The sequence below is a fragment of the Trachurus japonicus genome, chromosome 6 (assembly GCF_045865225.1).
Source record: "Trachurus japonicus isolate A0001 chromosome 6, Traja_1.0".
NCBI classification, from domain to species: domain Eukaryota; kingdom Metazoa; phylum Chordata; class Actinopteri; order Carangiformes; family Carangidae; genus Trachurus; species Trachurus japonicus.
The window spans coordinates 2502183-2790540 of record NC_140912.1 but is presented as its reverse complement, the minus strand read 5'-3'; the positions used below and the strand labels follow the sequence as shown (position 1 = coordinate 2790540).

The following is a 288358-nucleotide window of genomic DNA, read 5'->3' as shown; positions in this document are numbered from 1 at the left end:
CCTTCCAATACAATATGATGATTACTGTAGTATTTAACTAGGCTACTTAAATTACAGTAGCATAAACTGATGTGTTGAACTCAGCCTGATGTAAAAATGTTGTCCCTGTGTGATGTTCAGGGACAGGTCAGGACAGTCTGAAGACAGACAGCTCTGAGGGTGAAGTCCTATCATAATGAGATGAGATGCACCTGTGACAGTGACAGGTCATAGATATAGCGCTGCAGCTGAGCAATTAGCGCTATATAGACCTTTTCAGAGAGTATAAACAAAGACAGGTGTGGCTCATTAGAAAACGCTCTGGTACACTAAATGGAATGGAGCCTTAATTAGTATCCTTGGTAACACCTGTATTTGTTTATACTCTCTGAAAAGGTCTATAGCGCATTTAGCGTGCGCCCGTGTCTGTGTATCTATGTGCAGGCAGAGATCAGAGATGGTGTTTTAAATAACCATGCTAGCGTTTCACCAGCTCTCATCTCTGCCAGTCAGCCTCTCAAACTGCCGCCTCTCTCGCGTGCGGGCGCACCGCACGTAGACACACGTGAGAAAGAAAAAAAAAAGAAAAATTGAAAAAAAAAATAATAATAATAATAATTAAATTTGCGATTAAAATGCGTTAATTTTTGTGTAATTAATTAATTGTAATTAATGCGTTAAAGTCCCGGCCCTAGTCTTTTTGTTACGAGACAGTTGGTATCCATTTGCAACCGTTATATGGACATGCACTGCTACGCCGAGACCCCCTGTAACTCAGAGAAGCCACGGAGGACTCTGAAACTTCTCCCAGCCCTTAGTCCACATGAGGTAGATAATGAGTAAAATTTCAATTTTGGGTGAACTATCCCTTTAACACAGTCTCGTCATTAGCAGAGTGAATGTGAGGTGTTGTGATGCAGCGTCTCTTACCCAGCCGGGAGTGAGTCTGTGCTGGGCTCTGTGGTGCTGCTGCCGGCCTGCTCTGTGCTGGAGGTGGCGTTTGGCCCGGGCGCGGCGGGGGGGGCCGGACCCCCGGCGTCCTGACCTGCAGAGGGGCTACTGCTGCTGCTGCTGTTGGCGGCGGGAGAGCGGCGCGACGGGGAGGGGGGAGGAGGGGTGTGACGGGCCGTGCCCCCTCGACTGTTCTCCAGCCCGTTTGACGTCAACTCAACTTTGTCTGAGAGGAGAAATGGAAAGATGGGGACAGACCAGGATCTCAGGATCAACTCATGTGGTGATGTGGATTTTTTAGCACAACTACTTGACTTTACTCGTGTGCTACCGAGGAGGTCTGAGCTGTGAAAACATGGAGGACAAACAGTAAACAAACAAACTGCTGCACAGGCCTGGGATTTATTAGCTTCCACCACTCAAGACCCAGAGTGTCACACACAGGAGAAATGTAGAAACTATCTGACAAAGCAAATCAATTACAGATGATAAACTCACCTGTGTTAATTGTGAATAAGTTAATTACAGTAACAACACCAGTCTGCTTTGTTTATTCACACAGTGATGAACTGAATCTTTCTTAATGAAACCATCTATCTGATTGCTTCTCATCCAGTTTGATTATTACAATCTCAAAGTGAAACTTCAATTAACTCAAATAAAAATTTAATTGATGAATTAAATGTTTTAATTAAATTAAACTTAACTGACACCATTAATGATTAATTGCATACTTTCTCTATTTCAAGTTCATCAACTTTGACAATGTATCAAATACAACTCAGACAACAACAGATTTTGTTTCCATCTTCATGTTGTAGCGACAAGTTGTTACAGTATACGTCTTTATTTATATGTCTTTTCATTTGCACCTGGCATTAAAAAGTGTTATGGGTGAAGGTGCAGTTGGATGGGATGGGTCTCTCCCCCAACTCCCCACCTACCCAGCAAACTGTTCAGTTCAGTCCTGTGGCTCCAACACCTTTTTATTGTTTATATGTTTCCACCTTTATTGTTTACACACACAGAGACTGTTACTGGCTGGCAGATTTTTTTTTACAACTACAGTTGTAAAAAAAAATCTCAGAGAAAAGAAGTGAAAAACCAGGAAAGTCCGCCCTTTCAAATGGACTGAAGTAGCAGGAGCTGTGGTCCAGTTTTACTCAATTTCTGATTTTACCACAAATTCTAATGTGCTAATTTAAAGGATAATTACCGTTTTTTACAATCTGGACCTTATTTCTAGCATAAAATATGATCATTTACTCACCCAGATAACTTTGGTGTTATTACAAGTCGTTCAGATGAAATTAGATCCAGCCGAGAGCCGCGTATATCCGTATAATGCTAGGTTGACCTACTGACCTCTGACCTGGATGATGTCATCTCCGAGCGCTGCTCGGTTCATTCTGATAATAATCATTCCGCTTCGGCATTTGGGTCCATTTTTAGCGCAACTAGCCGGAGCTTTAGTGAGTCCAGGCTGAGGAGAGGAAGCCTGTGGAAGCTGAACTTCATCCAGCTGCTCATTTTGTTCTGACAAGTCAGAAACACGCAGAAACGAACCGTGGCATTAGCGGTAGCAAGTTAGCCGCGCCGCACCGCGGTCGGAGATGACATCATCCAGGTCAGAGGTCAGTAGGTCAACCTACAGACCCCGGATGTTGATAACAGCTAACCCCGGACTTGTAATGACCCCAAAGTTATCTGGGTGAGTAAATGATCGTATTTTATGCTAGAAATAAGGTCCAGATTGTAAAAAAATTGTAATTATCCTTTAAGTTCTCTAAGTCAGTGTGATTTTGACAGAAATTTGAATGAATGACTTAAAGAAAGAACTCAGCACATCTGCTGTGCACACACTGGCACAGAATAATATGGTTGTTTGTAGCAGTCAGAAGAACATTTAGCTCCTGTTCAGAAAAACTACTACCAGCTGATAATGTGTCTCATGTACCTGCACTGTTTAGACTTTTGGTGGACTGGTGGTGACCAGAGGAGCCCGGCCCAGGGATCTGCTCCTCAGTCAGCTCCCCATTAGTCAGAAACCCCCCTCTGGAGCCCCCTGGGGAGCCACTCTGGGAACCTCCCACCGAGTGCCTGTTACTCCTGCGAATAGAAAGAGAAACAGAGGGAACAGGATGTGGAGCAGATGAGGGGGGGGGGTGGGGTGTGGGTGAAAGAGAAGGCGATGAGGAGGAAAGACAGGAGGGAGGAGAGGTGAGACAAAGAAACATCAAGATTAGCTTTTTGTTCTTGGACTGTGGTTTCTGCTGGGTTCCTGTGGATGGCTGCACACGGCTTCCTTCTCACAATGAAGGATCAGACCGATTGTTGCTCCTGACTCAGGGGAACGGGCCTGGCACACGCACCCGTGTGTACATGGGTGAATGCAGCACACGAAAACACACACACACAGAGGTGCTGGAGTTGGCTACCTCTCCTCTCTGAACGTCCTCATATTTCCCAAAACACTAAATATAACTTTGCTTTTCCGACAAGAACTTTTATACGAAGATAAACGTGTTGGCTCTCCCTCCACAGGACGGAGGAATGGCCATTAACAGAAAACCGGATTTAGGAGCCGCGCTGTGGTTCAGTTGTTTATTCACCACAAGAAGGAGAGGAAGGAAGACGCAATTGAAATTAAAACGCATGCGTGTGTGTGTGTGCATGTGCACAGTGTCATGAATGTGTGTCCCCTGATGGCAGAACAAGAGCTTTCTCCTCTCCTCTGTCTGTGGTGTCTGCTCTGGATGAAGATGTGGACTGCTTCTCCATGACAGCCGTGGTTTTGGGCTCTTGGCTTAACTGTGTTTAATGCCCCCCTACAATGTTTAGAGGGAAATACCATCTGACCCCATGCAGCCATGCCGCAAAGCTTTGAAATGAATGCAGGCTGCTCTACTATTTATTATCCATCTGAAACCACATTCAGGGGGAATAACACGCTGGCACTCTGCACAAGTGCTTCGACCGACACTACTGGCACAGACTTCCTTCGCTCCATTCTTTTCTACCATTTATTTTGATTACTATTATGCCTAGGGTCTTATGGTTTTCATAAGCGCTTTGCAAACAGTGTTTTAGAAAAAGGTTATGCAAGTTTATTATTGCACTATTACTCTTATTATTTTACCACAACGTCCAGAGATTTGAAACGAGCAGTGTGATGAACTGAGCTTGATTTAGATGCCTAGGAAGCTGCTTTTTCCATGCGTGTCCATGTGTGGTAAGTGGGTTGAGGCCTCATCCTATACAGAAAGTTCTCGGGCCCCTTCACTTTATTTTCTTATTTTTTATTTTTTTAACGTGGTTTATCTAAAATGGATAAAATTGTTTCTCTTTACAATTTACGCTCAATAACTCCTAATGACCAAGTAAGGATATGTTTTTTGTACATCTTTAAATTTTCATTTATTCATTAATTTATTATTTTTATCAAAGTTTAAAGCAGAAGTAAGTGGAATGTTTGTGTTAATATAAGTCTTAAATAGTTCTATCTTCCGACAGCAATCACTTATATAGAGTGTTTGGTCTGAAACACGGGTCTGTCAGTCACTCTGCTCTGCTGTAAGCCGATGAGAAAACTTTCCTTGTATCCTACAACCTTTATCCAATGAGGAGAGAGAACGGCATAAAGGGGCGGTCCTCTCTGTGTGTGCAGCCAAGGGATGCGCGTGAATGTGGTGACGTAGGGACGAGGGCGGGGACTGCTAACTCCATCGGCTGACAAGAAGTTAGCCAAAACCACCGGATCGCTTACTTCTGCTTTAATTAAAAAAGAAACCTTTTTTTGGGGCTGATTGTGGTGGCTGGATGGTGGATCAGGTGGGGAGGGTTTGGGGCATGGCTGAGGGTGGCGACTGCTGCTTGTTGTGACATCACAAAGGTCACAGGAAGCTCGGTTTCTGAATACAGGCTGTGTGCATTTCTCTGTGGGCTGAGGCTTTGATACTTTCACAGTATTAATATAGTATTAACCTAGGCCTGCTTTATAGTCACACTACACATGGACATCTACTGTATAATGACACCTCTATCATTTCTTAGACATAATCTACACGGTGAGCCACAAACCGAGGTCACATGAGGCTGGGAATAAAAACATCTCATTTTATTCAGTCTCAGACTCACTGGATCATGGAAACTGCACAAAGTGATAAGATGAGTGAAATGATTCAAATCAAAGCACCCTGAAATGATGCAAAAAAACAAACAAACTCATATTGCGATTACTTTTGACACTGTCGATATCAGTTTGAATGGTTGTTTTTGCAAAATTAAAAATGATCATGTGATTTTTGGTCTTCTACCAAACAAACATGTTCCTTTACAGCGTGAGAACATGATTTGTTGTCTAGGGCGTCTCTGTAGCAACACAACACTTAAGGTGCTGAGAATGCAAAACTCTGCTGTGACACATTTAATCTCTATCGTAAAATTGCAGCTCCTGTGATTTGGATATTGTACTTAGCCAAATTGCGATTATATTATATTATTATATTGATTATATCACACTTAATTGCACAGTCGTAATTAAAACAGAACAAAAAGTAAAGCAAATCTTAACACAAGGTGAGACTATGTGTGGGTTTGGAACCTCGTTATTGAACTGTACCAATAAAAACAGCTGAAAAAAATACATTCAAAACATTTCATTCAGTGGTGTGTGTGTGTGTACCGACCTGCTCTGAGATCCAGCAGCACTGGGAGTCTCCTCACTCTGTGTTCTCCTCAGGTTGGGTCTGTCTGACTGAAGTATCTCTGCAGAGAAACACAAGACAGATATAAACAGATATAACCAGCTGTGAATGGCGGGGGGGGGGCAAAGACACTGACTGAGAAAAAACAAAAACATGTGCTGTATGAAGACCGACATCAGTCAAGATTTTCAAACAATCCCACAGCAATAATATAATGAGCTGAACTGTAGTTCAGGGTTTTTCAGAAATAGGGATTAAAGGCATCCAAATGAGAAGATGCCACAACGCTGCTGTTCATAAAGATCAAAGACTCAGTGGAGAACCAGTCGGTTGAGAAAACTAACTAACTCGTGTTTGTGCATCAGCAACAATGTGTAGTGTTACTATAGAAACCCAATGACTGGTTAAAGCAGAAGTAAGCGATTCGGTGGTTTTGGCTAACTTCCTGTCAGCCGATGGAGTTAGCAGTCCCCGCCCTCGTCCCTACGTCACCACATTCACGCGCAGGACCGGCCCCTGGCATAAACACTCTATGCGGTTGTTTAGGGCCACAGCCGTTAGGTGGGGGGCCACATGATCAGAAAAGTACCGGGGATCTTTCAAGTCATTTAAACATCCTAGGGTCTGCACGCATGCTATGAGCTTTATGTGTACTGTAATTTGAAGTCAATATTCAGTTTTATCTCACATTTGAGACATTTGATGAAAATAGAATGGCAACATTTGTGCTCAAAAAGCAACCTTACAAAATTTCATTTTAGACTTGTTTTCTACACTTATATATTAGGCTACTGTATTCATATCCTATTTCAAGCACCAAAAAACAGTTCATTCTCATGACTGAAGGTGTGTTTTCGCAAGGGGTTTGAAATTTTTCAAAAAGCAGACCTCAAATTTCCAGCATTTGGCCTAAATTATTTCTTTATACAGTGTTCTAGGGCAAATTGGCCTCAGTGTGCTTACAGCGAATGTTCTAATATTTAGACATAAAACAATTGAGTATTGTTACATCTGCAAGTATCTTAAAAAGATAAATTTAAGAAAATATGTTAAATTCGAGAAAATGGCCTCAAACCTCAGAGGGCATAAACACGTCTGCATTCAGTTTTAACCAGTGATTTGGTGTTTGCGCTTAGAGTGGGCCACAAACAAAAATCTTGTTTAGGGCCACCAAAATCCTAGAGCCGGCCCTGTTCACGCGCATCCCTTGGCTGCACACACAGAGAGGACCGCCCCTTTATGCCGTTCTCTCTCCTCATTGGATAAAGGTTGTAGGATACAATGAAAGTTTTCTCATCGGCTTACAGCAGAGCAGAGTGACTGACAGACCCGTGTTTCAGACCAAACACTCTATATAAGTGATTGGTGTAGGAAGATAGAACTATTTAAGACTTATATTAACACAAATATTCCGCTTACTTCTGCTTTAATACAGACAATGTTGATGAATGAATATTGGGAGAAGAAGGAATTGTTTTTGTTTTTTTAAACTCTGATGGGAAAATGGAAGAGAATAAGAGAAAAGATTGACTAAGAATGAATAACAGTGAAACTTGTTATTCTCCATTTTCGAGTAAGTAAATAAAGAAATCAGTATTCAGGATGTCTGCTTCATCACATCTTCACTCTCAGTCACCAGACTCTTTACTTTGTTCACCTCATGCTTTTTCTTTTGCAGCCTGAAGCTCACATCACACCACTGCTCCCTGTGGCCGAGCCTTTAAAAAATTTAAACGACGCAGCAGCAGCATCACTTCAAGTCTCTCTGTTGAACGGCGCTGAGGTTACTCGTCCTCTCCAGAGCTGTTAGCACTCACAGGGAAGCTTCAATCTCCAGAATAATCAAATCCATACAGACTTGAAACATGTGGCAATGGACGTACAGTAGGTGGTTTAATAGAGCCCATTCATCCTTATATGTACTGCAGTCTGTGTGTGTGTGTGTGTGTGTGTGTGTGTGTCTGTGGTATGTGGTCCTAGTGGTGTGAAGGAATGTGTGACTATATGCTCAGTCCCAACTGTGACTGAAAACCACAGGCCTATAACATGCTTTTCATTAACACTCACTTTCTCCTTTATACACACAAATGCAGCACCTTCCTGTGTGTAGGACGCTCACACACCAGCCTCAGCGTGTCCATGTTTACACACATATATATCCTGCTATCTAAAGTAAAGCAAACAGGTAATCTCTCACTGCCTCACACACACACACACACAGTGCTGTTTTGTGGCTATGAAAGGGCTTCTTGTGGCCAGACCTGATGGACACAGAAAAATAAACAGTGGTCTTGAGGAGAAACCATTTTGTCATAGGCTGCTCACTGAGTTCATCACCCCCAGCCCCCTCCCTCCCTCTTAATGGCACAAGTCTAATTGCTGGTCTGGTGAGTGTGTATGTAAGTGTGTAAAACAGATTTTCCAGCCATCTGAAGACACAAAAAACATCTCAACTAAAAACACAACTATTCGACGACAGTAAAAACAGAAGTGAACACATTTCAGTTCAGCAGCTGCTGTGGATGATTGAGTGAATACTGTGGTGAAACATTGTCCCAGCCGATAAATTACTATTTTAATTAATCCATTCATCATTTAATCTGTAAAATTATTATATAAAACATTTAAAATAGCCAAAGGTGATGTTGTCATGGTACTTGTTTTGTCTGAGTCATGGGCTTAACCATAAGACGCTCATTTTATAATTATGTTAAACAGAAAAGCAGCATATTCTGACATTGGAGAAACTGGGACCAGAGGACTTTATAATATATAATAATTAATTGATTATAAGAATTGTTGGAGGTAAAAAAAAAAAAAAAGAACACCTCCACCTACCAGCAAAGCAGCACTTCATCTTTGAGCCCAAGGGAATGTTTTTGCCAAATAAAAGCACATTGTCTTGACATTCAAGTGGCTAAAGCTGAGTGTTGTGAGGTCACTGTTACCTTGACCGTTGACCACCCAAATCTAAAAGGTTCATTGAGCTCAAGTTGACACTGCTGCCGATTTACAGAAAATAACATTTTTGATTATGCCAAATGTGAAGACGTTAGCTCAAGGTCTTCACGTTGATGAGTATGGGGCATTGGGGCAGACAAACAACTTAACAACAACCTCTGGCTGATGCCTCCACGGATAATACAACCTGACACATGAACCTAACACCATCTCAGCAATAACAATTCAAAGATCTTTATGCTTCTTGTTTATGAACCAGGACAGTCCCCAGCTCTTCTCTTTCAGCTGTTCCACAGTAGAAACAGAACAAAAAGGTTCTGCGATGCTGCGTTCAGCTGCTACGCTCCAAGACTTTGGAACAACCTGTTAGAGGATCTGAGAGGAGCTGGAGACAATGACATTTTTAAACATACACTGAAAACCTTTTAGGTTGGCTTTATATAGTGTCTCATCAGAATTCTGTGGTTTATAGTTACTCTATTTGTGGTATTTCATTGTCTTTACTGATTGATCGTTTCTATCTTTACTTCTTGATCTTGTTTCTTTTATTTATTACTACTGACTTTTTTGGATGTTTTCATTTATATCTTTTCTACTCTCGATCTTTAATTATTTTAACGACTCATATTTCATGATGTCATGTGCACTGGTCTCCAAGTCCTTTTGCTTTCACTTCTTATGTTGTTTCTGTTTTTCAATCAAACTGTGAAGCACTTTCAGTTGCATTTGCTTTGTTTGAAAGGTGCTTTGAAAATAAAATTTGATTGATTGACATTTTTGAGTTTACAATAGAACATGTGTAAAAAAGATTTATATTTACTGTGAACAAATAATATCAATGGTGAGATTACACAAAGATACTCTGAGCAGTAGAAGTGTTTGTCAGCTGTGTGCTACAGCAGAGTATTAGGGCCATGTTGAAGAATCTGAAATTTAAAGAATAAAATAATTCAAGAAAAAAAAGTCATAATATCACAAGAAACAATTTGGATGATGAATCACTGTAATTAATTAAATTTAAAGCAGAAGTAAGTGGTCCGGTCGTTTTCGCTAATGCTGCGTTCCAGGCAGGCTTTTGAAATCGTAAATTACAGCTTCAAGTCACAACTTACGACTTTGTAGCGTTTCAGGCAACCCACTCGTGTTTTTCCGACCTGTTTTACCGGTGAAAGTCACTATAACGGCCACTCGTAACTTCCGACCGGTGAACTCGTACCAGATCGAACTGGTACCACTTCACGGTCGGAAAAATACGAGTTTCCTTGAACACACCATAACAGTCCTCGTCCGTACGTCGCCACATTCACGGCGTTCCTTGGCTGCACACACAGCCCTGCATGCCGTTCTCTCTCCTCATTGGATAAAAACTGTAGGATACGATAAATGTTTTCTCTTCGGCTCAGAGCAGAGCAGAGGGACTGAGAGACCCGTGTTTCAGTCCAAACACTCTATGTAAGTGATTGCTGTCGGAAGATATAACTATTTAAGACTTATATTAACACAAATATATCACTTACTTCTGCTTTAATGACTCAATTTCATTGACTTTTTTTCTATTCTTCTCTTTTTTCTAAACATGTACAGTTCATTGACTTGTGTGTTCTTTGCAGTATATTTGTGTGTCTATTCTATGGGCCTTTTAAATGGTTTGCTACGGACAAAAAAGATTATTGAGCTGAATCCAATTGATTTCTAAGCAGAAATAACCTCTTTGATTCAGAAGTGACCCTGTCTTTGGAATTACTTACTGTCTTTCTGTCTGTTACAGTCAACAAGTGAGTGTGCCAATATTCCCAGAAAAATCTTTCTCCTCTGCTGCCCCACACCACTCATGATTTAATACAAGGGTTTGTTTGTGTGTGTTTGTGTGTGTGTGCGCATGAACACACACGCTGGTCAGAAAACGCTGCCAGGGGAAATGAGTTAAAAACGAACAGGAGGTGCGTTCAGAGCAGGAAAACAGAGCACCTTAACAGCAGCAGAGGGGAACACACTCACAGCTTTATATACTCAGGCAGCTCACAGATACCTGCACACACTCAACTACCAGTGGTGAATACATTGTGGATAATCAACTACAAGCATCACTAACCTTGTTGTCTTTGCTGAAGCCCATGCAGTTAAATGCTGTACTTTAACACTACCGCTGTTTTACTGGATGTTCAGGTGTGGCTGAGTGCTCGGAGATGGTTTCTGACATAGCGCCAGAAGAGATTGTTTCCATTTGACAACGGTGTTTGAAAAATGAAAACATAGTAGTGTTGATGTAGCCGAAGCCTCTCCTCAGTGAAAGACACATGAAAGCTGCCTTGAGTTTGCAAAAAAAAAGCAGAGGACTCCAGAGAAACTACACTCTCTGTTCTGAGGAAACCAAGATTGAACTGTTTGGTCGCCACCACTCATCATCCGACCAACAACATCCCAACAAGGTGGCATCAGGCTATGGGAGTGTTTTTCAGCAGCGGGGACAAGAAGACTGGTTGGAGTTGAGACTGAGGGGAGAAATGTTCACAGATATTCTGATTGAAAACCTTGTGCAGAGCTCAACATCTCTGGGTTGCAGAATGATGACCCTACAGACAGCTAACAGAGGAACCTGAAGGACAGTACTGGAAATGTACACAGTTACCCAAACAGAGCCCAGACATTATCCTGATTTGATCTGGGTCATTTTCAAATGATCAGGGATTGCCAATCATCCTGATCACTTCTATCAACTGTGAACATAAATGCTCGATTTAGTATCAGCAGCGCCGTAGCAAAAATGTCAACAGTGTGGATGGAAACAGTCCAACAGCCACTTTCAGTATCTGCAATACAATCGTTTGGTGAGGCAGTAACAGTAGCTGCATTCAAAACAACCGATTTGATACAACATTTAAACAATAAACATGGAGTAAAATGTGGCAGGTTCATTAAAGTGTCAGATGAAAAGCCTGCTGAGCCGAAGCATTTCATTCCAAGCTGAATTTTGATTCATATGCGAGTTTTACAACAACACTAGCTGCACTGAGTTCAGTGGATTAAACTGAAGACATCAAACATCAATAAGATTAAAAGAAAAAAAAGGAAAGAAAAAGTCTGTTCACCACAGTCTCGATCCAACCTGACAGAGCCTGAGAGGATCTGCAGAGAGGAACAGCAGAAAAATCTCCAAATCCAGATGTGTGCAGCTGGTTGTATCATACCCAAGAAGACTGGAGGCCTAATCACCAACAAAGAAGCCTCAGCTAAATCCTGTGGAAAGTGTCTGAATACGTATACGATACAAATTACTTCATTAATCCCCAAAGGGAAATTCATTTGTGTCAATGTCATGGCAACAATTTTGTCAATTTGGGGAAATGAGTAAAAAAAAAAAAGTATTTACTTTCTATTCCTTATGCATTCATACAAACACACCCTCAGTCACCCCTGCCCCTCCAAGCCAGGAAAGGAAACCCTGTGCTCCTCTGCACACTGTTTTGGGATCAGAGGAGCAATTGTACTGCTGAGCTTAAAGGGATATTTCAATATTATTATGCAATTTGCTGAAAGAAATTAGACAAAAACACCCTTCATGTGTGAACTTCAAACAACTGGTCATATTAAAAACCAGGTGGAGGCATTCACTTCTTAGTGAATGCTGACCTTTGACCTTCACATATCAAAACTCATTTACTATATTCTTTCTTCTATGTTCTGAACTTTAAAGTTTCCCTCCATATTTTTAAGTGTGTAAAAAATACTGGTGTCTGGCAGATGCTAACAGTGTTAGCGGTGGTGCTAACGTGGTCTGGGCGGTATTAATGGCCTTTACTGACATTGCAAACACTTGAAATGAAAATGTATTGTGAAAACGGTAAAAATATGTTTTAGTTGATTGAGTGATTTAACTGATGCTATGTGACTTCTTATACCTGTGAATGTCATTGACTGACTGATGTGCTGAGCCACACTCTACTGGGCTGCTCTGGTTTCCTGCTGCTCATGAACTACAGGGAAGGGGAGGAGTGCTTCTGATACACTGAGCCTCACCTCCATCACAGCAGATAAACTACTTTCATTACATGCATCACTGTCACTAAAGGAGGCAGAGGAAGGAAGAACTAAGCATAAAACACACTGAGCGGAGAGAGAGAAATCGTCAGTAACAAGGCTTCGTACTTCGACTGACCCACTCTACATATCAAACAGAGTTGGACATAAAAATTTTACAAATATGTGTTTATTTCAACTCTACGATATTTAGGCACTGCCCGGGATCATTATCAGCTTTGGTTTGATTGAACGCAAACTAACATTAGTTGGATGGGTTGGAGCACATGACTGAACATGAGTGAGTATTTCAGGAACATGTGCATTTATATGAGCAAGATTGTGATGGGGACACGGGTCTGCTTGCCTAAGACTTGCAAAATGTCCCCCTTTACAGGAGTCTTCTAATCTTGCTGTGCTTGTGAAGCCATATGATACAACAGCAAACATACACACATACCAGTACACCCAGCACACAGTCTCCTCTTAACCTTTCTTCACATCTAAACAGTCACAAGGAGACACATTGACACAGCCCATGCTGTGGCCGGCCTTGGCCCTTACTGCTTGTCCTGTGTTCATTCAGTGGACTACACTGTGTGCTCTGTGTGGCACTCTATGAAAAGCCTTGTGTGTGTGTGTGTATATACAGTATATGTGTATGTGTGTGTAGCATAGAGAGGAGATGGATACATGGACTAGGCTATGGTATTAAGAGAAGCTTAATAACTGTGCATTTGTTAATAAGACACCTAGTCTTTGCTTCCAAACCATAAAGGAAGGTAAAATGTTAGCGTAGCGCCTGGAAGTGGAAAATACTGCTGACCGAGAGTCAATAAGTCTGTGGAGGGTTTGAAATTCTTCCTCTGAGGGCTATGAAATAACTTTATATTGGTTTGGGAATAGTAGCACATGCACATTGAGAATAAATGTTCTCTAATGTCAATGTTAAAGTTCAGCGAATATGAGTTGGTGATAAGTCAATATTCTCCGCTAGTATTACGTGAGTTTTAGTTTAACAGTATTCTTGACATGTTGTTCTTGGCAAGGGAGAGAAATTTCCCACATAGGACGAAAACTTCATCCAAAATCTAGAATTTAAATGAATACATAAGTGCTAATACTAACCTGCGTACAGAAGGCTCCTACTGTCGTCAGGTTTGACAAGTGTTATCTTTCTCTTTTCTGCTCTCTCACTGTGTCCCTGAGCCCAGGTGAGTGTTTGAGGCGTTACAGAGCTACTGCCTACATCTTTATGCGTCCACCCCAGCTACAACCAAATCTTATCATGGTCACTAGAATGGGATGAAAGGACAACAACATATCTCTTTATCTCTTTTTCTTAGTCATTTGACCCTGTGATGCATCTTGGGAACATTGAAGGTGCTGTGGTGAGAGAAGATCTCTACCTGACCAGTTGTACTCACAGCAAGTTAAGAGAGCTGTTAAAAAGAAATTGGCTGAAAGCAAATGTTACACATCAGGAACAGAGACTGGAAATTGTCCATGACATTTTCATCATGGAAAAGTTGACATATCTGACGTTTCAAAAGAACTGGGGAAAATGGGCCATTGTGTGTGTGTGGTGCTCTGTTTTGTTCTTGATGTGCTGTTCTGTCAATATTCTTGTGAGAACTCAATAAAAATGGGTGCAGAAAAAACAGTATATTTTGATGTTATGAAATGACGGGTTGGGAGGGTGGGCCTCAACACTGCAGCTATGTTTACTAAAGTCTAAATCTTTATATTTTTACATCCACAAAGAAAAGGAGACCCACCTTCTTATATTCTCTTGTCAGATACGTCAAAAGAAAGAAATATATAAAACATCTTATGTCCCCTGAACATAATTAAATGTACTGTCTGAACACTTAACCTTTAGACATTGACGTGACAGCTACTAATAATAACAATGTTGGACTACTCTGTAAATGTCAGTATAGGACATTTGTGAATAAATGTGGAAAAACTTTAGTTGTGTTGATCTGACTTTGAACTGAAGTTGACAGATGAAAACACAGCGATATAAACTCGCATTGGTCCTTTTAATATGTAGGTGCAGATATGTTTTGTCATTTATCTTAATAAGAATAATTCAGTTTCATCTTTAAAACATATGGTCTAACAATCATCTGGATTTCAGCTGGATCATCAATCAGCTGGGTTTTCTATGATGTTCTCACTCTGACTATTGGCTTGTTCTGTTAGTACAATATGTCCCGCACATGTTTTAATAACTACTGTGACACACGGTGTAATTGTACACACACTGAAATGACTGGATCAATGGTCCAAAGCATGACTCCTGACCTCAGACATCAGACTGATGGGCACTGATTCTGTCATGATTTGTCATTTATGGCAATGACACAGCTTGTTCTTAAAAAAACAAAAAAGCCACCTCAGCGAATTTACTTATTGCAAATCTAAAACAGACTCTCAGGCAACACACCACAGAAGTGCGATACAGCCACACAATATTTCACAGGTCTGCTAAGTAGTAAGTGTTGCTTGTGCTCTATGGGCTCGGAGAAAATCACTGTGTAATATTCATCCCATCTCTCCCTCCTTTACCTCATCCATCCATCAGCCAGCCAGACTTAGCTTAGTTTTTTGACATCAACATAGCATTAGAAACAATAAAAAAATCATGCTCCAACATATCAAAGAAAAACATAACAATATTCTACAGTTCTGTCACAATATAAATAACACAGCACAGAAGAAAGACCAAACACCATTAGTTCAAAGCTGTGTGGGAAACAAGCGGCTTTGGAAAACTGTCATTTATACAGAGTAAAACCTCGGCTTTTTTTCCCAAGCAGAGGAAAAAGCTCATTACCATGGTGGACAGACACATAAACATCTTACTGTACAAACACATGCATGTGTGTGTGCGGTTGTTGGCAATATTAACAAACCTTTAAGAAAGACAGGAAGGGAAAGAGTGAGAGGGGAAGAAAACGCTATGGTGTATTCTCTGTCTAGATTTTTGTGGGAAAACAGAATGTGAATGTTCACTTTGATTTATCTCACGTATGAAAAACTAAATTCAGATTTTTGTCACAAACTCAGAAACTGCTCTTGATGTAAGTCACCTCTACAGGTCATGTGTTCCACTGTGTCTGTTTGGTACTTTGTGTGTTGGTGGACTGATTACCACCAACCTCAGTCAACAGATGGTGAAGTCCAGGGAAGAACCCACTAAATATTGGTACAAATATTTTTATGTTCCTTTATCTTCAAAAACAAATTGTGACAGTGTTTTTCATCAATTTCTCAGAAATAATGTTTGAATAAGAAGTACTTTAGTTATTTGTTTTCATTTGGTGTAAATCCAGACCATAAACCAGGCAAAGGAAAGTGTCTGATCTCAGCAGAGGCAGAGACTGCGTGCTGCATGTATCTACACAGTACTTTACTATGGATGTCATGTCTTTTATTTTTGTTTCTTTCTGTGCCGTCTTCCTTATAAACCTCAATGTATTACAACTTCACTTCTTTAAGGCTATTCTTTCTCATTTACAACAGAGCATTAGCGCCGCATTGAGATAAAAAAAATATCTGAGTTTATTTTACCCACAATGACCCGCTACAATGACTCCTTTCACACATTTTATTGATGGTCTGTAATATTCCTATGAATTTTTTTTCTCCCAATTTTTTATACTTTTTGTATGTAAAATTTTTGTATGTAACAGTATGTATTGTATAATAACTTTTTTTCTACTGTATATATTACAACTTAATGTAGATTTTATTTAAATATTTATTTGAATTTTATCAGATTTTTTCCCCTCACTGACCTCACATGTCAGCATATCAGAAAACATTTAAATCACCAACTTAAAGTTCTAAACTATACAGTACTGATATGGGTGTACCCATTTCCTTGGTGTGAGTGCTTCTGTGTTATTACCTTCATTTTTCTAACAGTGTGTGTGTGTGTGTGTGTAGGCGGGACTCACTGTCTGCTGCCGTGCTGCCATTGGGCAGCGAGCCCAGATCAACAACCATGCCGTCCAGACAGACGTTGAGCTCTCCTCCCGCTACAACCAAGCCTTTGTTCTCCGTCTGCAGCACCAGACTGAGCTGGACGTTCTCCACTAGAGGGGGAGGAGCAGATAGAGACACAGAGACACAGGCTGCTTTACTTTATTGCTTTACTTTATAGTGGTTTCAGAAGCAGATGTGACACTTGTGTGTCAAGAAGTGAGAACTGTCCTATTGATGACTTAGTAAATTGTTCCAATGCACCAAGAGCACACTGAACGATTAGCAACATGTTACTCATTCTACGGTCAGACCTTTCCTACAGTGGCTATAATTTGTAGTTTTAGAATAACGAAAGATCGAATAGCAATGAAAAAATGTGATGGGGGTCGGGAATCATCATCCAAATCCAGAGCTCCCTGCAGCTTCCAGCTCCAGATCATTTATTACCTGTCTGCATATTTTACTGTTTTGGTTCATTCTCTGTTCTACTGTTTTCACAAAAAACAAAAGTGCACACTTCTTGTTCAGCATTTGACAGACACAGTAAGCAGATACTGGGCTGACATTCGGCAGGGTTTCTCCCACACTGCTGCACTTGTAAATAAGCAGTAATAAGTTAACTGACTATAACAACTTAAAGGGACGACAGCTCATTGTTGTATTCACTGCTTGTTTCCGTTTCACCCATCGGGCCAAAAACAATAGTTGCTGCAGAATTAAATATTATAAATGTGCTTTATATGGGTTTAGCTTTACTGTCAGTTCTGTTGTCGAGCCACTGGTATTAGTGTCCTTACACTTAAATATTCAGCATAAGAAAGTCCTAAACATCCAGATTTCTGCACACACACTATGACGTCATAATACTCAAACTGCTCCAACACCGAACTGCACAGTTTCATCAAGTTGTCAGTGCCGGTTACTTAGAACAGAAAGATTTTTCTACAAATCTTTGATTAAGTCGTTATTCTGACAGAAATATCAGAAACACTAGATGAGTCATTTAAAAAGGACTGTTGCTCAGGACGACAGAGTGTTTCATCAGTACAAAGATTAAACGTTAGCAGGGTGGTAAAGCAGTCTGTGGTGAACTGGACACTGTTTGATCATTTTAGTGGCACATCGTTCTAATATTCTCATATGCTCAGATTTGAGGTCGACTTTCGGGGAGACCAGGGATGACTGTATCTTTGAAGCCACCGCATTCAAAATTAAATGCAAACTAGTTACATGTGTCTGCTTTTAAATGGTGGAGTTGTTTTCTCTGCAACACATACAAAACATGTCTGTTTCAGTCTTAAACGTTAACAACTCACCATTGTTACAGATATCCCCAGTCTTCCCATTGATCTAGTACAATAAAAAAAATATTCAAGTTTTTTTATTTCTGCTATTTAAAAAGACCTCATTGGCCAGAAAATACAGAGTTACTCTCTTTCTGATTTTTTTATTTGAAGTAGACCAATGCCACAGTCTCTGTTGTGTGGAAATAATGGAGGCTTCACTCTTGTTTCTGTACAGTATATAAGATACACTGACACCGTTAACATGGTGCATTGTGTGCCAGCTGTCAATGTTGCATTTAGGAGAAACCCGCACAAAATGTGCCGTAACCCTGAGTGTTTGTCTGCACTGAACTGCTCCAGCGTACTGGTGATGAACTTCCTGAATTTGCAAAAAGCGCCCAGGGTTCTGTGAGGACAGACGTCGTCTTCAGAGGCTTGAAGAAAACACGGACATAAGCCAGATCCTGCTCTGACACTTGGCTTTATATTCATGCTTTTGTTAATCATCCAGGATTGTGGTTCTTTAGAAAGAACAACAGGGATCCACTCTGTCTTCTTTTCTTTTGCACCCTCATCTTATTCATTACTTTGCTTCTCTGCCAATTTTGGACATGAATTATGGAAACTTTTCTATTCATGTGCTATAAATTCACCCTTATCACTTGTTTTCATTCCATTTGTTCAGAAATTGTGTATAAGTTAGGTTGTATCTTATTAAGATAATGGGATGTGTGTGTGTCCTTACTCTTGCCATCGTGTGTGCGCAGTGTGTCCAACAGGTCTATGGTGGCGCTGCCCAGTAGCTCCTTCCTCAGGGTGTGGCAGCTCCACAGCTTCAGATCCAGATGACTCTGAGGCGTTACATTACTGTCACAAACACACACATAATCAACTTCTGGTCTGGGCACAACATCACAACAGTATCTCAGACTGGTCTGTGGTGTTGGTGCAGTCATGACTCTGCCTACAGTTTAGTCTGATGTTAGATCTCAGTCAGGTTGGTGTAGGAACCATGAATTCAACTTCTAGGTTCAACAAAATTGTTTAAGAAAGTTTACAAATTGTAAAGTGTAAAAGTGAGTGTGTGGGTGCTGGCGCTCTCACAGGGTGAGGTCTTCATTCCACTGCAGCTCGAGATGTCCACTGCGTTTGCCTGTTTTTTTGGTTTCACTGCTCAGACCATCGGCAGTCACCTCCACAAAGGAGCTGAGTCGAGAGTGGCGGTTTGGCAGCTTGGGAGACTGAGGCTTCGCTGAAACCACTGCGCACACACAGAAAAAAAAAAAAACACACCAAGGCAATCAGCTATGAAGGAATACATCAGAGGCAGTAAATATGTTCTTTGTGGACACTAGTTCAGGACAAAATCATGAAGTTGGGAGCAGAGTTAATCATCTCACATACAGTGGTCTAGACTGTGGGAAGGTGTTTAACAGCCAAATTCTTGTTTTTGCTGAAGTTGCAAATAAATGTGAGTGCAGATAAAAACCCCAACATTCAACATGGCTGACAAAACAACAGCTATGCTGCGCATGTCATGAGGATGAGGAGAAACAACATCTAGGGAACTATATCATTAATAGATTATTTAATAGATCATGTGTCTAAAGTGGACATTGTGTGTTACTGGTTTATTCATTTATTTACAAATCATGTTGGACTTGACAAATGTGTTAAAATTTACAGAACAAAAGGCATGTTGCATGCGTCAAATTATGGAAGACAATATTTTGTGTAAATGAAGTCTTTTGTGTTGCCGTTATTTCGCTATTTTTGTCTTGTCCTGAATTTCTCTTTAATGACCGTAACATATTATAATTGGCTTTTTCAATATGCTGCCAAAATCCAGATTAGAAGATGAGATAGATGAACAGAAACAAGTGTCAAATAAATCCTCACATCTGAGGCAACATGTAAAACAAAGATAATATCCATTACTGCTTGAAAAACAACACATTTGATTTATCGATTATTTGAGTGTAGCTGAATAATTTATTAATTTATTTGACCAGTTAATGAGTCAGTAATTTTATATATTAATACATGTGTGTATTATTTATATTTATGTCTAATGAAGTAAAAAAAAAACAACAACAACAAAAACCACCATGACTGTGGCTGCAGCCCTACAATAATAAAGAAATGTATTTGGGGGGATGGGGGTCATGTGATCTCTTCTCTTAGTCCTTGTTTGTAGACTGGCTGCTGCATTTTGTACTATTTATAGTCGATGAATTGTTTTCTGTTAGGAGACTGTTACAATGACCTAATCTTGAAGAAATGAAAGCATGTGTAATGGTTTCTGTATCTCTGATAGAGGCAGGATTCTTCTGTCTCACTGACATGACTCAATGAGTCAATAGGACAATTTAAAATCAGACATATTAGCAACTTCTCACAGGGATTCAAGTGTTTCTTATTACAGTTTTGACAGTTCATGGACCCAAAAGTGTTTTCAGTCAAAATTTGTGAAAGTGATTTTTGTCAGTGGCAGCATCACTGTCACCACAGTGAGGAGACAACAGATCGACATATTTGGAGGTTTTATGCAACAGCAGGAAATCATTAAATACTTTAAAAGTTGAAAATCAAACTGCAAATCTAAAATGTCACTGCCTTTTTCACAACAGACAAAGCTTATTTTTTTTAGCTGCTCCCGGATCTGTTTCACTACAGTTCACTGTTAGTTTCTGCTTTTTTTCTCTCTGTGTGTTCATTTCCTTTGTGAACTGCAAGTTTTCACAGTGCATACACTGTTTTGAATGAACCTCCTGTTGCCACTTATCCCATGTGAAAACATTACATCCTCATAAGGTGCCTGTAATGAATACTGTATGTTGTATGGATTTGGGGCACAAATTGGCAGGGCAAGCAAAGAGAGAAATATAAACAGTGCCCTCTAGTGGACAGAAAAACCACATCCGCGGTCCCATTTTCACTGACAACACGGGACGGGGTGGAGGAAAATAACTGTATGGTCACAATGAGGCTGCAATGTTGTAAGAAAAAACACAGCAGCTGAAATCACAGTGTAAGGACAGTGCTTTTCACTGGTTCTGCTTGGTTTGTTTATGCTGCGATTCTACTTCCCCATCAGCTGGACTATAACTACCTTGCAACTTGCAACTACTAGGTCATAGTTCCCTTGTGTGCAATGAAATGTGACGAAACCTCCTGCTTGTTCATGAAACTTTTTATAAAACATGTTTCTGCATTAAAGGGATAGTTCACCCAAAATTGAAATTTCACTCATTATCTACTCACCCTCATGTCGACTAAGAGCTGTGAGAATTTTCAGAGTCCTCCGTCCCTTCTCTGAGTTACAGGGGGGTCCGTGCAGCAGTATTTGTCCATATAATGGTTGTCAATGGATACCACTTTTCTTCGTCCAAAAAGACACACCAAAAAACATACAAATACGTCCATACTGCTCGTATGTAATGTCCCTCTTGTATTGAAGCCCCAACATGAGAAATTGTTCCGAAAAAAATTAAACAAGTCTATATTTTAAGCTTGTTTGTAGCGGAAGCTCCCAGTGTCTCAGTTCACTGCTCTTCCTGTGTCAGTGCAAATCTCGCGTGATTTGCACTGACCGGTGGAACAATTTCTCATGTCGGGGCTTCAATACAAGAGGGACATTACAGACGAGCAGTATGGAGGTATTTGGATGTTTTTTGGTGTGTCTTTTTGGACGAAGAAAGTTGGTATCCATTGACAACCATTATATGGACAAATACTGCTGCACGGACCCCCCCGTAACTCAGAGAAGGCACGGAGGACTCTGAAAATTCTCACAGCTCTTAGTCAACATGAGGGTGAGTAGATAACGAGTGTAATTTGAATTTTGGGTGAACTATCCCTTTAAAGCATCTCAGAGGTAACCGTGCTCAACTTGTTACAACGCGCGTCAGTGATGTGATGGTGATTGGTCGGATTGCAAACACACAGCCTGGCAGCGCTTCTCAGGATGGAGGTTTGGCTGAGAAACAGGCTTCAGGCTGTATTTGTTCCTATCACAGCTGAGATATTAGAGGATCTGTGCTGACAAAATCTCTTAAGTCAGAAACATTTGGCAAAACGCATTGTGACTCATTTGTGAAGAGGAGAAGGATGTGACACTGAGAAGAGGAAAAACACCAGGAAGTGAAGAATGAAGAGTAGGTTTGGACAGAGTGAGAGGAGGTCAGAGGGGTGGAGAGAGTGGCTGCAGTGGGATCAGATCAGAAGATGAGTCAGAGATGAAACAATCAGCGGTGAAGGAGTAAAATAGTCAGTCCAGAGCTTAGGGTGATTTTAGCTTAATATGACAACGTGACAAATGTGAGCGAAGTGAAGTGCCTGAAGACTTTTTTAATCGAATGTAGCTGAATTCACTAAAATATATCATGGGTGTCATTTCATTAAAATGTTTACCCATATCTCTTATTATAATATTGAACAAAGTATCTGCAAAGAGAGTAGAGTATCAGCAACATGCTCTGTGGAGATGTGTTATGTTGTGGGCAGAAAATAGAGGGTGGACTCAGACAACAACTTGTCATGACCTTATATTTCCTGCTTTGTCTCTCTTAAACACTAAGCATTATTTTGTTTACTCTTAATATCCACCTATGAGTCTACGACTGACAAGATAACATAATTATTGTCTCCTTAAAGGGATAGTTCAACATTTTGGCAAATTGGCCCATGCTATGCTATGGAGGCTAAGGGAATTTCTTGGTTTCCCTCATCAAACTCATCAAATACACAACCCAACAACTCAAAAACGCTGTCGTGGACAAGTTGTGAGCTGCACATTCACCACGCTATGAGATAATAACGGAACGTTATGAGACGGAGCCATTTTAGAGGTAAATTCATGCAAAACTGCTGATGCGCGTTGCGTTCAGGGACTGTTTTTCTGCAAGCAGACTCTGTATTTACCCTGTATTTACCTCGAAAACGGCTCCGTTTTGTAACGTTCCATTATTATCTCATAGCATGGTGATTGTGCAGGTCACAATTTGTCCACAAAAGCGTTTTGGAGTTTTGGGATTTTGTATTTGATGAGTTTGATGAGGGAAACCAAGAAATCCCATTAGCCTCCGTAGCGTAGCTCTGAGCAGCCTGCCGCTCCGCTCCGCCGTTCTAAAAATAGCTTGCACCGACAAATAAAGGTAACAAACCTACTGCTATGATTATAGTGATTATGGCAATGGGCCAATTTGCCAAAATGTTGAACTATCCCTTTAAGTCATTAAGGCTTTATGTTGCACCTGAGTTTTTCTGTACTCAAGTCTTTGTTCATCATCTAAGAGAGAAATAAAAGTGTGCATCTCATTCTCAAACATGGCTCGGTTATAAAACTGTAGTGCTCCCTCACTAAGCTGGAGAGTTAATCACATGACCTACTGTTTAAAAGTAACACCAGAGCAGCAGAGAAAAAGAGAGACTCAGTTCAAAGAAGTTTACATGCTGCATTAATCTGCTGACAAAATGATGCAGCAAAAAAGTGCAATGGTCCAAATAAAGGGATTGAGAATCAACTCACAGGGTTTGTGTGTGGAGAGAAGACCTGACGAAGCAAATATGTGCGTCTTATTTCAACCTACAGATTTTTGGGGGCAGTGGGATCAAGTTCTTAAGACAACACGGGCTAATCACATATGACACACATCTAGTTGAGATGGCAAACTTGTTAGCAAAGAGTTGCTGTTCCACATTGAGCCAAACCAACATTAAAGGTGCTTGAGGCAAGATCGAGGAATAAAACTCAGTAGCGATACAACGGCCGTAGCGGCCATCAGGGTTACTGCAGCCATATCAGCCAAGCTGGTGCGGGAGCGCGCATCAACTCTCCACAGCAGTGCAGCTGATGCTGTGACAGTGACACTGTGGCTGAATTGGAAACGGCATAACGTTACTATACCAGTGTTTTCCACTAATCAGCCGCCACAGTTTGGTTTGTGTCCACCGCAGCAGTCTCTCACAGAAAAAAAAGAACAGCTTCACTGTCTCTCATCTCTGCCAGTCAGCCCCTCTCCCTGCTGTCTCACGACACACACACAGACACACAGACACACACACACACACACACACACGCACGCACGCACGCACGTAGGCTACACACCTGGCTGTTAATAAACAGTAAATGCGCCGTGCCGCGCTCATTGTACAGTGCTCAATTTACCGCGACACCGGGAGGTTGACCGCCCAGGCATCAGGTCAGCACCGGCCGCCGCCGCCGCCTCTGTGAGCCGCTGCTGCCGCTCGGCTGCTCTAGTGGCTCTGCACTCCTCCGAACACGTCGGAGAATTTCCTTACAGGCGTTGTTTGGATAAACTGACCACGGATGAATCAATCGGCTCATTGTAAAACTATTTATTTATTTATTGAAGTAAATAAATAAATAAATGGTGATTTTTGTACGTACAGAGCCCCAAGGCTGCGCTGCTCACACACACCTGAAGCTTCACTTTTCATTCAAATGAACTAATCCGACTGCCACAGTGCCACTGTTAGATTTCATCCAGCATTTATCTCCTAAAAACAATTCAACCAGCCGGCAGAAAACATCTAAAAACCTGTGGGGAAGTTACTGGGCTGGTTTTCTTCCCTGGGAGGAGGACAGCTGTTGCCCGGCCGATGAGCTCAGCTCCCCGGCTGCAGCCTCTGTGACGAGCCGCTGCTGCTGCTGCGTGTGTGGCTCTGCACTCCTCCGAAAAATGTCGGAGCAAATCTACTTAGTCAGACGTTATTTGGATAAACTGACAACAGATTGGGAATCTAAACCGTCACTTTCTCGCATGAAAAAATATTAAAATGTAAGAAAGTGACGTTATTTCTCTACTCGCTGCTCACATAACTGTTCAGGCTGCAAGACATCCGCCGACCGCTGGGCGCAAGCGGAGGAAAGCCGAAGCTGTCGAGGACGCGCATGCAGCGTCATTTGACGTCACATCCGCGGACAGTGCGGGAAATTCGGACCCAGAATTGCAGCGCATTATGCAGCACACAGCCTGTTCAAGACAACGGAGAGATACGCGGGTGGGCTCATTCTTTTTGGTTTTGAACGCTTCATCGCCCATTAGCAGTAAAAAACTTAAAACGCATGTGAATTTCTTGCCTCATGAACCTTTAACATGTTTTGAGTTGTTGTGTTTTTATGTCCAACATTCACTCTGTTTGTAGTGTTTGGTTTCTAAAGATCAGCTCTTTAGCTGCTAAAGAACCCACTGTGTACAACTATAATACTAATACTACTAAAGGAGTGACCCAGTCCAGTAAAACTGTTAGCCATGACACCAAAACTATTCACTGAGCATCAATAAGGAGAAGCTGAAGTGAACTGCAGATGATAAAACTATACGTGACATTTCATGCATGTGTCATGACCAGGGGCTGGTCAATGTATAAAATCAAAGGTGTCATTGAAAACTGTTGTGGACAGATAACTGATAACTGTCATCACATTTACATTCAGTCCAGTTATTGCTGGTTTCGGTTTAGTATCAGCTGGTCTCAATCCAGTATCAGATGGTCTCAGGTTAGTATCAGCTGGTTTCAGTCTAGTTTTAGCTCTTTACCTGTTCTGTGTCTGTGCTCACATACTAATACCTCTGTTGTATTTTACTACACTGAACTCAGACTATATATATAATAAAGGTGTTTTCTTTAAAACGTCTTTTTTGTTTCTGTTGATGAGCAAGCTTCAGACAGTAAGGCGGTGTCCCTCTCTGTGTCATGTGAGCAATACGCTGCCAGCCGACAAGCCATTCTGCTCATTAATCACATGTAAAGCTGGTCTTTAGAATAACCTGATGAATTTATAATGTAGAGTTTCTTACATGTTCCTGCATCAGCGGGCGACATTTCTTATGTAACAATGAAGTTAAAAGGACATCACCTTACGTAATGATCTGCTAGGAGGGGCTCTGCTCTTGCTCATCTGCCTCACTCTCCTTTCAGACACTCATTTATTTTTCTCAATAATCAAAGATGACGGAGCACTATCCCTAATCATTCTACTTTAACCCTTGCTGGCAACTCACTCCTATGGAAGACCGCCAAGATTGACTCAAAAAGTGTCGCTAGGGTCAGGTGGCAACATCACATACTGCAAATTAATACTAATGAGAATTATTTTGAAAAAAATAATGGCCAAAGAGGATACGCCAACATCACCATCACCAAATCTGCATATCCCCTCGTACTGAACTGAACTGAACTGATAAACCCCCCCCCCCTCCCTCCCCACCCCATATAGATCACTTGTTACTAAATCTGATCTGTGGTGACTGCATACTGTTTCAATACAGGCAAAACTTTAAGTAACATAACTGAAAGTATTCTGAAAATTGGCTGGCAGGGGAGAGAAGCTGCAATGTCAACACGGTTATGCTCCAGACAGACTGAGGCTCATGTGCATGACGGCTACCGAGCTGAGCTGCTGTGCATGTCCAGCTGTTAGTGCCAGCTCTGCCTCAGATAAAGGACATCAGTGATCAAATGTTTGATTTCTTTTCATTGGAAACCTTCTTAACTTAATTTCCCCTCATTCAGGGAAAGACCCACACACACAGACAGAGCGAGAACACCCTGGAAAAATACTGCTCTAATCCTGTTAAATTATTGACACAATATAATTATAGCCTACCCGGGGTTTCTGCCATAACTATATAATACATGTGGCCTCCACATGCAGCTGTTAAAATGGTAAAAACAAATACATGATGCAGTGGAAATGGTCTGATCTAATGGTGCTGGCATGAGCTTGATATATGACTTTCAATGCATGTTTTCCTTGTTTATTGGGAGCCATATGCATCATGTGTGGAAAAATACATGAGATGTCAAAATGATACAGAGAAGCAATGAGCTGTGTGACCTGTGACCTGTGTGTGAGCTGACCCTAACCTATTAATGTGGCTGTCGACTTGAAAACTAAGCTGTACTGCCATGCAAATGTCACACAGTCTTTAATCATTTAAAGACGGAGCCATTGCTGGATAATATTACTGCACTGAGTTAGAGAGTATTTTATCTGAGAAGTTGAGCTGTGAGCTACCTGAGCTGCATGACACCATACGTATGTAAGAGGTTGATAACCCCACGACCTCTCATGAGCATCCTGGGTCAAACATTTCTGCTGGTGTAGGTGATAAAAAAAGAAGAAATCTGGTTTGAGTAGATTAAACTCGGGTAGGGGGGCATCCTGTTTAAATACAGACAGAATAACAACTGGCTATAAATGTCTTTTAGTGAGTTAAAGCAGAAGTAAGCTGAATGTTTGTGTTAATATAAGTCTTAAATAGTTCTATCTTCCAACAGCAATCACTTACATAGAGTGTTTGGTCTGAAACACAGGTCTGTCAGTCACTCTGCTCTGCTCTAAGCCGAGGAGAAAACTTTCCTTGTATCCTACAACCTTTATCCAATGAGGAGAGAGAACGGCATAAAGGGGCGGTCCTCTCTGTGTGTGCAGCCAACGGATGCGCGTGAATGTGGTGACGTAGGGACGAGGGCGGGGACTGCTAACTCCATCGGCTGCCACTGGATCGCTTACTTCTGCTTTAAACAATGATAGGTGGTGTTTAAAACACAACGCAGGGGATGCCACATCTCACACATAAATACTCAGAGTCAAAGTGCTGTTATATATAAATGAACAGCAAACAAACAGTCTCATGTGTCCTAATGAAGAAGCTGACTTACACACCCACTGTCGCTCCCTGATTGAGTCCCAGATTCAACTACCAGTGGTACACAACATGACAGATCAAGCATTATAGAGCTGTTGTCTTTGCTACCAGCTGTTGTTCAGTTAAATTCTGCATTTTAATACTACTTTGTTCTTCATTTTCAGTATTTTATGTGACTAATCGACAGCAAAGTAGACGAGCTACCTCCTGTTTACCCAGGCTTGTGCATGCTCGGTGTACAGCATTTTTAGGTGCATTAGCCTGGATGAAGAATTTCTTCTAATACTTGAGCTAAAACCATTGTCTAGATTGGGATCATTTTTGTTTTAAAAGAGCCTTAGTTCAAGCTAAGTGTGATATGTCAGCTTGACCCACTATGCATGATACAGAGAGGGTATTTTCATGTTATGGTGGATGGACACATTTGCACAGGTGAAATCTCGCTGCCTCTTGTGTAGAAATGGAAAAGAAAAAGAAAAGAGGGGCGCAGAATAGAAACTCAACACAATGCATTCACTCATCTGGAGACTATTCGTGGGATTCAATGTACACAAATGATTGCACATTAAGTTTTAGGGAAATTCTGTCTTGTTTTCATCTCGGAAGGCGATGCTGTGTCACTATTATTTATGACAGTATATTCAAATCTGTATGGGATGACTGGGGGGAAAAAAGGAGATAATTACCTTTCAAGATCAACTGAGACTTTTCAGTGGTCTGGGAACCGGCGGGTCTGCTCACACTGGCAGCTGCCATGACATCACAGCTCTGAAACAACCACAACCACACCATATTACAACATACTCTCGCTACATCACAACATTCAAAACAAACCTTACAAACACAAGGTGTATGACAGGTAATATCTGGCAACCAGACCGAGAACATTACAATAGCAGCAGAGACTTGTCCCCCTTGTTATGTTACAGCCTCTCATCACAGCCTATCAACATCACCTTGAGCAAAGTCAGAGGTGTCATCTGCTGCACTCAATTCACAGAGAGCTGTATATGTAAAGGACACTACACAGCTAATATATACCTATATAAAACTACTGTTTACACTGATCTTCAGTGCTTGGATCAAAAACAGATCTTAACCCTATAGCTGCTCGGTAAAGGGGATCCTCCTTCTCATGTTATCAGTCTACCGTCTCTTGCTGCAGCACCAAGGTGACTGCTGTTGGCATCTCAGCCTGAGAGCGACCAAAACACGGTCATGCGTGGCCAGATGTGACCAGGTCATAATCATAACGAGTAGTTAGGTGCTGTATTAACCAAGTGGCCACCTGAGGTTCGTCTACAGGGCTGCAGGCAGACGTGTTAGAGCCATGACAATAGAAGCGCACAGCATAGTCCGTCCACCTCTCGAGTCAAGCTGCTAAACCACCACGCAGCCTCAGCCAGGTCCGCGGCTCACTAGGAACTTCTTATGGACCAGAACCAGATGGGTCCGGCAGCCTGCTACACTCACTGTATCGTCCACCTGAATTTAAATACCCTTGGCTGCTGCGCACAAAACACAAACACGGAAGATGATCAAGGTATTTGTGTGCATCACTGTCAAGCCGTGTCGAGACAACGCCGGTACTTCCGGTCAGTTTTCCAAACTAAAACTCACCAGACGTGTTTAAATGTGTTAATGCCCGATGCAGAGGAGAAACCACACGCTAAAACTGACACCTATTTTTACTTAACGTAATATATCAACACATAAAACAACACCTCTTCCCCTCACGCGCTATCCTTCCCCTGGTTTTGTTTAAAGGTAATGTCGACACACGTCCGGTCTGCTGCGGCTAACTGCAGCTAGCTTGACGTAAGGGAGCTAACAGTTAGCAACCAAACATCGCAGGGGGATCTCGTCAAAGGACATGCTGATAAAACCTCTTCTAATCAGCCGACACCACACTGAGTTACATTGACACTTGCGTTGTTCATGTCAGAACAAGTCATGCCCATTGACACTCTGGAAAATGAGGTTTAATTGTAATCTTCCTCATACCTTTTTCAGCTGTGCTCCGCCGCTGTCGCTAACGAACTTTCATTTCCGCCTCAGTGACAAAACCACGTGACCCAAGGTAGGTTTTTTTTTTTTTGTTTTTTTGTTTTTTTTTTAGGATCCACAAAGGATTGTGGGTCATAAATAATGATTAAAATAATCACTTCATCATGCCATTTTTTTCTTTTCAAATAAAATAAAATAAATAAACAGATAAATTAAGTAACACCCCGCCATATAGCCTAATGAAAAATACGCAGCAAGCAATATTTACAATATCAATATTAAAGCAAGGAATTTAACAGAATGAATAGGTGTCAAAACAGGAATGCCAAACACTACAGTAAAGCAAACCTATAGGCCTACATTACAATCCAGTATTTCTTGAACAATCAATATATATGTCAGTTCACCTGAGTTGTGTGAGTTTGGACTGTGGGAAGAAACCATGGCACTGGGGAAAATGCTCCCAGACACAGGGGAAATATGGAAAAATCCACCGAATGAAAGACCCTTTTGTGAGGCACACTGCTAACCACCAAGACACAGTGCAGCCCACAGCAGAGAACAGAGTTGTGGGCGTGTGACAGAATTTACTGAAATGTATGTGAGTAACTGTTGAATCACTGTTAATAGCACATATGGGCCATTGCATCCTGTAACACCAGACTACATTAGTCATGAAAGTTGTAGTGTCTCATTGTCTGAGCTTATTGTGAACTGTTACGTACTGGAATTTGTTATTTAGAAGGGGAACTAACCTTGTCCTCTTTACAGTTTATTTTATGAAGCTGATGGCGGAAGTTACAGAGTTGAGTTACAGATGTTTCTCACATGTGGAGAAAAAAAAAGAATAAAATAATCAGTAATGTTGATGAGTGGGTGTGCTGCTGATGACATTTCTATTACTTCTCATGCATGTTTTACCCAGGTGCCATCCTTGAAGTGAAGAGGTGACAACATATCTCACAGGGACAATCCATCACAACCCTTCATGATACAATCAGCCTGACTGTTGTTTCATTATTTTTCTTTTACTCTTCAAGTGTGCATGAACTGTGGTTTTGTCTATCTGCTTCCCATTTCCCCACAGCCCACTCTCTTCCTCTTCCCCTTCTCTCTCGCACTGTCCCCTGCTAAAACATTACATTCAATTCTTCTACATCTAGTAAAAAGTAGTTTGTCTAAATACAAAAACTCAATTTGCACAATTAATGTTCCATAGTATTCAGATTCTGACTCGTTCAAGATAATAATTAAATAGACATATATTACACAATGTGCCTTTTTCCGTTTCACCGTTGCCATAGGGACATGATGGGAAACCAAGGTTACAGGTAAAATCAGATATTGCTGCTGAGAACTGCTGCTTCATGGTACTGTAACCTGGAAGAATTGAAAGGAGAAAGTGACATCACACCTGGGATCTATGATCTCTTCCAGGAAAAGTATTTAAGTGTGTTTGTTGCTTTGCACATTTTAAGTTCCAGTGCATTGAGCTCTCAGGGCCAACGCACTGTTATCTGTACCTTCATTGATTGGGGTGTGTTTGACAAAGTAATAGTATCACCTCGTGGCACATTGCAGTTAATTGGCACCACAAACTACAGGCTCCACATCCATTAGTATAGCTTTCTCTAACACAGTTCCAACAAAAACAGTATTGAACCCATGAAGGAGGATTCACTAGTAGGTAGTTGTATAAGGATGTGTTTATTTCAAGTCGGTGTACCTAATAAACTGACAAATGAGCGCATACTTTCTGCATGATAATGACCATGGCAGATTCAGACTGTACTGACAACAGAGGGTTAATCCAACCAGTATTATACAAGCAATCTGGAGTCATTGTGTTCAGCTGGGCCAGACTATTACAGTGATCATCATGCTTTCCGCTACAGACACTGAGATCTGATAAGTAACTTTAACACATTTAACACAGTCTTCTGTATCTAAGTTATCTAATGATGAAAAGTCAAATTATTGTTTTGTTTAATTATGAAGGTCGATTTGTGTCGCTATTTGTAATAACATAAAACATAAAAATAATAGGGGAATCAAGAGACCAGACATTAAACCCATATAAACTTTCCTTGGCAGATTGACACGCTTAAAATGTTTCCACACTTGGACTCATTGGACCATGAGGTACAATCTTCCCCTGTATTTCCTGATGGGATCGTGTCCATGAAACTTACAGTAAACCTGGATAACTCGGGCCTCTTAACCACATGTTGGCACACCGATGCATAAGCAGCAACCTTATCTTCTAACAGTAATCATCACTGAAGCCTTTCCTGACTAACCAATTGGCTGACTGCTGCATCCTGCCAGTTCATGAGTCATTCATTCGACAGGAATGGGATGTACAAAGTCTACAGACTATTAAAAAACAGTTGTTTATTGCATTTTATCTTTTAGATATGTTATGATGCAGAAATATAGTTGCATAATATGCAAGGCAGTAGGTACATTAATAGAGTATTGCATACAGTACGTACAGCATATGTTTTTTAAAGGTACTTTATTAGTCACATATACAGCTAGTACAGTGAAATTGTTGAGTAATTTCAAAGTTTCCCCAGATCAGACAAGCACAGACATGAGTTTAGGATGACATTTGTATACTCTTGGTCTGTTGCTCATGATTACAGTTTCTCATTTCCTTTGGGATCAATAAAGCAGCCTATCTACATTTCTATTTCAGACATTTTTCCATGGTCATTGAGGATGCAGGCAAACTCTGCTGGGAAGACGGTGGCCTGATATCGGTTGTGGGGATGATGTGGAAGCTGATGTAGTAGTCGTGAAAGTAGGTGATCACAGCCAGCGGTGGGCCAAGCAAAAGGCACAGCCACACCAAACCGTTGCCATAGTTTCCCTGGAAATAGTCTCCGAGGAAAACTGCAACCAAGAGCTACAAAGAGAAGACACAGTGTTTGTTAAAGAAAAAGCAAGACGATTTAAAGATCCATACAGGCAAAAGGTAAATATTAACATTAAAGGTCTACAGATTGAAAGATTGTTGTTTAAATTAAAGCTCCATGCAGTACAAAGGTAAATGTTTATATTAAAGCTTCATATAAAAATGTAGATGTCCATGATAGTTGGATTAAGTATTATTACCCGAGAGGGTGTGCTTTAAGGTCATTTGAGCACGACAGTGATGCGGTCAGGACCGAGGTATCAGTCTGACCCCATGTATTCCCATGGAAACGGGAAGTGTGAGCGAAATTTGAGCACTGTCAGTAGACTCCTATGTGTAATGGAACCTAGTTTACCTCTACAGCAAATAATCCCTTAGTAACGACCTAGCAACAGAAAGGATTTTCTAGTCCCAGATGATGAACTCTGAGCTGACGTTAATGTTTTATCACGGTCTCGGACTTTCCCGAACTAAATCAATACCACGTCACCGACACAGCTGATGGGGAAAGCCAAACATTTCAATTACTCCAGATTATTTAAAAGCCCAAAAGTTGCAAAGAGAGAGAGAGAGAGAAACATAGAGGTATCTTCCGTTTTATCCAATGAAATATTCAGCTCCAGGCCATATTTTATTTTCACTGCGGTTACAACTAACGTTCGTGTCTCTCTGACTGTAGGCTACACATACAGAAGGGAACAGCCTCTCGGCTAAAACAGGGCAGTTTACAGCATATTCACTAGAAAATGGTTACAGTATTTGTTCTAAAATTTGAGTTTGGCATCTGAAAGGAGCACTCTACAGGAGGTTGATTTAGTTTGTAATTTATTTTCAAGAGTAACATAACGTTTCTAAAATAACAAAAATAAGAATAAGGAGATGGATAAAACAACATGACATGGCGGAGTAATATGTTTAGTGATGAGTTAGGTCTGCTGTCATGCTGATTTGAGCACATTCTAAATGTCTTGTTGACCAATCAGATTGCTTGGTTGGAACTACTTGTATAGTAATTATAGATAAGGTTAGGCTAAGGCTAAATTAAAGTATCAAAGCCTCAGCTTACAGGGAACAGTATTCAGAAACTGAACCTTTAACCCAGCTGTCAGGACTTCTGTGACTTGTGATATAACAACAAAGCAGTCACCAAGCCCCACCCACCTGGACCCATATCGCCACTTTATGGGATTTGTGGATACACTTGTTTATATCTATGTCCCGATTTCTCAGAGGAAAAATATGGTGTATCACAACATAGGTCTCATTTATATTATTGAAGCCATGAGTTTTATCAGTCATAACAAAAAGTAGTGGTAATAAGTCACCTGATCACAAGTCATCTTGATCATCTGACTAGTCGTTGTCCTGTGACTCATTACCACTACCTTTTTAAACAAACCAACAAGTAAAACTGAGGTCAGACTGAAAGTGATAACATCCATGGTGGTAATAATCCCTCATTAAACAATAAAATCAGTCTATAAACTGAGGTGGATGTTTACTGCCTGTCATCTTTTACCTTCCTCAAAATGTTTACCCTCTCGCTTGTTTACATCCTGTATGGATGTCTGTTTGTTTTTCTTGCTCCATTTAATTCTTTTAGTCATGTTCCCATGGTTTTATAACCAATAGGATAAATTAAACCAAAGTGTTGTCATGTCATTTCCCTTTAATTCATAATTTTGCTAATGGATTCATGTAAAAAAAAACAAGATAATGTTCTCACCTCCAACACCATGAAAAGAAAGATCCACAGACGACAGCTGTGCAAAGGCAGTGCAATCATATACTGTGTAGAAGAGAGGGAGAGAAAAAAACATCCCGGCAGATCAGTACTGTGCCGTTATCTTCTGATTAGACTGACATGATCAAAATGATACAGTTTAATTGTATTCATCACTGCACTGATTTGTCACACAGTAAGAGCTGCTTATACTTGCATTCCGCATTCATTTAAAGAATATCCAATAATATCGAGCAGACAATTATTAATGATTACTCCAGTGAACCTGTGTTCATCTCACGAGTTCTTACTGTAGCTGCTGTAATTGTTCCTCTATGCATACTGGTTAGCTCTTCTTTCTATATTTCTAATGCAAGTGATGCCTGCAAAAGGTCAACTAAAGCTGAAACCTGCAGGAACCAAGCTTTTGGCTCAACAGCACAAAACACGAGCATTATAGGAAATGCATTAGTAACATGGGCATGCATGTTTCATTATATGTTCATGTTATTTGTGAATGAATACAAATAATGAATGTAAACGTGAATATCATTCACTCTGGTGAGAGTGAACTAGTTCATTATCATCTGTATAAACTGAAGTATGAATTGGCACAACACTGATTAATGCATGTTTGTGTGATCTTCTAACTCCATCAGACATGGAGTATTATTAATATTCATTTGGAGTCATTTTTGTGTTCACCTGATAATTGTGAAAGATAATCATTGTTCTTTTAGCTCTGGTTCTTAAGCAGCTGGATTGTCAGTAATGGTTTATGAGAGTGGCTCTCATAGTGAAACCAAAATAATGAAAAGGGTAGTTAAAATCTTGAACTATACAAAGCTTTAAAAGACGGTTAACCAAAGAAAACTGACTAGATTTGCTTCTTCCTCAGTGCATTTTGGCTAATACAGGTAGATCCAGGTATCGGTGCTGTACCTCACAAACAGCTGCAGACATCAGGAAGACCAGTAACTCTGCTCGTGATGAAGGTACATTCTCTACTGCCAGCTGTGTGTAAACATGTCTTCATACAAAATAAGCACATCAGGAGCAAAGACACGTCAGAGGAGAGAGTAACAACAACTTAATCATTTAGAATTCATGTCATCTGAGTTAAAACTGAACAAAATACCTCTGACACCATTTCTGGAAAGGAATATTCCAGTTCCTCCAGAAAGTGATGAGAGTTGTAGCATTCCTGTTAATAAAACATGAACCACAGTGAGCCAGTGATTCTGCTTACGCAGCAACACAATACACGGAAAGTGATTTGTGCGACTGACCACCAGTCTCCGTAAAAATGTCGATCCCCGAACCGTAGGAGTTCTGCGCAGAAGTTCAGGAAGGAGTGATTCAAGAAGAAGAAGAGCAGCCAGAGGAAATGTGTCGGAGCCTGATGAGAAAACGTGTTAGCATCATCAACACAGCACAATCTCTGTCAGTACCCTAATGATGCTCTGATAGAGATGAGGCAGAAGATCCACAGTCTGATCTGAGGTCTGTGTTTCAAACATTTAAAAATTACAATTATTTATATTTAAATGTCTGGTGTGTTCATCACCACCAAACTTTACCTCTGACAAAAAAGTTGTTTCAGAGTCATCAGGTATTTGTAAAATCAAGTACTGCAGTACTTTCACTGAAGTAAAAATACCCAACCTACAGTAATCTCATGTCAAGAAAGTGTAATGTTAAAATCACTCACCACCAGTCCCACCAGGTGCTCCACCCTCATAGTAATATCCATACTCTGTGAACAAGAACTAATTAATGTACAAGTGAGCTTTTCCTTATATTCTCATTGACTTCATGCATTCTGAATGTGCATGTAGCCTACCATTTAAAATGATTGTTTTTTGTATATTATTGTATTGCATGTACTGTATATTCATTTTATATGTATTGTGGATTGTATTGCTTCAATTGTTGTAATCAGTGGGAAAGAGAGCTTGCTCTCACTTGGCCCTCCCTGAATAAATAAAGGTGAATGAATGAGTGGATGAATGAATGCTCACTTATTAAAGGTTCTGTGTTTCACTCACAGAGAAAGAGTTTTCTGATCTCTGGAAGATGGGCTCGATCCACTGAGGGGACAAACACAGAGGACACAGTCACGATGAACAGCACTGTCAGTTCCCACAGTTAACAAGACTGTTTACAGCCACGCTAACAGCACTGGGAGGCTGTGTTTACATGTCAGTATGTAACACTGATTGTGTTAACTTATTTATGTTTAGCAGGTATAATGTTTACCATGTTCACGCTCTGGGTTTAGCATCTTAGCGTACTAACATTTCCTAATTAGCACATCAGGACAAAGCACAGCTGAAGATGCTGGGAGTGTCTTAAGTTTTCAGGTTGGTCATAAACCAAAGCACTTGACAATTTGACAAACTGTCTGATAAATTGTTTTTAGACATTTCATTTTCAACGAACAGGCCGACGTTTCCACACCTGAAGACAATGATATACAGTAAAATACTCTAATATACTACACTGTAACACTACACACACAATATACCACAATACTTAAATATGACAGTACACAATGACATATGGTACATTACAGGAAAAACGTAACCAGCTGCTGTACCTGCTGCACAATGCCGACCATGATCTGGATGACAATCACCTAAAGATAGAAGATGCCACAATTAATTCTCTTAATATTGCATTATAATAGGTTGTAAATATAGGAATTGTAAGTATATATAACTGAACAATTAATCCATCAATAAATATTCCAGATTCATTAACTGGTTTAACTAAACTGAATAAAACACAATTATTACATTTATTATTACAGCTCACCATTTCCATCAGCCTGTGCAGTAGCTTATTGATGTGAACCTTAGGAGAACATGGGAAATCCCTCTGGTAGCACAGAGTGGGGGCAAGCAGGAAATAATACAGATCTGAGAAGTCAAAGACAGAATCATAGAGGACCAGTCCAACATGTATGATCAAGGGTTAATGTAAAGAAACCAACATAATCTTAAAAATGAGAAGTCATTCACCTCGGTAGGTGAGATGCTCATTTTGGGCTTTTTGTGCGACTGATCCATTCTGGTCTTTATCTAAAAATACACAGATGTGAAATTAAATGTTGGATGTTTGATTTTGACTTGGATTGAAGTTAGTACATGAGGATAATGTTGGAGAAATAAACACCTGCTTCAGTTAAGTGAGCCTGTCGGTACCAGTGATTAGCTTCCTGATAGGAGTAAAGCTTCATTCCCAGAACGGTGAAGAACCAGAGAGAGAAGAACGCTCCACCTGGTGGACACAAACACAAAAACATCCCAAGCAAAGCTGCAGTGTCATTTAAAGTCAGCAAGCTGGAAAAAACACTGGTTCAATATTGTCCTCCTAATAATTGTATAATTGTCCTCCTTTTTATTTTTATTTTCCTTTTTATTTTAAATAATTGTCCTCCTTTAGACCCCATATTAACACCAGTGGGCCATATGTGTTTTTCTGTTAAAACTAAAAAAAGGAATTATCTAATAAGATCACTATTTCAAACTGATATTACCACGACTTCAGTACTGGTCTAATATTGTTAATGGACTGAACTGGATCCAAATATGGAACCTTCCATACAAATACCTAATTACAAATAAAGTGAGAGAAGTGTCTTACAAACTAATTCATAGATATTACCCTGCCAAACATTATTTGTTAAAATTTAAGAAAGATTTATGTGTGAATTGTTCTCTGTGTGAGTCTGAGCCTGAAACTGTGATGCACCTGTTTTGGAACTGTAACTCTACTGCCACCTACTGGAAAGAAGTAATGCGTTACATTGCATTGAAGATTGACTCAGATTTTTCTTTAGATTGGAACAATGGGCCTCATTCACGAACTGTTCTTAAGAACAAATTTGTTCTTAAGTCCTACTTACGAAGTTTTTACGAAGATTGTGGCATTCATGAATGTTTTCTTATCCAGAATTTGTTCTTAACTAAGAACAAAATCTACGAACAGTCAGGAGTATACTTACGCACTTTTAAGTGCTGAGACTTCTGCAAAAATAACCGATTATAGTGTTTTCCTTTGTTCTGCAGTTGTATGATATTATATGATTTGAATAAGAATTATTTTCTTATCTTTTATGATGTTTTTAATAATTATATATTAATAATAATAATTGACAAATCATTGCAGTTTCTTAAAAAAAACATTATAGACACTTAATTCATATCAGTTTTTTTTTTAAAGTGTTCACACTACACACAACTGTTTTTATTATTATTTTTAAATATATGATAATATGATGATATTTATGATGGCACACGTGAGAGTGTGGTCTCTCTGATAACAACCCGAAGAGCTGCATCCACTGCTGGCTACTAAATATAGCCTAAATATAAATATAAATATAAATATAAAAATATAAACTAAATATAAGCCTTTTGTTTGTTTCTTTGTTTCATTCCTGCCACAGTAGCGCCACTTCACTACTTTAGTTCTTTTTATGTTTGGAGTCTGGTGCTCCCTCCCAGATTTTCATTTGAGCGTTTCAACTTTCTTTCTCACTCCACCCTCTCTGCTCAGTGCCTGTGGGTTGTGTGTGCACACGGCCCTGCAGTCTCATGCCCTTTTACGGGCATTGATGGGGCCGTTACCTATGCAGATCCTATGTTAATTAGACTCACCTGGCACACGCCCTCAACTTACGAGGAGATGGCATTCATCAAGTAGGAACACAGCTGCGAACAATTCTGAGGCTTACGAACGCGTTGATGAATCTGACGTAGGGTTTTCTTAAGGAACTTCTTAAGAACAACTTAAGAAAGAATCTAAGAAGGTTCTTAAGAAGATATTGGTGAATGAGGCCCAATGTACTTTTTGGTGTCCACGATGTCAAAAGTAAGAAACAGAAAGAACTGTATGTCATAAACTTGATAATAATATTAGGGAAATATCACATACACAAAGCTAAATTTAGTCACTCTAAACCCTGTTTTGTGGCATTCCAAAGGGAAACGGAACAGTACATGCAAAGTATCTGTGACTCGAATAATAAGAAAGCTATGAAAACATATGATTTGTGCTCTTTATTCTCTGTATTTATTTAATAGTCCCCTGGCTGTTGTTCAATTGTTTGTTTGAAGGTACATTAATAATAACTGCCTTCGTATTCATTATATTTCTGTCAATAAAGATTTATTGGTCTGTTGTTGTTGTTGTGTGGCATGTTGTAATGTTTTAAGGATTTGTCGCACTATGGTTATATGCTTGATACATTTCTAAGGTCGAATAAAGTCTGTCTGGTTTATCTATCTATGTTTAGTTACTGTATCACATGTGCACACTTAATGTGATAGCACAATGATGTACATGTATGTAGTTGTTACCTGTTGATGTCATAGGCCCGTGTATAATGACTGCAGCAGGAAACAGCAGAAGCAATGCTAGATTTGCAAGATGTAAACGATGAGCGTTGGTGGGGGACAGTAGACCCTGACAGACATGGAGGACACACAAGTGTTGATCGTTAAGTGACAGTCACTGTGAGTTGTGTCGAGATCAAAGAGACAAAAGAAGATGAAGTCATCTCACCTTCTCCTGAAACCTCTCCAGCAGCAAAGCCGTGATGGCAAACATGTTGGCACCTGGAGGACATACACATAATATGGTTACTCACAACAACAGGCTCAGTGTGTTGTTTTACCCACTAATATTTGAGCATTCACTGCCTTTATTATGTTAAAGGGATAGTTCACCCAAAATTCAAATTTCACTCATTATCTACTCACCCTCGTGTCAACTAAGAGCTGTGAGAATTTTCAGAGTCCTCCGTTCCTTCTCTGAGTTACGGGGGGGTCCGCGCAGCAGTATTTGTCCATATAATGGTTGTCAATGGATACCAACTTTCTTCATCCAAAAAGACGCACCAAAAAACATCCAAATACCTCCATACTGCTCGTCTGTAATGTCCCTCTTGTATTGAAGCCCCGACATGAGAAATTGTTCCCCAAAAAATTAAATAAGTCTATATTTTAAGCTTGTTTGTAGCGGAAGCTCCCAGTGTCTCAGTTCACTGCTCTTCCTGTGTCCGTGCAAATCTCGCGTGATTTGCACTGACCGGCGGAACAATTTCTCATGTCGGGGCTTCAATACAAGAGGGACATTACAGACGAGCAAGTTGGTATCCATTGACAACCATTATATGGACAAATACTGCTGCGTGGACCCCCCCCCTCCCCCCGTAACTCAGAGAAGGAACGGAGGACTCTGAAAATTCTCACAGCTCTTAGTTGACATGAGGGTGAGTAGATAATGAGTGAAATTTGAATTTTGGGTGAACTATCCCTTTAATTTCTTTCATCTTATGGCTGCTGGCATTTTTGCTGCATTGAGCTTCTCACCCAGGATGAGGCTGACACATGGCCAGTTGCAGTTGTCCTCCATCACATGTTGAAAGACCTTTTTGACGTCAATCAAAAAGCCATGTCTGTCCAGACAACAAAGATTAAAATGCACTGCATAAGGAAACCAACACTGTCATCCAAAGATCTATGCTATCACAACCCCATTAGAAGTTAATGTAACACCAATGTGGACAGTCATATCCAAGAGGATGTGAAAATAAATTCAGTCAAAGACAGAAATATGTCTCATCCATTATACTCACTGTATGAAATTCTCCAAGAACAAATGAGCATGGGTCAGGACCTGAAAACCAGACACACATACAGTGCGTCAGTAGCTGTCAGTAGGCCCTTAAAGGGATAGTTCACCCAAAATTCAAATTTCACTCATTATCTACTCACCCTCATGTCGACTAAGAGCTGTGAGAATTTTCAGAGTACTCCGTTCCTTCTCTGAGTTACGGGGGGGTCCGCGCAGCAGTATTTGTCCATATAATGGTTGTCAATGGATACCAACTTTCTTCGTCCAAAAGGACACACCAAAAAACATCCAAATACCTCCATACTGCTCGTCTGTAATGTCCCTCTTGTATTGAAGCCCCGACATGAGAAATTGTTCCGCCGGTCAGTGCAAATCACGCGAGATTTGCACTGACACAGGAAGAGCAGTGAACTGAGACACTGGGAGCTTCCGCTACAAACAAGCTTAAAATATAGACTTATTTAATTTTTTTCGGAACAATTTCGCATTTTGGGGCTTCAATACAAGAGGGACATTACAGACGAGCAGTATGGAGGTATTTGGATGTTTTTTGGTGTGTCTTTTTGGACGAAGAAAGTTGGTATCCATTGACAACCATTATGGACAAATACTGCTGCGCGGACCCCCCCGTAACTCAGAGAAGGAACGGAGGACTCTGAAAATTCTCACAGCTCTTAGTTGACATGAGGGTGAGTAGATAATGAGTGAAATTTGAATTTTGGGTGAACTATCCCTTTAAACACCTGTACACATATCTAATATGAGCTCCACAGAACAAAAAAGAAGAACAGACCAAGAGAATGATGATCCAGTTGAGGATGCCTCTGTATCTGGTGAAGCTGCTGTTGGAGCTCAGCAAAGAGTCCTGGACACTGTGGCAACTGAACAGAGGGACATGTTTTTTGACTTGAATCTAGTTTTAAACCACAGAGAAACAATGAAATGAAGAGTAAAGGTTAATATCAGGCTCAGCTCTAAACTCTGACATCTAAACTCTGAAACTTGAAATGTGACTTTACATGTGAAACTGTTTTATTCAGTGTTTCTAACAGTTATAATATTATCTGTTCTTCCACATCTACTTGCTGTTATTACATCACTTTGTGGTTGTTTTGTGTATCATTGTGGTCATTTTATGGCTCTGTCTTAGTGCTTAACTAGTCTGGCGCCAAGTCTATTTAAATATTTAAATGTTCTTTGACTAGAGTATGAATTGTATTCTTTTATATGAGAGAGAGTGTGTGTGTGTATATATATGTATACATATATATATATATATATATATATATATATATATATATATATATATATATATGTATACAGTATATAGGTGATATATGTAAATATATAGGTATATTTTATACTTTATTTTATTCTTTTATATTATTGCTACATCTGTCTGCATTAGCTAAGTACTTTCTTTCAGAATGTTTGGAGCAGCTGACAGATGAATTTCCTTCGGGATTAATAAAGTATCTATCTATCTATCTATCCATCTATCCATCTATCCATCTATCTATCTATCTATCTATCTATCTATCTATCTATCTATCTATCTATCTATCAGTATTTAATGCTCATTTATTCAGTCCAATTACAACTTTTAGATGCTACTTTTACACTAATGCATCAATAATTCAAAATATCATATAATATAATAAAATATAATATAATATAAAGTATACTGTCACATTGGCAATTTTTCAGTAAAGATTACTGGAATTAATAATGATAAAATGATTATTATTATAATTGAGCTTACCAGAGCAGAGCTGCACAGGGATGTTGTTGCTGACTGAGTGGATCAGAGGCAGAGATGGGAGCGCTGTCATAGAGGTCTGTAGTTTCCTCTTCAGGTGAGGAGGAGGAGCAGACAGAGGCCAACCTTCGCCTCATCGCAGCCATTTGAATCAGAGGCTTCATGGTTGGTTGAATACAGCTGGGGGAAAACAGAAATGGATTTATCATATAATCTGCTATAAAACACCAGTCTTGTCACTCCTCACAAGATTATATATAGATAGAATGTTGAGCTGGCAAATGAATGAAAGTGTTTGTGTGTGTGTGTGTGTGTGTGTTTTTTTTTACTGTCCTTGTCTTGATTGAACAAAACATAACAAAACAAAACAAAACAAAACAAAACATGAAAAGCAAAAGGCAGACCTGACAGATTATTGTGAATTATCTTTTTAAGTTACTGGGGTTTTTTTGCACCATGAAAAAAAGAAGTTCAACATTTTGGCAAATTGGCCCATTGCCATAATCCCTATAGCTTTAGGAGTAGGTTTGTTACCTTTAATTGTCGGTGTAAGCTATTTTTAGAACGGCGGAGAGCTACGGAGGCTAATGGGATTTCTTGGTTTCCCTCATCAAACTCATCAAATACACAATCCAACAACTCCAAAACTATGACGCCATACAAAACACTCTGGTGGACAAGTTGTGACCTGCACATTCACCACGCTATGAGATAATAACAGAACGTTACCAGACAGAGTTATTTTAGAGGGAAATTCATGCAAAACCACTGATGCGCGTTCCCGTCGAGGGCGGTTTTCCAGCAAGCAGTCTCTGCATTTGCTTCGAAAACAACTCTGTCTGGTAATGTTCTGTTATTATCTCATAGCGTGGTGAATGTGCAGGTCACAACTTGTCCACCAGAGCGTTTTGGAGTTGTTGGATTGTGTTTTTGATGAGTTTGATGAGGGAAACCAAGAAATCCCATTAGCCTCTGTAGTGTAGCTCTTAGCAGCTCACGGCTCTGCTCCGCCGTTCTAAAAATAGCTTGCGCAGACAATTAAAGGTAATGAACCTACTCCTAAAACTATAGGGATTATGGCAATGGGCCAATTCAAAATGTTGAACTATCCCTTTAAATGATTTCACCTACCTTCAGGACAGTTTTTTTTTACAGTAAAGACGAATAAAAGAAACCTCAGGAAACGGTAAGATTAAATTGTTTAAACATTACAACAACAAAAGAAAAACCTAAAACTTCTTACTTGTATTCAGACAAGAATCACTACATAAACCCTTTCAAATGTTTTTTTTTTTTTTTTCTTTAGCTATTTTGGGCAATAGAGAAAACCTAAATGGTAAATGGTATTCAAATGTGTCTGGTGTGCGCAAAGTAGCATAGGAAATCAGATTTCCTGCAATTGTTCATATATTGTTTGTGCTGTGTAACCAATGCCATCCTAAGACCTCGATCTCTGTGAATGCGGCACCTTCATGAACACAGACAGTGTGGGACATCTGCTGTCCTCTGACATGGAGAAGGAGTCTGAACACACTCTTGTAAAACAAAATAAAATAAAAATCAGAATTTAGTTCATAATGAAAACCTAATAATGTGGAAACCACAGGGAAAACATTTTAGATACTCGGCAGTTGGCACTATACTATAACGACCTTCCTCCCCCAGATGTGGCGATGTCCTGTGTGACATCACATTTATAAAAGCTTAAGTTTATATTCATACATTTTAATGATGCTGTTCAGAGTATACACATGAGCCGAATTGAAAAGCTAATTAACCTGATTCAGAGCCCACATGGTGTGACCGTAATGCCCCGTGTTGCCTTCACTGCTCCTAAGTAGAACTTTAAATTGGCTGAAATGTGAATGAAGACTGGTGTGACTTCCTGTAGCAGCAGAGAAACGACCTACCTTGTCATCCTCCGCCGCCCCCCTCCCCCAGGCAGCCCGACCCAGATCACAGCAGCATCTCACAGCGTCCACAGACCCTCATCAGCCTCCTGTCCGGGTCCGGGTGTGTCTCTGCCCCACAGATCCACTGACCTTTTCCTCCACCTGTGTGTGTGTGTGTGTGTGATGTCCTCTGTGCCGCGACGCACTTGAAGCCCCCGTGCAAAAATATTCAAAATAAAAGCCTCCCTGAAGAAAATTCAACAAAGAGCCTAATTTTTTCAGACTATAACAGCTGATTTCAGCCGGTTGGTTTCACAATGGTGCTTTTAATTTGAAGCTATGGACCTTCCCTGTGGTTTGCTCTGGTTGTGTGTGATTGACTTGACACATTCCACTGTGGATAGAAAGATGCGAAATCTCTGAGAGTCCCATACAGAGATGCAGTTCCAAATCCAACCACCCAGGAACCTGGATAATCTCTGGCTGGTGAGCCCTTTCTTATGTTTCTCTTTTGAACCACTCAGATAAATATTCTCGATTGATTGAGCTTTATTTTTTCAAAATCTTAAAATGGGAGTTTTTTTACTCAACAAAACAAAATATATACTTTATATACAGTATATATATACACTGTATATCCTCCCCTTTTCCATAGCTTTATAATCAGTGCATATAAATCAAAAGTAAACACCCTGAGAAATTACAATGCGTGATGACCACCTGATTGTTCAAAAACAGATTTATTAAAAGAGAACATTTACACTGATAGCGACAAAACTAAATTAGCATAATTCTGAGACAAACTCCCACTGAACGTGTTCTGCCTCCTCAGCACGTCACAATCACTGCTGCTGAATAATCCAAGAAATCCATTAACAGTATTGAGACGTGTGCCATGAGACCAACAGTGATCCCAAAGTCAGCCGCTCTGATCTTTACAAAGCTGTGTGAGGTAAGTCCCGGTCCAACAGTAAGACGCCCTCAGTTGATGGTGAGCACGTCGCTCTGGATCTCGTGGCTCAGCTGAGTCTGCAGGTCACTAAGCTTCTTCTTTAGGACGGCCAGCGCCGACATGACGATGGTCTCCGGTCGCAGGGAGCCACAGGACTCCACGTTATAATAGAACCTGGAAGGGGGAGAAACGAGCCGTGGATGAGTCATGTTCTAGGTGTTTGCATTTCGTGCTGTACTTCTGAGTTATTTTAAAGGGATTCGCCAACTTTTTTTTTTTTTTACGTGTCTTGCCTCACTCCCAAGTCCATGACAAGCAGATAGACACCATCCTTTCGACTGTGCGTGCAGTAACAAGGGAGACAGAGCCCGTATCGCCCATAATTAGCTTAGCTCAAATGCTGGAAGTGTATAGGTAGTGTTAGCCTGCCTCCACCTAAAGACATCAGAGAAACTCTTCAGCAACTCTAAATGGAAACCGGCGGGCCGATCTTCGTCTCAGAGCTGACAAAACTCTCCGGTAAGGCATCTTGAGCGGTCAAATACCAGTAACGGGACGAGATCGGTCAAAGGGGTTCAAGCAAAGACAGTTTATTTTGGTTCAAGCTAGCTACATCAAGGGTAGGTTAGCTTCCTATTTCAAAGTAAAAGCACAAATTCTATCGTCATGGTTTTCTGTATGTAAAGGGCAACGGATGTTTTATTTTGTGAAAGTAACTGGAAGCACGTTGGTCACAACGGCTAGCTTGAGTAGTGCCAAGTTTGTACGAACAAAATTGGAAACAGCTGGTATTTAGACAAATTAACTACACACTGCTGATCTAAACGGCAACTTTCTCGCCTAAAAATGTTTGAAATATTGATAAAGTGATATATTTACAGAGTTTAGAGCTAAAATGAAATCAGCTTCTGACTGCTGATTTCAGGTCGGGTAGGAGGCAGGCTAACACTACCTATACACTTCCAGCGTTTGAGCTAAGCTAATTACGGGCGATATGGCTCTATCTCCCTTGTTACTGCATGCACAGTCGAAAGGATGGTGTCTATCTGCTTGTCATGGACTCGGGAGTGAGGCAAGACACGAAGAAAAAAAATGTTGGCGTATCCCTTTAAGCAGGACTAAGTATATGATGTTTGGAAACAGTCAAATCAAAAAACAAGAACCGAGTTGCTATAAATGAACATGGGCTTTTTTGGAAGCCACACACATGTAAGTTTATGTGAGGACAAAATTATACAGTGTTTACACCAGATATCACTACATATATTCAAATGGTCTCTCTTACCACCATACATTATGGTGTGTTGATGTGTTGTGGGAAACGCATAAAAAAACAAACACAAACTCAATCAATGCTGCAGAAAGAAGTGGAGAATCATCATGATCTACCAACCCACTATTCATTAATTAATTCATATGCTGTCAATTGTCATGATTTACAATATATAATATATAAAGCCCATATTAATTGTTGGATATCAAAGGGTCTGAACAGAATGGAAGAAATATATTTAAAACAACAAGGGCGAGGACAGGAAAACTGTGAATGACTTGAGATGATTGTGATCATTATAACTGCAGAAATGTATCAGTGTGAGTCTTTCTGAAAGTTTGTTTTAATTTGCATTTGTTTTTATACAAATATTAAGGGCTGAAATAATACAGAGCTGAACTTCAATCCTCCCCCTGTGTAAAGAAAGTTGTGTCCTCACCGTTCTGGTTTCCCGTTGGGGTCGTATGGAGCCTGAACCTCATCCTCCTCGATCTCTGAGTATTCACTCTTCGGCCTTGAAACCAGAGTGACATCATATTTGTCAGGGCAAATGCACAAGAAGTTTGTTTGAGGGATTCATTTGTCTCATTATTCATTTATCCCTTATGGTGAGTAATACTACAATAGATAACATACCACTCCTCAGGTCGTGGGTACACTGTGTGCCTCAGTGCGTTGTCTGGGTCGTACTCGAAGGACACCCCCGCTGTTGGGTTCCACTTGGCGTGCTCCTTACCAAAACCTTTCTTGGCGTACGCCCTGAGTCGCAGTTCCTGACCTTTACGAAGCTTCACCAGCAAAATGTCTGTGTTGGCGAAGGAGGAAATGGAGAGAGTAAGGAGAAGGTAAGACTTTACAACGTGGGATTAATCCATGGAAACACAAATAATACAACACAGGAAAAGATTAAGACCAATGTTTATCTCTCCAGGTGACTTCATGCTCACCGTCTTGTTCAACGTAGTCATTGGGATCATTGTCTCGACTCCTGGAAGTCACCTGGAAAACCGCATTAAAAACACTGTCAGCTTCATCTTCTGCTTCTGCGCAAGAACTTCAATAAATTTGAGAAACCACTCACCGGGATGACTCTGGGGTTGTTGGACAAAAGGTCACGTGAGGTGACGTGACGGGTCTGATCTTCAGTGCATCGAACGTCCAGGGTCAACTCCACAGAACACTCTGGACAGAAGTCATCACAGGTACAGTCCTGCAGCAGGAGCGGAGGAAAAGCCTCAGTCAACAGTTACAATTTAAGAAAACCTCTGTAGGAGCTGCGCTATAATATCACATAATTTATACAAAACAAGGCTTTGTATGCGCGATTAAAAAAATAATTGTAACACAACAATCACCTCCTGCTGGTTGATTGTCTCTCAGACTTTGTCTCTCAGACTTTGTGTCAAATTTGAAGAAGTCCGATCAAGGTGGAACTGAGATACTGCGTTCATGAGAATGAGGCAACATTATTGTGGTGTGGAGGCATAACAACATTTCATCCAGTACTGAACAGGTGATCAGGGTACAGCAACTCCCTACAATAAACTGATGTCTGTTCTGGGTGGAGTCCACCATAGACTTAATAGTGTGTTATGATTTAGGATATCTGCAGTGGAAACAATTTTGCACACCGGTTGACAGAAAGGTGCATCTGAGGAGGAGAACAATGTGGAGTGGCGAAGAAACTCCCGCACACTTTCTTCTTACTTGCAATATATCTTTTTAATTGTTAAAAGGACTCCGAACTCCTTCACCCCAGAATAACAATTAAAATATTCTTTTTGCGATTTGTTTTGAGACGTTTATTAATTTGTATTTTTCCACTCATTTGAGTCTTAATTAATATGATATTGTTTCCTGTATTTTCACGGCCCTCTCCACATGATATTTTTAGAAACCTTCTGTGTAGCCCTACCAGCACACTATAACTCTTCTGTATTTGTTTTTCAATATTGCTTGGGCCAGTATGCTTATAGAATATGTTTATTCCTGTACTGATACTTTTTTTCCCTTCTTACACAGGGAAGGGGAACCCCTTTGCTGATTTATATACTTTTACTCCGGGCACCCCAGACCCCTCCTGCTCCTCTATCTCTGCCCCCACCAATTCTAGTTTCTTCAAAGTAGCCACCCTTTGCTCTGATTACTGCTTTGCACACTCTTGGCATTCTCTTGATGAGCTTCAAGAGGTGAACCTGACCTGAAAATGGTTTTCACTTCACAGGTGTGCCTTGTCAGGGTTCATTAGTGGAATTTCAGTGAGAATCTACAATGTAAATAGTCATGAAAATAAAGGAAATGCATTGAGTGTGTCCAAACTTTTGGCCTGTACTATATATATATATATATATATTAGGGCTGTCAGAGTTAACGCGTTAATCGCGATTAGATTAATTAAAAAATTAACGCGATTAAATTTTTTAATCGCGGTTAATCGCGGCCCATTTTGTCCTCTGTCTGCTGGACTGGAGGACTGGAGTGTGGGACCTCCAGTCCAGTAGGTGGCGGTAAGGCACCTTCAAGTTGGTTGCTACACAAATATACACAGTCTAACATATATCCACAGCTCCATCCATTCATTTTTTGACGGCTTTGTTGTCAACAAATGCACATGGCCATGTATTGATTTTTTTGACTGCGTCGGTTGTCAACAAATGCACGTGGCGATGTATTGATTTTTTGACGGCTTCTGTTGTCAACAAATGCACATGGCCAGGCAGAGGCGTAGCAAAGTAAAGGGCAATTTCCACTGGATGCAATTCGTTTCAATTCTGTGTTAGTTTCATGCATCATGTGTTATGATTAGGTAGGCCTGCTAGGTCTGGTCTAAAAGTTGTTTGTCTAGAGATTATAACACTTTGGAGTGTTGAAAGTCCAAAGCGCCATATATAATATTTTTAATAGAGATTAATCGCGAGTTAACTATGGAAAAAATGCGATTAATCGCGATTAGAAAAATTAATCGTTTGACAGCCCTAATATATATATATATATATATATATATATATCCCCCTCTCCTTTTTCTTCTTTTTTGTGGGAATAGATAAGAGGTGTGTTTTGTTTATTTAAGTCATTTTTCTTCCAGATTCATATTATTTTGCATATGTTTGCTTATTTTCATTTAAAAATGGCCAACATGCGTCTATCTATAACTTTACACTGTATTTTTATTGTTGATTTAATGACCATGTCGTCACTTACTGTCAGACCGGTGGTGTTTCACTCACCCACGCCCATGGGTGGATCCTGTGTATCTACTTAATGAACACCTGAAAGCACTTGTCTTAACTGACCTGACGGCTGACGAAGAGCGCACTGCTCAAAACCTTGTCCTTTTTATAGTCCTCTAATAAATATTTGCATATTTGGGAGCTCCTACAGTGTTGCGAGTCCTTTCTTGTTTTTGATACTCGTCTCCCTGGACTCAGCACCTGGCTGCACTTCTGGATGTGCGCAAGCCTTTTTTTGTTCATCTAATTGTTAAAAGGCCCTTTTTTTAACAATAAAAAATATTGCAAGTAAGAAGAAAGTGTTTTTTTGCCAGTCCATGATTTAGGATATCAAAAAATTCAAATTCCAGCCCTTGACAAGGATACATTATAACACAAAACAAAAGGGTTTTAGAGGATTTATATATTTTAAAAAATCAAATCAAATCACACCATATATAGAGAAGGAAAATGGTTCAAACGAATTTTCAGACATTACTGTATGAGATAAAAGTCAGTTATATCAAAGCAAACACCCTGAACTTAAAAATCCTGTTAAGTCTGATAGTCACTCAGACCTCATTGTTCTTAACATAATCATATATAATGTATCATGTGTCACTTGTGTTTCAGTATCATCAGTCTTCCACTGCTAATGGTGATGCATTTAAGACTTACTGGGCTCCCTAATTAATGATGGACACCTGTATACTCACCCTAGAATACTGCATTTTGTCCACAATGTCATCGCTGGTGAGAGGAATGAGACCTGACAACACAGGAAACAGGCGACAGTCACCTTCACATGCATCAGACCTCTGAGGTTATATTTAACTCCAGATCAAATTACTATCACCCAGTCACACTGGAGGCTTATCACAAATACATACCGACTCTGTGGGCAATGAACTCATCATGAAGAACTGAGGAATTGGCATCGATCTGGATCCAATCGATTGCTGTAAATAAAGTCATGCAGGTTATTCAGTTAGAGTTTTTGTGTTGGGAGAAACTAATACAGATCATCAAGTGAAGTCATGCAGGAGGAAAACATCTGCACAGCAGCTGGACTGGACAGAGAAAGTATTTAGACAAAGAGCAAAGATACAGGTAATAAAATTAATGATGTCTAAAATCCATTCAGCTGCAAACTGTTTAAGAATTTGGGGATAGATATTTTAAGGTGGACATTTTCATTTTCCATAGCAGAGGTGAAACAAACTCTACTGACTCATGTTTGTTAAGCCACATCCATGAGCTAGCACACACAATATCAGCTGTTATTAACATTACTAAATCCACCCATGCTTGTCCTGCTATGACATGTCAAATTGTCCACAGTGAAAACGGTCTATTGATGCTACTTCGATGTCACACTGTCATGAATTATGGGAACAGAACAGTAAATGTTAGTGAGGTCTGTGCTGTTTGTGTCAAGTCAAGATGATCTAAATCAAGGGAACATCCTGTTCAACATCTAACTCACTGAACTGAACTGAGGCCAATTTCCTCCAAATCTGTTTAGACAATGACAAATTGTTGACTTTTTGACTCTTACCCAATGTGTGCAAGTTAATGAAACCAAAAAACGCTATACTTTACCTATAGTGGCAACTTCTGACATGAAGACACGGCGGATAGAATTTGCAACCCTGGAGAAGAGAAAGACAGATGCTTTTAGATGAGCACAGAACTGATACTGAAATGACCATTAATGTTTCACATCACACCACTGTACCACCACTGGTTTCAATCTGATAAGGTAAGGATCACTGATATCAACACTGTTATACTAAGCCAAATATTTTTTGTTATTGTCTGTTAATTACTTATTAGGTATGCAGAGGTAAAATAAACCTTCCTTAACTTCCTGAGCTGGGCAGATACACCGACATCATCTCAAAACCAGTCCTGACTCAAACAAAAAATGTGTTTACATTTTTTCTGTCCTGCCAACGTTTGTAGCCTATTTTAAAGATGAATCCAACTTTAAAGTAGGAATAAGGCTGAGGTAATATAACTCTTACACAATGTTAAAAATATGAAAAATAACCTCTGACTGTCTCAGGGGGTCATAACAATCACTGACTAGACTCTGCATTTATTGCAGAGGGGTTTGCAGTGGGCTACTCTACTAAGACGAAATGCAAAATACATCATATGTGATTTCACTGTGAGTTTTATTTTTTCTTCATTTTTACTTAAAGATGATCAAATTGATGGTGTGGTTTTTGTTTTGGCACTTGTACCAAACAAATATGTCCCTTTACACTTACTCTTACTTACTTTACAACACTTATGGCCAACAATGCACAACAAAGTTGTGACACATTTTACCCTAATCAAACAAACAAAAAAAGTATGTTTAGGAGAAGAGTTTAGGCCAACAGGATTACCGTCCATTGTAAACTGATTTTATTAAAATGCCGATAACTTTGATGTAAACACACACATTTCACGACAGCGAACAAATACTAACTTTTTCTGCAGACCGGTATCATCTATCTACTGTTACTTAGGGTGAACAGTCTCCTGACATCAGTGTGTTTTGGTCCTGAGGAGAATAATGGCTGCCTTCTTGCACACACACACACCGACTCTCTTTGACTAAAGAAATAAAGAGTACTTACGCCAAATCGGTGTTTTCAATGACGAACTTGACATTTTCGTCCGTCAGCTCTGTGATTTTCACCGTGGGCTGGTTAGCATACGGCATTATTGGCGTTAAAGACGACGGACAACAACGTTGTAAACTCGACACACACAACACTACCGCTGTCCGACTTGAAGGCCTCACGGAAGTATTTACCGCCTGCTGATTGGCCAGAAGACGGAAATACGATTAGTGATTGGTCAGAATGAAGCATGGAGGCGGGTCTCCATTTGATATCCGGGTCATGGGAGGCTCTTTCAAAATAAGAGCACAAACTTAGATTTTATTTGAACTTTTCTTTTTTAAAATAAGGGTCCTCTCCATTAAAGTTTTTTCTTTTTTTTTTCCATCTTTCTCTCTGTGTTTATTGTATTATTACTTGTAAGTACGGTATTTACTTTACTATACCATTAGTATTGTTGTCTAATATAAGTAGGTGATGTTAAGTCTACATGATGTAAGTGCATAGGTGACCTGGACAAATGAGAATTTGCAAAGACAAGTTCTCAGGTGTACACTACAAGGTTTTCATTGTTACTCCACCATGATGATTTTTTTTTTCAAAAAGAGGGGACAGTCTGTTGATTATCTTCTTATCTTGAGAAAACAAATGAGGTTTTCTGGATCCTTAATCCTTGGACCACACATTTCACTTTAATCAGATAATAAAAGACAAACCCAAAATGTTAAATATACAATAATAACTATTTTATTGAAGTCTTACTTAATCCATTTACAAACTGACTGATCTGTGTGTCCTTTTATACAAAGAGAGAAAACGATCCGCGCAGGATTGTGAAATGTCGAAAATGGCAGTGAACACAAAGAGAGACCTGTGGCCTGTGACAAACGATAGTTTTCTCTTGCTGAATTAACATTATTCAATTTTCAGATTAATTTCAAACAGATTTCATAAAGAAGCAAAAAAATAAATTGATCTTCAGCTCATGACACAAACAAGCCATTCTGTCAGGATCAGTGTGAATGAGAGAGGTTTGAACATCATCGCCTCTGGTTCACTCCTGTCAGATTCTTCAGCTGTAAAACAAAACACTTGCATGAGACACATTTGTATCAATAAACATTCAAATGTCTTAACATATTTTCTAAACAATCTGAGTTTGGTAAATGTGGAGCCCCACGGTGTTATGCTGCTGTCAGGCATTACTGGACTGCATGTACAAATGTTAAAAATGAATGTGTTCTTGTTAATGTCGTTTTGAAAAGAAGAATACATACAATACAAATCATGACAAAGATCACTAAGCCAAATACTTACTGTTACAGCTGCTCCCATTAGTCCCTGCACAACGGCTTCACCAGTCGACTGCACCTAGAGAAGAATGTGGAACAAAAGCATCTTTTAGTTTGACATGTTCCTTTGCATCTGGTGAAGTATGGTGAATCGACAAGTGATCTTTCCCCATCAAGCTAAAAATCAATTTGAGGCTCCTCTGTTTTCACTTCTATCCTGAATGTTTGATTGTTATCAATAGAATAAAAAGTGCGCTCCATGTTGAGACGGGGTCAGATGTGGGCTGTGACTTTTCAAGTATAGACATTATTACACTCTACCTGTTTGGCAGTGCCGGCCATGTTGACTGCATCCTGAATGCGGTTGTCAAGGAAGTTCCAGGTGTCCTGAAAGTCTGGAGAGGAATCCTGAACCATCACCAGCTCTGTGGTGTTATAGATGCCTGTCAGCGCCGCTCTTTTGGTGTACCAGTTCATCTGTGTGAGAAAAGGGGGTGGGGGGTGGGGGTGCTTCATCATAAGTACAGTGTGTCACATACATAAAACAAAACACACAAATACATTTAAAGGGATAGTTCAACATTTTGGCAAATTGGCCCATTGCCATAATCGCTATAGTCATAGCAGTAGGTTCGTTACCTTTATTTGTCGGTGTAAGCTATTTTTAGAACAGAGGAGCGGAGCGGCAGGCTGCTCAGAGCTATGCTATGGAGGCTAAAGGAATTTCTTGGTTTCCCTCATCAAACTCATCAAATACAAAATCCCAAAACTCCAAAACGCTTTCATGGACAAGTTGTGACCTGCACATTCACCACGCTATGAGATAATAATGGAACGTTACGAAACGGAGCCGTTTTCGAGGTAAATACAGGGTAAATACAGAGACTGCTGCTGAAAAACTGTCCCTGAACGCAACACGCATCAGCGGTTTTGCATGAATTTACCTCTAAAACAGCTCTGTCTCGTAACGTTCCGTTATTATCTCACAGCGTGGTGATTGTGCAGCTCACAACTTGTCCACGACAGCCTTTTGGAGTTGTTGGATTGTGTATTTGATGAGTTTGATGAGGAAAACCAAGAAATTCCCTTAGCCTCCATAGCGTAGCTCTGAGCAGCCTGCCGCTCCGCTCCTCCGCTAAAAATAGCTTACACCGACAATTAAAGGTAACGAACCTACTGCTATGACTATAGCGATTATGGCAATGGGCCAATTTGCCAAAATGTTGAACTATCCCTTTAAAGAAAGGGGAAAATAAAGGAGAAGAATTATGTACAGAAACATCTGCAACAGGACACGTGACACAATCCTAAATCTGATTAAAAAGAAAAACTACAATTTGTTCAGTGAAGGTTGTCATTTAAAGGGATATGCCAACATTTTTTTTCATGTCTTGCCTCACTCCTGAGTCCATGACAAGCAGATAGACACCATCCTTTCGACTGTGCGTGCAGTAACAAGAGAGAGCCCGTAATTAGCTTAGCTCAAACGCTGCAAGTGTATAGGTAGTGTTAGCCTGCACCTAAAGTCATCAGAGAAACTCTTCAGCAACTCTAAACGGAAACCGGCGGGCCGATCTTCGTCTCAGAGCTGACAAAACTCTCCGGTAAGGCATCTTGAGCGGTCAAATGCCGGTAACGGGACCAGATCGGTCAAAACGGAGGGTTCAAGCAAAGACAGTTTATTTTGGTTCAAGCTAGCTACATCGAGGGTAGGTTAGCTTCCTATTTCAAAGTAAAAGCACAAATTCTATCGTCATGGTTTTCTGTATGTAAAGGGCAACGGGTGTTTTATTTTGTGAAAGTAACTGGGAATGCGTTGGTCACAACGGCTAGCTTCAGTAGCGCCGAGTTCGTCCGAACAAAATTGTAAACAGCTGGTATTTAGACAAATTAACGACACACTGCTGATCTAAACGGCTACTTTCTCGCCTAAAAATGTTTAGCCTAAAATAAAATCAGCTTCTGACTGCTGATTTCGGCTCGGGTAGGAGGCAGGCTAACACTGATACACTTCCAGCGTTTGAGCTAAGCTAATTACGGGCGATACGGGCTCTATCTCCCTTGTTACTGCACACACAGTCGAAAGGATGGTGTCTATCTGCTTGTCATGGACTCAGGAGTGAGGCAAGACACGATTTTCTTTTTTTGGCGTATCCCTTTAAAAGAAGAGGACCAAGACTGACAATAGTGTTTCAGCGGAGAATCTTTGGGGCCTGTGTCTGGAGAGAAGATAATAATATTTAGTGAGCAGTCTCTAAAGCAGATGTCACACTGACAAACACTACTAAAGTTACTATCAAGGAGCAGATTAGATTACGTAAGGGATCATTTATGATCAGATTTTCAAAGCACAAAAGGAGTTAGGTTAGGTATTAGGTGAAGAGCAATAATATCAAAATCAACTATTTCTTTACATAAAGATGTTTCAGAGTGCATCATCATACCTAAACTGTGCACACTTACTAAAGTAAAAACGTATTGCTACTGGGGTGCCAGGACTTCACACACCTGCAGTATAAAAGTATCTACTCAAGTAACATATGACTGAAAAGAGACAGTTGTGATTCCATGGATGCAACTAACTATTTCAAGATACGATCTTAACAGCAGTGACAATCAACGGAGAGGGGATTGATTTTGAAGGATCACTCATCACTCATTTTTGTTCTGGCTTCATGCTGTGCCGTGATTATCTTTCAACTGGAGCTACGATAAGACGCACACATACAAAACACAAGATAAGAGCTCTGTTGTACGGTGTAAGCAGCTGTAGGTGGGGGGAGGGGAAGTAACCTGGACGGTGGCGGGCCGGATGTTATGTGGGTGGTGATGAAAGGGGGACAAGAAGGTGTGAGCAGAGGAGGAAGGGGATCGAGGTTGATAGGATCCACTCACATCTGTGGATCGGTCTCCAGCATAGTACCAGATGTCGTCCACCAGGCTGGACAGGTGCTTCAGGCTGTCTGGGATGTTGTGAGGGAGGAGCAGGATGCTCATCGCCTGACCACACCGAGACAATAGTGAGGATCAAATATGGTTCTTGCGACGGTCCTGGTCCTTTTTTTTTTTGACTCATCATGCACACTATACCTGTGGCCATGTTTCAAGGTAGGGGATGTACATCCGCAGTCTGGTCTCTACAGCATCTCTTAGAAAGTCTGCAGTCTTCTTTGGTCTGAAACACAAAGGCATTCAAAACTAAATGCTGAGATTTGCAATTTTCTTTTTGGAGCTCAAACAGCAGCCTGTAAATGGTGATGGACATGAGAAAAAGGAGAATGGTCCTGAACTCATAGGAAACATCAATAATTATAGCTGCTGTGCAGCGATGGGTTGGGTCCGGGCTACTTTTGGGCAAATTTAGGCAATTCTGAGCAACAAATAGGACAGTTGACCTCATAATGTCCAATTTGCATCAGTTGAGGATTGAACTCACAACCTCTGGAACCAAAGACTGTTGTCTATCACACTGAGCTAATTGACAAGTGGCAGTTCAACAGTGGCTTCACAAATTGAGTAAGCCATTCACTGTCTTGTGTTTCGTGTTGAGGACATCTGACATTTTGATCTGTCATCATCATCATCATCACCCTTGCTGGGTCTCGAACTCACAATCTCTGACACCAAGAACCAGCTCCTAACTCGCTGAGCTAATTGGCTTGTAGTGAGACCTGCTGTGTAGCCTCATTTATCGACTCAGGGAGTCAATGCCCGGGCAGCTGTTGTCAAGGCAGATTTCGAAAACGGTCAAAATGTCAGAAATTCTGTTATCTAAACAAAAATCTGATAATACATGGGATCTCGCATGGGGTTGGACATTTATGTAAGGTTTGGTGAGTTTTCACCCATGGGAAGTATGATTTCCTTGGAAGTAGAAAGAAGAAGATGACACTGGACCTTTGTGCAAAATTTAGTGAGCTTTCGCCCATGGTCCGGTCCAAGCTATTTGTTTTGTTTTTTTAATTTAGAGGCTTGCTGTGATGTCACCATGAGGACATCTGGCATGTTGATGTGTCATTATCATCATCACCCTTGCTGGGTCTTGAACCCACATCCCCTCGCACCACAAACCAGCGCTTAAAGGACAATTCCAGGCGAATTCAACTCAGGGGTGTATTTTCCTATCATTTTAGGTCTAAAAGAAGGAATCTGAAGATTTTCAGTTTAATTGCTCCTGTTTTGCGGTAGTTGTGTCTGTCCCCGCATCGCCACGGCAGCAATGAATGGGAGTGGATGGCTGTTTACAGCCCTCAAAGCCGCATTTTTTTTCCACAGACAGGGTCAGATGGCTACTCAAACATGCACCGAGAAGTTTATTTACTTCAAGCAAGCCGACATGTTTGTAAAACATGTCTCGCCCGAAGTTGCAGTGCTGGTGTATTTCAGGTGCAGTGGGAGCTACCGTTTGTTTCATAAACACAGGAATATCAACTCTTGACTTGCTTCAAGTGTACATTTTTTTCCACAGACAGCGTCAGGTGGCTACTCAAACATGCGCCGAGAAGTTTTTTTTACTTGAAGCAAGTCAAGAGTTGATATTCCTGTGTTTATGACACAAACGGGAGCTTTTCCCACTGCATGTGAACACACCGCGCACAGCAACTGGGTCTCGCGCGAGACTCTGGGAGAATTAGATCTAGTTTTACAAACATGTCGGCTTGCTTGAAGTAAATAAACTTCTCGGTGCATGTTTGAGTAGCCATCTGACACTGTCTGTGGAAAAAAAATGCGGCTTTGGGGGGTGTAAACAGCCTAAACAGCGGAACTTACATCCACACCCATTCATTGCTCCCGTGGCGATGCGGGGACCCGACGCAACTACCGCAAAACAGGAGTGATTAAACTGAAAATCTTCAGATTCCTTCTTTTAGACCTAAAATAATAGGAAAATACACCCCTGAGTTGAAGGAAAATACACCCCTGAGTTGAATTCGCCTGGAATGGGCTCTTTGCACAACTCCAATACTTCCTGAACTTAGTGCTGCTCCCTCATTTCCTGTCTTACATTATTGGACAACCTGATTAATCCAGGTGTGTCTGAGTAGTCACAATGGTCAGACACACCTGGATTAATCAGGTTGTCCAATAATGTAAGACAGGAAATGAAGGAGCAGCACTAAGTTCAGGAAGTATTGGAGTTGTGCAAAGAGCCCATTGTCCTTTAACTCACTGAGCTAATTATCTGGAAGTGAGACATGGTGTGTGTCTTGTCAAATAGACTCAGGGAGTCAGTGTCCGGGCAGCTGTTGTAAAGGCAGATTTCAAAAATGGTCAAAATGTCAGAAATTCTGTTATCTAAACAAAAATCTGTTAATACATAAATTGCATCTAGACAGCATGGAAATGTTGGTGATTTGTTTTTAATAATAAGTGTTTTGCTTCATAAGAGAAAATCTGATGTTTAAAAATGTCACTCTCACATTGACTCCAGTTGTTCCCATGAGAGCAGAATTCAAAATGTTTTCAAAAATTCAGTTTTTGAGACAAAATTCTGATATTTGCCAAACTTCATCAACCATGACTCCAGAATATTCTCTTTTTTTTTCAGAAAGATTGAAAATGTATTTATCAAGAATTTGATGGTATATGTTTACAGTACTGTTTACAGTCAAACGTTTTCATGCACTGTAGGCTCAATTTTTGCTTAATCAAAAATCCGAGAAACAAGTTTTGTGGAGGACAGTCTGGAGATGCTCTCTAGCAAGTTTGGTGACAATTGAGCAAAAATTGTGGGAGGAGATACATTTTAAAAGTTTTACAGTTGTTGAAAAAAACAGAGTGATGGACTTCAAAATTTGTAAGTGGACAAAAGTTTCAGCAGTATTGGGGCGACATCATGGTGAAGTTTCAAAACTGTAGCATCCACCGTTGTTTTTTTTTTTGGTAGGAATTTTGTAAGTTTTTAAATTTAAACGCTTATTGTGCCCTCATCCTTGGAGTTGAGTGAATCTGGCATGGGTTTGGACCAAGGGGGCAGTTGTCGGTCTGAGAAGTGAAGCTCACTTCCGCGTTCAAAAAACTGCAATCCCCTCGGATTCCTCTGGGGGCTGGTGTCAGAAGGGAGCATTCCCCATAGACCCCCGTGTTAAAATCGCCGACTTTACATCCTCAGTAAACATGTTAAAAGCCTGGTGTCACAACGTTTTTTCGCCTCAATCGATAGTTTCTACCCCCGCACACACTCTGAGGGGGGTGAATTTTTTTTTTACTCTACCGTTTTACTGTTATGAGGTTAAAATTCTGGCCAATCAGGGCGCGGAAACGTTGAGTGACAGGTCCGAGCAGCTCCGTGGACAGCTGCTTCGAGGCCAGTGGGCGGGTTCTCGGCCACCCAATCCAACATGGCGCTGTTCAGGCCGCCATATTTGAGTCACAAAAACGACTCCCCAAAACCAATGGGTGACGTCACGGACGCTACGTCCATTCTTTTTACAGTCTATGGTTTGGACGTTTTTGCAGAGTTTGGTGAGTTTTCGCCCATGGGAAGTATGACTTCCTTGGAAGAAGAAGAAGAAGAAGAAGAAGAAGAAGAAGAAGAAGAAGAAGAAGAAGAAGAAGAAGAAGAAGAAGAAGAAGAAGAAGAAGAAGAAGAAGAAGAAGAAGAAGAAGAAGAAGAAGAAGAAGAAGAAGAAGAAGAAGAAGAAGAAGAAGAAGAAGATTTTTTTTTTGATTTTTACAACCACACTTTATTTACCAATCACAGGACATTATCAGCTGTTCCTTCTACCCAACTACAGACTCATCTATTTATTTACAACCCACACCAATAAACACACATACATACACACATACATACATAAACACAAACAACCCCAAATCAATCAATCAATCAACCCATAAATAAATAAATAAATAACTAAATAGATACTCTGTCAGGTTTTCAGCACACTGGTAAAAGCAAGTTCATTGTTTGACACAGCACACAGGACATTGTTGTGACACCAAATATCAGAGAAGCTTCCCAGGTCTCCCATCAATCTATAAAATGCGAACTCCAGTCTGATCCTACAGCGGACGTTAGAGCGCCACACTGTGGACGCCTCTACACCTGCCTGGTCTTCCATTTTATTTCTCCTGGAGATGTAGATTGCCATTTTCGCCTCCCCCACGATAAAATTCAACAGCTGCCACATTGCCCTATTTTCTTTTCTATATCCCGCCCCATAAATAAACACTGCAGTTGTAAAAGTCTGATTAAAAAGGCTAAAAACACTTGTCAATATAGTAAAAAACGCAGAGAGCCGGCCACACTCGCTAAAAATGTGGAACGTCGTCTCCCTCACTCCACAAAAAGGGCACTGGTTGGACACAGTAGCGTTAGCTGCCCGGACCCTAATAAAAATCTGCTTAAAGCAGAAGTAAGCGATCCAGTGGTTTTGGCTAACTTCTTGCCAGCCGATGGAGTTAGCAGTCCCCGCCCTCGTCCCTACGTCACCACATTCACGCGCATCCCTTGGCTGCACACACAGAGAGGACTGCCCCTTTATGCCGTTCTCTCTCCTCATTGGATAAAGGTTGTAGGATACAAGGAACGTTTTCTCCTCGGCTTACAGCAGAGCAGAGTGACTGACAGACCCGTGTTTCAGACCAAACACTCTATGTTAAGTGATTGCTGTCGGAAGATATAACTATTTAAGACTTATATTACACAAACATTCCGCTTCAAATAAATAAAAACTGTTATTTTTATCTTGATTGCCTAAAGCAAGGCAATAAGAAATCCTGGAATATACTCTTTAACAGTGGAAGACTGCAAGTGTGTGTGTGTACATACTCAGCCTGGCCCAGCTGGACCTGCTTGTGTTGATCAGCCAGGATCTCTGTCAGCTGGGAGTTGCAATGGGCGATGAAATGTAGAACCAAGTCTCCAGCCCCGTTGAACATCCCAGAGGAAGCAGAGGACAGTCCCAGTGTCTGGACACACACACACACACACACACACACACACACACACACACACACCACACACACACACACACACACACACACACACACACACACACACACACACACACACACACACACACACACACACCACACACACACACACACACACACACACACACACACACACACACACACACACACACACACACACACACACACACACACACACACGCTTGAGCCAAATGTAGTGGCTATGTTCGGTACAGCGGGGTCACATGCAGGTAGGGTTGCAAAATTCCGGGAATTTTAAAAGTTGGAAACTTTCCATGGGAATTTACGGGAATATATGGAAATTAACGGGAATAAATCCGACATTTACCAAATTGGGGGAAATATATTGTAGCATAATCTTGGCTAAAACAACCAGATTTAATGCAAGTACACTTGAATATCTATGCCATTCCTCGATCACATGCACACAGCACACTGCTTACTTTATTTTTTTTATTTTTTTTTGGGGGGGGGTATATTTTACTCAACATTCATCATGTTTTTGTTGTTCAGTAAAAGATTGTTCATACAAGAATTAAAACTTGATAAAGTTCTACTCACAAATAAATCTGTTGAAACATCATGTTTTTTTAATTGTATTATTTTGTATGGATGTCTGCTTATGACAAAACAAAATATTTACATTTATGTTTAGATATGATACAGTTTGTTTAAATTACCCCCAATTTCCAGTTCATTTCCATAAATTCCAATTTGGAATATTTCCAAAATACCCCATCTTAACTTCCCATGGAAAGTTTCTGGAAATTTTCTGGAAATTTACTGGAAATTTTGCAACCTTACATGCAGGCCCAAAAAGCCTTTAACCCCAATCACTATTACTTAGAGAGCGAAATTAGACAGTAAATGCATTTTCCGCATTGTCACAAGCTCTTTTCTTGTGTGTACAATCCTAACTGTTTCCATCCATTGTTTAAATTACCCCCAATTTCCAGTTCATTCCCATAAATTCCCATAATTCCCATGGCAAGTTTCCAATTTGGAATATTTCCAAAATACCCCATCTTAACTTCCCATGGAAAGTTTCTGGAAATTTTCTGGAAATTTACTGGAAATTTTGCAACCCTACATGCAGGCCCAAAAAGCCTTTAACCCCAATCACTATTACTTAGAGAGCGAAATTAGACAGTAAATGCATTTTCCGCATTGTCACAAGCTCTTTTCTTGTGTGTACAATCCTAACTGTTTCCATCGAGTGTAGAGAGTCTGGAAAGTCTGAATCAGAGCTGCATCAGTAAATTTAATTTGTGGTAGGCTACATGTGTGGAGGGAGTAAACAGGAAGCCTGTTGGCCCCACCAGAGGAAGTGTGCTAATGTGTGTGCGCTCTTAGCTGGCCAGGCAGGCACATCTGCCCACGAAAACTTTAAAAGTGAAAGACTGAAGAGTGAACCACCCTGGTACATGATATTCTGTAAAAAAAAACAACAACTTTGTCCACAATTTAGAAATTTGTCTTTATCTTCACAAATTATTAAAGATTTAAGGTCAGAATACAGTCCTTTCATGCCGGATTGAAGATGTGGCTCATTCACAAATCGTGGATGCAGACATAGCAGATGTGGCGCGTAGTTACATCCTCGGTTAGTGAGAACCTCTGACATCATGTGTGATGTGATGCCATTATAACCTCTTATGTCACCAGTTCTCAAAAGGTCTGTTTTTGAAAAGTGGTCTCAAGTCTGTGGCTCTCCATGAAACACATTTGAATAAAAAATGTGATGCCTATAATTGTCTCTCTTGAAGGTATTTCATGCAATGAACTTTCCCCCCACAATTTGAATGGCAGCTCACCTCAGCACCTGCAGCGATGGCCTCCATCGACCAGCCGTGTTGCGGGACAAACTCCAGAGCAGCAGTCAAGATTCGAGCCTGAAGCTGCTCCTCTGTCTCGTACTCTTCGCCCTGCTCTCCGCTCTGGTCCTGGTAACTTTACAAAGACACAAAAACAGTGACGGACCGGCATAAACACAGCACAGGAACGTCGACGTAGTTGCTTTTGATTCAGGATTTTGGAAACTGTGACAGTTACGGATTAGGGGTCATATTATGCTCATTTCTGCTTCTTGACATGGTACCTTGATGTCTAAAAGTAATGTTATGCTTTGGTCAGAAAAACCAAAAGATTGAGCACAGCTGGCTTCTCTACACACCAGTTTCACAGCCCTGCTCTAAACGGTCGGTTTAGAATCTTCGCTCTGGTAGCTGAGGTAACCATGGGAGCGAGGTCTTGAATATTCACATCACCCGGCTTGTGATGTAATAAGCCAGGTGAAATTAAAACGGCACATTTTCTTACTATGGCAGTTTACAAAATATTGACGTAGTTGTCAAAACTGACGTTTAAGGGGTGAGGAGGCACTCCGGATACGCAAATACACATACTAAAACAATGAAAAGGTGAGTTTTGCATAATATGTCCCCTTTAACTCATCACGATAACTTATATCTATTGGCACATAAAAATATCCTGGTTTCTGAAGGTATCTCCACTCACCTGGTGTTTGGCCTGGAAGCCTCCTCTGCCGCGGGGTCAGATGACGAGTCTCCCTGGGAAGAGGCTGCTGTGTGCTGTTCAGAAGCGTGACCCTGGTAGTGCTCATGGTAGGTTGTGGATGAGGAGGAGGGAGGTTTGTCGGATTTGGATTCGTCCTGCAGCCTCAGCGCTGCACAGTGAAAACCGCGTCTCAGGCTGCTGCTCTGGGGGGTTGATGCTGTTGGTGCAGCCACCACTGGAGGGGAGGATATGTCATTTAGTTACTAAGACCTGAGACAGGAAACCAAGTTACACCATTCAACCGAAACTTAATTATACCCAAGTTCGACAACACATATTAAAACAGAAGTAAGCGATCCGGTGGTTTTGGCTAACTTCTTGTCAGCCGATGGAGTTAGCAGTCCCCGTCCTCGTCCCTACGTCACCACATTCACGCGCATCCCTTGGCTGCACACACAGAGAGGACCGCCCCTTTATGCCGTTCTCTCTCCTCATTGGATAAAGGTTGTAGGATACAAGGAAAGTTTTCTCCTCGGCTTACAGCAGAGCAGAGTGACTGACAGACCCGTGTTTCAGACCAAACACTCTATAGAAGTGATTGCTGTCGGAAGATATAACTACTTAAGACTTATATTAACACAAACATTCCGCTTACTTCTGCTTTAATTTCAATAAATCGAGAATGATTTACAATAAAACATGTTAAATATGTTTAAAATATATTGATGTCTGCAATTCTGCACTGAACTACCAACATTACATAACTTTTATTTTCCATTCAGAAGTAAAGACTTCACATACACCTTCCCCGAGGTGTAGAAGCACAGATCTTCCTGGTGGTCAAATATGACTCCAGTGCAGGTAAAGGTTGTTCTGCCAGATTTTTAGTTGAGTTTAAGTAGTAGAGAGTATGATTTTAAAGTACCTCATAAAGTGCAATTTTAATTTTAATAGATTGGTGTATTGCTCCATGTTTATAGAACCCAATGACTCTGAAACAACCTATTGACTGACTGACAAACATGGAGAATAAACAGTCTGTAGAATCAGCTACAAAGCCTGTGAACACGGACATAAAACAAAACTGAATCAACAAATGGAGCCATTCATATTAGTGGTCTTTGGTGAAACTTGCAAAGGTTTACATGTGGATCGGATTTAGTTTTTCTGTAAGCAGTTTTGTTTTGTTTGTTCTTCAAAACAGATTAGTTTGTAAATACCAAAAGTATTTCAAAGTTACATGTGACAATGTGCAAAGGAAACAGTCTTCGGTCATATCAGTATGTTCTAGAAGACACGACTTCACCCTGAATGTCAGTCTATGGAGTCTGTGTCTATAATCCTTATGCACGGCCCGGGAATTCAAATTGTAATGCTGTGTGGCATATAAATGAAAGAGCTGTGTTCCTCATTTCATGCGCTCATACAAGACAATTTAAGCTGTACACTCTGGCAGCAATTTATTAGAAACTCCGAGCTAAAACAAATGCAGCCCTGCAACACATCCTTCATAAAGGTTCATGAAATGTAGATTAAACTTCATGGTTACTGTGGAGGCTGCAGTTTGTGGTGCTGATGAATAGTAGATGAGCAATATTTTGTTCACCACATTAATGTACACCAACACCAACACAACCAGTATCATCCTACAATATAACCTAACAGTCAAAATCATCAACAGTGGATAAAATCAATAAAAACTCAGCACTAGAAGAGTCATGAAGGATGGTTTACTCCAAGACTGTCCGCTGACCTAAACCTTATTAGTTTGCCCATAAACAAACACTGACAGCTTGCGTAACAAGTGCCAAGAGAGACAAAACGCCCCCCAGTCGCAGGAACGTGTTTACCATGCGACCCGTCTCTAAATATCGAGGTCAACAAACCGCAGCACCATGTCAACCAAGAGTTACCCCCCGTATACTTTGTATCTAAAAGCTACAGACGACATAATGTTTCCCTGTGCTGTCCTTCACGATCACCAATGACAGTTGACTTTGACACGACGTAACACTGGGTCTTTTCAACCTCACGTCACTGCAAAGGGGAAACAAGCGACGGAGCAGGAATATTTCGTGATAAACACAACATCCTCAATGAGTCGGTGGCCGTTTCTTACCACTGCCCAGCCCCCGAAGGACCCTTCCAGCCCGGAGACCTCTCAGCAGCGCCGCCATGTTTGTCCAGCTGCACCGAGACGCTTTTAATAGACACCGCTGCGTCACTTTAGCGCGACTCCGTTCAGAAACACAAACCAATCAAGCTAGCAATGCATCCATGCAAGCTAGCTACAATAACATAAGGCCAAAACAGAAAGCGCAAAGGGAAGTCGCTTTAAGCAAAGTGTGTAAATAAAAGGAGAAGGAGAAGAAGAAAAGAAAAGGCCTCCTTTGTGTGTGTTTTTATTTGTTATGTTAGATTAGATTAGATTAGATGTACTTTATTCATCCCACAACGGGGAAATTTAGTTGTTACATCAGCCAAAGTTAAGAAGTAGAAAAAAAACCCAAAAACACAAACACAACTCAACAGTCAGAAGATAGACACAATAAACAATAAAACAAATCAAACTTCAACCAGGCAATGTGCAAAAACAAGTAGGCTACTGAGGATATGGATATAAGGTGGCCTGATATAAAAGTATTGATAGGTAAAGTGACTAGGTGTAAAAATATTGCAACGTAAGTGACAATGATATAAATAAAAAGTATAATATAAATACTAGGCTACTTCTGCAGGTGTGCATGAAATGAGAATGTTGTAATGTAAAGTGACCATTTATATAAAAATATTCCAAAGTAAGTGGCAATGCTATAAATATAGATATGAATGTGAATATGAATATAAATAATATACTTATATTTCAGTGTAAGTGACTATAATATAGAAATAAATAATATTGCAGGCAGGGGTAAAGTGACAACAGTGTTCATCGTTTAGAATTATGTGTGCCGATGAATTAATAAAAATACAATTCCCCAAAATATATATATATAAAAAAGAAAACCGTGCGAATTGGGGATTGTGTGTTTTTTTTTTGTTTTGTTTGTTTTTTGTCAAAACAGCAATCGAAAACGATGTCATTTTATTTTGAAATTTGAAACCGGAAAAGCATCACACTACACATTTACCCAACTTGACACGGTAACTGCCGCCAAGCTAGCAGGTAGGTCACTGCGTCCATGCGATTGAAATTGTGTTTTATTTAATTGTCTTAGTCTCTAAAAGCTTTCAGCAACAACCAGACATGAACATGAGCACATTTTATTCACGGGTCGTCGTGTCCCGGTCTCTCGCAGTATTAAAAACGAGCTAATGAACTTGATATATAAACCGGTGTTTCCTGCGTCACGCTGCCTGCTTGATGTAACATGGAGCTAATCTTTGTATGTCGTCAACACCGAGTTAGTCCGTTAACTGCTCATTAGTCCACTCAACTGTTTTTACCACTTTATGGCTCAAAGGCGAATACATTATCCTCATTTGTTACCTGCTACAGGTAAATGTTGGTGATAAATTGTTTAGACTCTGAACAATTTTTTTAGAGGAAACTTTCGAGATCATTCTTCAAGCCTTAGTGTTTTGTTTGTATGGTAAGCTGGTAACTAGTTTTCTTTTTTATTCTTCTTTTATTGTCATTATCGACCAGCTGTTTGATGTAGAATAGGTGTCATTATGTCTCAGCTAGTTTTTCGTCTTTGGACTGGACTGTGACTGTGACAGGCGCTTGTGCATCGTTTATAAAAGACTATTTATAGTTTGATGTCCACTCATTAAATAGTGATAATTCTTCTCTAACACAGTCCTTTGTTAGACACGAGTAGAGACTCAAGGGCATTGTAGTTAAACTCGGTGTCTGGTCAGTTGTCAGTTGTGATTGTCATTCAGCTCAAGAGAAAAGGACAAATAGTAACATCAAACTAAGTTAAAGGTGAAGCTGTTGACCAATGACCTTTGACCTTTACTGTCACTGTGAGTTCAGTTGACAAAAGTCTGGATGGATCCAGTAATGCCCTTGTTTACCTTTCTACCTCTTATGACACTGGTATTTGCTACCATATTACTCATAGTGACTGGCTCTCTGAGGCCTGGTGGTGTTATCAGAAGGTCTCAATGGAGATACAGTGACATTAGAAACAAGTATTACATTAACTTCACAGAACATCTGCTCTCCCCAGGAATCATGGCCGACCTTGGCGTCAAAGCCGGAGACAAGGTGATGTTTGTTTGGACACAGCCGTCAGCCCCAGCAGCTCTGAAGGAGTTTGCAGAGGAACTGGGTGCCAGTGTTGGTGCAGATGGCAAAGTTGCTGTGGAGAACATGGAGAGACTTTTGTTGTGTGAGTGACTTTTAGCCTGACTGTAAATAACCCTCTGTAATACCTATGGCTGCTGCAACTAAATGTTTTATCACCAGTAAATCATGTAAATTAGAAGGCATGACTCAAAAGTCAGGAGTAAAATATTCATTCTTCTCTTCCCCTCAGCCTCCCATTCAGCATCCAGCTTCGACTGGGTGATGTCTTGCCCTCTGGCTGACAGCTCCTTTGTCCACAGCTCAGAGACTCTGGCTGAGATGGCCCGAGTGCTCAAGCCTGGTGGGAAGCTCATTTTGGATGAACCAGTTACTGGTGAGAAACACCTTTCAGTCTAAATGCCATGTTGGGTCACAGTGTATGGATTTGTAAAATTAAGACTACAATGTTCTAGATGAAAATGGTTATTTATGCGCATTGCTTTAATATTTATTTACATAATTTTTTAAGTTGAAGCCTCTGAGTTAGACAAGATGTTTGACTCTCAAGACCTCCAAGTTAATTAGAAATGCTACACGAACGTTATTGTTCTCAATGAGTGTATTGGAGCTCATTTCTTTCTGTGTTGCAGGAGCTGAGACTCAGAGTGTGAGGACTGCTGAGAAGCTGATGTCCACGCTGAAGTTGTCAGGTTTCATGTCGGTGACAGAGGTGAGTCAGAGTGGATCCAACTCAGAGCTGCAGGATAAAATACACTCCCACAAAAATGGCTTAATAGTTCTGTGCTCGCTGCAGGAAACTGTCACACTTATCAAACCTTAGTGTCCAGTACAGGAAATAATCCTTTAAAGCAGAAACACAATTCTGTACTTAAGGACGTAAAAGGAATATAAATCTAATATAGATTTTATATTAATATTGATAAAACATGTCTTCACCAATTAAATGCCATGTCAAATGTCCTCTTTTTGACCTGTTGACCCTCTTGCCTCCTCTCTTTCTAGATCAATAAATCAGAGCTCACTCCTGAAGCCTTGGGCTCCCTCAGAACAGCCACTGGTTACCAAGGAAACACCCTGTCCAGGGTCCGCATGTCTGCCTCCAAACCTAACTATGAGGTGGGAGCATCCAGTCAGATTAAACTGTCATTTGGAAAAAAGACAGCCAAGCCAGGTGGGTTCATGCGTGTGGTTTTCTCTTTTTTCTGTTCATACAAGTGTATTTTTCATTCACGTGTTCAGTTCAAGGAGATCACTGCACCTGTTAGAAGATTAAAGCACTTGTTTGTCATGTAATATACTTCTGAAAGCATTGGACCGATTATGAAAAAAAAAAAGTAATGTGTAGCATAATGGCCCCGTCTAGACCTGGTATAAACATTTGACTCGGGTGATGACGAGCTTATATTTGCTAACATCTGTGGCTGCAGCAGAGAAACCTGCTCTGGATCCCAACACCGTCAAAATGTGGACGCTCTCAGCCAACGACATGGATGATGATGATGTGGTGAGTTATTGACTTGTATCTTTAAAATGATGATTTTGTATTCACCTAAGTCTTATAGGCATATCTTAAGGGGAAATAAGTACTTACTTGTGTTCACCAAATGTTTCTTGCCCCTCCCGTGGTCTGTCTCCAGGATCTGGTGGACTCTGATGCACTGTTGGATGAAGATGACCTGAAGAAGCCGGATCCGGCCTCACTCAAGGCGCCCATCTGTGGAGACGGAGCGGGAAAAAAGAAGAAAGCCTGCAAGAGCTGGTGAGGTCACATGTTTTTAATCCACTGACAAAAGCATGCCCATGGGTGCATTTGGTAGCAACTGTAAAAGAAGCTCACTACATTGATCTGTGCTTTGAAAAGCATCTCAGTGTTGCTTTGTTCCTCATGTTGTCTGTTGTGTGTGTAGCACATGTGGTCTGGCTGAGGAGTTGGATGCAGAGAATAAGGGAAAACAAAAGACAAACCTCCCAAAATCTGCCTGTGGAAGTGTGAGTACATTTTTATGTTGATTTATTTCCTCTCCCACGATGCAATCCAGTGTAATGATGACGATGATGATTTTAAACGATTTTCATCATCTGTTCATGGCAGTGTTACCTTGGTGACGCGTTCCGATGTGCCAGCTGTCCGTACATGGGGATGCCAGCGTTCAAACCAGGAGAGAAGATCATTCTGGACAACAAGACACTAACGGACGCGTGAAACCACAGATTTCACACATTTATCACTTGTGCTTCAAAACATTACATTCCTTACTTTCCCATCAATTCTGAGTTGCCTCTGAAAACATCACAGTGTCTGGTGTAAGAGCTGCTGTTTCAGTGGACGTCACTGCTGATGCGATGGGGAGTCTGTCTGTCTGTCTGTCTCGCAGTGAGATGTCCACTGTTTGAATAGTTCAGTTTCAAACGACAGCACACGTCTCGTCAGTGACTCAGCAGTGCCATACTGTCATGTAACCACAACAGCAATAACAGAGTTTCTTAATTTGAGTTTGGCATTGCAGCTCTGACGGTGCATTGCAGATTTGTGCACCGTCATTGCAGTTTTACTCCTGCTGCCTTTAATTATGAAGATGATGGTGGGATTCAGGTGGGAAGCATCTGAAAGCACTGAGATGTATATGTAATGATAATTTAGTTCAATTTATATCCAATCACTTAAGTAGAAACAATATACAATCCAAGACTTACATCATCCAGAGGTCCACAGAAGAAGGATCCAAACTGATTCAAGTTCACTTATGTAAATAAACAAGTGCTGTCGCTGTGTGCTGTTTTATTTTGATAAAATAAACTAATGCCAGACTTATGGTTTTTGTAAGCGTCTCATTTACTTCAATGAATGTCAGTAGTAATATAGACAGCTGATAAATTAAAGCTGAATAAATGAGTAGAGAAACATCATGGCAAGTACAAAAGATCCGAGCAGACCCTGAGCTTGAAAAATGTTGCACAGACGTGAGTGAGCAGGGTCAGTGGTGTGAGGTGAACACTAAGAAAACGCCACAGTGAGGAGATGTAGTCATGCTGCTGTTAGACAGAGGGGTCATTGGTCATTAATACATAGCTGTATCCTAAACCACACACTTCCATCCTCTTCAGGGATCACGACAACTCATCTACTGCACAAGTCTGGTGAAGGTGTGCTTTATATGCTGAGACCTTCACCTGTCACCTCACCTTTACATTCCTCAACGTCTAAGATACATTTTGGACTGACATGTTAGACAACAGTCTCCAGCTTTGGCAGAATGATGTTCATCCTCCAGTGTAATTGACAGACACAGAGAATCAACAACAAGGAGGTCATTTCACTCACTTGGGAACCTGCATAACCAAAAAAGACTTTTCCATTGCAGCCTTTTAAACAAGAAGACCACCTCCCTTCATGGGAACTTCACTGCACTTTATATACCAGACACAGGAAACCAATATACAACTTTATTTAACATTTCAATAACAACACATCTGGCGTTGCCAGACCAGTGACCGGGGTAACTTGTCAGTCACCTCTTGTACACAACTTTCTCCAAATGTTTGCAGTAAAGACTAAAATGTATAACTTAAGCACCTTTCTCATCCTGTAGAGACCTGACTGAATGTACTTCAGCCAGACAGTGATATCCACCTTTGAGGAGATGGATCCAGCTCTTTAATTGTTGTAGCATTGTAAATACTTCACTAGTTGTTTATAGGAAGCCCTTCATATTAATTACTTGCATGAAATGTATTTATGCTCACAATATAATCATAAATAACATTCATCCTCCCAATCTGATGACACTAAGCCGATTACATTACAATTTGTCAGATATTAATATCATAAAGGCAAAGTCACTCAGCACTGGCTGAAGCCCAGGTGTTGAATATGCAGCTAACAGTGACATAGGGTAAAAAGCAGTGTTCAGAGTTTGTCCTTCAGCCAGCGGTTGCTCCACATCACTGAGACTCGATATTGAAGTCCATCTTAATGTCTCCTAAACTGGGTTCAAAGGTGAAGTTGTAAGACACTGCAGCTCTGCCATCGCCCGAGCTTTCCCACGGCGTCCTGAAGAAATACACCCCCTGCTTCCTGTGTCGACTCCACTCACAGTCACCCTGTGGGAGGAAGCAGGACAAAGCAGTCATCAGGTCTGACAGACAATCTTCACATTGACAGTCCCGGCATATGCTGCTCATGTACTCACTGTGCTGTTAAGGCAGTATAATGAAAGGAAAATGTAAAAATAAAGATGCAGCTAAAAAGGCTGGTTAATGACGGTTAACACGTCACTTGTCAATGCTTAGTTTCTTGTCACTAAACTTCTCAAAGCATTATAGAAAAGCTTTGCTAATAAAAATACATTTATAGCCATGACATGGAAAAGTGAAGTTGGCTGGCCAACACGAAGGCTTATAGTCAGATTCAGATTGGGGTAGTGGTGCACTGCACCCCCTTATGGCCACAAACAGTATTACAAAAGCACAGTTTTTTTTGTCTTTGAAAACGACCCCAGAGAGGCAAGTGAAAAAATTATTTTGGATGCGATCATTTTCCAAAGTTTCTTTTTTAAACAATACCTCAATTTGACATGACTGTGTCTCTTGCACAGTTAGTGATCTCAGAGTTCATGATTTGGAGGGACTGATCATTTTTAGCCACTGAACGTGTTCAACACAGCAGGTTAGTGATCAGACTGAAGCTGAAATGACGAGAACGAACTGCTGCTGCTCAGACTTAAATCAATTAGCTGATACAAAGTGAATAAGAAAAGCTGAGGGTGCAGAGATATTTAATGTGTTCTGAAGACAAAGGCTTTGATACCTGCTCGCTGATTGGTCTGATCAGACCCGCACTGACAGTTATGTCACTGGTTAGGTGGTATTCCATCCACAACGCGACACCATGGCAACGACCAATCCTAAAACAAACATTTGAAGAGAGTGTGAGGGAAAATTATTTTAACTCAAAAAGAATCGGTTTTATACTTAAAGAAAGAGACGGTACCGTGTTAAGGGCAGAGAGCCCTTACTGCTGATTGGCTGTTGAGGGACACACTGAGTGAAGTCAAAGGTCATGATGGCTCTGGACTCGGTCAGGGCGCGGCACGGGTACTCCCACAGAGGGTGGGGCTCGGCCTCACGGGACTCACGGAAATCCAGAGATTTCTGGAGGAACAGATGAGATGAGTCAGGTTTAAAAACTCAGCTACCCGTCAGGATGAACAGCTCTGCCTCACTCATTGTAATGTTTGCTTTTCACCTGTTACCCTCCCCTTCTCATGCCTGTTTCACAACCACAACCACACCATTACTTTAGCTACTGTGGTGTCCACCAACATTCAGAGATACACAGCAATAAAGGACACCTCAGATGATGTAAAAACTGCCAACAACTGCAGGAAATGCGTGTGAATGCTGAAAGAAGCTGAATGCCATTGCTGAAGAAATGCTGAATGAGCTGAAGAAAATGTTAAAAAGGTAGAAGAAATTGTTGAAATACAGTTGAAGAGTTTGAGGAAAGAAAGAAAGAGACAGAGAGAGAGAGCGGTAGAAAGAAAGAAAGAACAAATGAAAGAGACAGAGAGAGGGGGGTTGTAAAAAAGAAAAAAAGGGGGTGGATAGATAGAAAGAGAGAGAGAGACAGAAAGAGGGGTAAAAAGAAAGAGAGAAAGAAAGAAGTAAAAAAGACAGAGATAAAGGGGTTGATAGAAAAAAGAAAGAAAGAAAGAGAGACAGAGAGAGGGGGATGGATAGATAGAAAGAGGTAGGTTAAAGAAATAATGAAAGAAAAGAAAAACGAAAGAAAGAAAAAGAAGGAAGTAATAAGACAGAGAGACGGGGTAGATAGAAAGAAATACAGAAAGAGAGAAAGAAAAAAGTAAAAAGACAGCGAAAGGGGGTAGAAAGAAAGAAAGGAAGGAAGAGAGAGATAGATAGATAGAAAGAGATACATAGATAGCAATAGAGAGGGGTAGAAAGAAAGAAAGCAAAAAGTAAAAAGATGCAGAGTGTAGAAAGAAAGAAATAAAAGGAGAAAGAAAGAAAACAGAGAGATGGGGTAGACAGAAAGAGAGAAAGAAAGACAGAGAGGGGGATAGATAGATAGATAGATAGATAGATAGATAGACTTGACACATGTTAAAAGCTGCATCCTGTGTCAACATTACCTGGACCATTTCATCCATGGGAGTGACGTCAAAGCCCTCACATGTCCCACATGGTGCTCTGATCCTCCACAGATCCTGACCAACAGGGTAGAGGCAGCAGTCATTCAGCAGTAATTATCTTTACCATAACACTTCCTTACTCTATTTGTTCTTTTAACTGTTATAACATGTGAACCTATTCCCATATAATAAATTTGCATTCTGGATCGTAAAAACTGGACCAAATTCTAAAAAATGTGAAGGATGCACTACAGCATGCTGTATCCATACCTGGGCAAAGTACTGTGAAAATAACTAGAAAACATATAAGTGTGTGAGAGTATTCTCATCTGTTTTACCTGGAACTCCACAGCAACCATGTGCAGTGTAGCAGAGCAGGGCAGGATGGCGGCTCCGGGCTGCAGCAGTCCGGCCAGGGCGGTCCGACAGTACCAGAAGAACAGGGAGTGCCAAGGTAAGAGGCTGGTGCTGAAGTACGGTTCACCCATCAGGACTGAGATCTGTTTACGAGACAGCGTACACTCACATGTCTGCTGTTCTGTCGAGTCAAGTTAATATTTTAACCAACTTTGGAGAAAACCTGACAAATGTGAAATGTAAAATGCGTCTCTATCGTCTGCCTTCAGTCACCAGCTAAGTTCTCAGTGGATTTGAAACACGCAGATACAGTGTCAAAAACAATGCAAAATTAATACATTGTTAAGTTTCTCTCTGTGGTATTCTACAGGTTTTAACACATTTTATTTCTCTATATGGTTCATTGGCAGATGAAGTAACTGTCTCAGGTGTTACATGCTGCACAATGCCTCAGTTATCAAGGAGGTTGAAACCCCCCCCCCAAAAAAAACATGTGAGAGTGAAGATCAAACATGATAGAGAAATTGAAACAAACCCATAAATGCTGATGCAATCTATTTAGAAAATAAAATAATTAAGACCAATTACCAAGTAAATCAAAACAAGTAGTTAAAGGTTATTAATAATAAAACATTAGTTAGTCCAATAAAAATAAAACACAAAACCACAGCAAGTCATACAAATAAAAGAAATAATAAATTAAGACGAGAGAACTAGATAACTGGAAGGCACAGCTAAGCAGGGAAGTTTGCAGTTTAGACTTAGGGTCTATTCACACAGGCTCGTTTGGTCCGCTTGAAACAGACTTTTCCTCTGGTGCGGACCTTTTGGGAAGGTGTGAATACAAACTACCGGACTCTGGTGCGGATCAAACAAGTGAACCGAGACCACCTCTGCAGCTGGGACTCGGTTCACTTGTTTGGTCCGCACAAGTGTCCCAAACGAACCCTGGTGCGATTTGCGTATGGTGTGAATGCAAACCGAACCTTTCCCGAACCAAATGCAAAATCCAAGCGCCTTTTTGGATTCAACAGGCTTCCGTTGTTGTCAGAAAATGTGGAAATGATCAACAATGAGCTGTGGGTCAACATGGAGCACAGATAGACATGCTGCATCCTTGATATCTGGTCAGTGGAAAACATTTATCAGATGCTGGAGAGGACGCACCCATTCTTAATATTTTCTTTTAACTGATAACAGAAAGTCGTTATCCGATTAATAACCGTTAACAGAAATAAATGTGACTAGGCTTATGCCGATCGGCAACGCGGCATCCTGAGAGAATGATTAGGTTTTTTGCTTGTTTGTTTTTTGCTGTGCCGTCCTTTTTTTCTTTTTTTTAGCGCACCATCCTTCAGACGCACATGCAGACGTCTGTGTGTTTGTTGTCTGACCATGCTTCACGGGGACAGCTGCATAACGGCCACATAGCCTCCAAGTGATGAATAAGCACAGGACAGGTGCAACTGGAAATACTACCAAATTGAAAGGGCAGCAAGAAACACATTCATGACCTCCATTGTGTACAGTACTTTTCGTGGAAGATCCCGCTGATAATTTTTATCCAATGATTGAGCAACTGTGGGACTCGTGCTTTTGTTTACAAAGTTGATCCGCTTGTGAAAAAATGCAATGTGAATACAAACCACACAAAGTAAAAAAAAATTTAGTCTGCACCAAAGCAAGTGAACTATTGGACTTTCCTGGTGTGAATACGCCCTTAGATACTGCAGTGAGATGTTTTAAACAACAGCTTAACAGCTGTGTATTTAGTTTGACCAGCTTTGAAGCCTATGTGCAGGCCATGGACTTCCCCACTTCACACAGACACTCTGTTCTGACGGTACCTGTTCTCCTCCTAAGTCATTACTGGTCAGCTGGTCAGGCCTCATTTCCAGCAGCCCAACGCCTCCTTTCATTAAGTTGACTTCCAACACCTGCAGAGACAGACAGAGATGTGTAGCATCAGCTCTTCTTCCCGCGCCTCTGGAGGCCATGCTCTCATGTGGAGAAACAGTAAAGACGAGCTGGTGCTCTAAATGGTCGCCATTTACCTGCTCAATAACCTGTCTGGACATTCTGGAGTTTTCCAAACCAAAGACCTGAACGAATAAAAAACAACAACCCATGAACATGAGTCTGACTGTGGTGATTGGTAAATGCATGAGCTCACATGATCACAGTGGAGTACCTTCTTAGCTCCGAGCATGCGGGCAAACACAGGGAGCAGACTTCCATCGCTGACGCCCAGACACACACTGTCCTCTCTCAGAACCTGAAGGCAACACAGCCGGTGATGAGAGAACAATACCCACTCCTTCATTACCAAACAGTCTGGACGCTGGACTCGACTTACACTTCGCAGCGCGCTGACGTAGCTCTGTGTTCGCTGTCTGTCGTTGAGCTCACCGAAGCGAGGCCGAGTCCAAAGCAGGTGAGCCTGGCAGGTACAACACGGCCGAGAGGGAGGGGCTGCCGTCTGCGAGTCCTGCTGACTGCAACATGGACACACAGACAGTCAGTCCATTAGCTGAGGGGACAGACAGCGTCTCTCTCCTCTGTTCTCACATTCATGACCATAGATAGCTCTGCAGTGTGATCTGGAGCAGCACTTAGACTTCATGACAATGAAATCTGATAGTGACTACAGTAACTGAAGCAGCACAGACTCAGTCTTTTGCATTAGTCCATAGTCATCCATAATATTTAGATTTAGAGTTAGACTCAACTAGTGTGTCTGACAGCAGGTTTCCATTCAGGACTCAAAGTGAAAATCTTGCAAATTGAAATAATTTGTACTTGAGCAAAAAATGTCACTTTAGGTTAAGGCACCTCAATGCTCCTCTGTGTACCCAACAATTAAATGTGATTGGATACATTTTCCACTGCAGCCTAAAAGGCCATGAGCAGAGCTTTACAATCAGACTGTAAAATAACTTTTGAGATGGTCATGGCATCATGTTTGGCAATGGTGGTTATGAATTATTCACTACTGATGATGTACATGACTTGGCAGCAGCCATAGCAGACTACCTATCAAACCATTATGTATCACACAACACATTTTAGCCAACAAATGTCCATGACTTTTCCATGACTTGGGGCAAGTTCCCATGAGTATACATGATCTCTACACCGTCAATGTATGCATGACATATAGGAATAAAACCATGGAGGAAAAAATTATCATCTTGACAGCTGTACTTTCAGATATTGCCCACATGCTTGAGCTTTACACTACTGACTTGTATCAACAACTTCTATCTATTATATTTAGCCTATACTTTATAGTGAGAGGAGTGGGGGTGGGGGGACAATGCCTGACAGCTGAGAATATTACTGTCATATATTGTCCCCAGATATTTTTATTGTGAGAAAAAAAATCCATGACTTTTCCAAAATTTTGGGGGTGTTCTTAATTTTCCAAGACTTTTCCAGGTCTGAAAAATGACATTCCATGATTTTTCCAGTTTTTTTTTCAATACACACAAAACCTGTCAACTTGATGTATAGAGGTGATCAGTTATGGATATCATCAGGTAGTCGGTGATTCATTTGTAATTTAAAAAACTGAACGAATATTTTTGGTGTCTGAGTCACTGACTGAGTCATCCAGTACTTGTACACATATACAGTACACACGTTGTCTGTCTCTGAGCTGTGTTACCTGTGGGACTGCAGGCTGTACCACAGACTGTAGTCGTCATGGCAGACGGTCAGGCTGAGCTCCTCTCCCTCCGTCACCCTGTTCTCCACAGGCAGGAAGTAAACACTCTGCATCCAGTGGTCCCTCCACTACAAAACAGCACAGCATTAACAAGGGAGGACTGCGGCCTGAATCCCAGCATCATCCCAGCTTTTTTTTGTGTCCTGTAACTCACTGGAGCCGTCTTTGGCTGTGGGTATGTCCAGCTGGGAGCCATGGTGCACACAATGCTTCCACAGGGATCCATGTCCAGGTCCCACCAGGACAGGATCACCTGGGCTCGACCGCTGGACTGAGCCACGAACTGGGAGGAGTGGGACTGGAAGGCACTGCTGACCGGCTTACTGAAATCCACGCTGGAAGGCAGAGACGGGGTGTAAAAACATGTTGAGAGGCCCTACTATTTCACAGTGGAGAAATTTGATGAAATATTATTTGAATATGGAAAGGTCGATAATGGAGGAGAACAAGAAAGAGAAAATTTTCTTGCAGGTATGGAGTTCAATGTATGACTCCTTGTAAATGAGAGCTGCAGAGATCTACAGATCTACAGCATACAGTAAATATATGTTTAAAGGAACTCAGCATTGTGTATTCTTTTTGTGTGCGTGAGTGTGGGGTGTGTATGAGTATGAATGTGTGGGTTTTTGTTTGTTTGTTTTAGTTTTTTTCTTCCTCTATGGATGTTTTTGTTGTTGAAGTTTATTTGTTCCTGTTTTTTGTTTCTCCTATTTTTTTTTCCTTTTTCTTTTCTTTTTATGTTATTACTTAACAATTTACTGATCGATAATAAGTTAGTTTACTTTAAATTTGGTGTAATAGCTGTTCGTGTTTTTTTCCCCTTTATCCTTATTATTACTTTTATTATTATTATATATTCTTAGTTATTTACTATTACCCACTGGATACTTGTATTAGGTTATTATTGCTGATTTGATTACTAGTAATAGCATCTAACAACGTATTAACCATTATATGTACACATGAGAAGGTATGCTTTGTCTTTTATGTGTTTTTTTTATTTTTTGTTTTTTGGTGTGTGTGGGTTTGTATATATATATGAGATGGATGAACTGAAGAAAGAAATAAAGGAAAAAAACAAAAAAACAAAACAAACCAAAAAAAAAAAACAAGTCCAAGATCGAGTCCAAACCAAAAAAAAAAAAAAAAACATGTTGTGAGGAACATCTTCACCTCTGAACTCTTCAACACACCTGAACATGGTGCAGAGAGGACCCAGCGGGGTGAAGCTGTCTGGAGACACCTGGCTCAGCTGAATGTCGCAGACTGAATGAGCTCCGGCACAGCGGCCCACGTCAGGCGGTGGGACCAGGCGGGAGCCGCCGTCCAGCGCCAGCGGCTGCAGCTGAGCCCAGCTCCACAGCAGCTCCGACTCCACCAGCTGCGCGTAGACAGTGGCCCGATGAGGAACGGCCTCACAGCCCTCCTGCAGGGGGAGGAGGACCAGCAGTTACTACATGGTTACCGTGTCCGCCTACTCCTCCTCCTCCTCCTCCCATACTAGTTTCTGATTACATCTCATTTTATCCAGAGGAACAGAAGGTGAACAATTTGTTTAAAATTTTGACACAATTGCTATGTGACCTTTTAAGGAGTTCCCTCCAGGCATTACAGAAATATCATCTTGGCAAGGCTCAAACTGTTTTATGAGGTAATCTTAAAATCTTATTACCGGTAGCTCAATTTGAGTCAATTTGAAGAAGCTGTGGCAATATGATATTGTTTTCACTAGGCCACAATCCTGATTTGATGTCACCATCCATCACACTCACACACACACACCTGGACCAGGTTTTGATGAGCATGTTCATAGCTGGGCAGAGCTCCTTCGCCTATCAGCTCCGTATCAAACAGCTCTGTGATCAGGATGTTGGCCTTCATTTCCATATCTCCATCTGGAATTAATCACCAGGACAAACAGTGTTTACAAGCCCCCATCAGACAAATATCAACTGCAGAGATACAACAAGGTGTGTGTGTGTGTGTTGTTTCTCTCTGACCTGGCCCCACAGTGACATCAGTAGAGTGTTTGTTGATGATCTTGACCTTGTCAGCGAAGCCGTTCTTCTCCACGATGCGCTGCGCTGCTTCAGCCATGGGCTTAAAGACCTGCAGTCACAGAGAGGAGAGGACACCTGAGGACGCGAGTGTTTCAGACTGATTGACAGGTGCAGGGGACAGTGGGTAAGTCCATTAGTGGGAGGGACAAACCTTCACCTGTCTCAGTTTGACAGTTTTAGGAAACTGCTGGAAACTCACTAGTTTCAGATGTACGTTACCATGTGATACTCTTTATGTGATGTGTGATTGCTCCCTGTGTAAACTTTACTGGTTTTACTATTTTGTATAACTTTTATATCTTTTTTTTAATTACTTTTTTTCCTCTCCTGTTTTTATGTTTTGTACCTTGTAAACCAGACTTCAAGTGCTGCTCTGTAAATTAAGTTTTGTTTTCTTACTAAATTGTTAAATTAGTTGATTAATTAATTGGCCGTAAGTAGTTGAATAGAAGGTTCATTTATAATACTTCTGATAGATGCTCAACATTCAGTTTCCAGCATGTGTTATTTTGTTTATTTTATATCTATGTAGTAATACTTGCTTAGGTTTTGGATTGTTGTTGATCTTTGACATTACATACAATTCATTGGTAAATGAATCAATCCCCTCATCTCTCTCCCTCTCTCTCCCTTGTACACACAAAAGCCTCATCACACACACACACACACACACACACACACACACACACACACACACACACACACACACACACACACACACACACACACACACACACACACACACACACACACACACACACACACACACACACACACACACACACACACACACACACACACACACACACAGTATTATAACAAACTGACATACTATCATCACCATTATTATTTATTTACTTTTTTTTTGTATGTTTTGTCCATGTTGTCTTAAATATTGTCTGGCTATGTTGCTCCCCTCACTCTTACTGTCCTATGTCATATATGTTGTCTGTCCATCACTGAAATTGCACAATAAAAAATGAAAAGTTAAAGCAGAAGTAAGCGATCCGGTCGTTTTGGCTAATGCTGCGTTCCAGGCAGGCTTTTGAAACAGTAAATTACAGCTTCAAGTCACGACTTACGACTTTGTAGCTTTCCAGGCAACCCTCTCGTGTTTTTCCGACCGGTTTTACCTGTGAAAGTCACTATAACGGCCACTTGTAACTTCCGAGACCCGTGAACTCGTACCAGATCGAACTGGTACGACTTCACAGGTCGGAAAAACGCGAGTTACGGGTTGCCTTGAACGCACCATAACGTCTTGTCAGCCGATGGAGTTAGCAGCCCCCGCCCTCGTCATGGATCTATTGGTCCTCGTCCCTATGTCACCACATTCAGGCGCATCCCTTGGCTGCACACACAGCCCTTCATGCCGTTCTCTCTCCTCATTGGATAAAACTTGTAGGATACGAGAAAAGTTTTCTCCTCGGCTCAGAGCAGAGCAGAGTGACTGACAGACCCGTGTTTCGGTCCAAACACTCTATGTAAGTGATTGCTGTCGGAAGATATAACTATTTAAGACTTATATTAACACAAAAATATCGCTTACTTCTGCTTTAAATGAATCAATAAACATTAAAAATAAATAACTGTATAATATCTGTTGGTGCTCCTTTGTCCAACCATGCCACTGCCAAGGTTAATGATATTCAGATGCATAGCATACTCTCTTTTACTTGTACTGGTAAAATTGGTGTTTTCGGTGGAATTAGGATTCCGAGCCACACATGCAATTATCATACAATTGTGTTTAGAAAGTTTACAAAAATACACTATAACAGAAGATATCACAGCATCTGCTAGTTTAATGTGAGATCAGTTCAGTACAAGATCACACCAGTCTTATTACTAAATAATATCTAAGAATTTCTTAACATGTATGTACCTCCACAGCATAGCAGAAGTCAGCTCCAGCAGTAAGGGCCATCATGGACAGGAGGCCTGTTCCTGTCCCAATGTCCAGGATGATGACCTTCTCCCCACGAGCCTTCACTCTGGCCACGGCCGCCCGGATCCCCTGGTAGTACTTCTCATTCTGAAAGTGAGAGTGGATGTCAGCTGAGGAACGCTCTGTGGTGGACTTGCAGTCCCGTGTTGTTGTGACCTATACAGTTATGGCCACTTAAAACAAAGAGAAATACTTGTAACCGTAGGTTTTCATGCAGCAATTCCCAACACTCACCCTGTCATGATCATGCAGCATGTCAGCATAACACGACCTGAAAGATAAACACACTGATCAGACCAAACAGAAGCAGGATGTGTTGGTGCCTCCTGGCTCCTCCTCTGTTCTTTGGTGAAGTTGATCCTTACAGATCAAAGTCTAAATGTAATATAGCACACAAGATGCTGCAGACACAGAAAAGAACTACATAGGCTCTAGGCAGGTCATGACCATGACGATGCTGCTGAATGTAAACACAGCAACAGTAGCTGTGAGTGACGTAAAAAATAATAAATATAAAAAATATCTCAATAGGACTGCAAATAACTATGGCTTATAATACTATGAAACAGAATATAGATAAATAGAAGACAGTAAACTGTGGAGAAAAAATGGAAATTGTAACTGGTTTTGAGGACATTTGAAATGATGTGATGTGAACAAACACATTCCTTCCTTACATGAGGAGAATATGATTTGTTGTCTGGGACAACACAACATTTATAGTACTACTGACAACAACAATGTTGTGACACATTTTTACCCTCATCAACATATTGCTCCTGCAGTTTGGATATTGTACCTGATCATATTGAGACTTTGATTATATTGTGCAGCTCGAAAAATGTGCCCCAACATTTGATTGTTATTATCATATAGCTTATATAACATGTAATAATAATACAATAATAATATATAACTGTGAAATGTATGTTTAATGTAATATCAAAGATAATACTCTGATTATGTAGTTGACACTATATTATATAATAACAACGGCAATAGTATTAGTGATAAAAAGTTGTAAAAATATATAGTAGTGAAATTTAATTGAGGTCAATTTAAGATATTGAGTATCGATTATATATGGGATTTATCAACATGTTACTACATTTCTCTGACTGGTTCTTTTCCCTCTTAGCTACAAAAACACTCATTTCAGTGAATGACAGCTCTAGAAACTTCTTCAACGGTCTGAGCCAGATTATTTCTTAAGTGTTAACGAGGCTCGTACTGAACTTCACTCTCCCCGGCACAAACTGTGCTGCCTCTCCTCTCCTCTCCTCTCCATGCTGCTGCTGCTGGCTATCTTTGGTGGTAGTCGCTGCTAGTACCTGGCTATCTCCTGGTGGTAGTCGTACTCCTCGCTCTCCTCCACCCAGTCCAGAGCGCCCGTGGCCGGGTTGGCTCTCCCGCAGAAAGTCTTCATCACCGCCGCCGAGCTCAAAATGAAAAATACAAAATGTTTTTTTTTTTTTCCCCAAAAAATGTTCTTCACCAGTCTAAAGATAAACTGATTCACTGAAGAAGCATTGCCGCAACGGGAGCGTCCATCTTTCTCAGAAACGTCACACACGCCTCTGGTCACGTGACACACTTCCGTCCTTTTTTTTGTTTATCAAAATAACTTTATTTAACAATTGTATTGTGCACAAAATACAAGAACAGGTCCAAATTTTTGCATTACTGTATTCTAATCAAAAGATCGAAACGGATGAATTTGAATAACATAAATATATGATAAATATTGCTAAAATTCAATGTTTGGCCTATTACTCATAACAGTTTCAACTTCCTCACAGCAATAGCCTATTAATTATTATGGAGAGATTTTCCACAATTCACCGAGAAGTGAAATTGACCGCATTTTTTATTTAAGATAGGCATTCACCCTAACAGAAATGTGCCTTATTATAAGAAATGTATAATTTCATCATCTATAAATCATATATATAGGCCTAGTAGTGTAGAAGTTTATAGCCTATATATATATATATATATATATATATAAACAAACTTTAATTATGGTGATAATAAAAAGACTAACAATAATAAATTATGAGGGCATGTATAGAGAATTTATTTACAGAAGTGAGATGAACTTGCCATTGAACCAGAACAAGCGAAAACCTGTAGGAAACACTTTTCAAAAGAAAACAGTCAAAACAATTACATAAATACAATAAATACTGATGTCCAATATCAACAAGACACAATGCATTCAAAATAAATATGACAAATAAGAAAATAAAAGATAAAAATACAAAGACAGATGAATGAAAAGTGTGGGAGATTTGTAGCAGCCTCAGTTCCTCAGGTAGGACATCTCACAGTCCTCACTGAAAATATACCAAACTATAATATAATATACTGTATATATATATATATTATTATTATTATTATTATACATCATTGTATACCATATGTTCTCTAATGCAACCAAATGTGTATGTTACGTGATGGAAACAGCCATCTATTCGCTTCTTTTATCCATGATGTTGTGACCCTAGTCTGACTTTACATCAGTCACAATCAGGAGAAGATGAGGACGTCTTCTCCTGGCTGAAGTGACTGAAAGAGACAGCATCAAGATGTACTTAATACAGGCTTTGCACCAAATTAGCGGCATGATGTTTCTCATCTTGATATATACCTGAACACATTTAGAAAAAGTTTGAGGCTCAACATGACACAGGCATTGTATCATATACATAAACTGAGGAGCCAATTCAAAATCTCAAGTTATCAGAGGCTTTGAACACTCAGTAATTATTTGCAGATGTCCTGGGCCACAGGGGTAAATGCTTCATCCTCTGACTATCTGAGTAAAAGTTTCCTGATTAAAGAACTCTTACAGTGTCTCACATGGTGACTGTAACCAAACACTGAAGAACCATGAACTGTTATGGCCTTAATTATCTCTTGTGGAATTCAGCCTCAGGACTTTAACCAAGAATTAAATCAAAATCAAAAGTTGAGTGTTTCCTCTCTGGGTCTGTTATGACCAGTAGCTTGAGATGGCTAATGTTAGAAACTTGAGATACAGTAGATATTGCTGTAAACAGTGCCAGTTTGGTAACTATAACTCTTCACTTAGTCGTAAGTCATATTTTATCATTTACATAAATACATATTTCAGTCAACAGGTGAAGACATACATGTGTGAGTCATTATCCCGAGATAACCAGATACCATTAAGAGAAAATGGTATTAGATGTGTTGCAGTAACATTCCTTAGCAACAATCCTTAGTGCCCAACATCCCCAGTTGTGAATGCCAGCTCATCTCTGACTATCAAAGTTATTATAAAGGGGGAAACAAGTTTTGTTATCAGGATGATTATCTCATTATCTCCTGATAATGTGTGGAAATATTTGATAATTTGAAGATCCTTATTATCTTGAGCTAGTGGGTCAAGCATTATTTGCAAGTACGGCCTTTCTCTGTTGAGTCATGAGTGAGAGGGAGAACATGTTAAAACAGTTATCTTTGCTTTTTAAAATTGTTTGGTGCAGCTTTACATCTTTAGCACAAACAGCGGAGCACTTAACAACTTGATGTAGATGTTGAAGATATCACTGTGACCTGTGTGCAAGGGTTGGCTGGTCCTCTCTCTCTGGGTTTTATTCATTTATAAAGCTCTTGTTGGTCTTTGACCACCTTACTTGAATTATGAGCAAATATTTTAGGGCATTGACACATTCCTTGTTACCAAACCAGTGGCTCATAGACTCAGACAAATGAGTAAAATCAGGCATGAAGCAGCTGAGATCCTTGGTCTTTAGTAGGTGAAGGATTTTTTTTTTTTATGAATCACCAACATTGTGTGTGTAGGTTATCTTCAGAAAGGATCTGGACTCTCAACCTGTTTTAGACTGTGTCATGGAGGCGCTGGGCATCTCCCATTATAGACGAAGAAACAAGGAGCTTGGTCTTTGCTCCTTGGATAAATGATGAGAGGCAGAAACACAGAATTAGTAAGTGTACATGAGGAGCTAAGGAGAGCTGGCTTTACCATCCATCTGAGAATCAGATTCACCCAGATTTCATGTCAGAGTTTTAGTTGTTATTGTCATGCACACTTGGCGGTGGGCAGACAGAAGGCCATGGTGGACGGAGGCACCAGGATGTCGGTGAAGATGGGTCGATATCCTGCCGGTAGAGGAGGAGCGCTCTGCTCCAGCAGATCCAGCACGGCCCCTCGGACGTCCCTGGAGACGTCACCACGGACATCCAGCAGGACAGATACATGCTCCTCACTGACGGAAGAGAAGAACATCAAGATGCAATCCATTTTTTTTTTTAGCAATATAGTATTTATTTTATTTCACCTTTTACCCATTTTGACATGAAATATGACAAAAACACCATTGTTATTAGCTAAATAGTGGTTGGATGGTGATGATCTATCCTTTTATTATTATATATATATATAATATATATACATTATTATATTATATTGTAATATTATTTGGGCAAGCACTTTCAAGAGCTCTCTCAACTGTATTCTCACCTTACAAAAACGATTCATCAAAATGATAACATTTTCTAACAGACTTACTAGATCCACACTTCTGTTTCAATCCCTGAGTATTCTTCCTGTTTTTGCTGTAAATACTTTTCAAATATGTATTTTTGTTTATCAATCTGTTCACAAGTTACTTCCAGTTTGTTTCCAATCTGTATTTCAGTTCAATTCCCAGATTCATAATTTCAAAACTAGGTCAGCAAATAATCTTCATCCCACTTTTTTCAAGTCTACTTTCTCTCAGTTCTCAATTAGATTTAGAGGTCCGCACTTTTGGAATTCATTACCAATCCACCTTAGAAACTGCACAACCATAAATTCATTTAAGAAACAAATCATTCACTTTCTATTGGCCCAATTGAGCAATGCATAATCCACAAACTTTTTACATCACCTTTGATTTTCTCTCTCTCGTTTTCTAATTGTTTTATGTTGTTCTTCACATGACTGTAAGCTGAATTTATGTTGAATGTTTATCTTTATAAATTTATGTTGAATGCTTATCTTAACAAATGTATGTTGAATGTTTATCTTGAATTTTCACACAATATTGATTTTCTCTCTTTTTAAAATTGTTTTAAGTTGTTTTTTTCATTCTGCAAATTAAATTTATGTTGAATGTTTGTCTTTTGGAGGACCACTTGACAAGCCCTTAGGGTTTTTTTTGGTTTCTCCGGCACATTTGCTTTATCTACTGTATACTTTGTATGTCTTTTTGTTGTTGTTGTTGTTGTTCCACTTTTTAATATGCTGTTTTATATATCTTTTATGTGCTAATACAATACAATACAATACAATACAATGGTGTAACACCAACGTAACAGACTGAAGGTCGGATTACCTGATATCAGGGTATTTGGCTGCAAGTCCTGACACCTCCAGAGTGAGCATCCCTGGGTCTTTGAGTCGGATGAAGTCAGCCAGGACCGGTAGTAAGGCTAAAGGGTTGACTTCAGGTACTGAACCGTCTCCGTCCTACACAGACACAGTTACAAATCTGATGAGACAAAGCTCATTCCAATACCAGTACTGTGATTGAATTGAATTTTGAATGAATAGGTAATCAGTTATGACATCCTATTCACAATAAACATTTCTGGATCATCACAGCTTGAGTGTATTTGGGGTGATGGTGATGATGGTTCTCACCAGGCCGTGGAAGATCTCTCTGAACAGCTGGTCGTCCTGAACCATCTGCTGAGCCAGCTGCCTCCTCTCCTCAGCGCTGCGACACACCAGCCTCTTCTGCATCAGAGCCCTGACGTACTCCACCACCATCAGCCACTGGGCCTCCTCCTGCAGACGCTGCAGGCGCAAAGACAGGAGCCTCAGCCGGGGTGTTGACCAGCGGAAAGTAGTTTCACATGCACCATACAACAGCAAGGCAGACCTGCACTACTGTGTTAATACTGCAGTTACCGTAAGTTAAAGGGATAGTTCACCCAAAATTCAAATTTCACTCATTATCTACTCACCCTCATGTCAACTAAGAGCTGTGAGAATTTTCAGAGTCCTCCGTTCCTTCTCTGAGTTACGGGGGGGGGGGGGGTCCATGCAGCAGTATTTGTTCATATAATGGTCGTAATGGATACCAACTTTCTTCGTCCAAAAAGACACATCAAAAAACATCCAAATACCTCCACACAGCTCGTCTATAATGTCCCTCTTGTATTGAAGCCCCGACATGAGAAATTGTTCCGAAAAAAATTAAATAAGTCTATATTTTAAGCTTGTTTGTAGCGGAAGCTCCCAGCACTGCTCTTCCTGTGACCGGCGGAACAATTTCTCATGTCGGGGCTTCAATACAAGAGGCACATTACAGATGAGCAGTATGGAGGTTTTTGGATGTTTTTTGGTGTGTCATTTTGGACGAAGAAAGTTGGTATCCATTGACAACCATTATATGGACAAATACTGCTGCGCGGACCCCCCCGTAACTCAGAGAAGCCACGGAGGACTCTGAAACTTCTCCCAGCCCTTAGTCCACATGAGGGTGAGTAGATAATGAGTGCAATTTGAATTTTGGATGAACTATCCCTTTAAGCAGTTAGTATCCTACTCCTGGTTTCATCTTCACAACAACCACCATGCTGTCTTAGACTGCTGTGAGCCTCACTGAACACGCATGAAGTCCCTACACTTATTTGTCCCAACACACATTCAGAAATTCAGACATGTTTAAATATTTGAAAAAAGCCAAAGACTCGGAGTGCTGCCTGGAACTAAGGCACTCATCTTGAATAAAAATATTAAAATTCTTTTATTGCATTAAGGGCCAAACATAGTAGAAGCGTCTTTTTTTTTTTACTATTTGGCCCTTAATGCAATAAAGGAATTTTAATATTTTTACTCAAGATGAGTGCCTTGGTATTTTCTCATTTTTTCTAAGTTTCAACCACTTTTAGATGGAATAATTGATGCATTGCTTTAGTTTCAGGAGAAGTTTGCTTCTAATGGCTAACTGTCTCTCTGGCCTTATTAGGGCAAACCAAATGGACTGAGAAGAGGGGGCAGGTTAGGAAGGAGTTGGATTATGTAAAAAAGTATGTAATATATATACTATGATATATATATATTTGGGATGTCACAATTACTTGTTTTCACAATTAATCGTGGTATTAAACGCCACAATTAATTGATCGTAAAGATTCCTAAATACCGCCACTTTCTGAAAACGATTAACGTGAAGTAAAGGAAGATGCACAGATACAGGTCCATTTATCTAACGCAACACTGAATTGGTAGGAATTTAAATGTTAGCGTGTCATTTGTAATTTTAAAAAATGATTAAAATAAACTCGAACATTTGGTATAGATGACAATTAATGACTTAAATATTTCAAAAACTTCCCCCGGGGGATTAATAAAGGTCCTATATTAAGAGATTAGTAATTGAATCATATTTTGACTATATTTGATTTTAGGTCTCTTAATTTTTTTCCAGAGCTGTATTGTATATACATACAAACTTTCACTGAGAAACCTGAGATTAGTCTGAATGAAGGGGGCTGATGACCACCAGAGGGTGGTGCTGGTTTCCATTGGTAGTGGTTAATGTTTGAATGAAGGTCAGTTTGTGGATACTTGCATTCATATTCTGTGCTACAGCAAACATTAGTGTCTCTGTTAGACAAGAATGAGATAGATATAGGACATATGTTGCACCCATATTTACACACACACTCATTACATTGATTAAGATTTAGAGCCAGTGCAGCTCAGTTTAGAGCAGCATGCTCTTCCTCTCTTGTTTAATGCAGTTTAACTGGGCTTTCATCTCTTTTTGGTTGCAGAATCCATCACTTCCTCTCAGCCCCAACAACGCACATTACAGTTACGGTGCAGTGATGATGAAAACAGAGCAGAGCTGTGACCTGTCTGCAGGGAGGTCGGACGCGACCGTACAGCTCCAGGTGGCGCTCCAGGACGTGGCAGAGTCTGGGTGTGGGGTCTCCCTGGACCAGCCAGGGCCGGGTCAGTAGACCTGGGAGGAAAGGCTGAAGTTCCAGCAGCAGCTGATCCATCACCAGGCGACACGCCCGTCTCACCGCCCGGTCCAGAGCTGCCAGCGGGTTGGGAGGAGTCCGAGAGAACTGTCCCGCCGACCGGGACGACTGCTGCTGCTGCAGGCTCTCTGTGGACTTCCTGCATCACACACAGCAAGACACAAATACTGATTTAACCTCCAAACTCTCCCTGATTCCTACTCTTCTCTCTCTTTGTGCTTTGTGATGTATGTATGGTTTATCAATCTTTTATAAATGATTATTTCACTCATATATGACATCTTGCTGAGAGCTGGATATGAAGACCATTATTATAATAAAGAGAAAGTGAGAGATTAATGTATTAAAAGAAATTATTTTTCAACAAAGAGTAGAGTAGAGATAGATGGGCATTAGATATTTGGGGTAAACCAAAGCTGCGTACTTACTGTGAAATAAAACAGGTATTTGGCCCAGAAAACTATGTTTTGTATAATTTGTCTAAAAAGAAAAGATCCTTGTGTGCTCAATTGAGAGCTGGTATTCTTGGTCTTCATATGGAGACAGGCAGATATGTTGGCACAGCAGAAGACCATAGAATTTGTTACTTATGTGACATCCAAGAGGTGGAGAATGAAAGTCATTTTGTGTTCTACTGTCCTTTTTATGACTCTATAAGACAAAAATTGTTTGGTAAGGTAGATCCAAATAATAAAATTTGTGTGGTTAGACGATGCTGAGAAGCTAAAGCATCTTTTTCAGTCGAATATATTTGCATTTTCTTTATTTCTAGAAAAGGCTTGGACAATGAGAAGAAAAGCGATATATAGTTGAGTAATCTTAAACTGTTTATTTATGTCACACCTGTGTGGCAGGTAACACCAACAGGAAGAACTGTTTAGTCTTTTTTTGTATTTGTCATTAAATGTGTCTTGTAATCTCATATGGGATGGGCCACAGTGGTGGCATGACACGAAAATAAAAATTTATTCATTCATTCATTCATTCATTCATTCATTCATATGTCTTGTATTATATAAAACATAGTGGGTGTAAACAAGTTAAACACTTGATTTCCATCTTTAAAAATGTTAAAACATAGTGTTGCAAAGCCTTGAAAACATTTCACCAAAACCCTGCTGTAATCTCACTTGAGGATGATGCAGTTGCTGATGGAGGCCAACAAATAGTGGAGGTAGAACTTGTTTTTGTTGTTGCTCAGATCCCTGCGATGCTCTTTCCCAAATTCCACCAGAGCCTCTCGAAACCTGGAGGAAAAGATGCAGCAGATGACTGAAAGGTAAACTGATCAAAGCAGGTGAGAATTAAACAGGAGGCAGGAACTGATTAACAAATAATGGATCCACACACACACACACACACACACACACACACACACACACACACACACACACACACACACACACACACACACACACCTGTTCAAGAGATTCTCCATCTCATACAGTCCCATCTGTATAGTCTGATCTCGTAGGGACTCTCCGATCATCAGAGCCACGCGGGTGTTCTCCTCCAGCATCTGTCCCACACAGAAAACAAGTCGACACAAAATGTGAAGCATGAGACATTTAGCCACCGTGCTGCTGAAAAGTCTTTACAGAACCTGGAAGTCGGTTCACAAGGAGAAGCAGAGAAACAGCTTTCAAATTCAATTTAAAGAAGCACTAAGCGCATAATGGAATTACATGTGAAGTGGACGGGGATGAAAACTATTACTGTGATTACATGAGATTAGATTAGATGCAGCTCACATCTGTTTCACTTTTTCTGGGTCAAGTTGATGAGATTTCGTGTTAGTGCCACATTTCTGCCTGCAGACACCTACCTGTGTGTGTGCATGTTGTTGTACAGCACATTGTGTACCTGTGTGATGATAGTAGGCAGGCTGGTTTGGTAGAAGCCTTCATGGTCTGTGTCCGGCTCCTGGTCCCTCTGCCAGTCCTGCAGCTCCACCTGCAGAGCTTTGTGCATCCACTCGGACACACTTTTCTGTAACAGAGTGGATGTGAATGACACAAACCCATTTCCAAACTTACTGGTACATACTAGGGAATGTCATGATTACTTGTTTTTACAATTAATCTTGGTATTAAATGCTACAATTAATTAATTGTAAAGATTCCTAAATACCGTCACTTTCCAAAAAAGATGATGTTGGAACCATAATGTGCGCCAAAATAAAGGTAAATGCACAGATACTGGTCCATTTAACTAACGTAACATTGAATTGGTAGGAATTTAAATGTTAGCGTGTCATTTGTAATTTAAAGAAAACAAAACAAAACAAAAAACGATTAAAAAAACGTAAACATTTGGTATAGATGACAATTTATGACTTGAATATTTCAAACATTTCCTCTAGGGGGTATTAATAATTGTTCCTATATTAATAGATACTTGAAATATTTTATGTTAAAGCAGAAGTAAGCGATCTGGTGGTTTTGGCAAACTTCCTGTCAGCCGATGGAGTTAGCAGTCCCCGCCCTCGTCCCTACGTCACCACATTCACGCGCATCCCTTGGCTGCACACACAGGCCCTCATTTATCAAACTTGCGCAGGATCTGGTGTAGATTCTGGTGTAAATATCAGTGTACGCCAAGTGTCACGTGTGATTTACTAAAAGTGTGTACGCTGCTGATTTCGGCGTAGAACCGGCGTGGTGTTGATAAATCCGGCGGCTGAAAACGAGCGTAATTTAAATGTCACACCCCGATATATTCCTGCTTTAGAGGCGTCGCCCTGCCCCTTTTACCACATGGAGACACAGAAGACGGCCAAGAAGAGGGACTTTACTGACATTACCGCGTTGAACAGGGAGAGGGCGGCAACATTAAATACTGTATCTGGACATTGATAGATTGATAGATTTTGTGATTGATAAGCGTCATCCCGGTGGATGGAGGCTGCAGACGCACGTGTCACTGACCACGTCAGGAAAACCAGCGATCTCATGAAATGCTCCTGCAGTTTACTGAACACAAGTGACTGAGGAGAAATCACAGGCATATTACTGCTGCGAACGCTACTTTATGACCATCAGCACCGCTGGCATGGTTCGGCTGATGGAGGGATGTGAAACACCGGCCAGATCTCCCGCTGACAGGTCCCGGTGACGGGGGGAAAAAGAAAAAAGACTCCGCCGCGGAGATCAGCTGCTCCTGGACAGGTAGCGGAGCCCCCCCCGCCCCCCGGGGCTCCGGTGTCCGGCAGAGAGAGAGACTGAGGAGCGTCCGGTCATGCTCTGGTGCTGCAGATGTTGGAAGTTTGTGTGTGTGATCTGTTTACACAGCTGATTAACGAGCATCTGTCACGTCGTGGTTTTTAATTCATCTCAGTTGCTCAAAATAAAAGTCGAGTTAAATTTTCAACACGGACTTGGTGGTATCGGTTTTTTTTTGGCTACTTTTTATCTTTTTAGCAATATAAACAACAACAACATGTGGTCCACATCGCTGCGTTATTAGACTATGGTTTAATAATCATTGTGACACAGCAGCACTCCTTCCTGCATGTTCTACGCTGGTTCCAAATGTGCGTACACCTGGTCAGAGCTGGCGTGAGATTTCTGCGTACCGTACGCTCACACTCAGATTAATAAATGCCGATCCTTGCGGTGAATTTGGTATACACCCATTTTTTTGGTGTACGCAAGTTTGATAAATGAGGGCCACAGAGAGGACCGCCCCTTTATGCCGTTCTCTCTCCTCATTGGATAAAGGTTGTAGGATACAAGGAAAGTTTTCTCCTCGGCTTACAGCAGAGCAGAGTGACTGACAGACCCGTGTTTCAGACCAAACACTCTATATAAGTGATTGCTGTCGGAAGATAGAACTATTTAAGACTTATATTAACACAAATATTCCACTTACTTCTGCTTTAACATACAGTGTGAGTAATGTAATTATATTTTGACTGTATTTGATTTTACACGGTTCATAGTGTTGTGAAATTAATTAATGCATAATAATCGTGATAATCGTAACACCGTGATTATTTCTCTGACAATAATCGTGTCAAGAAAATGTATAATCGTGACATCCCTACTACATACTAAGATCAAACACAGGGACTCTGTTTCTCAGGTCACAGTTTGATGAGATCTTGACCAAAGCTCTGTGGTTCACTCACCCGTACACTTTGCACATATTTGTGCTGCAGCTGCTCCAGTCCCTCGGTGGAGATGAGAGGTCCCAGCTCTTCTTTCTCCATCTCAGTCACCAGCTCAGGATGACCCATCATATCTGGGCTGCAAAACAAGACTGTCACACTTAGAGAGTTTGTGATGGCATACAATTTCCAACTGGTTTACTGACATTACAAAGAACTTCTTACTTGGGCAGAACGAGGTGGTGACATAGGAAATACTGTATGTAAAGTTCTCATATCATTTCATTTTGATGGGTTTTAGAAGTTTTGAAGACCTATAAATATTCTGTATTTCTCAAAGACAAAGACAAACAAACCAAAAAAAAACATATAATCTGTGATGAATGATACTTAAAGGTATATTGTGTAAGAATTACTCCCATCTAGCATTGCGGTTGTAGATTGCAAGCAACTCAGTCGTATTTTTCATGTTGCATTCACGTGAAATCAGTTAGATGGCAGATGGACAACAGCCGCTGCACGTAACGGCATAAACAAGCGTCTATTTAAACAAGTAACCCGTCAGCACGAGGCAAAACAATACACGTGACAATATGTTGTCATGGCGATGTCGTATTGTTTACCTGACCCACGTTTTACCGGCTTTCTGTGGACTTCTGTGACTAAAATGACATCTGGCCACCTCGACCTGAGCTGACAGCTCCGGTGTCTCCGCTGAGTTTCCGTGGTTTCCTACCGTCACACTGCCACTGAACGTAAAACATGGCGACACCACATGGCAGCCAGCACCGAGCTTACCCGCTCCATGTAGATATGAATGATATGAACGGCTAATTCAGAGCTGAAAGGAACACTTCAGTTTGTTGATGGGGGTGATTATTGATGAATGAAAAACGTACTTTTGAACGAAATAATCGATTTTCGTGAATAGATAACAGGAGAACTTACACAATGTACCTTTAAAGATACTAAACGATGTGTATTAAACTTCATCAGTTCCTTATTCTAACAGGCCACAGTGAAGGAGGAAGTTGTTAATCTGATTTTGAATGATCATCTCAAACCATAATTAACAACAACAACAACAACAAATTCAGACTCTGTACAGGTTGTTGACCTCACCTGTTGTAGATGTGCAGCACCCAGTTGAGCACAGCAAAGATTTCACCACTCTCCAGGTCCCAGCTGCTGACCTAGGCCACAAAGATCATCACCAGTTTCAAAATTAATATTCAATATATAATCTGCCTACTGCATGTTTAATGAGGAAAAAATTAGCCCTGTCAACATGTGTTAGTAGGTGACAAATTAAAGGGATAGTTCAGGTTTTTTTTGTATGAGGTACAAATGGCCACTCTCTGCTACCCTCCACTGAGAAACACCGATGCATTATGTTGCACCGAGACAGGCAGTAACTACAAGAAGTCCCGTCTCAAAATAATACACCAGTTCAGGAGTATATACGATACGATAAAAAGTAAAAATTTACAATGCATCAGCTGGTCAGAGAAAAAGTTTATCTGGAACTAACCGACTCAGTATTCCTCCGCGTAGGTAGGCTTTGCGACACGCTGGACTAATTCTCCTATCAGCTGTTTGGTGTCATAACTGCAGTTGCTATGCTGAGGGTAGTTCAACTTTTCTAAATATTTAGAAGATGTTCCGGGTGTGTTGTTTTCCAGGATGCACAAACAGAAATGTATTACGGTCTCCTTACAGCTTTTACCATATTCCTCCTCGTGATATTTCATTATACTCTCCTCACGCTGAGTCAGACCCAAACAGCTGACTGAAATTGATCCAGCTTGTTGCGAAGCCTACCTGCACGGAGGAATACTGAGTGAGTTGGTTAGTTCCAGATAAACTAAGTTTTTTCCAACTGATGCATTGTAAATTTTTACTTTATAACGTACTCCAGAACCGGTGTATTATTTTGAGATGGGACTTTTCATACGCGTTGAAAATACACTGATTAATGTCCCCCAACAGTGTACTGCCTGTGTCTCGGTGCAGCACGATGCGCCGGTATTTCTGAGTGGGGGAGAGAAGAGACCTTTCTACTGTAGATATTATATTTGCTTGATATTATAGTTGTTAACAAGACATATTATGGTGAGACCTCATTTTATCATTACGGCCCACGCCTATGGAACAGACTGTCTGAAGACTTGAGGAGAGCAGAGAATCTGGACATTTTTAAAAGCAAACTGAAGACCTACATTTTTAGCGTGGCTTCTAACTTAATCTTGTTATTTTTATTGTTATAAAACATTAAATTTAATTTGTTAAATTTTTTATGTATTTATTTATTATTATTATCTTTTTAGCTATCTTTTTTATTCTATTTTAAATCATTCATTCTTATTCTATTTTATCCTATTACACCCATCTATTTAACTTCATTTTATCTATTTTTTCCCTCTTCTTATTTTATCTTTTACTTCATTTTTTCTGGTGTTTTCCCCACAGCAAATGATTGAGTGTAAGATAACGTTTCCTCGATGTCTCTAAAATTGATTGATTGATTGATTGATTGATGGATTGATGGATTGATTGATTGATTGATTGATTGATTGATTGATTGATTGATTGATTGATTGATTGATTGATTGATTGATTGATTGAGTGGCCATTTGTACCTCATTTGTACCCCACTTTTTTGGAATACTTTATTTTGAAGTTTTCAAATATGCAAACATAGTACAACTTATTCCCATGGCAAAGTAGTATAAATAATAAGGACAAACAAACAGGTAGATAAATAATAATAAAATAATAAAATAAAATGGTTAGGAAATAAAATGAATACATGAAAAATAAGTAAAATAATAATAATAGAAAGAAAAGAAAACAAACAAACAAACAAAAACAATTATAGTAACAGTTATTACATTGTGACACATATGTCACTAAGACATCTTAAACATTGTACCTGGACATTAATGTTAATTTACAATTGAACCAGTTTAAGGGTTACAAAGGGTCATTTGTACCCCACTTCAAAAAAACTGAACTACCCTTTAAGGAGAGACATCAAAGCTAAAGACTGAATTCTCTCACATGTCTCACCTGTGTGAGGTGAGCTTGCAGACAGCGATGGCTGGCCCTCAGGTAGGCTCCTGTTAGCCGGTAGTGAGGCGGGACACAGTGCTCCAGCAGGTGGCGCACAGTGGTCAGGTCTGTCATGGTGGCGTGTTGGAGAGCAGAGAGGTGGCCCGCCAGACCCGGACCACGTGTGTGCAGGTAGGAAACACTACGAAAGCGCGCAGACACCGCCTCCTCTAGTACCTTAGGGGCCGGAGTAGCACAGTCAGACATTCACAAGCAGAGAGTGAGTGAAGCCAAGGCCACTATCCAGTTTTATTAAGTTCAAATCCTCTGCTATCAGAACTACGCGAGGTGCGACAAAAAAAGATTGCATAATCCCGTTAAGGAACACCACATTCAGCCAGGCTGTACATATTCTCATTCAAAGCATCACATCAATGGATAGACCTGCAGACAGTGCCACAATCAATCAGAGAATCTCCATCATATCACTCATTCCAAGCAAATGTTAAGAACTGGCTTGTAGACAGTCAAAGATGTGAGCACTGACATTGATATTGTTGTCCAAATGTGTATTATTAACGTGGACACACATCAACTTGTTGTAGTCCAAATGTGTATTTTATTGTTTTATTGTTATGTGTATTTATTCTTTTTAAAGTAGGGGTGTCAAACATGTGGCCCGCGGGCCAAAACCGGCCCAGCAAATTTCCAATCCGGCCCTCAGGATGAATTTGCCAAATGTGAAAATTTGAAATTGCAGATATTTCTATCAAGAAATTTCAGGTTGTTCCTAATATGTTTTGTAAAAGGATAGCTCATTCACCGTAAACATATTAATAATGTACTAAAACAAAGGGTAAAATTCAAAGTTATTTTTATTTATAGGTTATCATGCTATTATTTTACTAGTCGCTAGTGTTTGTGGCCCCTGAACTAAAATTGACACCCCTGTTTTAAAGGTTGCCTTGTACAAACTGGCAGAGGGACAATCGATGAAATCTAGCTTTTTAAGCTAATTCGAGTGCATTTACATGTGTGTTTTTTTATACAATGTTTATTAATGTGCATTGTCCCTTTCAAATAAACTAAACTGAAAGTGAAACAGATGTGGTGGATGGTCTGGTGCCAACCTGGAAGAAGCATGCTCTCCAGCAGCGAGGTCGTCCGGGAGGGAGGGGCCTGCTGTTGCTCCCCGTCCCACCTCTCTCCTCAAGCAGAGCCTGATCCAGGAATTCCTCCCGCTCCACGATCCTCACCGCTGACACAAACGGTGTGGGGTTTTGTCGTGCCAGAGCCAGAGCGCTGCTCACCACGGCCCACAGCTCCTTACCTGCAGCGACAGGGTGGACGTTGAGGATGTGAGAACATGACTCATCCAGGGACTGATACACTTTTTCATTACTGCTGCAGACACCAACATCACTCTGTCACTGCTCATACACTCTAATACAGTACACCCTCCAGGTGAACTGGTACAGTGCCAGTGTGCAGCGGGACCAATCAGAAGAGCTTGCGTGGTCCAAGGTGACCAAGTGATCAGGCAGATGGGGCGACAACATGGAAAACTGCATCTATGAATTACTATGAGCTACTTTGTTGGAGCAGTAGCAATGGAGATACAGTTTTTTTTCAGAGATCCAGATACGGATCCTTTAATGGTGAGTAAGGAGGTTTGTAATCCACACCCAAAGCCACAATAACAGCTGATTTTCAGCCCAAGTACAACTGAGACAACACAAGTGATAAAAGAATGGATAAAAGCTGATGAGAGTCACTAGAGAGGTCAAATAAAACCTTAATTAAAACTCCTTGATAAAGATCAATTAAAGACAATACAGATTTCAGATAAAATAACTTAAAGGGATACGCCAACATTTTTTTTTTCATGTCTTTCCTCACTCCTGAGTCCATGACAGACAGACAGCAGATAGACACCATCCTTTCGACTGTGCGTGCAGTAACAAGGGAGAGCCTGTATCGGCCGTAATTAGTTTAGCTCAAACGCTGGAAGTGTATAGGTAGTGTTAGCCTGCCTCCACCTAAAGTCATCAGAGAAACTCTTCAGCAACTCTAAACGGAAACCGGCCGGCCGATCTTCGTCTCGGAACTGACAAAACTCTCCGGTAAGGCATCTTGAGCGGTTAAATGCCGGTAACGGGACCAGATCAGTCAAAACGGAGGGTTCAAGCAAAGACGGTTTATTTTGGTTCAAGCTAGCTACATCGAGGCTAGGTTAGCCTCCTATTTTAAAGTAAAAGCACAAATTCTATCGTCATGGTTTTCTGTATGTAAAGGGCAACGGGTGTTTTATTTTGTGAAAGTAACCGGAAGTGCGTTGGTCACAACGGCTAGCTTGAGTAGCGCCAAATTCGTCTGAACAAAATTGTAAAAAGCTGGTATTTAGACAAATTACACACTGTAACCTTGTGACATCACAAGGTTACAAGAGTCCTGACGGCTGGTTTTAAGGCTCAGTTTCTGAACACAGGCTGGTAGCATTTCTATTGCATCAGAGCTGGATCTTGTTTACAAATTGTCTGTTTCATTCCCATGGACATGATAGCTCAGTAACACCTTGACAGAACTTCCTCAAATTTAGCACAAATGTGGGTGAATAAAGTTTGAAGGGTCAAGGTCGCTGTTACCTCAAAACTACTTCTTATCCATAACTCAAGAAGCCTCACAGCAATTATGACAACATTTTACACAGATAGATCATATTTTATGCAACGGTAACACTTTATTTGACGCCTATCTCTATAATACATTATAACCATACTTATAATGAGTTATAGCACTGTATAACTATAGTTATAGACACTCATAAATGATCATAATGCTTTCTAACAATAATCATAACACACTATAAAACATTTTATCCTGACTTATAAGGTCAGGTATTATAATACGTTAGAATTGTTAGTAACTCGCTGACAATGCCCACATTTATGATGCATTATTAATATAGTTATAATGTGTTATAATTGGCTTATAAACATTTATAACTATCATTATAAACACTCATTAATTATCATAAGACTTTATAACAATAAGCATAAGACATCATAGAGCATTTTAATAATAAGTAATAACCCACGGCCTATCTGTCAGTGTCCCCTCTGTTGTGGACGTCGGCATCTCAGACCATCATTGTGTATATTTTACTGTAAATTGTTGTTTTATAAAACAAGATATCCCACAGCGAACTGTTAGGAAACGCTATCTCACTCCAGAAGTGGCTGCAAATTTTATCCATCTTTTACATGACACCCCTGCAGATATTTTACCCTCCTCCTGTGATTTTATTGTCGACAGTTTTAACAGTAAACTCAGGTCTACTCTTGATTCTGTTGCCCCTCTACAATTGAAAAGAGTATCATCCAATCAAATAGCCCCCTGGAAAAATGATAAAATCAAAAAACTGAAGAGAAAATGTCGAACAGCCGAGAGGAGATGGAGGAAAAACAAGTTAACCATAAACCACCAAATTTACCGTGAACAGCTAACCATCTACAATGGAGCAATAAAACAATCAAGACAAGCACACTTCTCAAAGCTGATCAACGACAACCAGAACAACCCAAAAATCCTCTTCTCTACAATAGACCGCCTAATTAACCCTGTTTTTAATAACTCAAGTAATATTTCCTCCTCCTCAAGATGTGAAGAATTTGCAGCCCATTTTAAAACCAAAATAGATACCATAAGGTCAGATATACTACACTGTCAAACCTCTGATTTTAACAGCGATGATCCTCACTTTGCAGGTGGGGAAACACTAGAGAACTTTGTCCTGGTTGATGCTGTAATGTTGGGAAAAGTGATCTCCCAACTCAAATCCACAACTTGTGTTTTAGACCCCATTCCCTCGTCCTTTTTTAAATCAGTTTCCAGGTTTTTAACTGTTGATTTGCTCACCATTATAAACTGCTCTTTACAGACGGGTGTCTTTCCAACCTCACTAAAAACTGCAATAGTCAAACCTCTCCTGAAGAGAAATAACCTTGATCCTACAGTTCTCAGCAACTACAGACCCATCTCAAATCTGCCATTTTTAAGTAAGATTTTAGAAAAGCTTGTTTTTAATCAGTTGAATGATTTTTTAAACTCTCACAATGTTTTAGAGAAATATCAATCTGGTTTCCGCGCCAAACACAGTACAGAGACGGCATTAACTAAAGTTATCAATGACCTGAGGTGCAACATGGACACAAATCTGTCCTGGTCCTGCTGGACCTGAGTGCAGCATTCGACACAGTCGACCATGTAATTCTCCTCAACAGACTCCACACCCTCATTGGCCTCTCTGGTACTGTTTTTAATTGGTTCAAAGACTATCTTACTGGCAGAAAATGTTTTATCAATATTGACGAATGCTCTTCTGAGAACTACGATTTTAACTGTGGTGTCCCCCAAGGCTCTATTCTAGCTCCAACTCTTTTTAACTTGTACATGCTGCCACTGGGGAATGTCATCAGGAGACACGGCATTAACTTCCACAGTTATGCTGATGATACACAACTTTACATAGCCGTGTCTCCTGATGACACTGGGCCAGTAGATGCCCTTTTAAAATGTATTTTAGACATCAAATCATGGATGGCAGCTAACTTTTTGCAGCTCAACCAGGACAAAACAGAAGTACTTGTAATCGGTCCTGAAGCACACAGAGAGAAACTAAATTTTAAACTCAAAGCCCTGTCTTTTAACACATCTGAGCACGTTAAAAACCTTGGTGTGATTTTAGATTCAAAACTGAGTTTTAACCTTCATGTTAAAAACATAACAAAGACTGGTTTTTATCATCTTAAGAATATTGCCAGAGTGCGGCCAATTTTATCACAAGCCAACACTGAGACATTAATGCATGCTTTTATCACCTGTAGAATTGACTACTGCAACGCTCTTCTCTCTGGTCTCTCTAAGAAAACCATCGCTCCACTCCAGCTACTGCAGAACTCAGCTGCACGAGTCTTAACGAGGACCAGACAGAGAGCACACATTACTCCGATTTTAAGGTCTCTGCACTGGCTACCTGTCTGCTTCAGGATTGATTTTAAGATCCTTTTAATGGTTTTTAAAGCTCTTAATGGTCTCGGTCCCAGTTACCTATCTGATTTGCTTTTAACATATGAACCTTCTAGAACTCTCAGGTCTTCAGGCAGCGGCCTTTTAATTATTCCAAAAGTTGCGAACAAAACATATGGCGAGGCCTCATTTTATCATTACGGCCCACGCCTATGGAACCGACTGCCTGAGGACTTGAGGAGAGCAGATAATCTGGACATTTTTAAAAGCAAACTGAAGACCTACCTTTTTAGCCTTGCTTTTAACTGACTCGTACTATTTCTATTATTCTGAAACATGCATTTAAATTTAATTTATCTTATTTCCTTATTTATTTGTTTACTATTATTATCTTTTTTATTCTATTTTAATTCACCCATTCTTTTCTCTATTTTATCCCACTACATCTGCTTATTTTTACCTAGTGTCTTTCTGGTCTTCTCTTTTTATCTATTTTACCTCATTTGATATAGTATCTCTCTTATCCTCTCATTTTATCTATCTTATTTCATTTTACCTAGTGTCTTTCTCGTCTTCTCAATTTTATTTATTTTACTTCATTTTATTTAGTGTTTTCCCCACTGCAAATGAGTGAGTATTAGATAGCGTTTCCCCGATAAAATCAAATGTTCTAAAATTATTGTGTGAATGTGTATGTGTTTGCAAATCTATGTATCCCTAACATGTGTTCCCTATGTCTCCCAATATGTGTCCCCTATATTGCTTGTTTTTAACATGTAAAGCACTTTGAGCTGCCATGGGCATGAAAAGTGCTATACAAATAAAGCCTGATTGATTGATTGATTGATTTTATAATGGCTTATAAGATCAAGTATTATAATAGAGTTATAATGCTCTATAATGTGTTATGCTGATTGTTATAAAGCCTTATGGTAATTTATGAGTGTTTATAATGATAGTTATACACCAATTATAACACATTATAACTATATTTATAATGCATTATTGATGTGGGCATTGTCAGCGAGTTACTAACAATTATAACGTATTAAAATACCTGACCTTATAAGTCATGATAAAATGCTTTATAGTGTGTTATAATTATTGTTATAAAGCATTATGATAATTTATGAGTGTTTATAACTATAGTTGTACAGTGCTATAACTGCATTATAACTCATTATATATCACTATGCGACTCTAGATAAACAGCTGTAACCTGAGACCAAGAGAGGAGGAGGCAGACGAACACCAGGAAGTGACTCTATATCTAATATATGTTATGTTTATGGTATGTTTTTTCTGTGGTACATCATTCAATGTGAGTGTATTGCATCGGGAAAAAAAAAATGCAGGTCACTAAACAACATATAGGAAGTAGTCCTGACATATACCGTATGGTGTGTTTGATGTGTGTGATGTATGGTTTCACATACCCAGTGCCTCCACCAGCCGGCCAACACCAGAGAAATATTTGGCCACCAGCTCCTGGTCTTCAGTGCTGAGTGCACTTCCTGTTGTCCCCGCGGCCCCGTGGAGCTGCCACAGGATGTCGTCCTGCCAGCGCTCCAGATCCATCAGCCGGGCGTGGGCCTCCAGGAGCCGCCGGGACTCCACCAGACGCTCAGTCTCCAACACCATGCTACGCACTGCAAAGGGCAAGGACAGGGAGGAGGGAGGGAGGGAGGGAGGGAGAATTTTAAGTCCATGAACTGTCAACAATTTATGCAACCTCTTGCTACGACTGAAGCTGTTCAAGAGGGAAGCTTAACATTTTAGTTTCCAGAAAGAAATGTTCTGTATTACACAATAAGTAGTTGTGGAAGTCCAAACTTCCTGTTATTTATCCAAACCTGTTATTGTCTCTGGTTCTGTGGAAGCAGAGCCAATAACAATAACAATCATCATGACTATGGAGGCTGAGAAAAGCCATACATGCAAATAACTCAAAAATAACAAAATATGTCCTCTCATCTTTTTTTTATCCAAGATACCAAAATAATTATCACATTATTTGAAGATTTCAAAGCTTGTTTCCACATCATTTTGACTGTTAATCAGAAATCAGATGACCGAGCCACCTGGTGTTTAACTTCTAATTCTGTAAAGTGAATCCACACTATGTCCTTTCATACAAGCTCATTTTCAGATCTAGGATTGTTGCTGAGGAGCTTTACTGCAAACAAATTGCTCTCTCCTGGTTATATATTTTTATTTATATATTTCATATCTCACCTACTGATATCTTGTCACAACAATATTTGCTATCTTGAGATACCAAGATAAAAAATGTTTGTGAGTTTGGCCTTTCTCAGCTTCCATATGTAACTTACCAAACTTGAATCAATAGTTTTATGAGAAAATGTCATCAACTTGAACATTAGAAACTTCACATTTACTGCAGGGCACATACAGTATATTGTATGGCCAGTTTCTCTGTGAGCCCTCTCTCATAGTGCAAGTGGATTATAGGCGAGGCAAGGCATCTTTATTTATATAGCACATTTCATACCAAGGCAACTCAATGTGCTTTACATAAAGACAAACCTTTTCTTTTTTTTTAAAGAACAGCATAAAAACAATAAACAAGTAAAAATAAAAGAAAATAGATAAAGTTTATAGTTCTTAAAAAGAGCTCAGCTATAAGCACGTGAAAAGAGAAATGTTTTTAACCTGGATTTAAAGGTGCTCACAGTTGGGGCTGATTTCAGTTCTGCTGGTAGTTTGTTCCAGTTGTGTGCAGCATAACAGCTAAATGCTGCTTCACCATGTCTGGTCTGAACTCTGAGCTCCACTATCTGACCTGAGTCAGTAGATCTCAGAGCTCTACTGGGTTTATACTCTACTAACATGTCATTCATGTATTCTGGACCTAAACCATTCAGTGATTTGTAAACCAGTAGCAGAACTTTAAAATCTATTCTGTAGCTGACTGGGAGCCAATGTAAGGCCTTAAGAACCGGGGTGATGTGATCTGATCTCTTTGTTCTGGTTAAAACTCGTGCTGCAGCTGTTTGATACTTTTTTGGGGGAGTCCAGTCAGAAGACCGTTACAGTAGTCTAGTCTACTGGAGATAAAAGCATGAATCATCTTCTCCTGATCAGTTTGGGACATAAAACCCTTAATTCTGGATATGTTCTTAAGTTGATAAAAGGCTGATTTGGTGACTGATTTGATATGACTGTTGAAGGTCAGATCTGAGTCTATCAGCACGCCAAGGTTTTGGACTTGGTCTTTAGTTTCTAAAGACAGTGACTGAAGGTGTTTACTGACAGCAACCCTCTTCTCTTTATTGTCAAAAACAGATCTCAGTTTTTTTTTTAATTTAAAGTAAGCGATCCGGTCGTTTTGGCTAATGCTGCGTTCCAGGCAGGCTTTTGAAACCGTAAGTTACAGCTTCAAGTCACGATTTACGACTTTGTAGCGTTCCAGGCAACCCGTAACTCGTGTTTTTCCTTCCTGTTGCACCTGTTTTACCTGTGAAAGTGCACTATAACGGCCACTCGTAACTTCCGACCCGTGAACTCGTACCAGATTGAACTGGAAAAACATGAGTTACGGGTTGCCTTGAACGCACCATAACTTCTTGTCAGCCGATGCAGTCAGCAGCCCCCGCCCTCGCCATGGATCTATTGGTCCTCGTCCCTACGTCACCACATTCACGCGCATCCCTTGGCTGCACACACAGAGAGGAGACTGAGAGACTGAGAGAGACCCGTGTTTCGGTCCAAACACTCTATGTAAGTGATTGCTGTCGGAAGATAACTATTTAAGACGTATATTAACACAAAAATATTGCTAACTTCTGCTTTAACTGAAGGAAATTTTGGTTCATCCAATTTTTGACTTGCTCTAAACAGTGACATAAGGACTCTATTGGACCGCAGTCATCTGGAGACAGTGTGAGATATATCTGTGTGTCTCCTGCATAACTATGATAGTTGACATTAGAATTCTGCAGAATTTGACCCAAAGGAAGCATATATAAGTTGAACAGAAGGGGTCCAAGGACTGACCCCTGAGGAACTCCACATGTCAGAAAAAAAATGCAATTGAGGTAATGGATGGTGAACTAGTTGCAACAGGACATCACTATTAGAAACAGGAATCATTGATTCATTATGAATGAGTGTGTTCACTGAGCAGCGTCTCTCACCAGAGTAGAGTCGTGGCAGGTTGCTGACAGCAGCCAGGAGCTGACAGTGGTTGACTGACACTTCTCTCAGCCTCTCCAGAGACTTCACCCCCTCTGCGTTCTGATTGGATTCCCGTCCTGCTTTCCTCAAAGCGTGTGACACCTCTCTGAGCTCGACCCTGGCCTCCTGGAGCTGCTCCAGCCCCCAGCCCACCCCCTCCAGGTAGGACTGGACCATGGACTGGAGGGAAAGGATTGTTAAAGGGATAGTTCACCCAAAATTCAAATTTCACTCATTATCTACTCACCCTACTACTCTCTGAGTTACAGGGGGTCCGCGCAGCAGTATTTGTCCATATAATGGTTGTGAATGGATACCAACTTTCTTCGTCCAAAAAGACACACCAAAAAACATCCAAATACCTCCATAGTGCTCGTCTGCAATGTCCGTCTTGTATTGAAGCCCCGACATGAGAAATTGTTCCGCCGGTCAGTGCAAATCACGCAAGATTTGCACTGACACAGGAAGAGCAGTGAACTGAGACACTGGGAGCTTCCACTACAAACAAGCTTAAAATATAGACTCATTAAATTTTTTTCTGAACAATTTTTCATGTCGGGGCTTTAATACAAGAGGGACATTACAGACGAGCAGTATGGAGGTATTTGGATGTTTTTTGGTGTGTCTTTTTGTACGAAGAAAGTTGGTATCCATTCACAACCCCCCCCCCTAACTCAGAGAAGGCACGGCGGAAAAATTTTAATTTAAATTTTCAATCAAACTATCCCTTTAATGGGTGATTCAATGACTAGTGGCAGAGATTCATCATTTGGTGTGTTGTCCATGTTGTCACCTTGAGTCTGGTGTGTATGGAAACAGTCCTCTGAGTCTCCCTCTTCTTGTACTGGCTCAGCCGCTCCAGATGTTCAGGCCGACAGAAAACACCCGACGCCCACTTCAAGGCAGCGCCGCGGGCCAAACATTCGGCCCTCTCCACCTCTGGCCAGACCTCAGCCACCGGCACCCTGTCTGTCAGCAGCAGCACACAAGAAGCAGAGTCAGGGAAATGTCTGGGATCAGTCCTGCAGCATTATGTTCCCAGAAGGGTTTTAAAAATGTAATCCCCTCAACAACTCCAGTTTTATGTTACTGATACAACAAAGACAGCACACATCTCATTTCACATTTCAGGCTGACCTCCTATGGATAATGTATAATTTTGTATAGATTTTTTGAATTCTTCTGCTGTATCAGTTTAAAGCTCCATACATACAGCTGTCCACATGCAGTGTGATTCAACTGCTGATGGCTCACTTCAGTCAAAGATCATGAAAGTCAGTCATGTCTTGTTATGTTTTCACCTCAGGTTCCTCTGCAAATCTTGTGCACAAATATAGGTTTTCGATCCGGTTAAGATTTCAACCACATGAGCCTTTTCTAGTTTATTTTAAGGCACATTATATACTGTAAAGCTGGAAAAGGAATAGCCTATAGCAGGGCTCTTTAACGTTTTTCAGGCCAAGGACCCCCAAACTGACAGATAGATGAAGCAGGGACCCCTACGATATAAAAAAATGTGTATTACATTAAACTGGGCCCAGTACCAGCTTGTTGGTGTGCATTCAATATTAAGCTTTTCATACAGCTCTGGAAAAAATAAAGAGACCACTCCAAAATGTTGTTAATAAATCAGCTTCTCTACATATGGCAGCCATCGATTCCAGTGTCTGTTGAACTCCAACACAAGCACCTCACTCTACTGAGCTGATCACCTGAACCAAATCAGATTTAATGAGGAAGAAAGATTAGAAATAAATAAAAAAAAACACTGCTGCGATTAAAAATTGGGATTATTCCACCAATGTTGATTTATAAACTCTTCCTACTGTAAGTTTAAAAAGTAGTGTTGTGTTGTTTTAAAATGAATATGAACTTGTTTTCTTTGCATTATGCAAGGTCTGAAAACACCAGAATTTTTTTGTTATTTTAACCTGTTGCCATTTTCTACAAATAAATGCTCAACATTTTTATTTCCCGGCACGGATTAATAATGCTAAAGCCTCCACTTTGGAGATGTGGTTAGGTGCAGCTGCACAGATAAAGGATAAACTTCTTGGGTTGTGAACAAGAGGGACACCACTTACTACAATGTATTGTTGACACTTGATGATGTTTGACTCGTCCAGGGGAGACCGGGGAGGGAGGGATGCTGCCAGGGGGGTGGGAGGTGGGAGGTGGGTATTATGTCTCAAAAAAAAAAAAAAAAAAAAAAATGTACGGATGTTGCTGTATTCGCTATGCTTCAATAAAAAAGTTCTTCACAAAAAAAAACATTTTTATTTCCAATTTGGGAGAAATTTTGTCAGTAGGTTACAGAATGAAACAAAAGTGTTCATTTTACTCAAACACATAGCTATGAATAGTAAAACCAGAGGAACTGATTATTTTGAAGTGGTCTCTTAATTTTTTCCACACAGGTTCATACAGTAGGCTATATATTAGTTTTTTCTAAACGTAGGCTACAAACTGAGTAGGGTGGCTGTCCCTCTGCCATTTCTAAACAGACTTTGTTCACTGATACCAATGCCAGTATCAATAATGTCTGTCAACTGCATGGTAATCATGCAGACAAGCTATTCAAATTGACATTTTCATTCGAAACATAAATGTGAAAACTAAAAGATATAAAACATTGTCTAATCAACCAAAAAGTCCACGACCGTCCTGCAGCACCTCTGTGGACCCCCTAAGGGTCACGGACGCCCTGTTGAAGACCTCAGGCCTACAGCATCACCATAACTGCAGCGAACCAGTGAATGTCTCATAAGAACAGATTCAAACAGTCACAAATTTCAGAAACTACTCTGCATCCACATTGATAAACCTGAATGAGGCCTTGAGCGCCCCCCCCCCCCACCTCCTGCTGGCTACAGGTGGAAGAGCAGAGAGCATCATGGTTAGAGGAGGAAACATGAGAAACTCAGCCACATGAGTCTGTAGAGACCAGAGACCAGAACCAGAGACCAGCCGATGGGTCAGAACCGTCAACGCAGTCAGCATCTTTTATGTGTTGATATTATTTGTTAGTTATAGCTGGCCGACAGAGTTAGTGGTTGTGTTAATGCTAACTCTATGACTCCGTAGCGACAATGTTACAGGTTTATTTAGCCCCAACCCCTGCACACACAAGTTGTCAGGATTGTTTTTTTTAGGTTTACGAATCTGTGTTTATGAGACGGTCGTTGATTCACTGCAGCTCAAGGTGGAAACGCTCAGATATGGTCCTGACTGATTTCACTAATTATTGTTTTGTATCATATAAAAACATCATATGGATGTTAACAAACACAAACACTTGATCTTTAATCAGCCTTTAAAGGGATACACCAACATTTTTTGGTGTCTTGCCTCACTCCCGAGTCCATGACAAACACATCCTTTCGTGTGTGCAGTAACAAGGGAGATACGGGCAGAGCTGGCGCACCACTAATTAGCTTAGCTCAAACGCTGTAAGTGTAGTGTTAGCCTGCCTCCACCTAAAGTCATCAGAGAAACTCTTCAGCAACTCTAAACGGAAACCGGCGGGCCGATCTTCGTCTCAGAGCGGACAAAACTCTCCGGTAAGGCATCTTGAGCGGTCAAATGCCGGTAACGGGACAAGATCAGTCAAAACGGAGGGTTCAAGCAAAGACAGTGTTACAGGCATATGCTATGTTTATTTGTTACCTGCAAGTCAGTGCCAGGGAGTAAAGGGCTCTGTGTAAGGGGACTTAGGCACATGCGTGTCTGCGGGGCTTTTGTCAATAAAGTTCATACTGAAACAGACGGTTTATTTTGGTTCAAGCTAGCTACATCGAGGGTAGGTTAGCTTCCTATTTCAAAGTAAAAGCACAAATTCTATCGTCATGGTTTTCTGTATGTAAAGGGCAACGGGTGTTTTATTTTGTGAAAGTAACTGGAAGTGCATTGGTCACAACGGCTAGCTTGAGTAGCGCCGAGTTCGTCCGAACAAAATTGTAAATAGCTGGTATTTAGACAAATTAACGACACACTGCTGATCTAAACAGCTACTTTCTCGCCTAAACATGTTTGAAATGTTGATAAAGTGATATATTTACAGAGTTTAGAGCTAAAATGAAATCAGCTTCTGACTGCTGATTTCGGCTCGGGGAGGAGGCAGGCTAACACTACCTATACACTTCCAGCGTTTGAGCTAAGCTAATTACGGGCGATACGGCTCTATCTCCCTTGTTACTGCACGCACAGTCGAAAGGATGGTGTCTATCTGCTTGTCATGGACTCGGGAGTGAGGCAAGACATGAAAAAAAAAGTTGGCATATCCCTTTAACTTTTAGTAAACCTAAAATATGCAAGAAAAATGGCAGACACAAGATTCCTGAGAGAAAAGCTGGAAGAGGCCTGATGATCAGCCAAACCAGGTTTAACTTCCTTACCGTCATGATCTCTGTCTCTATAGCAGCTCTCTGCTCCTTGCTGACAAGATTTCTGAATTATGGATGGCATTATTGTCTCTTTTGAAAGCAGCTCAGGACAATTAGTGCACCCTGATTTTGTTATCTCTCTCAGCTTCTCCACGATTTCACCACTCACTGCTGAGCTACCAACCATAGAGAGAGACAATTTGAAGGATGATGAGCAGCAGTAATCCTGAGTCAAACACACTGTAGCCTATCTCTGCATCCTAATGGAGAGGATTCTTTTATAGCGGCCTGCTGGACAGTCAGGCAGGATATCATCTCTCATCTGTTTGTCAGTGGGACAGGACAGGCAGCAGAGCAGCCATCACACTCATATGACCACACTCCCATTTGAATTACACATCTTAATTAGTCTTAACTGAATAATGCACCAGTCAGTGACTCAGCTGAGAGTAATGTGCAGTGCTGGGTCATCAGCATGAAGCCGTCCCTCTGTGACTGTGGGTCAAATATTTAGGGAATGAGTTTGGATTAGAGTATCGAAGAGTCACAGAAGAGGCATTTAGCACCAAATGGTCAATTTCTGCGAGGGTTAGGTCCTTGTAAGTATAGCAATTCATGACTCTGTGTGTGTCTGTATGTGTGTGTGTGTGTGTGTGTGTGTGTGTGTGTGTGTGCAGGAAATCTCAATTACGCAAACAGGACAGTCTCTGTCTCGGGAGGTTATGGGACACTCCGCTTTCTCTTACCGAGACTAAATCTGTAACATCGTCATCAGCAACTCTGCAAAACAATAAACCACAGAGCTGATCACATTCAGTGAAGGTGATGAGTGTTGTGTAAGCAGAGGACAGTCACCTACTGATGACCACACCATCACTCTGCACTGATGGAGGACACTCTCTGGTCATGATCGTGCAGAATCACACACATGTTTTCAGATTATGTCATGCAAATATCCAGTGTCTTTTAAGAGGCACTATAGCAGTGTTTTTCAACCTTGGGGTCGGGACCCCACGTGGGGTCGCCTGGAATTCAAATGGGGTCACCTGAAATGTCTAGTAATTGACATAAAAAAACATTCTGATGAAAATGTTTTTTTTAACTAATTATTTTTCTTCTTAAAATAATGATTAAAAACACCACAGAAAATCTTAAACAACTATATTCGGCATGCAGCATATCTGAGCATGCGCATCTTGATTGAGGGGTCACCAGAAATTTGTGATGTCAAAATGGGGTCATGAGCCAAAACAGGTTGGGAACCACTGCACTATAGTCATGGGCAACACAACAGATGCTTCACGTTGCATCATGGGAAGTGTAGGATACATAGTTTTGGGAGCTTTACCCATAAGTCAGGATATCTCAGCATCTGCTGTCTCTGATTTGATCTTTTTTTTAAAGAGACAACGAGGAGTTTCTATTTGGTTATAAAAAAGTCTCACGTTAATGTGGATGAATCTACTGTACGCTACCCACACTTGTTAATGGGCCCATTTTCGATAAATATATCGTTTTTTTGTTATTATTAGTGGTGGCGGAAATGCTGGGCGAGCCAACCAGCGTTTCCTTACTTTCGGTTTCGTGGCGAGTCATGAGAATAACGCAGCCGAATCGCCGTTTATGGTCGGAACTATGACGGTATGTGATCGTCTTCCAACCTCTGACTTTAATTCTTGATGAATGAAAACATGAGTCTTTCTTGCGCCGGTCAAAGAATTTCACGGTGCACGCGGAGGCTCATAAATGTAGTGTGAAAACACTTCGCTTTTCCAAAACTCCTCATTGTCCCTTTAAAGTTGATCAGTTTATCTTTTTTTTTTTTAACAAGTGCTCAAGGGGGGAGTCATTTCAATTTGTGACAATTAAGTAAGTGTTGTAGAGCTTTTGACCACATCACATGATTTCCATCAGCAGCACTTTGTGGTGACACTGTTTAAACTTGCATTGAGGGCCACCAGGGGCCACTAAAGCTTTATATTCAGAGCTGAGCTGATGAACCTACAGCTTTTAAAAGTTCACTCACAATATTGTTTTGAAGCGACACTCTTTGTTTATCTGGCGCTGTGATGAGGAAGAGACGTCACTGACTTCCAGATGTTCACTTTGTAATTAGAGCCAATGCAGCTCTAATACAAATCAATACATCACGCTCGACCCGACTCTGAATGATGGATATCGAAGAGTTCATTCATTTCTCCGGTCAAGAAGCAGCACAGTCATGCAGATTTGTTTTGTTTTAACTCAAGCTCAACTCAAAGACTTTGGAAGAAGAAATGCGTTACAGCAGTACTGTCAACAGGCAAAAGTGTGTGTGTCCCTTTACCTCCTGGTTTGTCACCACCATTCTTCTGATCTCCCGCTGACATTGAAGTTCAGTTTTCAGCCGACCATCCAGCGGATCCAGAGTCTCCTTTTCCCTGAGGGCCGGCACTGAGGGTGCTCGGGGCGCAAGGCTGGCTGAGGAGGAGGAGGGTGAGGAAGATCAGATGAGATGGAGGACAAGAAAAAGAAGGAGGAGAAGAAAGGGTGGAGGAGAGAGGGCACAAATCCATTCTACTGACGGCTTTCCTCTCTTCCTTCACACACACTCTCTCACCCAGACACATCCTCTGCTGAGAGGCCAGCAGGAAAGGGAGGGAGCTGGGGGGAGGAGGAGGAGGAGGGGGAGGAAGAGAATAGTGCTGGAAGGTGGGGAGGTGGGAGGAGGAGGGAGAAAGGGGGCAGGGACAGGGAGGGTACATGGAATATGATGCTTTCAAGGGCTTGTTGAGAGGATGGTAAATAACAATTACCTCAGCTTTCTGATTCCAATTGTGGCTTCAAACAATCCCAGATCAAGGTTTCACTTCCCAACGCTCAGCCACAGTGTCTTCATCTGAGGAAACAACAGTTATGGATGCAATATTTACAGCGACGGGCCAGGCTTCGTGTCAACAGATCAATCTTCTTGTCAAATGAGCAGGCATGAAGACCATGTGATCTGCTTGAAAGATTATAGAAAGTGGACTTTGAGTTGGGATTGTTTTGTCAAACTGCTATCTCCAAATAGTTCAGATAAAAACGTTATGCTCATCTACATGGGGCTTTGTGTCAAGTTATTTGGTTGGTGAGCGTTAGATGAAGATCAATCCCACTTAACTTCAGTACATTTTTTAGGGGTATCTGTAGCTACTTAAGTATTATTTAATTAGCAGATTTCGGACTTTATCTCCACTACACTTTAAGAAAAATATTGTACTTCTGACTTAACTACATCTCTGCATGTGATAGGCCCTTGTTTAAATCCAGACCAAGGCTGTGTTGATCAAATTATTTTTCTGCCAAACTGTTGTGTTTGTCCTGTGTGAATCCATTTGTTAAAGGGATAGTTCAACATTTTGGCAAATTGGCCCATTGCCATAATCCCTATAGTCATAGCAGTAGGTTCATTACCTTTAATTGTCGGTGCAAGCTATTTTTTAGAACGGCGGAGCAGAGCCGCCAGCTGCTCAGAGCTACACTACGGAGGGTAATGGGATTTCTTGGTTTCCCTCATCAAACTCATCAAATACACAATCCAACAACTCCACAACACTCTGGTGGACAAGTTGTGACCTGCACATTCACCACGCTATGAGATAATAACAGAACGTTATGAGATGGAGTTGTTTTTGAGGTAAATTCATGCAAAACTGCTGATGCACATTCCCGTCAGGGGCAGTTTTTCCGCAAGCAGTCTCCGTGACATAAGAAAATGTACATTTGAATACTTAAGTATTTAAAAATGAAGAGCTGCAATACTTTAACTGAAGTAAGAAATATCTGCAAAGACTGGAAAGGGAAAACAACTGGCTTCAGTTCCATCCACGTCCAAGCTCACTCATCAACATGATTCATTATCTGTTTAATTTGCAAAGAATCTGAAGGGTTAGTTAGGTTGTGCTGATTGCATCAAAATCACTCATGCACTCATTCACATGGACTAAATTAAAATTGCTTTAATGTGAAGCAATTATGATTTTTGTTTTGTCCCACAGGACATTAAAAGCAGCAGGGGAGAGATAGAGAGGGTCGAGAGAGAGAGAGGGAGAGGGAGGGGACCAGGAAAAGAGTCCAGATGGTGGCAGGAGGGGGAGGGGGAGGGGGTCGAGGCTAAGTGGAGCCGATGTTCCACAAAACCTTTTGGGAGTCAGAGAGTCTCCTCGACTCGTAAAGAGACACGCAGTTACAGGAAAAAACCATGTATAATGTATAAGTCATTAGGCTGAAGCCACTGTACAGATGGGAACACACAGGAGCCAAGAGCTAATGCAGCCAGTCACCATTACTCTGTCTTCATGAGGCACTTTACAGGTGTCTGACATGACCTCAGCCACATCAGCACCAGGTCTCAGTACGTCCAGAGATGGACAGAGTACTCGACCCCAGTAATTGAGTAAGAGTACAAATACTACCTTTATTATATAGGTCTCATGCCATGCTCCATCCGACAGGGGGACTGCCAACGGAAATTAGCCTATTGGCTATAATTGGGTGCATTTACATTTTATCTTTTTAAAATGTTCATTAATGTACACTGTCCCTCTCGAACAAATAAAGGAAAAAGAAAAAAAAGAAAGACTACTGGTCAAAATTTACTCTGTTACAAGTAAAAGTAGCTCAGTCGACATGTTACTCGAGTAAGAGTAAAAAAGTACTCGCTTTTAAAGGTACTTAAGGTGATAGCTACAAGTTTAATTCCTCCTGGCCAGTAGGTGTAGAACTCACACTGCCTGCTCTCGCTCCAACCTTCCGTTTTACTGGTTGCCAGTTACAGCAGAAGACACATGACATCAACGTTCTAATGCTGTTGCCACAGAGATCATTCCATGCCGACGTTGCCAACGTAACCAGATGTAAATATTTACATATTTCGGACCCGTCAAAATTTATTAAACAATTATTTATATACTTTTTTTTTTTAAATTCAGTAAAATTAATACTTTTATTCTGCACCCCTCTAGACATTCTGTAGATGCATTATTTTTGAAAAATGTATCCTTTTGATGAAAAAGTTGTAGCTATAACCTTTAAGTATCCAAAAGTACATGCTTTTAAATTTACTTTAAGTAAAAGTAAGAGTAAGAGTAAGAGTAAATTTCTTATTTTTCACATCAATGAATTACTATATTTTTTTCTAAATGAATTTAAGGAGCTTTTCTTGTTTCTGAGAATGACTAGAGAATGACGTTAGGGTTTCCTTCTTTGACTAACACAGCTTGTGTCCAATTGGATTTTAGAAAAAAAAAAAAAGAGCAGACCTGAAAGTAACGAGTACTTTTCAGCCTTCCTAGAAATTAATTCGAGTGAAAGTAAAAATATTTGTCTTGGAAATGTATTCAAGTAAGAGTAATAAGTACCAAAGAAATCTAATACTCAAGTAAAGTACAAATCCTCTGGATATGTACTTAAGTACAGTACTCGAATAAATTTACTCCGTTACTGTCCACCACTGAGTACGTCCACCATGGATCCCCCCTGCACTGAAGTCAGTCAGTCAGATCTAAGTAGCATTTAATACAAGCATCTGAAAAGTGACTAAATGTGAATCACTTAACACCATCATCCAGCCACCACCTTTCCTTAGGTGTCAAACTGTTGTTGACGCTGGCCGTGATGGTAACAGCAGAAACAGAACCGTGTCATTGACCGTGTCATCGTCCATCTCCTATGAAGCTTTTGAACTTTTGTTTATTTGTGGACCAGTGGAGTCCTCTGACCCCCACCACCCTGTTTACGCCTGTGAGCTTCCCGTAGCTCTTCAGAACACAGCGAGGAGCGATGCCAAGTGGCCGTGTAGCTGGATCCAGCTCAAACACGCTATCTGGAGGAAACACAGCACCATCATCATCTTTCAGGGGATGCAATTCACGTTCTCTCATGCAAGTTTAAAACTTGTGCGTGGGTCCTCTGTGAGTTATCTTTGAAGAACTGAATCTGAACAATGGACAAAACTGACTTTGTTTGGCTTGTGTTTTACTTTTTTTTCCAGAGCCCACTACTTCCTACATCTTAAAACAGTTAGAATGTCTGGAAAGCACTTTTTATCCAAACATGCCATACAAATGTTTTTATCCCAGTATGTCAAAATAACAGTTTGTTATCCTGGGATAACAAGATAATTATACTATTAACAAAACTTGTTTTCTCATCATAGTTATGACTATGCTAAAGGGACAGTTCAAAATGTTGGCAAATTGGCCCATTGCCATAATCCCTATAGTTTTAGGAGTAGGTTCATTAACTTTGTCAGTGCAAGCTACAGTATTTTTAGGTAAATTCATGCAAAACCGCTGATGCACGTTCCCATCGGGAGCAGTTTTTCATCAAGCAGTCTCTGCATTTACCTCGAAAACAACTCTGTCTCGTAAAGTTCCGTTATTATCTCATAGCGTGGTGAATTATGTTATTAATGGTTTTAGAGTTATTGGATTGTGTATTTGATGAGGGAAACCAAGAAATCCCATGAGCCTCCGTAGCGTAGCTCTGAGCAGCTCACGGCTCTGCTCCGTCGTTCTAAAAATAGCTTGCACCGACAATTAAAGGTAACAAACCTACTGCTATGACTATAGGGATTATGGCAATGGGCCAATTTGCCAAAATGTTGAACTGTCCCTTTAATCATCAGATCAAACCACCAGGTAGAAACTGCTGTAAAATGAATATGTAAGGATGACTGATCTTCAGAGGATACTCAAGGCCAAAAATCATGAAAAGAGATCAAGTTACTATGGATTGTTGCTGAAGTTCAGTTCAAAATGTTTTCTCTTGATGACTGTCTCAGGAAAACAAGCTTTATCACCTCGACGTGACGGGACAAAAAGATAATTGTGAGCATGGCCTTTCACAGCTTCCTTGGAGAAAGTTGAAAACAAACAAACAAAGAAAAACTTGACACCCCACACATTCAACTGAACAACATTAGCATGTTGGCGCTGAGGGGAGCTGCTGACTTGGTCTCTGAGGTGTTGCACATGTCTCATTCATTAAGGAGCAAAAACCAAGGTAAATAAAACATCTCAGGTGGAAAGACTGAGAAATAATAAATAATATGAATCTGGGTGAAGATGTAGTAGTTTTCCTTTTTCAGACACCCACAACCATTGATCCACATTGTATCAGTCTGACATCACCATTCAGTCAAAGTGATTGTTTGCCATCTGCACCTCAGCGTCACCTCTTGTATATCTGCCACACACAAACAGTTTCCTCCAGGGAGGTGTAAGGAAGAGAGCTGTGGTTGACACACCAGGATGTTGTGCAGAGTGTATTCCTGTCAGGGTGGGGCCTCATCACCAAGAACAACAACAAGGCCACTGACCTGCTGGTCTCGTCAGTGACAGCAGCTATAAACTACGATCCAGTGTTTCTCTCAGCTCGGCCTCTCGCTCCACTTTGGAGAAACTGTGACGTGTTCACAAACCCTTCTGTCCATCCAGCTCTTCACCCAGAGATAAACATTTTTTCAGCTAATAACAATGATGAAATTCACTGGATGTCTCTGGTACATAGACATCAGACTCCTCTAGTGCCACCAACAGACCAATGTTTTCAAACCTGTGCAAAATGCAACAGGTGTTTTACAGATAAAGCAACGCAACACATTCTGTAAACAGTTGGTCAAGTTAATGCTTGATTCAAAAATATGCTTTTGACCCTCAAGTCTTGTTTCATAGTATAGAGGTGTAGTAGAGTCAGAGTCAGTTTATGTGCCATTTGCAGGAGGGAACCCACATTGGAAAATGTTTCACAAGAGCTCAGCACACGAAGGACAATAAGACAGAAGACAACAGGAGACAACAATGTAAAGTACATGTTCTTTAAAGCCTTGCTTGAATCTTCTTGGTCTGCGAGAGGATGTGGCAGTATCCTCAGAGAAATTCACTTCAAACACGCTTTGAGGGAAGAAGATGCAGAAGTTCTTGCGTAGGACCTACTACTCATCTTCTCTGTGACCAACTGACACTGGTAGGTGATTAGAGACAAGGTCAATAAGGATAGTTTTGGACATAGGAAAACTTCAAGAACTTGGAGAATGTGACCAGTTCAATAAACTGGAGATCAAGCCAGTAAAGAAAATATATTACAGAGAAATGCAGAGGACTACCACAAAGGCAGTGTATACTGCTGGAAAATACATTTTGATGTCTCACAGGGGGATTAACGTCCATTAGCAACAACATCTACTTCAACTGAAACTGCTGCCACAAATCAGCCAAGGCCGTGAAGGGTGACAATCTGTTGGAAATCCACTGTACTGTACCACCACCGAGCGTAAGAAGGCTCAAACAGCTGCTGCTCTGTCGGCCCATTCAACACAGCGGTGTCCAGAGAGCAGAATCAAGTGCTGCCCTCCCCTCTGTTGTTGTCATCACCTTGAGCTCCATAACATCCAGCGGCACCTCCACCCAGAGAGGCTCTGGGACGAACAGGATGTCTAATTCTAGACTACTTCCTGTCTGACATTCCTGACCTGAGCTGACTTCCTGCCAGACTCTCTCAGGCTCTATACATATAGAATAGAGAGGATCTATGGCTCAGCCACCTAAACCTCTACATTCTTCTATACACCACTGTAAATGAGCACACATACATCTGTTTTAAAATAACTTTCTCTCACTTAAAATTTCCACAGAGATTCCTTTACACTAGAAATTAGACCTATTGACGGTTTTGTAGCCATTTCATTCCATTCATTTTATTTGTACCTTCCATAAGTGCATAGAGAGCTCACATGAATAACATTTATAACAATATGATGTTGACACACAGAAAAGGACAGGACATCAGACAGAACAGACTACATTCATCGTAGCAGCATCCCTGCAGTCCCCTCCTTTACGGATTTGTGGATTACATATATAATATTGGTTTACATATGTAAATATACAGCTTTATATATGTGCAGTTACACAAATCATGTGCTGAGTGAACACTTCAGGGCACTGAGAAGGAAGTAAAACCCCCGAGACACCACTGACACATTGTGCCAACAGGAGGAACAGATACAGATTTTGACCGGACACAGAATCCCTTTAGATTTCTTTTAAGAGGCGCAAACACTGTCTAACTGTCTAATGACTAAGAGAGGCTCCCACTCCCACTCCAACTTCAATTACTTCAATACTCTAATCATTTGTAGTGTCCCCGGCCATTTCAAACACATTCTTATATCAGTTTAGTAGAGTTAACGATTTCTTTCCCCCTCAATATTATTAGTGTTTCTATATAAATTTGTTTATCCTTCCAGTTTAAATGATACAAAATTACAATATGAACGTAATAAAGTAATAATAAAGTAAATTATTTGAAAAATAAGAGATACAAGAGATGTTTCGCCATAGCTAATGAAAGTGACCAAATAATATTGCCAGCACAGGCTAAAGCAGCTGATTGCCAATGAAAAAAGAAAAGAAAAAGAAAAGAAAAAGGAAACAAAACAAACAGAAGAAAACATAAAAAACTTGATTTCCACAAAAATCATGATAAAGGGAAAAAAAAATGTAAATGGCAATTGTAACTTAGCAAATAAAAGTGACGACTAACGGTTCTGATTAGATTCAAATTAAAAGAAATAAACAGAAACATCTCCCAAAGATAAATCAATATTAGATACATTTAACCTGGTTATACGTTTATAATATGGCCGGTTCATTTCCACCTAAAGCCTGACGTCAGCTCATCTTACACACTATAGCTGCATCAGGACGCCTTCATGATCCCAGGTCCTAGTTACGTAGTTACAGTATGCTCTCTCTCAGGTTCCCACTGCTCACTGTGTGTGACTGCTGACTTTCTGTTTGGGTTGCCGATGTTTGGTTCCATGTGTGAAAGTCCAAAAGAGCTTGGCTGAGTTTCTCCATCCAGTCCAGTCTGTCCTGTTTGGTGTCAGCTGAAAACCAACACCTGAACAAGAAAGAGGAGGGACAGCCATCAGTTTGTTTAGCGAGGAACATTTGAACAAAATGTAAGTCACAGTCTGTAACCTCGGCCTGCAGCGGTCTCTGATTTACAACAGTAAAAAAGGTGGCGTTAGGTGATGCCATTTAATTTCATGGGATCATGGGAGTTGCCCTCATGAACTCAGCAAAACTTGATCTACATCAATAGTATTTATTCGTCATAGTGTCATTATGGTATTCACATTATTGCATATTGCAAACTTTCCCCAAATCTATCAACTTAATTTCAAGCTTCTGTCAGGAAACCACAACACTGACACATCATATGATGTCATTGACAGGTAACAAATGACACATTACCGTGGTTAAAATCACTGATTCCTGTGGCTTGAGATTTGATTTTGGGAGAATGTAAACAATGTGAATGAACAACTCAACCATGTAGACCGTAGATGAGGTTATTTTTTTTGACATTTTAATATGAAAAGGTTGCAGATTATAACTTTCAACTTGTTTCTAAACAAATCACGAGCCACAACCCAACTAGTGTCGTCACAGAAGGCGTTTCCCATCAGCTGTCAAAAAATTAAACACCCACTGTGACATAAGTAGCTGGGTGTAGTACTTACAGTAAATAAGAGTGGTGATTGTATTTACATTTTATATTTTAACTAGGGCTGTCAGAGTTAACGCGTTAATCGCGATTAGATTAATTAAAAAATTAACGCGATTAAATTTTTTAATCGCGGTTAATCGCGGCCCATTTTGTCCTCTGTCTGCTGGACTGGAGGACTGGAGTGTGGGACCTCCAGTCCAGTAGGTGGCGGTAAGGCACCTTCAAGTTGGTTGCTACACAAATATACACAGTCTAACATATATCCACCGCTCTATCCATTGATTTTTTGACGGCTTAGTTGTCAACAAATGCACATGGCCATGTATTGATTTTTTTGACAGCGTCGGTTGTCAACAAATGCACGTGGCGATGTATTGATTTTTTGACGGCTTCTGTTGTCAACAAATGCACATGGCCAGGCAGAGGCGTAGCAAAGTAAAGGGCAATTTCCACTGGATGCAATTTGTTTCAATTCTGTGTGAGTTTCATGCATCATGTGTTATGATTAGGTACTAGGCCTGCTAGGTCTGGTCTAAAAGTTGTTTGTCTAGAGATTATAACACTTTGGAGGGTTGAAAGTCCAAAGCGCCATATATAATATTTTTAATAGAGATTAATCGCGAGTTAACTATGGAAAAAATGCGATTAATCGCGATTAAAAAAATTAATCGTTTGACAGCCCTAATTTTAACAGATGAAATGTTTTATTTTGCATCGGCCAAAATGGGGCTCTGGGTGTACGATTCACACCCAAACTAACAGGCATGTTTGCAGAGTGGAGGATGAGACAGCTGGGTTAGAACTGACAGCCTCAGACTACCTGGTTTTATTCCAACTTACTTTGTCAAGGCTTCCTGGCCGTCGTCCTGCTGCTGATGAGGGATGTTGCTCACCAGCTCAAAGGTGAAAGGTCGAGCACACGAGTCCCTCTTGACAGGCCTGACACACTGACTGTGGGAGCCGGACAGGGAGATGCTGCCCTCTGCTTCCTGAGAGGTTCAAACGGGGGAAAGAGTCAGACCGGCTGAGAGCAGCGTGATGACCTCATCTGCACATTTGACCGCGGCTGCTTTTCTTACCTTGGTTTCTTTGTCGTTGGGGTGGTTCCAGTAGCACATGTTGCAGCCCTCAAGGACAAAATATCGACGGTGCCACACCCCGTATCCACTGATCAACTCAAACATTGTCTGTGGGCAGATCCACAACAAGACAGTGAATCAAATGAAACCAACATGCAAATGATGCAAAAACACAGATTAAACTGGTTTCTGACACTGATACTAGATTTTATTTTATCATATGTGATTTGTGGAAAAATTACATTTCGATTAAAAGAGTTACATGAAGAATTTACTCTTAACATTTGTTGGAATAAACGACACATATCTGTGATGCGTTGGTGAAAAACTGACCAGAAAGCCGTGGTGCTGCACATTGGAGTGACTCTCGCTGCTCAATCCTAAGTAGATGTTGCCCTCTAGAGGAGAGAGAAACGGCACCTGCAGTTCAAGGAGGAAGAGGAGAGTAGACGCTGTCAAACTGGTCTGATGAGGAAGACGAGAAGCAACAAGCAAAACTACATATTGAAGAATTTCCCTCCAACATGGTTTTCACTTGTTTTGAAAAGGAAACTGATCAGATGTGTTTAGAACTTAGCTCATTCATTTCTGTTAGATAAGTGTCATTATGAGTAGGTATCACATCACTATACATCCCATTTCAACATATAACTCACACACAAAACACAAACTACGACTACAGGGAAAAAAAGGTTGACACGACTATCTTTCCAGATGTTATGTAACCCAACACTGAATGATGAAAGACCTAGGGATGTCCTGACCCAATCTCAAAGATTGGCATTTTGCGAGAGCTGCGTTCAATACTTTCAGCAGCTAAAAAATCACTAAAAACACTGAACTGAAGTAGGCAAGATCATGAAACTTAGGCAGAGGCTGCACCAAGGCAGCAACCAAAAGGAGAGAGCAATTTCCTTGAGACAAGAAGCCAAAACCAGTAAAGAATGGGCTGAATCACTTTGGATGATGTTAACATGAAAACTGGCAGAGAACAGTACACCCTCAACTCTCAACACTACAGTTCAGATACTGTCCTACCAGTGTTCAACAACAAGGTATGTGACCAACCTTTGAGGTCTTTTATGAGATGACTTTTGGCTTTTCCACAGATATGTCTATAATTGGCCTCACTACAATTGATCGATTCACATTTGATATAAAACCAATAATCAAATAATATCAAAAGATCACAAATTTTGTTTTTTTCTTGGTACACTGATGAGCTACTTAATTGTCAAGCATATACATTGGATTGAGTTGAGTCATTTAGTGGAAACGTGCACTGTGCGAAGGATCAGATTGGTAGAAACTCAACATATAATGACTTGGATCAGGGACATCTCTAGAAAGAACATAGTAGAGAAAAGTAAAATGTTTGTACATGCACATTGTTTCATGCATACACATATTAGCTGTCCATCAGAAAGTACATTTCTTAACAAATGTACCCACTGGAGTCAAAATATTAGCATAATGAATTTTAGAGATTAGATAGGTCTGTACAACCGACATCATGAGTCTGAGGTTAGTTTCTGTGAAGGAGCAGAGAAGAGTGTGAGGGGTGAAGTGGGGTGAAGGGGTGACTGGGTGACAGTGTGGAGGAAAGAGTGAAACCTTTTCCTGAAATTCATCTCCCAGCAGCCTCCTGATCTTTCCTTCAAGTTTCATCTGAGTGGAGGAAGCGAGACAGAGGGAGGGGAGACAGACACGTTACATCACCAGTGAACCCACCCGTGTGCAGAAAGTGCAACAGAACACAAAGACCAAAAATGCACAGAGGGGAGGGGGATGGGGCAGAGCCTGGTGGCAGTGGATGTGGGCCATGTTTTCCCCCTCTGAATGTTGACACTCAATAAACAAGTTTCCACAAAAGCATTCTGCCCTGCAAGTTATCAACACTTTATCTTTTCCATGCTTGAGCTGCTCAATAATGCTGCTTTCTTTTTATAACTTTGCTAAATACATGGTTCAGACATAATCCTGGAGCCCAGAGTGTGATATGTAATTCTTGAGGATACCAGTTATGGTATGAGCAGCTCTTCACACCAATACCTGACAATTAAAAATTACCTTATCCAGAGGGAACTTGCTGTGTCCCAGTGAGGCCAGGCTGATCTTATGAGAGCCCACTAGACAGAAGTTACTGGAGCGGCGGGTGTTAAGAGCAGGGAGAGCAGCGGCTGATGAAGACACACACAATCAAACTTCATGAGCATGAATAAAATGCTGCCAAGCCTCTTTGGTACGAGGTAGAATGCCTCTACATCAGATTGACATTTAGTTTGTATTGCAGATTATAAAAACAATTACTAGTACATGTAGCTTCTATTCTACAGTTACTCAAGTGTGTGAAATATCAACTGAAATAAAAACTCACTCGTCAGACTGTTATTGGATCTCTGCTGAAACAAAACAAAAAAAGGTTTTCGATGACATGGAAGTGCAAGGTGTCAAAAAAAAAAAAAAAATCACATATTGTTCGGGCTTGAAACAAACACTTACTGTGATGGTGCTCAGAAGCTTTCTTGGTGTGACCTGAATATGTGAATACACCTCAGTGAGTTAGACTGTCATTGATAAGTAGACATTTGGCTTATTCTTTGCGAGAATGGTACCAACTTACCCGCGACTTGGTGGTGGCCCGATCCATGCTAGAGCTGGTAGCTGAGGTGTGGGACTGGATGAAAACAGGTAAATAAAACAGGATTAGTCACATACATTTGGTGCAGTTAATGGAGATCTCTTTCAATATATTATATTGTTTGGATGGAACATGCATCTCTATGCCTCCCTATCTTGAAGGGAATTGCACTCTTTGCATATCCATTTATTTATTTACAAAGCCCTTGATGAAAAACTGCTGTCATATCTTAGATCCATGTCAGTCTATTCTATTGGTCCACATTAGACCATGACTAGTGGCTAGCTCGTGCTTTGCATCCTTCAAGTTCTCACTTCTTTTGGTGTCTTTACACTGTCCACATGAACTCACTACAAAGCACTTAAAAAATGAATTCATTGGTTTCTCTTGGTCATTTGAGGTTTTTGATCTCTGGCCTTTTGACTATGGCTTTTATTTGCATTAATTCTTGTAATTATGTTATTTATTTACTGTATTTAAATCTATGTTTTAATTGTTCTTTTTAAATTGTATTTTTTTGTTTACTTCTTGCTAAATGAAGGACAAATGGGGAGAGAACTGAATATGAACTTGTAAATGTCAATTTGTGATTGAGAGGGGAAAAAAAGCTGGATCCTGGGGCTTTGAATAATTCACTACTCTTCTATTAATTAATTAATATGTAACTGTAGTTTTACCCTCAGCAAATAAAAAGATCAATGCTGTGTCTCACCAGACTGTAGACTTCCACATCAATTTCAAAGGTTGAGCGAATATCCTCCCTGAAATATAACAGCAACAAGATTTTATCAACATCTTCAATTTCCATTGTTTTCATGTAAGGTGACCTTGAGAGTCTTGAAAGGTACCTTTAAATAAAATTTATCACAACTGTATACAATACAGTCACAAGACTCTCTAATTTCCCAGAGCAACATGAACTTTGTGCAAAAAGACATGACTTCCATCACATAGTTCACTCATTTCCTCAAAGTAGGCTGGTTGTCGCTCAAACTCATTTTTATCACATAAAATAACCACAGATTGGGTGTGAAACTGCAGCTTACAGCGTGACAGATGTAGTGAAGGAGATGGTGTCTCCGTTCTTAGCGTCAGCAGCTGTGGCCAGAGGGGTGGCGATGATGTTGCAGGGCCCGTAACGGATCAGGATGAAAAAGTAGTGGCTTGGCCGACCTGAACGGGGACATGCAAAGTTATTTTAATGTGGATGTCAACCACCATGTTTGTGTTCATTAACTCATTGAGTGCCATTGACGTCTATGGACGTCAATCAAAATCCAACGCTTGAGTGCCATTGACGTCCATAGACGTCAAATGCACTTTTCTGTGGCTGGTAAATGGGGACGCTCTCACGCACACTGTGAGTAATTTTGGGACTTCTGGGATGTGTAGAACGAAGAAGACTGTAGATCAGAGCAAGAAGTGAAGAAGAAGGAGAAGACGAGCGCGATCGGTACAGAGATAAAAAAGTTGGGAAAAGTTTCTATTTCTAGAGGAAAACGACGGGCAGAGCCTGGAACAAGTGTAACGTGGAGCTGGAGGAAGCTTAGCCACGGATGCTATTAGCATAGCTCCAGCATGAAGTGATCAGAGGAGGCAGGAAAGGTAAACTGCTTCGGCATTTTGGTGCTGATCATCTATCAGAGGCGGATCGCGGAGTCAGTTTCACCAGCTGCTGTCTAACCGACGTGACGACGAACCGAGAGATCAGCGCGGTGAGTTGCTGCCGCGGCCGCGTCCAGCAAAGAGGCTGAAGACGCCACGACGTCTCCCTCCCTACTTCAGAGACGAGGGGATGAAGCAGGAGGAGAAGTAGGAGAGGAGAGGGGAGGGAGTGGAGGGGGAGGGGGAGGGGGGCGTAGGGGAGGCTGAGGGGGCAGCAACTGCTCGTACTTGTTGTATTTTAGTTGTTGTTGTTGTTTTGTTTTTTGTTTAGTCTTTTTTTTTTTGGGGGGGGGGGGGGACATGTGAAATGAAATTTTCAGATGTCTTACATGTTTTTGAAGCCAAAATTAAAAACGGATAAATCACTGTTTTTCTTGAGAGACTCTCTTTCACAAAAATGCATTTTTCTCAGCTTTCTAGAAAAAAAAGTGGTCTTTTTGGTGCAACCAGGCTCTATTCAACTTAAGATAAATCAAGAATGGAACAAGGTACAAACAAATGGTTTTTTCCCTAGTTAAATAGAGAGTCTCCTCTTTCCTTTGAGCTGTTTGGTGTTTTCAGAGTCATAGTACAAAATACTCTCTGGGTCTTGACATATTACTCAGAATGCCCCAAAACGCTGGCACCTGGCACTGACCATTTTATAAAAGGTCTGGCACTCAATGAGTTAAGACCTTATTTTTAGAATAGTGGCTTTTTTTTTTAATTGCAGTCACACACAAGCATCCATAATTTTAACAGCACTATGACACTATTAAAAAAAAGAAATGTTTTCTTGCTGTGTTACCTGCACGGCTGTGTGAGGAGCAGACAAATTCCACCTTAAGAGGGAGCTGGATGTTTGTGATGGCGACAGTGCCTCTGCAGGGCTGCTGGGAAACATATTCCTTGTCCTCTCCTGCTGCGGCCTCCAAGTTCCTCTCCTCCCTCAGTCTGGACACCTCTGCCAGCAGTGCAGAGCGTTTCTCACCTGGAACAGACGGTAAATCACACACACTTGTTTCATCATTACAAGGTATACAGAGTTTCAATTATAACATGCTCAAAGTTTCCATTAGGTTTCGACAAAATTCTTGTGTATGTTCAGAACACGCCACAGGATGTCTCTAGTGAGTTACGCAGGATTTCTCAAATGCATTTTCAGTTATTAGCAAATACGATTAACATTAAGATATTAACAAGCTTTAAACAACCTTTCATAATTGTAGTCAAATGTTGATGAGACAATTTGGTAGAAACTGAAGTTGTTCAAGATGACATCATTGTCTCCAAGTTCCCTGACACTGGTTTTAAATCTGAAATACTGTCCAATAGGTACAGTACTCCTACTTTTCACTTTGACACAAATTCTTTCACAGTTGTCTGACTGTTGAAATGTTTGATGATCAAAATTTGTTTATCCTTAACTAAACATTCTGTTTATATATTTTATCAACAAAAAAAAAATAAAAAACACAAATGCAGCTGCAGCTTCAGTACAAACAGAATAATATGAACATGGTGTCCTGTCTTTGGTTCACGCAGGTGAGGTATTAAAGCAAAAATGTGGACCTACAGGAGACCAGCAGTAGTTTTTCAGCCTCAGCCTCCTCCAGTGAGCCTCGTCCATGCTCCTCATCAGTACAGCAGCTCAGAGCCTGCAGCGTCTGGTTGATCACATTCTGCAGCTTCCCTGCTTCTTCATTAAGAGCCTGGACAGACACAGTACGACACCAAGCATCATGGGTAAAGGAAGCTTTGCAGACGTTTTAATTCAATCAAACAGTTTCAGCACACAGGACAGACTAGATTTTCATTTGACTGAGTAGTAAAGTTGGTGTTTTGCAGTGTGAAAATCAGGGTTAGTAATGACTGTGAACATGAACTGACCTATTGTGAAAATGTGTTGTTCTCTAATAATAAAAAAAGGCCTCACCGCAATTTTCTCCTTCATGTTGACAGACTGCTGAGGTTGTGACTTCTCTGGAGCCCGTCTCTGAAGCCCGGGGGTGACACTCTGGATGTTGGGCAGCTTATTCTGCCTCTGTGTTCTGTAGGCATCCACACTGCCAACAACCAACATCAAATCATAGTTATAGTGTAATGTGTACTCAACATATAACCAACCAAATGAAATGATGAACTTGTCTTGGACATTTTGCCATTTGAGGTGTTTCAGAATATATCTCAAATACTGGAAATTCAATTTTTTGTATGCAAGTCAAAAGATAATGAATTCACCTGTATAGAGGAGCAGAGTCAACAGGAGGGGTGGTGGTCTCTTCAGGAGTCAGGAGCAGAGATGGAGGATTTGATTCCTGGCTTGCTGCGAGCCGCTGATGGTGAAATATGAAACATGAAACAACAAATATTTTTCTGTCTTTCTCAGTGACACTGAGGGAAGTTGTGTATGTAGCCAACTGTGATACAGTAACTTCATCTTACCAGAGGTGTCACCACAGCCTCTACAGACTTGCTGAGTGGAGAGAGGATGCCACTTGGAGGGAAAGTGAGCAGCTCATCTCCATTACTCTCATCACGGTCCTCTTTGGCTTCTGCCTCTTCTTCACTTTTCTCCTTCTCTGACTCCGTGTCCATCTTATCTTTGTCTCCGATGCAAGCGCCGATACCACTGTCGCGATCCTCCGTGTCATCATCATCACCCATCCCCTCTTCCTCCATCCTTCCAGCGTATTCCAGCACCTCCTCGAACATCCGATCAATAATTTCAGAGGTGTTGGTCTCATCATGAGAGCTCAGTTCAGTATCTGAAGAAAGAAAAATGTACTAAATCACTTTCAGATGCAAATAAAGACATTTATACAACAGATTGCTGACTAATGAGTTTCAAGAAAACTATTAAAAAGTAAACTCATTGACGTTTGAGACATACATGTCTTATGCTTTATGTCCTGACCTTTGTCAGTGTCCCTGTGCGAAATCGACTGTGTATTTGAGATGCCATATTGGTCTATTTAGATATTTTCTGACACATATCTTTGTTAATTTCCAACATGCATAGGCATGTCTATTGTGGGAACATTGCCATCTACTGGAAGGAGATGATGGGTGGCTGACCAGCAAAAACCTGCTCTTCAGTCAGTGACACAGAATGCGTTTTAAGAGAGCAGCATGTGCACACTTACTGTCTGTTATGCAGAAGCACAGAGAGATAAAATGCACTTTGATACAGGGACATCACAGCCTGAGTAGACTGGAGTTCCTTTGTGACATGTGTGTTGTATAAAATTGTCATGTGTCATGCACGTGTTTCTTGCATCAAGTTTCTTACTGCCCGCTAAAGTTGAGATTTTGTAACTTCACTTCATTCATCATGCAAGAGAACCGTTTCTTATTCTATGATATGTGCCATTACTTTCTTGCAGAGCTGTGCGGAGAGTGTTGATTCACTCAGCCCGTCTTGAGTGCACAGAGCTGCTGTATGACTTTGTCAGGACTGAGTTCCCTGGCCAGTCACAATATATGATCAAATGACCACAAATATAATGAGAAAATCAATGCGCGAAGGGACCTCTTAACAGTGGGGAAAAAGTAACCAGTCACAGTCTCTCATTCTCTTAAGTTGGCAAAAAGCAAAACAAAATATGGATAGGCCCTGAATGCAGTTGTGCAACACACTAAAATAGAGCGTATAATCTAAAATAGTATGTTAACAGACATTGATAAAAGATTTTAATAATATCCAGGCAAGCACAAAATAAACATATAACACCTGTTTGTTAGTGTGCAGCATGGAGAAACTGATTCAAGTGGGCAGTCACCCTGTGATATCATCAACATGCTGCATGTAAACCCAGAGACTGCTGTTCCCCACGGTGAGAGGTTTCAGTCCTGGCACCTTCACCAATGTGCTCGCCCTGTCCTCAGGTGTTCCCAGTCAGCCCAGGAGATCACACATAAATCTTGCTGATCTCACCTGACATACTTGTCTCTGTCCTGGAGTCCACGGAGACACTGGCCTCAGACAGGGATGAGTTATTGATTAGCTCAGGCTCCAGGACAAAAGTGACTTTCTTCAAGCTCCCTCCTGCCTCTGCTTTGTGAGTTTTCTCTGGCTGTCCATCACCCTGCCTTTCATCTACTGCTTCTTGCTCTGCTCCATCCGTCTCCAACAGGCACACTGATGCCTGGACCTCTGTCTGACTCGGAGCTGGATCTTCTGTATCCATGTCTACTGGCTCGGCATAATCGTCTGTTGCCTGTGACTGGGCTTCATCTTCACTGTGAACCTCCATATATTCTGTCTGTGTTTCTCTCAGAGGTTGTGATACATCTGCTAGAGGAGATGCCTCTGTTTGTGTCACTATGCTATTTGGGCCTGTTGAGTTTGACTCATCGTTCACATCGTCTTCTCTTACACTGGTTGCCTGGATGTCTTTTGATTGTTGACATGCATCATCATCATCATTAGTACATCCTTTTGTGTCTGGTCTTGTAACAGTATCATCTCCTTTAGCTGGTTCCTCACTACGGTCTTCAGAGAATTCCATGTTCTCTTGGTCTCTGTTTAAAGTAGCCTGGTCTTTCACAGATTCCTCATCTGCTCTAGGTTTCTCATCTTCCTGCAGTTCAGAGGAACCTGCAGTCTCACCCAAACAACATTCACCATCCTGGACATAAGAGTGATCGCTGCCTCCTTTCTCTTTGTCCACTGTAGATGACTCTAACCGTCCTTCTTCCTCTTCAGCACACACATCACCCTCCTGTCCTTCAGCCATGACAGACTTGTCCTCTTTGCGCACCTTGTACTGAGGATATCTCCACGACAATAGCTCTTCATCTGTCGAAGGCTCAATCTCCTCTTCAGCATATGAAGAAGCATCGATCTGTTCATCTTCTCCAAATGAAAACACATCTGACCTGCTATGTTCAATTTCTTTGGAAACATTAACTGTTTCCATCTCATCTCTTTGCCCTGATTCTAGTTGTGTTTGTTCGACACCTGACACGTTCTCATCCTCAAAGACAGATGTTTTGGACACACTCTGAACCTCACTAAAGGACAACTTGAGTACAGTCTGAGACTCTGATTCTTCTTCTTCATTTCCAAATAAAGGCTTGTGGTCTTTCTCCTTCCCAAGTTCTTCACTCTGATGAGTATTTTGATTCTTCCATTCAATTTGCAGCTGCACTTCACTGGAGCTTTCCAGTGCTACAGCTGCTGCTGGGCCGTCAGACTCACAAGGTGCCCTTTCACCTGTTGAAAGATTAGTCTCACATCTTAACACTAGGTGCCTGAGCACCATAGTTGATGTACTATAGAGCACGCACTACTACTAAGTAGGGATGCAACGAATATTCGGTAACCGAATATATTCGGCCGAATATTGGAAAAAAAGCAACATTTGGTATTTGGTGGAATGAGCGAAAAGCAAGGCCGAATATATATATAAAAAAAGTCTGATAAATACGCGATCGCACGACGATTGAAACGGCATCTTAAACTCCAGCTTGATTAGTAAGTGACTCCTACTGCAGGAAAAGTTCCTCGTCCCAGCATGTCGCACACTCCGTCCGTGGCCGACATCTTTCAGTGTTCGGGGTCACCTGAAATTCAAATGAGGTCGCCTGAAATGTCTAGTAGCCTAATTGATGAATTAAAAACAAAATCTGACCAAGAAAGGTTAGGAACCACTGTTTTAAAAGACACTTGGGTTTTTTTGGAATGTACTTGCATAGATCTTTCAGCACTCACAATGGGCCGATATAAATGAAAAACTTTATTTAACTTGTTGTGCTTTTTTGATGAGCTACAGCTACTGGAATATTCAACAACAGTCAGAATAGTCAATAAACATTTACTTTCTTTGAAAATTAAGTCTAAAAAAATATTTTATTTATCCAATAGGCCCTATTAAGAAAAAAAAGAGAAAAACTTTAAGGGTGCACTCACACTAGGCAATCGTACCGTGCCCAAGCACGTTTGCCCCCTAAAGTCCGGATTCTATTGGTAGTGTGAGTGCAAGTGTTCCGTGCCTGAGCACGGTACACTTCCCTGGCCTGGCACGGTTGGGAGAGGTGTGCTTGGGCAAGGTACGCTTGGCCAGGAATGTGCACACGTAATACGCTGCGGGCACGTTCTCCACCACGTGTCTGCAACCGCATGTAAACAACAGTCACTTAACGATTACGTCGCGCCATAAACATCGCTAGTTAACGCCGCTTTGATTAAACTTCAAGATAACCATGACAACCGTCAAAGCGCCGTTCTTTCTGCAGTCAGAGCGCATCCGCCGTGTTGGTATGTCAACGTGATGACGTATGTGTCGGAGGCAACAGTGCTTCAGCACGCTTGGGTTCGAGGTAGTGTGAGTGCGGGCCAGCGGGGGACAGGGGAGGGGGGCATTCGGGCTTCAGCACGGTACGGAACAACTGGCCCTAGTGTGAGTGCGCCCTAAAACCACTTTCGGTATTCGGTATTATTCGGTTATTCAGCCAAGCGTTTTGATTTTATTCGGTATTTGGCTTCGGCCAAAAACATGCCATTCAGTGCACCCCTACTACTACGTAAGCCAAAATCACTTACGACACAACTGTTAAGGTTTTACTGTGTATGTAGCCTCTGTATCATAATGGTTGGACAATCATCAATACTGACTGTACATCAGTTCACACCAATCTTACATCGGACACATTTGTACATAACAAAGTGAAGTCTGTCCTCTTCATTATGAACCCAGTCAGGGAAAGTCTTACCTGCTGTATTTACAGGTGGCTTCTCTGCAGTTGTAAGAACTTCAGTGAAGCTGCCATCTTTCATATCTGCACCATCATCCTGAAAGAACCAACATCATTGGGATTTTAGAATAAGTGGAAGAGAGAGAGAGAGAGAGCGCTGTAGATTATTGCAAATATCTACTGTAAGAAATAAACAAAACTGCTGTGATTATGAGGGTTATCTTTATTACAAACAAAATACCAGAACTCAAAGCTATAACACCTCATAAAGACGGCATCACTAGTGTACTTCATGACAAGTGAGACAATGATCTTGTATTTGTTCAGTGAAAAGCTCACCTCACCAAAATCATACCATAACCATAGACTTGGTGCAAAGATGCACCATAGAAGAAGTGAACCTAATTCCTCGGATGACTAGTAGAGAACGTGAATAGGGAAATGCTGTCTCAACCAGTGTTTCAGATGCAGTTTCCCCGATCCCATCCAGTTTGATTCTTCTCTATGCCCAAGTGAATAAATAATGTCCTTCCAGTATGCCCATGTGCACAAAGTGAGCAGACTGTGAAAATTATTATTATTATTTTTTAAATCACCGACTCACATCCCATGGCTGCGTGGGAGGCCAATGAACTCTCACTCTAGATCTAGGGATCCAGGAGAGAGATGAGGAGCCAGGAGGGGTCCTTCCCTGCTAATGTTTACACAAGCAGGTGCGTAATAAATCTTAAACAAACTAGAAGAGAGTCCACTAAACATCAAACTAGAAGAGAGTCCACTAAACATTAAAAATGAAAATGACATGTTAAAATACAAATTATTAGTCATCTGCAAACTCTGTAAGGAAACACCGCACTGGCCAAAGTATTGCAGAATCCCTAACTGTGATCTAATGCACAAATTAAATAAATAAATTCAACACAGAGGATTGCGGGAAATTCACAAGTTTATCATGGTTGATTGACGGTTTAAGAGCTAAGAAAATCAAACATACTGTATATTACCATTAAAGGGATAGTAGCATTTTTTTTTTTAAAAAGTGGAGTTGTATGATCTACAAATAGCCCCTAAGTGTATTTTTTTTCCAGGTAAAACCTCTTTTAGGCCGCGAAAATAGGCCGTTTCTTTGGGTCTATTCACAACACTGTATGTTGTAAATCTCTGGGCAGGGCTATGAGCTGGCGTTGCTAACGGGAGGAGCCAGGGTTTCCCCCAGTGTATTTTTTTTCAGCTCGTAAAGTTCGCGATCACACGCGTCTGTTCTAGTAGATCCGTGAGTGTCACGTTTCCATGACGACTGACCGGAAAAAGAGCGTGGTACGTCATGTGCATGTGGCTCCAGATGTAAAAAATCTCGGAGCAAAAAAAAAACAACAAAAAAACATGGATGATGGATCTATAATACATCCATGGAAATAAGGCTAGACTTTAACAATGGAGACACCAGGCAGTTGTTTTTTTAGTTTTTAATGCAAACAGTTGATGTTATTTGTTTAAATATTTTTTTTATAATTATAATTATTAGGCCTACTTTTTTTTGTGGTTGATTGAACAGCGTGCCTTTCTGTAAGACTCTGCTATAGCTGGTGTTTAATTATAATGTTAAAGTCTTTTAATAACAGATGTTTATGATAATATTTTCACATTTCTAGTCAACTTTTAACATTGATCTTAAGGCCTTATGGAATCACACCTGCTAAATGCTACTGCTCCATTAATTAATATGTTCCTTACAGGGCCCTGCCATCAGTCAATGGTCAGGGTCAGGCCCCTGTCACAAAAAAACACACTTGGGCACCAGTGGCCCGCCGATGGGCCGCCGGTGCCACCCTACCACCGGGCTTAACAAGTTTTCTGGGGGAAACCCTGGGAGCGCAGAGAGTCTTCTACTGCAATTAAAGTACTTAGGGGCTATTTGTAGATCATACAACCCCACTTTAAAAAAAATGCTACTATCCCTTTAATATTTCTGAAAATTCAGTGTGACATGACAAAACTGAGAGCCGTGCTGAAAACATACTGAAATGAAAATCACAAACCCACCTCAGATAATGAGGGATCAGAGCTGCTCCTTTTTAACCAGGCGTTCTCACTGATTGGTTGAAACTGCAACTGGGTCAACTCCTGCTCCCGTTCCTGAGTCAGGAAACCACATGTCATGTGTCACCTCTTTAGGTAATCTTTATAAGTTCATGATATAAACAGTACAAATTCATTCATTTTTGATCAATATTGTTACTACTAGTTTTATTTTAAAGTGATTTTAACAGTCAAAGATTATTTAATTTATGAATATTTCATAATTATAAAAGATTTAGTTCCCAAACATTTCAGTTTTCTTATCTGTCCAAGTATGAGTACTACAAATACCTTACGTAACCAGCTGCAGAGGTGACAATCTGCTTTTTGTTTGCAGTTAAAGGGTTAAAACACTCCTTCATCTGAAAACGTTTTAGAGTGGACATAGACCAAACCAACCTGGCGAATGCGAGAGGCCTGCTTGGAACTGGGGGTTGTGGTGCCCTGGAGTTTCTGATGAATGTCAGATACAAAGTTGGAACGGGATCGAGGGCAGAGGTCAACAGGTCCCGGCGCGGGGCCAGCATTCAAGAGAGGGGCTTTAAACCGCTCCATTCTCTGGTTGAATTCATCCTCACCTTGAGGGAAAAAAGTGTATGGATTTCCAGACTTTAGTACAATTGTGATAGTATCATCCTGATGTTCTTTTATCAAAATGTCTGCTATCAAATTCTGACCCATTATCATTCCCTACATTTACAGCTAAATGGGTGTGTACTACTACTTTACACAATCCAGCTAGGAGATTATTAGTGAATTTTCAGACATAAAATGCACTTGGGAACCGGATGCAATGAGCTTCCTGAGAATATTACACTAGTAATGACAGTTGATATAATCTACCAATATCCATGCTGTATAAACTGAGCAAGTGTGTCAGAACTAGGGATGGGCTGGGTATGGACTTCAAATTACTTCCCTTGTTAATTCTCTTCATCTGTCCAGTATACATACTGAATAACATCTCCTTGAAATCGAAAGGTAAAAATCAACACAAATTAAGTATATTAAGCAATGTGTGTCGTTTGAATTAGTTAACTGAATTAATATGATCAAAATAAGTCCCTATCACTCACTCATTTATCCTTTCTCCTCACCCCTCCTTATGCAGAGAGAAGACACACTGGTTTGGGAGTGGCACACATGGTTCAAATTGTGCTTCAAGTACTGTTAAAATGCCCGCAGTCCTATTACAAAGCCAGGGCTGGTTTAGAACTGGGTATTGCACAAAAGTAGAATAAAGAAATCCAGGATAATTGAGCAAGCGCGGCTTGACCTAGTCTGATCGGCGCATCCTGGCTTTAATTGGTTGCACTAACGCCGAGCCAGGCTGAGGAGCAGCGGCTTGGTCAAGCCAGGTGGAACTTATTCTCTCGTCAGTAGACCACAGAGATTGATCACAAATTCACCGATGAGAGGACAGGTGTGGCTACTTTCCTCCAATCAACAGGAACTTAATGCTGACGTCAGGTGACTCACCTCTTGAGGAAAAAAAAAAAAAAAAAAAAACCACCGCTCTCGTAAAGCTCAGAGAGCGCAGCGGACAACTGCGGACTGATTGATTAATCCAAAACTATAATCACAACTCAAGTTCCTTTCACAAATGAACAGTTGTGCACTTTGCCTAAATTATGCGCAGTGGAAGTTGATTCATTGCACAAATTCCTTATAATCTTAAGTACATAACAAGTAATACAAGTTCATAGAGCAAAAGTGGCCAAAAGTGCAACAGGTGAAAATGAATTACAGGTAGGCTAAATATAAAAACATTATGCAGTCTGCTGCTTCAATAAATTGCTGATAACAATGTTCACATGATGTGTATAAATTATTTGGAAGGTGGTTGCTCACACTCACTCAATTTTATTCTCATTTTCTTACCTCAACCAATATTTAGGCCAATATGTATTAACAACATTAACATTAACAACGAGCCTGTCAAAGACGAATTTCTGTCTATTTTATAAAAAAAATTAAATAAATCTATATGCCATTTTTGCTCCATTGCTTTTTATGAGAAGCCAGTGATGTATAGCTACTAGTGGTCATAGAAAATATCATAGATGGACACAGATTTGTAAATGTATTTTGTTTGGTTATAAATCAGGCCAATATGTACATAAGAACATGGAATAACTGTATGAAACATGTTGATTTCTGATCAGAGTGACTGCTGACTTCACAGATAAAGACAACAGAATCAACTTCTCCAGAGAATAAATCACCATAGTAACTTGACCAGGATAGATTTAGCCTGCTTTTGAGCAACCGATTTGAGGTTAAATTCAGCCAGGATAACCAACATATCCTGGCTTAATCCCTTATCTAGGTTTTGTGCAATACCCCTCTCCAGATAAACATATCTGTAGTACAGGTTTTCACATTTGCTCACTAATATTCAATTGCGCAAGTAAAAATTGTTAACACTGTACCGAGTTCCACCTATCAAAGCTTCCATGTCTGTGCAATGCACGTTGTTTTGAAACTTAAATAGAAAAGTGGCACTGCAGACAACAGAAATGTCTGATCTTTTTAAATGTGTATTCCTATGCATGCTTACTGAGGAGATGCTCTTTGAAGCCCTTATCATGGATGATGGCTGATGGACCATCAGCCCCAGGATCTGACAGGCACCTCTGAGCCAGTGGAGCTCCTATAAAATACAATACAAACATACAAACAAACAAAAAAACTGTGATATTGACTTGACACAGATTACTTGGCTACCATGACATATCACCACCCAGAGCTGTAAATATTTACCCTTTCTTGAGTACCAGTTTATTAGTGCCATGTAGCTGGGACTGCAGTTATCTAAAGCAGTAGCCCTTCACTAAACCTTGACAAAGGTTTAAGAGGAGAGCTGATTTTAAAGTCAGTAATTGGCTCAGAGTTTTGTGTTATAGTTCCAGCTGGTTTTAATGTTTAGTCGCCGTTGTCTGTATAAAGAAAACTAGCAGGAGAAAACATTAGAATGACTACTTCAACATCACAGTACGTTGGTATTACCCTCTCTTCGCTGGGTGAGCTGCTGTACTCGGGAGCGGACTGACGGAACTATTGGTGTGTCTGGCTTTGAGGTGGATGGTTTCGGGCTGCGGTTCTCCTGACCAGCTGCCTCCAGACGCCTTCTCTTCTGGCCATCATTCACTTCTGAAATGTAAACAAGAAAAATGAATAGAGACATTATCACAACATTAATCACAAATATAAATAACTGAAATAATGTTGCAAATATGCCACGAATATTGTGTCTTTTATAAAGGTATGATGAACCTTACAATCGATATTGATGAACAAAGACAAATAGATAAACAAACCTGCTGATGAGAAGACATTGTCTTCAGAATCGGACAGAGGGGCTCTCTGTCTCTTCATGCCGACGCCAGGAATTTCCTCACCAGCTTCCATACTGTGACATTACAGGGTGGAAAGGATTTAACAGCAACAGTCAAACAAGGGTCTGGTGTCTTGACAGGTAGGTCAACAAAACACCTGCTTACGGGTCATTTCTCATGGACCCACTTTGCCATGGAAGTTGTTTGGTTAAAACCACGATGCTAGCTCTCACACACGTTTATAATGGACGGAGGAAACAGCAAAGTTTCACTAAATAGCGTCAGCAGTGTTGCAGGTGTAATGAAACGTGACAACGCCCCAGTGTTTCAGTCAACGTACATTCATTTCTATCTGCGCTATCAAGACAGCTAAATCAGCACATAAAACACCCATGTCAGTAGAAAGAATAATTAGGCTAAAGGGCATTGACAACGCGCCACTTGACTGTGAATTAAAAGTTGCATATAAGCTACATATATCGGCTAGTTAGCGAAACAAACTTTAGAGCCAACTCTATCCAGCTCAATTCAGGCCACACGTTAGCCTAACTTAGCTCAGGAAGGACAGCTAACTTTAGCAGCAGCAAACTATCTCGAAAGCACGCGCCAAAGTTAGAGGCGCTGACGAAACCTGCAAAGAAAGTCGTTCGTTGTCTTACCTGAAAAGAAGTGTGAATGCTAACTTACACTTTGTAAAACAGGTCAACGTTAACTGCCGGGATGCAAGAAAACAACCTCCTTTAAGCTTCAGTCTCCTCCTCCAACTTCGAATTTCAGCGGGTCCTCTGACGTCAGCGGAAGCTTCTTCTTCTGGGGCTGGCGGTGAGCAGTTTTTAAGTGCATTACCGCCACCTGGCCGCCACCTCTGAAATGGAGGGTTTGTCTAATTCAAATTTTGGAAAGTAGAAAGTAAAAAAACAAACAAAAACAACAACAACAAAAAAAAGCACGAATATAGAGAAATAGATATGTAAATAAATAAATACAGTTGTTAATGTTGTGATTTCTGTTTTTGTTTGTTTATTTTCATGACTCTGCTTTTATTCATTGTTAGGCTACACATTTTTTGTATCCCTATGGTAATTGAGTAGCCTACACAGGGCCGTTGCGAGGAATTCTGGGCCCCCTGAAAGTATACTAAAGTGGGCCCCTGCCCCCTGACTTTTCCACTTTTTTTCATAGACTACGTACGTATTATCATTTCTTATTTAGCCTACTTTGTTCTGATGCTAATGCAGCAGTATCAGTCAGGGTTTTATGCAGAATAATTCAGTCTACTGGGGTTTTTGTGGGCCATACTTGGTGCTGGGCCCGTAGAATTATCATCACCTTTGCCCTGAGCCTACATACAGTTTAATAGGCCCTACTGTCAGTTTTTGTCTTCCGACTACACCCACAATGCTGTCAATTCAATTTATTCAGGAACAGGGACCAACACCATAGTGAACAGTGGTAGGCTACACTCTGTACTGCTGTGCCCTGTGAATGTTTCATAGATTGAATTAAACTTTTGAATTAAGCATTCTTAATTTTAGCACACACACACAAAAAAAAAAAAAACTAATTGAAATGTAATCACTTTTACATTAGCCTACTTACTAAACTTACTTACTAAAATACTTTTTATAAGTTAAGTACAATGGCGCTTTTACTTGAAAGAAGTCGGCTTATGTTGAAATAAACCCTTAATCACATTGTAAAGGAAACTGTTTGCACTTTGAAGATACATTCACGATCAAATTAAAAATATACCCTGATGAGGAAAGATGGAAATAACAAATAATTTTTAAAGCAAGATGATTCTTATTTCTAGATCTAAGATTTGAAGTCTTGACAATGATCATTTGCAGTGTGAAACCATGACACATAGATGATTATCAGTGGGGGAAGAGGAACAGGTCAGCAGACATGATGCACCTCAAACCATGTAGCTGTTTGAATATGGTGTAATGTTTAGTGTGACCATTGTGTGAGTAAGAAAACAAAGCGGCATAAGATTCTTCACAATTATATTAAAATATTACATTTTTAAATTCCACTTGCCACAAATGTCTTCAAGATGTCAGCAAATGTCATGTTTGGTAAACAGTCACCCAATACCACTCGAAGTTTCTTCTGATGTCTCAGAATCAGAAACCACAGTAAACAGGATGTTCAGCTGTTAAAATTAACACTTCAGTCATTTACATCTCTCTTTCGACATTCAGTCGTTGGACTTTTTTTTAAAATGGTGACATATAGCCTATATTATGTGCACAAGTGTATAACAGGGTTCAGCATCTAGGTTCAACCATGTGTTATTTTATTGGGGCCTCACAGTTTTGAGTTGTTTCTCTGTTTTAAGACAATGTCAATATTAGTGAGGGCTGAGTTACATAATCTTTTATACACTTAATTAGTAAATAAGATGCAGCCTAGATATGTGACTGAACCTTTTATAATAAACAGAGGCCTGGCCACGTTCTAAAAGTACAGTTTTTGCAGCTGGGTGCACCGGTTGTGCTCCCAGAGTTAAATGTCAGGAGAGACACTGTTTTAGGGTTCACATGAGCTTTGTAAAAACATTGTTGTGACCTCATTAATCGTTTTTTTTTTTTTTTTAAACCACATATCAATTTTAAATCTTTTTTTTAGCCATGACTCAAGATGTCATATACAAATTGTTTGAGGAGGTGACTTGTCTTTGAAACTTGTCTTTTCTTCTAACATATCAGTAGTTTAACTAAAAGACATGCAATGTATGCTTCATAGAGTTTAAATTAAGCTCTATACTATGTCATAGGCCATAACAAACTCATTGCATTTCACTGGCAGCCTTTTTGTCAAGATGGTGATCATGAGGAAATTGATGGGGCTGCACGGAAATGATCTAAATAGGTCACAGCTAGCTCTGTCTGGGTTTAGGTACACAACTGAAAATAGGTGTGATAAGATCTTGTGAACATTATGCTTTCTCCATGACATTATGTGCATATAGACATGCACAGATGGAGAACCCCCGCCCCACTCATGATAAATTAGTTCTGTAGTTTTCCCTCACGGAGGTTGGTGGGTTTTTTTTTTCTTTATTAAGAATCTTGGCGACATCTGAGGAGTAGGAGTAGGAGCAGTTATAGCACTGTATAACTATAGTTATAAACACTCATAAATGATCATTTATGATGCATTATAAATCTAGTTATAATGTGTTATAATTGTCTTATAAATGTGTATAACTATCATTATAAACATTCATAAATTAACATAACACATCATAGAGCATTTTATAATGGCTTATAAGGTCAAGTAGGCTATTATAATAGAGTTATAATGCTCTATAATGTGTTATGCTTATTGTTATAAAGTCTTATGAGTGTTTATAATGATAGTTATTCATATTTATAAGCCAATTATAACACATTATAACTAGATTTATAATACATTATCAACGTGGGCATTGTCAGCAAGTTACTAACAATTATAACATACTGTGTTATATAATACCTGAACTTATAAGTCATGATAAAATGCTTTAGTGTGTTATGATTATTGTTATAAAGCATTATGATCATTGTGTGAGTGGTTATAACTATAGTTATACAGTGTAATAACTGCATTATAACGCAGTAAATGAATGAATGAATGAATGAATGAATTTTTTATTTGCGTGTCATGCCACCACTGACACAAGACACAATAACAAATACAAAAACAAAGACTAGACAGTCCTTCATGTTGGTGTTACCTGCCACACAGGTGTGACATAAATAAACAACTTAAGATTACTTTCAGTTCTCAACTATATATCGCTCTTCGTCTCATTGCCCAAGCCTTTTCAAGAAATAAAGAAAATGCAAAAACATTCAAATGAAAAAGATGTTTTAGCTTCTCAGCATCGTCCAACCACACAAATTCGTTATTTGGATCTACAAAATGCATTTCATTCTCCACCTCTTGGATGTCACATAACATAAATTACAAATTCTATGGTCTTCTGCTGTGCTGACATATCTGCCTGTCTCCATAATGAAGACCAAGAATACCAGCTCTCAATTGAGCACACAGGGATCTTTTCTTTTTAGACAAATTATATAAAACATAGTTTTCTGGGCCAAATACCTGTTTTATTTCACAGTAAGTACGCAGTTTTGGTTTACCCCAAGTATCTAATGCCCATCTATCTTTACTTTGTTGAAAAATAATTTCTTTTAATACATTAATCTCAACTTTCTCTTTGTTATAATAATGGTCTTCATATCCAGCTCTCAGCAATATGTCATATATGTCCCTATCCCATGCCCCATTGGTCAGAGTGTCCCACTCAAAGATTTTTCTTGCAATCCTGTTACGATTTAATCCTAGTATCCTATTCCATAAACGCACCATATATACACTCCACCGTACCTCATTGGGTTCCCAGCCCATATCTCCCATCATAGCTAGTGTTGGTGTGAATTTATGTACACCAAGAAAATACCGCATGGCTCTATTTTGCACAGCCTCACATTTAGTAAAAGTATGGTTATAATGCGTTATAGTGATAGGCATCAAATAAAGTGTTACCGTTGGGTTTAATTCTATGTGATTCAACTGTTTAAACACTTTCAGCACCCGGTTACTCGCTCCGCTGTGGGCAAAATTAAAATGCCGGGTCACAGGTTAGCCCAGATTCCTTCCATTTGTATTTCATACCATGTTAATGTGCTTTCCTCTTCTTCTCTTCTTTTTCAGATTATTAGAATAAAATTATTATTATTATTATGAATGAATGATGATGATGATTATTGTTGTTGTTGTATCATTACTTGTTTATTATTATTTATTATTTTTATGCTTCTTTCTTCTTGCTGTATGCCTTCTGTCTCTGTGGAAAAATGTCCAAAGTATGAGAAGCGTGATGACGAAAACTATCACACAGCGGGTATTTTTTTCTAAACAGGAAATTGACCTGGGGGCCTGCAGCATGTCAGCTGTCTTGTTCTGTCAGTGACATCATGTCTATACGCAACCTGAGTATTATGTAAATGTGTCATCTCATATCATTCTCATTGTGTGTTGTCTGTACTTTCCAAGATATTAAGATAATTGCTGAACAGATTGTTCCATTGTTTTTATATTTAGATCACAAAATGTTTAGACCCAAAATGTCAATTGTGTAAACTGCGTTTTCACTGGAACGTTCCTCCTGAGACTTGGGCGGAAACTGTGGAGGTGGTAATAGTGGAGGTGAAGAGGTGGGGGCGTTTCATTCCTACAATGGACAGGATATATATCGGACACAGAGCTGAGAGTTGATCACAGCAGGGAGGAACAAAGACAAACTGCATCATCGTCACCTCTTCACTGCCAGCACCATGAAGATTTCTTGCTTGACTTTGGGGCTTCTGCTGCTGCTCTCTGTCTGCGATGCCATGCGTGAGTGCTCTCTGTTCCTTATCATCATCATCACATCTTTGCTCAGAGGTGTTATGTATTGACTTCTTCTATTGATCTTTCACAGCCAGAGCACTGCGATTTGAGACAAATCCTGGAAACTGCTGCTTCGGCTTTCATGAGAAACCATTACCATCAAACCGTGTAGCCAGTATAACCAAGACCCACAAACTCTGCCGGAAGCAGGGATTCATGTAAGTCTTCTACTGAATCTTTCTTGTGCCTTAATTAAATAATCAATAGAACAATACGCAGCCTTTGACTTTCAGCTTTCATCACAAGACCACAGCGTTAAAAACTTGAGCAATAGAAGGTGGATGTTATATTTATTATTTTTATTGTTTTTTTCAGAATCCAGACTGTTAAAGGGAAGAAGATTTGCTGCAGTTCGACACCATGGGCTGAAGACATGTACAACACGTTTCATGGCGATAAAGGCAGCGGACAGCAGCACTGAGGATCTTATTACTTATTGTCTAATACCTAAATGGATGCCTGCTTTTGCACACTTGAATGTATACATACAAAATCTTTGTATTCAAATAAAATGCTTGTACAGTAACAAACTCTGTTGGTGGCTGTGTGTGTCTTCTGAGCACAAGTTGCGGGTGATGTACTGTCACTCAGGGTTACAATTTCTACCTTTAACAAATGATCAAACATGGAATAATCAAAGACTATCGAATTTAATTTTTAACCAGTCATGTCAAGGTTAGTACACCATGTCAAAGTGTGGTATACTAGGAAACAAAAGTATTATAGAATAATAAACCTATATGGTTAAGGTTGCAGAGCAGACACAAGAACTCTGTTCATAGTTTGATCTTTTGCCATTCAGAGAGGACAGCCAGTCTTTAACTTACCACCACAAGAGGTTGCAACTCAACAACTTCCTTCCTTGTCAAGTCCTGAAGAGTGTGTTACATAGTGCTGCTTTGAATCATGCACGAGACTTGCTGGTAATCGATGTGCTGTTGGTGAGGTTTCAGTTTCTGTGTTGTGTCCTATTTGTATTGTACGAATGCAGTGGTGTCAATTATGTGGAATATGATTAATAAAACTCTACTTTTTTAATATTTTGCTCTCTATTACGAGTGGAGAAAGAGTATTGATACTAGTCTTTAGTGGTGCTTGTGAAGCAATCAAATGATCTGCAGCAGTCCCAGCAGTGATCTTCTGCACAGTGACACCGCAAACTGTTTTCTTGTTGTGATAAAATCAGTGAGGTTTCTTTGCAAGCCAAGGCGACTCAGCTCCTCGGTGACATGCTGTTAATCTCACACGATATATTTCCTATGCTCTGTATTTTCCTTTTACCTCAACATCAGCAAAACCTCTATCTGCTCCGATAGCACCAAGTATTGCTGTTCTAATCAACCACATGCGAAAACTTGCATGTGTGGCTTCACGGATCACTTCACGTGATCAGGCAGACAACAGGAACTGCAAAATTCTGATCTTAGATTATAAGTGTGATTAGATTATAGAGATATGATCAGTTTACAGTACATTTATCACGTACAGACACAATCAAGCTCATGTTTTATGGCCTACACATTTATCATGTACAAAATACAGGGATTTAAAGCTTTATGCATGCAGTATGTTTATTTAACATACTGCATAACATACTGCATGTTTATTTAATTAAACAATATTTCAAGAAAGAGAGCACATACTTTTAGCATTGGTGAATTTTGACAATTTAAAAAGCAGCCATCCTGACCAACAAACTGCACAGTAATACATATAGACAGACTCACATGACAGAGAAACAGTGTTTTATATACCATTAGACATAGTATTTTAGTTACTGTAAGTTACGAGGTAAATGCCACAATACTGCAAAAGAGCTATGTGTTGGTGTTACAGCTGGTGTTAGAGATTGTGTTAACAGTGATGGTGTTTTCTTCCTGAGTGAGACTTGCCATGTTGTGCCCGTGTGAAAAGTGTTTTGTTGGTGAGAAAGAGTTTTGGGGGTGAGAGTAATTGTTCAGCTGTGTTGGCAATGCAGACTGCGAAGAGTTTTGAAAAAGTAGCGTCAGTATTAAAGCAGACGTAAGCAGAATGTTTGTGTTAATATAAATCTTAAATAGTTATATCTTCCGACAGCAATCACTTACATAGAGTGTTTGGTCTGAAACACGGGTCTGTCAGTCACTCTCTGCTCTGCTGTAAGCCAAGGAGAAAACTTTCCTTGTATCCTACAACCGTTATCCAATGAGGAGAGAGAACGGCATAAAGGGGCGGTCCTCTCTGTGTGTGCAGCCAAGGGATGCGCGTGGATGTGGTGACGTAGGGACGAGGGCGGGGGCTACTAACTCCATCGGCTGACAGGAAGTTAGCCAAAACCACCGGATCGCTTACTTCTGCTTTAACCAATGCTTGTTGGCAAACTGAAAAACCTGGAACTGGAATTATTGTTTTCTAGGACAATGAGCTACATCAATATTCATATAATAATAATAATCATAATAATAATCATAATAGATGGAGTATAAAAATCATAAACATCATTAAAGACAAAACATTGTGGGGAAAAAAACAAAAAACAATCAAGACAGTGTCCAGTTATAGATTGTATGCGAGTTTGAACAGGTGAGTTTTGAGCTGTGACTTGAAGGTTGTGATGGTATCTGACTGTCTTATGTGTGTGTGTGTGTGTGTGTGTGTGTGTGGGGGGGGGGTGTTCCAGAGCCTGGGCGCTGAACAGCTGAATGATCGGGCACCCATGGTACTGAGGTGTGATGTGGGGATGGTTAGTAGTCCAGCAGAGGGAGCAGAGGGAGCGGGGGGGGGGGAGTGTATTCTTGAAGGAGGTGGCAGAGGACGTAAGTGGGGGTGTGTGAATGAGAGGGTGTTGTCCAGGATGACGCCGAGGCTCTTGATTTGGGAGGAGAAGGGTACAGGGAATCCTTCGATGATGATGGGTGGAGCCGGGGTGTGTTGTGATTTGGTGATGGTGGATTTGGAGCCGATGAGCAGGGCCTCAGTTTTATAGAGTGCCGAAGCGGAAGCAGGAAGTAACGGCCCCATGGGTCCTCAACTCGGAAAAAGTCTCCATACAAGTGAACGAGAGTCCAAGTTTTATTTCGTGATCCGTTTGAATTGTGCCATGAGAAAAAAAAAAGTCCTCTACCTGTTTAAAACATCACGTTTGTTGTAAAACTTTTGTAGAATAAAATTCAGAAGAATCCGTAACCAGAAAGACTACAGGTCGCGTAGGTGACGTCACACACCAAATGCTGCCCTTTCCCGTGTCAGTTGGTGACGTATTTTTTGTGGGACACCAGATTTGTAGTCCGTAGAGCGGTTGTCACACAAAATACATTCTTCTGTTGCCGTTTTACAACAAACTGCTGATTTCTCGGCATGAAACGTGATGTTTTAAACAGGTAGAGGACATATTTTTTTCTCATGACACAATTCAATCGGATCACGAAATAAAACTTTGACTCCCGCTCATTTACATGGAGACTTTTTCCGAGTTGAGGACCCATGGAACCGTTACTTGCTGCTTCCACTTCGGCACTCTATAGCTGTTGAGTTTCAGGAAGTTCTTGCTCATCCAGCTCCGGATGTTGTCAAGGCTGGTGAGGAGGGAGGTGGGAGGGATGGCAGCGGTGGGTTTAGAGGAGATGTAGACCTGTGTGTCATCAGCGTAGCAATGAAAATGGACCCCATGGTGACGGAGGAGTGTGCCCAGGGGGAGGAGGGTAGATGGTGAAGAGAAGTGGACCCAAGACTGACTCCTGAGGAACACCCAGTGAAACACCCGAACACCCAGACTTGTGGTTCCTTAGTTGCACGAATTGTTGACGGTCAGTGAGGTAGGATGTGAACCAGGAGAGTGCAGCACCACTGATCCCAATAATAATAATCTTTATTATGGACTCGAAAAAGTGGTCCACTCTCATACACATATACACTTAACATACAAGACAAAACAAAGCAGACAAACAACCAAACAAATAATATAAAATACAGTAATTTGTCACTGTTAGTTTAAAAGAAACAATGCAAACCATTGTGCCAGTGCTTACGAAGCCTGGATGTAAACCTATATCCCATCATGGGGCAGGTTAATTAGGCCTTAATAATGCAACAACATCAGCTTGCGCAACAATGCCGGACATGTTGGTACATTAGAAGATACAAATAACTGGCTGGCACTGTGCCACCTAGGAACACGTAGCAACAACCTCATGGCGTCATTATAAGCCACTTTTAGCCTCTGCATACTTTTCACTCTGTAGGAAGACCAGAGTTGAGCTGTATATAAGGGGGTGATAGGCCCTGAACAGTGCACAAACGTCAACAGAACATACAGAAAATTTTCGTAACAGCATATTGGCCTGTGCATATATTTTACAGCACTGATGATGGATGTCACTGTCATCTCTGAGATCATCAGAAAAGACATGGCCAAGATATTTTAGTTCCTTCGTCATTTCTAAGGATTCACCAGAGAGATAAAAAGTAGGAAAGGACGATTTCCTGTCCTCCCTAGATCTCACTACCATGGCCTTACTTTTTTTAGCGTTATAGTTAATGTCAAATTCTCTGCCATATTGTGTACAATGTCAGCCAGGCGGTCCAGGAGCAGAGGGTGGGAGATGGTGTTGAATGCTGCACTGAGATGGAGGAGGATGAGAATGGTGAGTAGTCCAGAGTCGGCTGCACGGAGGAGGTCGCTGGTGGTTTTGACTAGGGCTGTTTCAGTGCTGTGTTTAGGATGGAAGCCGGATTGGAAAGGTTCATGGAGATTGTTTGTGTCGAGGTGGGACTGTATTTGTGCGGCAACCACCCTTTCAAGTGTTTTGGAGATGAAAGGGAGGTTGGAGATGGGCCGGTAGTGGTTAGGGTCAGCTGGGTCAGCACCGGGTTTTTTCAGGATAGGTGTGATGGCAGCCAGTTTGAGAGTGGGGGGTACAGTGCCAGTAGTGAGGGAGGAGTTAATTATGTTGGTGATCATGGGGGAGATGGACGGCAGACATGCTTTGACAAGGGAGGTGGGAAAAGGATCGAGCTGACAGGTGGTGGTTTTGGCTTTATATTATGGATGAGTTCTGCAATGGTGTGTTCTGGTGTTGATGTTAGAGCTGAAGAAGTCCAGGGACGCAGTGCACAGGAGGCTGAGGTAAGTGGCTGACTGTTGAGAATATATACACGTACATATAGAGATTCATACAGTTCAGAATCTTTTGCCAATTGAAGAGCTCATTTTCACCAGTTTATAGGCTTGACTTATGTTGGAAGTGTATTAGATGCCTTCATAATGTGGCGAGGGCTTAGTGTCAAACAATATTAAAGGGGGGGGGGGTACTAGGTATGTGCCTATTCCCACTAAGCTGGGGTGCAACACAACACAAAAACACTACAAAAACATGCACTAAAGGTGCCCCAGTGCCTACTTGCATGCAATGGGAGTGAGGTCTTCACCACAGTGCCTAGCCTCCCAGCTGATGACACCCAGGCCGCACTGAAAATCAAAGAAAGAGACCAAATGGAACTCTCTGCAACAGAAAACAAAAGAAAGTTAACAGAACCAACAACCCAATTGATAAACAATATCTCCAACTGAATGATTCAACAGAAAAGGACCATGAAAACAAATCAAAACTACAAGAAAGCAAAAATGACCAAATAAACAAAAGAGTTAAAGGCCAAAAGAAACCACTGGTCCAAAAGAAAAGAGGAAAATAAACCAAAGTAAACCTAACCAAAACAAAATAGAACAGAACAGCAGCAGGGGATCCTATAAAACAAAAGACACAAATTAATAAAGGGAAAACAACTGAAACTCAAATGAATTAAAAAGTGGGGACCCTACTCACCACCCTGGGAGGCAACCACATTGACATTTGTAATTTTATTTGATCATATCTTGAATGTATTGGCAACGTATAGAGGTTGAACAAGACTGGTGTGGTTTTAGTATATGATTCGATCACTCCTCCTCAAACTTCCTGTTACCTAATATGGCAACTAAACCTTTCTGAATAAGCAGACTGTATAAGATGCAGAAAGACAGTCAGTGATCACTAGAACATCATCAGCTCCACACTGAAGACATCATGAGGATCTTTACTGGGGGAATGATGCTGATGCTGCTGATCACTGTTCAGCACTGCACTGCCATGCGTAAGTCTGTATCTGCTTGGAAAGAAGTGTTTTTTAATGTTCACTGTTCAAGCTCTAGGATGTTACTAATTACAAATCCATAGTAGACTTCAAATGGTGTGTAACTGTACAGACTGTTGAACCTGATATATTCATAACACTATTCCAGCAGAGGTACAGTCGGTCAAAATTGTGAAATACATTTCTATAGATTATGAAGAAAACTGAAATGTACTCATTTTAATGTACACATGGATTTATGACTTACTTGATAGATAGTTTTGCTATTACAGTACAGTATAGCTTAATCATAAATCTTTATTTTAACACGGCACAGTGGTGCCAGGAAGTTACTGCTTGAGAGGAGAATAACACTAAAAGATCCATGTTTGTTTGTTTGTTTATTATTATGATTATTATTATATCATAATTCATTTATTTTTTCATTTTATTTATTTATTTGCAGTGCATGGACCAAACGCGATGTCACCTGCAGCATGCTGCTTTCGATTCTATCCCAAAAAGATACAAACATCCCGCATTATGTCCATCACCAAAACTCACAACAGATGCTCCGAAAAGGCCTTTGTGTGAGTCTGAGCTTCTCTCTAACGAAAGACACACACACACGCACACACGCACACACACACACACACACACACACACACACACACACACACACACACACACGCACACACACACACACACGCACACACACACGCACACACATGCACACACTCGTCACTAAACTAAAACAAAACATTAGGGCTGACAAGTTCTATACAAGTCGTCAATTCTGAATACTGACTGAGTTTCTTCTCTCTCTGTCTCTCTGCAGAGTCACCACTCCCTCTGGAAAGATTTGTGTGAGCCAGTCCCTGGAGTGGGCCATGACGGCTTTCAACCAACAGCAAGTCTCCCTGAATCCGCCTTTGAATGAGTGAAAGCCCTCACCAACCTCTGCCTAACATGAACAACCAGCATTTTATTTTCATTTTTGCATTAGTCATTTTTATGCAACTTGTTAACCATTTTATGATAATTCCCACAGTTGCTTGATCTCTCTGACTTTTAATCATTAAAGCTTCACTTCATAAAACAGACTGAGTTTCTGTTCCTTCTCACAGTAGATGTAAATGCCACATCACTGCAAAAGAGCTACTGTGTTGGTGTTACAGATGGTGTTAGAGATAAAAAAAAACAAACAAACAAAAAAAAAACAACAACTGTTATTTAGTGCACTGAAGTGTTAGGATATTTACAACAAAATACTGATTTATCTGAAAACAAAACATTCAAACTGAGAAGAGATGTTGTGATGCTCTTTGTTGTTAGTATTTTCAGTCATTTTTAGTTCAGTCAATGTGTTATCAGTGATGGTGTTTTCTTCCTGAATGAGACATGCCAGTGTTGAGCCCCTATGAATAGCTGATTTTGAAATAAGTTGAAGTGTTTTGTTGGTGAGAGAGAGTTTGGGGGGTGAGAGTAACTGTTTAGCTTAGTTGGCAATGCAGACTGCGAAGAGTTTTGAAAAAAAAAGCGTCAGTATTAACCAATGCTTGTTGGCAAACTGAAATTTTTTTAAATTTTTGCTTGAGCTGCTACATCATTATTCATATATGAAGATTTGGTAACACTTTACAATAAGGGTCCCTTAATTAATGTTAGTTAGTACATTATTAAGCATTAATATATAAACTAATGTGTTAATTATGCTGAGTAATGCATACATATAATTACATTATTCAACTTTTAAATGTATTTACTAACTCTGAGTAGTAAACATTAATTAACTGCTCACTAATAGGCTACATTAATTAATGTGTTTCCTAATCCTTATAATAATGAGTGTTAATATATCTGTAAACAGTTAATTCATGCTTAATAATGTACTAACTAACGTTATTTAAGGGACCCTTATTGTAAAGTGTTACAGAAGATTCATACAGTTCAGAATCTGTTTAAAGCATTTCCTTCCATGTATGTTGGGCCTATATGTTTCCTTAATAAAATAGTTATAGCCTTGCCTTATACTGGAAGTGTATTAGATGCCTTTAATGATATTTAGTTTGAAGATCCTGAGTGCTGCCACAATATATGAAGTGGTTTTGTTATTTTATGATAATTTCCACAGTTGCTTGCTTGTTCTCTCTGACTTTTAATCATTAAAGCTTCACTTCATAAAACAGAGTTTTCATTTTTTTTCCGAGTTGGTGTGTCCTTCTCACAGTAGATGTAGCTCACTACAGCGCTGCTGATCTTTACTTCATCCCACACTCAGACCTTTGTGGGGTGCTGTAGAGAGATATATAATGAGAACGGAAAGAGGACCACAACAAAACGCTTTGAAGTGTCTGAAAGGTGCAATAAAGATCAGCGTGGTTCTTATCAATATACCCATCACAAACAGGAAACAAGTGTCACAGCCCCCCTTTGTCTCTTTTATTTTTTCAATTTCCACCTTTATGACTTTGAAATGTACACAGATGACAGGTGTGCACGTGCCCTTCCTGGTGTGCACGAATACTGTAATCAGCATCAGATGGAGGGTGTGGGGTGTGTCATCCACTGACTTTGTCCTGCGTTTCAGCAACCCCACATATTGCAAGGTGTGTTCATAGTGCACAATTCAAAAGGATTCAACAGGTACCAAATTCTCAATGCTGGTAACTCTCGGGATGAAACCCTCCCTTATTATGCAAGGGAGTAAGTTTTTTGATTTTTTATTATTATTTTTTTTTTTTTACAGAACTGGATTTTCAACAAAAATTCTCAGTGTTTTTTTTGGCCATGACTCTCTCTGCCATGCTGAGGGCTCTGGGATTTCAAGGTAAAATAAAAGTTTGTTTTCCACACAGTTGTAGCTCACAGACAGCCATTACCGGTACATAGGTCCTTATCCCTCACTCCTCACGTTTGAAGAGCTTAATTCGAGCACCATGAGGAGATTAGAAACGCTACCTCTGTGCACAGGGTAAAAGTAATTATGAGGGAGCATAGATGGACCAAGATGAAAAAAAATGACGTGATAAATTTCCTCCAACTCATTTCAAAATGGTTTCGTGTTGTGACAAAAGAAGGTTGTTGCCTACAAGTCATACTTTACCTTTTGGTTTTTGAGAAGGAAACCTTGCTGAAGAAACAGACTTTGACCCTACATTGTGTCTGCCCTTCTCATGTCAGATTGCAGATTTTTTTTTTTTACAGAGAGACAATATTTCATCAACCAATGTATGATGAAATGCAAAAATTGAGTACAAATATAAATGTACTGAGGGAGTGTCACTGCCAGATTATTTTGATGATCCTGATCTATTTCCCCTCATTGATCCCATCTCATTATATTGGACGATGTGTTATTATAGGCAGCCGACCATCCTGAAGTGGTGAGAATCTTGACACAATTACAGGCATCATAAAAATATGATTGTGATGTTTCTGAGTCAGAATGTTTTCTACATTAGCTCACTATCTTGCAATCTTTTTTATTCTTGCTGTTGTGTTGTGTTGTGATGTATTGTGTGTACTTTGTTATTGTTGTTGTTTGAAAGGCTGCTTGCACTTTATTCTTGCTGTTGTGTTGTGTTGTGTTGTATTGTGTGTACTTTGTTGTTGTTTGAAAGGCTGCTTGTGTGATGATCTTTTTATATTTGTATGTGCTTCTGTGTTAGATTCATGTTTTCTGTTCCTGCCCAGGGACTGCAGATGAAATTTAGCTGGCAGCTAATTCTGGTTCGGCTGAGAGCCGTGCACTGTCCCTGTTAAATAAACGATTAAATAAACAAATAAAGGTAGATACAGTCGCACCATTGGCTTGAACAGTAACTGTAGCAACACATGCTTTCTCTAGTGTCTAAAACTTAATTTTTTTATTAATCCACTTGATAGACCTACTTTTTGCAACTGTGCTTCATGAAAAGTGCCTCTCTAGGCTCACCATTTAAGTTTGCATACAGTGGGTAGATGAGAAATGCATTCAGATAAACGGCTGAAAAGCTCTGCTGAAACTTTACTTTTTTTTTTTCAATTTAGATATTCTCACCAAGCCCCCCTGATTTTAAGTTTAGCTTGACCTTGTCTTTGTAATGGAGAGGAAAAGAACTGTACAGGTTTTGAAAAGTGTTTTCTACCTTCACCTGGGGTCAGGGGTCATTTCATACTCTTGTGGTAACTGTGTGTGTTGTTGGCTGTAAAATACCTCGTTCGACCACTAGTTGTCCCCGTTGGCAAAGTGTTTAACTCTGTTTCTTCATCAGGCTCTTAAAATTTGTGTTGAAAAAACACTTTTTTTTCTTTACTCCTTTTGAGTCTGTAACTTTTCAGAGCTCTGACTCTCTAGCAAAACAGATTCAAAGGCCCTGACAACCCTGGGGGCTGATTTCCTCTTTAAGGCCTGTATGTAGGCTTTTGCCTTTAATTGCAGTTGAGAGAGACAAGAAATGGGGAGGCAGAGAGGGGGAAGGACATGCAGCAAACGGCCACCAGTCAGGATCTGATCGCTGTCTGCTCTACCTACTGAGCTAAACGACATCTCATGTAGGCCAATCTAAAAATGCATCTATTAGGGTCAAGAGATAACTGTAACTGTCATTGTGATTGACCAAAGCCTGCATATCGCGAAGATTGGCCTGAAATTGAACCAGAGGTCATCGGTCATCATTGGTACATATTTCTTTAACCCCTTGATCTCGGATCTCTCTACTCCAGGATTTGTGATGGTATGAATGGGTGATATTCAGGGAGGTGGGACTGATGGGATAGGATAGGATAGGATAGAATGGGATAGGATAGGATATGATGGGTCCGAGGGAACTGGAGTTAATCATTTGTTATGGAACCATTGTTTGTGATGACTGTTGCTCCTATTTGTTTCTGTGCTGTTTGTTGGTGGCAGCAGCAGAGAGACACGCTTCTCTGTAGCAGCTCAGCAACATCAGCTGCCACACACAACACAGGGAGTCTGTTCTTGGTAAAAAGATTCAGAGTGTATCTCTCTTTTGTTTTGTAAGTAAAGTAAATATTTTTTTTTTTACATATACTTACTTAAATGTTATTTTCATTATTAATTAATTTCTCATTCAACATAACTAAAATCTCCACATGTGGCCGAAATGAAAATATACATACATCACTATCTATACTTTTTCATGCCTGTGTCATATTCAGATTCAATATGTTAATTTTATGGGATATTGCTGGTGTCTCTGCCTATTTTTGCCAGAGTGGTGTTAGACAGTGTGTCTCTATGCCAATCTATGCTGACACTTCTGGTTTACATCACTGACCACACTGTCCTAGTCTGATGCACTGTGGTGCAGGACTTCCCTTTACATTGAAATGAGTCATTCTGTTCTCAGAAGTCCCATCACACCATGATGCTGCTACCAACATGCACCACTGTAGTTCTTCATAAAGTAGTAAATAGCTCTGAAAACATATCTTGACTATTGTGGCTTTTGTATAACTTCAGATGTGTGTCGATATCTGTAAGAGTGAATCTTAAAAAAGAGGACCTGCACTCGGTTTTAAAGCATAACCTTGTCAACTTTATTTTATTAACCATGTACAGAAGAGAAGCAGAAAACAGTGTACATATATAAAAAAAGAAAATATTACAAAAAATCCACCTAAACTTAAATCTTAACTTGGTGTTATTGGAAGGGCGAGTGGTTCACAAGCACTTGAAAGAAAAATTCACTTCTTTTTTTTTTTTAACTCATAGGACAACAGAATCTCTTTTCTCTGGACTTAAAGAGAAAATCTAGCATAATGGATTAGTCCTGAGAAGGTGTACTCATTGGCATAGATGTATACAATATACTGTATATGTGTGTGTATAAATGTATGGACATGTATTCATGAGGAGTTTTTGATAATAGGTTCTGTTCAGAGTACAAGTTCTGTTGTTAGTCCTGGCAGAAAATATTCTGAAAAAATAAGAAAACTCAAGAACAAAAGGCCACTGAGCAGCCTCTGCTATGTACACAATATACGGATTTCCTTCTTGAACAAATCCAAACAGGCAATATTTACGCTGAAGGTTTCAGGTTTGTCCCTTTAGCATTTTGCTGTCAATGCAGGCAGTCTGAAAAACTATACTAAAATAACAATGAATCTATGAGTTATTTAAGAAAACTACAAGGGAAGGAGTCACTCTTCAACCGTGCATATAATATTATTAATATCATCATCATCATCATCATATGAAAATAAAACATGACTACTCTTGGAAAGGTTTATTGAAGGATGCCACTTTTCTGGCTGTGTATTGGCTCAGACCTGGACTTGATGGGAAAGTGAAGGGTTTGTTGTGGAATGATGTAAAGTTACACTTTTTTTTAACCTTCTCCAAACAGCTGCACTTGATGGGGATCCAGGGAAGAAAAAAGAAAGATTTAATCCATTGTTTTTGATGATCTGTCCCTTTGGTCACAAACATGTGGACATGAGGGTTCAGGTCTATGACAACACCCATCACTTACATCACGATATAAAACATCTTTGTCACACTGTCACCTGTTAAGTTGTAGACACCGACGAGGCTTTTGCATATCGTCTACTCAAAAAAAAGGGAAATACACACTGCAATAACAATATTCTGCTGTTGTTAGACAAGATGCTCACCATCTCCTCCTCTCTCCTCCTGCGTTGCTGAGATCAGCATCTACCACTTTCATGAAACACACCTGCTCATACACTGCACTGTAGATCCGGTCTAAACCCTGCCCAGGCTCAACACCTTTTCAAAAGAGGATTTGTTTTAAAAACCTTTACAAACAGTTTGTGATCCTAAAATTGAATTGACAAATGATTACCTGTTAACTATTTAATGTCCTCTGAATGGTCTTTATGTAAAGGTGAGGCAGGAGTCGACGGTACAAAGACATTTTCAAGTGGTTCTGTTTACTTTCTTCAAAAGATGCATTTGTTTTAGGACGATGAACTCCTTATGGGACAATAAGCTCTGTAAGCACACATACTGTTTTACAGTAATAGTATTTGTACCATTGACTACACTTATCAAGCTCCTCACCTTCATTAAGTCAGAATAAATGACCTGCCAGGGGGAAGCAAAGGCCCAGTGTGGGGAAACTACAAACTAGGTGGAATAGCTACAGTGTCTGAGTAGCATAAGCAACGTTCCTGCTCGGCTAGTGTGTCGCTAATTGTGTGTTACTAATTAACTACCTGTTAATGACCTGTCTGAGAAGACAGGCTGATTTCACAGAGTCACTTTTTAGTGTGACCTGGCCTTATTTCTTTATTCCACGTGACTTCATCCTCCAAAGCTGCCACCTGGTTCCCTTCACTCACATACACTCTCCCTTCTCCTGACACTCACACAGACACAGCTCTTATGACCGAGTGTCAAAGCGTTAACACTTGTGTTACAATTTTGAGAACGATAAAAAAAAAAAAGAGCATTGAGGAAGGAGACGGTATGTCTATCTGCATATCTACCAATATCTAGAGAACATACGACGACTACATGTGTACAAATGGCTATGCATGGTCCCTGCCATGTGTTTACTCAGCACTGTGCGCTCAGAGGAACTCGGGCTTCTCCTCTTTGTCAGGAAATATAGGAAAATAGATTTTCACAAACACATGCATTCCTCAAGAAAATGAAAAAAAAAAAAGTCTCAACAAACACAGTAAGACCCTGCAGAGAGACAAGCACGTGGGCGTCTGCATGTGTCGACATGGCTGAACGGTGGCGTCCATGTCACATGTGGTGCAAGTTAAATGTAACACAGGGGAATGTTATGGAATGGGTTGAGGGTTTTATCTTATTTGTGTGTGTTTGTGTGTGTTCGTGTGTGTGTGTGTGTGTTCTGAGGGCCACAGTAGACGTGAGCTTCAGGGAAGATGAGGAAAAAATGAGTTTGTGTTAAACTGAAGGAACAGGTTGTGTCGCTCTTCAGAAGATTTTTCCTTTCTTCTTGTTCTTTTCCATCGTCCTGTGTGAGAAACAAGAGTGTAAAAAAAAACATTACTTCATTATCATCATTACCACAACAGAGAGGAATGAAATATCATTCTATTGTTAAGTCATCTAAAGCCAATGGGATATTTATTATACATAAAAGCAATAAAAGTGAAAAACCAACTAACACGGGCAAACATTCTTTATATTCACTGTAAGGTTCCTGTATGAATGAAGTGGAGATTTTGTTATTGTTGTAACTGGTAACCTTTAGATGCCAGTGAAGGTAACAGATTCTGTAACTGCATGGTTCAAATAGGTAACAAGTGTTAGCATCCTGTCAAACATCAGATGAACAGATCCAGTGTTTGGTGGGTTGAGGGGCGGCTGATCACTCAGCTACTTAAAAGTGGGAGCGTCACTAACTTGGAGGCGTCCAGCTTCTGCTGCTCCAGGATTCTCTGCTGGGCCTCCCAGTTGATCTTCTCGTCCTCAAACACTCGTCTCTTCTCCTCCAGCTCTTTGTACTGGGCCTCCAGGTTCCTTTTCATCTGCTCGTGGCGTCGCTCCAGCTGAGGGCGACAATGTTTTATATGTTCAGTCTCAAACATTCAGCTTGTGTGCTGAAGTTGGCTGCACATGGACCCTGAAAAATACTGGTTGGCTGAAGCAAAAAACATTTAACTTGAGGTCTACAGCATGAGAAGAGCTTTCAACCACAATCCACTGTCTTCATCTGCATACGTCTACAGTCAAACTGGTGAAGAAGAAAGGTGCATTTTTATTAACTACACAGATAACCAGAGCTCCAGACTATTTAAATCAGCCTCAGATCAGGCCTTTACCTTCAGGTTAGATTTGATTAAAACCTACATCATAGAACCAGGTTAAAACACTACTGAAAATATAGTAGTTTGAGTAAAAATCAGCTTTTAAGTCTTGATTCCAGTACTCTAATGGTGCTACCTGAAAAAACAAAGAAACAAAAACATGGACACACTGATCCTCAAAACTTACCTCGGCCTCTGAATCCTTCAGTTTCTGCTTCTTCTCCTTCACCTTCATTTCAAAGACTTGCTCCATCTCTGCCTCCATCTTCTTCATCTTCATCACATGCTCCCTGCGCTCCTCCTCCATCTGCGCCAGTGGACTCCTGATGACCAGGGAAATCATTTTTTTTTACAAAAACAAAACAAAACAAAACAATATAGCGTTCATTTTCATATAGACAAAGGATTATGAAATCATATAAATGTGACGTTATTAGAAATGTCACGATTACTTGGTTTCACAATTAATCGCGGTATTAAACGCCACAATTAATTTATCGCTAAATTCCTAAATACCGTCACTTTCCAAAAAAGATTATGTCAGAACCATCATGTGCGCCAAAGTAAAGGTGAGTGCACAGATACTGGTCCAGTTACCTAATGTAACACTGAATCGGTAGGAATTTAAAAGTTTGCACGTCATTTGTAATTAAAAAAAAAGATTAAAATAAACTTAAACACTTGGTAAAGATGACAATTAATTCCCCTGGGGAATGTAATTGGTCCTTTATTAATAGATACTTAAAATATTTTGTGTAAATAAATAGCTTCGTAATTATTTAGACTATATTTGATTTTACATAATACATAGTGTTGGGAAATTAATAATTGCATAATAATTGTGATAATTGTAATAACGTGATTATTTCTCTGACAATCGTACCAAGAAAATCTATAATCGTGACATCCCTAGACATTATCCAAATCCAAAGTGAAAAATAAAGGAGAGATCGAATATAAAAATAAATAAATGAGTGAATGAACAATGAAATAATATCAAATGAAAATTAAGTGCAGATTTTACATTTTGAGCCTAGAACCACCTGCTCCTCTCAGGCGACATCTCAGTTTATTCCTGACCTTACAGAGTACGAACTATCAGTGTGAAATTTGGTCAGAATTGCTGTGTGAAATCTTGAGTTAAGACTAAAACTGTTTTGTGAGGTCACCGTGACCTTTGACCTTCAACCACCAAAGTTTGTCCTTGAGTCAGAGTGAATATTTGTGTCCTCACAAAGTTCTGGAGGCATTGCTTTCACCAGACCAAACCAGTGTTCTGTGAGGTCACTGGCTGTCGCTGGTACTTGGACATCTATTTTTTTTATTTGTTTTATTATCATTTTTTATATCTTTACATTACGTGTTATTACTTAAGCCCAAGCCTGAAAGAGAGAGAGAGGGGAGCTGGATGAACTCAATCCTCTACAGGAGCAAGGAGCTGAGGATGTACAGATATAGATAGATGACAAGGCCAAGTGGACTGGGGACAGTGGTCATCAGAAGTGGACGTGAGACAGAAAACACTAAATTGCAGGGTTTTCCCCAGTAGCACCACCAGCTGTGGGGCTTTCTCTGGTGAGGTGATGTATGGGCATTTCCCATTTGGTAGAAAAGTTCAATTTAGTTTCACTTTATTGTCCCCTGGGGGATATGTAGTTTGGAAGTCTGAGCACTTCCTGCTGGATCATTTCCCCTCCAAGCAGAGGAGCAGCAGCTATACACTGAACTACACAGCAGCAACACCAACCAAAGAGGTGACACAGGCGGAAACTGTCTCGATTAGCTCAACAATGACTGAATGTCCTCCAAGAGTTTTTTTTTTTGACGATTAGAAATCTCAAAGGTGACGTCAGTTCTTAAATTTAACACTGTTTCCTGATTCCAGACTCTACTTTAAACCACAGGAAATCCGCTGCAGACTGGCCTTGTTTCACTTCAGAAATGTTTTGTTCTCTTCAGAAACATGAGGGGCATGGTGGTTAAAGGGATAGTTCACCCAAAATTCAAATTTCACTCATTATCTACTCACCTTCATGTCACCTAAGAGCTGTGAGAAATTTCAGAGTCCAGAGTCCTCCTTCTCTGAGTTACGGGGGGGTCCGCGCAGCAGTATTTGTCCATATAATGGTTGTGAATGGATACCAACTTTCTTCGTCCAAAAAGACACACCAAAAAACATCCAAATACCTCTATACTGCTCGTCTGTAATGTCCCTCTTGTATTGAAGCCCCGACATGAGAAATTGTTCCGAAAAAAATTAAATAAGTCTATATTTTAAGCTTGTTTGTAGCGGAAGCTCCCATTGTCTCAGTTCTCTGCTCTTCCTGTGTCAGTGCACTGACCGGCGGAACAATTTCTCATGTCGGGGCTTCAATACAAGAGGGTTATTTCATACGAGCAGTATGGAGGTATTTGGATGTTTTTTGGTGTGTCTTTTTGGATGAAGAAAAGTGGTATCCATTGACAACCATTATATGGACAAATACTGCTATGCAGACCCCCCCCGTAACTCAGAGAAGGCACGGAGGACCCTGAAACTTCTCACAGCTCTTAGTCGACATGAGGGTGAGTAGCTAATGAGTGAAATTTGAATTTTGGGTGAACTATCCCTTTAAAGCCGGCATTACTAGAACAGTGTCACCTGGTGGTGGTCCAGGTCAGCCGGCTGGGCCCTGAGTCTCTCCAGCTGAGACTTTTACTGTAGCAACAAGATGGACTGGAGTGTTTCAACGTCTAAAAGATCTGTGTCATCTGATTAATGAGCGAGGCCGTACTTAGTGAGCTGTCCCTTGGTCTTGGAAGTGTCCACTCCGTTACAGGTGACGGCAGCCAGCTTCTTACTGCGGTAATTCTCGTAGTGGACATTGTTGGTGACATCCTTCAGGTCCTGCATGTGTGTCCTGTGGAAAAGAAAAGAAATGAATCACGGAATTCAGAACAAAACTAAACCTACCAATGCATTTGACAAGATTAGCTTCATTCACCTTATTTATTAGTTTAAAAATCTATCAATAGTTTATTCAACACAGTAGCAGTAACCAGGAGATGGTGAATGACTAAATATCAAAATACCACATTGTAGATCTAACTTTGGACAATCAGCTTCCTCTGAATCACACCACCTCCTCAGATCAAACCAACCACAGATATACATTTTCCTTCCTTTATTTCAAAGGTTAACTACAGCTACAAGTAAACAAGAGCTGTATTCACTTATAGCCACTTGTATCTGTTGTTAATTGCCTTTGACTCTTTACCTGCTTGTTGAACTGTTGGTGGTATCTAATCTAATTGTAGGGTATTATCAACTCAAATCAAAGTTTTTTGTATCATCTGTGTTTAGCCCTGTGTTTTTCAACCTTGGGGTCGGGACCCCACGTCGGGTCGCATGGAATTCAAATGGGGTCGCCTGAAATGTCTAGTAATTGATTAAAAGAAATTACTGATAAAAGCATTTTTTCAACTATTCTTTTTAAAATTATGATTAATAACACCACACACAATCTTAAACAACTGTATTCTATATTTTCACTTTCTCAAATATAAATTTGAGTTCAAATGAAATGCAGCATATGAAAATATCTGAGCTGGCATATCTTGATTGACGGCTGCGATCACGAGACTGCACATGATCGCAGGGTCGCCAGAAATTTGGGATGTCAAAATGGGATCATGAACCAAAAAAGGTTGGGAACCACTGGTTTAGCCGGTCTTTCCAGCCATCCTATTCACTGGTCTGACTTTATTATTTTATTTTGATTCCTCTTATTAGTTTCACATGTCTTGCTTTTATTGAACCTTTGATGTATTATTGATTGCATTTTATTCCAACTTAAAGGGATAGTTCACCCAAAATTCAAATTTCACTCATTATCTACTCACCGACTCGTCGACTAAGAGCTGTGAGAATTTTCAGAGTCCTCCGTTCCTTCTCTGAGTTACGGGGGGGTCCGCGCAGCAGTTTTTGTCCATATAATAGTTGTCAATGGATACCAACTTTCTTTGTCCAAAAAGACACACCAAAAAACATCCAAATACCTCCATACTGCTCGTCTGTAATGTCCGTCTTGTATTGAAGCCCCGACATGAGAAATTGTTCCGCCGGTCAGTGCAAATCAGACACTGGGAGCTTCCGCTACAAACAAGCTTAAAATATAGACTTATTTCATTTTTTCCGGAACAATTTCTCATGTCGGGGCTTCAATACAAGAGGGACATTACAGACGAGCAGCATTGAGGTATTTGGATGTTTTTTGGTGTGTCTTTTTGGACGAAGAAAGTTGGTATCCATTGACAACCATTATATGGACAAATACTGCTGCGCGGAGCCCCCGTAACTCAGAGAAGGAACGGAGGACTCTGAAAATTCTCACAGCTCTTAGTTGACATGAGGGTGAGTAGATAATGAGTGAAATTTGAATTTTGGGTGAACTATCACTTTAAATGCATTTGATTAACTGTTTGCTTGTTTGTGGTTTCAACCTACTTGATAATTCAGGCTTTATGCAGCACATTGTGTTTTTACTGGGAATGATATGTGCCACAGCAATAAAATATTTCACGCTCAACAAAAACTGTTTCATTCATCACAGGATTTTAAATGTTAAAGTTTGTGTGAATGTCTCTCACCTGATCAACATGTTGCGCAGCACGGTGAAGTCGCAGTGTTCCCCGTTCTCCACTGAAACACACAGGGAGAGAGAGGAGAACAGAGAGGGAGGAAGGAGGAGAGACACGAAGATACCACAAGTTATTACACACCACCACTCCTCATAAGAATCATCAGAGCAATGGTCAACTGGTCTGAGGAGAAACTGAACTAGAAACGAACTGCAAGCATCGATATCTGAGCATCTACAGAGGTTTGTCCACACATCACAACAGAGCTTCACAGGTGCTAAAATAACTGAAATCAACTCTGAGTAAATGTCTGTCAGTATGCTGTGGTTGTTGTCAGGCTATGTGTTCACATACAGAGGCAGTCCCAGTAGTAACACTGTGTTACTGTGTTTGTGGTGAGTAAAATCAACTCAACAGTAGTGTGTGTTATTTACATAGTAAAACATATAATAGTCAAATCAGACAAACAGCATAAGTTAAACGCAACCAAGTAAAAATCAATGTTACTAGTCTCAAAAGGAACACACATATCACACTACATAATGTTAAGTTCATTCATTCATTCATTAGAGGAGGGGGATGCTGAGAGCGAGGGACTTTCAGTGTTTAAAGCAACAGAATAAAAAAGGCAGACGACACTATCAGCTGGAGCAGCACATGAACAGAGACAAGCAGCAAAGGGAACGAGACGTCAGGCCATGATCACATAGGATGGTTTTCGCATGATGCACTAAAACTTCACACCATTTTCTAAGACATGTTTGTACCTTACGGTAAGAAAATATGAATTTCCAAGAGTCAAGTCTTAATCTTGGGAGTAAATTCATAATATTTCAAAAAAAAAAAAAAAAAAAAGTACTGTGGGAATAAAGTTGTAATTTTTGGATACAGTACGTGTTGTTTTGAAGAAGAAATACGAGAAGCTTTAAAACAAAGAACATGAAGCCTCCTGTGAAGTTCTGCATCAGTACAGGTTTCATAAATAAGGAGATACTTCATCTTTTACCTCATCAACATCAAAACAACTTTGCATATTCATTTCTTGTAAAATAACAACTTTCTTCTGCCCTTAATGTGGTCCTAGTACTTGAACAGACTGTGGATCCAAAACTGTGTTTGTGCAGTGACCTTGACCTTTGTCATCAGGTTCTGTAAATGTACTTTTGAATACATTTCTAAAATCAAGTAAAAAATCTGACTTTAAAACTTTCACTTGTATTGGTGTGATATCTGAGCAGGAGATTATGCACTGTGACTCAAGTCATGGAGCTGTGGACTTTGTCCAGTTCTGGCTTCAGCCATTGGCCAACGTGAGCCAGTGGTCCTACTCGACCAAATAAGGCTGTAGCAGTAGAACCAATGTAGCAGTGCACTGAAACAGGTAAATGTAGTGTTATTGCTAAGAAACTGTGGCAGGAAGGGATTCAACAGCAGCAGACAGGACATCTGCAGAGGAGAGGAGCGACACCAACAGTCATATCACTTCATCTTGTATTTCTCAGAGCTGGATGTGTAAAACAGTTGCTGCTACAGAAGCAACATGTACGAGGCCCATGGGATTGAAAAGTAAAATTACGGCCATAAAACCACAGAGATCTGATCCACTTCATAATGAAAAGCTTTAAAGGGATACGCCAACATTTTTTTATTTGTGTCTTGCCTCATTCCCGAGTCCATGACAAACAGATAGACACCATCCTTTCGACTGTGCGTGCAGTAACAAGGGAGATAGAGCCCGTATCGCCCGTAATTAGCTTAGCTCAAACGCTGGAAGTGTATCAGTGTTAGCCTGCCTCCACCTAAAGTCATCAGAGACACTCTTCGGCAACTCTAAATGGAAACCGGCGGGCCGATCTTCGTCTCAGAGCTGACAAAACTCTCCAGTAAGGCATCTTGAGCGGTCAAATGCCGGTAACAGGACCAGATCGGTCAAAACGGAGGGTTCAAGCAAAGACAGTTTATTTTGGTTCAAGCTAGCTACATCAAGGGTAGGTTAGCTTCCTATTTCAAAGTAAAGGCACAAATTCTATCGTCATGGTTTTCTGTACTATGTAAAGGGCAACGGGTGTTTTATTTTGTGAAAGGAGCCGAAATTGCGTTGGTCACAACGGCTAGCTTGAGTAGCGCCAAATTCGTCGAAAAAAAATTGTAAACAGCTGGTATTTAGACAAATTAACGACACACTGCTGATCTAAACAGCTACTTCTCACCTAAAAATGTTTGAAATGTCGATAAAGTGATATATTTACAGAGTTTAGAGCTAAAATGAAATCAGCTTCTGACCGCTGATTTCGGCTTGGGTAGGAGGCAGGCTAACACTACCTATACACTTCCAGCGTTTGAGCTAAGCTAATTACGGGCGATATGGGCTCTATCTCCCTTGTTACTGCACACACAGTCGAAAGGATGGTGTCTATCTGCTTGTCATGGACTCGGGAGTGAGGCAAGACACGAAAAAAATGTTAGCGTATCCCTTTAATGCAGCTTTAAATAAGATATAATTAGCTCAGTACTGCTGAGTCTTCATCTAACCTCAGTGGCTAATATGTTGCAGCCAACAGGATCCAACAGGATCTTAGTGCATATTTTACACAAGCTGCTGTTTGCCACTCGACTACGATGAGAGTGATACACAACGAGAATGACAATCGTTGAGGCTCACAGCTGAGTTTGTGCACTGAAGCAGGGGAAAAAACACTCCTATCTGATCACAGCCCGTAACTGTTGGATCCACAGACGCCACATAGTTAAAACAAACAGGAGGTCTTGGTCGGACAACAGTAAACACAACCAGTCTTCTTCAACATTGCACAGTTAGATGATTGTGAGTCCTCATCTCAACAACAAAGACACGGTTACACGGTCAGATGGGATTTTGGTAAAAAAAAAAAAAAAAAAGGACTGATAATCTCTTGTAATGGATGTGTGTGGTGGATCTCAACCTCCTCTTCATCATCAAATACGTAGCTCCCATTGGTTAGCCTTCCCCGAATGGCAGTCAATCGTCATCAGGGGAGCGAATAAGGAGGACACCTTACCATTGATGAAACTTAAGAAGTCCCGCCCCTTGGCATCCCAAGCCAGCCATTCACCTCCTGTCTCTTCTAGAGGGGGCAGCTCTGACGGAGGGGGGGAGGGGTATGGTTTTTCAGTTACTGTCTGTGCCCAGCGGAGGGGGAGGGGCTAAATCTGGGTCTGGAGCAGCTGGGTATATTATGGCTCAGACCTGGCCCGGTTTGGACCCGGAACCAATCCCATGTTCAGCCCAGATTTGGCCCGGATCAACACCATTGCCTGCATGTGTCCAAGCTAACTGGCTTAAGAGGCTTGTAGAGGGAGTGTGGTTATTGGAGGGGGAGTTATATGAGGATCTATGCATGACCAGCTGTGGACAGTCTCAATGAGGGAACAAGTGGAGGACCTACGTGAGGGTCAAGGATCATGGGAAAAATAAAAAGGGTCACAGCTAACTGTAAATATCTTATTTGTTGATGAACGGCAGAAAAAACCTGATGCATACTTCAGTTTCATGCGTTTAATCCACATCACTTCAGTTTGTGTCTGTCAATCAGCGAGATCTGGACATTAGAGTCTCCATTCATCAGGTGTTTTGAGCCGGAGAGCCTGATCTACCAGCAGAGTTTATTTAGGCCATGATGATGATGAACTGCATTGGTTTGATGAATCAAGAGCAAACAACTGTTTATTTGAAACATGCAACAAGTGTGTATTAAGTATGCAGGAGTTCTTGTGCAAACACCATTAAAATACTTAAATTAAAATTCCAGCTATGCTAATGAGTGAGAATTCATGATACCAAGCCCATGTTATCTTGATGACTTAAATGAGCTGCTACATGCCCTTCTTGAAAAACGCTCACTCACCATTAACTGCTCATGAACCTATAAGCAATGTGTTAGGATGGTGGATCCCAGTCCTTGGTCCGGTGATACCATGAGTCTTACACACCCTTCTCACCTTGCACCAACACAACTAATTCAACTCAAACATGACACGGTGAGCTGAATAGTGTGGTAGAGCACGGCTGAGATAAACCGGCACTGCTTCAGGTCATAGCACAGGAGCAAAGAAGGGGACCACCGTATTAGAGTGATGTTTCTACTGCAGCAGGAGCTTCAGCACCAAACAGGCTCTAGTTCTCTCCATGACTATTCACAGCATCAGACCTGGGACAAAACAACCAAGTGTATGAGAGCTTGAACCTCGTGAGAACACCAGACTGACGGGAAATTTAGAGATACACGTCGAGCGAATGCTGTCAAATGCACCTTTGGGGGATAGTTTTCGTTTATTACAACCATGGTCTTGTTTTTGCAGTTTCAGTTCTTATACTTAAAGGGATAGTTCACCCAAAATTAAAATTTCACTCATTATCTACTCACCCTCATGTCGACTAAGAGCTGTGAGAAGTTTCAGAGTCCTCCGTTCCTTCTCTGAGTTACGGGGCGGTCCACGCAGCAGTATTTGTCCATATAATGGTTGTGAATGGATACCAACTTTCTTCGTCCAAAAAGACACACTAAAAAACATCCAAATACCTCCATACTGCTCGTCTGTAATGTCCCTCTTGTATTGAAGCCCCGACATGAGAAATTGTTCCGAAAAAAATTAAATAAGTCTATATTTTAAGCTTGTTTGTAGCGGAAGCTCCCAGTGTCTCAGTTCACTGCTCTTCCTGTGTCAGTGCAAATCTCGTGTGATTTGCACTGACCGGCGGAACAATTTCTCATGTCGGGGCTTCAATACCAGAGTGACATTACAGACGAGCAGTATGGAGGTATTTGGATGTTTTTTGGTGTGTCTTTTTGGACGAAGAAAGTTGGTATCCATTGACAACCATTATATGGACAAATACTGCTGGACGGACCCCCCCGTAACTCAGAGAAGGCACGGAGGACTCTGAAAATTCTCACAGCTCTTAGTCGACATGAGGGTGAGTAGATAATAGGGCTGGGACGATATGCTTTTCTCCCGATTCGATTCTTCTACAATTTTTTGGATGGCGATTCGATTGAAATTGCGATTCTACGATATTGCAGATTTTCTCGATTTTTTTGTCTGCATTTTTAACATTTATCTGCACACAAATACTGTAGGAGCCTATAAATTAACATACTCCATTATAAAGTGAACTTAAACCCTTGGTCATTAAGCCTGGACTCTCTGTATGTAAAATGCACAATATTAAAAATAATTTTTTTAAAAATCCCCCCAAAAATCGATTTTTGAAAAAAAAATCGATTTAAAAATCGTCAAAAAAGATATCGCGATATCTATGTGAATCGATTTTTTCTCCCACCCCTAGTAGATAATGAGTGAAATTTGAATTTTGGGTGAACTATCCCTTTAACAAACATTATCTCCTGTGTAATTGCTGAGATCTGGGACCACAGTCACCACAATGTTTAATGAAGCAACAAAAAGGAGCAGCCACACAACCATACAAGTTTCAAACAAACACCCCAGTTGGCAAAACCTGTTTGACGCACTGCTTGCTGTAGTTGTAGTTGTTGAAGTTCTAGTAGGTCATTATTAGCAACACTACTGACATACGCCAAAACAGAATTGTTAGATGTCTGCCTCCTCTACTAAGACTAGTTTCAGGGTACATCTCTAAATCCAGGTGTCCTGGCGATGGGATGGATGGACGGAAAACAAACTCTGGCTCTGACTGCCATTGACATGGAGATATAAAAATCTTAAGCTTAGTAATTGCTTCAGACCTACTCCACAGCTGAATGGATTCCTCCCTGACTCATGCTCATCACCCTCTTGGTGAAGGTAAAGCTAGTTTGGTTTGTTTACAACCTGTATGATCATCTCACTGCTCAGTGACGTCACCTTGTTCCCAGATCTCAGTAAAAACTGTGATGAGCTGCTGAAGCTCAGAAAGACTCACGTTGCAATAACTCTGGATCACAGTGAACACTCGGTAAAAGCTTGTCTTATGGGTTGACTTTCAAGTTAGGTGAAAAGAACAAAGGAAACAAAAATAATCATTCATATGTCCCCACTGCTAACATACACTTTGATGACCTTTAAATACTGTTTAGGTATAAATGACAAACTAAAAAGTCATTAACAAAGTTTGGGAGATAGCAATGCAGGATGGATTTTTAACTTGTTCATCTTTTCATTTTGTGGGTTTAAGCTTATGTGATTTACTGAAACCAGCAGCATCTCAAAAGAATAACTGTTATTTATCATTATCTTATTCATTATTATTAGATTATCCATCAAACAATGTTTTTTTCAAGTATCCCTCAGTTGTGTGAGTTGTGATCATCAGGACACAGAGAAAGACATTTGACCAATCTAAACCTTTCAAAATAAAGTCGGCAGTGCTCTCTAGTGGACAGACCATGTCAAAAAAAATTTGGGATTTCTCTATAACAATTTCTTACTACCTGGAACTCTGTCCCACTCAAGAGTGAGTTGCACAGCATATCAAAATGTAAGTAGGTTATCTACGTACTATATTAAAAATTGCCACAGGAATGTTTTTAAAGAGGCCAGTGTTACCTTTTAGGGTTCATTCAACATTAGTGTTCAAAGTTCAAGTGTTAGCAACGAGCATGTGGGCCTACTGTACATTCAGTTGGGAACATATGAACAGTTTTGTTCTTCTTTGTTCTTTCATATTTCGGAATATTACATGTTCACGTTTTATATCCGTGTCCTTCTTTGTTTTCAAACATTTCCAAAATATGGTGCATTCCAGTGTTTGGGGAAATTTTAGTTTAGCCCAAGTCTGATCAGAGCATTGGTTTGACCATCAGCCTAATGATGAGACAGCACAGCAACAGAAAAAGTGGAGGGAGAGGAGGGATGGAGAGTTTAGGGGAGACTCTGAGGGGGGAGGAGAGGAGGAGAAAATTAGGTTGAAATAAAGTGAAAGATGGTTTTGTTTACCAAAAATGCCCTCTGTCAGTCATGGAAAAGAATAGACAAAGAAAAAAAGAAAAAAAGAGAGAAAAGAAAGAATGAAAAGTGAAAGACTGATAAACGGTCAACCACAGAGAAACAAAGGTAAATTACTTTGTATAAAGATAGATACAGCATATCATCTTTCAGGGGAATTGAACACAAATGAACACACCAGTAGGAGCAACAACACTTCACTGTGGCCGAGGGTGAAAAGGTGACAGTCTCATGTCAGCTGGGTTCGCTCAGTGCTTGCTGCAATACTCATACAACACATCCCATAATGCACTCTGTCAATCAGTCAGGCTAAGGACCAACACTGTCATCAAGATGGTGTTTTTGTGTGTTTGTTTGTTGTGTATTGAGGGGAAGAAGGGTGGGTGTTATCACGTAATAATGTAGAAACTGCCAGTTCATTTCACTGCTTGTCAAACTGTAATGATACTGGAGCGACTCCATGGGTTGGGGTGCAGGTTTACATCCAGATGGAACCACTGCTGCATCTCTCTCCTCCTCTGCCACCTGTGATCTCTCTACTGTTCCAGTTTTACTAAGCAGAGTAACACACAGACACACAGAATGCTGCATTATTTTAAAAAAGAGGAAGAAATAAGAGTGAAACAAAACCTTTTTTTTTATTTTTATTTTTTTTAATTTCGTCTGTCCTACTGTGCTCAGCCTGTGGAGGGTGTCAACAGTCAAGCTGGAGCTGCAGAGAGATTCAAGGGCTCAGAATAACCTCCTGTTCAACCGCTTCTCCTCAACCTCAGTGGAAAATGACATGAGGTGAAGGAGAGAATCCATCAGGACGCAAAAGAGGACATCTGCTGCAGGGACAACTGGACTGCACTGACACTTACCTAAGCTTTTTTTTCCAACTAACTTTATTTGTAAGATGGGGGAATAGAAACATTACAGAAAAATACAAACAGAGAAAGCTGAGCCATTAAAATAATAATTCAACTGAGCAGAACTTAGAAGTTCAGAATAAATTAGACTTTGATATAAATGTGTATATATGAAATACAGCTCTGGAAAAAAATAAGAGACCACTTTCACAAATGTTTCTTAAAAGCATCTCTACATGTATGACAGTCATTATTTTCTTTTCTTTTTTAAATACCAACACAAACACAACTCATTCTACTTAATGAGACACTGATGAGGTCATCACCTGAACCACATCTGATTTTATAGGAAGATTATAAAAACCACTGCTGGGATTAAACATTGACATTATCCCACAAAAACTGATTTATAAACTCTTCCTGAGTTAAAATATTCTTGCTGTGTTGTTTAGGAATAAATATGAACATGTTTTCTTTGCATTATTATTATTATTCAAGGTCTGAAAAGACTTGATATTTTTGTTATTTAGACTAGTTTAGTCATTAGCCAATAAAAGCTCTAAATGACAATATTTAATTTGACTCAAACACATACCTATTAATAGTAAAATCAGAGAAACTGATCATTTTGGTCGTGGTCTCTTAATGTTTTCCAGAGCTGTATAGTTTTTTTTTCATGACTCCTAACTGGACAGATTTAAAAAGAACAAATCTGTATTAACTGATTTCAAGCTTATTTGATCAGACAAGGAATACTGGATCAGATCACAAACATATATCATCTGCTCTGTTGTTTCTACATTGATATTGTTTCTACATCTAGCTTGGTGAAACTAAAATGTTGTGCTGCTTTAAATGTTGCTTCCGCAAGGAACTCTTGTCCTTTCCTTTTGTTAATGTAGAATTAGATCAGATAGGAAGCACGGAAGCTCATTTCCTCTTTCTCTACAGAAGTTGACCTTTCAACTGCAGCCAGGAGTCCCAACCCTGTCCACTGTCCCCAACCAACCAGCAGGTGTCACTCATCAGCCCCTCTTCACTAACTTCCCACCTCTGACTGCAGCTTATTGTATCAAACCCAATGGAAATCATTTACCACCAGTAGATGAGGATAGATTAACATTAGGTCCAACATGACGTTACATAACCGGTGACAAAGAAAACGGGAAGTGCCATAAACTAAATTAATTTATCACCTGAACGTTGCCATCCAGTAAAATACATCGACCGAATCATTCCCTCCAACCATCAGTGAGCTTTTAACTTCCAGTAATATCATCCTCTGCTTTAGATTTGGACAAGTCATAGTTTCAGCCGGTAGTTAATACATTCGGTGGACACAGGGGGGGTCGTAGTGGAGATCATGCACCGTGCCCCACACTCTCAGGAACATCATGCTTCATCCACTCCAACAAAGGGAGAACTGTGACAGCTGGACATTTGAAAACAAGACACACTCCAAACCGCAGCATGCCTCTGCCTCTCTCTCTCACACACCTGTCACTGTGTGATAAAGGTACCGTCAAAATAAAAGAGCCTAAATGTTTCGCCTCATTAAACCTTCACATTTCTTTGACGCGTTTTATCATCTGGGATTCAACAGCTTGGCTATAGATTGGAAGTTGTGTTCTTCCATTCTGGCAGTGAACTTACCTTCTGCCACGCCCCACGGGTACTGGCGACCTCTGACCTTCTTGCCATTCACCTCGATAACGACGTTGCTGCCGACTACGGCCAGGGGCATCTTCTCCTGGAGGGTGAAGACACACAGCTCACCGTTAGTCCTGAGAGGTCGGACACTGACCGAGACACAGCCTGACCTTTGGCTGTCTGTGACCTCTACTTGTCACTGCAGCTACCAAGACTGTCTGCTCTGTTACCTTTATCTTCCGAATAAGCTTGTTGTCCTCGTCGTCCTCTGTGTCTGGGAATTCATAAATTTTGATTTTGTGCTCCTGTATCTCTTTCATTATCTGAAGAAGGAAGAAATCAGATAAACAGTTACATACACAGTGTAGACCTGCAAACATGTAGCTTGAAGAAGGATTTTAATTTCCTTATTAGGTTCAGAAGCCTTACACATTTCAAAAAATAGATCAATGTTTTATACTTGTTTAAAATATATTTAGCTAGCTTTTTTTTCTCAGATTATCTTGGCATGATGAAACATCTGACTAAAGGTCATTAATCAATGCACTGTGTCTAATCTATTTCACATACACACTAACATCAATGTTTCAAAGACAGTTTGTGCATTGAGAGAGTCGTGAACTATTTTTATGAACAACACTTTGTCCATCCTTCCTGTTCTTTCAGGCAGAATCTCTGCTGGTTGCCTGGCAACCCTCACTTAAAAGGTGCGTTCACACCTGACCTTTTATTTTTGTCGCTGTTGCTCGTGTCGCTCCAAAAAAATCACTCTGTCACTCAGCTGCAGTCGAATTTCACCTCGCTTGGAGTCGCTCTTCTCTTCCCATTTGTATTGGTCCAGCATGGCTGACATTGTACCCGCTGCTGCTGTTTACCTGTTGTGGAAGTCCCACAAGCGCCGTACAACGCCAAGCTGGCTTTGCTCTGCTGGACCGGTAGAGTTGTATTACGTTTCCATGATTTCAGTAGTCGTCATAGTTACGCACAGATCACGGCAGCCAATCAGTGCTGAGCGACAATCGACTGACGGCCAGAGACTTGGGATTTCTCATCTCGAGCGACAGAGCAAAAAATCGCTCCATCGCTCGGTCGCTGTCGCTTGGAGCCCCAGCGATTTAATAATCAACATCGCTCGGTCGCCTGTTTGCATTGACTTAATATGTAAACTTATTGCCAGCGACAAAAATCAAAGGGCCGGTGTGAACGCACCAACAAGACCAACTGGACCAGCTGTTGCCTACCATGAACTTTGTTGGGGATGCAGACCCCTAAAGATAAACACAAATACAAATACCTGTTTTTTAAACAGCTGGCACTCTTCAGGGGTCAAAGTGTCGGCTTTTGCAATAAGAGGGATGACATTGACTTTGTCATGGAGTCTCTTCATGAACTCAATGTCCAGCGGCTTCAGACTGGTAGGGAGACAGAAAGAACACCATAGGTATGTAAAACATCATCACCAACTCATTTCCTGCACAGGTTTATTGTTTAAGACACAAGACTCAATCTTTTTCATTAAATGTATTTTTCTGGGCCTGGTCACCCAGGAAACTGATACCCTGGCCTGTCTCTCACCCAGTGCATACTGGGATATAAGGCTCTGCCCTTGAGCAGCACTGTCAGGCGAGGTGACTCATCACGTACATGAAGAATTAATTTACTTGAGTTATTCTAAACAAAATACCACACTGTACTTCCTTCAGAGTAAAAGTAATGTGGGTCACCAGCAGAGGGCCGGCCACAGCTGTATGACATGCAGCCTCGAGCAGAGACACAGTGAAGACAACTGAGCATGACAGTCTGTTTGTCTTATTACTTCTCATTCTGTAGTGACGACTCACGGTTGTGTCATATTGACTTCATGAGAGTTTGTCTTGATAATACTTCCATGAGGTCTCCATCTCTGTCTGAGGGACAAGTGGGAGTCATATTCAGCTGTGAGGCTCTGACTGTTTCTGGGTATAGGAATGTGATTATGTGCTGCACAGTGGGAGGAGATCTATCTATCTATCTATCTATCTATCTATCTGTAATGTGTGGACGTGGCTGTGTGTGATGGATGCTGGTAAAGGGGCTGAGAATTACACATCTCAGGAATGAAGAGGGCACAAAACAGCTGTTTAGTGGTTCACTAGTTCACACAGAGAGAGTGAATGAACCGCCTGGTAAGAACAGGGTCAGGTTGGTGTATGATGCATCAGAAGAAGTGACCCCAGATAAAACAGGAGTCAGAGCGCGTGGCAGATCTGAGGAGTGGAGACGACACTGACTGTCTGTTCGCTGTTTGATCTTCACACGTTACCCCTGTCAGTGTAAAATGGTAAATCATCTCCACACACTGACAGTGATTTGTCTGAGCAGCAGAGAGAGAACTATAGGAGAACCTTCTGCTGTCTGCTCCCAAAGCCAGGCTTGGAAGCCTGAGGATGAAGTTAACTTTTCAAGTTTCCGAGTTCAAACTCTACAGTCACATGTCAGAGACTTTTGGAGAAAATGAAATACAAACTGTTTTTCTGGAGCTGTCGCAGAAGAAGTAAACAGTTTGTTCAGAAACTATATTTTGGCAAATATCTCCATAGAGTGAGATGAACTCTCTGCCCTCTACAAAGCTGAAGAACAACTGCACAATTGTATTAAAGCAGATATCAGTGGCACGGCCGTTTCGGCTAATGCTGTGTTCAAGGCAGGCTTTTGAAACCGTAAGTTACAGCTTCAAGTCACAACTACGACTTGGTAGCGTTCCAGGTAACCCGTAGCTCGTGTTTTTACCGTCCTGTTGTCTGTGAAAGTTCCCTATAACGGCCACTCGTAACTTCCGACCCGTGAACTCGTACCAGATCGAACTGGTATGACTTCACAGGAAGGAAAAACACAAAGTACGAGTTTCCTTGAACGCACCATGAGTTAGCAGCCCCCGCCCTTGTCAGGCATCAATTGGTCCTCGTGCTACGTCACCACATTCACGCGCATCCCTTGGCTGCACACACAGCCCTTCATGCCGTTCTCTCCCCTCATTGGATAACACTTGTATCCCACAAGGAAAATTTTCTCCTCGGGTTACAGCAGAGCAGAGTGACGGAGAGACTTGTGTTTAGGCTGAAATACTTCATGTAAGTGATTGCTGACGGAAAATAGGACTATTTAGGACTTATATTAACAAAAACATTCCACTGATATCTGCTTTAAAAGGACGTCACAGTCTTTTACCAATCACAAATGTTGTATGATTCCTAAGTTAGGGCATCTAAATCACATTATTTATGATGGTGATGACCATAATGATCATCATCTCTCATGTATTTACTCTCCTATTCTACTGTACTTTCCTACTGTAGAGAACTTGTGTAAACTATGCTGTTGAATGATTTTTGAGTTCAAGTCATGACAGCAGTTGGGGTTTGAGCTGTATTATCTCCTTCCTCCAGTACAGAGCAAGTCTGTCTCTGTATGCAATGAACTAAATACTACATTAGCAGGCTAACGAGCCGACATAAAACACACAACATGATAGGATTCTGCATTGAAACTCATGTTCACATAGTTCCTTTCTATGTAAAGAGTGAAGGAGTGAGAGGAGGGTTGGGGAGTATAGGAAGTCTGCAAATATGAGAGATAAGATGAAGAGCATGGTTTCCTTATCTAACTTATGTTTGCACTCTTAATTTCTTCATTCCTTGTATCCTGTACATGTACATGATGCCATAGTGCTTTCTTATGGGTGGGCTTTCCACAAATCAGAAGGTCAGTGGTTCGATCACTGATGTGTGAATGTATATGTGATAGACAGAAATGCATCACATGTAGGAGAATGGATGATTAGTAGTGTACAGTAAAATGCTTTGAGTCATTGTTGAGACTAGGTAAGCACTGTATAAATGCAAGTCTATTTACCATCCATTTACTATGAAAACACAAGTGTAGATTTGACTTTTGTCGGGTTTATTGGAAACAAAGCTCCACACACCCACACCCACACACACACACACACACACACACACACAGTGTATATATCGGCAGACAGAGTGTGTTTGTGTGAGATGAGAGGCCTGCCTCTGTTAGCCTGCTCTCTGACTGGCTGCTTCAGTGATGGAGAGCAGAGCCCTACTGAGCATGAGCAGAGCTGCGTTATGTAACCTTTGTGGGTCACAAACACTGGCTGGCAGCCTCCTTGTCTAAGGCACAGACACACACTCACTATACCCTCATAGCCTGCAAACCAGCCGAAGTTGGGTGGAAACTCAGACTTTTCCTCAGAGTAAACCAAACCAAAGAAAGGTATAAAAATGTTCAGGTTTTCATGGCACGTTCACAAACATCATCTTGTGTCACTGGTTGAACTGTTATTTAAACATGTGCAGAATAATATTAATGAACAGGGCCCATGGTTACAAGAACTGACAGTTTTGTGTGAAGTGAAGGTCCACATTTGGAATTGAAAGCTGCTGCACTAATCAATATTTTTGCATAAACAATAGATCAATAACTGATTTTCATGTGAAAGTGGATTTTATACTGCCCTGCAACTAATTGTCTTTAGACTTTCCACCTGAAATTTTGATTTACCACTGGTTTTTATTAACAACAAGCAGCTGTTTTTGACAAATATTGATACACATCATATGAAGGCTATTCATCTCATCTGTTTTTAATATGCATGTTCCAGGTGTTTACTAAACATCTGTGTCATCTCATCACACCATCATCCCATGCAGCGCCTACCCGTGTCCAGAGGGTGCGATGAAGTACAGGCAGCAGTGGACTCTGTTGTCTGGCATAGATCTGCGGTTCACCCTCGACTCTGCGTTGAGAAAGTCCTCACACTTACTGTCGATGTAGTTGATGACTGGCTGCCAGCTGATCACCAGGAGAGAAAGATCAGAGAGAACAGAGCAGAGTGATCAGAGCTAAATCTAACCACATCATGGTCTGGGGGAGAAAAGGAAGAAAGGAGAACGAAACACATTGCTCACCAGTTGCTGTTGTCCACTGCATCTCCAAACCCTGGTGTGTCCACAATGGTGAGCGTCAGCTGAACTCCTCCTTCCTTGATCAGCACTTTAGACTGCTCCACCTGAAACCCCCAACACATCACACACTTCAGTGAACCGACAATGAAACCTTGCCTCCATGACATGACAGCATGTTATCAGTAGGTTTGCAAATTTCCAGTAAATTTCCGGTAAATTTCCAGAAACTTTCCATGGGAAGTTAAGATGGGGGATTATGGAAATATTCCAAATTGGAAACTTTCCATGGAAATTATTGGGATTTATGGGAATCATGGGAATTTATGGGAATTATTGGGAATTTATGGGAATGAACTGGAAATTGGGGGTAATTTAAACAAACTGTATCATATCCAAACATAAATGTAAATATTTTTTTTGTAATAATCAGACATCCAATCAGACAATACAATTAAAACACATTTGTGAGTAGAACTTTATCAAGTTTTAATTCTTGTATGAACAATCAATTCTTTTACTGAACAACAAAAACATGAATGTTGGGAAAGAAAATAGCCCCTGCAGTAAGCAGTGTGCTGTGTGCATGTGATTAAGGAATAGCATAGATATTCAAGTGTACAAGTATACTTAAATCTGGTTGTTTTAGCCAAGATTATGCTACAATATATTTTCCCCAACTATATTCAAGTTCCCTCTTAAGGGCCAACCTCAAATTTAGTGAATTTTGGATTAATTCCCGTTTATTCCCATATATTCTCGTTAATGGGCTTTATGCACAGCTCCACTACTTCCTGATATAAGCCAGCTGGTTTATTTCCTTCTTACATTATTGGACCAATTGATTAATCCAGGTGTGTCTGACCTGCCAGCAGTGCTTACACACACCTGGATTAATCAGTTGGTCCAATAATGTAAGACAGGAAATAAAGGAGCTGGCTTATTTCAGGAAGTAGTGGAGCTGTGCATAAAGCCCATTCCCATGGAAAGTTTCCAACTTTGAAAATTCCCAGAATTTTGCAACCCTAGTTATCAGTCATATCGTATCGTATCGTAAATTCTGTTGTAGGAAAGTTCTGAGGAACTTCCAGGAGGATTCAACACTTCAGAAAAACCATTTTGGCAGCAATAGTGGGCCCACACACTCGGCCTACACTCCACCGTCCCACTCAGGTCCCTGATGGTACATCAACACACTACAAGTGCACCCACACAGCCTGCAGGGAGATTCAGAGATCCTCCTATCTGCTGCTCCTATGTGTGAGCGCTCAGACTCATTCCTTCCTCCAAGAGGCAAATATTTAGAGCAGCGATGTGTAAATAGGTGAGAGATGGATGATCACCAACCCGTCACTAATACACTGCTGAATGAATGCATCCTTGAACTGACACGAAGCAGGCTGTGTGAAGGAAACGCAAAGCTGCAGTGACCTCTCATCATTATTATTCATCTATACCACACAAATCAGAGAAAAAAACACATTTACAGGATTGTTCCATAAACTGCAGAGGATTGTGAACAGGGTCATAGTTGCTGTACAAAATACCTTAAAGGGATAGTTCAACATTTTGGCAAATTGGCCCATTGCCATAATCCCTATAGTTTTAGGAGTAGGTTCGTTACTTTTAATTGTCGGAGCAGAGCCGCAAACTGCTAAAAACAGACTGGGAGGTAGAGCCTTCAGTTACCGGGCTCCTTTACTGTGGAACCAGCTCTCTCCATGGGACAAAGAGGCCGACAGACACTCTTACTACATTTAAGTCTAGACTTAAGACCTTCCTTTATGGCAGAGCTTTTAGTTAGAGCTGGTTCAGGTAGCTCTGAACCATTTCATAGCTACGCTGCTATAGACTTAGACTGCTGGGGAACACATCTGGTTACATGGAGCCCTCTCCTCTCCTCTCCTCTCCTCTCCTCTCCTCTCCTCTCCTCTCCTCTCCTCTCCTCTCCTCTCTGTTATAAACTGTTTTCTTGTCTGTAACAACATCTATTGCACGTCTGTCCGTCCCGGGTGAGGGATCCCTCCTCTGTTGCTCACCCTGAGGTTTCTCCAGTTTTTCCCTGTTAAAAGGGTTTTCCATGGAGTTTTTCCTCAGTGGATGTGAGGGTCTAAGGGCAGAGGATGTTGTTATGATGCTATGTAAAGCCCTTTGAGACAAACTGTTTGTAAAAACAGGCTATACAACTGTCTTGCCTTGCCTACACATTCACACACCAGCGTCAATTGATACAGCTCAGTATCTTGCCCACAGATTCTTCAACCTGTGGACTGGAGGAGCTGGGGATCAAACCACGACCTCCTGGTAAGCAGACTACCCTCTGCTCCCTCCTGAACCGCAGCCGCCCCACGGTGCTCAAGTAAATCAGGACCCGACGTACTGCTGTTAAAATAACAGAGTTTGAAATGGTAAAAGCAGGAAAGCAGTCACATATATATATCCACAGTCAGTCCCACAGATCCATCATTTCCTGCAGCTCCTCTGCTGTTCCCTCACATTGCCGCATACTTTCACAAGGCCATCTAGTTATTTTAGGATCACCCCTTTAACTCAAACTACAGCCCTCTCGCTAACACAAACATTCTTCAGCTTCCACAAACCTTCAGATAATCTGTCCGACTTTACAGCTGAGCGTATATATCACGCACCGCAGCCATTTGACATATGTGAGCTTAATTGTGCATCCAGCGTGTGCGTTCTAGAGTGTGTGTTTGTACTGTAAGTGTTTGTGCATGACATGTCTGCCATCTCAAAACCAAATCTGCTATTTCCACCAGTTCTGCGAAGAAAAACAAATTTGGGAGAAAAACCTCAAAAATGCCGTCAGTCTCAACACCATCATTTAAAAAGAAATCCGATCCGGGGGAATGTGAGCGAGCGACAAAACATGAGATTGTTCTGGAATAAAAATAAACTGACCCCGTCTCTCTCCTCAGCCTCAGACCACAGCGCCCGTGGCAAATACACTTGCACACGCTAACTGCTACTAGCAAGAGGGCAGATATGGCCACGCCGCGCTCATGGGGTTCACATGAGGTTGGATGCAAGTGATGGAGCAGAGGAATCTTAATGTGTTCAGTCTCGCCAGAAAGCAGAGCCAATCTCTCAGTGGGCTGGTGCACAGACAGAGAGAGGTGCTGTCATGTGCAGAGGCAAAAGATACAGTGAGTGACATCACCTGATTCGCTTTCACAGCCCATAATTTAGGACACTGTGGACGAGGACACACACAGTGTCAGACATCACAGACTGAAGGTTCAGTAGTGTTGATGAATGAAGGAACTGATAAAGTCTTACAGATAAGATCTGTGAAGCTCTTTGACTGCATGGTTTCAATTACTCTGTATTATTTCAGTATCACACCAAAAATCTTCTCTTTTTTTAATTCTACTTTGAGTTTGTTTTCTCTAAAAAGCGTCTTTTAACAATTGAGGACTAAATTGTGAAATATTGACTTTTCAACAGTCAAACTAAATGGCTCACAACAAACTCCAGACTCAGAGGCTGCAGGAGGTTTTGCCTGTGGCGCACTGGATGGTAATGAATCACCAAGATGGAGGGAGACAACAGCTGCTTTTGCAACTTGCATCTATCTGCAAAGACACGGCCCCAGTGTACAAAACCATAACAGTCGGTCCAGGGGTCACACCAGGCTGAAAACACTTAACTCACCTCAAGCTGCCTCATCTGTATCACGAACGTGGGGCCAAAGAGAAGGAAATCCACACTCACTGTACCGTTGAATTTACAGAGTTTTGGTAAAAGTTTCTCATAATTCACATTTTGTATAGAACCCGCTTTGGCAGCAAATGCAGCTTCAGGTCTTCTTGAGTGAGTCTCTACAAACTGGATTTGGGGCAGTTTATGCTGTTCTTCCAGGCAGATGCTCTCAGGCTCAATCAGATATGATGCTTAGAGTCTGGCATATTCAGGATGCTCCACAAACAGGATTAAGTCTGGTCTGGTCTTTGGCTGAGTTAGACTTGAATGACAGCGTATTAGGCCCATAGAAAGAAAATATTCAGCAGGGCAGGTTGCGTTCTCTTACATTCTCTGTAAAGTCATAAATATATAAGCAAGTATCTAACGAACCCCATCACACCACTTTCCTGATTTGGATCAGCCTCATCAAACTCCAGATGTTGGTGCTTGTTGTGTATAAGCTCTGCAGTGGACGACATAATCAAGTTATACTTTGCAATCAGATTTAGCAAGAAGGAACCACTCGTGACTTTAGCTCAGAATCACCATGTTGTCATAAACATCCAGACTTTACAGAGATATCCAACTGAGCCTATCCAGAAGACAACAGCAATACTAGCCCTCTCCTCCATTTGCTTTTTTTTAATAAGCTATCGTAGACTAGTGTTCTTCTGCAGGTCTCAAGGACTCGGCAGCAGGTTTTGTTCATGACCTGTGTGTTTGACTAGATTCTGACGAGTCCTCCGGTTCCCATTGTGGACCCCCCACCCCTCACCCGGCTCTCACAGCATGTTGCCTCCACCACCAAGCTGCACTGTAGGGATGCTATTATCCATGTGATGAGCAGAGCCTGGTGTTTGGAGCTCTGCCTAAAGGGTTTTAGTCTCAGACCAGAGTCGTCTTCCTCCTCACGCAGAAAGAAAGCCTACAGTATATTCCCAGTAGATTAGATTTCTCCAATAGTCTGTTTGTAGCTTTTTCTAAAAACAAGCTGTTCAATAACTTTATCTTGCTCAGAACGCTGCTGCTAGTGTCATGAAAAATCAGAAAATCTAAGCTTTCTAAAATCCTCACACTGGCAATCTGTTACTCAGAGAAGTGACTTCAATATCTTGTTCCTTATGAATAAATCAATAAATATATCTCTGACATGCTTGTGACACTTGAACCTTCCACTGGGGCCGGCCAACTGACTGTCCTATGGGTTAGAACGAACATGGTGGAGCAGCGTTTTGTTATCATGCAGCACAATCTGGACTAACCTCCCAGATGATGTGAGACGAACCCCCAACTCAAAGTCAAAGCTAAAAGAATCCCTTTTTTTTAACCATCATCATTACTATACTTGATTTTAAAGGGACAACGAGGAGTTTTGGAAAAGCAAAGCGTTTTCACACTACATTTGAGCCTCTGCGCGCACCGTGAAATTCTTTAACCGGCGCAAGACAGACTCATGTTTGCATTCATCAAGAATTAAAGTCAGAGGTTCGAAGACGATCAGATACCGTCGTAGTTCCGACCATAAACGGCGATTCGGCGGCGTTATTCTCATGACTCGCCGCGAAACCGAAAGTAAGGAAACGCTGGTCGGCTCGCCCAGCATTTCCGCCAACACTAATAATAACAAAATAACGATAGAGACAAAACAATATATTTTTTCGAAAATGGGCCCATTAACAAGTGTGGGTAGCGTAGATTCATCCACATTAATATGAGACTTTTTTATTGTCGCGGAATTTTTCGTTCTGCCGATGGAGAAACTCCTCATTGTCCCTTTAAATCATTTGAAATCTTTGAATCTTTGCACTGCTTGTCTGCAGGTTTTGGTATTTTGAATGTTGTACAGAATAATGTAACTGTGTGTGTGGGTGGGGGTGGTTGGTGGGTGTTGCGTTTCATGGGAACATTCTTGGCCTGATATTGACCCCCTCAGACCCTGGGGGAACCACAGGAGCTCTCACCCCCATTCCCTGTTTTTCTTTGTCTCTCCCCAGTTGCCTACGACTTTGCTATCTCTAACTCAGGATGCTGTCATGCCCGCCGCTGTGGCAAGGCAACTCCCCCTCCTCAACACCCACCACACCTCATCATAGTTTTTCATCATAGTTGTATTCTGCGTCACCCTCCCTCTGTCCTCTGCTGCTCCAGAAGCATCTGGACGATCTCTGCTCTTCCTCAGTTCGTCATGACCATAAAAGGACATAAGCCGGCCCTGGGGCCTTGCTGTTTCCCCTCTTCTTTCTCTCTCTCTCCTTTTCCATGACACTCCATCCTCACTCTCTTCCTCTCCTCTGTCTTCTCTATATGTATCACACCCTCCGCGGCAGCGTGACGGCCACAGCTCATTCTGCCTTGGAGCTTTGAAGTTGGATAATGTTTGTGTTCAAGAAACGAGCAGGAATTTGATGTTTTAAAATAACTATGTCATTACACACACAAAAGGAAAGCAAACCGCTGACTTTATGGTCAGAATAAACTGCCACCAACAATGAGACCAAACATCACTGGCATTGTTTTTCCTTCTCTTGTGTATGACCATCTTTAACTCCTCTGATCATCATTGGTAAATATCTGCAACAACCTGGCAGCTCCAATGTGTAACATTTGAAACATCCATACAACATCCTACAACACCATCATAAACTCAACTGGCTCTCTGCGTAAAACCTTTTTCATGCCAACCATCAAATACATTTTTTAAAGTATATTTTGGGTTTTTTTTTGCCTTTAATTGATAAGATAGTTGACAGAGACAGGAAATGGGGAGGCAGAGAAGAGGGAAAGACATGCAGCAAAGGGCCACCAGATTCAGGATTCGAACCGGGGCTGGCTGCAGCAAGGACTGTAGTCTCTGCATATGGAGTGCCTGTTCAACCCACTGAGCTGAACAAAGCCCAGTCAAATACATTTTAATACCTGTGTTACCTGTACTTAAAGGGATAGTTCACCCAAAATTCAAATTTCACTCATTATCTACTCACCCTCATGTCGACTAAGAGCTGTGAGAATTTTCAGAGTCCTCCGTTCCTTCTCTGAGTTACGAGGGGGTCCGCGCAGCAGTATTTGTCCATATAATGGTTGTCAATGGATACCAACTTTCTTTGTCCAAAAAGACACACCAAAAAACATCCAAATACCTCCATAGTGCTCGTCTGTAATGTCCCTCTTGTATTGAAGCCCCGACATGAGAAATTGTTCCGAAAGAAATTAAAGCAGAAGTAAGTGATATATTTGTGTTAATATAAGTCTTAAATAGTTATATCTTCCGACAGCAATCACTTACATAGAGTGTTTGGACTGAAACACGGGTCTCTCAGTCCCTCTGCTCTGCTCTGAGCCGAAGAGAAAACATTTATCGTATCCTACAGTTTTTATCCAATGAGGAGAGAGAACGGCATGCAGGGCTGTGTGTGCAGCCAAGGAACGCCGTGAATGTGGCGACGTAGGGACGAGGACTGTTATGGTGCGTTCAAGGAAACTCGTATTTTTCCGACCGTGAAGTGGTACCAGTTCGATCTGGTACGAGTTCACCGGTCGGAAGTTATGAGTGGCCGTTATAGTGACTTTCACCGGTAAAACAGGTCGGAAAAACACGAGTGGGTTGCCTGGAACGCTACAAAGTCGTAAGTTGTGACTTGAAGCTGTAATTTACAATTTCAAAAGCCTGCCTGGAACGCAGCATTAGCGAAAACGACCGGACCACTTACTTCTGCTTTAAATGAGTCTATATTTTAAGCTTGTTTGTAGCGGAAGCTCCCAGTGTCTCAGTTCACTGCTCTTCCTGTGTCAGTGCAAATCTCTCGTGATTTGCACTGACCGGCAGAACAATTTCTCATGTCGGGGCTTCAATACAAGAGGGACATTACAGACGAGCAGCATGGAGGTATTTGGATGTTTTTTGGTGTGTCTTTTTGGACGAAGGATGTTGGTATCCATTGACAACCATTATATGGACAAATACTGCTGCGCGGACCCCCCCGTAACTCAGAGAAGGCACGGAGGAAATTTGAATTTTGGGTGAACTATCCCTTTAAGTACAGAACGTATGAAATGCAAACCAATGAGGACGCCCAGTTTCTTCAACATGATAGGAAACAGCAACTTCTACAAGTGTCATATTGGAGCCAGAGGTGTTGGAACAGGACAGGCAACCCCGGCAACTGCCCAGGGCCCCGGACTGGAAGGGGGCCCCCAGTGACAGCTGACAGTGGTCCATGTCAATGACAACCTGATGTTGCCAATAGCTGTGTACACACAACATTGTGCATAGTGTGCAAAATTAACAGTTAATGTTTGTGGCCCCACTTGGGGATGAGGTGGGGTGGGGTGCGTTTTTTAGCTTTTCAGTTCCACACATAAACATTTTTTCTGTTGACCGGTGTACAGTACGTGAGGAGAACACACTGAAGTGGAAAATGTCTCCTGTCAGGAAATACCAAAGCTAATGTTGCTAGTAAAATGTTACTCTGCTGTCACCACACCTACACGGTTGGTTATTCGCCTACAAAAGGAAATTTGAGCTTGCACTCAGAAGATTTTATGTTGGCCGTTTTTCAGCTCGAGGGCGTTCAGACTGAGGTGAATGCACTCCGCAGCAGATTTGGGAAATTGCTGGCTCTGGCTCTGATTGGCCCGAGTGAACGCATTCTTTTTGTCTTTTTGCTCCTTTTCCTGCTATGACATCGGAGTCTGAGCGCCAGAGATGAGATGTGACAGATCGGTTTAAGTCTGAATGGCAGATATGTGGCAAATTAAAGAAGCCAATCACTCATACCTGCTATTTTTGATGGGCAAATGGTAAAATAAAGCCAAAGATTGAACAAGCGGTCACCTGCACGGTCTTCTTGATGCGCTGGGACGGTCCAGGGTAGTCCTTGGAGTACAGGTCGGTCAGGAATAGAGAGTTGATGAGTGTCGATTTCCCAAGACCAGATTCGCCTGAGGAGACAGACACAAGTTTCACAATATTAAATGCGTGTAAATGCAGTGTGTTTCATATTCATACAAAAACAAATCAAATCTAGCTTGAAGTTTTTTATCTTGAAATAACAACAGCAGGTAGAGTGAAATGTGACGCACATACCCCACACGCAAAAGAAAATAAATGCACGCACACACATGCAAACATACAGGGCCTTTAGGGACTGGACTGCAGCCAGGAAAATAAAGTAGATTCATTGTCTGAGAGGGAAAAGTTCAGGAGCTCGTCTGCCAGCGAGGAAAAGCTTTCAGATAGGAGGAATAAAACATTTCCTCTGCACCTCCTGCTCACGCTCTCCCTGACCAGCCCCATTCATCCACTCCTCCTCTGTCCCTCTCGCTAAACGCTTCCCTTACATATAAATCTTCCCTTTTCTCTCTTTACTGTGCCAACTTTCCATTCCCCTGCACCCATACTGCTTTTAAAGGCACATGGGCCGCACAAACACGCAGTTAACATTTACACAACGACAAAGAATGACTCCAAACATACACATCGCCTACATGCACTCTCTTTCTCTCTCACACACACACACGCTCGCACACAATGCTGTGATTAATGGCTGAGCATCTGGCTCGTGTCTCATGAAACAGAGTGCGTGGTGGGAGGGAAGGAGGGATGCTTGTCCTGGCAAGACCTCTGTGCCACACTGAGCCTCTAGCCGTACAATCTGTGACAACACCAACCGAGGATGGAGACACAAGAACAGCTCCAGGGGGTGTTGGTGTGTTTTACAAGTTACAAAACGTTTATCAGATTAAGTGGAAATGACCTTACATCAGTCAGAGGAAATTGGAACTGATGGTGTGTTGTACTGAGCGGAAATCTGGAAAAACTCAAAAAATCATGTTGAATAGAAACTCCTGACCTCATAATCAACATTTCAGTGGCTATATTTAAACACTGAGAACTATGTGTCTGTCTGATCAGCCCTGTCTTGACCATAAGGTTGTGGGTTTGATTCCCATGTTGACAGAGATGGCAAAACCAGCCGTAGCTCCCGTGGCCCTATCAAAATTTCCCAGAGAAAATTTTCTAGTGTTACTTTCTTTTTTTTTATAAGTATATTTTTTGGCTTTTTGCCTTTATTTGATAGCACATAGTATAGATAGACAGGAAAGGGGGAGGCAGAGAGAGGGGAATGACATGCAGGAAAGGTCTGCCCGACGCAGGATTCGAACTGGGGCCGCCTGCGGTGAGTGTAGCCTCTACATGGGGCGGCCGCTTTAACCACTGCGCCACACACCGCCCCTCTAGTGTTACTTTCATAGAAAAGTACATGATTAAAATGATTTGTGATTTTAAGTATGTAGTATCATAACTGCATTTCTACATTCATTAGAAACCAAACCGTTTGAAAATCGGTCAAAAACGGAGCAAATTCTGTTTATTTTAGTAAACATTAAGCATAATCGGCTTAATGCTCTGAGGAAGCGGGTTGACTGAGCCAAGATGGCGGCTGTGTAGCGACGCCATGTCACTGGGCAGCAGCGCTGGGTGAGTCATCTAGTCTTCATAAAGGAGTAAATCACCCAACCTACTAATCAGTGCTAATGAGTGTGGTTGCCTTTCAATGACATCATATCCTCTATGTGTCAGTGTTATGTTTGTCTGTCAGAAGCTCAAACTGACTTTTATCAAACTTTAAAGGTACATTGTGTAGGAATTATTCCCATCTAGCGTTGCATATCGTTGTATATCACAAGCAACTCAATCGTATTTTTCATGCTGCATTCACGTGAAATTGGGCAGACGGCAGACGGACGACAGCCGCTGCAGGTAACGGCGTAAACAAGCCTCTATGTAAACAAGTGGTCCGTCAGCACGAGGCAAAACAATACACGTGACAATATGTTGTCATGGCGATGTCGTATTGTTTACCTGACCCACGTTTTACCGGCTTTCTCTGGACTTCTGTGACTAAAATGACATCTGGTTTGTTACCGACGGCCGTCTGCCCGACTGCACGTGAATGCAGCATCAGTGTAACGCTCCATTCCTCCTCACTGCGTTACCGCGGTGACTATTCACAGACGCCACCTCGACCTGAGCCGACAGCTCCGGTGTCTCCGCTGAGTTTCCGTGGTTTCCTACCGTCACGCTGCCACTGAACGTAAAAACATGGCGACACCACATGGCAGCCAGCACCGAGCTTACCCGCTCCACGTAGATATGAATGATATGAACGGCTAATTCAGAGCTGAAAGGAACACTTCAGTTTGTTGATGGGGGTGATAACTGATTAATGAAAAACAGACTTTTGAACCAATAATCGATTTTCATGAATAGATAACAGGAGAAGTTACACAATGTCCCTTTAAGCCATATACACTTTTTTCTTTTTCTTTTTTTTTCAAATTGGTGCTTTTCAACTCGACTTGTTCAGGGTTAGGGTTAACCCTAATTTTCACCAGATGAAGGATTTTAGTTGTCTGATGTCTGGATCTGAAGTTAGGGGAGAAAGTTAGCAGAGAAACAAGCTGAGTAAATGTTGGACAGCTCAGCTCCCAGCTGCTGGAGACATCCTGTCCTGTGTCCATTGAAGTCAGTGAATATCTGATTTCAAAGTCAAACTGTTTGATGAGTGTTTCTACTAACAAAGGCTAATATTAGCCACAGCTCTAAACGGTTTCTTTGTGTAACTGCTTTATTTGTTGTTTTTAATAGTTTCAATCACCAGGTCTGTTTGACACTGAAGGAATCCAAACAGGGAACAGCTTAGAGTAATGGTAGTGACGACAACTCCCATTCATGATGTCACGTGATGTTGTCTTTCCCTCGTTGCTTTGACCCCTTGAGGCCAAAGTCACAGAATGTGTGTCTTATCCCTTCATCTTTCAGAGTAAAAGATAAAAATATCATCTAGGGTTTCTTTTGCTTCACTTGTAGTGTTGCACCATTGCATCAAACTATTGCAGCTCTATAATTCATTTATGTGATGTTCTCTGGGATCACCATGGTCAATTATCTCGTCCAAAACCCCAAGGAGATTCACATTGAAGGATGCTGTCATATTTGACAAGCGTTACATAGCTGCAGTTCATCTCCTGACAATGGACAGATCCCCCAGGCACTATATTTTAGCATTTCTTCTACAACTTGTTGGCTCTGTTGCCTCTTTCTCACAGTGAACCCATGTGCTTTGCCATTTGTCTTTTATGTAGCAATAACAGAAACTGTTTTGGCTTTGAAGTGAGAGTCAAGTATGTGACATAAATTCAATTTATTTCCATTATATCTTTTGACTTTGATTACCTGTGTTGCAAACACAGAACTAAGAATAATGTGTATGATGTTGACAAGCTCCGCTGCTGTTGCCATACAACATGTGTGTGTTTGTGTGTGTGCAGCGTTGAAGCTTAAAGCTGGAGGATTTCCATTTCAAAATGATCATCAGATGTTCCTCTTCGTTCAAAGGCTACAGAATAATGTAGCAGATGTCAGGAGTACAAAGAAGAGTTAAAACACTTAAACAAAGGGCGGGTGAGTTTTGCAGTAAAATGCTTTTCCTTAAAATCCGTTGTATTCATTTTATGGATAGAGATATTGATTCATCCCCTTCGAGTCTGGCCTCCTGCAGCGGGTGAACATCTGCGGGAAGAAGGCTTTCATTCATTCTTTCCACAGGACATGTGGACGATGTCTTCCATCAGTCCATGTTTGACGTGGTCTGACAGCCCGGTGGATTCCAGCCTTCGCTCCCTCTTAACCCCTCGGTCTGACCCCGATGTGTGTTTGCACAGTTATGCATGATGGTCTGTCCTGGTGTGATTTATGAGCATACTTTGCCTCTGTGTCTTCTACAGCCTCTAGACAACCGCCAACTCACCCGAAGGATGGCCTGGTTAGAGTTAGCAGTCAGGCACGCACACATGCGACTGACACACACACACACACACACAACATTTTACGACAAACTAGCAAAAAAGCCTCAGTAAACGAATCTTATAATAATAATAATAATGAATTTTATTTGTAATGCACTTTATATTGAGCAAACAATGTGTTATCTAAATGTGTGTGTGTGTGTGTGTGTGTGTGTGTGTGTGTGTGTGTGTGTGCTAGGGTATGTGAGTCGACTCCTGTTGGCTTTGCTCTCTTGGTAGGTGAGTGTTACTACTGATACTAACTTGACAAAGTAAACAGCAGGAAATGAAGTGAGACAAGTGAGAAAACAAGTGACTGTTTCTTTTTCTTTTTTTGGGGGGGCGGGGGGACTCATTAATGTATGTTTTTTCACCCAGATCATGAAGCTGAGGAAACTGATCATTGAAACTACCGATTAAAGCAGAAGTAAGCGATATTTTTGTGTTAATATAAGTCTTAAAGCAGATATCATCGGCACGGCCGTTTCGGCTAATGCTGTGTTCAAGGCAGGCTTTTGAAACCGTAAGTTACAGCTTCAAGTCACAACTACGACTTGGTAGCGTTCCAGGTAACCCGTAGCTCGTGTTTTTACCGTCCTGTTGTCTGTGAAAGTTCCCTATAACGGCCACTCGTAACTTCCGACCCGTGAACTCGTACCAGATCGAACTGGTATGACTTCACAGGAAGGAAAAACACAAAGTACGAGTTTCCTTGAACGCACCATGAGTTAGCAGCCCCCGCCCTTGTCAGGCATCAATTGGTCCTCGTGCTACGTCACCACATTCACGCGCATCCCTTGGCTGCACACACAGCCCTTCATGCCGTTCTCTCCCCTCATTGGATAACACTTGTATCCCACAAGGAAAATTTTCTCCTCGGGTTACAGCAGAGCAGAGTGACGGAGAGACTCGTGTTTAGGCTGAAATACTTCATGTAAGTGATTGCTGACGGAAAATAGGACTATTTAGGACTTATATTAACAAAAACATTCCACTGATATCTGCTTTAAATAGTTATCTCTTCCGACAGCAATCACTTACATAGAGTGTTTGGACCGAAACACGGGTCTCTCAGTCCCTCTGCTCTGCTCTGAGCCGAGGAGAAAACTTTTCTTGTATCCTACAAGTTTTATCCAATGAGGAGAGAGAACGGCATGAAGGGCTGTGTGTGCAGCCAAGGGATGCGCGTGAATGTGGTGACGTAGGGACGAGGACCAATAGATCCATGACGATGGCGGGGGCTGCTAACTCCATCAGCTGACAAGACGTTATGGTGTGTTCAAGGCAACTCGTAACTCGTGTTTTTCCGACCTGTGAAGTCGTACCAGTTCGATCTGGTACGACTTCACGGGTCGGAAGTTACGAGTGGCCGTTATAGTGACTTTCACAGGTAAAACAGGTCGGAAAAACACGAGTGGGTTGCCTGGAACGCTACAAAGTCGTAAGTTGTGACTTGAAGCTGTAATTTACGGTTTCAAAAGCCTGCCTGGAACGCAGCATTAGCCAAAACGACCGGATCGCTTACTTCTGCTTTAAGTTTATATTAAATTGTTAATGTTTCAGGCTGACCTCTTAAAACATGCCACAACAGTTTTAAAGCCCCAGTATGTAACTTATTTGGCTTTTTATTAGCAAAAATCAAATATATGTATTTCACTGAAGTGGAATCACACCCGCATACAAATGAAAGCTTTCTCGTACCTTAGAATGAGTTGTTACAAGTCGTTACAAATACATAAGTGGGCGACGCACCGAACCAAGGCCACCATGTTGCATCGCCATTTTTTACGTTGAGTGGCAGCGTGACCGTAGGTAACCATAGAAACTCAGCGGAGCTGTCGGCTCGGCCTGTTAAAACTGTCACCACTGTGTAGTGTGAGGAAGGACGGAGGCACTGATGTTGCATTCAGGTGCAGTCAGGCAGACGGCCATCGGCAAACCAACCGGATGTCATTTTACTCCACCAGAGAAAGACGGTGGGTCAGGTAAACAATACGACATCACCATGACAACATATTGTCACACCTGTATTGTTTTGCCTCGTGCTGGTGGACCACTTGTTTACATAGACGCTTGTTTATCCTATTACATGCAGCGTCTGTTGTCTGTCTGACGTCTGTCCGATTTCACCTGAATGCAACATCAAGAATATGTTCCGATTAGGGCTGTTCGATTTTGCCCAAAAATAAAATCTTGATTTTCTTCTCTGAAAAATCGATTTCCAATTACGATTACGATTTTTTTGTTAAATGACAAACTATTTTGTGTGCTGTTTGTGTCTTTTTAAATGGACCTAATGGACCGTGACAGCTGTAACTGTGTAGTGGAAAAGGGCCGTTGGTCTTTTTGGCAACGAAATCCTCGCTGGTCTTAGCAAAATGCCGACATGCTTGTTTACAGTGTGTGGGGAGAGCAGTGGGAGAGCGTGATGGGAGGAAGGAGGCGGCAGTCATTACCATAATTCATCGCAGCCCAGATTAACGGGGGCTTACCGTAATTACCTTAGTTAGAGTAAAAAAATCGCTTTTTACGATTTAAAAAAATCGATTTTTACGATTTAAAAAAATCGATTTTTACGATTCCAAAAAATCGCGATTACAATTTTAAATCGATTAATCGAACAGCCCTAGTTCCGATATGCAACTGCACCGCTAGATGGGGGGAATTCCTACATATTATACCTTAAAGGTTGTGTCTGATGAGTGCATCTTCCTTCTTTAGCTGGACACAAAGAGTTGATAGAGTTTGATGGACGTGGTAAGTGACTCACAGCAACGTGCCCTTTTGTTCCACACCACGACTTTTACAGAAGAGGAAGTGGGATAGTGTTGCCCTTATATCCTGACATTTCTACCAACGTGCCAGTGACCTCACCAGGTTTCTTAATCTGTGTGAAAGTTGGGTGTCGGTGTCGTTTCAGGACAGAAAGTCATGGGTCAAAGCTTTCCGTCTGTGATCCTGATGGCCTCCGTTCATGGTCCTATATCCTGCTGAGCCCGGGCTCGCTCAGGCTCGTCTGTGGTGCAGATGTGAGATACTGAGATACATCATCCCGGAAAATCCAGAGCTCAGTCTGAAACAACCCGACCACCCTCAGCCACCGGTCCTTGGTAGGCTACTGATCAGACACAGGTCCCAAACTGACCAAACATCTCAGTGGATACTCTGCAAACAGCACGTTGGTGTTTCTCACTAAACTAAACAGGTTCCACAAACACTGTAAACTCTGGCACAAACACAGCAGTGAGGGGCTGTAAGCTGGTCTCTGTGCATCATTCTAGCCTCCATGTGACCCACACGGGGCTCTGATGGTATCGGCCTCTAAGGCTGATGCCAATATGTTTCGATCACACTTGCCAATAGCTGGTGTCAATGACACAAACGGTACAGTATCATTCATTATTAGCTGTTGTGCAGCTGAACTTAAAGAGATAGTTCACCCAAAATTCAAATTTCACTCATTATCTACTCACCCTCATGTCGACTAAGAGCTGTGAGAATTTTCAGAGTCCTCCGTTCCTTCTCTGAGTTACGGGGGGGTCCGCACAGCAGTATTTGTCCATATAATGGTTGTCAATGGATACCAACTTTCTTCGTCCAAAAAGACACACCAAAAAACATCCAAATACCTCCATACTGCTCGTCTGTAATGTCCCTCTTGTATTGAAGCCCCGACATGAGAAATTGTTCCGAAAAAAATTAAATAAGTCTATATTTTAGACTAGCGGAAGCTCCCAGTGTCTCGGTTCACTGCTCTTCCTGTGTCAGTGCAAATCTCTCGTGATTTGCACTGACCGGCGGAACAATTTCTCATGTCGGGGCTTCAATACAAGAGACATGTATGTATAGTCGACATGAGGGTGAGTAGATAATGAGTGAAATTTGAATTTTGGGTGAACTATCCCTTTAAGGATGATAATGACAGGTCAGTGTCTGAGACAGAGGCCCACAGTGGGACTGATGTTTCTAAACCCCCCCCCCCCGAGGGCAGGTTCTTCCAAATTAGAGTCCCTTGTTCAGCTTTAATTAAATATTGGTTCCATGTGACAAGTGGAAGTGCAGGGCTAGCTCTCTGTAAATAGACAAACGACCTCAATGTCAGTGATGGACGGCCGAGCCCTTCCAGCTCAACCCCCCTGCTGTTTCTCTTCCTCTCTGGCTCAGTGAGCCATCGCTCCATCTCTCTTCTGTGTCAGTCAGCCTCCTTCCTCGCTCCACACTGTCCTACTTCTCCTCTCTCTTCCTCCTGTCAGTTCCCTGCTTCAACTTGGAGGAATTGTGGGAATTACAGGGATCTACTGGCAGAAATGAAATCACACTCACATTTGTGTTCTCATTACTGTGTAATCAGTTGGAACTAAACATCCTTGTGTTTTCATTAGCTTAGATACTATTTAAGCTCTCACTCTCTTAGGATTGACATTTATACACCACATATAAATTGGGATGATTAATCTACTGTCATTTTTGCCTCATTTTGACCTTTTTATATATGGTCTTCCTCAAAAAGTTGAATTCTGGAAACTTTCAGTATTTTGGTACAGTGCACAACACATTTATATTTATCCAATTTATTTTGCTCAGTTTTTTTCATTCATCATTTTAAAAATACTGAGCAGCCTACACATTAAATAGTTTTCAGTAGGTTGGGAGGTACATTAAAATTATGCAGCTGTTTTTTAATGTTAATAATATGTCTATTAATTTTAACTTAGATTAACAATTTAAGTTCAGTTAAGCTTAATAACTTAACCATGATATTTCCAAAGTTGTGAGTGATCATGTTAAATAAATCTGATCTCAATATTGATCTGTAATCAAGCAGCCCGAACTACCACTGCTATACTGATTGGTTTAGGTACAAAGTGAACGTCATGCATATGAATATGAATCCCTCGAAAAAGTTACAGCAAGTTGGACTGAGAGAGACAGAAAAACAAACATACAAATGTTCAAAGTGGGTTTCCCAGAGGATTCCTCACATTCCTGCCTCTCTCTCTCGTTCTGTCCCCCTCTCTGTCAGCCCCGAGGCAGCAGCTGGCCCCCTCACACCCAGACAGGCCGACTTACTGCCACTCAATACAAACACACATACGCACACACACCTAACAGACGTGTGAGGCCTGAACCAGAAAGTGTGAAATGAGACATCTGGGGAACATACAGGCAGAAACCAAGAGAACAGCAGAGACTCGCAAACAGATGGTGGATGTGAGTGAAGTGATGTTTACTGAACACCAGACCGGTGGAAAAGATAATTCTCTATTGTTGGTGCTAAATGCAACTGGCTTAGACAGGGGGGGGGCAAAGGTCAGTGTTTTGGGAAAGATAAGGATCTGCAAGTCCAGCAGAGACTATGGGAGCGCCGGAGTCCAAACCAAACTGTGTCAGCACCCGATCTATGACCAGGGTGGTCCACACAGGCTGGCCACGGGAGCCTTGGAGGGAAACAACCCACTTTCCTCGGGTTTTTTAAATTAGAGAGTGAGTGTTCTGCTACGATCCAGCGCGCCTGAGACTAAATCTGACAGAATCAGCACGTGCTGGGTCGCAAGCAGACATGTGTGTCTCAAAATAGAGACGCAGAGAATGGGAGCAGAGCAACAGGGAAGCTAAGAAAGGAGAGCGGAAGACTTGCCTGCAGTGGCTTGGCTCAGCATGCATGAACATGCACATGTGCATGACCCCGTCCGTGCACACGCTCACACTCTGACAGAGTTGAGCCTGTTGTGCCCAGAGGTGATGAGGAGTCTTTGTAATAGTGACAAAAGCCGTCCAGTCTGAACCAGGGCAGTTGAATACATACTCAACTCGCAGCAGATCTGGGATGGTTATCAGACCGGAAAATGCCGACCTTCAGACTATGACTTCATTTAGTCATTTTTAGGTGGCCTGCTCAGAGGCCGACTTCTCTCAGGACATTGCTTTGAGTGCAAAGATGAATGGTTGAAAAAGTTATGATCACACACTCAGATGTCAGACTGACTATGTCAACAGATTCATAATTTAAAGGGATAGTTCACCCAAAATTCAAATTTCACTCATTATCTACTCACCCTCATGTCGACTAAGAGCTGTGAGAATTTTCAGAGTCCTCCATTCCTTCTCTGAGTTACAGGGGGGTCCGCACAGCAGTATTTGTCCATATAATGGTTGTGAATGGATACCAACTTTCTTCGTCCAAAAAGACACACCAAAAAACATCCAAATACCTCCATGCAGCTTTTCTGTAATGTCCCTCTTGTATTGAAGCCCCGACATGAGAAATCGTTCCGCCGGTGTCAGTGCAAATCTCACGTGATTTGCACTGACACAGGAAGAGCAGTGAACTGAGACACTGGGAGCTTCCGCTACAAACAAGCTTAAAACATAGACTTATTTAATTTTTTTCGGAACAATTTCTCATGTTGGGGCTTCAATACAAGAGGGACATTACAGAAGAGCACTATGGAGGTATTTGGATGTTTTTTGGTGTGTCTTTTTGGATGAAGAAAGTTGGTATCCATTGACAACCATTATATGGACAAATACTGCTACGCGGACCCCCCCGTAACTCAGAGAAGGCACGGAGCACTCTGAAAATTCTCACAGCTCTTAGTTGACATGAGGATGAGTAGATAATGAGTGAAATTTGAATTTTGGGTGAACTATCCCTTTAAATGTTATGATGCAGCCGTTAGCCAAATCCCCAGCACAGTCATATTAAACCAGACCTGAATGTGTAGGCTGTAGTGTAACAGTCAGAAGTAGGTGAACACAGGCAACTTCAGTTTTGAATTAATTTACCTAATACTGTCACACAAATGAAGACGCATTAGAAACATCCATTCAGAGAAGCTGCAGTGCAGGCAGAGGTCAAGCAAAGCTAATAGCCCTGGCTAATAAGCAGCTGAGCTAGCTTTCATCTCCAGCGGCACTTTGAAAGCAGCAACATAAATTGTCCAAGTGTCCAACTGACCGACTGTCATGCATTTTTTTCTTATAAATAATTTAATTCAGCGAGCAGCTCAAAGGCTACTGGCAGCTACCGGCTTAAGAGACGATCAGACGATTAAAACTGTATAATAATTCAACATACAACATGTTCTTGATCTTATCAAGCTGCTTCTTCTTGAAGGTTGTAAAAATCTGTAATGTGTCCAAACGCTATCCTCAGTGAAGACAGAGCAGGTCGAATTTCTTTTTACTTCATGTTTTCCATCGCTCACACTGCACTTGCTTCTTGCTCACACCAGGGAGGAATACACTGGGCCGACACGGTCCTGTCAGGAAAGAATGTAAACCAGCACTGTAACAGGACTGTAAAATATGAATCAGTTTTGGGGAATTCATGAATTGATTTTGAATGGGCAGAGGTACAAACCTAAACGCAAAAAGTACCAGGAACCACTGTATGTTGCTGATTGTATCACTAGGGGAATTCGACTGCTGTGAATCTGAAACCACGGGACGACACCTAAACTGTTTTGGTTTCTATCCTAGGAGGTTTTTCTTTGGGTGTTATCTTAACCCTGCAAAATGAGAACCAAATTATTATTCTTGGTCGTGACAGCTGAGAACCCACATACAGTTTGTAACAAAGACCATAGAGTTTTTATGGTCATGAAGCACAGCTGAGTGTAGCCCATAATGCATTTAACAGGGTGTGTGGATGACGATAAATGCAACACCTGTGCCAGACTCTGGTTGTTTTGCGGGTTGTCTTCTCATTTCTTGACTTGTTTCTTTTTTCTGATTGGTTGATTAACTCAAAAGCTCAATAAAGCAGAAGTAAGCGATCCGGTCGTTTTGGCTAACTTCTTGTCAGCCGATGGAGTTAGCAGTCCCCGCCCTCGTCCCTACGTCACCACATTCACGCGCATCCCTTGGCTGCACACACAGAGAGGACCGCCCCTTTATGCCGTTCTCTCTCCTCATTGGGTAAAGGTTGTAGGATACAAGGAAAGTTTTCTCCTCGGCTTACAGCAGAGCAGAGTGACTGACAGACCCATGTTTCAGACCAAACACTCTATGTAAGTGATTGCTGTCAAAGATATAACTATTTATATTTACTATTTTATATTAAAGCAGAAGTAAGTGATATATTTGTGTTAATATAAGTCTCAAATAGTTATATCTTCCGACAGCAATCACTTACATAGAGTGTTTGGACCGAAACACGGGTCTGTCAGTCACTCTGCTCTGCTCTGAGCCGAGGAGAAAACATTTATCGTATCCTACAGTTTTTATCCAATGAGGAGAGAGAACGGCATGCAGGGCTGTGTGTGCAGCCAAGGGACGCCGTGAATGTGGTGACGTAGGGACGAGGACTGTTATGGTGCATTCAAGGCAACTCGTAACTCGTGTTTTTCCGACCTGTGAAGTCGTAGGACCAGTTCGATCTGGTACGAGTTCACGGGTCGGAAGTTACGAGTGGCTGTTATAGTGACTTTCACAGGTAAAACAGGTCGGAAAAACACGAGTGGGTTGCCTGGAACGCTACAAAGTCTTAAGTTGTGACTTGAAGCTGTAATTTACGGTTTCAAAAGCCTGCCTGGAACGCAGCATTAGCCAAAACGACCGGATCGCTTACTTCTGCTTTAACACAAACATTCCGCTTACTTCTGCTTTAATTGGTTTGCAGCATTTTTAGCTGTATTTTGATTTTGATTTTGATTTTGATTGGTAGGTTAATTACAGGTTGTACTGAATTATTTGTTGTTGTTTTTTCCAAGAAGAATCTGATTATTAGTACCAGAAGATACCAATTAATATCTGGTATCAGCAGATACTTGATTGGAGCATTGCTTGTTCTGGTTAAATTCCACAGTTTGTTTCAATTAAGAGACCCATCCAGAGACATGTGATCAGATTTCAGGCTGTCAGAAAGTTCATGACCCTTTGACAGAGCAGGAGAAGCACAGGTGTAAGTAATAATAACATTAACGAGGCTCCGCTCAAGGTGAGGAAGCATGAATAACACCAGGCTGAAACACCTGAAGGGGCTGCTTAAGTAATTACAGTACATACACCTGTGGCACATCAACAGTCTTCTATACAAACAAGTGAGTCCTTTGACAATTAAAAACACCTGTAATCTTTATTGACTGCACCAATTTAAACATTTTCAGGTTGCAACTGTTTCTTGAGATCAATTGTGTGATATTTTATATAATGTAATGTATCACTTTAAAGAATTAAAGCAGAAGTAAGCGTAATATTAATGTAATGTCATGTAATTAATGTTAATATAAGTCTTAAATAGTTATATCTTCCGACGGCAATCACTTACATAGAGTGTTTGGTCTGAAACACGGGTCTGTCAGTCACTCTGCTCTGCTGTAAGCCGAGGAGAAAACTTCTTGTGTACTTTCTTGTATCCTACAACCTTTATCCAATGAGGAGAGAGAACGACATAAAGGGGCGGTCCTCTCTGTGTGTGCAGCCAAGGGATGCGCATGAATGTGGTGACGTAGGGACGAGGGCGGGAACTGCTAACTCCATCTCCATCTCTATGAGCAGGTCAAGATCTTGAAATCCCTTCAGGGAACAGCTGGTATTAAGAAAGGTAAGAAAATAAAACCAAAAGGCCATTTTCCACTACACAGTTACAGCTCTATTTGACTCCATTCGGTTTAGGTAATTTTCCATTACAAATGAGTACTTCATGGTACCTCCTCAACGTGGGCAGGGCCGTCATAGCTTGGCTGCTACAGTCGCGCCATCTAGCTCTCTATTTTGGATCCTCTTGTTACCAAAAAAAGTACCAGGTACCCGGTACTGTGTGAAGAAGCACCCTAATGAGGAACGCTAGTGGAAAAAGGCCAAAAATGTCCAAAAGTGACATGTTTCTACAGACACTTCCAAACCACGGTCGTTGACCTTTAACCATCAGATGACAAGTGTCAAGTACAGAGAGGAGAGTTAGAAAAGGGCGTATGTAGACGGAGAGAAATTAAATTCTAAATGAGGAACTACACTCAACCACCAAATTACCACATGCCAGTAAGTTCTGGCTGCGGCTGGTGTGTTTGAGAGCTTTTACCAACTTCTCTGTTATGTTAACATCCACAGTTTGTTCTTTTCTTTTGTCACGGATCACTCTGAGCGCAGAAACAGTGACAGTACCTGTGTGGAGTAGAAAGTCTCCATCCTGAGCCTCTGGGATCAATGTGTCAGATCAGAATACAAGTGAGTCAGTAGGAGGAAGGAAGAAGGCGGGGGGGGGGTTGTTTTCACACACAGGTCAACATAGTGAAGCGTTGGGTGGGTGCTTGGTGTGTATGAACGCATTTGGTTAAGCCAGCAGATTAAGACCAAAGCCTTCCTTCACTCAAACCGTTCTGCAAGGTCAGTAGGCAAGGCGGTCAATCCTAAACCTGTCAGGCCGTCTTATCTGGATACGGGCGCGCGCACGCACACACACGCACACTGAGAAGCTTAGAGGAAAGCAACAACAACAGGATAGACTGCGGGACAGACAGGCAAACAGTCTTGCACTCACACCCAGATCAGTGAGGCAGATAAACAGATACAGACTTAGCAGGCAGACTAAGAGTGGAGAGTAAAAGAGATTCAAACTCATCCAGCACGTTACTCCACTGCTTCTCACTGGCTGCTTCAGTCACAGGCATTCATTAGTGAATGGAGGCCCTGTTGAGCTTATCGGCCCTTTGAATGCAAACTAGACTAGAGATTCAATAGAAGAAAAAACATAGCATGTTTGCATAAAATCCAGATTTATGTCAGTATTCTAACCCCATACTCTGTACAGTTTGACTTTTATAAGCATGTTATAGTGACACCACAAATCAAAGCAAAGCATATTTTGTCCTCAAAACGAGTTAGTGGTGGGTCAAAAATATCTAAAGAACAGGTTCTCAAACTTTGAACTCATTAAGCAGAAGTGGAATATTTGTGTTAATTTAAGTCTTAAATAGTTCTATCTTCAGACAGCAATCACTTATATAGAGTGTTTGGTCAGAAACACGGGTCTGTCAGTCACTCTGCTCTGCTGTAAGCCGAGGAGAAAACTGTCTTTGTATCCTACAACCTTTATCCAATGAGGAGAGAGAACGTCATAAAGGGGCGGTCCTCTCTGTGTGTGTAGCCAAGGGATGCGCGTGAATGTGGTGACGTAGGGACGAGGGTGGGGACTGCTAACTCCATCTGCTGACAAGAAGTTAGGCAAAACCACCGGATCGCTTACTTCTGCTTTAAGTCTGCAGTAAATAGGGTTGTCCCCAAAATAGTCGACCAAGCACTGGTCGACCAAAAAATCATTAGCCAACCAAAATCTCATTGGTCGATTGGTCGTAGAAAAAAACAAAAAAACATTTGGAGCCCTGTCTTGGGCTTTTAATTTGAAGGGCCAGATACAGGAAGTCGTGACACTCACTCGCTGTCAGTTTTTTTTGTTGTTTTTTTTTTACAAGGCACAGCAGGTCTTTTTTTTCAAAAGCGACTTTTACCCATCATGTTGTTACAGACGTTTCTGGTTTGGAGACTCCGACGTTAAAGTACGTATCAGCGCTGTTTTCAACAATTAGCGTGCTGTCGGCGGTCAGTCTCACAGTGTCATGGCGCAGATCCACACTGCAAAAACTCAAAATCTTTCCAAGAATATTTGTCTTATTTCTTGTCAAAATGTCTCATTTCTAGTCAAAACTAATCTCTTTCCACTTAAAATAAGACTCATCACCTAAAAATTTACTTGTTTTTAGATCATTTTCACTTGTTTCAAACTAATTTTCAATTGAAATAAGCAGAAAAATCTGCCAGTGAAAGCAAGTTTTCTGTGCTTGTAATAAGAAGATAAGAAAATCAGATTTTTCTAGGCTTCTTATTTAAAGTGGAAAATTTGCTTGAAAAAAATAAAATTGTCTAAAAACAAGCTACTTTTTAAAATGTGATTAGTCTTATTTTATGTATAATTAGATTTATTTTGACTAGAAATGACATTTTGACTAGAAAAAAGACAAATATTCTTGGTAAGATTTTGAATTTTTGCAGTGCATGATAGTCCCCGCTGCAATTCGAGACCCGCACCGCTCCACGCCGCGGACCCCCCACCTCACCCGTCTTACAGCCTCAGCTCAGTCACTTACCCTCCTCATCTACTGTGTTTATTGGTGATAAATGGGCGTACTGCCGGTAATAACTGTAAAACCCGACCGGCTTGCTTTAGGAATGCTTTATTTACATTTCGCAATGTTTGCATACTGCATAAGCAATAAGATGCATATTGAATTTCATTTGGTACAGAACCGCCACCAGTTCACAGAGCTTCTGCAGTTACCATAGTAACACAAGACTTCTCTTCCGACACAGGTGAAACATCAACAGGGCAGCACGAGCTAAGAAAGGTATCTCAAAGAAAAAAAAAGCAGCGTCTTCTCTGTCTTCTAGAAGTGGCTCGTCTTTTAGCGTCAGATCTCACAACTCCGTCTGTTGTGACTAAAAGCAGCAGCTCATGGGTGGAGTGTGCAATACGACCAGATGCAGAAAAAACAGCAACAGCTCCTAAAGTGCTGCTACAGAGCGGCAAACATTAGAAGAATCATTTCAAAGGAAGGGTGACGGACGGTGGGAAGGCAGCACAGATGAGGCGCCATTTCACATCTATAATGCATAAGTTGGCCTACAGGTAGTAGGCTATTATCCCCGTTGACATATAAAAGGACGGTAAAAGACATCTGACAGGCTGAGGCACCATGTTATCCTCTGATAAGCTCTGGACCATATGATTTGCACAGTAATAAAGACTGGATTCTGTCCCACATCAATAACGATTGAGCAAGCAAAACCTGTTTCCCTCTAGCACCTGACTACATTAAGACCTGGAAACATGTGAGTGTATGTGAGCAGCTCGATTAGACAAGTGTATTAGAGTGTTAACATTTATTAATAAGCACTAAACACGACATGCCGCTCTTTTGTTTTTAAGTGTATTATCAAAAAACAAATTCAAAGTTAGCACTGGAAAAATCCAATTCTTGGCTTGATGATGAATAAAAACTTCACTGAGCAACTATGAACTTGTGAAGACAATTAACCACGAATGAAAGTCATTTTTAGTGGTAATAGTGCTCTGAATTGTCTGAACGTTTTCTAGCATATCGCAGTGAGCAATGATGTTGCTCCTTCTAAATACTTCAAATCAGAGAACTTCAAACTGTCACATTTTGATCTAAATCAGGAATCTGATGTGAACAGAAGTACAGATGCATCGACTGAGCCGCCAGCATGACCTGTTCTCTCACACCTATCTTGCTGTGTCACGTACACTGTAGCACTTCATATTGTGCACGCAGCAGCAAACACACATAAGTGCTCTTGCTGAACTTCTGCACAGCGAGTGAAGGTGACATGCAGAAGCTGACAAGGGCAAAGTGTCTCAAACTAGAGTCTCACCGCTTATTTAAAGTATTTTGGGGGGCTTTTTGCCTTTAATCGATAGGACAGTTGAGAGAGAGACAGGAAATGGGGAGGCAGAGTGAGGGGGAATGACACAGGGCCATCGGGGGAATCGAACCAGGGCTGGCTGCAGCGAAGGCTGTAGCTGCATGATAGCTGCCCGTTGAGCCGCCTGCGCGCACACACCTGCACATGTGGGCACACACCACCCGCAATATGGTTGTGTCCTGAATAGTGGTATCACTCATAGTAATAAACTGAGTAATAAAATAACAGTAATAGTAATAAAACTGAGTTTTACAGCTTGTCACCTCTTGGATAAATAAATTATCAATGCTGCATCTTTAAAAGGATATGCCAACATTTTTTCTTCGTGTCTTGCCTCACTCCCCGAGTCCATGACCAGCAGATAGACACCATCCTTTCGACTGTAGTAACAAGGGAGATAGAGCCGTATCGCCCGTAATTAGCTTAGCTCAAACGCTGGAAGTGTATAGGTAGCCTAGTGTTAGCCTGCCTCCTACCCGAGCCGAAATCAGCAGTCAGAAGCTGATTTCATTTTAGCTCTAAACTCTGTAAATATATCATTTTATCCACATTTCAAACATTTTTAGGCCAGAAAGTAGCCGTTTAGATCAGCAGTGTGTTGTTAATTTGTCTAAATACCAGCTGTTTACAATTTTGTTCAGACGAATTTGGCGCTACTCAAGCTAGCCGTTGTGACCAACGCACTTCCGGTTACTTTCACAAAATAAAACACCCGTTGCCCTTTACATACAGAAAACCATGACGATAGAATTTGTGCTTTTACTTTGAAATAGGAAGCTAACCTACCCTCGATGTAGCTAGCTTGAACCAAAATAAACCGTCTTTGCTTGAACCCTCCGTTTTGACCGATCTGGTCTCGTTACCGACATTTGACCGCTCAAGATGCCTTACCGAAGAGTTTTGTCAGCTCTGAGACGAAGATCGGCCCGCCGGTTTCCGTTTAGAGTTGCTGAAGAGTTTCTCTGATGACTTTAGGTGGAGGCAGGCTAACACTACCCATACACTTCCAGTGTTTGAGCTAAGCTAATTACGGGCGATACGGGCTCTATCTCCCTTGTTACTGCACGCACAGTCGAAAGGATGGTGTCTATCTGCTTGTCATGGACTCGGGAGTGAGGCAAGAAATGAAAAAAAAAAACGTTGGCGTATCCCTTTAAAAACAGTATTTGCATTTGTAGTTGTGGCCTTGGAAATGTTTGTGAATGACTGTATCGACAGTGAAACTTGTACCAGTGGAGCTCTACTGCAGTGTCCTACATACAGCTCACATCTCTGCTGCGGTCGGACTCATGAGAGGCTTCTGATCTTCTCTGGAGTTTCCTTAGGAAGGCAGAGACAGCGGGGTTGTCAAGTATTGGCCTTGTAACACATCAGAAGCAGCGTGAGGCAGGCGTCGCTTCCCCTCTCCTCCAAGCTCTCGAGCTGCGATCTGACTCTCGGCTCTGTTCGGGCCTCTGCACTGGCGCTGGATCTGCCTAATCTTTCCAGGAGTTTCTATTCAATCTGCCAGCTGGACAAAGGGACAGGAAACAGCTTTTTCCCCCTCAGAGAGAGGCGGACACAGAGGGAAAAGACAGAGGTTTGGGAAGAAAATAAATATACCAGAGAATTCTCAGCTTCTGGTGCCGCTCTTTCTCAGGGAGTGACCGACTGACAGCAAAACAAGCACAACTGCTTCCTGGTGAGCAGTCAAGCTCCTACAGCGCGCTCAGAAAGTCTTCAAACTTTCACTTTTTCACATTTTATCATGTCTAAGAGCTTCATGCTGAAATCTTTCAAACGTATTTTCCCTTCATGATTTACACTGAGCAGCCTAAAATGAGAAAGTCAAAACTGACTTCTGCAGAGTTCAGAGACAAGACTATGTCGAAGCTCAGTTCTGGAGAAGGATGCGAAAAAAACAAACATTTCTGCAGCATTGAAGATTCCCAGGAGAAGAGTCGCCTCCATCTTTCTGGAACATCCAGAAGCACAAGACCAGAAACATGCAGATAACTTGCATTTGCATGGTTTAACTTTATAAATGTATTTACTGCAGCAGGAGATGTGTTAATGAGGCCCAGACAGGCTCTAACACTGTAATTGGTAATTAACAATAAGAACATCAGACAATGATAAATGAAACATCTAGCACCTAAACAATTTTTGCTGTTGTAAAATGGTAAAACCTAAAATGATCATAATGAATGAAACCCAGAGAAGCTGATTCTTTTATTTTATATGAAATAATGTGTCTTTTAGTCTGTTTTCTGAAACCCAGATCAGTTTGTGGACACTTGGTCAGAGGAATGTGTGAGTGTTTGTGCAGGTGTAAACATGGTTTTTGTGTGTACACATCACTTGGCACCTGGTCCCAGGACTCTGCCTGGAGCTGGACGCCTGGACAAACTGTCCAATCCGGGGAGAGGAGCCTGGGTAAGAGAGGTGTGTGTGTGTGTGTGTGTGTGTGTGTGTGTGTGTGTGTGTGTGTGTGTGTGTGTGAAAACACAGGAGAACATCTGATACCAACAACCGTGCCGCAGTCACATCACTGATCCCTTTCTGATGTTTGATGTGAACATGAGCCCAGCATCTGTGTGGTCTCTCACACTGCACTGCTGCTGTTTGACTGGATAACTGCATGAACACACAGGTGCACAGGTGTTCCTTGTAAAAGGCTGGTGGTGACTGTGTGGTGTCGACATCACACTCAACACGCTCTGCAGTAACATGACAGACTGAAAAGACTGCAGCACCTGCATTTATCTGAAGAGGAAACACTGAGACATGGAAATGAGAAATGGATTCATATCTAGAGCATGAAGAGGAAGACTCAGATGAACTGCAGACATTAATCATTAATAATTATCTTTTTATAAATGTTCCGCGTGCTGTGTTTGTGTGTTTGTTGCAGTTGCATTTGTTGCCATTTCTTGTCTAATTCTCAGCGAGTTGTAGATGAATTAAGTTTATGAATCTGTTTGTTCAAAGCAACAGTAATGTCAGATCCAGACAGAACATTATTGAGTGGAAGATGCTCTTTATTAGCTGTAGTGTAAATAGATCAAATGACTAAATCAACTTATAAACACGAGATACTTGTGATTAATGTCGGTTAATTCAGTTAGAGACACTGTCTGATTATTTCATTTATCTTCATGTTCATATGATATTTTTATGTGATACCAGACATATGATGCGTGTAATAATCATTAACACTGTGACTGGCCTTTTAAACCTTGAATTGCAGTGACAGTCTCATAAAATAAAAATCATTATCACAATTATTTTGGTCAATATTCAAATCATGAATATTTAGACTATTATGTATGTTTATGGGGCGACTTGATTGATTGTTCATTTGTAGTATATCGCCATTTGTATTTTATTTATTGTATTGTTTTTATTCCTTGCGGTGTGCTGTTAGTTGTATTTTATTTATTTATTTATTTATTTATTTATTAGGGACTACGGACGTAAATTAGCAGCTCGGCTACAATCCGGCATATTTACTATATTACTATATCAGTGTTCATCAATATGCACTGTCCCTAAGTATTATTATTATTTATTATTATTATGAGGGGGGTTGGTGCAGGTTGCTTGATTGTGCAAACAATAATGAGTCACTCATTTGTTTTTGTGAATTAACTGACACATGCAGGTAGAAAGACTGTTTTTTAGAATAAAATCCCAATATTCTAGGAAAATGCTCTTTGAGTATATAAGTTTTGAGATAATTTGAAACCAAAATCGGAATCACAATTAAAATTTGAATAATTGTCCAGCCCTAGTCTGACCCATCATGAAGTGGAGAACATAAAAAAGGTAAAACCACAATATCAAGTTATGATTATCCTTTGATCATAACTGATCTAAGTTTGAAATAACAGATATAGTGTTTGAAGTCATCTCCCTGCTACAGCGACACCACTGGTCTCATGTCCGTCTGGGTTTTCTATGTTTACACAGAAGACGTTTATCATGGCAGGCGTGTATCAGGTTATTGGTACATTCTCACATTTTAACGATGTGGTCACAGAAACGACTTCCTCCCGCTGCGCTGTTGGAATTTATACAAGTTACCTGCAGGCATCAGCACAGTCTTCTCATACTTCACCATCTGTCTCCTCCAATAGAACAACACTGGGCCTCTGAGTTGAGCCAAACTAACACACTGCACAGAACTGCCAAGTAAAGCAGAGCTCAAGACAAGCCTGCTGTAAACTAGAGACCCAGCTGGCTGCTTCAGATCTCATCGCTCTCCACTGCCTCTTTATCACATTGTTTTGTGATTGAGACTATTTTTTGAGTTTCTTTTCACTTGTGGCCAACGTGGCATTTCATTATTGACGCTGTAGACAGACTTCACATGATTTCTAAATAGACACAAACAGGATGTTGCGTCGTCATTAAAGCTGCGCAATCAAACTTTAAAACTTTCCCCATTTCTGTCTGGAAACACTCCAGCTGCTGTTATGAATTACGTTCAAGTTTCGGTTGGTGATTTAATCAAATTTTCTTCTTTCCAGTGTGGAAGGACGCATAGCCTACTTAATGAAATTATACATTTTATCAGTATTGGGTTTTTTCTGCTATTTTAAGAATACAAATAGTAGAGGGGTAATTCCTACATATTCCAGCATAGTAAAGACACTGAATAACCTGTGTGAGAAGTACATTTTATAGTCACGTTAAAACTAAATTGTTACCACAAATAATGCAAAGTGATTTCATGGACCACAAGTTCTATTCGCCACCATGAAATGCAGCAGGATACAAACTAAATGAGGTGCAACGATTCATTACAATCAGCTGATGTGTGCGCATGTGTTGCAGTCATGGCTGTCTGCAACTACATACATGAACCTGTAATACAACTAACAATAAGTTACTGCATGACTGGGAATGCAAGTCAAATATCATCTTGACATTTGGAAGAGCTATTGGCGTCATTCTGATGATCGTCCATGACCGCAGCCCCAGTTCCTGCAACATTTCTCTGTTTCAAATTAAAAGCCCTCTAGTGTTTCAGAGCCAGACCCATAGCTCCAGTTATTTATTGTGAAACACTTGCGGCCACAGTGTATGCAGCAACAGACAACAGGCGGATGTTTCAAATGGCAACAAAGCAAAGTGCATCAGATTGAATCAAATCAAATCAAACTTGATCACATACTTGAGATGAGTCAGCCAGATTAACAAACCTCTCCAACCACAGGAAATGCTGAAACACTTTCAGCAAATAGTTTTCATTCACAAATCAAAACTGTTTTTTTTTCCATATTAAAGGTCAAGATGGATCTCCAGCCTTTCCTCTGATCTACATCTAGAAAAACGTAGCCTAGTCGAGGCGTGAACGCGCTGGCATGCTCCACACACTTGTTATGTGTGAAATTTGGATCAGCTGGGGTATGTGAGGCCGAGAGCCAAGAAAGCTGGGGAGACACAGAGAGGGGGCCCAGGAGTGAGAGGGCTTGAAACGGGATCTGGTTAATTGTGTTTCTCTCGGGTTCCATCACTCTGTTGGTCTTTACCTCCCTCCTGCTCCTCTCCTACAGCGGCTGTTTACTAAACAGGAAGCTCAACCCCGGGCTGAGATAATAAAGGCTGCACGCCTCTTTGTGTTAATGTCTCCTTTCACTGGGTCATCACAAGATAAACACAGTTAGATTTATGTCTTTTTTTTTTTTTAAAGAAAAAAGAAAAAAACGTTTAAATGAAATTAAAACTTAAAGCAGAAGTAAGCAGAATGTTTGTGTTAATATAAGTCTTAAATAGTTCTATCTTCCGACAGCAATCACTTACATAAAGTGTTTGGTCTGAAACACGGGTCTCTCAGTCACTCTGCTCTGCTGTAAGCCGAGGAGAAAACTTTCCTTCTATCCTACAACCTTTATCCAGTGAGGAGAGAGAACGGCATAAAGGGGCGGTCCTCTCTGTGTGTGCAGCCAAGGGATGCTTGTGAATGTGGTGACGTAGGGACAAGGGCGGGGACTGCTAACTCCATCGGCTGACAGGAAGTTAGCCAAAACAACCGGATCGCTTACTTCTGCTTTAACTGAGGTGAAGAGCATGGTAAAAAAAAAAAGAAAGGAACATGTCTAATGGAGGAGGAGGAGGAGGAAGAAGAGGAGGAAGAGTAGAAAGTCCAACTGGCCAACAAAGGAAGTCAATTATTGAAGTTTTTTTTTCAAGTTAAACTTGAACGTCACCTTTAGCCTCCTGAAATGATCCCACACTTTGAATTTCCTGCCTCCATACCAGTATGTTACTGCAACAGACTGTCCTGTGTTTACTGGTCCAGCCTCTGACGTGTGTGTGTGTGTGTGTGTGTGTGTGTGTGAGAGGGGGAAATAAAGTTGTTTCTGCTGTTCATCATATTATGTTTGTAAGTCCCATTTATTACTTTATTACTAAACATTCCCAGATAGACAAACCAAATATGCTCAGTTGTGTTATTATCTGAGAACCGCAGGGACCAACTGTGTAAACAAATAACAGTAAGTCCATGAGCCGCTGACTGTTCAGGCTCAGCCTTGGTTTTTAGTTTGGAATCCTGAGCTGTGGTGAACAGACCAGAAAATTTTGTATTAAACAGACTGTAACTTTTATCTGTGTGACTTTGGAAGATAAACAGTTGTTTTGTAGAAATCAGACCAGCGAAGTGACGCCTCATATTCACTCCAGCTAAACTTTAACATGTTTTTACTAGGGAACGACAGACTATTGGCCTAGCCAATTATTAGTGCCAATTTTCTGCATTTGTCAATTATTGGTAGGCTAGAACTATTATTTAACTGGTAAAATGAATAATAGGTTTACAGTTAGGATAAGAAGTTTAAAAGTAAAATAATAAATTGAATTAAATTAATAATAATTAATTTAAAACGTGTTAGTGTCCGTGTCCAGTGGTCTGGAGCAGTGTCCAACCCACAAAGCAATCTGGTTGGTTACAAGTAGCAGCCTATCACTGCTGCAGGCTGCTGTTCACACACACATACACACAGCAGCTGTGTGTCTATTGGAAAACTGCAGACATCGAAACAATCACAATCCTTCACACTGAAGTTACAACAACACACTCTGATGAACAAGTTCATCAGCTGGTCCAAGAGCAAGAGAGAGAGAGTCAGCGCTAACTGCTCAGCTAATGTCACTGGCTGAGCTGAGCAGCATAAGAGCTGAAGAATTAGTTAAAGTCATTAAAAAGCAGCAGAGCATGGTTCAGGCAGTTCAGGAAACATATAATAACTTCATTAGTTAGGAAATATACGCAGCTGTTAAGGCCTGTGTGGAAACGCTGAATCATACAAGTGCAATACGGACACGTCACAGTCAAATGCTGAATGTTGGAGTCCCAATCTAACATTTAAACTTTGGATCTAGTACAACTGAACCTACACTTGGTTTGCACAGGAAGCACTCAGAGGCCACTATCATTTAGACAAGATATATGTGACGGCTTAAGAGCTGCACAGGATTTTCTTTACCCCATATCCACACTCATTACAGGCCCAACAGTGTGGTGCAATACATCCTCATTGTGTGTGTGTGTTGTGTATACTACGTGTGTGCGTAGATGTCCAACCAAACCCAAACTTCCTCCGCTCCTCCGTCCGCTCCCCTCCCTCTGTAATGCTGTTAGCCACATTTTGCATCTGAGCTCATTCATACTTGAAGCGACGACGTCCTACCGCTCACTTCCCAAATCAAATCATCCAAAACACACAGAGGTCACTGTGTATCCTGGGGCTACGGAGAGAAAACTCCCCTGGGAAACTGCGGGATTCCAGCTCTCACAAGAGATATTTTCACATGCACGCATTCTCAGTTGCTGAAGCCACTCTGTGGATATCATTAAAGGGATAGTTCCCCCAAAATTCAAATTTCACTCATTATCTACTCACAGGTAACACGTAACTCACAGTCCTCCGTCCCTTCTCTGAGTTACGGGGGGGTCCGCGCAGCAGTATTTGTCCATATAATGGTTGTCAATGGAAACCAACTTTCTTCGTCCAAAAAGACACACCAAAAACATCCAAATACCTCTATACTGCTCGTCTGTAATGTCCCTCTTGTATTGAAGCCCCGACATGAGAAATTGTTCCGCCGGTCAGTGCAAATCACGCGAGATTTGCACTGACACAGGAAGAGCAGTGAACCGAGACCCTGAGCTTCCGCTACAAACAAGCTTAAAATATAGACTTATTTAATTTTTTTCGGAACAATTTCTCATGTCGGGGCTTCAATACAAGACGGACATTACAGACGAGCAGTATGGAGATATTTGGATGTTTTTTGGTGTGTCTTTTTGGACGAAGAAAGTTGGTATCCATTGACAACCATTATATGGACAAATACTGCTGCGCAGACCCCCCCCGTAACTCAGAGAAGGGGCGGAGGATTCTGAAAATTCTCACAGTTCTTAGTTGACATGAGGGTGAGTAGATAATGAGTGAAATTTGAATTTTGGGTGAACTATCCCTTAAAAAAAAAAAAAAAAAGGCGGCGGAGGGAGACACGGCTCCGCAGAAACGGCTTTTTAAACTGTCAGCTCGTCATCCTGAGCAGCTGAGTGCACTGGATGCCACACATGCTTCTCTGCCTTTCAACCCGCGCTGAAGACACACACACAAACACACACAAGCATGAAAAATACACACTGACAAGCTAACGCAGATAGATGGACAGGTGTGCATACACAGGTGTGGCTAAGGAACACTCACACAAACACTTGCACGTGAATAGAGGCAAACACACACACACACACACATCCTCATTCATGGATCCGGTGTAGATTTTCACCACTTACCTACAACCATTAACGTGAACTCAAAACCTCTTTTGACAGACTTCCGATACACCTGATTGGGGAGATTGGCGAAGCCGACATAGCCCTCCAGGTTCCGCTGCTGGACAGAAACACACAAACACAAACACACTTTCTGTTAATGCACGAGTCGCAAAAAGCATGAATATGAGCTCTAAAAGATTCAATCTTGAACACAGAATATTTTGGCCTTCAGACGACAGATAACAGACAACAAGAAACACAGAAAAACGCACAGTCGTTATGTGCATACAAAGTGACAGAAATCTTGTTTTTGTGAACCTTCAATTAGCATTTCTGTGTCCTGCAGTGACAAAAGGCCCTTTGAAGTGAAGTGCAGCTGGGATAAATACAAGAGGGGAATAAGAGCTGTTTTAAGGGGGGAAGAGAGGTGAGGGCCGGCTGGCTCACAGAGAGAAATAACAGGCTTTCCCCCAGGAGCATGGGAATAGGAAGTGGAGTCAACACTGCCAAAGTCCATTTAAACAAGTTAAGCTAAAACAGAAAAGTGATGGAAGCCAATGAAAGAAACAAATCTACTCCTCATAAAGCTAAGGTGACACAAACATATAAATCCAGTCTCCCTACGTGCTGAATCATGTCCATCATGTCCCTCACGTAGTATAGTCTCAGTCCAGACCGCCGCTCTCCAGCTGCTGGCTCTCTTTACCACAGAGGTATCTCTTCATCACTTCCTCCCCCCGGCCCGACTCCTCCCTCTCTGCCTGACTCTATCTCCCAGCCGGCTGTCAGATAACAACCCCCCTCCCCCTCCCCCCACCGCCGCTACAGTCACCGTGCATCGTCCCTGCACGCTACATGACGCAAACACAATTGATTTGCGGCCTCTCGGGGCTCTGTCATGCATGGCACTGATGGAGAGCTGCCACGCTGCGCTGACAGAAAGAGGCACACAACCACCTACAGCTGAAGTTAAAGGGATAGTTCACCCAAAATTCAAATTTCACTCATTATCTACTCACCCTCATGTCAACTAAGAGAATTTTCAGAGTCCTCCGTTCCTTCTCTGAGTCACGAGGGGGTCCGTGCAGCAGTATTTGTCCATATAATGGTTGTCAATGGATACCAACTTTCTTCGTCCAAAAAGACACACCAAAAAACATCCAAATACCTCCATATTGCTCGTCTGTAATGTCCCTCTTGTATTGAAGCCCCAAAATGAGAAATTGTTCCGAAAAAAATTAAATAAGTCTATTTTTCAAGCTTGTTTGTAGCGGAAGCTCCCAGTGTCTCAGTTCACTGCTCTTCCTGTGTCGCACTGACCGGCGGAACAATTTCTCATGTCGGGGCCTCAATACCAGAGGGACATTACAGACGAGCAGCATGGAGGTATTTTGATGTTTTTTGGTGTGTCTTTTTGGACGAAGAAAGTTGGTATCCATTGACAACCATTATATGGACAAATACTGCTGCGCGGACCCCCCGTAACTCAGAGAAGGGACGGAGGACTCTGAAAATTCTCACAGCTCTTAGTCGACATGGGGGTGAGTAGATAGAGTAGAGTGAAATTTGAATTTTGGGTGAACTATCCCTTTAATGTCAGATTCCAGTTTTTAAAATGTGAGGTGCTGCTGCTTCTCATTGTAACACATACTGATACTAAACAAACCAAAGGCCGGATGCATACATGATGTCATTCTAACACAGTGTGCACTTGTCTCTACAGTAAACAAAGCTCAGAATAAATGGATCACACTGACTGCACCTCAGTAAACTCATTTGTACTTTCTCTCTGTAAGAACTCAGGCTTCACAGTTCTCGTCTTTCTTCTCTGTGCCTCATGATTTTTTTTTTTATTGTAAACTGACTTATTAATCGTCCGTATATGGCTAACCCTGTGGAAGAGTGGAAATGAGGCTCATGAGGCACATGCACAACATACACCCACACTGAGGTTAGTTTGGCGGTCAGCAGTTAGACACACAGTTTATCCAACTGGCTCTGCTCATTCTTCAGTTGCTTCCATTCACTTTCTCCCAGATGAAGAGTGGGTGTTGTGTATCCCCAACAAGTGGGACTCTTGAATGTTTCACCTGTAAGAAAACCCAGTCTCACTAAGCGAGGCGAGGCCCGATTCATAAACATACCGTTTATCACTGGAAACAGGCCGCTGACCCAATTTCAGTCCAAATCCATTGTTGGGGGGAAAAGTCAGGCTAATGTGCACTGCATCACCGCAACATCTCGTTTCATTTAGAAACTAAATTCCTCAGCTCCTGAGTTCTTTTAAGGAATAGTTCAACATTTTGGCAAATTGGCCCATTGCCATAATCCCTATAGTTTTAGGAGTAGGTTCGTTGTGGTTTAGAACAACGGAGCAGAGCCACAAGCTGCTCAGAGCTACGCTACAGAGGCTAATGGGATTTCTTGGTTTCCCTCATCAAACTCATCAAAATACGCTAGGTTACCAACGTTATGAGACAGAGTTGTTTTCGAGGTAAATCCATGCAAAACCGCTGATGCCCGTTCCCGTTGGAGGCAGTTTTTCAGCAAGCAGTCTCTGCATTTGCCTCGAAAACAACTATGTCTGGTAACATTCTGTTATTATCTCATAGCGTGGTGAATGTGCAGGTCACAACTTGTCCACCAGAGCGTTTTGGAGTTGTTGGATTGTGTATTTGATGAGTTTGATGAGGGAAACCAAGAAATCCCATTAGCCTCCGTAGCGTAGCTCTGAGCAGCTCACGGCTCCGCTCCGCCATTCTAAAAATAGCTTACACCGACAATTAAAGGTAACAAACCTACTGCTATGACTATAGTGATTATGGCAATGGGCCAATTTGCCAAAATGTTGAACTATCCCTTTAAAGACATGGACAAACACAGAGCTTCACATTAATGTCACAGCATCTAGATTCTGTACGTTCTTTGTATTGTTGAAGTGATCTGCTTCATGTGTTTTATGGACTACTAGCACAGAATGATGGGAGGCAGTACACAAACTGAATGTTTTACATACTTTTGGTCCCTTAGGCCTGTTTGTCATAGTTCTGACCAAAAGCATCTATTAATGCTGAGACATACAATAACACAGTAGAGTTCAACATCCACTACAGAGTCTTCGTGGTGACCTTTCCCAGGAGAGTGGACGTTGCTGAATCTGATTGATGACCCCGGGTTTGGAACGTTACGTGACGTTCAACAACCCTATATTTTCTGGACTGTAATGTAGTGATGTTGTAAACATATTTTTGGCCCAGCTCCACGTTTGAGTATCAGCCCCGAGCCATCATTCACAACAAGGGTGTGACTTATGTCTGTCACAATTACAACCTCAATCCAGAGTGGCAGGCAGCTATAGGTCTGCACACGCATTCAAAGTATAATTAAAATGGCAGAGTGCAGTGACCAAGTCACAGGGGCTGCAAAGGAAAACTGTGTCTCCACATTGTTGTGCGTTGTTAGCAGCACAGACATTATGGTGCTTCAGAGTAGAGGTACACCAATCAATCAGTTTGGGCAATTAATAGGACATTTTATAAACTATCATTATGGGCAGTAATATTGGCTCTGATGGTGGTGAACCCTTCATCAGTCGCACACGCTACATCATCTCATAACACCAGATCTCCTCAAAGGATAACAGGGTAACAGGAGAATTGATATCTAGCAGGGCACAGTTTTAACACTGCCCCATAAACTAAGCATTAAATAGACAGTTTTCTACAGATGAACTACCTGCGTTGTCGTTTTCTTTTCCACAGAAAAGGGTGAGGGACAAAATAGGGGTTATTGTGATTTAAAATGTGTTGCGTCACTCACATGCTCACTGACCGAGCTGTCTGGACTGTTGACTAGTAATGTGCTTCTTTTTTTTTGTAGCTTCGTCACCACTTGGATTCAACTAAGCTAATAGCTAAGAGCTTCCCATTGGATAATTACTACATGGATGATTATGTTTCAGCTGGCAACAACTTATCTAACCCTAACTGATGCAGTCTCAGTTCTTAAACAACCATGTCAGAAGACACATCCTGTGGTCGTGGAAAAGATGGTAATCTGTTTCAGAAGGGTCAAATTATTGGCATGAATAAAGCAAATAAAACATCTAAGGAGATTACTGAGACTACAGAAATTGGGTTAAGAACTGCATTATTAAAAACTGGAAGGACAGAGGGGAACCATCATCTTCAAGGAAGAAACATGGTCCAATGTGACCACCGAGTCCAGACCTGAACCCCATTGATCTTTGAAAAATGAATGCGACTCTGGACGGGAATAAATGTTGTGGCATTGCAGAAGCTTATTGAAACGATGCCACAGCAAATGCTTGCCGTAATCAAAGCTAAAGGCGGTCCAATGAAATATTAGAGTGTGTGACTTTTGGATGTGCAGTTTTCTCCAGACCTAAAGGAACATGTTTGTTTGGTGCAAGACTAAATTTAATCAGATGATGAAATGTAAAAACAATTCCAACTGAAAATGGCAATATCTGCCAAAAATGATTGCAATATGATATTTTTTGCATAGTGGAAACTGTTTCCTAGCAACATAAAACTAATGCTGGTTTTTGGACTCTTTGAACGTTGCCAAAGTTGTGTTTGTGGTTCACCTACTGCCTTAGGAGAACTCCTCACATTACCACACACTCCCACCCGGGGACAAATTCAATGCTATGGCTGAAAAACAATAAAATGCCACATCAGGGTGTCAGGAGTCAGGACTGTGTGTGTGACTATGGATGAGGAACTTCCTGTCGCACCAACTTGCCAATAATGAGTTTTACTAAATGTCAAATACAAACCCCATCTCTACATTCTGTAGCCCTCGTTTCCCACTGTTGGAGTGTGACATTCAAAAATCTGTAGATTACACAACAACACTGCTGTGGACACACAAGCTGCTGGGATAGAAAAGGAAACAATCTATTGGCCTGATCGATACTCTGTGATGGATGCAGCTCGACAGCATGGACAACTTCTCTCAACAAGCCTGAAGCACTTTCCACCATTTCCACATTTGATCCACCCACATACAAGTTTTGTCTGTGTGCATGTGTGAGTATATGTGTGTTACATAATGTATCACCTCTGATAAGCAGGTAAATGTAACACTTAGCTGCGATGATGACATTATTAGAGCAGGCTGTTAGCAATTAGCCACAGAGAGCACTATCAGTGTGAGTGTGTGTCTGTGTGTAGGTGGAGTCTCTGGGTAAAATGCTGCACTAGTTAAATAGTGCGTAGCTTTGCGTGCATGTGTGTAAATGCATTTCCATAAGGCTATGAATGAAGAAACCTTGTGCCTGCGTGCTGATGTTCAATAATAATACTGTATATTGAAGATATTACATTGTGGATATCACCAAAGTAAAGCACAATAACTGTGCTCATCAGACTATCTCTGTAATTTATGCTGCTGCATCACTGTTCTCCTGTGCAATGTATTATTCAAGTACATTTTTTCAGATAAAAGTGACTGAGAGAAAAATATGCAGTGGAGGTAAAAAAAAAAAAAAAAAAGGGAAGTGAGAGGAAAGCTATAGTCAGTGCGTCCATACCATTTCTATCACCCCTCCCCCAGTCCACCCAGTGGTGATAGTAGCTGCCTGGCTCTCTGACATCATCCATATTGCCAAGTCCACCACCCTATTCAGCAGCTGATGCCGGGCCGTCCTCCCGGCCATCAGCTGTCTTTGAACTTGCATTTATTACATTTCAAATATGAATTGTGCAATTGTGCTGCAGAGCTTAAAAAAAAAAAAAAAATCTGCAAAAGGAGAACATAAATTGTTTGAAAACAGTGCATGTGTAATTCTTCCTTTAGTTATTTTTAGCAGTGAGCGCATTGTGTCTTCACTATCTAGCCATCTGAGCACACCGTCTGTGTGTGTGTGTGTGTGTGTGTGTGTGTCCACTCCACAGACTGTATGATAAACAGATACAACACAGCCCAAGCCGAAGCTGCCATTGCTTTAAGTAAATCAACATTGCAACAAGCCCTGAACAAAACAAGCCACTCTGTATCTCCAGCAGTGAGTGGTTCAGTCACTGTCAAATGCAGTCAAAGTAAAGTAAACTTTATCTTGCTGGTGGTCAATATGGTGATATTTTCCCTGGGACTTGACAATCAGACCTTGTCGGGGAGCACTGACCCTTTCTTCGTTTAGTCTCTCTCACTGTCAAACTGAGAAAACTCATCTCAATAAAAATGATCTATTCTACCTATAACTACAATGTAACCCTTAATTAAGACCACAAAATGTATCCAAATGTTGCTGGAACCTCAAACCAGTTTGAAGACAACATTATAGTATATCTAAACACAGGATCATTTGCTACAAAATGTGAACTGTATCATGGCTTGGCCGCCCACAGCCATCAGGATGAGGCTATGGGATGGGAGGTGAGACATCTTTAAAACACTGCTATCAACTGTGGGTCAATCAATGATTATGGTAGACCTAAATTATGCCGAACTCATTAGTAGACTACATCATGCTGCTCAGGCGGCTTGAGTGATGTTTTACTTGAGAATATCTTTATAATGAAGCTTAACAATCAAATCTGTCAACATTGATAATGGGGTTTGGTGTGCAGCTCTCTGCAGGGCATGAAGGCTCGCAGCCCGGACTGGGCTACTACACACGGGGTCGGTTAAATATGGATTTTAATTAGTCAACATTGTTGTCAACACTGGGTGTACCGCACTGAAAAATGGACTTACAGCGATGCTGGGAACCGTAGTCTCTGGTCGCTCGATCATTGTAGCCTACTACGCTGCTGTCACCACCCAGGTCCCAGCCTGCCACGGACAGACAGTCACCACGGAGACACGGAGACACGGAGACAGATCCCGGAGAAACGACGGAGCAGCGAGCGGCTGGCAGCGGACAGCAAGAGAGACGAGACTGAAATGAATGAATGAGTTTAAATTACATATGGCCGCTGAAGATACTACTACAAGATGTAGCACAGTGACGAATAATGCTCCGACTGTTTTCCTTTCCAGGCGAATAAACACGGGCCGAACGCTGGTACATCCGGTTGGCAATTTCAGAATAAGACGAAATGCATCTTCACAATAAACTTTTACTTTTACTAATGACTACTACTAGGCTAGGCCTACTACTACTACTACTACTAGCCTACTACTAGGTGCTACCACCACCACCACCACCACCACTACTACTACTAATAATAATAATAGTAATAACAATATAGCCTACTAATACTATTATTATTATCATTATTATTGTTATTACCATTGATGATGATAATAATAATAATAATAATAATAATAATAATAATAATAATAATAATAATAATACTTATTATTATTATTATTATAGTACATCTTTATTTGTCTTGTACCTTGCATACACAAATCACAGCAGGATGTGCTTTAACACGTACAGTAGTTTACCTACACATACACACACAATAGGAGCAAATACATTTAACAGTAGACATAAAAACTAGCTTACATTAGAGTTAAATTGAAATTGAAAGAGAAAACCTAAGGTCAGTAAAAACAGGTTTATTGGTGAAACAATACAGCAATGTTTTCTTTTGTTTATTTGTTTGTTTGTTTTTGTCCACAGAGATTGTGACCTGTTACATGGCGGGGGTCATTTTACAGTTTTGGTGGTTTGGTTTTATAGTTCATGAAGACAGCTCTATTTGCTGCATCTTTTGAGGATCTTAAGGCTTTAGAGCCAGTAGCCTACAGGACAGCTAAAACAGTGACAACCTTTCTCTTTGGTCTTAAAAGTCAAATGCACAATCTGAGGTGGTGGTAGATGGGATAAGATTTGGACTTTTATATTGAAAACAGAGACAAGTAACTTCCGCTCTTCCACAGGCTGTGTTTGTCCAGCTTGTCGCACCTCTCGGGAGCCTGTATCCGCCTTCCTATTGGTCACAGAGGAATGTGAGCGGCCGCGGATCGTGGGTGTCATCAGGCCTGTGCGCTGGAGGCGAAAATGTGCTGCCTTCACAAACGGTGGAGAATCACGTTACTGAACATTCATCTACAACCGACCGACATACCGGTAATTTAACCACACTCAGAGGACTGAGACAGACAGTGTGATGATGTAATTGCTTTAACAGCCACAGAATGAAGACCTGTTTAGGCTGCTTCAGACCCTCACTGAAATAAGGCTTATCAAAATATGTTGGGGGAGTATAGCATTACCACTGGCTGGGGATTTATTTCCCTGTCATAATGATGGCCCAGTATTATCTCTCTCTCTTTATATATATATATTTTTTTTATTTTTTATTTTTTAGAATATTAAATAGGCTAGTAGCCTACTGTTTGATGGCAAATGTTACATGATTCAACTATGGAGGAATAAAACTGTCATTATCAAAGACAGATAAATTAATGACTCAATAATAAATCAATGTACCATTAATTGCAACAAAAACGATTTAAACAAGAGAAAGAATTAAGTAATGAAATGTGATATAAACTGGCATATCCCTTAATTTGCTTCTATATTGACCTTTTTCTTGTATGAACGTCCTTAACTTAAAGCAGATATCAGTGGCAAGGCCGTTTCGGCTAATGCTGTGTTCAAGGCAGGCTTTTGAAACCGTAAGTTACAGCTTCAAGTCACAACTACGACTTGGTAGCGTTCCAGGTAACCCGTAGCTCGTGTTTTTACCGTCCTGTTGTCTGTGAAAGTTCCCTATAACGGCCACTCGTAACTTCCGACCCGTGAACTCGTACCAGATCGAACTGGTATGACTTCACAGGAAGGAAAAACACAAAGTACGAGTTTCCTTGAACGCACCATGAGTTAGCAGCCCCCGCCCTTGTCAGGCATCAATTGGTCCTCGTGCTACGTCACCACATTCACGCGCATCCCTTGGCTGCACACACAGCCCTTCATGCCGTTCTCTCTCCTCATTGGATAACACTTGTATCCCACAAGGAAAATTTTCTCCTCGGGTTACAGCAGAGCAGAGTGACGGAGAGACTCGTGTTTAGGCTGGAATACTTCATGTAAGTGATTGCTGACGGAAAATAGGACTATTTAGGACTTATATTAACAAAAACTGATATCTGCTTTAATTTGTTATAATTCCATTTCATTTATCATTTATTCATGTATCCAATTATTATTTCCCTTGCACTTTTCATGTTTATTGTTTATGTTGGATTGAGTTTGCACATGTTGTAACTGTAAGCGTTACACAGTTTTGTTTGTGAATTGTATTTTCAAAAACTGACTGAAATTAATCTTAACATATATAATTTGCTATAGTAAAATTAAATAAAAACATACTTTGAAACATTATACAGTATGTACCGTATTGGTACAAAACTCCCATCATTTGTTCCAAATGTTCAGTTCAGCCTGTGAAAAGTCTCTCAGCGGCTGAGAATAATCTGGTTAAAAGCTGATTATGTGTGCACAATTCCACATACGATGATACAGAGCCCCCATCTGGTCAGTACATGTAATAAAGGCAAACATGATGCAACCAGTGTGAAATTAAATGATGTCGTAAACTGGAGTGTGTGAGTGAGTGTACTGACACTACGAGGTGCAAGCATCTGATAGCTCACTTCTTACATACAAAAGTTATAATAATAATAAAAAATACACCACAGACAAGTGGGTATATCTGAACAGTCTAACTCAGAAATAATCTAAACCAAAACAAAACTCAGTAGAAGAACTAATAGTGATCTCTAACCAAATAACTAAAATAAGAAACCAAAACAACAAAACCCAGAGTGAGGCATTGAGTGGTGAATGTGGTAAATGTGTTGGCTGCATAAGTTTCTGATAATATCAAACCAGGTTAGGATTTAGCAACAGAACCTCTCAGTTGAGTCTTAGTTTACTGTTCCTTTATGAAAAATGTGCTTTTGGCTCAGACATCTTAAACTTATTACTTCAGTCCTGATAATGTGTGAGGCGAGGAACACTGCTTGACTGAAAAGACCTCAATCTTGAAAATATTTAATTAGATTTGATAAAAGTAGTGATCTGAGCTCATTTGTAGCATCTGGCATTTTGCTGTAAATGAATGTCTCCATCTCAGATTTCTGCATTAATAAGGTCTGGGACTAAGAAAGAGAACGACACAGTCAAACTCTCTTTATCTTGCTTTAATCCAAGAATCAAATTTGCAGCATAAGCATAAAGACATAAATTATTTGTTGCCAAATTGAGTTACTTATTTGTCCAAGTAATAACAACAACAAAACAATAATAATAAAATAAAAAAAACAACAAGGCAAAGTGCTCACAGTGGTTCAGTACAAAAGGGATGTAGCCCATAGCTTATACTCTACTGATGTGGAGCAAGGAGGCGTTTGCCTTTTACATGTAGTTTCTGTAACTCAGTTCAAATAACGGCGCAATATTTCACAGTGCTGATCAGACTCTGAGTGTTGTATGAAGCACAAAGATACTGATTGTTCCACATAACAAAATAAAATCTCCAGAATTGTAGAAAATATAAATATGTGGTCGATATTAAACAAATGGCATTTGTCAAACACTTTTTTATTGTAAGGCCGAAAAGTCCTCAACTAGTATGTAAAAATATCCCATCCCAGCAAGGACAATCGGTATTATGAAATAATACACTACATGCTGTCTATGTGATAGAAACACACTGCGTTTGTATCAAACACTTCTTAGTAAAAAAAAAGAAAAAAGATACAGTATGAAAAGCTGCAGCATCAAAACTCAGTAAATCATCAGCCTTCATGGAGGACTCATGATGTTGCTGTGGTTACAGGTTGGATGTCTGTCCTGGGACAGCTTTGGTGTCCAGGTAGCTGACAAGGTCCTTCACCCAGGTGGCTGAAGGTCTGGCACAGATCTGACGGCCCATCACGGTCTTAAACCTGAACCAACACAAACAAACAAAACCATCAGGTTCAGGGCTTCATGCAGGTGCAGTGATGTTAGTGACAGATTCTAATTTCTACTCACAAGATGGCAGACTGGGGGCACCGCTGGCTGGTCTTGGTGTAGTTGACCACTCTTTGTTTTGCAATCGCCCTCTCATTGAAACTGAAGCAGCATTTCTTAGGTCCGCTGCCACGCAGAGCTACAAATAAACAGCTGTAAGTTAACAACAGTTTGATAGACATTGTCCAACTCTGTCTTATTTGGTTCCCTTTTTTGATTTCCTCTTTTCATGAATGATGCTGCATCTAATATTTAGAGGAGATTGTGTTGTCTTGTCTACTGTTGAGATTAAACACTGATTTAACAGTTTAATTTGGTAAAATTAACATTTTGATAACAGAAGTGAAGGAGACTTTTTTCATTCCAGTGTTGCTCTTTCCCCCCCTTAACCTTAATAACACTCCCAGTAATCCAGACCTTCACAGCCTTCACACTGACATGTTACATGTAGATATTTAGCTTCGAATTTGACTGTTTGTCTATTTGGAGCCACAGTTATAATTTGTTGCTAAGGTAGGTAAGGAAAGTATAGCAGTTGTGACAAGGTAACATCTTCTACACAAGGATCATCTGAATCATACTCATAAATCAAATGTGTACCTGACTAATCGTTTCAGATGAGATTATACTGCGTCACATTTCACACATAATAACATACATAACATAATATCATTTTGTTCCTTCTTACCTTCACTCAGGGTGATGACAGCCAGCATCAGCACAAACATGGACAGAAAGAGACGAGGTGCAGCCATCCCGAGATGTGTGTGTGTTCCTTTATGGAGTCAGAACAGGTCAAAATAAGACTTCAGATGGATCAGCCTGCTCTCTCAGATGTCGCTCAGCAGTGGATTCTGTGCTGTATTCTCCAGACCATGCCCCTACATTTATACAGTCCAGCAAAGTTGGAAAAAACCTTAAAAAGTCCGTACCATAAACAGTGACGAAAGACAATTTGAGGAAGTATGTGGTTTCCACATTGACCAAAATAGTTTCTCTCAGTGCAGGTAGCAAACACAGTTGGAAACTTCTGTGCTATCAGGAGAGTGAGTAGGGACTGGTGTCACCTCCGAAGTAACCAAACTTTACCCCCAGCTAGATTGTTCCCCATCAAGAACGCCACACTTTGCACTGGACACGCAGGGGACACCCCAACAGTTACATCACCTGTAAATAGGTCAGACTGGAGATGGACTCTATGCAGAGGCACATCCAAATCCTCCATGCCAAAGCCCAACACTGGCACATCTGAGCCCACAGCCGACTCCTGTCCAAGCGGCAACAAGGGGAAATCAGCCAAAATATGACCCTTCTTATTACAGTAGAAACACTTCACACTTACCAAGCTGATCCCCCTTATCAGTCTTGACAATGGAATCAGACAAGGCAGGTTTCTTTTGAAAGGTGCTCCATAATAAAGTTATTATTATAAATTATTATTATAGGTCGGTGATGGGCATAGACTGTAAAAAGAATGGATGTAGCACCCGTGACGTCACCCATTGATTTGGGGGAGTCTGCTTTGTGCTCCTATTATGGGCATTTGAACTGCGTCATCTTGGACTTTAGTAGGAGTCTACTTTCCATATTTGGAGAGGTGCGGCGGTTAGCCGGCCGAGAACCCGCCCACTGAACTCGAAGCATCCAATTAACAGCCGTTAACTGTCTGCAAACCTGTCACTCAACGTGACCACGCCACCATTTATGAAGCCTAAACAACACTAAATAGCCCCCCCCCCACAGTGTTCACGGAGGTGGAAACTATCGGTAGAGACAAAAAAAAAAAAAGTACCAGGCTGTAAATATGTTTTTTTAATCTGAAAAGTCGGCTATTTTAACATGGGGGCCAACGGATATTGCTCCCTTCTGGTCCCACCCCCCAGAGGCTGCTGGGGAACTGCAGCTTTTTGAACGCGGAAGTGGTCTTCACTTGTAGAACCCACAACTCCCCCCTTGGTGACGAGACTCGTGCCAATTAACGGTTACATGTTGTCATTCCGACATATCACCATTCCGACATACTGCTCTTCCAACATGCGAACGTCCCACCATTCCGACAAGGCTTTCTATAAGGAAATGTGCGTCACTCAACAGGTGACTCCCCTCAGACATGCTGATATATATGCTACACACATGGTTGTACGTAATTATGCAGCAGAGTGCAGACAGGGACTAGTCTGCCTGTCTAGCCTCTACCTGGTATTTTTTTTTACTAAACTTAACGAACTCCTTTCTTCATGCCTAAGCCCAACCAGTGCAAAATCTTTTGGGGAAACAAATGCGCTATTAAAGGAATTGTTTAAAAAAAGAAAAAAATACCGTCATTCCGACCATAGGAGGCAAAAATTGTCGGAATGACATTTGATAGAAAATTTAGTGTTGCTGTCGCGACCTACGCCACCCTGGTAATTAAAGTTTTACAGTTAAGGCTCTAACAAGTCTAGGCTACAGGGATGACACAGGTGCACATATTTCTATTGCTGAAAACCTGGAGCTTGGTGGGATTCGCTGCCATATTGCTCAATGTTCGACTCACCGGTTGTTTCCTGCTCACCAGCTATATCTTGGTCGGCGAGTCCTTCCTGGCAGACCGGCGTGTGGCTCCAGCGGCACCGGGCCGGCCACCTGCTCCAGGGGATCCTTCCTAACTCCCTTCTTCTCCTCGGGGCGACAGCCTCATCTCCACGAGACTCTCTCTTTGGCTCTTTCCCAGCATCCCTTGCTCCTTCCGCTCACGTCAGACTTAAGCGGCCAGGTAACCGGGCAACCAATCAAACATTACACAATATGGCAGCCCCTCCCCTCTCAACCTACGGAAGTGACCCCAACAGTTGCCATTTAGACAATTAGAGCCCAGTGTCGGACTGGTGGGATGTCGGAATGGCGGTTGCCCCCCCAATGAGCAACCCAATCCTCTATTGGCGTTTTTGGCTACATTTATACGGAAACGACCTGAACAGAAAATGCAAAAGTGCCGTTGCATTCTCACTTTTTATTTCGCGTTTAGACAAGCGTTTTTGGGGTGGAAATCTGCGTGCATACGGTGACGCAAAAGTCTGTGGGAATTCAATGTATGTGTAACGGAGGTGCAATCATTCACCCATAAAGGACATGAAAACTGGCTGCCAAGCGCTCATTGAGCTCTTGGCAAAACGGTTAGAATCGTCGCCTGCACCTCCATTCCGACACCCCACTGTTCCGAATCCCCCCCCCCACACTCCGAAACACCACTGTTCCGAACATCCCCCCGAAACGCCGCTGTTCCAAACTCCCCTGCAGCTGTCCACGGTGCTGAACCCGGTGACGTAACGTTGTTTACACTCTGCGTTGTGGCTTGTCTGCTTGTCTGTGAAACGCGCATCTCAGGGACTGCAGATCTGTCCCACTTGCTTTCTCCCCCACTCCGTTGTTGGAGATCTTCCACGGAGCTGTAGCAGCCTGTGGGAGAAGGTGCTCCTCTGTCTGTCCACTGTGTGATGGAGAGGGTGCTGGTCATTGCCCATGATGAAGGACAGTTTATTCAGGGTCCTCCTCTCCACCACGGTCTCAAAAGACTCCCACCTGAGACCCAGTACAGACTAGAGCCAGCCTTCTTGATGATCTTATTAAAGGATAATTTCCGTTTTTTACAACCTGGACCTTATTTCTAGCATAAAATACGATCATTTTACTCACCCAGACAACTTTGGTGTCATTTGGAGTTGTTTTGACGAAATTAGCCCCAGTGGAGCGGCGCGTATATACGTATAATGCGAGAACACGGGGCACGCAATGCAGCCTCTAAATAACACATTTATCTGCCGCAAAACTCGTTCATTTCGCCAATATTTTGTTATGATACACTAGTGCTATTCCCCTCCGAGCCCGTGGTGGCATGTTATCAACATCCGGGGTCTCTAGGTTGACTAACCTCTTATCTGGATGATGTCATCTCCGACGGCTGCCCTGCGCGGCTAACTTGCTACCGCTAATGCTATGGTTCGTTTCTGCGTGTTTCTGACTTGTCAGAACAAAATGAGCAGCCGGATGAAGTTCAGCTTCCACAGGCTTCCTCTCCTCAACCTGGACTCACTAAAGCTCCGGCTAGTTGAGATAAAAATGGACCCGAATGCCGAAGCAGAATGATTATTATCAGAATGAGCCGGGCAGTGGTCGGAGATGACATCATCCAGATCAGAGGTTAGTAGGTCAACCTAGAGACCCCGGATGTTGATAACATGCCACCACGGGCTCAGAGGGGAATAGCACTAGTGTATCATAACAAAATATTGGTGAAATGAACGAGTTTTGCGGCGGATAATGTGTTATTTAGAGGCTGCATTGCGTGCCCCGTGCTCTCGCATTATACGGATATACGCGCCGCTCCACTGGGGCTAATTTCGTCAAAACAACTCCAAATGACACCAAAGTTGTCTGGGTGAGTAAAATGATCATATTTTATGCTAGAAATAAGGTCCAGGTTGTAAAAAACGGAAATTATCCTTTAAAGGGATAGTTCACCCTAGAATGATATTTCGCTCATTATCTACTCACCCTCATGTTGACTAAGGGCTGGGAGAAGTTTCAGATTCCTCCGTGGCTTCTCTGAGTTACAGGGGGTCTCGGCATAGCAGTGCATGTCCATATAACGGTTGCAAAGGGACACCGGAGCTCTTCGTAAAAAAAACACACACAAAAAAACATCCAAATACCTCCATGATGCTCGTATGTAATGTCCGTCTTGTGCTGAAGCCCCAAATTGCGTAATTGTCCCGAAAAAAATTAAATAAGTCTATATTTTAAGCTTGTTTGTAGCAGAAGCTTCTCGAAGCTCCTCTTCCTGGTCCGTCCAAATCTCGCGTGATTTGCGCCGGCGTCAGCATGCGTCAGTGCAGTTACTGCGAATCACGCGAGATTTGGACGGACCAGGAAGAGGAGCTTCGAGAAGCTTCCGCTACAAACATGCTTGGAATGTGGACTTATTTAATTTTTTTCGGGACAATTACGCAATTTGGGGCTTCAGCACAAGACGGACATTACATACGAGCATCATGGAGGTATTTGGATGTTTTTTTGTGTGTGTTTTTTTACGAAGAGCTCCGGTGTCCCTTTGCAACCGTTATATGGACATGCACTGCTATGCCGAGACCCCCTGTAACTCAGAGAAGCCACGGAGGACTCTGAAACTTCTCCCAGCCCTTAGTCAACATGAGGGTGAGTAGATAATGAGCGAAATATCATTCTAGGGTGAACTATCCCTTTAAGTCTATTAGTGTCGCTGGCTCTGATGCTGCTGCCCCAACACACAACAGCAAAGAAAATGGCGCTGGCAACAACAGACTGGTAGAAGATCTCCAACATCTTGCTGCACACGTTGAAGGATCTCAGCTTCCTCAGGAAGTAGAGTCTGCTCATCCCTCTCTCTCACAAAGAGAAAATGATGCCTCATTCTGAACAGAACAAGTGCACCAGCAGCTGCAGCAGCAGCAGCTCTCTGTCAGCCCCCAACTCCCCCTGCCCCTGAACCAGCCCCAGTGCCCCCACATGAGGAAGGAGGTGAGCAGCTGTGTGTGTTGAAATAATAATTATTATAATAATACATTTTACTACAGTCTCAAAACAATACAAAGGTGGATCTGTTATGGGAAAGATTAATTAAAATGAATGAAATAAAAATAATTTTGAACAATTTTAATGGTTTAAAAAGCATAAACCCTTTAAAAAAATTATAGATTTATTTCCTATTTAAGAATCAGTGTTGCAGCAAATAAATGAATCAAAATGAATTCCATTGTATTAAGAGTGCTCAGTTCTTCCCCTACTGTACATGTCAACTGTCATGTTGTTCTTCTTTCACAAATATGGTAATGATAGTCAAAAAATACCATTAAAATGCATAATTGTATGTAAAATAGCATCAAAAAACTTTGCCGCTGTGTTGAGGGCCCTGTAAAGATTCTTTTCATGGGGCCCAAAATCCCTAGTGGCGCCCCTGCATCAAGGACATTTTTCTCCGTTTGAACTTCCAAGGCCGCTTTAATGCACAGGCTTACCTGGGCTGAAGCCCAGGGGCTTACCGAGTTCAGAGGCCTGTCAATGAGCTGGCAAAGTCACATTGTTGTGTTACTTGTCAGGTTTTCTGTCAATCACACATTTGAGGCTGCTGATTGATCCAAATTAACCCTTCACTAAGACCCGCACCGCAGCCCCCGCTCCCCTTGGTTACTGTTGGTCCTTCCTTACCAATCAGCAACCAGAACACAAGATTGACACCAGTTGGTCCAGTTCTCCAACCCCCCAGCGATGCTGCTCAAGAAATACAGAGTTTTCAGCGATATTGGCATCGATTTCAAAGGAAATACCAGCAGATTTCTGGTTAAACTGTTCGGAGATATCAGAGAGAAGCAGTCAGAGGGATGGTTCATAGTTTTCAGTTACATGACCTGAGCAGCTGGAGGACTTTTTTTGTTTTGTTTTTTCTCCGCTGTATGTCAGCTCAGGTAAAAGCGAAATATCTATGTAATTTGAGTGCTTTGTTATTAATAATTACAGATTTTTATGGTTTTTGTTTTTCCTTTTTAAATCAGAGGGTGTGAAATCCCCCCTGTGACATTTACAGGTGTTGAACACTGGCCTGCTTTTTTTTCCCTTTTTTTTTTTTTACATCCCTCATCCATGATAAAGGCTCTGTCTTTTTCATTAGGCGTGTGTTAATCTGAAAACAGTAAGATTGAATAAAATGATGTTGTTTTTAAGAAATCTTGTCAGTTTTACTGTTTAATTTTCATTGAATATCAGAAAGTAGGGATAAGTAGGCTAGTCAACTAGTAGAAAATAACATGATGCCATGGACTGGACTGGTGTTCCTCCTGTCTTCCCCTATTTTTTCAGTCACCAGCCGCCACTGGTGTGTATGTATGTGTGCTTGTGTGTTTATGCATTCACAGGGCTCACCAAAGCCAGAAGAAGCTCATTTTGCAATGAGGGGGGCCGCAGTTTGGGAATGACTGGCCTACGTGATATGAAGCACCCAACTTGCAGGCCTTTTGTTATTGTTGCACTTATTAATTATTTTGCTACTTTCATCCATATACATAATACTGTGATTTTTGAAAAATAAGGTTATGGTAGAGTTATGCCATGTACTGCCACAAGAGGGCAGACTAGCAGACACATTTCCCTTCATTTGACAATCAAGTATCTGTGCTAATTTCTCTCTGGCAATATTGGTATTTTGAAGGTAAGAAAACAACAATGAACACATTTGGATGCTAAGTTATGTTTTTAATGAACTTGTACAGACAAATAATGTGTGATAAATTGTGAAATATCAACAACAGCTAGTAGCTAATAAACAGTAGCTAGCATTAACATTAGTCATTTTGCTAGTGTAAGATGGAAGTTATGTTTTAGTTATGTTTTAAGTGAAAAAGCTAAGGTTACATAATGGGTTTAATGTAATGTTGAGCAGAGTTGTTCATGATGGTGTTACCGGGGTCAGTCACTGGGTGGCGCTAGTAGAACAGGAGGGTTTGGTGAGGGCGAAGCGGAAGTAGAGATTCAAGGAAAAGGATGCCGGGCGGTTAACCTGTTGTTGTGTTGAGAGACTTACTAAAAGTTTGGAGTAAGAACCCAGTACGTTGTTGGACTCATTCATTGACTCACCCACACCCACGTCGCTTACAGTGGTGGCAGCGGTGGGATGCATCTCTGGAGAATCGGCCGTTGGGATTCTACTCAAGTTGTGTGAGTCTCCGAAGCTACAGGCTAACGTTGCTAGCATATTAGCTGGAAGTGCAGTGAGCTAGTTTAGTCAGTACCGTCGCGTTTTTTGTTTTGTTTTGATAGCTTCAGTGAAATTAGAAATCGCGTTTCGGTCTTCTGATTCCGTCGGGAAGCTGCATTAAACAACAAAGGACGGGAAGAATTATCCATCATGTCTGTCGAGGGGGCAGCCGCAGCGGGACAGCAGAATGCCAGCACCAGCTCCAGCTCCGGCTCCAGCTCCGGCTCCATCGGAGCTCCAGCGCCGGTTATGCAGCCACCCAGCAGTACACAGGGAGCACCGCGGGGCATTCCGCTGCCGCCACCTTTTCTCAACGATGGCCGGGAGTCCTTCCAGTTATGGGCTCGCCGCTACGAAGTAATCCAAGCTGCACGCTACAAAGACAGCGGTGTGGACCTGGACACCGTGTTAGCAGCTGAGCTACCCACTAGACTACCACCGGAACTGTTCATCGTATGGGACAACCTGTCGTCAGAAACCCAGGTCTGTTATACGGAAACAAAGAGGCACTTGCAGAATGCTTTTGGCCAAAAGGATGTGATTGCATCTTTCCAGACTTTCCCCAATGCTCGTCACAGACTGCCCAATGAAGCTATGGAAGTGTATGCTGCAGATGTATGTAGGCTTGTAAAAGAAGCTTTCCCTGATTTTGAACATAATGCTTCAGAATATATGAAAATGTCTCGTTTCATCGCTGGTCTGGATCAGGAGCTTCAGGTAAAGTGCCATGAAAGAGGGGTGAAAAATTTCACCGAGGCGTTTGAGGTTGCCTCCCAAGCTGAACGGGCCCGCCAAGCTGCTAAATTAATGTTGCCAGCATCTTCAGCTAATGTAGCCATCAGAGACATGGGCATTGTGCAGTCAGTAAACTCTGTGAGTGAAACCAACACTGAACTAAGAAAAACAGTACAAAACCTCACTGCTACTGTCAAAGACTTGAGCCAGGATCTTGCTGCACTGAAATTGAAGCTGGAGGGGCGCAATGACATCCATCACTATGGCAGGCGTCCTCCTAGATCTCCCTCCCGATATGGGAGGAGCCCTGAGAGATCCGCAGATGCAAGGCGTTCAGGCTATGGACGCTCCCCATCCAGGTATTCATATTCATATCACTCCTCTAGATGGCATCACCCTGACCCCGAGTACAACCGCGAGGAACCTTGGAGTCATTTTTGACCAGGACCTTTCCTTTAACTCCCACATAAAGCACGTGACTAGGACCGCCTTCTTCCATCTGCGCAGTATCACTAAGATTAGGAATATCCTCTCCCAGAGTGATGCTGAGAAACTAGTACATGCATTTATCACTTCTAGGCTAGACTACTGCAACTCTCTCCTGTCAGGATGTCCGAAAAACTCTCTAAAGAGTCTCCAGCTGGTCCAGAATGCCGCAGCGAGGGTTTTGACAGGAGTTAGGAAGAGAGAGCACATCTCTCCCACCTTAGCTTCTCTCCACTGGCTTCCTGTAGGATTTAGAATAGACTTCAAAATCCTTCTGCTGACTTATAAGGCTCTTAATGATAAAGCTCCAACCTATCTGAAAGAACTAATCATTCCTTACTGTCCTACCAGAGCACTCCGCTCCCAGAATGCAGGTCTGTTAGTGACTCCCAGTATCTCTAAAAACAGACTGGGAGGTAGAGCCTTCAGTTACCGGGCTCCTTTACTGTGGAACCAGCTCTCTCCATGGGTCAAAGAGGCAGACACTCTAACTACATTTAAGTCTAGACTTAAGACCTTCCTTTATGACAGAGCTTTTAGTTAGGGCTGGTTCAGGTAGCTCTGAACCATTTTATAGCTACGCTGCTATAGGCTTAGACTGCTGGGGACACATCTGGTTACACAGAGCCCTCTCCTCCTCTTCTCTTCTCTCCTCTCCTCTCCTCTCCTCTCCTCCCCTCCCCTCCCCTCTCCTCTCCTCAGTATATTTTTGAACTGTCATTTTCTGTTGTACTTTGTAGTTTGGCCTTGGTGTCTCGCACTCTCTCTGTGTTTCCTCAGATCCACCGGAGCTCCATCTCTCTGCACCAGCCGCCGCCTGCATCGCCCCCCCCTCCCTCCCCTTCCCCTGCTGTTAGACCGGCCTCCCCTTCCTTCCCATGGACCAATCTGCCACCCAGCCCTCCCATCGAGCTGGCCAGCTCTCCCTGCCCCCCCCCCCCCCCCCGCCCCCTCCCCTCACCAGAGACTGCCTTCATCAACTCCTGCTAACATTTCCATATTTCGCACATTCTGTGACAAACTGTAAACTGTTTTCTTGTCTGTAACAACATCTATTGCACGTCTGTCCGTCCTGGGTGAGGGATCCCTCCTCTGTTGCTCACCCTGAGGTTTCTCCGACTTTTCCCTGTTAAAAGGGTTTCCATGGAGTTTTTCCTCAGTCGATGTGAGGGTCTAAGGACAGAGGATGTTGTTACGATGCCATGTAAAGCCCTTTGAGACAAACTGTTTGTAAAAACGGGCTATACAAATAAAATTGCCTTGCCTTGCCTTGCCTTGCCTCTCCAGAACGCTACCCCCCACAGAGAGCTCGGCCCCATCAGTACACCCACAGGGAATCTGACCGGTATCGACAGTCTTATAGAGAGCCCCGTTACTCAGACCAGGCCTCTAGCCCTTATGAAGTACACAGAGGGAGAAACTCCTCTCCCAGCAGACCATACTATGACTCTCACCGTCGAAGCCCAAGCCCCTATGCCAGGCATGTTTCATTCCAGGAGCAGGACGATAAAGGCCAAGCACGTGGTTTCAAGGAGCATGGCAGATCTCAACAGGGAAACGGCCACTAGCTGGTGATGTGGGGAGTTCATCAGCTACTTCTCTGGAAGCCCCAGGTGACTGCCTCACTGACACATCAGACAAAAGCAATACACCACAGACACCTAGTGGTAGTACAGATATGTCAATCCCCTTAATTGAAACAGAGAACACTGAGACCACTGTCAGAACAGACTTAACCTCCTATGTGAATGGCATTGTTGAGGGTACAGATATGCACATCATGCTAGATTCAGGTGCCACTATCTCATTTATCAGTGAGCAAACCAAAATGTCAATCCCCTCATTAGCAAAAAGACCTATTAACAAGAAGTACATCATGTCCCAGGCTGTAACTGGCCAAGGTCTGGACACACTGGGTATGGTAGACATCACATTTAGGCTGGGGTCTCAAACTCTGCAACACGAAGTGCAAGTGATCAGAAATGTTACCCAAGGCTTTATATTAGGTCTTGACTTCCTCATTCCTCAGGGTGTTATTCTGGACATGGGGAGAGGGCTATGTTATTTGGGTGATGATGTCTTGCCCCTTCTGAGTAAAAGTGAGTTAGCACCTGCAAGTTGCACTGCCCAAGTAATGGAAAACACCACCATCCCTCCCCACTGTGAAATCATCTGCAAAGTTGCACTCATCCCACCTATAACCGGTCTAGGGATACCACTCAGCTACAGCGGCTATTTGGAACCCAGGCAACTGGAGATGGATGGTATTTCAGTTGCCCGCACACTGTCTACTGCTGTAAATGGCTGTACTGTCGCACGCATTATTAACCCCACACCTGGGCCTATGGTGCTGCATTCAGGTATACAGCTGGGACAGTTTACCCCCATAACGGACACTGAGATAAGTCAGGATTCAGCCCCTGTATGTAAGGTATCCACCTGTCCAACACCACCACCTGGCCTCTCACCTAATGTTACACAGCCAACCGACCCACCTTTTAATGTTAAATGTGGAGATCTGACGGATGTGGAGAGGTCTGATCTGCATAACCTGCTCTCATGTTATCAGGATGTTTTCAGTAAAACCAGTACAGACGTTGGTAACACAGACATTGTCAAGCACAAAATCTTCACAAACCAAGCTCCCCCAGTAAGGAAGCGTGCGTACCGCACTTCCCCAAAGATGCAGACAGTAATTCAGTCACACGTGGAGGAGATGTTGGAAAAAGGATTAGTGGAGGTCAGCCACAGCCCCTGGGCAGCACCTGTGGTGATGGTTAAAAAAAAAGATGGCACGTGGCGTTTCTGTGTCGATTACAGAGGTTTGAATGCAGTCACAGTAAAAGATGCACACCCTTTGCCTAGAACAGACGACACACTGGATGCACTCAGGGGCTCAGCAGTCTTCAGCACAATGGATCTCTCCTCAGGATACTGGCAAGTGCAGCTGGAGGAGCAGGACAAAGCAAAGACAGCTTTTACCACGGGCAGAGGACTTTATCAGTTTCGGGTGATGCCCATGGGCTTGGTAAACGCCCCGCCCACTTTTCAACATCTCATGCAGTTGGTGTTACAAGGTCTCTCATGGTCAACATGCCTTGTATACTTAGATGACATAATTGTCTATAGCCCAACCAGGGCCGCCCCTGCCTACACGCAGATCACGCACAGTGCGTAGGGCCCCGCGATCCAATAGGGGCCCCGTTTTGCACAAAGGATGCGCATATGCACAGCCGTGGTGCGCGCTACTAGATCAGCTGTCAGCGCGAGGCAGGAGAAGAGGGAGAAGAGACCCTTTTTTTTGTAATCTGACACCGCACGCGCCGTCACGCGTCGATCTGACCAATCACTGGTCAGATGCGCTGCAGGCACTTGTCAAGCAGCTGCAGGTGAAGACGTGATCATAGCTTCGAAAAGAACGAGTCAGGCGCGAGCAAGAGGGGAAAAAACCAAAACAAGAGGAAACTCGTGCTTCTCTCGAAGGTGGGCATTTGTTGAAGTTAGTGCTGGGCTGGGTTAATGTCCGTTAACGCTGCTAATGGTGTTAAAGCCAGCACTAGTAAAAATGTAAAACTTTGTGGCATAAGCAAGCACTAAACCTCCATGCTCAGCACAGCTGCTGCTGCAGGTAGGAGGAGAGATGCTGCTAGCCTCCAGCAGATGTGGACTGTGGTCTGGAGATGAAAGTCATTTTCTAGCGGCCCTTACCATTTATTAAATGTCTTGTTAACACCTTTGTCTGTATGCATTCACCTCTGTTGAAAGCCAGTGGTAAATTTATCAGTTGTTGGTCATATTTTCGGCTAAACTTTATAATCTATTTTATCTCCACACAAGGATCTGTTGGTGAATTTAATCTATGACAGGCAGCTTTGGAGGAGATATTAGAGATACATATTGATAGAAATTAGTGTATTTGATACTTTGGTTGACAGAAGGAACTAAATTTGAATGTAGCTACATTTTGAAATATCAGTCTCTTTGGTGCTGAATTAGTATGTTTTATTAGGATTGTAGTTGTAGCCTATATAATAATAATAATAATAATAATAATAATAATGATGATAATAATGACAATAATAGTAATAATAGATAGCGATAGCAATTGTTTTTTTTAAATTAATATTAGTATAAGTATATAACTGCTAAACTGCCAGTATTAGTGGTTGTAGTTTGCATTATAATCGATTATAAGAGGGCCCGACAAAATTTTTTCGCTTAGGGCCCCATTTTGGTCAGGGACGGCCCTGAGCCCAACTTTTTCGGTCCATCTTCAGCACCTGAGAGAAGTGTTAGACCGCTTAAGAGCTGCAAACCTGAAACTGAAGCCCTCAAAGTGCTGCTTTGCTCAACATTCTTGGGACATGTGGTCTCAGCAGCAGGACTGCGGCCAGATCCAAAAAACATTGAGAAAGTGAGGGACTGGCCTGTGCCTAAGAACCCCACAGAAGTGAGAGCGTTTCTAGGCCTATGTTCTTACTACCGGCGCTTCATTTACCAGTTTTCAAAGAAATCAGAGTCCCTACATGCTCTCACACAGAAAGGAAAGACATTTCTGTGGACAGAGGTGGAGCAGAGTGCATTTGAAAACCTCCGTCATGCTCTCTGTAACACACCCATCTTGTCCTATCCCAATTTCTCATGTGAATTTCTGCTCTTCACAGATGCATCCAGCACATCAGTTGGATGTGTTCTAGCACAGATGAATGCTGAGAACATGGAGAACGTCATTGCGTACGGCAGCCGCAAATTGACAAAGACAGAGACCCGGTGGCCCACATATGACCGGGAATTGTGGGCTATTGTATGGGCAATCAGGCACTTTCGTCAATATTTGACAGGCTACCCTTTTCGCATCATCACAGACCACAAGCCTCTTCTCTCCTAAGGACAATGGCTCTGGATTGTGATCCTACGGGTCGCAGAGCCCGGTGGGCTCTGGAAATTGATCCCTATGACTGGACAATTGAATACAGGCAAGGCGCAAAACATACAAATGCTGACTCCATGTCTCGTCGTCCTGAGACAGCTGAAGATGCCACCTGGACGTGACAAACAATCAGGTGGAATGTGTTTCAAGTCATACACAGACAGACCCAGTAGCGCCATCTACATGTGCCTCAGCCACGGGGCTGGACATTTGCCCAGAGGCTGTCCCCACTTTTTCAGTCACTACAAAGGTAACATCACCTACACAGTCTGCCACGCCACACATTGCAGTTGTGACTGTGGACACTTGTCCCCTGAACATTGACAGACAGTTTCTCATTCAAACTCAAAAGGCTGACCCTGTGTTGAAAATAGTCCGGGATTGGGTGTTGACTGACTGTAGACCACCATTCTCAGAAGTGAAGGCAGTGTCAGCTGAGATGAGACAGTACTGGAGGGAGTTTCCAAAACTCACTCTTATTGATGATCTTTTGTGTCGCAGAGTCAGGGCCCCACCAGGTGACCTTGTCTTACAGACTGTTGTGCCCTGCAACCTACAAAAAGAGGTATTCCAGAGCTTACATGGACATTCACTCTCTGGACATTTCAGCACACAAAAGACATTACAAGGGGCACAGGTCAGATGCTTCTGGCCTCACATGTCACGTGACATAACTGAGTGGTGTCTCAACTGTTCAGCCTGTGAAGCACGTCGGCCACAGACACCACACCAACAGGCCCCTATGCAAAACATTGTCACATCCAGGCCTTTTGAAAAAGTTGCAGCAGACCTGACTGAACTGCCACTCACATGCCGTGGTAATCGATACATACTTGTTGTAATGGACTATTTTACTAAGTACCTCAACCTGTATGCTCTCCCTGATCAACGAGCAACTACGGTGGCCAAATGTCTGTTTGAGGATTACATCAGCCACCATGGAGTGCCACAAAGTTTACATACTGACCAAGGCCGTCAATTTGAATCAGATCTTGTCAAAGAATTGTGTTCCCGGCTGGGAATACACAAAACACGGACATCGCCCTATCATGCTATGTCAGATGGCATGGTGGAGCGAGCCAACAGGACTATAAAGGACCAGTTAGCAAAATTCCTGTACACCAGGGGAGGTGAATGGGATGACTATCTGCGACAGGTCGAGTTTGCATATAACACAACTGTTCACTCTTCCACCAAATACACTCCTTTCTTCTTGGTCCATGGTCGAGCGGCTCGTCTACCAGCTGATCTTCTCCTTGGAGATCCCCCGAGAGCTTCAAATGCTACTCCTGGTACTCCAAGTGACTATGCCAGTTCAGTATTACAGAGACTGTGTTCTGCGTTCCACTCTGTTGCACATAACATTGAGGTGGCTGGCGCGCAGCAAAAGCACTACTATGACCGTCGGATGAGACATACAGCCTATGAGCCAGGTGATTTAATGTTTCCTCGTCACAGCCAGGGCCTGCTACTGCAACGCCACAAACAAGGGACACGGTGGCGACAGGAGGTCATAGTGAACTTTCTCCAGTAGTGCAACCTCTCATGGGGGTGAGGACCAAGTCTGGTCGTTGTGTGCGTCCCCCAGTGCGCTACATGCACGATAACTGAACTGTTGCTCACGTGGGATCAACATGGACTTAATAAAAAAAAAAAAAAAAAAAAAAGAGAAACTGAGAAGGACTGTTGACATAAAAACCAAAAAAAAAAAAAAAAACCACAATGACATGTACTGTGTTCTGCTGTAACTGTTGTATGCTGTGCTTTGCTGTGTTGATACAGTAGTAATTGTCGTTATGACTCTAGTTGAAGCGAAGTGAGGACGCTTCTTTTTGTAAGGGGGGGGAAGATATGTAAGATGGAAGTTATGTTTTAGTTATGTTTTAAGTGAAAAAGCTAAGGTTACATAATGGGTTTAATGTAATGTTGAGCAGAGTTGTTCATGATGGTGTTACCGGGGTCAGTCACTGGGTGGCGCTAGTAGAACAGGAGGGTTTGGTGAGGGCGAAGCGGAAGTAGAGATTCAAGGAAAAGGATGCCGGGCGGTTAACCTGTTGTTGTGTTGAGAGACTTACTAAAAGTTTGGAGTAAGAACCCAGTACGTTGTTGGACTCATTCATTGACTCACCCACACCCACGTCGCTTACACTAGCACCAGTTAAAGCTAACTTTAATGCTGGCAGCAGGATGGAATGAATAGGTCTACTGGGTCTTGCACTTACACAGTTTTTAGCTGTTTATTTTACATAACATACTTATGTTTGATTTGGTTACAAAAAGGTAGACAAAACTATTATATTTTATCTTTCCTGTTGACAAAATACAGGAGTTCAACAAGCAAGGTATGGGATGCTTGAGTTCTGTTTTTATGAGATGGCTGAGGCAAGAAAATGGGAGTTGTGCATTCTGTGCCAAAAAAGAAACTGAGGAACAACTTGTTTGCCCTCTCTTCTGTGCTAAAGAAACAGATGCAGTAGACCATTCTTTCCAGAAATTATCACTTACCCAAGAGATACATGACAAGGCAGTTCAACTAGGAGAAGATCGTATTCTGTAGTGATGGTAAACTCGATTCCTTTTACTGACTCAAGTCTGTATGAGTCACTCACTAAAGTGAGTCGGGTTTTCGAGTGTCTTGAGTCACTTGAGTCAGAAAAAAAAAAAGAATTTTTGTTATGACTTACGATTTTATATATCAAAATCTATAATTTTCTAAATGTCAATTAATAACGTGATGGGGGCGGAACTGCAGAGGAGAGACAGCAACATGCTTGTGGTTTATTTTCTGAAGAGACAGTGGAAGTGGCCCAATTTTTTTTTTTTACTATATTACCGGTATTATGCTTATTTCACGTCCCTCATGTCTGCCAGTCAGCCCCTCCCCCTGCACCCTCTCTCTCTCACACACACACACGCCCTTACACAAACACAGGCAATAAACAAAAGCGAGTGAGCTGAGTCGCCTGTGAACTGCGAGTCAGGTGCAGAGCAGGGAGTTGACGAGTTTCTCGAGCTCTACGAGTGAACGGTGAGCTACGAGTGGCAGCTACTGACTGGTGAACCGCGACCAGTGAGTTTCTCGGGTAAGGGAGGGGCTCTACCAGCTGGGAGAGAGAGCGAGTGAACTGAGCTGCTGTGAACCGCGAGTCGAGTATGTGGCGAGTTCCTCAGGTAGGGGAGGGGCTCTGCGAGCTGAGTGGGAGAGCGGTGAACTGAGTTGCTGTGAATGAGTGAACGGCGAGTTGGTGAGTTCCTCAAGTAGGGGAGGGGCTCTGCGAGCTGGTAAGAGAGCGGGTGAACTGTGCTGGAGCAACAGAGCCGTTGCTTCAGCCACGGAGCTAATTCAGCAACTAGCTTGATACATTTACGCAATTTAAGTTGGAATAACAGTTGTGTGACATGTCTTCTTCTTGGAAGTTAGCTGGTGGTAGCAGCGGTGAGTCAGTGAACGAGTTAATGGAGACAATGACTCGTGATTCCCGAGTCAGTAAAAAGAATCTCGAGTTTTGAACGATTCGTTCATGAATCGCACATCACTAGTATTCTGGCACTCTTTGCAGAAGGAGATCTGGTTGCTATTGAAGCAAAGTATCATCTGAAATTCTACACAATGTTTAACCGCCGTTACAATGTGATTTGTAAACAAACCACAGTGAGTGAAAACCTTGAAAATCACAGCAGAAAATGAATTGCTACAATTCATAAAAGAAGAAATTAGCGGGGCTAGTAGAGTCTTTGCTTTGCAAGATCTAACAGAGATGATGACTGAGAGACTGGAACAATATGGTATCCAGAAAATCGTGAACCAGACATGCCTAAAGGAAACAGTCCTCAAGAACTTCCCTGATTTGACAGAGGAGAAAGGTATCAGGGACAGAGTTTTCATTATGTGTATGAAAACTGCTAAGAAGATAATATCAGACACATCACAAACACCAGATGAAGAAGCGCACACATTACTAATGGCAGCTTCAATCCTCAGAAAAGCAGTTTTGAATCATGAAACTCCATTTAAATTTGATGGCTCATTTCCCAGTGGTTGTGAAGAGACGTCTGTTCCCCAGTATTTCTTCCGCCATCTCCTCACAGGACCCAAATCCTCAACAGATCAAGATAATTCCAGACAGGCTCTGTCTGTGAGTCAAGTGGCCATGCTAAATATGACCTCTCTTTCAACAAACTTGAAATGTGAGCCTCCACTTGCAGTGTTCCTTGCCCTTGATTTGCATTCGGAAACAAGAAGCAAGTTAGTAGTAGTTCAATCTGCTACACAAATATAAACTCACAGTATCATATGAGAAGGTCCTCGGCATGGAAGTTTGCTTTGCACGGGCCGTTGCACAACAGACCAGGAAGAATGCAGATATAGTCTGTCAAATTTTCACAGTTGCAGCCCTTGATAACTTGGATCATAATCCCACATCACGCACTGCAAGCCCATCCTTCCATGGAACTGGGATTTCACTATTTCAGTTTCATACATCAGAGAAGCCTGGGTTGCACCAAGAATGTCTGAAAATCAACTCAAAGAAATCAGGAGAAAGCAGCATAGTAGGACCCATCCTGCCTCATTCGTATACATCTGTACCACCTGTGGGCCGAAATCTTGTTACCCAACCTCCAGTTAAAGTTGTGCAGCCAGTGGCGAGAGGTTCATTTGATGCAGAGAGACAGCATGAGGAGGCATGGATGAAGGCAGTAAATGACACCCTCTATGTCGATTCTGATTTAGAAAGTGGCACTCCAACAATGTGGTCTTCATTCCATGCTGCTCGATCTGATGTTGTTGGACAGCCGCAAAAAAGCATTGAGGCCCTCCTGCCACTTTTTCATGACAAAGCAGCAACCCCAGAAATGATTCACCATGGAATGAACCTGGTGAAAAAAAATACTGAGCTCCTCAACCCACAACAAGTCCCTGTGATGGTAGTGGACCAACCCCTCTATGACCTTGCAAAAAAAATGCAGTGGACCTTCCCTGACATCTTCGGAGAAGACAAGTTTGTGGTGATGTTAGGTGGGCTCCACATTGAAATGACTTTGTGAAGTACCATGGGAGATCTTCTGTGTGGATCTGGATGGCCTGAAGCCCTGAAAGAAGCTGGGCTAGTGAATTCAGTGGCAGCAGCCACATCATCAGAGTTGCCCATGAGAGCCCAACATTCTCCTTCTGGCTGCTTGTGTACAAGTACTAACAGAGTATCTTCATGTTCATACGAGCACATCGCGAACGGAAGATCAAACTCATGGTCACAACCCTGCAGAAACTTGTTCCTCTGTTCTTTGCTCTCGACCATCACAACTATGCCCGGTGGCTTCCAGTCTTTATAAAGTCTCCCAGATAGTATCCGGGCAGAGTTCGAAAAGGGACATTGGACGGTAACTCGCAGCAATCGACGTTTTTCAGCTATGCCAATTGACCAAGCACACGAGCAAGCCAACAAAAGGGTGAAAGGAGTGGGTGGCATAATTGGCCTCACAGAGAACCCGGACATGTTGGAACGCTGGATTGTGATTGGCCCGGAAATCAGCCGTGTCCTGGAGGAGTTTACCACTGTAAATGACAGTGATGACTCCGAATGGCGTCTTCATCATGAGGAAGGATCAGCATCACAGCAGGGTTTTCAAAGGCAAGGCAAGGCAAGGCAATTTTATTTGTATAGCCCGTTTTTACAACCAGTTTGTCTCAAAGGGCTTTACATGGCATCGTAACAACATCCTCTGTCCTTAGACCCTCACATCGACTGAGGAAAAACTCCATGAAAACCCTTTTAACAGGGAAAAATCTGAGAAACCTTAGGGTGAGCAACAGAGGAGGGATCCCTCACCCAGGACGGACAGACCAAAGACCTGATGGAGCTGTTGCTCAGCAATGGGAATCCCTTTGAGGAGAGCAGTAAAGACCTGGTTACTTTAGATAACAAGGTGTGCGAGTCTGCAGCCGCTGCAGCATCGGCCCTTAAAGTTGAGTCAATGGGACAAGAGCAGTACAACAACTTCAAAAAGAATGTGCTGGACTCACATGACACACCACTGACAGCTCCGATCAAGCGAAACAACTTGATGTTGTTCCATGAGAAGAAAACACGCAAGAAGACAGCAGCTAAACTGAGAATGCATAACTTCAAACATCATGCAGACCTTTATGGGAAAGCTTTCATTGTGCTGGAAAGCCGGAGCAGGAATTTGGAGTTTTTTCGCCACGAGTCTTCTCCATACCCACCTGCATTATCATGCGAAGGATCCCTCAACTCCTGTACCAAGTCAGATTTGTTGTTTTACATCCTGGGAAATCCTAAGAGTGGAGGAATATCTGACAATGAGGAGATAGTTGCACCAGATCTTTATGATTTCATTGTCATTGATGGTGGAGCACTTATCCATTCACTGCCTGGCACGGCTGTCCAAGGGAAGACCTTTGAGTCCTACTTCGACAAGGTCTTCTGCCCAAGAGTTCAACGTGACTTGAAAAGATCAACACGAGTGGACATCGTCTGGGACCAGTATCGTGCTTTGACAATCAAAGGAGGAACAAGAGAAAAACGAGGATCAGGCACCCGACAACGCATCTCTGGCACTGCCAAAGTCCCAAGAGATTGGCAGGCATTTCTGGCAAATGAGGATAATAAGACAGAACTGTTTTCATTCCTGTCAACTGCGCTTGTAACAAATGGACAGTTTCTAGATGACAAAGATGTCTTCATTACAGCAGATGATTGCGTCCACAATGTTGGAAACAGTCCTCCAATGGATCGCTGCAACCACAAGGAAGCTGACACTCGTGTCCTAGTGCATCTTCTCCATGCCCTCCAAACAGCATCAGTTGGGATGGTCTATACTGGAGACACAGATGTCGTAATCCTGCTGAGTAATTTCCATCATATCAAGGCTTTGAATGCAACTGCAGAAATCTGGATCTGCTTCAAAACTGGAAAGACATCAAGAATGATCTCCCTGAACACTCTCGCCACAAAACTGGGCACAGAAACATGTAAAGCCATGGCTCTCTTCCACGCATTCACTGGATCAGACAGCACATCTTCTTTCAAGTTCAGGGGTAAGCGATCCTGCTGCAAATTGATGCACAAAGTTCCAAATTGACAGAGGAGTTCGCAACTATCGTTGAGACTCCATTCCAAACCTCTCCAAGGCTGAAAGAAGTTGCAGTAAACTTTGTCTGTAGGCTGTACTCCAGTGAATCAAATGAGGAAAATGATGTTGATCTTCTTCAAATGAGGCTATTCTCACAGAAGACGAGGGATCTTGAAAGAATCCCCCCAACAATGGATGCTTTGGATCTACATCTCAAAAGGAGTGTCTTCCAAGCAAGCATCTGGACAACAGCCCACATGTAAGTATGGACCTGTATGGATTTGAGTACTATATAATCACAAAAAAATCATGCATTTATGTATTCATTCATTTAGGTCAACAATGCCTGACAACAACCCCACTGACCATGGGTGGAAAGAAGAGGACAGCAAACTTCTTCCCATTTGGACTATGCTACCACTTCCCAAAGACGTATTCCAACTAGATGTGAAGTGCGGTTGTACAAGTACTTGTACAAGTCGACCTGCTAGTTCTCGGTGCAAGTGCATGAAGGCGAAGTTAAAGTGCACACGTCTGTGCAAGTACACATGTCAGAACTTCTAAGACTGACATAGAATAAATCAAAGAAGTAAATCATCATTATCATTGTAGAGTGAAGTTCTCAGAATAAATGTTAGCCCTATGGTCCTCTGTTCATTTTTTGAATGCCAGAAAAACTATTGTTTATCTTCTTATTGTTATTGATTTACTTTCTTCCAGATATAAAGTTCTTTTGTGAAAATTTCTTGTGAATAAAATGATGGCTTGATTGATTGATTGATTGATTGATTGATTGATTGATTGATTGATTGATTGATTGATTGATTGATTGATTGAAAATTGACTGAAAAAAGTTGAGACTCCTGATCCTAAATCCATACATACAAAGTTTATGGCTGTTACTACATTTTGCGGCACCCCCTAGGGCATAGAATAGAAGAGTGAGGAGCATTTCAATTTCAGTTTAATCACCACACAGTCTTGACTTAATGAAATAACATTAAAAAGTAAAATTCCTTAGCAACTGTGAGGATATTTTCAGACTTTATCTTTAAAAAAGCATAATTTTGCTTGTGTCCATTTAATATTTTGGGATAAAAGTGTATTTATTTTTAATCTGGTCACCAAATGCTTAGCATACCAGTTTCTCCTTTAAATTCTGAATCCATACATACCTCATATGCAGAGGTGGGTAGTAACGCGCTACATTTACTCCGTTACATTTACTTGAGTAACTTTTTGGATAAATTGTACTTCTAAGAGTAGTTTCAATACAGCATACTTGTTACTTTTACTTGAGTATATTTCTTAGGAAGAAGCGGTACTTTTACTCCGTTACATTGAGCTGCATTCCGGTCGCTACTCGCTATTTTTCTTATCGATCCAATGCGCAAATTGTTTATTTTTTTATGGAGATACTTCAGGAGCCTCTGTCACATGACTGCGTTTCACCAATCAGATGTAGCCACTCGCGACGTTTGCCTCCGTGTAACCAATCAGAAAGAGCCAGGCAGTCACATGACTGCACACAAAATCTCCGCGGTAAACAGGACGACCACTCCGCCTCAAATTTGAGAAACTGCGGCTAGGAAATGATTAGGATGATGATGATAATGTCCATCAAGGCAAAGATATTCAATATAAACCGTCTTTGGCATAGACTGTAAAAGGTTCTCAGTCATCCAGGTCATCTTATTCTTCTTCCTCCCTAGGAAGTTTAAACCCCATACACACCTGGAGACATGTGAATCCTAGTCACATGACCACCTCTCCAGTTTCGGGGGTGTGGTCATGTGACTCGAGTCTCGGGGGTGTGGTCATGTGACTTTGGTTTCACTAGAAACCAATCATAGGACCACTCACTCTGGGTTTAAACACCTGGGTTTCTGGCATTAGTCTCAGACAGTTCATATCATAGATAGGCCTATGTAAGTTATTGTGGCTGAATTTGTCTTAATTTATGTTAGGCTACTTTGTAAAAAAAAATGTAATTTAGGCTATTTTCCTAGTTGTTAAATGTTGTTCTTTGGCAATATCTGAATTTTTTCATTACTATTATATTTTTGTGTATTTGATTAGGCCTACATTTACGCGCTGATCATTAAACGAACAAATCAGATGTTACTCAGCAGTTACTCAGTACTTGAGTAGCTTTTTCACCAAGTACTTTCTACTCTTACTCAAGTAAATATTTGAATGGCTACTTTTTACTTTTACTTGAGTTAAATTATTCTAAAGTAACTATACTCTTACTTGAGTACAATTTTTGGCTACTCTACCCACCTCTGCTCATATGTTAAATTTGGTTAATCTAATCAAAAGTTGTAGCAGTTTACATATTTTGCGGCACCCCCTAGAGGCCATTTTTTATCTGTGTGTTTGACACTCAGACTCAAATTGTTCTATAGACCCAAAACTTCAACTTAGAAGTGAAAACCAAACTTTAACACCAATTTGAAATGACTGAGAAAAATTACACATGCATCCAACCCCACTACAGTGGCTCGAAGTCTGCAGAGCAAAAGTCTCACTGCTCGCGCAGCGCTGGAGTGCGTCAGCGTTCTTCAGCAACACATGAGGGAGACACTTTGGGAGGACGATTTTTTTTAAGCAGCCGTTGACAGAGTAAAGACTTGTGCAGCCCACAATAATCTTGAGATGCCCCCTCCTTCCAGGACGAGCAAAACCCCGGCTCACATCCGCAGCACCACACAGCATGAAGCCGTGGTGCCTGACTCCAGAGAAGTGCAGTGGAGGCGTCAGTTCATTGAAGCCATGGACATAGTTGAAGCAGAGCTTAGTCGAAGATTTGACCAAGTTGGAATGAAGGTGGCTGCCCAAAGAGAAACCACTCTCATTAATGCTTTAAACCAAAACCTGGCTGGACTGGAAGAAGTTCACCTCCCCAAAACATTCAACAGATCAAGCTTACTCCGGACACCTCAACATCCTCATCCTCCTCGATCTCACAGCAGCCTTTGACGCAATCAACCACTCCATCCTGCTCTCCCGACTGAAATCTTCAGCCCACATCACTGGCACAGCACTCTCCTGGTTACACTCCTACCTCACCAACCGACAACAGTTCATCAGCATCAACAACTGCAACTCCACCACCGCTCCTCTGTCACAAGGTATCCCCCAGGGCTCGGTGCTTGGTCCCCTCCTCTTCATCCTCTACATGCTCCCCCTCGGAAAAATCATCCACCATCACGGACTCCAGTTTCACTGTTATGCCGACGACATCCAACTGTACATCTCCACCAAAGCCATCACCAGCTCCACCCACTCCACACTCAGTAACTGTCTCACCGAAATTAACAAATGGATGCAAAGAAACTATCTCCAACTGAACAGTAACAAATCAGACATCATCATCATTGGTCCCACATCCTGCACCAGAACAACCCAAAACTTCAGCCTCACCTTCAACAACTGCACTCTGTCCCCTTCCCCACACATCCGGAACCTTGGAATCATCTTTGACAGCCAGCTTAAGTTCGACCACCACATTAACCATATCACCAGGACCGCCTTCTTTCACCTCAAAAACATTGCCCGTGTCCGCCCCTCACTCACCAACTCTGCCTCTGAAACCCTGATCCATGCTTTTATCACATCCAGACTAGACTACTGCAATAGCATCCTATACGGCTCATCATCCAAACTCCTCAATAAACTGCAATACATCCAGAACTCTGCTGCCCGCCTGCTCACCCACACCCGCTCCCGAGAACACATCACCCCTGTCCTCCAGAAACTGCACTGGCTCCCCATCGCACACCGCATACAATTCAAAATCCTCCTGCTCACCTACAAATCACTCAACAACCTGGCCCCCATCTACCTCACAGACCTTCTTCACCACTACCCCCCCCCCCCCCGTGCCCTCTGATCCTCAGAAGGAAATCTCCTCACCCTACCCCCCCGGACCAAGCACCGAACCTGGGGGGACAGAGCCTTCTCTGTTGCCGCCCCCACCCTCTGGAATTCACTCCCCCAACCCATCAGAGACTGTATAGACCCCCACACCTTCAAATCACTTCTAAAAACCCACCTTTTTACAATGGCTTTTAATCTATAAATTACACTTTTGTCTTTTGTATTTTGTATTTTTGTTCTTGTATTTTAACTGTGATAATTTTCTGCATTGTATTTTAAACTGTGTTTTTATGTAAGCGTCTTTGAGCACTTGTAAAAGCACGTTATGAATAAAATGTATTATTATTATTACAAATGCAGCTGACCTTACTGAGTGACATGACCAAGGACAAAATTTTCAGATCTGTCCCAGATGTTGCTGAATTTATTTCAGCTCTGGATCCACAGACCAGGGGGCTTTTTAAGGAGGTTGAGGCCTTTATTGAACTTTGCCTGTGTCTGCCTGTGCCAGCTGCTCCATCTGAGAGATCATTCTCCTCCCTCAGACGACTGAAGACCTGGATGTGATGTACCATGAGCCAGAAGAGGTTGACACATCTGGCTGTGATGCACATACACAGCCACATCCTGGACAGAGTGGATGTGCCATCTCTTGTTAGGAGCTTCATCGCGAACACACCAGAATGCAAGGCCACGTTTGGTGCCATGTAAATCAAGGTAAGACCTGATTGTATTCATAACACTCTCACTGTGCATTTACGGCTTGTTTATTAATTCCAGTCACATTATATATGTGTGAAATCCTGCTTGTGTGTACGCACATCTTGAAAATCATGTGAGGTTACTAAAGTTTCATAACTAAAATGATTGTGAAAATATTTAACTTGACTAGGTGGCATTTCTCTGAACCATTCGTTAAGAGGAAATAATGTATTTGCTGTGGAAAGAAGGCAACATAATGCGTAATCATAGGTTAAACAATCTTTGCTTCCTTTAATTTAGTTTGGGTAACAGTAAGAGCTGCAGCTTTTTTTTTTATTTCTTAATTTCAAATTTTTATTTTTATGCGAAGTTGCTTGGCCATGGTGATCACCGCTTGCTCGGAACTTCTGTTTTTCTGGTTACCACTTGCCGCTAGCTGTTTTTTTTAATTTTTTTTTTATGTTTTTCTGCTGGCTGCTTCCTGTTTGCAGGACTAGTGTTTTTCTGCTGATGTTTTTTTTAGGGCCTGACTGTAATGTCAGAGAGGTAAATTTGATTGTTTTTTCATGCTCAGCACCAAGGACAGCACTTAAATGTAGCGCTTCAATGTAGCCGCTAATTTTGTTCAGGCCTTTTGTCAGGTTCAGCACCAAGGACAGACACAGTGTCAGTGCGCAAAAACGAATTTTGTGTCTGTCATGTCATGTGTTGATTACTGTTTGCCTACTTATATGGACAAAAAATTAAAAATCAGCATTTCTTAGAACTTATTTCTGTTTTATTTGCGTGTAGTTTTTGGGAGCTAGTAAGCAGCCTAGAAGTGTGCGATGCGCTAGGGTACAGTAGCAGAAAAAAATACGATGACGTCACTCATTCATTCAGTTGGCAGCCCCCCCCTACTTAAAACATCTTCCCACGTGCCTGGCTCCAGGCCATATTTTATTTTCACTGCGGTTACAACTAGTGTCTCTCTGACTGTACACATACGGAAGGAAACAGCCTCTCGGCTAAAATGGGGGGCGACCCCCATTCCAAAGGTCCGCCATTCCGACGGTCTGCCAGTCCGAAAATTACTTTCGAGGGGCCGCTGTTCCGAATGTGTTTTATTTTGAAAATTGACCGGATTCTCTCGTGGTTTGACTTCCTGCCCGGCTTGACCATGGATGTATTATACGGGCTTGACATGATCGCGCCGCGGGGACAGCCCCCCCCTCCCCCTCCAAAGTTTCACCCAGGTGCGAGTCTGATGCAGCCGCGGCGCTACTGCTGAAAAATAAATGTCCTTGCTCTGTGCTTTGGTTGGGTTTAGGCAATGTAGAAAGGAGTTGGTTAAGTTTAGTAAAAAGATCAGGTAGAGGTATCAGGTATCAGCTCCTCCGAGAGTCGGACCCTGATTTCCCGCACTGGAGGCGGATGCTCTAACCACTCTGCTACCAAAGCATTCGCTGCGATGTGTGTACCCAGTGCCTTAAACCTTTTAATGGTGGACTTTTTTCAGGTTTGGAATGGCAGCCCTTTTCCATAAATAATTAAGGGCCGGCATTCCGACACATTAAATTAAACGTTCGGAAAGGCGGCCCTTCAGAATGGCACCCTGGAACCGGCTAAAACAGGTCATATACAGCACTTACAAATGACAGGATGCCACGTCTAGTTTGTGGTGTATTCTTTGCATTAACTCTTTTGCGACCATTGGCGAGTAAAATTGTCACAGCGTGCCGAACGTTCACGACCGTCGACGAGTTAACTCGTCAAAACCATTTTTTTTGTTTTACAGATTATGATAATAGACACTCTCAGGTAACCTGTGTGTGAATATGGTAGTCCTCTGATATGTAAAAAGTGTTTACACGTTTTTTATAAACTGTGTGATCTCGGTTTTGTCTGCTCTGGGGACGGGCGCATGACGTCTGTCCGACTACCCATTTCTCCGACCATACATTTCTTTATTTTTGCGTCCATTAGTCCGACCTCCCACTTCTCCGACTTAAGTAGCCCTAACCCTTAACGTTACCCTAAACCTAACCTTAACACTGTAGAATGGGTAGTCGGAGAAATGAGCCGTCGGACTTTTGGGCAGTCGGACTGACGTATGCTCCCCTCTGGGGACAGCGTGCAGCATGCTGTACGGCTGTCGGCTTCACCGTGTTGCCAACTTGGCGACTTTCTCGTTAAATCTGGCGACTTTTTTTTGTCAAGCGACTCGCGACAAATCTAGTGACTATCACTGCTGTTTTCACCGTGCAGCAGAGCAGGCGCTGTGCAGTGGGCGCTGTGCAGTGGGCGCTGTGCAGCGGGCGCTGTAAGCCGCCGCCCCCGTCTCAAAGCACTCAGCGGTGGCCAGTGACACAGTAGTGTCACGGAGCTGCTCCGCTGCGGCCAGAGACCTGCACCGCTGCACTTCAAGCTGCCACACCCCCCAGATTTGCCTACAGAAATACTTATTTAGCCGTAGAAATGATTTGGGAGACATGCCACACTGCAGAGTATTGGTAAAATGAGCGGATTGCACGTTGGAAAGTTACTCTTCAACCACGTGAAAACCGTTTGTTTCTAGGTGATGTACAGAGTTCGCTTCAACGTGAGAAAAAAGGTAAACAAATAGCCAAAAACATGCGGTCCGGAGCGGATGTGATGAGCAATTCGTGTGGTCGCGAAAGTGTTCGTTCTGACCTTGAATACATCTGACTCTGTACACCAGTTCACTCCAAGGACTCTTTCATCAGGTAATGCATCATGACTAAGGTCCAAATCTTTAACCTCCTTAGCTCTTTCTGACTCAGGAATTGCCCTAGAGTTAAAAGATGTGTAAATTTCAAGTCCTGCTGCACATTGTTCCAAGTTGACGGGGCAGAAAATTTAAAAGACATTTTGCCCAGTTCCGTTCTCACTCTTGGGACCTGCATCTGTATACTGTCCAGAGAACGCAGGCCATATCGGCTGTGGTTTCTACACATGTAGAAAGCATAGGCAGCAGGTGACCATGACGTTTGGGAAGGCTATCTGACCGGATGGGTCGGATCGTCCGTTGGGAGGAGGGGGGGTTGATCGGACCAGTTTATAGCGGGCCGCCACCACGAATAAATGAGCGTATGGGAAACACTGTGATTTTCCAGAGGGAGGTAATTTCACAATTTTCCAGTATACAGTAGCATTTGGGAAGGCTTAGCCTTACGCACCGCCCATGACGTACTGAGTACTTGACTATGTCGTGGAAACAACACGCTATTTACCCTGTAATTACCTAATAAGCAGTAATTTGTGGCAATTCTACGACTACAACTTAAAATGTATTACTATTATGTGTATTTTACTAGACCGTTATTTCTTGGCTATATTTCTTGACATTACTATGCAATTAATCGTTTATTCTGGGCTATGTTTCTCAACATAACTACACAATTTACCATTATTTCTGGGCTATTTCTACACAATTTAACGTTTTTCCTGGCTATATTTCCTCGACATTACAATGAAATTGACCGTTATATTTTTGACATTCCTACACAATGAATTACTACTACTAATTACTTCTTGGTTAGATCTTGACATTACTGTACAGTATGACGTAATTAAGGGCCTGTAAATTAAAGGGTTACCCAAAACTCAGTAACAGAACTAACTGTGATCTCTAACCCAGTAACAAAACCCAGCTCTTCATGTGTGGAAGCGTGAGGCATCAAGTGGTGAAAGTGGTAAACATGTTGGCTGCTTTAATCTGCTCCTCAAGTTGTTTCCCTCTGTCTCAGGTTAGGATTTAGCAACAAAACCTCTTAGTTCAGTCTCAGTTATTTTTATTTTATTTTATTAATTTTTGTTAGATTTTTTTAATGAAAAATTTGCTTTTGGCTCAGACATCTTGAACTCATTATTACTTCAGTCCTGATAATTTGTGAGGTGAGGGACACTCCTTGACTGAAAAGTCTTTAAAATATTTAATTAGATTTTATAAAATTGGTGATCTGAGCTAATTTGTAGCATCTGGCATTTTGCTGTAAATGAATGTGTCTATCTCAGATTTCTGCATTTATAATGTCTGGGATTAAGAAAGAGGGTCAAAAATCAAACTCTCACTTCATCTTGATTTAATCCAAGAATCAAATTTGCAGCATAAGCATAAAGACATAGATTTTGTTGTGAAATTGAGTTACTTATTTGTCCAAGTAACAAAAACAAACAAAAAATCAAAACAAGGCAAAGTGCTCACAATGGTTCAGTACAGAAAAAGGGATGTAGCCCATAGCTTATACTCTACTGATGTGGAGCAAGGAGGCGTTTGCCTTTTACATGTAGTTTCTGTAACTCAGTTCAAATAACAGCACAACAATATTTCACAGTGCTGATGGTCGGACTCCTGAGTGTCGTATGAAGCACAAAGATACTGATTGTTCCACGTAACAAAATAAAAAAATTTCTTGACCAGAATTGTCGAAAATATAAATATGTGTCAATATTAAACAAATGGTGCTTGTCAAACATTTTTTTTTTATGTAAGGCCAAAAAGTCCTTTAAAAACATCCCATCCCAGCAAGGACAATACCATAGTACATAGTAGAAATAATACACTATACTGTGTATGTAGATAGAAACACACTGCGTTTGTATCAAACACTTCTTAGTATAAAAGATACAGTATGAAAAGCTGCAGCATCAAAACTCAGTAAATCATCATCCTTCATGGAGGACGCATGATGTTGCTGTGGTTACAGGTTGGATGTTTGTCCTGGGACAGCTTTGGTGTCCAGGTAGCTGACAAGGTCCTTCACCCAGGTGGCTGAAGGTCTGGCACAGATCTGACGGCCCATCACGGTCTTAAACCTGAACCAACACAAACAAACAAAACCATCAGGTTCAGGGCTTCATGCAGGTGCAGTGATGTTAGTGACAGATTCTTCTTTCTACTCACAAGATGGCCGACTGTGGGCACCGCTGGCTGGTCTTGGTGTAGCTGACCACTTTTTCTTTTGCCACCACGCTGTCATTGAAACTGAAGCAGCATTTCTTAGGTCCGGCACCACGGAGAGCTACAAATAAACAGCTGTAAGTTAACAACAGTTTGATAGACATTGTCTAACTCTGTCTTATTTGGTTCCCTTTTTTGATTTCCTCTTTTCCTGAATGACGCCACAGCTAATGTTTAGTAGAGGAGATTCTGTTGTGGCTCATCTGTTCAAACTCTCCTCTACTGTTGAGATTAAACAAGGATATAATGGTTTGATTTTGTAAAATTAACATTTTGATTGACCTCATAGCCTTCAAACTGACATGTGACGTTTGGCTTCAAATTTGACTGTCTTAATGCAGTGTTGGAGAAAAAAAAAGGTTCAAACTAGGGACAGTTACTATCAGGGACCTTTATTTCCAACATTCAGGAGTGCAAAATAACAGTGTCCAATAAGTCAGAAAAATACTCAACAAAGTGTCAAAATAACATCTTAAAAATGATGGGGATGGACAAAGTTTGGCACAGTAGAGTTTATGTCCAAAAAATGGACGTGAAGTCGTAAACCCCAGACTGTTCTAGACCAGACTGAGATGTTGTTTTCTATCTTTCTTTTACTTTTCTCAGAGAGCACCACTTCTCATGTATATTTATATTTAGTGAGGTTTCTTACCCTTTCCCTCTAATATCCAAATACAATTTAGCTAAAAATAATAGTGTAAACTTTCTTTTATGTAAACTCTGCCCTGGCCTTCCTATGATTCTATGTCACATGCAGGATTCAAATTAAATAGAGTGTTTTTTCTTGTGCTGACTCAGGCAACCGTTCTGGTGAATGCACATAGTAAACTTTGGGTGCTGTCATGTTTTTTACGGGCTCTTTGCAGATTGGCATAATGCTTTGAGGCTACAGCTGATAGCCACCCAGGCTCTTAAAGATAATGGGTACAAGAAGTATATATTTCTAGTAGTTGTGACAGGGTAACACATGGATCAGTTCCAAAAAATATAAATCTGAATCATATTCATTGAATCAAATACACTTACATACTAAGTGAACATCTTACCTTCACTCAGGGTGATGACAGCCAGCATCAGCACAAACATGGACAGAAAGAGACGAGGTGCAGCCATCCTGAGATGTGTGTGTGTGTGTGTTCCCTCACAGTCACAACAGGTGAAAATCCTACTTGGATCAGATGGATCAGCCTGCTCTCTGAGATGTCACTCAGCAGTGGACTGTGTTCTCCGGGCCATGCTCAGACATTTATACAGTCCAACACCGTATGTTGGAAAACCCCAAAGTTCCACGCATGAGTGAGAGTAGGAGTGTGTGGGCTTTTGACTGCGTGACGATCAAGAGGAAGTGGTGTTTTTTTTTCAAATGTGGTTTTCCCTTGTCACTTGTGTGTGACCACACAAGCCACTCTCAGTCGCTACATTTCCGACATTATTGATCTTTTTGATTGACCTTTTATTGACACCATTGAGAGGTGAATAGACAATAAGATATTGGCACAGACTCTAGGTGAATAAGTAACTCTCAGTCAGATCCTGTGATATTAAAGACACCTCTGATAAAAAACAAGTGTTTAATCTTGTTAATGTTAATTTTTTATGTACTGTGAAGAGATATGATAGCTATATGAAATACTATATGAATGTGTGTTTCCACTGGGAGCAGCAGTGAACCAATGGCAGTCTCGTTAACACAGATTCAGACAGCCAGTGTTTCACATGTCACAAACATGAGGAACTAATCCTTTCAAGTTAGGCTAGATAAACCTGAAACCCTGACACAGAGAGTGACACTTTTACTGCTCAATGCCTCATTAGATCACATCACCTCAGAATAAAAAACAAATCCCACAACCTGTGACTGCAAGACACCACCATACCTTTATGTAATTGACCTGGAGATACATCATACACCAAAATAAACTGGAGCCAGCTATACCAAAATATAAATTTACTTTACACAGAAGAAGTGGAAGAGAAGAAGCTGGAGATCAAGATGTGTTGATAAGCTTGGCCTAACTGATGAAGACTGGAGTACAGTATTGGAGGTTACACTCAACACACACTGACGAGGTGGTGAGGACGGAGGAGAGACGATGAGGACGTCCAGGACGGTTCTTCCCCTCAGGCTACGGTGGAAGATAGGATGCAGGCTGTACCGTCAGGCCACAAACACTGACCCATGGAGAAGTCTCAGTTTATATTTGAGCATTGTACCATAAGCTGTAATGGAAAGGTATTATACCTGTGTAATTTCTGTGTTTTGAGCTCTGCTCGCTACAAGGTGTCCTTGTAAAAGAAGGTCCACTCTCAATGGACCTACCCTGTCAAAATAAAGGTTAAATTAAAAAATTTAAATTAATGTTACGCCGATCAGAGCGGCATCCCTAGCGACGGTCTGTCATACTGTACATAGCAACGGTCTGTTGCACAGACCTTAGAATTATTGACCATTTTGTTGAAAAAATACATAAAGGAAAATGTACCTAGCTAAAGCAATTCCAATGACATTATCAGACCATAAAGCGGTACTAATAGAAGGTTCATTGCGTCCGTCGGTGCACAAGGCTTCTAGGTGGCGATTTAATACTGCACTATTATCTGATTATAAATACATTGCACAATTTAAATCTGGTTTACATGAGTTTATTGATATTAACTCTGGCTCAGTCAATGACCCTGGAATTCTATGAGATGGGATTAAAGGGTACATTAGGAGCAATACCATTCTTTACTCATGTACTGTACAAAAAATGAGGCATGCTAAATTGAAGGAATTGGAGGCCCAGTTTATGGCACTGGATGCATCCTTACAGAGAAATTTTAGTGACTGTTCAATGTTAGACTGCATTAGTTAGGACTAGGCTACCTGCAGTGAGAGGGATAGGCAGCTGTACATCTACTACATCTGTTATTTTGGTAAAATAGGATCTCCTTCTATGGATCTTGATGAATATTGAGCTTTTTTACTCTCAAGTTTTAGTGCTCTGACTCACAGTTCACGACGTCAACTGAGGTGATCTGCAGGTTGTTGTTTCACTTCACTGCTCCAACGCTCCCGTGTGTGCGTGTGTTTGTGTACAGCGCTGACACAGACACACACTGTAACCCTGCATCTACAAGAGCCTGTTCTTCATGCCGCAGACCAGTCAACATATGAGACTTGTTACCGTAGAATAAACGACACAAGCAGCTCCGTGTTTCCACAGTCAGAGTTTTTTTCCTCCCCTTTCTTACCGGAGTATCATCACGTTGTTCTGACTGCACGCTGCTGGTGTCCTTGCAGACAAGAAGGCTCTGGAGAGAATCACCAAGACAGCACAGAAAATCATTGGTTGCCCCCTCCCCTCTCTGTCAGACATTGCACACTCCCGCATTCTCTCCAGAGCAGAAACCATCATCAAGGACAATTCACACCCAGGTCATCATCTGTTTGAACTGTTGCCCTCTGGCAGGCGCTATTAGGTCCACCAAATCCAGAACCACCAGATTTACAAACAGTTTTTTCCCAAATGCCATTAACACATTAAACAAACAGAGATGACAACCACCCCAGCCACCCTCTCATTCATGAACATTACACTGTTGCACTTTCCATTTCTTGCACTTTCTGTATAGATGTTGTTGGTTTTATTTATTGTTTTATTTTTATTTTTATTTTTTTTACTATTTTACTATTTATTGATTGTATACCCAGTGGAGTAGCAACATAATTTCGTTGTACTGATGTATAATGACAATAAAGGCTTTCTGCTTTCTGATTCTGCTCCTCAGCTGCTGGAGCCTCCTCTGTCTCCTCACTGGCCTGCTGCTCCACTGGACACTCAACCCTCCGCCTCTGACACTAATGAAAGTAGGCCTAGCCTACGGTACTTTGCTGGGTGTCCGGTTCGAGGCTTCAAACACATGACGACCCGACACAGGCGAACGGACCGGGTCGGACTGAACCGCTCCACACGTTCACCGTCACTTTAGCTGCCACTTCTAGTTGCTCCACTTCCACTCTTTTCCAACTTTCACTGTTTCCTTCTTTAGATTTAGTTTTCGCTGCTGCAGCTCAAATGACAGCGTTCACACCGGGCGCGAGTATATTCGCCTCGCTCTACTCGCTTGAGTGCGTTCACAGCGCCCGACGGCAGGTGCAGCCACACAGGTTACTACTTCCGGGGCGCTCCTCTGTGTGCGACCCACTACAGCCCGCTCGTACCGTTTTGTTTGTTTGTTTGTTTTTACGTATGTTTCATGTATCAAGCGTCTCTGAATGCAGTGTGCATGAGTTCTTTCAACGCTGGTGGTAAAAGATGTGGAACCTGGGATGGACTATGCAACTCATTGTATTCCTTCTCGCCCTCAAACGCAGGTTTGCAGCGCGGTCAAGGGGCAAAATCCCATCAGCAACCACATGGCGACTCGAGTCGTCATGACAGAGAACTTCTCTTGTCTCTCTCTTCGCATCTGGGGCAAATACCGACTGATCTGCCAGCGGAAGATTTTTGTGCCCCTCTCCCACTTGTCCAGGAATTAATGATTTTTATTATTCTCATTTTTTATCTTTTCAACATTTCTCATTTTATTATTTTTTCTCATTTATTCTTGTTTCTTTCGTATATTATTCCATTTTGTTTATCTTATATTTCCTCCTCATTTTCATTTATTACAGGAATTAGTTAAATCTTTATTTAGTTTTTTAATCTTTAATTTAAAATAATTTTATTCTTTTTCTTCTCATTATTTTTTATAAATTTTTTTTCTTTAATATTATTATTTTATTCTTTATCAATTTTCTCATTTTTTTACTTTATTAATTCAATTTAATTCAATTTATTTATCTATTTGTTTTTTTTCATATTTTAAATTATGTTTTTTTAAATTTTATCTTTTATTTTTTTTTTATAATAAATTTTTATTTTTCTTTATTATTTTCAATTTTTCTTAATCATTTTCAGATGTTCCTTTTATCTAAACGATACCCAATATCTTAATTTCTTTTGTATAATTTCACTTCATTTTTCAGTAATTTTAATCCTCATTCATTTCTTTGTTTAAATATTTTTTTTCTCTTTTTCTTATTTCTCTTCATTCTTTAATTCTGATTATAATTCTAATCTCTATTGAAACACATGTCCTATCTCTTTTCGGGAATTTTTTTATTTTCGAATAATTTTTTTTATTCTATTTTAAGATTTTTTTCTTTTTTTTTTTTCCTTATCTAATTTTTATCTAGGAACATTATTATTTTCATACTTTTTCATATTTATTTTTCTTTTATATTGTTTTTTTCATATGTTTATAATTTTTAAGTTAAATAAAATATTTTTTTTTTAATCTTTTCTTCTTTCTTCTTTCTCCTTTGCAACCTTCCGACTTCATATTCCAAAATAATCTTTTTATTTTATTTTAATTAAATATTTTTATTTTTTCTTTTTTTTTTTTTTCATATTTTTTAAATTTCTCCTATTATCATCTCTTCTCTTTTTTTCTCCATTTCAAATTTATTCTTAATTTATACCCTCCCCCTAAAGGCGGCCACCAGCGGAGGAAAAGAGTCAGAGAGGAGGTATCAAGCGCAAGAGATAAAAAAGTCTCTGCCTGGATAACCGACCGCCGATACCCCCCCTACCCACACGTCTTTCCTATCCAAAAACGCGCAGTCTTTGAGGCGCAACAAAGATGAACTGGAGGCCTGGCAATAATCGAGACGGAGATTAAAGATGCTGCCTACTTTGGATCACCGAGACGTGGCCTCAAACGAGAACGACCAGGATAACGAGATGGCGCTGACAGAGGAATCGGCGTTCCCATCAGACTGGACCGCTCCTTCCCGATGATGTGACGGGGAAGTGTCGGGGTGGAGGGTTTGCTTCTACGTAAATCGAGGTAATGCAAATCTATTCCCAAGTGGCTGGAGAGAAATTTGCACCCCCGGAGCGTTGAATTACTTTACCATCTCTCTACGTCCCTTCTATTATACCGAGGGAGGTTTCCCCAACTTTTTTCACTCTCTGTACTGTCATCGCCCAGAGCAAAACGCAACTCAGCAGGGCTACACAATTGATTATGAGAGTATCTCACAGACGGACACAATTTGCCAGTGAACGCTGCCCAAATTTTATTTGGGGACATAACACGTCCGTTGGACCAAGTCCTGCGGACGTATGAAACAATATGTTACTTGTGCAACCACCCAAAAGTTCACTATACACTGATTTGTGCTATGGCAACAGTTAAGGAAGGTTATAAGTCTAATTCCTCATAGCCTGGGTTGGGGCCACATACCAGCAATAGCACCGCCAATTTGTGCCAGCCTATGTTCATGCATCAACGCCAGGAGAGAAAGATACAAACAGTTAAATTATGGACTGGATGACGAATATCGTCTTCCCTTCAAGCTTGTCTGGAGTGCACAATTGGCAATGTATTTTATGACGGATGTGGTGACAAACTTAGATGAACTCGCTGACTAACTGCCTCATCATATGTTACTATTTTTTGTGTGGACTCTGTATCCAGTGAAAAATGTTGTTGTTTTCCCAAATAAAAGCCATGGGTAACAAAAGACCTCAAGTCCGGTTATTAATAAGAAAAAAAAGGACTTCTTACCTGGGGATCCTTATGAGAACAAAGCAGCATCCAGGAGAAGTTAGAGCTGAAATAGGCAAAGCCAAAAGTAAGTACAGGGAAAAGAACTTGAAAAACAATATACAAATGGGGATCTAGGTCAGCCGGAACGGTATCAAATCTAGGCTGCAATTAACCAGTATGGTACCGAGTCCAGTCAGTTAATTAGAGTTGATGGTTGTTAAATATGACTAGATTTACCTGAAGCTTTTTAACACATTCTTCATCTCGTTTGAAAGGTCTGATCTTAACAGAGAAGATCCTCTGGTGTTTACAACTCTCGGTAAAGAACGACCATGACATCCTAGGACGACATTTGATATGCAATGAACCCAAGTCAATGGTTTTTATTTAAAAAAACAAAAAAGAGAAAGGGCCTCTGGACCTGATTCTATCGGGTCGTACACTCCACCACTGTGCCGAACAACTCAGTGGAATCTTCACCCTCCTTTTTCCAGTTGTTTCAATGATAGCTGTATGCTCCTTCAATTGGAAATCTATCTTATAATTCCCAGTCCCAAGGTCACAAACCAGAGAATTAAAGGACTTTAGACCTGTGACACTTACCTCTCTGGGGCAACAAACCTAGAGAAATATCATAAAAGAGGAAGTCTCACCTCTGGTTGAGGGCAAACTTGACCCACTTTCAGTTTCGCATATCAAACAAACAAAGGGAGTGGACGATGCCTAAAATATAACATGACAAAATTTTAAACACATTGGAGAAACCCAAAACTCAAGCTAGACTGCTATTTGCAGACATTTCATATCAGCTTTTTAACAATATGGCAGCCATACATTTAATAGAGAGGCTGGCTTGCCTTTTTTAACTTGCCGGATCCGCTTTTAACTTTGGTTCTTAATTTTTTAACTAACAGGACAACAGCAGGTTTAGTAAATGGTATTTAATCCAATATCAAGGTGTCCAGTACAGCTGTCACCAAAGGCTGTGTCCTCTCACCTTTGCTTTTTATCCTATATACGGACGAGGCTGCAGGTCACTAAAAGAGGACATTTCCAGAAAATTTGTCTGATGACACCGCTGTACTGTCTCTTCTGCGAGAAAGCAGAGTTTGACCATGCATGTACTCACTGAGTTTGCAACTGGTGCAATATAGTTTCCTGGATTTAAATGTCTCTAAGACAGTAGGAACTTATCATTGACTTAGGAGGAACTGCCAATTGTCAAAGCAAGCAGGATTCACATGAGGAATGTAGAAGTTGTAAATTCTTACAAATATCTGGGCACGATGTTTGACTCTCAGCTGAGGTCGACATCAACACTGAGACGGTGTCAAACGTGCCCAGCAGAGAATCTAGTTGTTGCGCAGGATTAACTCCTTCGGAAGTCCCTAAAGTTAGTTCTTCACACTGCATATCTATCATTTATCGAGAGCCTCCTCACCTTTTCCTTCATTTGCTGAGTTCAACAATCTAACGGTAAAAGAAAGAAAGTGTTTGAACAGTATTAAAAGTGTGCTCCAACCATATTGGCATCAGGTTGTGTGACTCGAACTCTCTTTGGTAGAAACGTGTCCTACAAAGAGCAAAAGCATTATGAATCATGATCATGTTCTCAAAAATGAATTTGCACATAATGCGTCAGGCCGCGCTATCGCGCTGCCTCCCCGGAAAGAAAAGACCATAGATAGCAGTCATTTGTCCCTCAGCTATTCGGGCTGTTAAATGCTGAGTTGACTATGTGACAGGTCCTTCTTATTTATTATGTATGCATACATATATATAATATATATAAAAATATTATCTTCATAGAAATACATATACATATATTTTTTACCTCTTATTTTTTATTTTAACATTGTTATTTATATTCTCCTAAGATTGCACCTTGATCCGTCATTGCCTCGAGTGTACAAGTTTTTAATTTACACTTTAAGAATGATTGCATTGTACATTCCTATGTTCCATCATGCTACCTCTGACATGTGTGTTTGGCTGTGTGTGTATGATGGATTGTAGAAACTGAATTGCCCGGCAGGGATTAATAAAGTCTTCTGTTACTGTTACTGTTACTGTTACTATAACCGACCTGTCAGTGCCCGATTGGTACCCGGAACACGATCCGTTCCAGACGCTTCTGCGCACGCACATGCGCACTTCCCCCTTTCTTTAGGTTTACGGCAGACACCGCGGATATGCATGAAAACAGACGTTCTTTGGGAAAAACACAAGCACGTCGACGTCACAACGAATTCCCCTCTGTTCTATTTCTGATAAAAATTGAATGTAGACCGATCAATTAAAGGGACAACGAGGAGTTTCTCCAGCGGCAGAACGAAAAATTCTGCGACAATAAAAAAGTCTCATATTAATGTGGATGAATCTACGTTACCCACACTTGTTAATGGGCCCATTTTCGATAAATATTTGTCTCTATCATTATTTTGTTATTATTAGTGGTGGCGGAAATGCTGGTCGAGCCGACCAGTGTTTGTTTACTTTCGGTTTCGCGGCAAGTCATGAGAATAACGCCACCGAATCGCCATTTATGGTCGGAACTACGACAGTATCTGATCGTCTTCGAACCTCTGATTTTAATTCTTGATGAATGAAAACATGAGTCTGTCTTGCGCCGGTCAAAGAATTTCACGGTGCGCACGGAGGCTCATAAATGTAGTGTGAAAACACTTCACTTTTCCAAAACTCCTCGTTGTCCCTTTAATTGTAAAACATTTATTTATTGATGTAAATGTGGTGATTTCTGCACATACAGACAGCGCCAAGTCAGCGCTGCTCCTCTGACCAGCACACCTGAAGCTTCACTTTTCATTTACACAAACTAATCAATGAGAGTGTGGCTGCACCTTGACAGGCTACCATCGCATTTATTTCTGCCATGTGATCAAGGAAACATGTCCATAGTCGATAATCGTAATCGCGGTCCAGATTGGAGATTGTTTTATCGCCCAGGCCTAATATTACATATAATATCTTTAAAAAAATATTTCTACAAAATCATACTATATTGAAAATGATTTGGCTGCCCACTTGCAATACCATGGTGGGCCCACAGTTTGGGAATGACTGATTTAAACTATACATGACTAACAATGTGTCCATTTAATTTTTTTTCTCTTTCTTACTGCTTGTTTGTTTCTGTTTTTGTTTTGTTTTTTGGCATGGTATACTAATATCTAATCTTCACTTATTGTTAGGAGAGGAGGGGTGGGGGGTGGGACTGTTTTATTGTTGTTGTTGTTGTTGTTGTTGTTGTTTTATGTTGTGCATTTTATGTACACTAAAAAATGAAATTATGTTTATTGTGTCTAATTGTTAAATGGTCCATACACAAATAAATAAAAAGGAAAATGTACCTTTTCATTCTCCTCTCCAAAAGTTAGCCAACTTTCTTATGGGCATCCCGCTCATGTCTTTAAAGAAGGTCAAGTCCCCCTAGTGGACTGGTCCACTTACGTTTTGTGGAGTGAATTTGCAGCATTTCTCTCTTGCAGTTGTTTTGGGGTTTTGTGTGTTTTGGTATTTGCAACATTTTTCGTTAGCATTTGTTTCGTGGGTTTGTACGTTTTTGCTTCTGCATCGTTTCTGTGATGGCAGCATTTCTCTGTTGCAGTGTTTTTCTATTGCATTTGTTTCATGTATTTATGTGTTTTTGATTTTGCATCATTCCTGTGTTTGCAGCCTTTGACCGTTTGCAGCACGTTTGCCCTTGTCGGCCACCGTAACAGCGATAGGTACAATATTCTTGAAGTTGTCTGATCACTTCTGTCCACATTCTGAGGACACACATTTTCAGCTTAATGCTCCAAGATGTTCACCAAGATTTTTACTTCGTCAGAAACTGAGACAGAGCTCCTTCTCTGACATTACGACCAGTTTGCATCTTTGTTGGCACATACTGGTAATAAATAATCAAAGGAATTCTACAATACAGCTCTTATTCAGCAAGACTGGGAATTACTTTAGAAATGAAACAAAGCCCCTACTCATTTGGTCGATGGTTTGGTATTTGTCACTTAGGTCTGACTTTAGCTAAAGGGTTTTTTTTTTGTCATTCTTCGTGGAGTTCCATATGTAAATCTTAAATGTTAAACTTTCCCCAGTACTCATGAAAAGCAGAAAGGCTGGTTTCACTTCTTCTTCTTAAGAGAAACAAACAACTTCTTTTTCGATTGAAAGGTGGCGTTCACACTAAACGCACAGCAGACACAGTGGTATTTATTCTTATACTGAGAAAAGGGAAATAAACTGATAAACAACTGTCCTTGTGAAACCTGGGGTCAACCCGTGCATCCACTCACCACAGCCATTTGCACTGTGTTCTGCTCTTCATAATTGATGCTGAACTCCTAATCCGTGCCTTTAAATCAGCAAATCACTTTCCATGTTATCACCTTCCTCAGTCTTTTTTATTTAAAAAGATATGAACTATATTTAGCAAAACAAAACAACTTGAAATTCTTAAATTAATTTCTTCCACATTTGAACTTTTAGAAATAATTCCGAAATGTCTTTTCCTCGAGAAGATGCTGCACTGCATGTCTCCTAATATTTGCTCTCCAAACCTCTTGATGAAATGTAGAGCAGTATTCAGGTGCCAGAACGGAACAGGACAGTGAAAATGTTATGAAATACATTTTTTATCCTTCCTCATTTTATTTATTTGTTCTTAGAAAACATACATAGATGGACTGTGGTACCTTTCAGTAACTCTTTTGTGGCACACAGTGTAAACTATTTACCAAGTAAATAACATACCAGGATCTAATCTCAACCCCCTTCACCCTACCTTGAAGAGTGGTGATTCATAAACAAATCTGATATGCACTCAAGCTGCAAAAAGAGTCAAGCGTGACATTTTTAGGAACTAAAAAAAAAATTACGTTGTGGTCAGAATGCATGTAATGATTAAACAATGGGATGAATCACCTCAGGGCATATAAAGAGATGTTTGTTAGATTCCAGTTCAGTGTCTGTTTTTATGAACCAGTCTCAGTTTGCTGTATCTTGTGAAAAATATCAGTGAATATTAGAATCAGACTTAACTCTGCATTGCCCCTCCAGCATGACAATGTTCATTGACTTCTCTGAACAAAATAGGTGGGGCCAGAGCATCTTGTCACAGGGCTACGTTTGTATACTGGACATATACAACTCTGTGGCATGAGTGACTGACATCTAAGGTGATACAATCCATCCATCTACTGTTTATCCGTACAAGCTCAGGGAACACTGAAGCCAATCCCAGCTGACACAGGGTGAGGGTGACACCCTTGGCAGGTCACCAGGGCCAACATACTGTATAAACACAAATCTGTAGTGAATGAGTAATTTAGGGTCTCCAAGCCACCTTTTGTGCATATATTGTTGGGAAAAGCCAGAGAACCCACACAGGCACAGGGAGAAGATGCAGACTCCATCCATCCATCCATCCATGAAGACACCAGGCCTGAGATTCGAACCTTGAACCTTCTTGAAAGGGAATTAAATAGTGTGTAACCACAGCACAGAGAAACATTTTCAACCACCAAAAATAAAAAAATCCAAGCTGTTCTTTTTATGTAGTAAAACTTTGTAACCATGTTCAAAAGTTTGCCTTTGCACAGAATGTAGGAGAGTACAGGTGCATTTTGATACCTAAACCAAACTCAGAAACATCACTGTCGGAAAACTTTTTTGTTGTTTGACATATTATGTGCAGGACTGTGATCTAAAATAGCCAAAAAAGCAGTTTTTTTTTTCATTCACTTACTCTGATTGTTCTCTTTTACAGTTTTCATTTAAAATGCGATGTAGCCTATGGTTAAAGACAATCAGCATCAGCACAGTCTTCATGGGGATGCAGACTTTCCTCTAAAACATGTAAAGTGCGGGGTGCCATGGCACAGGCGGTTAAAGCTATAGTGCATAACTTCTATCGCCCCCTAGAGGATTTCTGCGACCTTCTGCCGAATGGGAAGGCTTTTTCTTTTTAGTAGGATCCACTTCTGAACCCCTTGGTCGCTTCTTCAGTTTCTCCGCCATGTTGCTTCTAGCAGCGCTCTCCTCCCCTCTCCCTTCTCGTTGTCAGGCAAAACCCAGTAGAACACGTTATTTCCTGTGCGCCAGCAAAGACACCAAATACAAAAAGAACAAATACAGAAAAATACCGCGAGGTGTTAGAGGAGCCAAACGGCTTAATCAGCGTTGTATCATCTCCTCTTGTAGTGGCTTGGGTGAAACAGATATTTACAGACACGTACAAGTTATGCACTATAGCTTTAAGCAGGCGCCCCATGTGTTGAGGCTACAGTCCTCGCTGCAGGCGGCCCCGTTTCGAATGCCGCATCGGGCGGCCCTTTCCTGCATGTCATTCCCCCTCTCTCTGCCTTCCCATTTCCTGCCTCTCTCAACTGTTCTATCTAATAAAAGGCATGGAAAGCCAAAAAATACAACATATATATAATACTAAAAATAAAATATAAATATAGTATATAAAATAAATATTAAAAAGTGAGAAGTCCAAATCTAAAGATCATCCATTTGAGCTCAAGAAGTTATTGTTCAATTTTATATGAAAATTGAATGACAGTGGTTTTTGGGACCAAGAAACTAAAGTGAAAGCTAAAAGTATGACAAGATGCCTCATTCACCCCTATTTCTATTTCTATTCCTATTTCTATTTCTATACTTAAGTGTTGTGAAGAACCTAAATATCTCCCCCCCTTGTCTGACGTGAAAAGGGAACAGATACAGTAGTAGTAATTAGAAGAATGTATTAGTCATAATAATTAGAATAATGTGAGTCATAATGAGACTGGGGGTGCCAGTACCAAAAATGACAGTTGTACATAACTAAAAAAAAGTACCAGTATGTTTCATGCACAGGTGCATGCTAACAAAAGTATGACGGACTGTCTTCTCCTGTAGGACACACACCTCACAGTGTTTTCAGCGTGTTTGTATTTGTAGTGCAAATAAACCCCTGGAAACATACCTAAAAACCCTTAACTGTCAATCTAATCAAGCTTGGGAAATGTGTTTTGATAAGTTTGTGGTGTAGATGTATGAAGCCCATCGAGATTGGTCACAGTGGTCTGGATCGCTGTGATCCAGCAACACAGTGATGGCTCTATCCGTAGCCTAGAGTGTTTTCTTACTGTTACTGAAAGCCAGGTAATAGTGCCTCCCTTAAAGACCACTTCTCATCCTCTTTCAGTAATAAGAATATAGGAAAAGTAGTTATTTTTGCTATTATAGAGGTGATGCTCAGTGTGCTAGAAGCACTCTTCTTCCTTGCAGAAGTCCACATCAATATAAACAATTCACTGGAAATGAAAAAGAGGACATGAGCAGAGTCCAGCTGATGGTCAACAGTTGAGTCAGGGTGGTTTACCCATGAAGATGATTTTCTCTCTGGAATTCTATACGCTGAATTCCCTGTGTCACACATTGTCTTTCTTTTTCATGTCACAGCTCTGCAGCTGCTCTGTCACTCTCCAATTTTGTTTTATTATTTTATCCACTGAACATTGCACTATTGATTGATGTGTCCATTTCTCTGTCCCTTCGATCCTCTTGTAGACCCGCTTTGTGTCTTTTAAACAGTTTCTTCTCTAAACTCTTCTCCTCCTCCTTGTTGTCTGTTGTTCCTTCATGGCAGTATTTTAAGCTCAAGTGTCTGAGGCCAACCAACTGGGTGATGTTTTAACATTTGATATACAGTACCGTGCAAAAGTACCCATAGATGTTTAGATTCTAATCCATTTTGCAATACCAATCCGAGAGGCCTCTGATTTGGCCCAACAATACTGTATGGGGGTCAGTCTGGGATTAGATGAAAAGACACTGAGACAGACAGCCTAAATCCACAGAAGAACCATGACAAGTTCTCCAAGATGCTCCAACAACCTGCCAATCAAGTACCTTGAAAAACTGTGTGCAAGTGTCTGGATCTGGTGCTATTTTTAAGACAAAGCATGGTCACACCAAATTTAGGTTTCTTCTGTTGACTGAACTTTGTATAAAGTGAATCAATAAAGACTATTTGTGGCATTATTATTGAAAGAATCTTCACTTTACTTATACTGTAATGCCTTAAACGTTTGCATAGTACTGTACATTAAAAACAGTAATGCTATTGCATAGTCTTGTATTCAGCCAGAGGCATTAAACATATGTAAACTGATGGTAAAACAGAAAACTAGAATCAACCTCACATGGTGGTCTGCTTCCACCACTAGTTTAAAGTTACATCACTATAGAATTTTGTAATAATTGTGTGAAATTGTGGCTACGTCGATCACTAAAATCTAATCAGTTCATCTATGTGTCCAAGTAAACATTTGTGCCAAATTTGAGGAAATATGAAAAAGGACAACCTGAAAACAATATGACTCTGGCCATCCAGTGACTGGGCTCAACAGCACCACTCAGATATAGGCAGTTTCAGAGATCAAACAGTTTACTTAACAAATACAGAGGGTAAAGTTGAATGTCGAAGCCTGGAAGAACTTTACAGCAAGAAAACAGCAAGAAGACACTGTGAAACTGAAACTGGGACGTCACTGCAACGGAACAGGAACATCGGGAGAGAGCGCACAGACTAAAGGAAGAAGACAAAGTGACGTAGATGAAACCAACGAGAGTGGAAACAGAGTGGAGAGAGTGGGGCAGGCATTAAGAGAGGCAAAAAATAAAACAGAGTCCAGCTGATGGTCAACAGTCTTCTGTTTGGTTACACATTTCAGGGTGGTTTACCCATGAAGATGTTTTTCTCTCTGGAATTCTACGCTGAATTCCCTGTGTCACACAGTGTCTTTCTTTTTCGTGTCACAGCTCTGCAGCTGCTCTCTCACTCTCCATTTTTGTTTTATTATTTTATCCACTGAACATTGCACTATTGATTGATGTGTCCATTTCTCTGTCCCTTCAATCCTCTTGTAGACCCGCTTTGTGTCTTTTAAACAGTTTCTTCTCTAAACTCTTCTTCTCCTCCTTGTTGTCTGTTGTTCCTTCATTCATTAAGCTCAAGTCTCTGAGGCCAACCAACTGGGTGACGTAGTGTTTTAACATTTGATATACAGTACTGTGCAAAAGTACCCATAGATGTTTAGATTCAAATCCATTTTGCAATACCAATCCGAGAGGCCTCTGATTGGGCCCAACAATACTGTATGGGGGTCAGTCTGGGATTAGATGAAAAGACACTGAGACAGCCTAAATCCACAGAAGAACCATGACAAGTTCTCCAAGATGCTTCAACAACCTGCCAATCAAGTACCTTGAAAAACTGTGTGCAAGTGTCTGGATCTGGTGCTATTTTTAAGACAAAGCATGGTCACACCAAATTATCATTTCATTTAGGTTTCTTCTGTTGACTGAACTTTGTATAAAGTGAATCAATTTGTGGCATTATTATTGAAAGAATCGTCACTTTACTTATACTGTAATGCCTAAAACTTTTGTATAGTACTGTACATTAAAAAACAGTAATGCTATTGCATATAGTCTTGTATTCAGCCAGAGGCATTAAACATATGTAAACTGATGGTAAAACAGAAAACTAGAATCAACCTCACATGGTGGTCTGCTTCCACCACTAGTTTAAAGTTATATCCCTATAGAATTTTGTAATAATTGTGTGAAATTCTGGCTACTTCGATCACTAAAATCTAATCAGTTCATCTATGTGTCCAAGTAAACATTTGTGCCAAATTTGAGGAAGTATGAAAAAGGACAACCTGAAAACAATATGACTCTGGCCATCCAGTGACTGGACTCAACAGCACCACTCAGATATAGGCAGTTTCAGAGATCAAACAGTTTACTTAACAAATACAGAGGGTAAAGTTGAATGTCGAAGCCAGGAAGAAATTTACAGCAAGAAAACAGCAAGAAGACACTGTGAAACTGAGACTGGGACGTCACTGCAACGGAACAGGAACATCGGGAGAGAGCGGACAGACTAAAGGAAGAAGACAAAGTGACGTAGATGAAACCATCGAGAGTGGAAACAGAGTTGAGAGAGTGGGGCAGGCATTACATAAGAGAGGCAAAAAATAAAACACGAGTTCAGCAAATAAGGGATCTGAAACATGAGGATATGTGCGTAAAACCAAATGAAATAGGAAATGTCAGCGATTCCAAAATAGATTAGGTAACAATGAAACTGCGTAACAAGGAGAACACAACCTTAAGAGTGGGAGCATTTTACAGGAGCCACTACTGATGTTGTTTTTTTAAGTTCTCCGACACCCAACTGGAAAAACCATTTCACATGAGACTGACTATGTGCTCAGGATATTGTCATGCTGAAACCATACAGGACTTTCCCAAAACAAAAACACAAATCTCTGTGTGCTGCTGTGTTCACGTTCCTCTTCACTGGAACTCAGAGGGACTTGAAAAATGATTTATTAACTTATGGGGACACAAAAAACACACACTAGGAACACAAAGGCAACACTGAGCACAGACAAACCAACAAATGTCAATGGGAAAACACTGAAGAAAAAAATACATGACAAAATGAGACACAGTTGGGGCAATCAAACACAGGTGAGACACGTGAGGTAATTACAGGAGGGAAAGCACAGGAAGACAAGACATGGGGAATTTCACAATAAAACAGGACAAAGAGGAAACAGGAGACAAACCATAGCAGACATAGCAGTCCAAACCCCAATACTGCTACCTGCTGTTATACTACAGTAATACAGCTAATACTACACTGCAAAAACTCAAAATCTTTCCAAGAATATTTGTCTTATTTCTTGTCAAAATGTCTAATTTTTAGTCAAAACTAAACTCTTTCCACTTAAAATAAGACTCATCACCTAAAAATGAACTTGTTTTTAGATCATTTTCACTTGTTCCAAGCAGATTTTCACTTGAAATAAGTAAAAAAAAATCTGCCAGTGAAAGCAAGTTTTTTGTACTTGTAATAAGAAAGAAAAACTTGTTCCACTATCAGATTTTTCTACTTATTTCAAGTGAAAATATGCTTGAAAGGAGTAAAAAGTGTCTAAAAACAAGCTACCTTTTATGTGATGAGTCTTATTTTAAGTATAATGAGATTTGTTTTGACTATAAATTACATTTTGACTAGAAATAAGACAAATATTCTTGGTAAGATACTTGAGTTTTTGCAGTGTATTGTTTTCTGGACCAAATTATTTCAGGTGTTGTCACTATAAGAAAATATAGGCTAATGAAGAAATAAATAATTTATACATTATAAATGAATATATAAACAAATAGTAATAATCTGTGATCAATATCTGTGATAATTTTCAAAAACATGTTGATAGTCAGCAGGGCCAACATACAGACACAAATGTTTGAGCAATTTAGGGTCTTTTGTGCATACTGTGTATTGTTGGGAAAAGCCAGAGAACCCACATAGGCACAGGGAGAAGATGCAGACTCCATCCATTCATCCATGAAGACACCAGGCCTGAGATTCGAACCTTGAACCTTCTTCTTGAAAGGCAATAGTGGTAACCACAGCACAGAGAAACACTTTCAACCCCCAAAAATAAAATATTCCAAGCTGTTCTTTTTATGTAGTAAAACTTTGTAACCATGTTCAAAAGTTTGCCTTTGCACAGAATGTAGGCGAGTACAGGTGCATTTTGATACATAAACCAAACTCTTGTACTAAAGCTAGTTTTAAAAACTTTTTTGTTGTTTGACATATTTATGTGCACGAGGACTGTGATCTGAAATACCTAAAAAAGCAGTTTTTTCCCATTCACTTCCTCTGATTATTCTTTCAAAAAATGAATTAGACTTTTATAAGAAATAATAATATAATAATGTAAATACAGTAAGAAAATGTAATAAATAGATACATAATTTATAAATTATAAATACCTAATAATAATCTGTGATCAATATCTGTGATTATTTTCAAAAACATGATTAGAAATAATAATGAAAACATGATGGAGTCATTATTATTTATTTTTAGATTTGTAAAACATATTGTATAAACAGGAACAACATGAGCTGGTGACGCCTGTGTAGAAATGTCAAACCTATTAAAAGAGGCTTGAGCTTTGTTAATAAGGAACCAAAACTACTGTGGTTAGTTTCATTTGGCAGTAACTACACATTCTACCATGAGGTGGTATCAATCATCAAGAGAGGGACAAAGAGAGTGAGTGAGAGAGAAAGAGAGATGTCAGTGATTCTATCCAGTCCCTCACACACCACTAGGGGTACTAAAACTTTCTGACTACAAGTGTTTTGCTAAATTGTCTTCAGAGCTGTTGAGGCCAAGTCTAGCTAAGAGAGAGTGACTCTGACCACACAGTGATGACTTGGACTGTATGAGGACGTACTAATGACTAATGACTTTAGACATCTATCCACACCTTTGTTTTAAGTATATTGGCTAAGGCTACCTACTAATTGATCCTATTATTTTTGGGATATTAGTTTGGCTGTCTTATGTTTAGTTTTGCCCCTTACAACACTGCCACTCGCATAGCTCCCTTAGGCACACTACACACTGCTGACTTCCATTGTCCAGAGAGTATTAGGCTACATGAAGTCTCACATGGGCAGGTCAAACAATGAGAATCCCTGTAAATTAAATAGAGGCAGATAATGCTGTGTAACAAACGACTGTGCATCAGTTATTGTTTCCTTCGTTTTTGCATTCCAAAAAAGCCACATCAACAGGCTTAATTCAAATATTTTCAGGTAAGAAAAAAACATATTTTCATTCTCAATTTCATCTACAGTAAAAAATAAGCCAGTTAAAAGTTGATGTTAGGTTATGGTGACCAGCAGAAATCTCCTACAGCAGCTGTAAAGTGAGGAGGACGCTGTGGCAGAGTGACAACAGACGAGGGCAGCAGGACTCTACCACTTCACTCACTACAGCACCAGGACCAGGATCCCAATAAATCCACTTCTTCCTACAGTTGTTATTTCACAGTTAATATCTTAAACAATAGCACAATACCTACATACACTGATTTATTGATACATACAACAAAATCTTCAGTCAAAACAAACCAAACCTCGAACATGTTTTGATCCTTGGTGGCTGATATATACTTAATTCTGACATGTTCAAATTACAACAGTGTTCAAATTAAATTCAATGAATAGAAGCTGGCCAATGCTGCCTGACCTTATTACAATTAGCAATTAAAAATCACACCAGAAAATGTTACAAAATAGATGGATAAAATAATCAATTCATACACATCAATTATGAAACTAATTGGCTGGCAAAACATATCACAAAATCATTAATAAGGAAATATAAAATGTATATATTTAAATATAATACATATGCAGGTTTTATTCTTTCTCATTTTGGGAAAGAAACTCATTCAGTCTAATTTCAAACCCCCGTCCCTGCATGAACACGTCCTCAACTGCAGCATCAGCCAAGGGTGGTGGCCTGGGACGTCCAAGAGGACACAGTCAGGGCAGCAACCATAAAAAAACAATATGACCGGCCATCATCTCATTTTTACGAGGCATTAGGCAAACACATCACCAAGGGGTGGAGGCGTGGGGGGCTACATCATCAGAGGCCATCATCTGAGGGGGCAGTCTCTCTTATACTTAGTGAACATATAATACAACAACACACTGCTTTGCACAGGCTGCAGGTCAGTGAGGGACTGTGCAGGTAGAGCTGGTGGAGGTGGTGTTGTCTTGGTGGTTGTTACAGCAGCATGTGCTTTCCCACTACTCCAGGGTGATCAGAACTATTGTCTACCCTAACGGATACCCTCCAGACATTACTTCTTTCTGCAATTAAAGCTGTTATAATCAAGAAAGTTGTCAGCTGTCAGTGTTCATCTCATCCTGTTTTATATTACACATTACATTACATTACATTACACATTTCAATGGGAATAAAACTAATGAAACATTTTGGTGGATTCCATTGCATTTACTGAGACAATAAATAACATAGTTATGTTGTTATAATATTTATAAGATAACACGTTCTGAAACAAGTTGCACATCCTCCGTTCTGTCTTCTAATGACAGCACTGATGTTGATGTCATGACCAACCAGGTTAACTTTGGGTTTTAAATCCCTCTTAATAATAATAAGCTACGGGTAAAATCCACTGTGACCTATAGGGTTGTGTGGTTTTTAAGGGAGGAGGTTTTAGTACAGCAGGGGCACTTCCTTCCAGATGCAGGGGACAAAGGTGTGCATGTCCCAAGCCAGACCTCACAGGCCGAGAACACTCAGGAATGACCTGCTGACTAATAATAAAGAACCTACTTACAAAAAACGGGGGAGGCAGAAGTAAGACCAAACAGAAATTTGTGAAGGTGAAAGTCGAAACGAATGACAGAAGCTTGAAGAGATGCTGAGGGAACACAGCAGGAGCAAGAGAGACCAACTGACAAAGACTTAGTGGAGGATGCAGACAATCACAATGCAGAGGAGCTGGATGAAGACAGGAAGTAAAGCAACTCTGAGAATAAAGGAAAGCAATTTACATACTTGGCTACACATACTGTATGAATTTGGGTGTTTATGTAACATCTGTGATGTGTTAATTGAAAATGAAAAGAGACGATGGGTTGAAGTTTGTTTCTTTTACTTACACAGAGAGCGACATGTTGTAAATACGGTACTTATACAGTAGTTTAAAAAGTTAACGTAAAATCTCCAGAAACAGAAGTCCTACATCATCACCAGGTGTTAGTCATTGATGTTTAGGTGATGGGGCCTCATAGGTACTGTAGGTGACAAAGTAGATTCATTGGGGTGGTATGATATGAATTGCTGTGTAGGGAAAGTCCAAATGTAGCTGGATCACTAGCTCTTTAAATAAGTTGAATTTACCATGTTTTTGAATGTCATGACAGACCTCATTATCCCAAATGATGAGTTTTGAGGAGAAAATTAACTTTACTTTGAATCTTACTATTGCAAGCTGCATGCAATCTGTAGGCTACCTTCCGTGCATCATCTGGTAACCAAGACAACAACCTGGCCACTGTTGCAGTTGACAGTCCCAGCAGGATCACTGACCAGGGATGATCTGAGAATGATCTTCGTGAAAGACAGTGTGATTCCTGCTCTTGACTGAAATACTCTCTGAAGTGTTGATCAATGCGGCATCCTGACATTTTCACTTTATAGCACTGGAGGTTTCCATCTTATGGCTCGATGCAGCTCTGACCTCTGATTAAAGGGATAGTTCACCCAAAATTTAAATTTCACTCATTATCTACTCACCCTCATGTGGACTAAGGGCTGGGAGAAGTTTCAGAGTCCTCCGTGGCTTCTCTGAGTTACAGGGGGTCTCGGCGTAGCAGTGCATGTCCATATAACGGTTGCAAATGGATACCAACTGCTTTCATAACAAAAAGAAACACCAAAAAACATGTAGCGGAAGCTTCTCAAAGCTCCTCTTCTTGGTTCGTCAAATTTGGACGAACTGGGAAGAAGACGGACCCTGGTTCGTCCAAATTTGACGAACCGGGAAGAGGAGCTTCGAGAAGCTTCCGCTACAAACAAGTTTGAAATATAGACGTATTTAATTTTTTTCGGGACAATTTCACATTCCGGGGCTTCAATACAAGACGTGGCATGGAGGTATTTGGATGTTTTTTGGTGTGTCTTTTTGTTACGAAGACAGTTGGTATCCATTTGCAACTGTTATATGGACATGCACTGTTACACCGACCGAGACCCCCTGTAACTCAGAGAAGCCACGGAGGACTCTGAAACTTCTCCCAGCCGTTAGTCGACATGAGGGTGAGTAGATAATGAGTGAAATTTCAATTTTGGGTGAACTATCCCTTTAACAGAGTCATTATGATCTCAGTATCGCAAGATCTTATCTCATATATGACAAAAAAACATGTTTTCTCTTGATAATAACTCATTATCGCAGGGTAACAAGCTTTTTTCATGTGATAACGGGATTTAGAGAGATGAAAGTGTGGCCTTTCTTGGCTGCTGTTTCACACCCTATCAATTACACAGAGAAATTATCAATGCCATTCAATTGGATATTGATGCAACAAACAGGCTCATCCAGGAGTTCAATACAACAGAGGCACAGAGGTGGGAGCAGGCTGATTAGGTAAGTGGTTGTAATGGAGAAACCAGTGTCAGATTATCAACCGAGCCACAGAGTCCACCATGGTTCCTCTCAGACAGTTGACGTTTGGGTTCCAGCCAATGGAAGAGTGATATTGAAGTTAAAGGGATAGTTCACCCAAAATTGAAACTGCACTCATTATCTACACACCCTCATGTCGACTAAGGGCGCTTTCACACCTAATAGTCCGGACCAAGGTCCGGACTTTTTTTTTTTTTGTTACATTGTTTCCATAAAGTTCAGTAAAGTTCGCTTTCACACTGCTATTTGACAGCGGACTAAAGGATCTACCGACGTCATGACGAATGAGTGTGCGTCTGACTTTACCGCATAGAAAGTGCTCAGAAAAAAATAAAATAAAAATATGTGTAAAAAAAAGAAAAATATAGCCTACTGCTGGAAAGCACGCTGTGGTTTGTAATCGCGGTACAGAAGAATGAGTTTAGAGCTGATGAAAGGAGAGAAAAAAAGAGGATTGTGCCGCGCTCTCATTGATCAGAGTGGCAGCGATCAGCGATCAGCTGTTTGGTGTAGTGGAGGGGAACACACACACACACGCTATGCGCACACACGCGCGATCCTCCTGTCAGATGCGGCTGCATCTCTCCAGGTCACTTGTGTGTGAGAGAAATAAAAGCTCTGACTTGCTGGGGCAGATGTTGTTTGGTGTCACCCGCTGATAAATATCCGTTTTTTTCAGACTCTTTTCGGCGGAAAAAAAAAATATTCGGGTCAATATATATAAAAAAATAGGCTATATTTTAAAAAAATGCATGTATCGTTTGGGGATTTATATTAAACACTCTACTGTTTAATTCCGTGTAAACGTTTACAAGTGTAGCCTACACTGACACACCCATCCCTCTGACCAAATCTGGATATAATATGATCTCCTCCTCTCCCCAAGTGTTGCCGCCGGTTGCCGTCTCGGTTGCCGCGGCTCCTCTTTCCTTTTTTTCTGTTTATTTACTTTTTTCGGCACGTGCGAATCTGACGTTATTTCCTGTATTTGGTCTGATAGTTCGAACCTTCCAAAAAAATGCTTTCACACTACGCAGCATCGGACCTTGGTCCAGGATAGTCCGGACCGAGACTACCTTCTGAGGCTGGACCAAAGACTCGGTCTTTAGTCCGGACCGTGGTCCGGGGGAGCTTTCACACCTGTCAATTTGATCCGAACTATCTGGAAAGTCCGAAAGTCCGGACCAAACGAGGTAGGTGTGAAAGCCCCCTAAGAGCTGGGAGAAGTTTCAGAGTTATCCGTGGCTTCTCTGAGTTACAGGGGGTCTCGGCATAGCAGTGCATGTCCATATAACGGTTGCAAATGGATACCAACTGTCTTTGTAACAAAAAGACACACCAAAAAACATCCAAATACCGCCATGCTGTTCGTATGTAATGTCCGTCTTGTATTGAAGCCCCGAAATGCGAAATTGTCCCAAAAAAAATTCAATAAGTCAATTTTTCAAGCTTGTTTGTAGCGGAAGCTTCTCGAAGCTCCTCTTCCTGGTTCGTCCAATTTGGACGAACCAAGGTCTGTCCTCTTCCCAGTTCGTCCAAATTGGACGAACCAGGAAGAGGAGCTTCGAGAAGCTTCCGCTACAAAACAAGCTTGAAATATAGCCTTATTTAATTTTTTTCGGGACAATTTCGCATTTTGGGGCTTCAATACAAGACGGACATTACATACGAGCAGCATGTAGGTATTTGGATGTTTTTTGGTGTGTCTTTTTGTTACGAAGACAGTTGGTATCCATTTGCAACCGTTATATGGACATGCACTGCTATGCCGAGACCCCCTGTAACTCAGGGAAGCCACGGATAACTCTGAAACTTCTCCCAGCCCTTAGTCCACATGAGGGTGAGTAGATAATGAGTGAAATTTGAATTTTGGGTGAACTATCCCTTTAACATCTCACTGCTTGGATGACTGGACTCAAGAGTGCTGAGCAGTGTTGGCAGGTATCCTCACATTTAGATGATGTACAGACACGGCTGGCAGTGTGTTAGTTACACCTTGATAAAGGTAATGCAGTCAAATCGTCCTTCATGAAGGTTATAATGTTCAGTTTGAAGTGTTATAAAGAGCTGCTGATTCAGCTGTGATAATGATGGAGGACAACACAACTGTGCAGCAGCGTACGCAGAGATGTTTCTGTTCACTGGCCTAACACCACTGAGTGAATTATCTCTTACCCACTACAACAACAGCATGAGACTAAAGAGTCTGGGAGAAATAACAGAGCCCACTGTTACTGACCCTGTATGATGCTGATGGACATGGTCTTTGTTGAAACGTGGACACAGTGCTGCTGTTAAACTGAGGCAGGAATCGTGTGTGTCATTCCTTCGGGGGATCTGGTGTCGCCATCTGGACAAACACGCAGCCGGGACCATCTGCTGCTGCTGACCTGGACCACCTGCTCCATCACAGAGAACCAGTCTGACCGGTCAACAAGTGACTGTGCTCCTCTGCTCTGTTTTAATCACACAGAGATGCTGATATGATATTATAATGATTATAATGAGTTACTATATCGCAGAGCTTCTTCAGGTCCTCCCATTAGTCTGGATCTACGTACATCTGTAAGCCACTCTCTGTTACTTGATCCTGTCAAATGCCTGCTGTTAAATTCTACTATCATTTTTTAGAGTGTTCTTAGAGTCTGTCAGTACTTACCTCTCTCTCCCCCCCTCTATCTCTTTCTCTCTCTTCCTCTTCAACACAACAGGCCCCACCCCTGTTTCCTCAACTGTTGTCATGTTTGTTGTTTAAGTTGTTTATTATCAGCAGGATAAACCCCTTGAGTTGTCACAACTCGTTTTCGAGGGGGTCCTGCGCACCTCACATCAACATAAAACACAACTCATCACGGTACAATGAAAGGATACAGAACAATACAATAAAATAAAGTATATACACACACACAAGAAAAAATACAAAACAAAAACAAAGACAAAATCTGAACAGACATACAAAAATCAATCAGGCAAGTTGCAACCGGGTTTAGGTATTCAGCAAAGTGTGGTGACAGATTCAATGAAAGCATTAACAAGTAATTTCAAGATGTGAAGACAGGGCATGATTAAAGCAATTAAGAGATGGAGAAGATCTGATACACATGGATAGGTGATTCCAGTCATTTGGTGCTCTGAACATAAATGCTTTTCTACCGGTTGTTTTCTGGTATGTGGATCGGAAAAGTAGGGGTGAACAGAGTGTCTGGTTTGATAAATAGAGGTAAGTTGCACAAAATACTGTTTAAGATAAGGGGGGTAATTGAAGTGAATACATTTGAAAATAAATTGGAACCAGTGTAACTGTCGCCGTGCACGTGGAGAAGAAAACTGAAGAGATTGGTACATTAGACAGTGATGTGTAAGATAGGGACAAGTATGAATCTGCAGGTTCTGTTATAAACTTTGGTCAGGGGAGCCAACACAGATTTAGAAGCAGAGATATACACAACATCACAATAGTCCAAAATTGGAAAAATAAGTTTGCCATGTTAGTGTAAAGCGCCATAAGAACTTCTGTTGTGAATTGGTTCTTTATGAATAAAATGACTTTACTTTAAGAAGTCTCCAGTCCCTGTGAGAGGATTTGTAGGAAAGGGCTTCTCATATTTCCTTTGTTTATGTCAGTGTTGTAGTTGTCTGCCAGTGTCAAAATAGATTTGTCCTGTTTTAAATCACATTTTATTTGTACATGTGTTAATTTAGTGTCACGGTGGTGGGAATGCAGGACCCAAATGCAGACAGGTTCAGTGCAAAAAAGGGATTTATTATGAACTCACACGTAGTACGGGAACACAGGAACATGAAGCCACGGGGACAAATGACAATAAACAACGAAGACAAAGGGAGACACTGAGGTTAAATACATGAGGGAACGAGACACAGGTGGTGCAATTAACACAGGTGAGACACATTAGGTAATAAAGAGCAGGGAGCACACAGGAAGACAAGACAAGGACTTCAAAATAAAACAGGAAACTAGGACAAAGACATAGACCATGACACAACACATAACTTCAAAATAAAACAGGAACTAAACTAAACAGGGACCCACAAAAGGACATAACACTAAGACAAGACAGACAAGGAACACCAAAGGGACTAAAGAAACCAAGAAACAAGAAGCCAAATTAACAAAAAACCACTGTGTGGCGGCAAACTCAGGTCCATGACATTTAGAAGTTGCTTGTTTTCATATGTTTTTGTTTTTGTTTTTAGTCACTGGATATCTGGAAAGAAAAAAGCTGAGTTAATGTCAATTAGCTCTTTGGATATGACAGTTTTGTGGACCTGGCATCTATGCTGCTGTCATTTGTGGAACAATTCAAAACAAACAAACTAAACAATGTCATGAGCATTGTCGGCTGTAATGGATTTGAAGTCTCCGGCAGGTCACATATTGAGTTGCAGGTCCTGAGGGCCATGACCCTCTCTGAGATCCGTCTGCTGGCAGAGATACTGACCCTCTGTTAGCATCACTAACAGGGTGTCACCTAACTAACACTAACTAACTGCTCAGCTGCTCTTATATGGGAACCCTCAGCCCTTGACCTTCATCATCTGTTGGGGGCTTTCAGTTTCAGATCCTGTTTCAAAGATCTGATCCACTGCTGAGAACAGACTGGACCACACTGATGGCACTTAGGGAGGGGGGTCATTACGTATGGGCTCCTTGGACCCCCTAGGCTCTCTTGGTGAGACAATCAATACAGCTGGAGAGAGACCATGCAGTGATTTTCACCTGTGTCCCTGTAACCTGAGAATAAACTTTGACCTCAGGTTAAAAAAAGTGTAGTATGTAAATACTGTGATTCACTTAAAAAAACGATAATGTGATTTGTATTGGAGCTTGTACCAAACAAACATGTTCCTTTACATCTGGAATAATGTGGAGCATCTATGCAGAACCATAACGCCTATAGTGCTGATTACAAAAATGCATAAAAATAGAAATTGCAATTTTCATCACCAAAATGTATTTCTAATCATCTACATATTATTCATTAAAGACCCCCTCCCATGAAAATCGTGTTTTTCGTGCTTTTCACATGTTCCTGTGGCATTTTTCTTGTGTTAGAGGACATAGCAGCAGAAAAGGAAGTGCAAAATTGCATTTCTGAGTTTTTCTGCCTTCAAATTGCTGTGAACCAATGGCAGACGCAAACTGGCAGTTTCAGGGAGACTGGGGTTGACGTGTCACAGCTCCAGGGGAGGGCGCTAGTGCTAAGCTCCTGCCCTGCTCTGCATCTGGCTCAGAGGTGAAAGGCTTGACAGCTCAGTGTAGCTATTAAGGTATAACAGGTATACAGTAGCTCACCTGGTAGAGCAGCTTGCACCATGAGCAAGGACTTTATTCCAGTCTGGGATCAAATCCCAGTGTGCAGTTTTATGCTAAAGGCGCTGAATCTGTAATTGTACAATGTCCAGCTGTCAGCGAGCGACGAGGGGGTGGCTGGGCGGAGCAGCGCAGTCCCCGCCCACCCTCCAGAGGTGCATTGCTAATGAGTTGCTGGTTTTAAAATAACCAAAAAGGGTCACGGGAGGGGGACTTTAAAGGTATAATATGTAGGGATTACCCCCATCTAGCAGTTGCATATCTGAACATATTCTTGATGTTGCGTTCACGTGAAATCAGGCAGACATCAGACAGACAACAGAGGCTGCATGTAACAGGATAAACAAGCGTCTATGTAAACAAGTAGTCCGCCAGCATGAGGCAAAACAATACAGGCGTGACAATATGTTGTCATGGTGATGTTGTATTGTTTACCTGACCCACGTTTTACCGTCTTTCTCTGGTGGAGTAAAATGACATCCGGTTGGTTTGCCGATGGCCGTCTGCCTGACTGCACCTGAATGCAACATCAGTGCCTCTGTCCTTCCTCACACTACATAGTGGTGACAGTTTTAACAGGGGCTACCTGGAAAACTTTCTCCCCGAGACGACAGCTCCGCTGAGTTTCCGTGGTTACCTACAGTCACGCTGCCACTCAACGTAAAAAATGGCGATGCAACATGGCTGCCTCGGTTCGGTGCGAAAAAGCTTTCATTTGTATGCGGGTGTGATTCGACTTCAGTGAAATACGTATTTATGAAAGCAATATTTTATTTTATTTTAATAAAAAGCCAAATAAGTTACATACTGGGGCTTTAATAAGACTATACAATCTTAAGTCCCCACTGATCCTGTCCAAGTGGAGAACTGTAGACCTGCCCCACTGCTTCCATTCATATACAACTGTAGAGAAAAAGCAGCTTTTGAGCAGAGTTCAAATCAATGAACAATTTCCTTGATCCATATCAGGACTTTAAAAGTGGCCATTACACAGAAACTGTCCTATTGTCTGTGCTGTAACTAAGGGCAGCTACAGCTGCAGCTCGATCCTCCGTTTTTATCTTACTTGACCTTTCAGATACACAGTGAGCCACCAAATACTGTCCCCACTGGAGTGCCCCCCATGACCAGTTCTGGGACCCCTCGTCTTTGCAACATACACCACAACCTTGGGGGTCAAGCCACTCATATGGCCTCTCCTATCATTGCCATGCTGACGACAACCAGCTAAACCTGTCGATCCCACCAAATGACCATTCTGTCTCTGTGCAGATCTCAGTCGGTCTCTGAACTTCTAGTCATCAGTCCCACATCAAATTCAATACATCAATATTAAAAGAACCTCAACATTGTTTACACTAGTGGTTCTCAAACTTTTTTTTTCATCAAGGACCCCTAAACTGACACAAATTAGACAACGGACCCCCATTGGACAACATTTTATAACAAACACCAGAAATACACAAATATTTGTTCTGAGTCTTAATAGTGTTCCTTTTTTACTCAATATACGTTTAAATTACTGCCAATGACATGAAGTTTTTGGAAACATTTCAAGAAATTTCTGGAAAAAAAATGTGGTTAAATTTTGAGGAAAAGTTGGGGGTCCCCTTGAACCCTCTCAAGGACCCCTGAGGGTCCCTGGACCCCACTTTGAGAAGCACTGCTTTACACCAGTTAAAGTGCAAGAAAACTGTGTGCACCTTTGCAGGTGGTCTAGAATGCAACATCCAATGGTCTTCATTGACCGTGCACACAAGTCAGTCTCAGTCCAGAGTGGTCTGGTCTGTGGCTCCTTGATGGTGGAGCAAACTACCCAATCAGTGGTGTCCCTCTTTATCTTCAGGAATCAACTGAAAATGCATCTCCTTTCCTAAAACCACATGTTTAACTATCACTTACCTTGCTCTTTTGATGCTTTACCTACACATTATTTCATTACATAGGTTGGAATTAATATTTACAATTAGTTTCCCACTGCATTGAAGCTTACTGATATTCCGCACTTGTAAATTGTGTGGAATGAAATGTCTGCCAAATTACAATGTTTATGTAAATTTGCTGTGACACATCTTGCCTTTATCAAACAATGAAAAGGATAGCAGCATCTGGATATTGCACATTGCCATATTGTGATTTTGGTTATGTTTTAATTGAGCAGCTGTATTTGTAAAGTACTGTTTCTAAATACGACTATCCAGAAGAGGACCAGACCTGGACTGTGCTGGGTTCCCATCAGGATCATTGAGGATCAGCGACCTCGTGTTCAGTTCAGCCCACTGTCGATATGTGAAGTCCCTGTTGTTACCACTGAGTCCACTTAGTCATGAAGGAGAGCGCCATATAATCCTGAGGCTGCTGACCCTGTGTGTCTCTGTGTGTGTGTGTTCATGCTGTGTCTTCACATGTGATCCTCAGGTCTCTCTGGATGGGAGCACACACACACGCACCATGTGCTTTATCATCAGATGTGTTCTTTGAACTTCAATATTGATTATGTTAAGGTCTCTCTCTCTGTCTGCCTCTCTCTCTCACGCACGCACGCACGCACGCACGCACGCACGCACGCACGCACGCACACACACACACACACACACACACACACACACACACACACACACACACACACACACACACACACACACACACACACACACACACACGGGTTACTGATGAAATACCTTTTAAGCTGAGTTCATAAATTATCTGTATGAATATTTAAGCAGCAGCGGGCTGAACCACGACTAAACAGTGCATGTGTGTGTGTGTGTGTGTGACTATCATGGCTTCTACATAGAGAATATATATCTGCTATAAATATCCATAAAAAATGAGAGAGAATATTCCTCCATCTCATCGCATCATGAGGCTAAACACTGGAGAGGGTTGAGGAGAGAGGAGGGAGGTGAAGGAGAGAAGACAAGAGGTGGTTGGTAATGGAGTGATAAGAAATGATGGAACAAAGGGCTTAATGCGGTGAAAGGAAAAAGGGGGGAAAAAGAAGAAAAAGAAACAAAAAGGGGCACCAGAGAAGAAAGGAAGAGATGTTAGTAGGAGGTAAACAAAAGAGAAAATTTATCAGGGAGGGAAGGGACCAATAACGTAGAGAAATAAAGGAATAAGGAATGCTTTTTTGATCAAGATTAAATAAGTATATAATTAAATAAATAAATAAATACAGCTATGAAAGAAAAGATCAAGCTCTGACACAAACTGACACAAATTTTAGTGAATTCAACATAGTGGATATGGTTGATTTTAGAGTTTATATTGCAGATAAGTAACAGATTTTAACTTCAATTATTAGAATTAAATAAAAGAAGAAACACGGTCAATGTATCTTTACATCAAGTAGCTGTAAGAACTGTTTCTCACTCACTAACGGTCTTCAATTTTCAATTCAATTAATTTATTTGTTGTTGGAGGACAGTGTACAGCACTCAGCACTCCCTCCAAGGGGGTGCGGCTGTACCCAACTGCAGCCTTTGGCTGATTCACATTGGCAGTCCCCCTGCCGGGTGTTAGTATTAGGCAAAAGAATATCAAAAACAGTAATAACAATAATACAATCAAGTAAATACAGGAGTGTGGGCAGCAGCCTGCTATCATATAAAACTAAATAATACAACATAATACAATTATCAAAGAACACAGTGTAGTGCAAAGCATAGGAAATCAGACAATTATAAAATATAGAATTGAAGGAGCTATAGAAGAGAAATAAAACTGTACAGTACTCAACTATTAGTGTTTTAAATTGTAATACATGTAATAATAATAATGACAATACTCATAATAATAACAATAGTAAGAGATTGCACATGCCAACTGGCCTCAAGTTAATGTTAAATAAGATGGTAAATGAGATGGGGGAGGGGGCTGTGTGGGGTGTATGGGTGGTGTGTGAACCTGTAACAATACAGAGTCCAGTGCATAGTTCTTGTTGTGGGTGTGTTTGAGAGTGGTTGGGGGTAGTTGTGGATGTATGGGTAGTGGGGGTTAAAGTGCCAAAGTTTGAAGTAAAAAAAAGTGGGGGGGGTTGAGGTTACCGTGTAGTATAGCAGCTATCAAATGGATTGCTACATGGTCGGGTGATGATCCAAGCAGTGAACAAATACAATCAAGATGAAGATGAAAAACAGAACAGAGTAAATAAATAAGTGAATTAATGAATTACCATGTGGTGGAGCAACTAACAGATATGTAGGTTGCTACATGATCGGGTGGGTGGTAACCCAATCCATAACCAGAACATGACCAAACATAGATAACGAGCAAATCAGGGGAAGAAAAGAAAAGAAAAGAAAAGGAAAAAGAGCGGAGGGGGGGTTGGGTACGTAGATGGAGTGTGAGTCTGCAACGATGCAAAGTCCAGGTCATGTATCTTCAGGTAGTGGTGATTAGTTGGTGGTTGGTTCGAATAGAGGAAAAGGGGAGGGTAGGAGAAAAAGATAAAGTAAAGTAAAACAAATAAGTAAATGGTAATAATAATAATCAAGGAGAAAAAACAAACAAACAAACAAACACAAGTCTTGCCTCCATAGACCTGGTACTCAGGGTGTGTTCCTGCCTGTGTGCCGTCCTGTTGCTCCAATCTTCCTAACCACTGGGAGCTCTTCATGTCAGCCACTTCCCCCAACTGTCCATGATATTAATCCCATGGGGAGGCTTGGTCTTCCATTATATTTTTTCTTCTGCCTCATCATCATCTGTCATCTGCAGCACTCCTTCATTTTGTTTAGTGTGTGTAGTAGTAGAAGAGAGAAGATACTGTCCCCCCAGGAAAGAACAAGAAGCATCAGTCATTTCATTAACAAGCTGTGACACATGTTCTTTCAGGTGACAAAAAGCTCTGGTGGCTGGAGTGTTTTTTGGACTGAAGTCCCATAAACTACTGGAAGAATGGTTTTGGACATTCCTGATCTTGACAGGATATCTTCCATTGTTTATTTTGATTAAAATAATAATGATAATGATAACCTCTAACCAGTAAGTCTCAGTAAATATGATCACAGTCTCTCCTTACTTAAATAGTGCTCAATGCAATGTTCACGTGGAGCTCAAAAGCATCTGAAATAAATTTGAAACCCAACACTGTGTCACTGT

At 41.3% G+C, this 288358-nt stretch overlaps 11 protein-coding genes, 1 long non-coding RNA gene and 1 pseudogene across 27 annotated transcripts in view; 3 read left to right on the top strand and 10 right to left on the bottom strand.

Moving 5' to 3' along the window:
- The window catches only part of wwp2 (WW domain containing E3 ubiquitin protein ligase 2), a 74175-nt gene extending 44540 nt beyond the window's left edge, over positions 1-29635 (bottom strand). For 2 of the 4 annotated variants that reach the window (XM_085778291.1, XM_085778294.1), the window contains exons 1-8: positions 29581-29635; positions 28263-28344; positions 19001-19157; positions 18642-18763; positions 16583-16720; positions 5619-5697; positions 2888-3039; positions 910-1156 (exon numbers count right to left, since the gene is read on the bottom strand). In XM_085778291.1, coding sequence (XP_085634417.1) covers positions 910-1156; positions 2888-3039; positions 5619-5697; positions 16583-16720; positions 18642-18763; positions 19001-19157; positions 28263-28332 — 965 coding nt within the window. In that variant the 5' untranslated portion in view covers positions 28333-28344; positions 29581-29635. Of the gene's footprint in view, positions 1-909; positions 1157-2887; positions 3040-5618; positions 5698-16582; positions 16721-18641; positions 18764-19000; positions 19158-28262; positions 28345-28864; positions 29122-29580 lie in introns of those variants that run through there. The other 2 variants (XM_085778292.1, XM_085778293.1) reach the window with 2 other exon arrangements.
- Positions 29636-32150: 2515 nt separating this feature from the next.
- Positions 32151-44694, bottom strand: LOC146985356 (diacylglycerol O-acyltransferase 1-like; annotated as a pseudogene). The gene is made up of 18 exons (XR_015035965.1): positions 44541-44694; positions 42634-42810; positions 41665-41752; positions 40873-40913; positions 40607-40692; positions 39798-39850; positions 39593-39698; positions 37404-37508; positions 37250-37309; positions 37044-37147; positions 36826-36864; positions 36275-36316; positions 35938-35982; positions 35516-35625; positions 35365-35430; positions 35169-35256; positions 34230-34292; positions 32151-32494 (listed from the first exon to the last, which is right to left on the bottom strand). The product of XR_015035965.1 is annotated as a diacylglycerol O-acyltransferase 1-like (transcript).
- A 556-nt stretch (positions 44695-45250) lies between these two features.
- On the bottom strand, positions 45251-52762 carry polr2c (RNA polymerase II subunit C). The gene is made up of 9 exons (XM_085778289.1): positions 52587-52762; positions 51559-51608; positions 50847-50915; positions 50673-50725; positions 47829-47957; positions 47695-47746; positions 47384-47552; positions 47187-47261; positions 45251-45648 (listed from the first exon to the last, which is right to left on the bottom strand). Exons 1-9 carry the CDS (start codon positions 52670-52672, stop codon positions 45504-45506), a joined length of 828 nt encoding a protein of 275 aa, XP_085634415.1. The 5' UTR covers positions 52673-52762; the 3' UTR covers positions 45251-45503.
- Positions 52763-53295: 533 nt separating this feature from the next.
- coq9 (coenzyme Q9 homolog (S. cerevisiae)) lies at positions 53296-66523 on the bottom strand. 2 transcript variants are annotated; one of them, XM_085778287.1, is made up of 9 exons: positions 66438-66523; positions 64319-64553; positions 63616-63751; positions 61638-61777; positions 56954-57038; positions 56657-56863; positions 54185-54340; positions 53889-53942; positions 53296-53647 (listed from the first exon to the last, which is right to left on the bottom strand). In XM_085778287.1, exons 1-9 carry the CDS (start codon positions 66493-66495, stop codon positions 53612-53614), a joined length of 1107 nt encoding a protein of 368 aa, XP_085634413.1. In that variant the 5' UTR covers positions 66496-66523; the 3' UTR covers positions 53296-53611. The 2 variants fall into 2 exon arrangements, with proteins under 2 accessions (XP_085634413.1, XP_085634414.1); XM_085778288.1 differs by having other exon boundaries at positions 56759-56863.
- Positions 66524-67438: 915 nt separating this feature from the next.
- ciapin1 (cytokine induced apoptosis inhibitor 1) lies at positions 67439-71393 on the top strand. Its single transcript, XM_085778286.1, has 9 exons — positions 67439-67484; positions 68497-68658; positions 68806-68949; positions 69206-69285; positions 69579-69747; positions 70004-70080; positions 70214-70335; positions 70484-70565; positions 70669-71393. Exons 2-9 carry the CDS (start codon positions 68502-68504, stop codon positions 70777-70779), a joined length of 942 nt encoding a protein of 313 aa, XP_085634412.1. The 5' UTR covers positions 67439-67484; positions 68497-68501; the 3' UTR covers positions 70780-71393.
- Positions 71394-72003: 610 nt separating this feature from the next.
- Positions 72004-84375, bottom strand: prmt7 (protein arginine methyltransferase 7). 2 transcript variants are annotated; one of them, XM_085778283.1, is made up of 17 exons: positions 84152-84375; positions 83055-83091; positions 82758-82907; positions 80813-80921; positions 80595-80707; positions 80006-80238; positions 78967-79147; positions 78753-78880; positions 77442-77580; positions 77277-77360; positions 77140-77187; positions 76933-77022; positions 75067-75228; positions 74729-74803; positions 73567-73727; positions 73384-73480; positions 72004-72677 (listed from the first exon to the last, which is right to left on the bottom strand). In XM_085778283.1, the coding sequence occupies exons 1-17, from the start codon at positions 84244-84246 to the stop codon at positions 72519-72521; spliced, it is 2061 nt and encodes a 686-aa protein (XP_085634409.1). In that variant the 5' UTR covers positions 84247-84375; the 3' UTR covers positions 72004-72518. The 2 variants fall into 2 exon arrangements, with proteins under 2 accessions (XP_085634409.1, XP_085634410.1); XM_085778284.1 differs by having other exon boundaries at positions 75067-75233; positions 76941-77022.
- A 1532-nt stretch (positions 84376-85907) lies between these two features.
- Positions 85908-114228, bottom strand: exoc3l1 (exocyst complex component 3-like 1). The gene is made up of 15 exons (XM_085778282.1): positions 113944-114228; positions 108029-108204; positions 107196-107415; positions 104475-104687; positions 99141-99340; positions 98029-98247; positions 96082-96152; positions 94981-95098; positions 92715-92840; positions 92270-92370; positions 91982-92098; positions 90720-90990; positions 88495-88650; positions 88187-88320; positions 85908-87076 (listed from the first exon to the last, which is right to left on the bottom strand). Exons 1-15 carry the CDS (start codon positions 113984-113986, stop codon positions 86890-86892), a joined length of 2352 nt encoding a protein of 783 aa, XP_085634408.1. The 5' UTR covers positions 113987-114228; the 3' UTR covers positions 85908-86889.
- A 6074-nt stretch (positions 114229-120302) lies between these two features.
- Positions 120303-140420, bottom strand: anln2 (anillin, actin binding protein 2). 5 transcript variants are annotated; one of them, XM_085778276.1, is made up of 25 exons: positions 140296-140420; positions 139619-139710; positions 139308-139451; positions 138859-138951; positions 136698-136876; positions 136263-136355; positions 134824-134913; positions 134238-134316; positions 131458-132738; positions 129966-130288; positions 129762-129856; positions 129457-129586; positions 129097-129232; positions 128329-128511; positions 126923-127049; positions 126589-126637; positions 125859-125912; positions 125738-125770; positions 125613-125637; positions 125306-125415; positions 124850-124903; positions 123569-123655; positions 123236-123343; positions 122997-123145; positions 120303-121544 (listed from the first exon to the last, which is right to left on the bottom strand). In XM_085778276.1, exons 2-25 carry the CDS (start codon positions 139707-139709, stop codon positions 121379-121381), a joined length of 3879 nt encoding a protein of 1292 aa, XP_085634402.1. In that variant the 5' UTR covers position 139710; positions 140296-140420; the 3' UTR covers positions 120303-121378. The 5 variants fall into 5 exon arrangements, with proteins under 5 accessions (XP_085634402.1, XP_085634403.1, XP_085634404.1 ...); XM_085778277.1 differs by having other exon boundaries at positions 125613-125634; XM_085778278.1 differs by having other exon boundaries at positions 134824-134910.
- Positions 140421-144858: 4438 nt separating this feature from the next.
- On the top strand, positions 144859-145614 carry LOC146985349 (uncharacterized). The gene is made up of 3 exons (XR_015036054.1): positions 144859-145030; positions 145116-145242; positions 145400-145614. It is a non-coding gene; the product is annotated as an uncharacterized LOC146985349 (long non-coding RNA).
- A 5457-nt stretch (positions 145615-151071) lies between these two features.
- Positions 151072-152122, top strand: LOC146985348 (C-C motif chemokine 13-like). The gene is made up of 3 exons (XM_085780545.1): positions 151072-151192; positions 151638-151761; positions 152010-152122. The coding sequence occupies exons 1-3, from the start codon at positions 151126-151128 to the stop codon at positions 152113-152115; spliced, it is 297 nt and encodes a 98-aa protein (XP_085636671.1). The 5' UTR covers positions 151072-151125; the 3' UTR covers positions 152116-152122.
- A 4747-nt stretch (positions 152123-156869) lies between these two features.
- Positions 156870-282222, bottom strand: LOC146985345 (septin-7-like). 6 transcript variants are annotated; one of them, XM_085778271.1, is made up of 14 exons: positions 282215-282222; positions 220447-220489; positions 213742-213841; positions 187489-187595; positions 178962-179062; positions 178711-178845; positions 175286-175403; positions 174222-174314; positions 173995-174091; positions 164558-164609; positions 162703-162828; positions 160116-160251; positions 159525-159670; positions 156870-159132 (listed from the first exon to the last, which is right to left on the bottom strand). In XM_085778271.1, exons 2-14 carry the CDS (start codon positions 220483-220485, stop codon positions 159093-159095), a joined length of 1290 nt encoding a protein of 429 aa, XP_085634397.1. In that variant the 5' UTR covers positions 220486-220489; positions 282215-282222; the 3' UTR covers positions 156870-159092. The 6 variants fall into 6 exon arrangements, with proteins under 6 accessions (XP_085634397.1, XP_085634399.1, XP_085634395.1 ...); XM_085778273.1 differs by having other exon boundaries at positions 213742-213838; XM_085778269.1 differs by lacking the exon at positions 282215-282222 and having other exon boundaries at positions 220447-220735.
- LOC146985347 (monocyte chemotactic protein 1B-like) lies at positions 223699-225557 on the bottom strand. The gene is made up of 3 exons (XM_085778268.1): positions 225354-225557; positions 224687-224804; positions 223699-224598 (listed from the first exon to the last, which is right to left on the bottom strand). The coding sequence occupies exons 1-3, from the start codon at positions 225418-225420 to the stop codon at positions 224484-224486; spliced, it is 300 nt and encodes a 99-aa protein (XP_085634394.1). The 5' UTR covers positions 225421-225557; the 3' UTR covers positions 223699-224483.
- LOC146985346 (monocyte chemotactic protein 1B-like) lies at positions 254326-256551 on the bottom strand. Its single transcript, XM_085778267.1, has 3 exons — positions 256267-256551; positions 255164-255281; positions 254326-255075 (listed from the first exon to the last, which is right to left on the bottom strand). Exons 1-3 carry the CDS (start codon positions 256331-256333, stop codon positions 254961-254963), a joined length of 300 nt encoding a protein of 99 aa, XP_085634393.1. The 5' UTR covers positions 256334-256551; the 3' UTR covers positions 254326-254960.
- Positions 282223-288358: the final 6136 nt, after the last annotated feature.

Bases quoted from the DNA above. Each gene is read 5' to 3' on its own strand.
- ciapin1 (XM_085778286.1), top strand. From the start codon at position 68,502: ATGGCCGACCTTGGCGTCAAAGCCGGAGACAAGGTGATGTTTGTTTGG. The intron at 70,081-70,213 runs GTGAGTTATTGA...GTCTGTCTCCAG, and splicing joins ACATGGATGATGATGATGTG to GATCTGGTGGACTCTGATGC. The intron at 70,336-70,483 runs GTGAGGTCACAT...TTGTGTGTGTAG, and splicing joins AAGAAAGCCTGCAAGAGCTG to CACATGTGGTCTGGCTGAGG.
- coq9 (XM_085778287.1), bottom strand. From the start codon at position 66,495: ATGGCGGCGCTGCTGAGAGGTCTCCGGGCTGGAAGGGTCCTTCGGGGG. The intron at 61,778-63,615 runs GTGAGCTGCCAT...GTGTGTGTCCAG, and splicing joins CCATCGCTGCAGGTGCTGAG to ACACTGGGACTGTCCTCTGC. The intron at 57,039-61,637 runs GTATGTACACAC...TTTGTGTTTCAG, and splicing joins GTCCAGCTGGGCCAGGCTGA to ACCAAAGAAGACTGCAGACT.
- LOC146985347 (XM_085778268.1), bottom strand. From the start codon at position 225,420: ATGGCTGCACCTCGTCTCTTTCTGTCCATGTTTGTGCTGATGCTGGCT. The intron at 224,805-225,353 runs GTAAGAAGGAAC...GTTTATTTGTAG, and splicing joins TGTCATCACCCTGAGTGAAG to CTCTGCGTGGCAGCGGACCT. The intron at 224,599-224,686 runs GTGAGTAGAAAT...GTGTTGGTTCAG, and splicing joins TGCCCCCAGTCTGCCATCTT to GTTTAAGACCGTGATGGGCC.
- prmt7 (XM_085778283.1), bottom strand. From the start codon at position 84,246: ATGAAGACTTTCTGCGGGAGAGCCAACCCGGCCACGGGCGCTCTGGAC. The intron at 80,708-80,812 runs GTCAGAGAGAAA...GATTAATTCCAG, and splicing joins TGATGTCACTGTGGGGCCAG to ATGGAGATATGGAAATGAAG. The intron at 73,481-73,566 runs GTACCGTCTCTT...TGTTTGTTTTAG, and splicing joins GGCTCTCTGCCCTTAACACG to GATTGGTCGTTGCCATGGTG.
- polr2c (XM_085778289.1), bottom strand. From the start codon at position 52,672: ATGCCGTATGCTAACCAGCCCACGGTGAAAATCACAGAGCTGACGGAC. The intron at 50,916-51,558 runs GTAAAGTATAGC...CTTTATTTACAG, and splicing joins GTCAGAAGTTGCCACTATAG to CAATCGATTGGATCCAGATC. The intron at 47,262-47,383 runs GTATGTTATCTA...TCTGGTTTCAAG, and splicing joins TACCCACGACCTGAGGAGTG to GCCGAAGAGTGAATACTCAG.
- LOC146985348 (XM_085780545.1), top strand. From the start codon at position 151,126: ATGAGGATCTTTACTGGGGGAATGATGCTGATGCTGCTGATCACTGTT. The intron at 151,193-151,637 runs GTAAGTCTGTAT...ATTTATTTGCAG, and splicing joins TCAGCACTGCACTGCCATGC to TGCATGGACCAAACGCGATG. The intron at 151,762-152,009 runs GTGAGTCTGAGC...GTCTCTCTGCAG, and splicing joins TGCTCCGAAAAGGCCTTTGT to AGTCACCACTCCCTCTGGAA.
- LOC146985345 (XM_085778271.1), bottom strand. From the start codon at position 220,485: ATGATCGAGCGACCAGAGACTACGGTTCCCAGCATCGCT. The intron at 174,092-174,221 runs GTAACAGAGCAG...TTCACCCTCCAG, and splicing joins AGCTTATTCGGAAGATAAAG to GAGAAGATGCCCCTGGCCGT. The intron at 164,610-173,994 runs GTAAGTTCACTG...TGTGTGTTTCAG, and splicing joins CCCGTGGGGCGTGGCAGAAG to TGGAGAACGGGGAACACTGC.
- exoc3l1 (XM_085778282.1), bottom strand. From the start codon at position 113,986: ATGTCAGCGGGAGATCAGAAGAATGGTGGTGACAAACCAGGAG. The intron at 99,341-104,474 runs GTATGTGAAACC...CTGTCGCTGCAG, and splicing joins CCGGCTGGTGGAGGCACTGG to GTAAGGAGCTGTGGGCCGTG. The intron at 98,248-99,140 runs GTTGGCACCAGA...CCGGCCCCTAAG, and splicing joins GGAGAGCATGCTTCTTCCAG to GTACTAGAGGAGGCGGTGTC.
- LOC146985346 (XM_085778267.1), bottom strand. From the start codon at position 256,333: ATGGCTGCACCTCGTCTCTTTCTGTCCATGTTTGTGCTGATGCTGGCT. The intron at 255,282-256,266 runs GTAAGATGTTCA...GTTTATTTGTAG, and splicing joins TGTCATCACCCTGAGTGAAG to CTCTCCGTGGTGCCGGACCT. The intron at 255,076-255,163 runs GTGAGTAGAAAG...GTGTTGGTTCAG, and splicing joins TGCCCACAGTCGGCCATCTT to GTTTAAGACCGTGATGGGCC.
- anln2 (XM_085778276.1), bottom strand. From the start codon at position 139,709: ATGGAAGCTGGTGAGGAAATTCCTGGCGTCGGCATGAAGAGACAGAGA. The intron at 136,877-138,858 runs GTAAGCATGCAT...TTTTCCCTCAAG, and splicing joins CTTCAAAGAGCATCTCCTCA to GTGAGGATGAATTCAACCAG. The intron at 127,050-128,328 runs GTAACACAGCAA...GTCCCCGTTCAG, and splicing joins CTCCTCACACAGCCGTGCAG to GTCGGCCAAGCCACTACTTT.